The sequence below is a fragment of the Haemorhous mexicanus genome, chromosome Z (assembly GCF_027477595.1).
Source record: "Haemorhous mexicanus isolate bHaeMex1 chromosome Z, bHaeMex1.pri, whole genome shotgun sequence".
Taxonomy (NCBI): Eukaryota; Metazoa; Chordata; class Aves; order Passeriformes; family Fringillidae; genus Haemorhous; species Haemorhous mexicanus.
The window spans coordinates 80,462,687-80,683,204 of record NC_082381.1 but is presented as its reverse complement, the minus strand read 5'-3'; the positions used below and the strand labels follow the sequence as shown (position 1 = coordinate 80,683,204).

Genomic DNA, 220,518 nt, shown 5'->3' with positions numbered 1-220,518 from the left:
ATGGGAAGGTGTATTTAGACAGGTATGCTTTTCTTCTACATCTGTGTTGTCTCCGTAGGGTAACCTAGTGCCAGAATATCAGTGGCTTTTTTGCAGTCAGGCTTGTGATGGATGCTGTCTGCTGCCATCAGCCTGAGGAAATGGGTTTTCCCCGGTGGATGTGTCAGCCAAGGCTTGGCTTTAAGGATCTTCTGGATGCAGAATACAGCACCAGTGTCACTATATGGGAACAGGAGGTGATAGCTGGCTGGATGAGAGCTGCAGACTGGAGGGGAACTGCTGGGTATGGGAAGAGTCAGACAAAGGATAGAAGTCCTATGATAGAAGCAAAAATTGCTTTATCTAGCATCTTTGTGAGACATTAGCATTTTTGTATGGCACAAATATTCCACGGTAGATAAATGGCTGGTGATTAAGGATAAAAAGGCAGGGAAAAATTATGGTATCTGACTAAAATTTCCTGCATTTTGGATGCTGACTTTTCTTAGATTTGTGTAGTTGCAAGTGACCATTTTTCCAAGCAGAATTTTCTGTGTTAATGCATGTAGCTCTGAACACGAAAGCAAACAACATCTGGAAGCAAACTACTTATGACGAGTGCCATTAAGAATTTCAGTCTGGAAACCACAAAATGATCCCTAGCACATGTAAATGACTCTGCCAATCTGTTTCTTTCCTACCCACTAAGCATGACAATGACATTATGTTTCTTTCCCTGGTTGGGGGTCTTACTGCTTACCTCGGCTTTATGAGCAGGCTTGAATCAGCAGCTCCCCAATGGACAGATGGCAGGAGGACTCCCACTACCACAGGCAGTACCCCAGCCACACAGGCAATACCATCCTAAAGGAAAGCCATGTAAAGTGAAGCCATTCACAGAACCACAGAATCCAGACAACCCCACTGCTATGGGCAGGAACACCTTCCAGTAGACCAGGTTGCTCAGAGCTCTATCCAACCTAGTCTTGACACTTCCAGGGACAGGACATCTCTAATTGCTCTAGGCAACCTGTGCCAGTGCCTCACCACCCTCATAATAAAGAATTTCTTTTTAATTTCTAATCCAAACCAAACCTCTTTCAGTTTGAAGGCATTTCCCTTTGTCCTGTCACTGCACGCCCTTGTGAAAAATACCTCTCCATTGTTCTTGTCGGGTCCCTTTAGGTACTTGAAGGCCTCAATAAGGTCACTCCTAACCCTTTTCTTTTCCAGGCTGAACAATTCCAGCTCTCTCAGCCTTTCCTCACAGCAGAGGTGCTCCAGCCCTCTGATCAACTTGGTGGCCTCCTCTGGGTTGACTCCAGCAGGTCCCTTTCCCTCCCATGCTGGGAGCCCAGAGCTGGATGCAGTGCTCCAGGTGGGTCTCAGCAGAGCAGAGCAGAGGGGCAGAATCCCCTCCCTGCCCTGCTGCCCACGGGGCTCTGGATGCAGCCCAGGACACGTTTGGCTCTCTGGGCTGTGAGTGCCATGGCAGGACATGTGCAGCCTCTCATCCACCAGGACTCCAAGTCCTTTTGGGCAGGGCTACTCTCTGTTCATTCCACAGCCTGTGCTGATTTCCCAAGCTCTGGCAGCATTTAGTCTCCCACTGGCAATGGAAACAGCCTTAATAATGACTAGAAATCCTAAAGCCATCAAATAATTTAGAGTCAGGATCCCTAGGGAAGTGTAATGGCATATGCAAATGGTTACCTAATGACAGCCTAATTACCCAACTGGAATTTGGCCAGGATGCTGAAACTAAGAGTAGTACCCTAAGGAAAGGGCTTTAGGGTCTCTGATGAGTGCACACATTTGGTATCCTGACTCTGTACATTTAGCAGGAATTGTAGAGGGGCAGAAAGCCTGCCTGGTACTGCCAAAAAACCACTCTGAGCTAAGCAAATGATATTGCAGCTAGGTTACTTCTTCACAGCCTCATACTTCTAGAAATTAGACAGCTGCCTCTGCCTTCCAGCAGCTCTTAGACTCCCCAGGGATTAACTGGCAGGCACAGATTTTGGTTCATGTGGTGGACCAAGGCTTAACCTTCTGCTGGGTATCCCTGTCAATATAATTTGATCCTATCGAATTATATTGATGGATGTCACTACAGACTGTGTGGCTTCAGTGCCCAGATTTGAGAAACTTCACAGATGAGGAAAGGGAATGGCATCTCAACAGACTGGGAAAGTTTGTTTCCCATAGGTGATGGGAGGCTAGACCAGAGCAGCTCTCCAACCCCTCCTACACCACTCTGCTTTCCACTGTGGCATCTGACTGTATCTCATTGGCATTACTGTGTTGCTGCCTTTTCCTCCAGGATTGTTTTACTTTTGTGTGTATCCCTTTCCTCAGTGAGAATCATTAGGTTCTTGCACAAGGCAAGACCTGGAAAACTCAAGTCAGTTAAAGGCATTTCTTGCAACCATGCTCTGACTGTAGGCTCTGACAGAAGCTGCAGCTGAGCCCTTCTTCAGCAGATGGGAAGAGATGAAGAAGAGGAGAAGCAGAGAGGGAAATGACAGCCCTGGAATCAAGCAGGTACTTTTCAGAGTGGAGATGGGGCTTGAGGGTGTTGGTGGCTCCTGCTCCTTCCCTTTGAGTGGGTTCAGACAAGTCTCCCAGGTTTGCTGAAGGATGGCTGTGGAGTCATAGTGTACTGCAGAGGCATTGCAGTGAGGCTCAGGGCTGCCCCATCACCCCACAGTTACAATCCATTGACCAGAGACTGCATCCCCTTCAGCTTTCACAGCTTCCTGCCAAGGCAAACCACAGCCATTTCAGGATCCTTGCAGACCCCTTATCACAGTGCCAATGTTTAAATATGCTATCTGTCCCAGGCTGTTTCTCTCAAACCTTTGCTGATTTTCCTAATCAACTTTATGTAACCAGCTGGGCTGGATTTCCATGAGTGTAGAGCAAAGGCTTATTGACCTTGTTTGTTCTTTTGATAGAAAAGAAAGTTGGAAGAGCAGTTTTAAATTACATTTTTAAAAATTTACATTTTATTTCTTTAGATTTAAATTACATTTTAATTTTTAAAATAAAATGCAATTTTATTTTAAAATAATTTTTATTTTAAAAATTATATAATATTTTAAATATTTTTAAAAATAATTAAAAAATTAAATTACATTTTATTTCTTTTTATCCTTGGCTCTCAGAAGAGGCTCAAAGAATTCATGGATGATGTCTGTTCTTATTGCAACATAAAATGAAAATATCCAGCCCAAGAAACACAAGAAATTTGGGATTGTTAACTACAGTTTTGAATTTTGCTTTTGTATTTGCATTTCATCAACTTATTTCATTCAAAGATGTGAAATAGTCCCCATATGATACCTATCCTGTTCATGGTGCTTCTGAAGGGAAGATTTCAAGAGGATCCTCTATTTCAGTTATTCTTTCAAGACTCACCCTCTCAGACCTGCCTGCCATCAGAGATAGAAGGTGAAGCTCAGAAACAAGGTAATAAAGAATTATGGTCCATGAAACAACTTTCAGGCTGTAATGCTGCATGTTTTGTGACTTTTCTTCACCTGCAGTTCGCTCTGTTATAAAGGGAACCGTGCCCCACAGCTGCCAGGCACACTGTATTGTGAACACAGGTATGTAAAATCTGAAGAGTCTTAAATTTTTATTTTTTGTTATTTAAAAAAAAAGCTTTTAGGGAGTAATGGGGAAAAATTACAATATGGACAGTGAGATATTTCTTAATTACTTGTTAATGCTTGTCTTACACTGCAGCAGCCAGCAGCACAGTGCTAGACATTGCATGGGCATTTAATGAAATGAATAAGCTTCTCTTATCTTTGCATTTAAAATTCTTTTGAAAAGGATTTTTCGAAATCCTTTGGAAACAGGGGCGAAAAAGGGAAGTGAAATACTGAGCCAGAGAGACTCCTGGTGAACTGGGGAGAACAGAACTGCAAAATGCTTGCTTTTTGCACACCCCTTTGAGAAGGCTGGTGGCGAAAAGCATCACAACAGGGCTTTTACTACGTTATTGCAGCTCCAGAAGCTTGGAGGAGGGAGGGCCAGCTTGCCTGCCTGCCTGCTTTCCCCTTTTTCTTCAGGTAGCAGGAAGGCATGGTTCACATGCACACTGCTTGAACTCCAGTACTATGGAAAAATTTAGCTGGAAGGTTAAACAGCCTGTTTGCATAGGAAGTGTCAGTCTCTTGGCCTCATCTACAGGGCTGATGGCTCTCCTGAACTGTGTGAGGCTTGCCTTTCCCTGCTAAGTACTTTATTCCTCCAGAAAGTAATTTCAGAGGAGCACTATAAAAATTCCCGGACAAAAACCATGTTATACATAAATTCAGTTAAATACCCTCCCGAATTTCTCATGGGTCTTACTGAAACACTTTTTTTTTGTTTTAATGTAGAAACCCCTCTTCTGCCCCTGCTGCTCTCAGGTAGCAGGTACACTAAGACAAAAAATCACACCAGAGAGGAGAAACTCTCAGCTGCCCCACAGCAAAGTGAAAGACATCCAATATTCCTGAGTGGTGACTTTTCTGCCTGTGATACTCTTTCCTACAGATAGACTGACTTGGCAGCTTTTGACCTTGGTGCTGGGATGGTGATGCCAGTCAAGCAGGCAGAAGAACCCTTTGTGGTCACCCGGTTCTTCTTCCTCAGAGCTGATTGCTTCTGCTGTGTTTGCCAACAATTTCAACTTTGACAAATAGCTCCTCTTTTATGTTTGACAAATGTTCATCTTCAAAGAATAAAAACTACAAAAGCAAGAGAAAAGCTACTCCCCTTGGCTCCTCCGTTGAAGAATAACCTTCTGCACTGCTCAAATATCTGCTAATGTGAACAGAACAATAACTGAAGACACAGCTGGGAGGCAGGAAACAAGCCTAGGTGGGCTAAGGGAATTTTGCACCTTGCCACGTTACTAGTGGCTCTTCTTGGCAAGGGAAAATATCTGATTTACTTGAAATAAAATATTTATTGACTACCTTTTAAGAGGGAAGCCATGGCTCAATTTAGACATTATTCCAGTCAAAGGGGATCATGGAATAGCAGAAGGAGTGTCACCTGTTCCTGTAGAATCAGTAGGTGACCATCTCACAGGACTCCATAGATCTGTGTAGCTGATCTGTGGCACCAAGACCAGGCAATACTGCTTTTATCCTGATGTGACCAGCTGTGCACAAGACACGCCACTTGTACTTGAGAAATGCTAACTCAAACTGAAAAGGTGCAAAACACAAATAATACAGTCAGAAACAGGAATCTCTAGACATTTTTGAAAAAAAATTTTCTTTTTTTTTTTAATCTGAGAAAGCAAAATTAGAAGATGGAGTTGCTGGCTCATGTTTAAATATTAGAAAGACAGAAACACCACTTTAACTGGAAGGTGAAGCTGGCAGAATGATGAACATGAGTATGTTGGGATGTTGGAATAGTTCTGTAAAGTACCATGGTAAATACCCAAACTGTAAATAAGAGAGAACTGGGGAACAGGGGCAGTGTGACTGTAGGAACAGAGGTTCTGATCCCAGGGTCTTCTCAGTCCTGTGTCCCATATCACTATCAGACTGCCAGACAGTACGTGTGTGATGAGGGGATAGTTAAACTAAATGCAGCCAAGAATAAATATTGCTCAAAGTACAGTATTTTTGCTGATCAGAATGATCCTTTCAGCCTAAGGCAGAGGCTTTCAGGGCACCTGAGCATCCCTCAGCTCGTGGATATGCTACAACAGAAATAGTGCATCCACCAGGATCAGGGTAGTGATTGTGCCTCTATATTTGGTACTGGTGAGACCACACCTTCTGTCCTATGTCCACTTCTGGCCCCTCAATTCAGGAGGAACACTGAGATGCTGGAGTGGGTCCAGCTGGACCTGGGAAAGGGTCTGGAGTTTGAGGAGGAGTGAATGAAGGAGATGGGGGTGTTTAGCCTAGAGGAAACAACGCACACAGGGAGCTTATCTCTGGTAAGAGTGGTATTGCTCTGACAGTGACCTGAAAGGAGGGTGTAGCCAGGTAGGGGGGAGTCCCTTCTCCCTACAACCCAGGATGAGAGGACATATTCCCAAACTCTTTGAGGAGAGGTTTAGGTTGGACATTTTGAGGAATTCCTTCAAGAAGAGGAGAATAAACGGGAAAGGGCTCCCCAGGGAGGTGGTGGAGTCACTGTCCTTGGAGGTATTTAAGGAAAGACTGGACAGAGCCCTTTGTGCCATGGTCTGGTGGACACGGTGGTGTTAGGCCACAGGCTGGACTTGATGATCTCAGAGGTCTTTTCCAACCTAATTGATTTAAAGATTCTGTGACACCTGCTTTTGGAAAAGCAGCAATAGTGGCACTGTGCATGCTGGCTAGGTGAGGGATCACTGGCAGACAGCATCAGTACTAGCATGCTTGGTCAGATCCCAGGGAATTATCCCTTTTGGGGTCTCTGCTTTGCTTAGCTGCTCACTGCTTGGACAGACAAAGACCCATACCTCATGTATATAGCTCTGGGTGTAATCTGCTGTATAATCCTATTGTATTGCTCAAGGAAAACTGCCTCAACACGACCAAGAAATGACACGTCTGGGATGCTTGGGATAATTGTACGCGAAATGGGTTCAGTTCTATCAACTCTGCCATAAGCAGTTGAAAGACTTTTCTGCAGAGCAGCTGTAATTGAAAGATCAGTTCCCATGGAAGCTGCTCTCATGTAGAGGGTTTTTTTCCCTGAGATGAAAGGACCCCTCTTGCCTCTCCAGCCTTTTGAATACACATTTGTAATCTAAAAGCTGGCAAGTCTCTTTGTACTGTTTTAAATGGTTATGCAGTGACAGTGTCCATGCATCTCATCAACCCTAATGTATCAGGGACACCCTTTTATACCTTCTTCCTTAAAAATTATCCCCACCTCCGTTTTGTGGGTGGAGAATTGAGGCACAAAAACTGAAGCCTACCCAAGTGGTCATGCTGTGCACGGAGAAAAGCTAAATAGCTGCAGAGAGTTCCTGAGCATGCCGAAAGGAAAGACTCAGTACAGGGACTTCAGTGGCACAGTGGTGGGTAGAACAGGACCGTTGGAGGGGCTCTGCTTCAAGAGGCAATTAAAAGTAAGCCACTGATTAATGCCTCAAGTTTCCAGACCACTGTCACTTCCAGATGTCATCAATCTTCAGGAAAGGACAAGACTGGGACTGAAAAGAGGATGTTCCAAGTTGCAGCCCAAAGTCTGGCTGCTTGTTTGGTGGGGGCTGATGCCCTGTCCACCTTGCTACAGATGCAGAAGTCCTATCCATTCCCCAACCTTTACATTTTTTTTTTAACATTTTTGAGGGTTAAAAGCAACATTATAGTTCATGTATAATTGAGAGGATGGCAGGCTGCTTTCCTTGTTCACTTCAGTGCATGTATATGGTGTTTTTTAGCTAGCGCACTGACTATAGGCTGCAATCCATCCCAGAGAATGGTGCATTTCAAGATGTTATTCAAATGTATATTGCACAGAGGTAAAACACCACATCACGTTGTCCCCTAGTGGTTGTGCAAATATTACCTTTTACTAATAAAGAAATTAATCAGAAATACCAGTGAAAGCCATTTCAGTAGCCAGTTATTTTACAGCCAAATAAATATGAGGGCTGCCTCCCAATATCAGAATATCAATCAACTGCTTAGTCTATATTCAGCACTGAATTCCTGCCAAATGTCATAGGGAAATTAAAAGCTTTTTTTTTCCTTATCTTTAGAGCTTAGCCCCAAAAACCAGGTCTGAGATGATTTTTTTTTTGTCAGTTGCATAACAGTAAAAATGGTTTAAAATATCTAAACCCTTTCATTTAAAATAAAGCCCATGCGGGTTTGCTACACACTGATTTTCAGCTTGACCCATTCTCTAGCAATAAATACAAAACTCAAAAAAATGCAGAACAAGAAGAGAAGAAGCAAACACAGTTTATGTGGACTGCAAATATAACTATAGTATTGCTCTCTGAACAGGGAAAGTAGAGCAAATAGGCAGGTATAAAACAGCTGGTAAGCTGCAGTGACTGGAGTATCACCCATTTATTACTTTCCTATTCAACAGCAGGTGAACTGAGACCAATGGCTGGGGTCTGAGTAGCCAAGAAAATTAACTCTTGCTCTTCAGTGAGTAAAAAAAATCAGATGTCACTTTGGAGATGACAGTAATGCCTCTGTTTTGTGTTTGCAGAATACCTTTTGTTGTTCAGGAAGGCAGATGTTCTCAGTGTGTATGGAAGTGACTGTAGTATGCTTGCTGCACTGTGGCTTTTTCTCCTTAATTCAGCAGAAGTCTCCAATTAAAAAAAAAAAAAAGTACGCTGCTGATGGAGTGTGCAGTCTGTGCTACCGGAACAGCTGCACAATTTAGACCTTGTCTACTGCAACAGGTTTTAGGGCTTTGTTTCTAGTTAAGCATCTGTGAACCTGCCATTCCCTTCTGCGGATTTTTAAAAACAAACTTGGAAAGATCAGCCATATTTAATAGCTTGAGAACAGCACAGAACTTGGGGTTTTTTACCCCTCTTTCTACTGCAGCTTTTCTATCTCTAAGCTATTTTTTGTATTTATGACAACAACATCCAGAGGAAGAAATAAAAACAATAACAGAGCAAGATTCATTGGGGAGTGTCACTTCAGTGGGGGAAACATAAGGAAGTAGATTTCAAAGAGCAAGCATAATTTAGAAGAAGGTAACTCTACCGTGCAGAAGTTTTGCAGCAATGACTTTTTCTTCCAGCCTATCTGAGATGGAAAGGAAAGGAGGGATGGACAGATACACAAGTACAAATGATTTATTTTGATTAGACAAAGTCTGGTAAAACATTTACGTCTAATTAGACCTCAGAACTGCAGGGAAATCATAACATCTGTGATAAGCCCAGCATTCGCTGTTACTGCTGGTGGTAAGAGATCTCATCCTAGCTACAAGACACTTAATTGCCACACTTGCTAATAATGCATTACTATGATTTTAAAATGCATATGACATCATCTGCCCTTGATGAGATAATTTTCCTATTCCAGTAGCATTTACAAGCTGTGGGCAAGATAGGGACTTGCTGTACCAGGTGCTGTGTGACACAGTCTGTGACAATTATGGTCTCGAATGTTTTAATTTTTAAATTAGGACAGGCAGAGCAATGGGGCCCAGTAAAGGGAGGAGAGCAGTCATGATGAGATTGTGTGGTTGTGGCAGAAATTAGCTTATGTACAGTTCAAAGGATTTTGTTTGCAACAAGGCTGCAAAGACAGGAAAAGGAAAGGCATCAGGGCAGTTCATGGACCCCTGAGCACACCTTTTGCTAATGAAAAGCTCTGAGGCTCTGTAGAAATGCAAAGGAGCAACAGATATCTGAAAAGGCCAGGGACAGGGCACTATACCCTGAGACACATGGGAGGTAAATAACAATGGACTTTGCAGAGTGAACTTCAAGTTAACTGGAAAGTCAGAGGCATGCCCAGCTCACAGGTGGGGCAGCCTTGGATGAGGTACTGCCACAGTGCAGAGTCTGCTTTGCTGGAACTCTTACAGTCGGCTGCTGCTACACATGATGAACACATAGAGAAAAAAAGCAGAGCTTTTGAGGAGTCTAGCAGCATTTCAGCAGCATTAAAGCCACTTCAGGGGCAAGAAGAAGAGATTTCTTCCCTGGCTGCCTCAATGCTGGCACTTGCAGCTCTCTGCACTGACAGTTCCCATTCACACTGCTAAGTGGAAGTGTTCCCAGTCCCTTGAGTCTGCCTTTGGTAACACCCTTAGCACACAGTCTGGTTGATTGTTTGCAGGAATATCATAGTTTATCCTTACAAGTGGTTCCTCTTGGTATCTCAGAGATATGTATGTTTTTGACACATTCCCTTCACTGATGCACTTCTGGGCAGCAAAACACAAAGGCAGAAATATCTGCTGTGCAGAAATTAAACCTCCCTTGTCTAGGTGTGAACCTTGGGAAGGTTGGTTGGTTTTTGAAACACCCAATCTTTCAAACACCCGACTAGAAGTCTTGTCCTTCACACACTCTGAAGATTATGGAGTTCAAAATATTAACGGAATAGCAATCCCATTATATGACATTTTGCTGTTGAGTTTCAATTTCAGAAATTATTTGCTAGATCTTCTGTTTGGAACTAGGAGCACATTCTGCAGTGTTGTGGCTATTTATAGTTTGGGATGAAGCAGCACTAAAAGCATTAGAGACAATTAAGAGAAAACTGCTATAACTGAACTCAAGAGAAACCATCTCAGGAGGTTCTTTCTGCAACAGGCAGCTGACCTGTGAGCTGCTCAATCAGAAGATGAGGATGCAAACTTAGGAGGGGTCTGAGATGGACTAGATAAGCAGAGAGATAGACTGGGCATTACCAGCCACACAAATACAAGCGTTCCAGAAACCCCCAGAACTGGCTGGCCATTGTAGCTGGAAGGGTACGGAGACAGAGCTTTAGGACACGGTAATCACATCTGCTCGTCCTGCTTCTCCCTAAGTGTTGGCTTATGGCTTTTTCCACATGTGCAGGGACACAGACAGCTGCTATTGTGCATCAGTTGAGATTCTTCATCATCAGCTGAGCTCCTTCATCAGCAGTGGAGATGGGGAAGGGCCTTGAGGGGAAGCCATATGAGGAGTGGCTGAGGTCACTTGGCCTATTTATTCTGGAGGAGACTGAGGGGACACTTCACAGCAGTTTACCTCTACCTGGAGGGGAAGCAGGACAGGCACTGATCTGATCTCTCCAATGACCAGTGACAGGACCTGAGGGAATGGCCTGAAATTGTGTCAGGGGAGGTTTTAATTGGATTTTGGGATAAAGTTCTTCACCCAGAGGGTGGTTGGGCACTGAACGGGCTCCCCAGAGAAGTGGTCACAGCACCAAGCCTGACAGAGTTCAAAACACGCTTGAACAATGCTCTCAGGCACATGGTGGGATTTTTGGGTTGAGCTGTGCAAGGCCAAGAGCTGGACTCAATGATCCCTAAGGGTCCCTCTCAACAAATTCCCTAATTCTTACGCTAGCACACCAGAACCTGTCCAAGCACTCCTGCGAAGACATATCCAGGGCGTTCCTCCTGCATCTAGTTCCCTCACCTTTCGGGAGCGAAACAAAAGCCCGAAAAGAAGAGAGCCTAAGCAGCAAAGCCCCGCGCCTGACCACAGCCCGCCCGACCGGCCGCGGGCTCCCCCTGACGCGTCAGTCGTCACTCGGCCCTGCCCCGGCGGGACAGCCCCGCCCCGGCTGAGGCGCCGCCGCCGCCCGGTGTCCGCGGGGCGGCATGAGGAGAGCCGGGGGCGGCTGCCGGGGCCGCCATGTCGCTGCTCTGCGTGCGAGGTGAGCGGGGCGGCGGCGGCGACGGAGCGGGGGGACACGCCTGGGCAGGGTTTGGCTTTGTCCTGGGTGAAGTGGGTTTCAGCCTCCCTGGAGCAGGGGCGGGCGTGCCGGTGCCTCCCGCCCGAGCCGCGGGCGGCCGCGGCCCGGGCCGCCACCTGCACCCCTGGGCCGGAGGTGCCGCATGGCGAGGGAACAGGTACGGGTCCAGGAGCGGCGGTCCCGGCCGGGCGGGTCCGGAGCCCCGGGAGGAGCCGTGGCTGACTTTGGGAATTGGCTCGGACACGAGTTGAATCGCCCAGTGAACGGCGCGGGCAGGAAGCAGGTTGCTGTCACTCCGTACACTCGCCTTAGAGCGTGCATTGTTATTTCGCTTACATTCCTAATTACCTCCTCATCCTGCTATCGAGCCTCGTCCCCTTGCTGAACAGGTTGTGGGAAGCCGGCACTTTCTCTGCTCAGTGGATTATAGTGCTGTCTCTGGTTTCCCGTTTCTTGCTGCCTTGTGCTAAAAAATAATGATAAAGAAATCCGTGGGGGAAACCATCTGCCAGCGCTCACGCTACTGGGACGTGTCTCCCTGCACTGAACGCCGCGGTCACCGGGCGTCCCCGAGCGCAGCCGTGCCCTGCGGCTTAAAAGTATAGTTTTAATGTTCTCAGCTCCTTTGCCAGGAATGATAAAAAAACTGACACTGCTGGCAGTTCAGCTCTTCTTTTACACACACGGGTTTATTGATAACAGTGCCTTATCCAGCTGTTCGTCACTCTTTTGAGTCAAAAGCTCTGTGTCGGTGATGGTGTAAGATGCCCAACAGAGCATCTTGAGATGCGGTTTTTTGGGGAGAGCACTGCTTTTGGGGAGTGTTTCTGAATTAAGTTTTAGCCCTTTTATTAAACACATACTGTGTTTAAGGGCTTAGGAGAGGTGCACAAATACAACGTTTATCTTAAATATGCTTTTTGCACACTTATGTGTATACTGTGAAGTGCAGACTTGTCTAGCCCATTTTGAAGGTTTTGCCAAAATCTCTTCTTTGAAGTGGAGTCTTACTAGCCGAAGGATGCCTATGTGTATTACGGCGGTTTTTTTATTCTTGTTGGTGGTTCATCCTCAAAATGTTTTCAGAGTGTCCTTTAAAGTAATGTGGGTTTGATACCACTTGAAGCTGATTGTCTTAAGAATGTATTTGCATGCCTTTCGTGAGGAATAGCGAAAGAACCCAAACTGAATGACTGAGCTGCTGCAACTGTCTTCTGTTTTCAACTTGATTTGTAGAGTTTTTAGGACAGAGGCATTTCAGGAGCCTGGTGTGCTCTTGTGTTTCCTTTATTCTTTGTTTGTGTGAAGAGCTAAAGAAGAAATTTGAGGTGGCTGGTGACTTCGTGTGAAGATTTACTGTGAAAATTTTATCTTCCATTTCCATCTGCTGTGTGAAGACAGTAGAAGACACCAGAATTCATTTAAATGAATGATACTGAACAACTTTATTGTAAGATTGCAGAATGTAGTCAATTTACTAAACGTCAAGAAACATGTTTTCTGAAATAGGCAAGACTGAAAGGATGAGCTGATGAGCTCTCACAAGAAGCAACCATCTAACATGATATGGAAGTATGTTGAGGTGAAGCAGTGTGAAAAACAAAATAGATACCAGGAGTGGAGATAAAACAACCGGGGAGAGGAGGCAGCTTTATTGTTAATTTTTAAAAAAACCCAACATAATGGCACTTCTCTTGATTTTTTTTTACCTTTCCACTGAAATGAACTAATCTTGTTGAGACAGCAGTGATCTGTTAGTAAGAAAGTTGGAAAAGCTGTTTTTTTTTCTATTTAAAATGGTACACATATAAGACTACATAGTAGTGTGGGGTTGGATGGTGTAGAACTGAGATTAACAAAGAAAGACAACAAAAACCCCCATGGAATAAATGTAGGTGATTGGGACACTGTTAATAGCATCTGGATTGCAGTTTTATATGTAAAGTAAAATGTGGAAAAAGCCGTAAGTGTCAGCACCACAAGAAGCCTGCCAGTCAGAAGGATAGTGTTTTAATTTATTGGTTTATTTTCCACCCCCCTTGAATTGTGCGCATTAATAGTATTTTAATGAATCGCTAATCTAAAACAGTGCTCAGTGTTTGTGACCAAACATGTCTGGGTCTGCCTTTTTTCCTGAAAGACCAGCTAGCATATGTCTTCTTGATATCAGGTGCTACATTTCTCTTACTTTCTTGGAGAACAAATAATTTTTTGTGTGTGTGTGGTTTTTTTTCTTTTTTCCCCTTTGTTTATTTGTTTTGTTGCTGGTTTTATTTGTTGTTGTTTTGTTATGTGGCTTTTTTTGTTTGTTTCTTTGGTGTATTTTGTTTGCTTTGTTCTGTTTTTTCCAGAATCATTGAGCTGTATCTGCCATAGAAATAGGAAACACCTGACAGAAAATCTAAGCTCAGAGGAATTGTGAGTCTGGGCTTGTCTGCAACAGTTCAGGGTATGTGTGAAATAAGCCAGTGGTAATGGGCTGTTGTAGGAGCAAATTAAGGGCTTCTTTTGAAGCAGGAAAATATGCAGTGAGTGTAAGTGAAGTGAAGGAGAAAAGAAATCCTGAATATTACATGATTGAGGCTTTTAGGAGACTTCTTCGTATTTTGATTGCGCTGCTTAAGTGCAAGAGAGGTTGCATACACTCCTGTTCAGAGCAGCTGTGTCTGGATTATGTCTGATAATCTTCTCTTGGCATAGTTTGCTTTATTAGTTTGCATTTAGTGTTGTATTTGTGAAAATAGTACATATTAAATAAAACTAATCCCAGGGAAGCAGTCTAGTTTTTTTTACATCAGTCTTGCATTGATAACTTTCTTGGCCTTCTCTTGTAACTGTTGATTTTACCCCACATCTAAATTAGATAAAATTTATTTTCCTGATCTTTCCTGTCTCCTGACTTGGTGATGGGAATAACTGCTGTCTCAGCGCAGCTTGCAGGGGTCATAACAAAGTGGACCCTGCTGAGGCTGGATCACTCTGTCACTGGCTCTGTTTATCATGGTCCTGGCACATCGTTCATGCCCTTTCACCTGCTCACTTTTATTGCATCCTTTGTCTCCAGCCCTTGCTGTCTCAAGACTGATGGCTCTCTTCTTGTTTTTCTCCTCTCTGCATCATAGCACCTTAAGCTGTATCTTCACTGTCACTCTATTCCAAAGTGTTTGACCTGACTGGTCCACCTGATAATTATAATGCCAAAAATGTTGGCAGTGGGGTTCTTCCCTTATCCCTGTGTACAGTACCTGACTTAGTCCCATAGAGATCATAGTGCTTTTGTGTAATGTGCCTTTATCTTGGGGCCTGATATCTGTGTGAGATTGGCTGCCAGAGTTACATGGAAGAATGATTTGGGTGAGCTCTTGCACTCTAGAATATCATGTTGACTGCTGTGTGAAATGACATTGTCTGGAGGTTAGGAATGATATTTTTTTGTTTGCCTAATGTTTATCTTGTGGCTGCACTGAAGAATTAGAAGAGCTTGTGACATTTTGGTCAAAACAGCTGGAGTGTTGGAATATCATTCCAAGAACTTAACTGTCCATCCCTGTAGTACCAGAAAAATTTGCATTCCAGTACTGAATTGAACTGTGTTGACATCCAAGTGAAGGAAGCAAAGAAGGAAAATGGAAATGGATGTTAATGATAAAAGAAATGAAAAAGAAATGAAAACATGTTCAATCTTGCGATGTACTTAAAAAATACCTTTACCTACAAGTGGCCAAGTGCCAGGAACTTCTCTTTAAAGGATTTTTCCCCTGTCTTGATGTAATGGCCTCAACTTACCTCAGTGTTCTTTGAAAGACTGAATGCAGTGCCTCTGGCCTGCTGTTATGACTCTTCTGAAATGGTTGTGGAATTGAAAAAAAAACATATCCACCTTTTTGTAGGTCAAAATTATGAAGAATTGAACGTGAAAAGTAGTAGCAGAAATGCAAGGTTATAACACTAGGATATTAATATAACGTAATGATTCAGTTACAATTTGCTGTGTGACTATTACAAACTCCATTTCTCTAGTTGACCTTAGTCAGGAAGTTACCAGTGTAGGTAGTGTTGGAGCACAATGATGTGCATTAGAAATTTGGGTAATAAGGCTAAGATAGAAGCGTTCTCTACTAAAAGAGCATTTTTGTGTTGAGAGTTAAGCTTTAGGTTTATAAAGGTGTAATTGGAAAGAGCTTTTTAAGATTTCTAGCTTTTTCTGTTGCTCAGGAAAACCTGCAAACCATGTCTGGCTTTTGATGCACGGGTGATCATCTGATTTCCAGTTTAAAATCCTCACCCTTTCAGCTTTGGGCACAGTTAGTGCAAACAGTGTGGAATCTACTTTTTAGGTATTTAGAGGACTACAAACTACTTGAAATCTCCCTATATTTCTCAGTGGGATGACGGGAAGGTACAGAGATGGATCCTGAATTTGAATAGTGTCTGCTTCTGTCTTGCTCTCAGCAGACTTCTTCAGTGTGAGATCTGCCAGGCTTAACTTGTTAAAGTTGTTATTAGCATACTCTTTTAATATGCAATAAAGTGCTGCATTTAATCTAAATGCTGAAAGAACCTAATTTTAAACTCTTAACTGTCCAAGATCTAGTTGCAGCTTACACAGCAGCAATGAAAGTCCAAGCAAATTAAACTGCTTTTTAAATCTAGGACCTTATTTCAGTCCTTGACTTGAATGCATGTGAAATGCGTATGTCTGATGGCAAATCATCTTCCTATATATCTCCTTTGAAATTTCTTCCTGGTTATTTTTTTGTGCCTTGTGGTCAAATATTAGTTTGTGTTTTGAAAAATACTTTAATCACTCCATAAAAGCTGTTCTTGCTGCTCTTCCAAGAGATCTTGAACTGGAGGGATGTGTCTAATACCTCTTTCTCTGTTGCTTTTTTGTTCTGATAATTCCCTGTGTGGTCTTGCAAGCAGATTTGGGGCTGTTCTGAAAGTGTATAGGGTCTTCACTAACTCTGCCTCTTTCTTATGTTAGAGCTTACTGGTTAATACCTGGCATTTTCGTTGTGTGGAAGTGTATGTAAGCAGTTTGCTGGTTTTGCCTCTTGTTTGACAGAATGATTTCTGAAGTCAGGAGTTTAAAAGGTTTCTCTTTAGCACTTGGATTTGCTTTTCTTTGCTGCCTTTACTTTCTGACGGTACTTCAAAAGTTTGTTTAGTAGTGAAATTGCATTTAATATTGTTGTGTTGATCTAATCGTTGTTAAATAGAGAACTGAAATCTGCTTTACTTGTATTGTTGGTGTGTGCTTATCTGTGCCTGCTTTAGCCATGTTTACCAAGAGCTTTGCTGAAGTGTTGTTTTGCTTGTAAACTGTCACCTATAAAATTTGGCAGATGATTTCTGTGACATGGATTTCTATTCCACAGGTATATCCTAGGTGTTTGGATCAGCTCTCTTTGCATTTAGAAAGATTTCAGATGGATTTTTTTTTTCTCTTAGGCTCTCCTTATACCTGACTAGGCTGCTGTGCATAATTCTGCTTTTATTATTTGCCTTTTGACTGGCCTCTGTGTCCTGCTTGGTTTTGTGTAAGTGGCAAATGCCCAGTTGAAAAAGAGTGAAATATGGCAGGCTTTGGGACAGGAAACATCACTGATCATGGCCAGGCTCTCAAGTGACTCTCTATTACTGTTTCACTGGATACCACCATACTATGTAATTTTTCACTTTATTGAGACACTGTTCTACCCTAAGTGAGTTTTGTGTCTCAGAAAATTCCATGTGTGTACAGTTTGGATCAGTCTTTCCAAGCTGGTGCTGAATAGTAGGCATCTTTTTTTTTTACCAGAACTTTAACTCCTTAGACATTTCAGACATTTGTCTGGAGTGCTCAGTGATCTGTAGGTACCTGACCTCTTACAGGTGTGTTCTGAGTGTCACCTTGGGTGTCATACTCTGCTCTTTTTGGAGCCTCTTTTCTAATATCTCTGGATGCATTTAAAACAAAGGTCACTGGGCTACAGACTACTTCAATTACATGCAAGTTGCAGTTTTTTAGACCTTCTGATTTTTATTACTTGCACATCGAATATTTAACGTTATCTTCACTTGCCTCGGGCTGGAATGTACCCGATCTCACAAGTGCTTGCTTCTTCCTGAGCATGTGGCAGAGGTTTATGGGGTGCTTAATGCTTTTTCACCATCATCAGTTAAATCAGCTGATGAGTTGGGAGACCAATACCCTTGTTGGTGTTTTGTCTCTATTCAGATTTTTTGTTAAGTCTCTTGCTTTTCCGTGCATTTAACTTTCTTCATCTTGGGCCACACAACCTGTGTCAATACAATTTTTTCTTGTATTTTACCATGGCTTTATAGCCCTTTGAGGTGGAGTAGAATTCAGCTGTCCTTCTTGCTTGAGGAGTGGCTTTTTGGTCCCCTGGAAAACACCTAATAAATGATTCCTGAATCTGATTATGATGGTTTTGGTTCATATTTATTCTTAGTCAATTGGTAGTAATTAGTCTCAACATTATGAAATTAACTCCCTCTGAAATGTCCCTCATGTATTGCTAGGGATTGTTTTTGGACAGCCCGTGTTTTATTTAATTTGATCACAGCTGCTGCAGGTAACTATTAAATAATTGCTTTGTAGAAGAAAATGGGAGTGGTGATCCAAAACAGTTGTTCTGCCTATTTAACAGTTGTTGAATTGGAATGCTATTTGCAAGTTTTGAAAAAACTGAAGTAGTACTGGCAGGCATATGAGCTCTTCAGCATTTCTGTGTTTAACTGTCTTTATATGAGTACTGCTGTCTTCTGTGATGAGCAGATTTCAGCAAAATGTATTATGAAATACATTATGTGCATCTATATGTCTATTTCAGCTGGGAAGATCCAGATTTAAAAAAAAAGCCTGAGAAATCTCTGGTTGATAATTTCATTAAAAGATGCAAATGTGATTTACTTGGTGCATCATAAACATTTAATATATCTCTAACACGTTAGAAACATCTAACTCCTTCACCAGGCTTTCAAAACAGGTTTCTTACTGTCCTTTTAAGTTATTTCCCCATTATGAACTTTGAATAATTGAATAATTGCACTTAAAAAACCCAAAATGTTGAGTACCTACAGATCTTAGCAGCCTTTCCCTCCTTGTGTAGCGTGGGGTGCAAAAAATCAGCTGTGGCTAGAGGATCAAGTTAGATAATAAGTCCTCAGCTGAGGAATTTTTTTGACTGATGCTGGTTGAACTTACTAAGCACCATATTATGGCTTGGATTCATGTCCTGCTCTTGTGGAATGTGGCAAGGAATTGGAGCACAGTACTGCCAGGAACGCTGCCTCTGATAGCTACATGTGGGCATCCTAAAAATGAAAGGGAATGCTGCCAACTAATAGTTGTGACTTTGTTTCCTCTGCCATACTGCTCTTGAGTGCATGTTCATCCTTTTGTCAGATGAGCTTTGGACAGACCTGTGTGGGAGGTGGGTCCATGAGTTCACCATGGAACCATAAGCTTGTTGTACAAATCTTCAGTAATTATTTCTTCCTATAGGGCCAGGAGTACCAGATACACGGTGCCAAGGTAGTTTGTCAGCTTTCTGTGAAGAAGGAATTTGACTGCTCTGTAAACTACTACACACATTGTAGAAAAATGTTGTTCCCCCTTTGTACCCCTTCCAAATTTGATGTGTTATTCTTCATTGTAAGATTTCTTTAAAGGCAACCAGGTGGCGTTTTTCAGGAGATTGTTTGGCTTCTTCATGCATGTGGCTTGGCTTTGAAAATCAGACGGGTCATAAATTACTAGAAAGCTGAGATTGCCTTTGTTTTTGGATTTGGGATTTCTGACCTTACCAAAATCATATGCCATTTCATAGATTAATGAAGTCATGGTTTTAAATGAAACTCTCAATATTTTGTGATTTGGACATCCCCCAATCTTGAGCTCCTGATCTGAACCTAAACTTGTAGTGTGTGACTTGAATTTGGCATGCAACATGGATATGGATTGGTAGGAAGGGAAAAATGGACATGAAACAGTAGTTTTATTTCAGCCTTTCCCACCTTGTATAACTTGCTGCATGTGCAGAATTTTATTAGGTTTCGACCTATCAAATTGAGTAAGTGGAGTCTGTGTATACTCCATTTTAGTAGGAGATTTTTTGAGGAGATTAACTGCTTAGAAACTCCATAGTTACAAGGCCAGAATGGCTTGTTGTAATCATCTAGTATGACCCTCTGTAATACATAGTATTTTTTAAATGTAACAACCTAGAGTCTTAACAAAAAAGGTCAGATTTTGAACTAAAATTGATGAAAGATTTTCTATGGTTCTTGGTAGCTTTATGCTGGTTACCATATGTGACGGATTTCTGCTTTTTATGCTGAAATGGTTTATTAGCTTCAGCATCAGAACAGCAGAATCTGGTGTGCCTTTCCTTATGTTGGAGAAGCTATTGTGAAAGTTGTACTCCTTGCCCTTCCAGTACTTAAGGATTGGAAAAAATGGAGTTTGGTAGTCTGTTACTTGAGTAGAGGCAAGTGGGTGTTATATTATGAGTAATTTGACTGTAATGACAAATGTTTACATATTTTTCCATGGTTAAAAAGAGATCAAGACATGCCATGCCCTAATAGATCTCAGTGTTAAATCAGTGTATTGTTACACTTTTGCTTGGTGGCAGGTGTGTGGTTTACCAGAGCTCAAGTGACAGACCTTTTACTTGTGATGTGAACTTGAGTTTGAAGTTACTGTTCTCTATATACCTGACACTTGAGTCAAAAATGTAGAAACTTGCTGAGGCTGTATTGGAGGAGAGTAGCTCGCAACAGAAGTTTGACTATAAATGAGTTAACCCTGTGCACACTTCCTGGGGGCCTGCGTTGGGTATTTCTTTTTCCTCACAGAATGTTGTGGAAGAGCTGGTGCTGCAGATGAAACAGGGGTTACTGGATCCATGACAAGTGCTACAGTTTTATGAAGTAAATAATGTAAAACATTTGAATTAGTAGTATTGAGTTAGTTTTCCTAGAAGATGCAAACACATTTGTGTTATAAAGCAGGATGGGAAGCTTGGGGCTAAAGTGGTGGGAAGGAGGCTGTTAGTTTAGAGGCTGTTCAGAACTAGCCCCTAAAAGGTTAGCAGGAGTCACTGGAGTGGGAGTTATGAGGGGAACAGAGATGTCAGAAGGGCTTTCCTACTCTAGAAAGAGAGGAATAGAGGTGACTGGGAAAATTCCACTGTGGTTTGGTGATGCAAAATTGTAAAGCAGCATTAGTGTGGATAAAAGAGAACCAGCTGGGCTGAAATTGCTTTGGGAAGAGCTGATAAGAGATTTTGCTGTGATAGCACAAGAGGTCTACTGCACGTAGTCCAGGATTTAAATGTGGGAAAAACCCCTCATAACATGGTTAGAACAAAATATTTCTGGGTGTTCTCACTGTGAAAGACTGACTCCCCACAGCAGAGAATATATCCTGTTGGTTGTTCCAGGGGTACAGGGAGCTGTGTTGTGTGACAGTTTCACCATCAGACAGTGATCACAGCCATAAAACTGATGGAGTGAACTGTAGATGTGACTTTGAGAGGCACAGAAGATGCTTCAGGGAAATTGGACATGAAGTGAACTTGGTTTGAATGATCACAGCTGAAGCTAAGTTAAGGCAAATAGATGAATATGTAGGTTAGTAATTGTCAAGCTTCCAGGGAAGATGAAGAAGCTTTCTGGTGAACTGAGGAGGTTGGATACAGAGGAGGGTAGGAAATTCAGGGAAGCTACAGGGGTAAATATTAGCATCTCAAATAACCGAAAAGGCTCCACCTAGGAAATTACCCCAGACCTGATGATTCACATGTTCATTACGTCAGGATATGCTGTGCAAACAGAGAACCTCTGAGAGGTGTGGGCAAAAAACCAGTTTGTAGAGGAAGGTGTATGTTGAGGATCAGAAAGGCTAAGGCAGGGGCTTCCACCTCAGCAGACAAGGTGGCATCTTGCAAGTGGTAATAAAACAGGTAACAGAAGGCACTTTGGTCACATGAAAAGGGGAAACAGCCAGCCTCTACAGGGGGAGGAATCAGACTTCTGTGCATGGGGACAGGGAAGTGTAAAGATGGGCTGGGTTTGGTCCCTGACTATGGAATTGTTTCTTATGAAACTCAAAATGATGCAGAAGCATAGGAGAAAAAATTCTAATATCCTGCATTTGAGTCTGGTAGTCTTTTTCCCAGAGTGCTGAAACTTGCAACATTTTAAATCTGAATTCTGCCAGCAGAAGTTTAACTGTGGCTACAAACAAGCAGTGACATTGTCTAACTGGAGAGGAATAGAAGATGTGGTTTCTGTGGATAGGTGGGAAGATAAAGGAGATGAGTGATAAATGTGGATAAATACTGATCTTGACTTCAAAAGCAGGCAGGACTGTGACAATATGGAAAGTTTCAAATAAGCTATTAGGAGAGAGTAATAAAAAAATTTTTAGACAGGAGGAAACAGTGTGGAAGAGTATCATATGAAGTGTGACATGGGTTTGTGAAAGGAAAATTGTTTGGGCTAGTTTCTTGTTTCTACATGAAAGCATGCATCTATTTGTACTTCTGTAATATCTCACAAATCCTATAGCAGACTTCTTTTTAAATAAAATTGAAATTGGCAAAAGACTTGTAAAGAGTATAAGGAGCTGGCTCAAGCTCCTGGCCAGAGCAGAGTAGCAGAAGCTAGTAATGTTGCTAAGACTAGTGGGAGAAACAGATATCTGTCTTCCACTTGTGTCATGGCAAGAAAGAATACAAATTAGTGTGTCAAAGCTGTTCTTAAGAGAAGTCCTAATTACATAGTAAATTTTGAAGCAAATAAATACAATGCAGGAAGGACTCAGTGACCCCTGAGGAGAGTGAGAATGAAAATGAGTTGATGTTCTATAAAAAAACTGTACACTTAGAGGCAAATGACAAGCATTGCTGAGAAATGTGAAACTTACTGAAAGGAGAGATGTTGGGGAGTCCTTGTGTCTGTGCACCATGCTTGTAAACAGAAGCTGCTGGGATCTGTGACTTGTGTCCATTAAAAACATCAGGAAATTAAACATGGAGTGAGGAAAAACATGGAGAGGGGGAATAGTGTTGACATAAGATACAGAAGGCATACACATGCCATTAATTGAAGTGTTGGGTGAAAAGTAGGAATGATTTTGAATGGTGTAAGTGGTCCAGGTGTTGGGAGAAGCAGCATTAGAGTTGGACCCCTCCAGTCTTGTGATCCTCACTGCATTAACTTGTGCAGTGAGTTACTGTTCTGACAACCAATTGCTATAGACAAACTGTATATTAAGGTAAAATTTTGACATAGTGTCTTCCTTATTTATAAATGTTAATAATAAGGAAAAGAACCTACATGTGAAGGAACTTGCTTTTACTCGATTCATACCTAAGTCTGTTCATTTTGGTTAATGATGCTGATTCTTATTTAACTTGGTGTATTTTCACCTTATTGTTTATGGAGATCCAAATGCAAGCAAGCAGCATGGCTTTCAAGGGAACAGTCTTGAGGACGCTCCTTGTCAGTAGTAAGACCTTCTTGTGATTCAGTTCTTTGTGTACATGCTGTTTTGAAACAGTATTTTGAAAAGTATGGGCAGGTGAATGCTAATGTGTTTGTGAGGTGCAGCTCTTTCAGATGGCAATCTATCTGACTGTCCTATTTCTGCAATTTGTGAGCGTCCTCCAGGAACCAGTATTGTTCGAGCAGTTTGTGAATGGGAAGATTAAAATCAGACTGACAGAGGTATAGTTTGCCAACAGTGTTTTTTTTATTAGATTTCCTGTTCCTGCCTGGAATCTCATTCAGTTACACCATAGCTCATACCCTAACAAGTTCTTCTACTCGTTCTTAATTGTTATAGTCAAACTTATTTCTGTCTCCTAGATGCTAATATTTTCTCTAGTTTGTGAAGGTAAACAAACAGGTAAATATTAAGTAACATAATAATAAGATTTTATTAATATTTTACTTCAAAATACTTTTCATGCTAGACTAATCTTCCTTCATTATTCGGTGTGGAAAACACAGGTGCTGATTTTCCTGGAAGCTTATAATTTACTCTAGCATGGTAGGATGTTTTTGTTTAAAAAAGTATATATAAGAATTTACTGAATCCACCACAAATGTGCTGTTGCTTTGGTTTTGAGTTTGTCTTTTGTTTACTATGCTATACCGCTAAAGTTGAACAGTGATATTAGTTAGCGCCATTTTTTAATCTCGGTGCCTTTCAGGACTAGCTTGTGCTCTCCTCCTTCCCAAGTAGCTGTGTTCCAGTTGGCTGAGTGCTTGCAATCCTGTAACTTAAATCGAAACTACCAGAAAATAGACCAAGGCTGTGATTAGGTGGCAATCACTCCTGGTGTGGTTAGTCAGCAATTCTTTTTCCACGGTGCATCTTGTTTACACTAAGTCTGAACAGGGAGTGTAGAAACCTGAGTCACTGGGGAGACTGTTCAGGTGACTTTTGTTGACAGGAGAAAAGCACAAGCCAAAGGACAAGCACAGAAATGGGTTTGTTCTGTCATTTCTGCTCTTTCCTCTATGGCACCACAGTACTTGTGTCTTCTAGCAGCTGTTACCTTGGCTGTGACCCGGCTGTGTGATTTGACCTAATAACTCTGGCAAGATTCTAGTAATTTAAGTGGCCTTTACCTCTGTGTACAATGTCTGAGCAGAAGCTGCATGTGCTCTGTGTCTTGGAAGAATTGATTCTGCAGAGAGGTGTATCTTTTTTTTAAATAAATACACCTACCCACCCCCCTCAAACCTGAAGAAACCAATTTCTCCATTCATCTGGTTTCTGAATTACTATTAAGGGATTTTTGTTATGTTTGGAGTTTTAAAATAATTTTTGCTCCTTGGGTTTTTCCCCCCCCACTGACACTTTTTATTTTAAACTAGTTGAGCTGTTGCTTTGTCATCAAAGTCAGTTTACCAGCTCAGACTGGCTCCTAGCAGACTTGATACATTATCAGTCTATCTCTTTTCCTGCCTTCTGCTGCAAGGATATGGCTTTCATTATGCATATTTCCTTAGTCTTTGGCAGCTGGAGGCATATGTGAGTTGCAGTCTGTTTTGTTTAAAATTTAGTAGTGTGGGTTTTGTTCCCTTAATCAATTAAGGCATTTCCATTAACTTAAAATAATATATTTCTGCCACTAACTTAAAATAATGTATTTCTGAACCTTGCAGAATTTGAAAGAAGGGCTATTATGCCACTGAAAATTGGAAGCCCCCTTTACTACTCTGTCCAGTAGTACATATCTTATACATTTAAAAATTCTGTAAGATTTGGTTGATGTTTATTTTTTTTTCCACCATAAAGCACAGATTCAGGAGTAGGATGCTGTCTTTTCTGATCATAAAATAGCTAAAAGTTCAGGAGAAGTCAATAACCTGTAGAGAACCCCTTAAGGCAAAGTACTAAAGCACAATCTAACAAAATGTATCTTCTGGGAGAGTCAGACATGCAATAACTTGCTCTAGTACACTGTACCCAAGCTGTTTTTTGACTAATAATACTAAGGCTGCAGGAGAATATTGGAGAGGCGTGGCAGCTTGGATTACTGCTTAGTTCACCTCTTGGTTGGGGAACCAGGTCGCCTGACAGAGCTGTCTGTGTTGCCAGCGTCAGGAGGATTAACCTTTTATAATCTCTGTGATTTGAATAAGAGATTTTCTTCTTGTCCTCACTGCTCAGTTCAAAGCAGCTGCTGAGTAGAAACTTCATGGATCTTCAGAAATGTGTCTGTGTTGGTCAACTCAGAAAGGAAGAAATAGATGTTGCAAGGATTTCTCCTAGCTGTGCTTTTTAGCAACTGATTTAAATGTTTGTAGGTTAAATGTATATAGGTGAATTTAGCTCTGGAATCAAGGAAGTTGGCTAAGTCTTCAGTTTTCTTTTTGTTTGCAATGTGTTTTGTTACACAAATAGTATCAAATCCATTTCTCCATCACCACACTCTGCTTGCCCAGCCCCTTGGAGAGCAAACTTTGAACAAAAGCAGAGTCTTGTAAGCACATAATAACAAAACTTCAGTCTGTGTTTGTTTTCCCACTTCTCAAGAAAAGTATAACTGATCCAGACCAATCACTTGGAGGTGATGCTCACCTGCTTGTGCTAGGTCATGCCAAAACCAGGAGGGATTACTCAGTCAGCTGAGGTGTATGTGTTTGCCCTTGAGACCTGGTGGTGGTAGTAATAAGGTACTTAGCTCTCTGCTTAGAGCCCCACAAAATTTGAAGGATTTTCTTTTGTGTATTGTGGCTGGAGAAGAAGTTCTTCAGTTTTAAAAGAGCCAGACTCTGTTTTCTGTGTCAAACAGGTAGCAAAGCATCTTGAATCTTTGATAGTCCCTTTCTTCTTGACACAGAGCAATATGGGTTTGCTTGTGCTATCTACTTTAAAACATCTAATACTGCTGTCAAGTGACAAAAAATATGTATAGCAAAACTATGAAATAAGGTGTCTGAAGCATGTATTCCCCCTTGTTTTTGAAGAAATACCAGAGTGGAATTCACCTGTAATTGCTGGCACCCTTAAGCATTGATTATGTTGGTGATGGTGGAGGTCTGGGGGTGGTAGAACAGACTGTATGAAACTACTTTCAAAAATGTCACCTGGGTCCTAAGCCTAGGGGCATATTAATTTGTATAGTTGGTATTGCTGTATCATCCTGTCATGCTCTTTTCTGGGAATTGTCTAGATGTTTGTATGGATGAGATACAGGCTAATGGTGTTGTTTTGCAGCCCTCACTCCCATGATATAGTTTCTCTTTATGCAAACTCCTGCTGAAGGTGTAGAAGGAGCCCCTTGGTCTGCAGGGCAGAAGACATCTGGTTTGAGACCCAAGTGCAAGATGTCATCGATATCAAGGTGGTTTTTGGGAGCTCCAGCATCTAATTTGAGCAGTGAGACTGTCAGACTTATTGAAGCAACTGATGTTTTGGGGGCAATGAATTACAAATATGACTGGCATTGGCATGGTGCTGGTAGGGGGAGATGCAGTATCCAGAAGGCAAACATCTGTGGGACAGCAAAAAGAGTCTTTGTGGCACCTTGCTTGTGAATATTCTTGTGTTACTTGTTTGTGGTTCCTTGTGGGGAAATAGGACTGACACTTCAAAGCCTTTTCTCAGTGAAGAAAACCATGTGAAGGTATGAATGGGCCACTGTATCTCAGAGCTCAGGCGTTTGGCTTAGGCAAGAGGCTCTTGAGGTGACAGCTAGGAGCAAAGTGAAATTTCAGGTACATTTTAACATGTCTGTGGGAAGGTTATGAAGGAGCCAAGCACAAGTCTGAATAAGCATGTGAAGATGCTGACTCTTGCCTTGCTAGAATTGACTTGTTGGTTTGCCCTGAGATGGTGATTGTTGTTAGATAAGTTGAAAAGGTGAGTAAAGGGCTCTCTGCAGAGCGGTGTGCAGGCTGGAGACACCTTGTACTCCAGCACTGGCTGTGGGGCTCTGGAGCTAACATTTTGTGCACAGCCTTTAAGGACAATAATGAGATGCATTGTGTAGAGGAAGGATTTTTGTCTGGGCACTGGGAGGCTGTCATTTCAGCAGGTCCCAAAGCAGACAGAAAATGGCTTATGATTCTTGATCATTGTTGTAAGTACTTGAAAGATGACTCGAACTCAGGGGATTTGTCTGTTTTGTGCTGGCAAGAGAAGTGTCCTGAGACTGTGTGCCTGCCAGCTGAACTGGGGGACCATGCAAGCAGGAGAAAGGGGGTTAGATACACTCTGAGCCTGGAAGAGCATCTGCAGTGATGGGAATTTCAGGAAGAGTATTCTGGTGTTGGGAATTCCACTCCTCAGCTGTCATCTTCTCTCTCTCCTGTTCAGGGTTTCACCACACAAGCTGCCTGGACGTAGAAGCTTCTGCACTTTTTCTGGTTCCAAGTGTATTTAATATAAAAACTGGAAAATATTTAATGGGCTGTTGACACTCTGGATTCACTGGCAGTGCAGATCTGTTTCGGGAGGTTATAAAGTTCAAGACCTGCATGTTCCTGGTTTCTTTTACTGCTTCCAGCATCTGATTCTAGCTTTCTTGGCTATATGGTTCATGAATGCACTTATTTTTTTATTTTTTTTTTCCTCCTGGACAGAAAAAACAATAATGTCCTGCTTATTTCAGTTGCTCTTTATCTGAAATCAATTGAATGCTTCCTACTGCCTTTCAGGAAGCTTTTTCTGGGATCAGCTGTAAGTAAACTTCTTGCAGCTTCTACTGCAAAGCAGAAGTTCCGCTAAGTGCTAATGTTTAATGTAATAAAGATTTGAGCTGTGGTTTACCAAATAGCTTATCAATGTTTTAAGCATTTTATTGTTATGATCTCCTGAGGCTTTTTTGGATAAAATGATCTGCATGTTTTAAAATGCTGGATTTCTTCTACAGTTCTGAATGGTCATGATGTATTGTATATATTTTGGCAGTGTAGATCCTGTTCTATGCTAGCTTTTTAGTATAATCAACATATTTGCTTAAAAGTTCAGAGATGAGGGTACTTCTGGGTTTTGGGACCTGTTATTTTGTGAATCTCCTCCCTCCCTTCCTCTCTGTGAACCCTGTCCTAGTTGCTCTACTTCAAATATTGTTTTCAAACCAACAAACAACAGCCTGACCTTGCATCCTGATACTACTTTCCTGAGAAATGCTGGTGTAAGAATGTGGTAGAGCAGTCTGATGTGTGTGTCAAGGAAGGAATCAGTTGCAGACCTCTTTAGTTTTCCTTTTGCATTTAGTCCTCTGTCACAGTTGCCTTCTACAAGTTGGCATAGTTTGAGTTCCACTTTTCCAGTTCTGTAGTTCCCTAGTAAAATTGTTTGTGTTTTAGATATGTTTCATTTTTCTGGCCTAAGCTGTTCAAAACTGCAATCCCCATATTTTCTGCAGCTCTATTTTTAATTTATTTATTTTTTTAAATTTCAGTAGTGTTTTCTTCACCTGCAAATTTGTATTGGTGAAATAGTTCAAGGAGTATTTCAGGCAGGTGAGTTCTTGAGGTATGCAACAAACAAGAATACATACAAAACCCTTCGGTTCAGGAAGTTGAAAACCTGTGTGATGTTAAGTCGGTATGTCAAATCAGATCTGGTAACAGATTAACCTGTAAACAAGACCCAGATGTGTCTCTTAACTGTCTGAATCTGTTCTGTTATTGAAAGTGTTTAGAAGTCTATTTGCATTAACTGCCTAGTACATTAAACCAGAATAGAAAGTAAATTGTCACCTCTTCTGTTGCATGAAATACCTTTTAGAGAAGTAGAACCTTTTAAAAGAAGGCTTCTTTTGCTGATGAAGATTGACTTTTATTATAAAATAACCCCCACAGCTGAACAGCTCTTGCCAAAAGATTTGCAGAGTTTATCTGCTCCTCCAGGTATACTGTGAGAATGTGGGGAATATGTGCAAATGACAGAAAGGGTTTCCTACGCAGCTCTAAAATCTGTTCTGTTCACATTATATAGTAATTTCTGTAGGGATGGAAGAAATTGAATGCTATAAAGTTATGGTGAAAGCTAAGCTATGTTGTACACATTTACAAAGTTTCATGCAAAGGTTGAGTTTAAAAGTGACAGTATTTGCAGGAGGTATGAAATTACCTGCTTCACTGAGGGGGTCTGAATGGTTGAGCCAAATAGTATGTATCTTTCATTTTATAACTGGATCAGCAGGGTGTATTAACTGTGGGCTTGCTCAGGTTTGTGTAGATTTGCCATCATTGTCCTGCAAGCTCTCCCCAGTTCATGTGCATGAAATACTGGGGAATAGTCCAGATATTCAGTCACTGTGCAGTGTTGCTCTGATGTTCATGGGCTATGGCACTAATAGAGATTTAGACAATACTGTAATATATAGCTTTTACATAAAAATGCTAAGTATTTTCTGCTTAGGTTTTAATACTTTGCTCATGAAAGTTCATTCTATACGAGTGAAAATTCTAGCAAGAAACAAATGTTTGATTCAAGTTTAGTAACCAGAAACATGCAGCAGTATCCCCTTGGGACTTAGCTATGAGCCCCAAGTTGTGGAGTATCTGGATTACAGAGAGGAGCAAGTGGGCTGCTCTCTTCCTGCAGGTTGTTTCTCTTGTGTGCATGCAGGGCCTGGATCTTAACTGACCAGAGAATTTACAGAGGAGCAGGGAAGCATCTAGTGAGGTTTGGCAGTGTGGGATGTGTATATTATGTAGTGCTTTCTTGGAAATCCTCTATGAAATGGTGCTGAACCTTGAATGGGAAGGGTGAGTATGTATCCCCTTATCACAGAGATTTGGAAAACCCTGCAAGCAGTCACATGTCCCAGCTGCTATCAGTCACTGTCCAGTGGGCAGGAAGGGTGGAATGGCTGGTAGACAGCTGTTTGTTGGAAATTGTATCATAAATCAAATAAACTTAGTAGCTTTGTGTGTCTCTGTACAGGGTAATGAATTTGTAGATCATATGAGCAGGAAGATGCTAATTCACGTGAATTAGGAAGGATTCTAATTCATTTTCAAGACATCTGGCAATACAGAAATCTCTTGGGTAGATCAATTTGCTGTCACAGACTACGGATTAAAAACTCTCTTTTGCCCACCCCCTTCCTGAAAAGAATCCTTGAGTAATGTGAATAATGGCTTGTTGCTGAAGGAAATATATCTTTTGTTTGACGTGGTTCCCAAGGCCTTGGGAAGGGCAAGTCAATCTGTCCTGTGGGTATTCAGAGTGGTCAAATTGAAGAAAGCTCTTTGCTACATGATTGGAAAATGCAATATGTGAGTGCTTTGTGTTATGTTGGGCTTTTTTTTTTTTTTTAATTTCTATGAACTATTAAAAATTAATGAACTCATATCACATCTATTCCATTTATTCTGGACTACTTATTAAAGCAGATTGATCCCTCGGTTCAGCTGAGGTAAACCTTGCTATCTGGGTTCCCCCACAGTTGTCTCAATCAAAGATGTAATGGATTTTTGAAGGACTGTTTCAAGTACTAAGTCAGAAAAATTCTGTCCTTAGAAGCAACCTTAGTTCTTTGGGCACTTTTGAAAATCTGTGCTATTTTCCTGCTCTCTGCTAGTTACCAAGCAGAGTGGCATTTCACAGTGGCTCTTCCTTCTGGCAGCAGAGCAGTTCTCAGATCAGCCCAGCCTGCCTTTCACATTAAGCAATAACAGAATTTTATCCCCAGTGTACTGTGGATTCAGTCTCAGCTTTTAGGACTGTTGGTCCATGAAGGTATCCCCTGTGTTTCCATCACGTCATTCTCAAACAGAATACTGGGGCATAAAGTACTCTCTTCCCTGAACAGTGGAACAATGTTTATATGTAAACCAGTGGTTTGTTTTGCCTGGCAGAAAAACAAAGTATGAAGTAATGAATGTGACTTAGGTCTCCCAGTGGCCCCTGAGGCTGCAGGAGCCTTTCTGCAGTAACCACCCCAGCTCTGCAGGGCTCTACTGGGAGAAGTTGGAGACTGCTCTGGGCTCTGCAGTTACAGCAGAAGCTGTTGAGGTGCTGCTGAGTGCTGGTGGCTCCCTGGGGCCTCCTGTGCAATTATCCTTCCTTTGAGCTTTTTCAGGGAAATCTCTTCCTTCTGAACATAATTTAACTCTAAATGTATGAGAATGCAGTGGAGCCTTTCTTTTTACACTTATCTCAGGCTGGGAATATCAAGGTGGCTTTGTCTCGTTGAATCTTTGTAGCAGACTTGGAAAACCACCAAACTGTTGTTTTGTCCTGCTTTTCCTTTCTTAGGAATTAGGAAGGGAGGAGAAGAGTTTCATGGCACAGGCAGTACTGCTGTTCTGCTTTGGCACTTGCAATTGCAATTAATGGTGTAATTGATGCTGCTGGGCTTTAATAGGGATAGTGGGAAACAAAATAGTGACTGAATTAAAATCACAGGTGAGGTCGCTTCATGGCCTCTGTTTCCTCCAGGCTGGAACACCTTTTGGGTTCAAGTGGTGGGAAAGAAAAGGTTTCCTCACCCTCACGTAGAAGATGAGAGTGTGCAAAGGCTATGCATGTTTTGATCTCCAGGGCAGGGAAAGAGATTGTGGACTGTCCCTCCTTGGAGGTATTCAAGAACCCTCTAGACACAATCCTGTGCTGTGGGCTCTGGGATGACCCTGGCTGAACAGGGAGGTTGGACCAGATGACCCAATGTGTTCCATTCCAACCTGACCCATTCTGTGAAAGGGTCTTGTGTGTCAGGGTGGGAACTCCAGGGACAGAGCAGTCCTTGTTAAAAGTGCCAGTCTTGAGCCAGTTGCCAGCCTGTCATGGATTTTTATCACTAACTTCCAAGAAGTGAGTAGGAGGCATTGATTTTCTGGCTCTGCAGTGGGGTATAGCTGTTGGTGCTATAGGGTTTAGGCAGCAAAATTGTTTCCAAAGGCTTAGTTGTAGAAAGTTAGGGGCTGGAGCACTGCCTAACCATTCCATCCCTCACAAAAGGCTTCCCCTCCCTTCTGCATGCCTGCTGGAGGGCGCATGGGTGTGAATTTGGTGTGTTGACTTAGTCTTGGGTAGTATTGCTGTGGTCTCTTATTTATGTTGTTTAAGCAACCTTTGCACCTCGTGCTGCATGTCACTGTACACTGAAGTCTGAGCACCTGGAAAAGGTGAGAGAAGCAGAGTGAAATGGAAATATGTATTGATTCTGCTGTTCAGCTGGGGAAAGTTACTGTAGAAGTTAGAGTGCTCTCAGAAACACTGCATTTGTGTTTCACAGAGAGGAGGAAGCTATTTATCAAGTAGCTGATCAGGAAAATGCATTTTGAATGCTCTGCTTTCAGCATTGCATGGCTTTTTAGAAGTGGTAATTGAAACTGCGCCCTTCCATTCTTCTAATTTCTCCCACAGCCCCTCCATGGCACTTTATTGCCCCTGCGAAGCGATGTAGGTTTTGTTCTAGTGTGGGGAGTGACCGGGTGGTAAGTCATGTGCTGGATTTAGTTAGAATGTAATCTTTTGGCCATCTGCTCAGGCACTCCCTGTGTTACATTCCTCTCCTTTGCAAGCAAGTCTTAAAGGTGATCTGGGATGTGCAGGTGTTCGGAACACTTGGGTTCCCTTTAACTGAATAGGACCATGAGCCTGCTTAGGAGGTTTGAGTAGAGTGTTTTCCGAGCCTTGCAGTAATTTGTCATGCCTAATTTTAATTTTCTCACTGGTGTATGTAGCACCTGCTCAGAAAAAAAACCCTATTCACACAGATTGTTTGAAAAATATGTGGATAACAAGGCTTTCTCCTTTGAACTGAGTTTAAGAATACTCTGATGTATGCTCTGCTATTGTTTTTTTGTCCTCCCACAGTGATTCTGGATGGTTTTTTTAAAATTTTTGGCTTGTGTTTTCCTTTTCTAGTCTTAAGGAGTTTGTCTGACCCTCCAGTCCTTTGTAAGTGATAGCTGTAGAGCATCCGGAATCTTGCTATAGCTTCTTAAAAAAAAAAAAAAAATTAGTTTAGTCTAGTTTGGTGGTTTTTTTGTTGTTTTTTTTTAATGGTGTTTTTTTTAGTAAGTTGTAGGCAAGACTTAAAGTTAATTTCTATTTTATGTGTATTACGTAGCACCAGAATGGTGAGAGATTCTTAGAGAGAGGAAAAAAAATCTCCTGATGAATTTGATGTTTACTTCAAGTTTTGTCTGCTTTCTAATAACTCCATGGAATAAATGTATCTCTGATATGCTAAAGTATTTTTTGTAGATTAAATGAATCTTTGTGTGCAGGAAGAGCAGGTGCATTTCTGTGCATCTCTTTCATTAAGTGCTTGCACACGGGAGTGCAAAACACTAGGTCTTGCCTTCCTTTCTAATTTTCTCTCATTTTTATTCCCTCCCTGGTGTCCTGCTCATCCTGTGCAGTGGCGTAGGATCGGCACACTTCGATGTTTGTGTCTGAATGGATGCACTTCGTGTGCTGCCCAGTTTGCTAAGAGAAGCCATTTGAAACTGAACAGAATTTGACATCTCCAGCTAGTTTAAAAATGTTCTTTCCCTAGAGGGCAGGATTACTATGGGATTACTGGGAGTGAGTCAGGAAATACCTGATCTAGACCATTAACTTACTTTGTGTTTAGGTTTTTGCTTTATGGCAATGCAGGAGCAATTATACCTGTAAAACTTGGTGTTGCTGGTTGCTCTAGAGAATAATTTCATTTTTGTGGTGCAAGTTTTATATTATAGAAATGAGATTTTTTAATATAAAAATGTACTGTTACACATGGCTTGATTTCAGAGTACTTTCATGCTGCATCATGTAGCAATGACTTTTCAGCCTTTGCTGTAACACTGAGTAACTAATGCATCAGTAACTAATGTAGAGCTTCAGAACTCAACTTCCAGTCCTTCCTGAGAGCGTGGCATAGAGGAGCTCTAACCAGAGAGAAGGAGCAGGTGTGGGTACAAAAGTTTTCTTAGTAGTGTTCCTTTGGAAAGCTGTGGTTCTTTGTGGCATGGTGTTCAGTGCAGTGCATCTGACCTGCAAGCTCCCTGGGCTGGCAAACAGGCTGGGCCTTAGCAGTGACTAACAACCCATTCCAGCTCCAAATTCCCAGAAATTCAAGCTCTTATATGGGGAATCCTGCAGTCTCACAGCCAGTCCTGGGCGATGTTCTGGGAGCTGCACTTTTGGAATGCTTTCTGCGCACCCCTAGGAAGTGCTTTCCCGTGGTGCTAACAAAATAAAAGCACACCCAAGTAATTTTTCATGGGAACTTTGTGGACATGCTGTGCAGGCTTGCAGATAGAGCAAAAGAATTACTGATGAGACTCCCAGGTTTGTGATTCAGCTCTTAGTTATAAGTTCTATTTCTACAGCTAAAGGTATAATTTATTACATGCTCTTTGTCTAGAGGGATGGTGCTCATTCCTGGGAGTTGCTAAGGATTCAGTTTTTGACATGTGGGTCTTGTGATCTTTGTTTAGTCTGGCTGCTTCCCTGGGATATCCGTGGGATAGCTCTTGCTGAAGCTCTAAACAGGCACCCCTCTCAGCTGCTGAGGCAGTGCAGGGTTTGCTGCCTTTCATCAAAGGAACCTCTGAATATTTAGGGCCTGTGACCACAATGTACAAATAGCATCTGTCTCTTAGTTTGCATATTGGTGCTGCAGAGGCTGTGTCTCTTCTCTCTGTTTAGGAGCCAGTGGCCCTCTCCAGCTGCTTTTTTAGCAGGTAATACCAAATTTCTACACTGGGATTGCCTCTGCTTCCCTGCTAATAGTAGTGGAGCTTGTCAAAAACAGGGAGAGGCCAGTGGAAGCTTCCTATGTGTCCACTGCCTGCTTTTGCCTTTTTTACCCCAGGCACATGCTCTTGTTTCTTTGTCTTTTGAATCTTCCAGAGGAGGAAAGCAGGGAGGTTCAGAGATTAGCTGGTGCCTGCCCACTCCAGGGCAGTATTTCATGAAATGTCTGCTTTTCTGTAGTATGCAAAGGAACCTAGAAAGTGAGTAGATTGTCCCACATATTTTCAGTGTTTAAACAGACTGATTTGGATATTTAAAGGCATTAGTATCTTCAGTCAAGAACACTGACCCACACTATTGTATGTTTTGCTTGTACCATTACGTTCAGCATCAGGAGTGCTTCAGGCCCTGAATTTGGGAGAAAATGAACCAATTTTTTTTGGACCTAAAGGCTTGTGGGCCTTGTCAGTCTAGGTGAAAGCTCCAGCCCTTTTAACAGTAACAATTCCTAATGTACCAGGTGCAGCATTTTCCTTCATGTGGGCGTGCAACTGCCTAGACTGTAAATGCTCGCAAAGGAGAATTTCTCAAATATCAATCTAAATAGACTGTTGTCGCACTGCTGCAGCTCTGAGTGTAATGGTATCAGGGCATTAAAAAAAAATTGTGTTTCTTTCTAGAACTTTCATATTGAAAATTGGACACTGTTGAGCCTCTAATAAGTATTGTCAGCTCTGTTTTCTGGAGGACATTTTACGTCATCAGCTTTTAAATACTTTTGTTCTGTGGTATATCTTGCTTCCTAGCTTTTTAAGTATGTCTTCTTCTTAGGGTTAGTTTTCCACTGGGACAGCTAGCTGGAGCCTAGAAATGTCTTCTCTTAGCGCTTACACTTAGCAGAGAGGATATGAGCTTGCAAAAGGTAAATGTAAACAAAATCTCCCCTAGGTAGACATGGACCTTCTCCATCTGGTGAGATAAGAGCCAATACTGTTTTATGTTTTAACAATTCTATTTTTATATATAAATACTGTCCTGGAATTAAATTAACAGAGTAGAGCTTGTAAAAATGACATTTGAGTTTACACTGCTGTTTGTTTGGCTTATTTAATTTAATTGACAATGTCACAGCATAGAGCTACTTACAGAGCTGCTATTCAGGCTTGATTATTTTCAATTTGTGTTCTGCTATACAGTGTTTGGAGAATTTCTTTGTTTATAAAGAATTGTTCATCTAGAGTGTTTGTAAGTAACTTTGTAAGGGAGGTGGTATGAAATGACATCTTGCTAAGCAGCAGTAACTTCTGGTTGCAGAGGGGTGATGTTGAGATTGCTTTGCATTAGACATATCATATTGCTTTCCAAACATTAAGCCTGCAATTCTTTTTTTAAATGCATCACTTTAGAGAGCTCCCGTGGGGTACAACAGAGTTTTTGTCTCCAGATCTGTTTAACTGAGTGTGAATTTCCAGCTACCAGGACTGTGCAGGGGATGTTGTCTAGTTATGATGCACTGTGATGCTTTAACTCAAAGGAAACTGTAGCAGGAAAAAATCACTGACAATCTCTTATTTTGTTCTTTCCCTTTTTTCTCTTTACAGTCAAAAAAGCTAAACTCCATGGACCACCAGGTAAGTCATGCTCTTCTGCTTCTTTGCAGCAACCCTGGCTCTCTCCCTGCTGTTCATGCTGCTTTCTCCAGTTTTTCTCCACCTCATCTCATCTCCTTCTTGTTCTCCTTAGGAGTGACCTAATCTGCCTTGAGAATCCAGGCAGTTTGAGTCAGTAGAAAACTTGAGGCTGTGACCTGTTGTCACAGTGGTAAGAAACCTCTGTCTGCTCAACATGGCCTGAACAGATGATGAATGAGGAAATGTGCTCCTTAACTGTCACCCTTCCCCACCCACCTGGCCCTTTAGTCTCATCCTGCCTCTTTCCCTGTTCAGAACAGGGTCTGAAAATGTCCACTCAGCAGAACTGGTGTGTGCATCTGTGGGTTTAGTGCCTTCTCAATCCTGACTGAGTTTGCTGAATGGAACTGCAGAAATGAATCTGAATGTGGCAGTCAGTAATGGCTGTGCTTGGAATTAAAATCCCATCCGCTAGGTTTTGTGTCCACAACAGCTAGTCACACCCAGAATTTACAGGCTGGGCAACTTCTTTTCACTGTGGCTTAGAAGCTAGCAAGGAATCCCTTAGCAAGTAAATAGATTTATCAATTGAAATTTGATATACAGTTTACAGAAGAATAAGCACTTTTATAAAATTCCTATGAATAAAAACTTCTGGCATAACACCTGTTCAGGTGTTTAGATCTGAAACAGTTGCCCACCTGTATTCATAACTTATTTGTTTATCTTAATTCTTTGGATATAGACATCCTCAGATTATGGCAGAAAACTTTACAGGACTCATCCATATTCCACGGCAGATCAAGATCTGTCTGTGCACCAACCTTTAATTTCCAGGGAAGGAAAACTGAGTGCCCAGACTGGAAGGGAGACAGTATATACTTTATCTTTTCCCCAGTCAAGAGACCTGCTCACAAATGCAAAAGATTTGTCCTCTAGACTAGGTTTAACTGAGCCAAGGTGTGTGGTTTCACTGACAAGCTCAGTGTCCTGGGAGGATGCAGGAGTAAAATAGACAAGGAGAAGTAATGTAGTAATGAATAACTGGATATGTAGGAATCACAGTTCAGTGACTCTGACTCCTTCCTGAGCTTCTGGATCATATAATTTCTGTTTCTTCCCTTCATGTTAGGATATTGGAAGCTAAATGCTGAGGTGTGCTATGGTAACCCACAGCAATGATGCATTAAAATTACACAGCCATACAGTCATAGAATGTTAAGGATTTGGAAGGGACCTAAAGAATCATCTAGTTCTTTGTCACAGGCAGGGACACCTTCCACTAGACCAGTACCTTATCCTACCTGGCCTCAAACACTACCAGAACTGGGCATCCACAACTTCCTTGGTCAACCTGAGCCAGTGTCTCAACACCTTCACAGTAAAAAATTTCTTGCTAATATCTGACTAAATTTCCCCTCTTTCAATTTGTACCTACTATTCCTTGTCTTAACACTATGGTCCCTGATGAAGAGTCACTTTCTGGATTCCCTGTAGGCCCCTTCAGGTATTGGAAGATTGCTGTGAGATCTCTACACAGTCTTCTCTGTGCCAGTCTGAACAACCCTAACTTCCTGAGCCTGTCTTCATAGGGGAGGTGCTCCACTCTTCTTACCAACTTTGTATTCTCCTCTGCACTTGCTCCAACACTTGCATGTCCTTCTTATGATGGGGATGCCAGAACTGTATGCAGTAATCCAGGGGGGATGTCACAAGAGTAGAGGGGATGAATTGTTTTCCTCAACTTGCTGCTCCCACTCCTTTGGTTGCATCCAAGGATACATTTGGCTTTCTGGGATGCAAGCACACACTGTTTGTGCTGAGTTACTCATCAGCCAACTTCATGAGGTTTGCACAGTCCCACCTCTCCTGACTGTCCAGGTCCCTCTGAATGGCAGACCTTCCCTCCAGAGCGTGACTGCACCACACAGCTTGGTGTCATCAGTGAACTTGCTGAGGCTGTCCCTGATCCCACTGTTCTGTCACTGACAAAGATGATGAACACTATCAGCCCCAGTTCTGACCCCTGAGGGACACCACTTGTCAATGGTAACCAGGTGGACAATGAATTGCTGAACACAAGTCTTTGGGTGTGGCCAGCCAGCCAGTTCTTTATCCACAGAGTGCTCCATCCATCAAATCCATGGCACTCTGATTTAAAGATAAGGATGTTGTGCTTTGCACAAGTCCAGGCAGACAATGGCAGTTACTCTGCCCCATCCAAAGTGCCATAGCCCAAGAAGGTCATCAGATTTGTCAGCTATGATTTCCCCTTTGTAAAGCCCTGGCTGTAAAATCTTTGTTTTCTATGTGAAATTTTGACAGTATTGACAAAATTGACTTGAGATCGAACACAGTGAATAGACGTAGCAGAACACTGAAGTATTAAAATATGTACACTGCTTTCTGGGTATTTAGCATGTCTTGTTGCAGGCTGTTTGAAACTGATAGGCCTAAGGTGATAACTCCCCTTAAAAGGGAGTTTATTCCTTCTTGCATGCCGATATTCAAACTTTGAATGTGTCTGTGCTTTGCTGCTTTTGGTTTTATTAGCAAAGAGATAGCAGAAATTAAGAGAAAAAGTTCTTCCAGGATTTTTCTTCAGATTTAAAATTAAAAGCAAAACATCTAAACAGAGGCTGTCTTGTCTAGATATGAATGTGATGTAGTTTTCCTAGGTCAGGTCTGTTTCAGCACACTTACCAATAAATCTGTATTTTTCTTCTGCCCCAGACTAGTCTGTAAAATTCTTTGTAGACTCATGGGTGGAAAACTGAATTGAGACTAGGAGAGCAGTTGAGTCAGGAGGGAAGAGACGATATGACCAACCCAATCTCTTGGGTTGTATGTTTTGCAAGTTTGTTTTTCACAGTTTGGTATTTGTGATGGGTCCTGTGCCTTTGGACCGTCTCTTCTTGGCTGCATTTCAGGAGCAGCATCATACTAAGTGTCTGTGATTTTTAGGATTTTACACTCTTTGTCCCTGTCTTATTGCAAGTGAACACTTGGGGTTTTTGGTTCATTTGTACTTCGATTTCTGAAATAGCTGTGATTGAAAATTTGATGCATGTGCAAAACATCTTGAACATTTGGCTTTTCAAACCCGGTGATATCTTCCCATATGGGCTTTTCATCTGAGGCCTCTCTGGATGCACTGTATGAACTGAAAACGTTGCAGTGTTGCAGGTGATGTGATGAAAGAATATGATGATGGAGGTAACATTTTGTGTCTCCTTCCCCAGATAAATTCAATACATATGTGACCTTGAAAGTGCAAAATGTGAAGAGCACAACAGTGGCCGTGCGAGGTGACCAGCCCTGCTGGGAACAGGATTTTATGTTGTAAGTATGGTGCATGCACAGCATGGTGCTATGGAGGTGCTCATGGTTGAGTCCTTCTGCAGCCCTGGTGTTTATACAGAGCTGCTAGTGTGTGTAGGAACCAAAATGTTTGGGTAGGTAGAATGCACAATCCTTGTGACAACCTAAATCATTTTCTTTCGTATTGTACGCATTGGCCTGTGGTGGAGGATGTGTGTTGGGAGATTGTCTTGGCTGTTGCCATGGACTGGCAATTGCTAGTCATGTCTGTAGTGAGAGGCCGAGTTTGAGGTTGAACTGGGAAGTTACTGTGTCAGTTGGGTCTGGATTGATGCTGTCCTTGGCCAGTATGTGCACAGCTGTGCCTGTAAGCCAGACGCACAGAGACACCTACAACATAGCTTAGCCAAGGACTAAAGGCCCATAGCTGAGCTTAAATGGAGCTCCTGGGTGTGGGAAGAGGGCTGGAGAGGCTGGTCAGGGCAATTAAAGGCTGTTGTTAGTGCACTCAGGGCCTCTGCAAGGTGATCTTGGTTACCTCAGTTGGGAGCTGCTCTGTGAGCAGCAGAACCAGTTCATTCCAGCTTTCCTGGGTCTTCTGGTGCAGTTGGCACTTCTGATTTGCTTTGGTTCTCACAGACCTGACATATAGCCAAGGATTTTTCAGTGTCTTTTAGAATGGTGGAGTTTTTTTCGGGTGGATGAATGATTTATTGATTATACTGCATCTGCTTCTGTAAGGCAAATTGAACTAAATTTACTAATGGTGGGGGGTGGGGGAGGGAATGATGTTGTATTCATCTTGTGGGGTCAAAGCTAGTGCTGCTCTTTCTCAATGGGTTTCAGGTGTTTACACAGTATCTGCAGTGAGAGACCCTCCATGGAATTTTGTGAATATGTTTCCTAATCCCACAGCAGTTTGTTTCTCCACAGCTGAAAGTGGGAGGTTGTTGCCTCAGGTTAAGGAGGTCATCTGGGTCAGTACAGTATTTTCATCATAGCTGCTCTCCCATCTCCCTTGTTTGGTAGTACTCCACTTTTGGAGCAGCACAAGAGGTGTGTGCTCCTGCATGGAGAGTCTGGAGCCTGTCCTTTGGCATCTGGTGAAATGCACACGCTCCTGAACACTTGCGTCTGCTCAGCTCTGCAGCTCCTGGTCAGACAGAGGCCGTGGCTGTCACTGATGTAAAACATTTCAGGACTGGGTAAGGCTGGGACAAGGAGCTGAACCTATCATTCAAGTCACATGCCCATACTCAAACTACTAACTATTTCTGCCTGTGATTTGTGCTCATCCTGTGGGCAGGAGCTAGCTTTAAACCCAGCCAGCTACAAAGGAGACTTCTCAGTGATGATTTAAGAAAGTATTTGAATGCATTGGATGAAGGCTCCCGTGGTTGCTTCTCCTCCTTCCCCTCAAGCAGCTCCTAGAGCTGCACTCTGGTATCAGCTGAGAGCTGAGCTAGCATGCTGTAAAGTCACTGAGACGCTCCCTAATTAGTTGCTAGGGAATATGGAAGCAGAATATTAGTTGAACTACCTTGCCATTATTGTCCCTGCTTTAGCCAGGCAACTCTACAGTAGTTCTGGTGTCTCCTTATAACTAAAATACTGCATGTGGGAACGAATGTGTTTTGCATGATCCCGTGTGCATTAAATTGTCCTAGGGGAAACAGTGCTGGTATTCCAATACTGCTGTTCTCTAGTTTGCTCTTTTTCTTCTGGAGTTGGAAAAGGATTTTGAGCACAGCAGTTTTTCCCCAAGGGAAGGCTGCTTTTACTGTCTGTGCTGTGTTTACCTTTTTCATGAGGCATAGTAGAAGAACAGACCATAAGCAAAAAAAAATGCTTCCTGTCTGTGTTTGTTGGTTTTGCTGCTAAACTCCTTGTGAGACAAAGCACTGCAGAATTTGGGGCACTGGGGTTGTTTGAGATTTGGCTATGTACCAGACCACTTCAGCACTTCAATGTATTCCCTGGGGACATCTTCGAATTTTGAAGAAGCTTTAAAACAACTATGTATTTGCTGCATATTTGCAGGAGACACCTCAAGTGAAAGTGCCCACTGATGTTTAGAACATGGTGATTAAATTGGTGTTGAAGTTGTGAGAAATGCTTTTATTTAAATCCTCTGGGTGTGTGGAAAGGATAGACACCAAATTTCAGTCTCAGCTCTATTGTTCTTAGAGCTGTTCTGCATCTAACCAGAAGGTGGAGAAAGGGAGACACAAAGGCAATCAAAGCCACTGTACAGAAATTATTTTTATTTATTATTCTTATGTGGTGATCTATCCTTTGGAGATCTCTAGAGGAGCCCTTTGTGTGTATCATGACCAGAGTCCTGCTCTGGCAGTATATGTTGAAGCAAAGTACGTGGTTTTACACTGTGACTGAAAATAGAATATTACTTCCTTCTCTTCCCTTTCTGCACTCACACTGTTCCAGCCAGCAGTCAGCCAGTCATCATCAGTCTGCAATTTGATGAATATCAAGCATGGTGAAGGCAGAGCAGTGCTGGTACAGCTGCTGGCCATACTGAGTAACCCTATCAGAACAGAGGATGCTGGAGACTCGATTACAAGATGCTAGCAGTGGACTCATAGAAGGCTGTGTAACAGCTTGATTTTGAACTGTTGCAGACTGAGCCACTTAAGAACTGGACACTCCTAACCTCAATTCCTGTGTCTCAAACAAGAACAGAAGCACTTGGATTTAAAATAGACATTTATATGCTTTACTGTAACTATAGGGTTTCTTTTGAATCTTGTAGATATTATGTTCTGTTTCAGTTGTGAGAAGGAGACAAAGTTCAAGTGGGTGCTTGGATTTGCAGCAGCTCTTTCTTATTTGGGCTATGAAGGCAGTCTATAGAAATAAGACAGTATCATGCTTTTAAATTTCCTTGATAGCTGTAACATAAATATATTTGGTCAGAAGGCAGCAGCACTCACTGTCCAAGATGTCTACTTTTGGGGATTAACAGTTGTAATAAAGGGAAGCCCTGAGCTCTAAAAATTATGGGTTATAGCCTTTCTTCATGATAAATGTGGGACAGCTGTGATGTCAACAGACAGCTCAGGGTTCTTCTCTACTTTATTGTTTTTACCAGTGTCTGCTGTGTGTGTGTGTGTTAGGCTGTTCTGAAGCAGGCATGTTACAAACCGGTATGCAGAAGCGAGGCATAAATGCTATAAAACATTGAGAAGAAGCAAATTTGAGATGCATCCTTTCGTTAATGAGAGGAAAGATGTTTGTGAAAACTTTCAGATCATTGTTTCCAAGAACCTGTCACTCAGTGGCCGTGTGGAAGTAGGTGGTGCTGGAGCAGAAGTGGTGCCACACGGCCCTGAGAAATAGGTAGTGCTCCTGATGCAGCTGTGCTTTATGTGGGACTGTTACTTTTGGCTAGGAGTACCTCCACTCACAGGTAAGTATTGGCATGTTTGCACCTGCCAGAGTACACTTGTGTTGCTGTACTGCCAAGGCAGACACTTTCTTAGAAATGGGGTGCCTGATGACAAAGAACAGCTCACCTCTAGGTTTTGGTCCAAGGTACATTTCCTTCTCCTGTGTACATAGCTGCAGAGATGAGTTCCCTACTGGCAGTTCATGCATGACATAGTCCAGAGTTTTAGTTTGCTCTCTTTGTTTAATTAGTATTAAACTGTAAGTTACTAGAAACTGGTGTTCCCTGTGAGTATAAGCTGCCTCAGCCACACGCTTCCAGGAGCTCTCTGTAGCTTGACACAGCTCTGTTCAAATAGTTCACTGGTATAATCATGGTGGTAATGCACAACATGAAACAAAATTAGATTGTATTCTGATTTTTTCTCATCTTTGCTGCCTTTACTTTTCTTGCAGTGAGATCAGTCGGCTGGACCTGGGGCTAATTGTGGAAGTATGGAACAAAGGACTGATATGGGACACCCTGGTTGGGACCGTGTGGATTGCTCTGAAGGCCATTCACCAATCTGATGAGGTTAAGCTGACAGAGAAACCTGTATTTGCTCCAGTGTTGATAATTAATGCATTACAAATCTGGCCTGGTGCAGCCCAGACTGAGCTCCTTGACAAAACTTCCACTTGCAAAGTCAGGAAGTCTGAGTGAGCAGAGAGGGCTGTCTCATCACATTAGTTTTGATTTTGTAGTGAGATTACAACTGAGAGCCCTCGCGTAGGGCTCTTAGGTCTCATTTCACTCATGTGGACTCAAGAACTAGGGCCTGATCTGTTAAGGAACACAGACAAGTGTCTGAAGTCTTAAGAACTGACTGCTTAGTCTGATAGTCCGATTCCTATGACTTACTGCTAAAGACCTCTGTCTTTTCCACCTGACATGGTAGGCCCAGAGCACATATGCAGTATCTTGTTAGGGCTTCTGGTTGTAGTGTTAGGTGAACCTTGTGCTAATATGTGTGGACAAAAGTAGGAAGTTGGTTGTGCCAATGTCTGTAACTGCCCTGACTACAGAGTTTGGCAGTTGTTGCAGCTAAGCATTTGTAACTCAAATTTTAGGGTGTTTACTTAGAAGATTATTGGATTTGAGCAGGGAGAGATAGATTATATTTTCCATAAAAGGAAAAGAGTGGGGATGCTCTGCAGTGTGGCCACGAGGTCCGGCTGGTGCTCAGTTCCTCTTGCTGTCCAGATGCTCCTCAGTCGTGCCTTTGAAGGTCTACCTTTGCAGTTCCACTGAGAAGTCAGCACTTGTCTTTGCTGCTTGCTCTGGTAGATGCATCTGAGATTTGGAAGAAATCCAGTTTGAAAGAAAAAGCCAGTGCCTACTGGATGGATGTAATTTTATGTTAAAATAGGGTTGATAATGCTGTTAAGCTCTTTTTGGACTGTATTAGCATGTGTGTGAGAGTTGGTGCATAAAGTTCTTCAGACTTGAATATTTGTTCACTTAAGGCCTTTGATTCACAGGAGGGTCCTGGGGAGTGGTCTACGTTGGAGGCAGAAGTTGTAATGAAACATGATGAAATCTGTGGAACCAAAAACCCAACTCCTCATAAAATTTTGCTGGACACAAGATTTGAATTACCTTTTGGTGAGTGCATTTCCATAACTTACCCAGGGTGCTGACAGTGGAGAGAAAGTGGGAACAACTGAAAGTTTTATAATCAAGTTGTGTTTTTTGTTCATTCTCAGTTCAGTCATTATAGTTCAGTGGAGGTCATAAGGCTGGTATAAATTTTTTGTTTGGCTTGTTTCTGACAAGATCTGAATAAGTATGAAATATTTGAAGGTCCCTGGGAGCTGGAATAATTAGATTAGCAGCAGTTTTTTCTTCTAATAGTGTTTCAGGATTGTGCAGTCACACGTTTTCTTCCTGAGCAGGAGCATTTGCTTCTTTGAATCTAGACAGATTTGGCTGTAGAGGAGGTCAAGTGTGTTGCTAGAGCTATTTTGTGGTGAGTGCCTGTAGCCCTCTTAGACATGTGCAGTTCAGTTAGTGAAACATTAATGTTTAGTGCTCCTGAACATTATCATTAGCAGAGTATATAAATAACTTAATGTTGTAAGAACTCCCTTTCTGGCAATTACTTATGGTTGAAAAATGCAAAATATGGAAAAGCAGCTAATTGGAGCAAACTTATCTCAAGTAAAGTTGTGTGTAATTTTAAAATTTTATTTTACTTAAGCAAACAAAAACAACCCCCAAACCAAATAAACCCCAAAAGTAAGGCCTTAGCCAGAATGCATCCTAGGCTTGCGTAACTTCTCTTTCCAGCTCTTGGCTGATGCTGGAGATGAAGAGCTGAGATGATGTTTTTGGGGTTTGTGCTGTCTTTTTTTTTCATGCACTGAGCATTGAAGTGTTTCAAAGTGTTCTGTCACTGCAAGGCTCATCCCTCTCCTTCTGCCTCTTGCATCCTTTTTGCTGCAATGCCCAAGTCAGTGTGAGCAATTTGTATCCCACTCTAAGCAGGGGCAGAGCATTTGTGCAGGCACTGGCACTAGGTGAGCATCTGTCAGGATTGTCCGTCTGTTGTGGGAAGAAGTTAGGACATCTGTGGGTCTCCTGCTCTGCTTCCTGGTGCCAGGGGATGATGCAGGATTGGCCCTGCAGGTGGACAGTCAATCCAAATTGCATTTTGTGCATTGAGTGCACTGTTGTGAGTTTGCACAGCCCTCTGAATGGTTTTACTTCTGGGAGAGCACTGTGTTCTGTAGGAGCAGTGGCACTGCTCTTTAAATACAGTCCAATGTGCAAAGGGGAAGAGGTGCCTGACACCTCAGCTGTCCTGACAGCTGTCTGATGCTGGTCAGGAGTCATCCCTCTTCCTCAGGGAAATATCCTGGTGTTCCACTGCTGCTGTCCGTGAGAAGTCTATTGGTGAAGTTACTTTTTATGCAAGAAGAGGAACAAGTCTGTTTTACCTCACCAAAAATCTTGGTTGTTTGGTACAAGTGTTGAGGCTTCTGGGAGGGACAGAACAAGCACACAGAGCTGAAGGCAAGGCTTGTATCCACTGCCTTCTCATCTGAATTAATTCTGCCACACTTGCTTGTAAACTGTCACTGCTTTAAAAGAAAATGAAGTTCTGGTGTCTCCCTTTGTACTGAGAGTGTCCAAAAGAGAATTTGCTTTCTTTTGCCATTCATATTATGGACTGCATTGCATTTTAAGGTAATTTTTTCAAGCATAAGAAAACAGACTCCATGTAGATAAGTTAGAACATCTGAATTTTAAAAATCAAAGTATTTCAGGTAATAATGTGTTTTCACATTACTTACTTCTTTGCTTACCATACCAAATACTGAAGTAACAGGGATTCCACACTGTTATGTTGAATGATTTTTGTTCTAGGGTGTGAAAAGTTGTCTGCCTGTCCAGGGTTTCATAATGTCCAGGAAAGAATGGGTCCATGAATTAGCTCTTCCAAGGCTGCTCTTCCCTAGAAGAGTGCTGCAGTTTTTGCTTTGATCTCCATTTTCAGTCTGATGTGCCATGGCAAGGTCAGAAGGAGGTTGAAAAGCAGGAGGCACTAAGGGTGTGTCATAACTCCTCTAGAAAGTGGCATCTACCCACGTTCCCTACTCCAGTGGTGCTTCCCGTCACACCATGACTAAGTGTCTCCTGCCATCACCTTTGGGACAGAAGGACTCTGCACTATGGATTAGGCTCTGTCTCCTTTCCCTTGGGAGATGCCTCTGCATCTCTCCCAGTGGATATGCAGGTCAGTTTCCCTTTGCTGGATGGCAGCAACATGAATTCTTAGTGCCCTACATGTTAAGATTCTTTGTCATGTGAGTTGGGAGCTGTTGCTTTATCCCTACACAGGGAAGTAAATGGATCGCTGGTGTGCTGTGGAAGTTCTTAAGTCAACAGCTGGGCTTTAGAGGCAAGATTTTACTAACAGCAGGTTAGGAATGACACTTAAGAACATTGTGTGTCGTGTTTTGTTTCCCAGGTGAAGATCTCTGGGCTATTGTAGATGCATGAGAACCAGAGTGATGTGTGGGTTCATGTACAGCTTGTGCTGCATTTCAGGTTGGGTAAAACACTGCTGCTGGGATAGCAGCTTTAAAAAACCTGTGTGTTCTCCTGTTTGGCTGTGCTTTTTCTATAATTTCTGGCTGCTGTCTCATTTGGATGCACACAGATGCAGTACCCCAGGTTATTCAATGTTTAAAATATTTTAAACATTGAATTTTAAATAAGTTTTTTTAAATAAATATTCAATTTAAAATATTTCATTCTATTTAGGGGGAGCTTGAGAGGTTTTTAAAGGTTTGTAAAAAAGAATAAATTAATTTGAAAACCAGAAAAGCTGAAGTCCGTGATGTAAAACGTGATGGTGTATGCAAAGAGGTTTAGAAACTGGTTTGTTGTTTGCACTATATTTACCCCAGATTAGTTTGCTGTTTCTGCTTCCCACCTTGAATCTTGATACATTCAAGATTGTTCCTTCCTGGTATCTCTTCTGCTGGTCATCTGGAGATGGGAGCTGCTAAAGCTAAAATAAGTGCAAAACGTGCTGATGCTGATAGTGGTAGTATGTGATGAAGACAACTTAGAGATTTTTAAAATTTTTTCTTTCATACCAGACTTGGCGTTGTGAAGCAGTCATTTCCTACCAAAGGCTGGTGGGAGTTTAGTCTCTGCTTCTGGTGATAGAAAATAAGCTTTTTTAAGGTCCTGCAGGAGTTAAACATTGTCAATGGCAAAGTTCTTTTGGTTCTTTGTAATGGACAAAGAACGCTGATGGTGGCCCTCATGTGTCTCCCGTGTGTGCTATTTCATGTTCCAGGTACATCTGTTGCCTTGTGGTCAGTTAGTGTGACATCAGCACATGCTCTGCAGGGGAGGGCAGCTCTGTGGGCCCTTCTGTGTTGCATATCTCTGTGTGATGGACTGCAGTCCTGGGGACCACGCTGTCAAATGATGCTCTCTGCCAGCCCCATGTTCTTGAATGTGCAGTCTCACAGAAACAGAATGGCTGCAAATCCTCTGATACAAATATGTAACAAATAGTGAGGATGGTAAATGTGAGGCATTATATTAATCTGCAGGGTGAGAAGGTTTGTGCTTAGTAGTCAATTAAAAATGGCAATAAACTGCCTTCTTCATGGCAAGAAGTGATTGTTAGGCGAGACAGGCTGGAGCCACTTTCTCCTCTGATCGTATCTGTTTCCTCTTTGGAACAAGAGAGACAGTGGAGGGATACTGCTTTCTTGGTTGGTTTAGAAAATTTTCTGGAAGGGGAAGAAAATCTTGCTGTTATTGTTTTGATGCAGTGAGTGTGCATTGGCACACATTTTTCAGGACACTGCTTTCCAAGTGTAAAATTGTTCTGCTTGATAGCAATTTACTCTGTCCCCCTTTTTTAGAAGTGCAGTGACTGTGCAAATCCCTCACAGGATGCAGTACTCAAAAATGCTTTTGGCTCCCAAACTATAACAGTTTGGTTCTGTGCCAAGCAGTTTCTAGTTCATAATTGTAGCGAAGATGCTTTTAGTGTTCTCCGCACTCCCAGGGTGGGAGCATGCTGATCTGCATCTAACCGTGAGGTAGGGTAAATGTGCTTTGTTATTTTAGTGTCTTGGGAACTGAACAGAAAAAAAACTCAGCTCAGCCAAGTCATTTCAGTGAGAACTTAGAAGATTCCCATACATTGGAAAAGGGAAGAAGTTTGGGCTGGGAAGAGAGGAAGCCAGGTGAACACTTGCAGGAAAATAAAGGGAGAGAGGGTATAATTTCTGCTTTCAGCACTTGTTCTCACTCCTGCCAAGCTAGGTTTTGCCCCAGCCCAGGACTTGCTACCCTAGGAAAACTCAGAATGAACAAGGTGACGTGCAAGGGTCAGAGCAAGGACCAAAAAACCTGAGGAGAAGAAGAGCTTTAGGGCTGAAGTGCCTGGTTGTTGCCAAGCTAGAGACCTCTAAGCAGGAATGCTGTCATATTTAGCTTCCTGAGGGTCTGTATGGATGCACAAAATTCTCCTCTTTTTTCCTTTCTTGCTCTGACAAGTCACTGCACCGCTGTGTGCCCATTCCAGATGTTAGGGCATGCACTTGCCCTGAGCAGCCCCACCTGGGACCTCCACCCACAAGCCTGCTCCTGTGCCCAGGAATCCCACATCAGCTCAACTTGGAGCCTTCAGTCCTGAGATGCTGTGGGAGTTGCTCATCCCTCACCCCTGCCATTGCCATGTCTGTGCCTGCTTATGGGCCCTGCAGATTCAGGCCCTGCAGATTCAGGAACTCAGAGAAGATGGGGTTCAGCTTCCAGCTGAGGATGGCAGTGAGAGCAAGGACAGTAAAGCTTGCAGTGTTTCTGTATTGGTTTCAAATTAATAAGCACCAAAAGATACTGAATCCACCTGTCTGTCTCCTCTCTGTTGTTTTTCAGCAATTTTGTTTCACTGACATAAGGCCCTATTCCTTGTGTTCACCAAGCATGGTGTCAGTGGAGTCCTGAGATGGCTGAGGCCTCAGGTGGCCTCTCTCTGGACTAGTTCATCTTTTTATCTTTTAAGCAGAAGTTCAGGTAGTGCAGTAATTTCCGTTGTAGCCAAAAGCTGAGCAGTGATGCAGGAGCTGGCCCGTGGATGGGGCCTTGCAAGCAGTCTGTGATCTCTGTGCTAGGGATTTCCACTCTGTGTATTCCAGAGAAACAACTTCAGCAAGACTGCTGATTGAGGCAAAACACAACAGAAGCTTCCTCAAAAAAAAAAAAAAAAAAAAAAAAAAAAAAAAAAACCCAAAAAAACCAAAAAAAAACCCACCACCAAAAAAACCCCCAAATTCTATCTCATTGGGATTTCTTCTGGGCAGGTAACTTCACTCAAGATCATAGGCCAGTTGCTTCATGTTTAAAGTTTGCTGTACAATAATTTTACTGATAGTAGCTAGTATTGATGACAAGAGTTTCTCTGAGATCAGGAAGATGTCCTTAGCAGCTGTTATCTGGACAATAGCTGATTTTTATCTCTGACCTGCATAAGAAGCTGTTTCAATAGAAGCAGCAGTCCAGCAGTAAAATCTGACAACTCTGTTTATGAAATGAGCATCTGGGCTGTAAGATAGGAACAGTAAATCCAAGAGACAAGTTTTGCTCCTTGATGTCTGGGCATGCCACTACATCATGGGTTTTGGGAAGGCATTGAGGCCTACCCTGAGACTTCCTCAATTTCTGCAGTGTTAATGGTAGTCATTGTTTCAGCCCTCCTCAGTCTCTTTAGTCTTCATTTCAGGCTCCAGATTTGAATTGTTTGGGCTCTAACTTTTAGTCCTCATTTAATGAGTTTTTCTTTACCTCTTAGAGAAGTGATGTCTTTCCAAGACAATTCCATGGGCTTTGCTGTAAATTTTAATTTCTTCATGTCATTGTTAGAGTTTGTTCTCCTAAATCTCATCAGGTTGGATGCTGATAGCCATTCACTTCACTGATGCCTTCTTTCTAGATCGGTTCTGTTCAGATTTGCTTTGAATGCCAGCCCTAATTTGCGCAGAGACTATCTAATAAATCTGTGCAGCTGTGATCCACAGCCCTGAAGATCAAAAACATGTATGTGTTTCTACAACTCTTGTAGTTGTGGAAGAGTCTCTCATGTTTCTCTTACCTTGTTTGCTGATGGGTATTAACAACAAAGTAATGTACTGTACATCAGAAAGAGCAGCTGGCTTTGTGTGTTTTCGTTAAAATAAATTACTTTGGTGTCCCTTCAAGCAAGGAGAAATGGGTTGTCTTTTTTTCTGTTTATTGCAAGTTTTTTGGAGTCAGATCCTAAGCTTCCATAAAACTTTCTCAACTGTGAAGTATTTTAACACCTTGTGTGGGTGAGGCTAGTTCCATAAAAATTCTGTGGTGTTTCTGTTACAAAGATGTGGACATGAGTTCATAGTCCAAGGAAGTGTCTACTGCTGAAACTTGAAATTCCACTAAATCTGGCATGTACTAGTTAACAGTGGTTTGTGTTCTGTTGTCTGCAGTGTTTTTGGGCTTGTTACCTTCCTAGGATGATCATTTGTGTGGCTGAGAGAAGACACAAGTAGAACAAACATTGTCTCAAAGTACAAGAAGAAAGCAGGTCTTGGTCCTTTCTGAAAGCCTTGTGGGTTCCAGTAGAATGCTCACCTGCCAATAAATCTTCTTATTTTTTTCTGTGAGGAGTGAAAGTGGATGTAACTTTTGGAATGACCTTTTCAGCAGGAGGTCACTTTGTCCTGCTTCTCCCATTCTTGCCAGTGCACAACTTAGCATATCTTTGTGATGGTGTCCATGGAGTACAGTTCATTGCAAGGAAGCAAACTTACTGGCTCTTTTTGAGGCTACCTGAAAGTGTAAAGAGTTACAGGAGATGGGAAACCCAGCTGAACTGGTATAGCACTCTCTTCCTGACAGCTTGCCGGGGTGGTGCTGTTTTTATCTGGAGGACTCTCTCCATTTCCTTCCTCTGTGAGCTTTGAAGCTTCTGCAGTGGTGCAGTTTCAGGCCATAAATAGCCAGATTTCAGAAGTTGCTACATTCAGGGATGTTGAGTGTCTAGAAAAAAACCAAACCAAACCAATTTTTTTTTTCTTTTCCAATGTTTTCACACCACTCCATCCCTAAATAATTTTGTGTTAAGCTTTTCACAGCGGGTTGTCTGCATCTCTGAGCATGTGCTTTGAAAGGCGAAATTCTGAGTGGCAGAAGTCAGTGTTCCATTAGGACAGTATATACTTCAGGGTGTGAAATCGAAAATAGTTATCACAATAAAAGTGATAATGCTTGCTACTTGCTGTCAGCTTGGTAGCTCTTCTCGAACATGAAAATGTGCTTCATTTCACAATGAATCTGCAGTGTGGCGTAAAAGTAAGAATACGCTTTCATGTGAATATGACTGCCTATAACACTGTTTATTCCCTCAAAGTATTTGGCTTATTGCTGGCAAAGAAATAAGAGATCATTTATTTTTTGGTACCTAATTTGTGTTACACCAGGAGGTGTTTTTTGTGTGCATAAGATATGCTATTCAAAGGCAGCCCTTGTGCTGCTGGGATTATAAAAAGCCTCCAGAACATGCTCTTTTTACGTGTTATCAAACATAAGCAAGTGTATTAAAATACACTTGGCTGTTGTGAAATGCTAATTCTTGAAAGCATATTAGCTTGCATCTAGCTAATACTTGAATTAATGTGAACTAGTCTGTCTTTCTCTTTCCTACCTTTGTGTAAGTGTGCATTTGGTTAATCACCTTTAAACAAGAAAGCAGGTAAGCCCTTGAAGTGTGCTGCTATTTACAATGTTTATTTTCCATCTGAGTCCTTTTTCTTAAAAATCACATGTGGGTTTTTTGTGTGTGATCTTTAATAGTAATGGTAATGAATGCAAAGTTGCCTGGTTAACAAGGTGGTGTGACTTACTCTTTTGACTTAGATATCCCTGAAGAAGAGGCCAGATACTGGACCAGAAAATTAGAACAAATAAATTCACTGGGAGATGATGAGGTAAATATCTAAATTAAAAGAATATTGTAGCCCTGAATGTCTTATAACTAGCTTTTTTTCTTTGTATTAGATCCCTGTGATTAGGGTAAATACTGAATGTTGATAATTTACATGTGTTCCATGAACTGCTTACAGAACTCTTTTCTCAAGTATATTGTTTAGTGTTAAGGAGGGGAATATTTTTCTGCATGCTGGAAGTGCTTGAATAATGTTTTGTTGATGCAAATATGTTCATAGGAAGGGCGACACTGTGCTTTACCTGAGCAGACAGTGAAACCATTTTTGACAGGCTGTGGTAGGTTCTTTTTGTGAAATCAAGTCAAAAAGGACTTTTTTTGCAGTTGACTGTTTCTTTGAAGATAACAAAGCAAGATAATGAATCTTTATTTGACCTGAGGACTGTTGGAGTGTTGGCTTTTGTCCTAATGCAGTTGTTAATGGCTCAGTTTATGTGCATCTTGTATTAGAATAAGTCATAGCTATGGCTTTATGGTTCCCTGGCTCTGGTGTGTACTTTGCTAAGCAGCTATGAAATAGAGGTTACTTTTTTTATTTCTAAGAGAGACTGTTGGATGACTGAAATTTTGTTTGCAGTCCATACTCTTTGCAGAATAAGATTTAACATGTTAATGCCTGTACTAGAAATTAAGTATATGGAAAACCCCAATACTCATGTGTTGATGTGAACGTCATTGAGTAAGAGTATGGTGCTGGTGAAGCCTTTTTGGCAGGTGTCTTTCAATAGCAAGATAACTTGCAAAATACTCTGCCAATGCAATGACTTCAGGAGATTTTTGTTCTGGGATCCTTCATCTATTCTTTTCTGTTTATTAAGTGGGTGATTTGGTTTATTGCGCAGATGAAGGAGGTAAGGTAGATTTTATTTTTGACTGAGGACAGACCAATATTCGGATGGGTAAAAACTTAAAGAATTTAGGGCAGCCTCTCCTGCCTTCCTAGAAGTTTGAAAGCCTCTAAGAATCGATGAAAAGCCAAATCTCTGTCAGTTGTTTTGTCAGTGATGCTGCTGTGCCTCCCCGCTCCTGTGGGCTGGAGCAGCAGTTCAGGTACTTCAGCGAGGCACAGGTGCCCTCTAGTGCTTCACTGAGCTGGTATGTGCTGAAAGACATCCTGAGCTGAGTCTCCCCTTTCCCTGCAGTGCCACACATCTGCTTGCTAACTTACATGCTGTTATCAAATACCAGTAATGAAGTAATGTGTCTGTATTTGTGACCTAGCAATTTCAGATTTATTATGGATGTTCCCTTTGACTAGGGAGAAAAAAACTTGTGCAGGGCCTGACCTCAGATGGTTCTTCTGTAGTTCTCCACATTTGCCAGCCATCCAGAATGGGGATGAGATCTTCCTTGCATATTCCCCTAAGTGGCAGTGACTTGTAGCTCAGGAACTTCCAGAGCCAGAGGCAGTATCCTTGTGTTGAATATCACTCAATGGATTTCTCTTTTCTGGATGCCGGTTGCCCTTTAAATGCACCCAGGTCAGTTATGTTTTTACAAAGGAATTCAGCACCTTAATTGTGCATTGCCTGAAGAAATATCTTAATTGCTCTGAGCAAACAAACCCAGTGTTTGAGAAACCAGCTGGAGGCAGGTATGTTTGAAAAATTAAATGACTGATCCTCATGCATTCAGTCCCTGCCACTCAGCTTCACAGACCTCACCTTTTGGGCTGTGGAATCCTGGTCTGTGCAGTGTTTTTTAGCACAAGACAACTTTGTGCCTTTGTCTACTTTGTTTTAAGTGCACCTATCTCTGTTTGAGATAATGAATGAGCAGACGAAAGCTGCAGAGGAGTATTGAAGAAGCAGGTTCATGTGGAGTTCAGGTAGTGTCATAGAAAGGCTTAGGCTTTCCAGCCTCTCTTCCTACAAACACTTAATATTCCGTTTTAATTTTGGGACTCTTGATAGCCATCGGGCTGATGCCTTAAAAAGACCAAACTGCTGCCATTCTGTGATCTCTGAGGATAATAATTCAGAACCCACTGCTGTCCTGTGCTACTGCAATTGCTCATCAGCAGACTTCCTTTCACCACTTTGTCAGCCAGTCAGTGCTGTGAGATCCGGCAGTTCTTGTTTTCACAGTCCTGATTAACTCAGTGGGTTGGCAGTTTGCTGATGATAAGACTAACCACCTTTCAGGATCCCTTGTGCATTTTAAATAGCACAGATTGAAAGATAACCGCGGAAGTCTGAAGTCTGCACGTTGTCACCTTCCATGCACAGAACTGGTCATTAATCCCTACCAAATCCAAGGAGAGACTGTCGAGTGGCTGTGTTTTGCACAGGCTGCAGCACCAGCTTGCTAAGTTTGCCACTTCCTTTGTTGTCAGATCTTTTTTTCCTAACAAATACTGTTCTCATTATTTTGGTCAATAGTCCTAATTTTCTCATATCTTTATGTAATAGAAGATAGAAGAGAATAACAAAATAAAACCACTGGCATTCCCCTAGGGAACGCTTTGATGCTGTAACAAACAGCTTTGTAAAAAGTCAAAGCTGGCTAATTGAAATATCTCTATGTTCTCTAATTTAGTATTAAATGAGATAAAAAATTTTTCACTTTGAATGTGAAGTAGATCACAGAAGAGTTTGCAAGTGTTGGCTGGGCAAATGTGTTCTTGCCTTGCCAGGCACATAATTACCTTTCTGCTGCCATCTACTACTCCGGATTTGCTGTGAGCCCATATGAGATTTGAACTGCTGAGGCTGTGGTGGAATGTGTAAATGTAAACAGGCTTATTCCCAGATTGGAGCTCCCTATCACACTAGCATTGTGGTGTGGAGAGCCAAGTCTTTTCAATGTCTAACTGAAGGTCTCAGAATTGTTAATAGGGCCTGTGCTTATTCTAAAATAATGCACTTCACCTTAAACAGAAGTGCATTTTGTAACTTGATTTTGGCATGAAAAAAGAGGACACTTCTGGGACTGTGTTAAAATACAGATATCATGGAGAATGTATTATGGAGATATTATGCTTATAGATACTGTGTTTTGATAATACCAGGGATATTTTTTCTTACATGTGGCATGCTGTCATAAAGTTACCACTTGCTTTCTTATCTCTCTATATGCCTTCCTATTTTTTTCTTTCCTTCCTTTAGTATCCCTTTCAGGAGGAAGTCCAGAAGAAACCATTGCCGAGTGCTGCCTCCCAGTGTTGTAAGTCAGACTTGTTTCTTCTCAATATTTTTTCCTCTTCCAATGTACTTGATTTCGTTTTGTGGTTACATGTCAAGTGATGGTGCATCTGACCAACATTTTCGTATTAGAAGTACTTCAATTTCTGTGCAGTTATGAAAAGCTGTGCTCCTCAAAATATTGCTCTGCAGCCTCTGATGCCAGGAAGTTAAATCAGGCATTGAGTCTTGCACTTGCTGTTGTCCTTGTGTGCAATAGGAAAAGAAAATTTGTTCAAAGTCACTAAGATTGTCAGACCTGTGTAATATTTATACCACTAAGAAAATGCTGTGTTTTTTCATTTGACTGTATTAGGCTATGTTCTGCTAAAACTTCCTTTGTTAAATATAATTTTTATTACTGTTTAATGAAATTTTAAGAGGCAGAAAATAGGTGGAGACAAGTACTACTGGTAGCCTTTTAAAATGCACCAGAGGTTTGTGTACTTGATGTCTAATTTCTTCAATATTACTTTTCAATGCTGCGTTGATGGATGGAAAAAATATTTTTACTAATTTCTGCTTGTCTTGTCTTGCATTTTTTATGCTTCTGAAAACATGGATGGAAAACTAATACAGCACTTACTGTATCTGATGATCTGCAAAATTAGATTTCTGAAACACTGCTTTTAACATAAAATAGATGAAAGCTCAGTGATGTCTCTTGTGAATGTCTTATTTACTTTTGGCAACAACATTAATAGAATTCAAGCTCCATAATTTAAACAAATCTTTTATCCTCTACTTCAAATCCTTTAAGATATGCATATTATACATTGCAGGCTGTTTATCCATTAGGCTGATTATAGGATCTCCTCAAAACTGATAATATTAGGAAATGCTAATTACTGTTTACCTTTTTTTGAGTAGAATTAATTTCTCTGTGTACTATTGTTATGTTATCTTTAAAGTATCTTCAACAACTCTAGACATTAAAGAATTGGCTACGAAACCTGATTGTGCTGTGTAGCTGGAACATGTAGAACTCTATATCGAAGTATTCCAGTAATACCTTCATTCTAGTTCATTCTAGGTAACACTTTGTGTCCTCCCTTTCGGGAGAAAAAAAAAGTATATTAAGAATAAAGCAGAGGTTTTTTGTTTGGTAGGGTGTTTTTTTTGTTGGTAGGGTGTTTTTTTGTTTGTTTGGGGGTTTTTTGTTTTGTTTGTTTCTTGTTGTTTTGGGGTTTTTGTTGTTGTTATGCTGTTGTTCTGCTTTGGGCTTTTTTTTTTTAGTGCGTTTTGTTTTGTTTTTTTAAGTGTTCAGAAGGGTACAGTTGGTTTGTTAAGCCCGTAAATAAGAAACATTTTGGGAGAAACTAATATTTGATTAAATCATCAGAATCAGAAGAACCCGTACTGTCAAAAAGTCAAAGAAAAACTGCCTGCTGTATGAAGTGTCCAAGAAATGAATGTGTTATTTGCTGAAATTATTGTCCTGGCTCTGTGCCCTGGGCTTTCCTTTTGTTTGAGGGAGACTGATTTGATTGAATCTCCCAAGTATTGAGATGTATGGGTAAATTAGAGGGAATGCTTCTGTGTGGGGAAAATAGCTGCACTTGTTCCCACATCAGGGTGCTTTTACATCCCCCTGTAGCTGGTTTCTCCCCTGGAGAACCAGCTGGGCTCTTGCAGACAGACACAATGAGAAGCAGCACTATGGCCACCCTTGTTGTGCTGCCTGTTAACAGCCTGCATCTTGCTGGAAAGTGACCTTTTGCAATATTCAGTTGAAGGCCTTGTGGTTTGAACAGTTAATGTCACATAGGAATTAATACAATCATTCATGGGATTAAAACACTCATTAGAATGGATGTTAAACATTTCATAGCAGTCTGTTGTTAATGTATTTAAGAATTTTCAATAAAGCTGATGGCACTGCATGTACTTTGGATTGTTTACTGCCTGCAAGTATTTGATGTCTATGAAAATCTATTTACATGGAAAAAATACAAAATAGACATTTAATATAGAGGTACTTTTGAAAAATGAACTCTGCCTGCATCAACTTGTGTATAAGAGTTGTCAGCTTGCCTCAATACAGCACAGTCCTTTGAGACTCAAGAGTTTAACACAGAACATGCCCAGATTGTATCTCTGTTGAAAGCTGACCTGACCTTTGCATGTGACACGGGAGCTCAACCTTTTTTACACAGGAGCAGGGTGGGTGTCCTTTACCACACTAAAATGTGTTCAATATGGAATGTTCTTACTTACCATGTGGGTAAGTAATTGGTAGGTATATTTTTAGATAAAATAAAAACATGCTCAAGAACACTTTTCAGGCTCATCCAATTTTCCACCACATCATTTTTCATTTTCATCATCTCTATGTGCCAGATGAGGTATGGTTACTGTTTGGAGCAGGGCAGTGAACTAAGCATTTATTTAGTAGAAGGAAAAAAACATGCTCAGTGTGAGTAGGTTTTACTCCACCAGAATGTTTTCCCAATCCTTCAAAAACCACAAAATTATCTTAAAATCTGAGGCACTATAGAACAAAATTCTGCAAAACATTTCACATAGCTTGCACTTAAAAAATAATTGTACATAACTGCATATGCCACTGGTGTCCTGCTTAGCCATTCTGCCTGCTCTCAGAAGACCATTTTGATGTCCTTGTTCTAGCTAGAGAAAGTCCTACTCCAGCAGGCATGATCAGGTTCACTAATTAGGAAGATACATGTCCTTGCATGTTAAAATTAGATTACACTTCTGCCCTCTTCTGCATCTGTACTTCCCACACATCTTTTACCTTTTCAAAACCAGATTTTCTTGCGGTGGTCTCCCCCTTCCTGCAGGGATGTAGCTTGTTCAGTTATCTCCCCTGAGTAGAGGCGGGGAGAAGGATGGAGCAGGATGTGAGAGAAGTGGCCCCATCTGAAAGCCAGCCTCTGCTCTGAGGGTGGGTTTTTGTTCCTGGGCATGTATGGGCTGCTGCCTTGGCATGGTGCCATGGGAAATCTCAGCCCACATTGGGAGCTCGAATGTTTCCAGAGATTGTTGAGCTTTCAGGCTCCCTTTCACAGTCCCAAATGCTGTTTTGTTCTTAGAAGACTGTGACCCATAATTTCTGAGGTAATGTGGGATTTGGGCTTCCTACCTATTCTTAAATGAGGCAGGTGGTTCTGTTGCATTTGCAGTCTTTTGTAGGCCCTGCTGATTTTGGCACTTTTGCCTCTTTCCTTCATTACAGTTAACTGTTTCATTTTTAACTCCCAACTGCTGTGTGTCCCTATGTATTCCTCCTGCCCCAGAAAGATCACATGCTTCCAACTGATTTCGCTTTCAGTGATCTCAAGCAATAAATAGAGCACTGGAGTGTCCATGCATAAGTTTTGTTTGCCTTTCTATTAAATGTAGTCATAATTATTAATGTTTTGAAATGTCATTGTTAGAAAACTGTAACATCCCCATATTGGCTTTTACCCACAGCCTGAAATTAAATATAAGTTGAAAAGACAGCAAGGTTTTGTTGTGTGGAAATTAATTTTAAATTATGCCGATTGAAAACATATTATTTGATTACTTTGGCATTGAGTCAATAAGCTCTAAGTTACTTATTGTGAGGAGTTACAGAAATCTTTTCCTTGCAAGCTCAAGATAATTTCTGGACACACAGAAGTCCATTATAATCCAAAAGTGAGTCACACTGTGAGTATTTTAAATGCAGCTCTGACTTGGATGAGTTTCAGTGCAAATTGGGATGAGAAAGATACTCTGCATCTTTGCAGAATCAATTTGGCAGACTTGGTTAATATCAGCTGCTGTAAATACTGCCCTACACCATTTGTCAGGGAGTTCAGAAATCTGGAGGAGATAAAGTTTGTTCAGTGTAATTCTCAGGAAAGATAACCTAAGTGTCACTTATAGTCCCTTTTCTGCTTCAGTGTTTTTTTCCATTTCCTTTAGTCCTTTGCTCTGTGAAATCCTGGTTACCAGAGCTGGGGTGGGTGTTGATGTTTTGTTGTGGTTTATTTTTTTGGTTTTTGTTTTGTTTTGGTGGCATTGTTTTTGTGGGTTTTTTGGTTTGTTTGTTTTTGTTTTGTTTTTGGGAGGGGTTGTTTGGTTTTTGTTATATTTTGGGGTTTTTTTGTTGTTTGATTGGATGGTTTGGGTTTTTTTAAATACATTTGCTTTGGATTTTCTTTATTTAGGGGGTTTTGTGTTTTTGTGTGTGTGCGTGGTGTTTTGTTTTTTTTCTGTGTATGTGTGTGTGTGTTTTATTGTAGGTTTTGTTGTGCTTCTTTTTTATCAGAAGAAGGTAAAAATTTTGCTTGGCTCTGGATAGATACCAGCAGTAGGTTGGTACTGGCAACAAAAGAAGCAATGGCTTCTCATATACTCTTTTACCAGTAGAAAGAATCAAAGTCAGCCTGTGCTTGGTCTGCCATAAGATGAGAGAGAAAAAATCAAGATTGCGTCTCTTAATGCTCTTTGGAACATGTGTGTGTGCACATGCATGCAGGAAAAAAAATGCTGCAGTTGTTTTAGATACATAAGCAGCTTTTTATCTACTTAAAATCTGGCAAAATGTTTTATACGTATTTTAGGAATGGGGGCTATTTAATGCCAGATCAGTTTGTTGTGGTGACCCTTCTTAGCACTGATACTTGAAGAAATCTGGTTTTGCAAAATTCTTCTAATTCCTCTGCATGCAGTGCTATTTCAAAGTACCACAAAGGCTGACTGAGAGGTTTCATTCCTGATGCTCACTGGTTTTCTTTTTGGGAGCTCAAATTCCACTGGTACATTGGGAAGGCTTATTCATTCCCCCTAACAGTCTCACTCTAATGCTGAGATGATGATGCTTCCCATGGCACTGTTGAGTTTTGTCTGCTTAACAGCCAGATGATTGACTTTCCTGCCCCTTACTCCTCAGCAAGCCCCCAAACACTGATTTTATATTTGTGCTGTACTGTGGGTGCAGCATTTTCTGCTGCCATTAATGTGACACTGGGCTGGGGGTATCCAGCCCTGCTGTGGGGTAAATGACCCTGTCTCAGCAAATAGCAGAGAATTAGCTTCTTTTCTTCTTTGGTAATAGTATATTAAAAAAGTGATCTGCTCTACCAGTCTCTCAAGGCCAGGCAGCATCCAAACGCTTAAAGAGGCCCAGAACATGCCAGTCCTGATTGTTCAAAGAGGTGCATGATCTGTGACAGTGGAGGGTCAGGCAGCATTGAGAATGCTGGGAGGCGACACTGCCCTCTTTGTTGTAAAGGTGCTATACATCAAGATTCTTGCTGGTTTTTTGTGCTTACCAGCCTGATTCTGCACTTAAACAACAGAGGTCAGCAGCCACCTACAGCATCTCTAGTTCACACCAGTTTGGGAAGGGTAAAGTAATCATAATAATGGTTATTTTAGCCTTCTCAAGGGTAGGTGACCCTGAATATCGTGTTGCACTTTCATTGTATAGCTGTGCTCTAGTAGGAGTGGAACTTCTGGTTGCAGTGCAGTTACAACTCAAAAGACTGTTCAGTGTAAGTGTAATTCAAAACAGCATACATTAATGGCTTTATTTATTTATTTATTTAAGCTAGGCCAGGGAAAAACAGTTTTAGTCCATACAAGGGAAACCTTTGTATGAGTTTTTTGGTGGTAGTTTACTGGTGGGCTGGGAAAGCTAGATCCTTGGCCTCTCTGCTTCTGGGATACTGGCAGCTCCTGTTTCCCTTTGCTTAGGATAAATCCCCTCTGGGATATTTGTTTTCCTGTGGCTTTGTGGCACTCACTCTCTGGGCTGTCTGAAGGCGTGATAGATCTGCTGAAAGGAACACAGATTCAAGGTTTTACTCTAAAATATCTGCCTGCAATTTTAGGATGAAGCTGCTACTTCAGGACAGGATATGTCTAAGGAAGAGTACTCAGCATATGGAATTTAAAAATAAAAATACTAGTTATATTAGGAGATTATACAGTAACAAAGTTTGATGTACTGCTGAACTCTAGAGAACTCTAGGGCTTTGATTTTGCTGCTGATTCTCTAAATATGGTTTTTTAGTTGTTTTCCTAGAGTATGGGCTGCATTTTGAAAGGTGGTGACAAGGAAATAAAGTTTTACTTTTAAATAAACCTCAAATGTAAAGTTCATACTGAAATGTTGAATACTGCCAGTACTGTCAAGTGTCTCTATAAGCAGTGATCAGACAAAGCAAATATTCATTTAAACACTCTAGCTTTCATAATTTTTCTAGTGCTCTTTATGAAAGCTTGCTTTTTTTCTAGTACAGTTTTTTAAGGACTTTAAACTGTATTAGTCATCATTTAATATCATAGCAATAGGAGCAAATCAGATTGAATTTTGCTATGACAGTGAAATATAAACTATTTGAAAGTTAAAGATTTTAAACTGGTAGAAAAATGATTCCCCAACTTTATGCACCAGCCATAAATATGTGTCCTCCAGCAGTGAGGCTTGCACCTGAAGTCCAAGATTAAAAGTCAGAAGAAAAAAAGGCACCAAATCTTTTATCTCTGCTGCTGTAGATTAAATTCCTCTATGCTATTATGCATGTATGTCGTGTTAGGGGATCAGCTATAGTCCAAAATTGTATCTCAGGAAGGGGTATATAAATCTTGACTGTAACAGTGTTTAAATCTTTTTGCCAAATAGTGTGTGACTTGGTAGCCTGGAAATTTGTAAGACAAGGCAACTGCATTAGGTGTCAGTGCAGTGGTACAAATGTTACAATTTTCCATTGAAGTAAAATTAGTTGTCATTCTGCCTTTTTTTGCTGTGGTCACTGATGAGATGCACAAGTTTGTAATAACTTAGTGCGTACACTGTACACTGGATGATTTGATGTAGATGCGAGCTCTGCTTAAATTCTCAGGTCTCAATCTGATTTTGTTTAGCCAACATAAAGGTGGCCAGAAGGGCCATCTTGTTTAGTGAAATAAAATACTCAAAAATTTCAGCGTAAGCTGAATGTGGTGAACTGGGGAGCAAGGAGAGCATTCCAGTGTCATGCTCCAGTAGCTGTTCTTGTCTCTGTCAGATCGTTCTAGCTCATTTGCCTCTTGTGCTTTCTTATCTCCTTTTATGCAGAGGCCTTAGCCCTTGTTCCAAAACTGAGCTGGAAATGGTGGTACTTGTTATAAAACCTTCTTTGGCATTGTGCTTACTGAAAACTTGACTTCTAAAAAGCTATTCAATGTATGTATTCTATTTTAGAAGCTCATTCCGCTAAAATACCACCCGTTTAGTTTTGAGAAGTACATTGAACACTGGAAGAATGTAGATTTTTGTGGAATCTGAGATCTGTTCACACTATGTTGAGGGTATTAGCCATGGAAAAAGGAGATTTTTTAAAGCACGGATAAAAGAACTGACCAGAACATTCTGCAAATGGTACTTTATCAGAACTATCGTCAGTTTAGTTTGCTTTTATAAACTTACTTAGATGATTTCTCTTTGTGCCAAACATGGGACATAACAGGGGGATTGAATGATTCACCAGCATGAGTATAAGCAGTGGTCAGCAGCAAATGCTAATGTTCTGAGAGGGATAGTAGGTCCCAACCAATCTCAGAGGCTTGTAAACAGAAATGAAACAAAATGGCACACAGGCAGTCAAATTAGGTGGCATTAAAAACTTGGAATATTCTGCTTTTTTACAGTGTCCCTGCTGATCCAGGCTTGACAGTGTGAAGTGGGGAGGAGGAGTTCCTCCTTGAATGGTTGCATAACTGAGGCACAGAACAAGCATATGTTATATTCAACTAACAGTGGGAACTTAGATGTGCTTTATAAAATGTGTTAATGATAAAAATGTTTTAGCTTCCAAGGCACCAGGCTGCTTGCATTGCTTATTCCTTAATTGGAGGTTTATATGAAACCTTATTTTTTGAGTACTGAAACTTACAGATACAAAATAATGTGATAACCAAGACACACACTGTTGGTGTTTTTGAACGCATGGAATGACTAGTCTGACTTGTCTGTATCATGTATTCCATTGTTGCTGTATGTTCTTGGATGGTTTTGGAATTACAACTTCCCGTTTTCTATCTGTCTGGACTTCTTGGTGTTTTTAGTTTGAGTTTGCACAGGTTTAAATTTGTTACAAAGGTGATCTGAAAGGGATGTTTTCTTAACAAATCATGGTTATGCATATTTCTTTTATGAAGCAGAAAAACAACTTGAAAAGGCTAAAAAGAAATTCTGTTTTCATTAGCCTTCAAAATATCAAGACTGTCAACCCAGGTCTTCTGTGATTATGCTGAAGGACTGAGATGTATACTGTTAGCTCCTGAATCTTAAATGAAGCAGCATATGTGTTGAATCTTTAATAAATTCATTTTTTTCCAAAATGTTAGACACTAAAGTGAAGGGGGTGTTAGTAAAAACAAACAAAAGCGGAGTTTTGAGCTTCTGACTGAAAATCCCTTACTCTCTGTTATTGCATCTCTTTCTCTGTGCTTCTGCAGCATTACTTTCCCCAGTCTATAGTTGTAGCATAGCCTGGTCAGCAAAACCCAGCTTCTCAATAGAATGTGCAGGGTGATGAGCTGCTGTCTATGATCAGCTGCTCCTCTCCTTGCCCTGCCTTGCTTGGCATTGGCTGCTATTTGCCTTGGGTGTGGAAAGTCTGTAGGATTTTCATGCTGTTCATAAGGAACTTGGTAGCAGTGAGGTGGACAGGTAAGTAGCTGGCTCAAGGTCATCACTGTCAGCTTGAGGACTTTTTTATCTGTGAACGATTGTAATGCTTCTCCTCCAAGGACAGACCTTGTATCCATGAGGGTTGTATTAGCTCTTGGTGGTTTTCTCCTTGTTGCAGTTTCAAACGATGAGTAGTGTTGTGCCAATCATCAGGCCTTTTTCTGTCAGGGAGATAGTGGTTAGGAACATTCTCAGCTGGTTTCAGAGATCACTCATTCCCTCCATGCAGATTGAGTACAGTGGTTTGTGCAGAGGCTGGCAGTCTGGGATTTTTATCTTTGTCAAACCTGGAGGACAGATAAGCTCCATTTCCTCTGTGGATTTTCTGATCTGTGTACTGGCTTTGGAAATTTATAGTTATCGTCTGGTGTTTCTTCCCCAGTTGCGCTGGGATTTTGCATGTGCATTCATTTGTGAATAATGACATGCATTTCACTAGCATGTAGCCTGACTGCAATAATGCTGTGTCACTACAGAATTTTTCTGGATCTTTGATAGTAATACAAGCTGCTAATATTTGAATTTTCCTTCCTTTGCCTCTTACTGTTCACTTGAGATACAGACATTTTGATGAAAGGATTTGCTGGGGTTGTTACATGTGTTAGTGTCTTAAGATTTTCAGGAATGAGATACACGTAAGCTGTTGTTCAACTTCTACATTAATAGGAAATTGTCTTTCATGGGAACTCTTGGTTACAGCAAATCAAAGCACAGTGCAGGGCTCTGTCAACATCTCCCTCTTTCCTCAGTCCCTGTTCCTATGTCCCTCTCTACTGTCTATGCCCTCTCTGCCTTTGGTTTCCATGCCCTTTCTCCTGGTTGTCTCCCCTTTTCATTTCTTTGGTGTGTCTTTTACTTCTCTTTTCTTTGCCAGCTTCGTTTTGCATTCCTCTTTTTCTTCTCCTTCCTCCCTGAAATAACACTCAGACCTCTGTCATACCTGGTATTTAGGTTTTTTTTGTTGTGAAAAACAAGCTAGAGGTGATGGCCCTGTGGTCAGGATCATGCAAACAGTGTTAGGTGGATCCTGGCAGGTTTCTCATGCATTTGGATACATCTTCATCTCACCAGCGCACCTGGCTCAGCTGCATTTTCACTCTTGCTGCTGAGTGGTGTTTGTCTTGTCTCCGGCTGTAGATTGTTGGTGCTTGACTTGATGGACTTGGGTTCTCTTCTGTTGTTAAATCCAGTAAACAAGAATTTCTGTACCCAGCCGAGGAATAAATGTTCTATAACCTTGTGGTAACTGCATGTGTTCAGCATTATACCAGTGCTTCTTTCTAAGTCAGCACCATAAAAATTGTCATTCAATTTGTTCCACTTAGTTAGGACTGCTTCCTTTAATGACCAAACATACATGTGTTGCCTTTTTTTTTGTTGTTGTTCCTGACTACTACTATAGGAACCAGAAGGTAATGGCCTACCTTTGAAATTCTACCAGATATAAAAGTGCCACTTGAACCTGAGCAATGCCTGTGACTGTGCCTGTGTCTGTGCAAAGCACCACATGTGTGTTTGTCAGAGCCTAATCCAGGGACCTTGAAGTACTGATGTGCATCTGACGGACTGTGTTGCTTTGTAGACCTGGTTATAGCTCTGATGCACCTGTGTGCCTGGCTGGTAGCTAGAGATGGTAGCTAGGACAGAAAGCTTTTGCTTGTTTTCTGTCTCTACCTGTGATGAATTTGTTTATTGTCAGCTGCACTTTTCACATCAACACTCCTGTAAATGTAAATTTTTCAAGTGTTTTTTACACTGTCTTCTAGAAATGCTGGTTCTGAAGCATTTCTTGGAGTTGCAAGTTGTGTGCATGGTTCTGAAGTGATTTGAGGGCTGTATGTACTAGTTGGTTGAATCCATGGTACTGAGTATGATCTATTTTCCTTATCAATACCCATGTTGTCAACATGGGTATTGATAAGGAAAAACTTTATTGTCTTATGAACCTCCTGTGCAGCTTTAGCATGAATTTGTTGTCTCCTTCAATTTTAACAGGGAAAGGTTTGCTTACTGTTGCAGGATTAAATTCATGTTTCCTTTAGAATGTCATGAGAGCCTTTAAGCTTTTTACAAGTGTGTATATCTGCCTAACAAAGTACTCTTTGCTTCACATTGTTTGCATGCACACAGTTTTTCATGCTGTTATTATTGAAGTGATGCTTATCACTGGGTTAACTTTGTTCTGGAAAGGGGGCAGAAATGGAAATGTGAAGTGACTTTTGGCACTTGATTTGCAGAGTTTAGCCTGGAATCAGATACTGCTCTAAAATGGGCTCTGGTTTCTGAGACATTTGAATACGCTAGGGAATAACAGTGTTTGACTGCTCTTGCTAGGTTGATTGATAAGTATTTTGTCTACTTGTCTCAATTAATGCATGATTGCTTATCAATTCCAAGAGTTTATAATGATCTCGGTTTTCAGAATGTCTTATAAACAAACTGGACATGAGGCACAAGCCCCGACATAAACTTAATGTTGTATTTATAAAGAAAAAGATCCCTTAAATTTTCAAGCTCACAATCTATATGGAGTTTTAAATACATGAAAAGTTTGCTTGTGGTTTGTTTTTTCTAAGCTTTCTTTTTCCATTCCTATTCTTTTCTGCCATTTGTGTTACATGCAGGCAACTGGAGTTATTTCGGATGGGGAGAGCAGCTGAGTACGTAACAGTTTGATTTCTTGCAAGCTTTCTGATCGTATAGTGATGCAGCATGCTCCAGTACAAGGAAAAGTGGAAATATTCATGCATATAGAAAGACTGTTCCGTTGTATTTTCTTTTACTTTCACTTAGTCTTCATATTTGTGTGGATGGATGGCTGTCCATTTTTTCACTTTTTAGCTTTGTTTTGATCATGTTTTATATGAGTTGTTTGTGCCTTCTACTGGAATTTGAGGACATGATGGCATAATTGGACTATTATTCTTGTCATATAAAGGTGATTCTAGTTTTTACTTGTGTGTGTCTTTTATGTTGTCTTCATACCTTTGTAAGCCCAAATCAGTTTTTGAAATAATGGAAAAACTGTAGTCATTGTCTTACTAAGATGTGATATGGTGGAGATACATTCCAAATAGTAAAAATAGGAACAAATCTGAAAGAAGAAATGACTGTTACACACCAGTGAGGTTGTAGGTATTGTGTTATGTTCAACCTCAGTGGGGCAAGTATCGTGGCAGAAGTTGCAGGGCTTTGCTTTCACTAGTGCTGACCAGCCTTAGACAGGAAAAACTCAGATACTGCAGCTGTCTGTGTTCTGTAGAGCTGATGCCACACCTAGAGATTGGTGTGTTAACTTCTCGTTACGCTGCAAAATTTTTGTTCTTTGTTCTAGAAAATGTGCCTTCACTTTCTGAAAGTGCTGCAGATACTAACAGGCAAGGTTGAGCAGAAGCTCAAGATACAGCGTGTGGCTTCCATAGTCTATAGAACATGCAAGGGTTGATCTTTCAGTCTTAAAACAAAGGTGTTTGTTCCCTGTGTATGAGACAAGAACGCCAGTGTTGCTTAGGGGAGCGTGAAAAGAAAGATCACAGTGGCTGCCTCCAGCAGGGCAAAGATTCTGCTTCATGCTATTCCATTTTTGACATAGCAGAGTTTGGAGAGGATGCTCTTACTGCTTCTAAGCCTAATGCCCAGCTAATGTTACAGTGCATTTCAGATACGGACCTGTTCTGCATTCGAGAAGTCTTCCACTAGTGACTTCCCATTTCTTCTCCCACAACATTTTTTGTCCTCCTTGTTCTCCTGTCTTTGATCAAACATAAGTTCTTTGTGCATTGTCAGTGTTGACCAACTCGCTTGTGCTGTCAGTGCTGAATGTCGCAATTGTTTATTCTTGGAGGTGTGGTAGGATAACTGAGAGGTAACTAATCAACTTTTTGACACTAATGTAAGAAGGACTAGTGTCCTAAACAGCTTTATTTTCCATTTGTGGGTATTTGGAGGGGAAATTCAGTGTTTAGGCATTAGTCAATGAGAAGTCTAGGAGGGCTGTGTACATTTATTTCTCCTATTTATCTGGAGAGTCAGTGTGTGGTGGTTTTGCTTTAAAAGGTACTTGTATTCATGAGGGTCCCTCCGTCCCTCCCTCCCCTTCTTCCTTGCGGTGCTGTCCTCTTTGAAATCATTTTAGCATCCTTACAGTCAGCCTTGGGGCAATGTCATGTTTCCAAGTGAACTCCATTAGCTTGACAATATAATGAAAAACACGCTTCTAATTGTAATGTTTAAAAAGCAGCTGAGAAGGAACCAGCAGAAACAGTGTATTGGTAGCTGGAAGATTTTTTTCTGCTTAGAGCTTCATGCAAGCAGAGTGCTGTAGCCCAGACCCTTGTTAGTTGGGCAGAGGGTGCTTTAGGAAAGAGGCATCTTGTACTGCTGACCTAGTTTCATTTTAGGAAAGGGAAAGGCTTGAAGAAGTAGGGTAGATGTTCAAGGGAGTCTTTGCACTTCAGCCTGTCAGTTTTGTTCGTGGCTGATGAATGTTTCAGCAACAGAGTATTTTCAAGTGAGAAAAACAGGATTATGAAAGCTCTTAAACTGGAGACTTAGTATTGCAAACATACTGTCTTAAAATATGCAAATTTCTAGTGTATTTTTAAGCTGTGAGGGCAATACAAATGAACTAATGACCTGGAAAGTTCAATTTAAATAATTTCTCAAAATCTAGGCAGTTTTAGCATAAAAAAGATAGAGAAGAGCCTCAAAAGTCAGCCTTATGTCCTTTTGAGATTTTTTTCCTTCCTTCTTACTTCAGTAGTTCTCTTTCTGCTAGTAACCATTTTGTTATAATATTTTAGAAAGTGTATTTGTCAGAAGTGACCAGTGGTTCAGTAGATGATGGTGCAGTGGGATCTGAGACTTAAGGAAAGAAGCTGTTGGCTCCTATGATGAAAAGAAGTTTAAGTGGATGACGGGAGGGGAAGGTGAATTAATTGCAAGGCCCATGGTGTAGAGCTGGCAGAGACTTTTTGTGACCTGGAAGTTATTCCTTCAGTTAGTACACTTTATTTTCTTCTACCATTATTAAACTAGACAAAAGCTGTGAAAAGCTCAGTGCTTGTTTTGGAGAACTAATGAGGATTTTGCTTTTATCCAAGATTTTGCTCAAGTTTGCAGAGGATAACTAAGCTTGAGGGACTGGACATCAGCTCCCAGGGGCTGATGACACACTGTGATAGAAAAGCAGGAGGCAATTTCAACCAAGTATGTTTTTAGAGGAGCTCCTGCTCCACCTTGGGACCTTAAACCAAGCGAAATCACTTCTTCAAGTGCATTCATCCAGCCACCTCTAATAATTTTGCTGCTATCTTTCCTTCCTGTCCTGAAGTTTGATTTAAAGAAAGCTGCCAGAGGCTGAAGCAGCCTAGTTGAGCTGGCGTAGCAGAACTGTCAAAGTGTTTTTGAGGTCAAGATATTAAAAGCTGTATGTGTTCTACCCTGCCACACTCATAACTTCTGGGGGTAGGAGTTAGGGAGAGGAATAACAGTCACAGAAGGTATCTCCTTCCTTGGTTTTCCCCATTCTGTGAAATCCTACTGTGTGTTGTGACTGCCCCAATGGATTTTCTTCTTACGCTCCCTATATGCATGAATATTCAGTAATGAAACATGAACAGCATGCTTCTGTCCTGCCCTTCAGCCTTACCCACAGCTCTCTACGCAGTAGGTCCAGTCACAAAGAAACAATTTTCATCCCTTGACAGCTCTTTGGTATATGTGAAATTTCTCAAACTGGGGTAAAAAAATTACTGTCTTTTTATGTTTATTGTTATGTGTCTTGTTACCAATTTTACTGATCTCCAAGACTAAGGCTAAGCTCCAACTTAGCTTATAGAAGACTTGTTTTATCACCTGTTTGAAGAAAACTACTTGAATTTATTGCACCATATATGTAATGAGGCATATTTTGCTGAAACATGGGCTGTAATGCCTCCATTTGAAGGGGCGCTGCATCCGCAAAGCCACTTCTGCAAGTTCTTGTCAGTCTCTTAATTAAAATTTAAGCGTCAATATGTTAATGAATGGGATCATCATTATATGTTGGCATTTCAGAAAACACTTTCTTCCAAAGGAAATGTGTGCTGTAAGCCACGTATGGTTTTAATGCTTCTGATCAGGCTGAGCAATGTCTTTGTTTGAGAACATTTCTTTTAAATAAAGTGAGAGTGCTCATAGGGTCGTTGCAGTTCAGCATGACTAAGAGTTTTTTGAGTTCACTCTTATTTATGAATTGAAGATTTCTGTCTGGTATTAACATCTGTGGATGCTGTTAGGTTCATGGGGCATACATCAGAGAAAAAACATGTTCCTGCCTCATGGAGCCTTGCATCCTTTAAACATCCCTTGGGGAGGCATTTTGTGTCATGACCTCAGAGAGACTTCCTGCTTCAGTAAGAACTCTGAGAAATTCTGGTGTTAGCTTTTATAAACGTATATGCTCTAAGTGTTTGATTAACATTTATGCTAATCAGCTACTTTGGGATGTTGCCTAGAGATGCTGTGGTTTATGTCAGAAATCTTCGTGTGAAAGTGCAGAGGTGAGATGCGATGACTGGTGAACAAATCCAGATAGTGCTTCTGCAACAGTCAGATTCATTTGGAATTCTCTGAGCCTGTCGGCTGGTCAGAGTTGCTGACCCATAAAAGTAGTGTTCTGCTTCCTAATAAACATAACTCCCAGTATTCGTGAGTCACTGAATTCAGCTTTTTTCACCCAAATAATTTTACTACTGGTTTGTATTTTTTGTTATACATTTGAGACTTGCTAAATTGTTTATCCCTAAAGCTGTTGGTCTGGTGACTTTTACCAGATCTTAAACCTGTATCTCAGAGGCCTTCAGCCTCTTCAAGTGCTCTGATGATTATGGAGCCACAGCTGAAGAACTTTCCATTGTACCAGAATTACTTGGGCTTTACCTTAAATGACAGTTACATCTGATAGGACGAAGAAATTAGTTGAGCAGCAAAGTGAGGTATTAAAAGACTTCTTTGGAGCAGTGTGTTTTCTGTCCAGTAGAAGTAATTATTGTTCATTAGATGGCAAAGGCTCAAGTGTTGAGCAATAACAATGACATTGCTCAGCTGAGTAATAGCTTGTTATTCTTGTGAGGTCAATGTAAGCCTTGTGATTGACAAATAGATCAGCCTTTGCTCCACAGGCTGGAAGTTTGGTGCTCCTCAGTGGGGTTTGGCATATGGAAGCATTTCTGTGTAGCAAATATTGAATATTTTTCCTAAGCACTGAGCTGGGATAAAATTGATGGACACTCTGCTTTTCATAAAGCTGAATACAGCAGCATATGATTGATACTCATTTCTATTCAATTGACTAGAGACTGACAAGAGCCCTGCAGCATTTAAAGTACTAAAAGGCAGGAGGCTTAACTCCATTTTTGGTGTGGACAATCAAATTGAATTGGTTCCACTTAAGAGTGTAGAGCAGGGCTTTTTCAAGTGGCCCATATTTTGCAGATGTTTACTGCTGCTATTCTTGTCTCTTCTTCCACCCACTTCAGAGTGCTAATCTTACTATGTTGTGAAGGAACTGAAAAGATCACCAAGAACAAATTTTACCTCAGATTAAAAAAAAATAGAAATTGAGTTAAGGGAAGCACCCATGGAAGAAAATGGGGTTCCCTGATGCTGCATTCCCTCTGCTTGGAATTTCAGCATTTGAATGCAGGGTTCTTTAAGGATTTGGCATATAAAGAGCACTTTCACTTTATTGTTCAGCCTCGTGTTGAATGACTGTGTAGGACACACACCACTGGATAGCCTACCAGAGGGGGCTTTAATTTGATTGTCCTTTTCAGACAGACTTGATGGCAGAAAGAATGAATAATGGCTGATCCTTATTTTCTTTTGTTTCAAGCATGTTAATGGTGCACTCCACGGCCTTATGGTGTGTGTATTTCACTTTAAGCTTGCAAAGATAACCCTGCATCCTGCACAGCCACACACAGCCGTATGTTTTTCATACCTTACCTCACCATAACTTGTCATTCTCCTTTCCTGAAGGATTACCAAGCAGAAGTGTTTCTCCAGGGAGAGGGACTCACTGGAAAGGAGCTTTTTCATTTGTGAAGGTTATTGTTAGTGTTAAGTACCGTGCTTAAGTAAATTTACCTTTATGTGTTAAATGTAGCAATTTCCCCCTATAAGAAGTAGTGTAATGTGTAATTGTTTATAGGCAGAACTGCTCTCCCAGTTCTCCAGTTCTCTCTCTTTCTGATTTTCCTACTGAGTACTTTCCATTAATTTCTTTTAACTTAAACTAATACTTCCAAAAAGAAGCATTAAAAAAATCCAGAACCACAAAGTTCTGGTTAGGAATGCTGAGAAGAAAGGACAGTATTACAGCTTAAAGGCTGAAAAGGTTTCAGAAAGAGCTCCTTTCCACAAAGTGCGGTTTTGTTTGTGGTTTTTTTTTGTCTTTTCGAATATCTTAAGGTTTATTTTGGCAGCTGCAGAGTACCTGAAATTTTGGGTGCTGGGGTTTTTTGTTGTTGTTTGGTTATTTTTTTGTTGGGGGGGGGGTGTTTTGTTTTAAGTAAAGATGTCCTTATCCGCCTATTTGTAATGATTAAGGAAAGACAAACATTAATAGGAAGGGGGAAAGGAGGGTGTGGATCTAATCACTGCAGTTCTTGGTGCACACTTGAGAGACCTGGAGGTTATAGCCAGCTCCCAGATGGAAATACAGCAACAGCAGAAATAGTGGTTTTTTGATCATTCTTCCAAAACTAAACAGGCTCCACTGTCCCAGCAAGGCAATTTGAGAGAGCTGTGCCCTTAAACTGCTTTTGTCTCTTAGCCTTTGAAGATGCTGACAGTGCCGTGGATGACCGGGACAGCGACTACCGCAGCGAGACGAGCAGCAGTGTCCCCCCTCCGTACCACAGCACCGTGCAGCCCAACGCCTCCGTGCACCAGTTCACGGGCCCGGCTCGCCTGCAGCAGCAGGGAGTCCTGCGGGATTCCTGTGCTGATTCCCTCCACAATTATGATCTGGATTATCGGGAGCATGTGGCCGCCAGGTGAGTGCTGTCTTATGGGTAGCTCTCCTTTCCCTGTTGTTTTTCCACTGCAGACCATGAAGGTACCGAGCTGGCAGGGGAGGGCAGATCAAGGGCTCTAAAAGTCTTCTGGTAGGAAGGTGTTAGATGTGTTGTTGATCCTGGGATTCTGCTGTGAACCAGGAAAAACCCATGAGGGTATGTGTTACACCAGATCTGGTAGTTTAGGGAGTTACCTTTAGCAGATATGCTCAATCAACTTCAGGTCATTTGCTCTTGGTTGTACTTTCCCCTTACTCTCTGAAGGCTAGAGTAGTTGCTTGTTCTGGTACCATGGCATAGGCGTGCCTCTCAAGCCAGTGAAACACATTCTAGCAGAGTTACCCTATTGGGAGCTTCTTTCTTGGTGCAAATTTATTTTCTCTTCTGGATTAGCTCCAGTTCTATTAGATCTGCCAAAACAATGTATTCAAGAAGAAAATCTGTAACAGATTAGTTGTTGGGGTTTTTTTCCTTCTGTTCCTGTTACCATATAACACTGTTGAATGGTGTGCTTTTTCTTTAGATTTACTTTCAGCTGTATGAAAGATAGTTTGTTTGCTCTGAATTTTTTTTTTTTTTTTTACCATAAATCAGTAGTTTCACAAGTGTTTTTAACTTGTTGAAGTATTGAGCGTTGCAGCACTAGCTTACCAGGATCAATGGTTGTGAGCTAGAGCTAGTCATGCAAGGTGAAAGCAGAAGATTTTGGACAGTGCTGCTAATTTTGGTCAGTTTGCTAAGAGTGGTGCTGTAGAACAGGCTAAGCTGCTACTTCTGCCTTTGGTGAGGAAGGAAGAGACAGCTACTTAAGCACTATCACATTTAGAGGTGCAGAGTTTTATTTGTATTATAACTGATTTTTTCAACCTTATCTCCCTTGGTACAAATGTTCTTGTTTTCTGAAGTCTGAGCCTAAATACAGTTATTGTCTTGGGTAGCTAAGGCTAAGTTTTGCCTTTCTTGATGTATGATCATTAAGGTAAAGGGTGAAGTTTAGTGGTAACATCTAATATTGTTACTGTTACTGAGGTTTCAAGAATAGAAGCAAATGTGCCAACAAAATGCATTTACTGCAGTGTGATGTGTCATTCCTAGTGCTCTATTCCTAGTTCATTAAATGTCTTATATATAAGGAAGTTATTCCCTTTCCCATGTGAGTCTGTGCTGCTGGCTTGCACTGGTAAAATTGCCGAAGATCTAAGTGAGAAGATGAACTGAGGCTTTTTGTTTCTGAAGAGCTGAGCTGAAACAGTGCTGTTGGACCCCCAGTCAGGGGAAGCCAATGCTGGCGGTGTATTTTTGGAGTTGTGTGATTTCTTGGAGTGGTGTTGACAATGCAGGTCTTTTTTCATGACTTACTTTGCTTGGAGTCAGTGCATATGTGAATTTCTATCTGTATCTAAAAGATAGAGGGGTTTTTTAAGACCTTCCAAAGAACCACTGCTCGTTTGAATTTTTAGAGAATACCAAGCTGGAATATATTTCTTTTTTTTTTCCTGATTTCTTTAAGGTATTGATGTGAAAGGATTTGAACTGATAAAATTTACTTGAAAACCATGAGCTTTGTAGTTTGCTATGGTCTAAAATTACTTTCAGTCCAAAAATGCAGATCCTCAATGGTGATCTGAGCATTCCTGTCCCCTTGTGCATTTCCACATGCCCAACAAGATTCTTTGCTACATACTTAATCTTATAAAATAAAATATGCAAATAAGCTTTCCAAAGAGGCTATGTGGGATTTTCTTACTTACCAGAAAGGTATTTCTAACAAGCTGACTGAAAAGAAGCATGTGGGTAGATCTGAAATATTTTCAAAACAAAGTTGTAGCTGAGTATTGCAGGAACAAATTGTATTTGACTCTTGTTCTTAGCAGTTCTCAGTGCTGTGTGCCAGGCAGTCACCTGATTAAATCAGTGTTCCTGGCAGACTGCAGCTGATGGTTGCTGTGAAAATGAGGGCTTGTAGGAGGCTCTCCTGGGCAGACCCAGAAGAACCAGACAAGAACCTGCTGAAACCTGTCTTGAACTGTGCAGAAGGTTGTCAGTGCCAAAATGCCTCAGTTGAAACTGTCTGTTCTAGCACTTTGGTTTTTTTCTTACAATATTTGGGTTTGGATGAAAAAGTTCTGCCTCTCTTTATTAGCTGTTACACGTGATCATATTCCTTTGATTGAAGTAATGTATTTTCTTCCAACCTCTCCTAAGGATGACAGGCAATATTGTTATGTGTCCTTGGAGTGTGTTTTGCTGCCAGCAGCCAGTTTGGCTTCGGAAGAGCAGACATCTTTCCCTCAGTTTTGGTTTGTGAGGTTTTTTTGTTTGTTTGTTTGGGGTTTGGTTTGTTTTTTGTTTGGCTTTTTGTTTGTTGGTTTGGTTTATTTGTTGGTTTGTTTTGTTTTTTTTTTTGTTTAAGCACTAACTTTTCTTTGCAATGCTCATTTTCTTTAACTGTTTGTCCTCCATACCTCCCTAGTCTTACTCAGTATGATAGTGTAGATTCCACCATGCGAGTCCATATCTGAGTCTTTAGATCTATGAGATGAGTGGATTACCCTCTCTGCACCTCTCTGCCTGTCTCCCCAGTGTTGCTGCTTTGAAGTGTTCTTGTGGTACATTTCAGCTGATACTCACTGTTTGCCTCAGCTGTTTTTTAGATCTGTAGTAGTTAAACGCTAGGCTGAAGTCTTTCTCTCCTCTATTGTGTTTGATTTCTCATCATTATTTCTAATAAAAGGGATGCTTTGTAAAAGAGCAGAGGAAATACATACAACAGGAAAAGGAAAAAAGAAAATAAGTTTTAAAAGATTAGAAAGAAAAGTAATTTTCTTTATGCCTAAATTAGTCAATTTTTTTGGTTCAGCATTTACAGATAATGGCTCTTCAGACATTCATGTAGCACCCATTGCTTTCAGCTGAGTCCTGGAAGGGCTTGATCCAGTAATTATGGTGGCCCTGGGAATCTTCTGAAAGAAAATTATTTCACTTACTGGCTTAAAATAGTGTGCAAGAAGTTTAATAAGTGTTCTAAACTGTGTATATAACAGGATTCATTTAAAGTAATGAGCATCTTTCCAGTTAGTGTAAGGGAGCTAATACTGCTAGAAATGCAGCAGAAGAAAATGCAACAACCCATCTCTCTTTCAGGACTATCCCATCTGTTGGCATGCTCCATGCAGCTCCCATGGTGAAGACTCTTGGATTAGCAATAGCCATAAAATGCCTATTGTCTTTTCCCTTCTCTGGCACAAGGAGGTCAGGGACACACTTGCCCTCATGCTCCTCAGTTCTCAGCAATGGATAATGTGAGGCAAAGCTGCATCTTTCAGATGATCATATTGATGTTTTTACATCCACTTTCTACCTGTTCATATGTAGATTTGTTTGTTTCTATGTAGAAGCTGTCCTTGTGAGGTTTAGATGAAGAAGAAGTTTCCTTGCTACTACCCTTGGGGCTGTTGCATAATTGAGATAATCCTGCTGACCAAGGGATAAGAATTAATCCCAGAATCCCAAGGGTCATTTACTTGGGTTTCTAGGAAGCATCAGATTGTTTCACAGCTTAATCCATTCTCCCACAACGGAAAATTATGAATTGCTGGATCTGTTCAGATGCATTATAAATGGGAAATACTGATCCTGAAAATCATCTGAGGCTTATGATGGGCTAATATCTAGCACCGGTGTTTTGTTTTTCCTTCTGATCCAGTAACAGCTCTGAGAATCTTAATTTTTTTGTTGATAGGGGCACCTTGAGGCCTTTAGCTGCAGCAAGAGCTCTCCCAGCCAAGAGAAATGGTGAAATAGCTGAAACTCCTCTTGTTGCTCATGCCCATGGTTTACATTTTGTCCCCTGTCCTCACTTGCCTGGCGTCCAGTGACTCCTAAGACTCCAGATGAAATCTCTGCTCTGTTGCTATCCCTGGGAGATAAAGGGTCCCTGAAGGCTTTATGAGTACTGCTAAAACAAAGTCTGCAGCCCAGGGCGGCTGAAATGCAGGCACAGCATAGTGGAATGATGCGCGTGGGCACTGCATCTCAAAGTAGTCCTGTTGCTGCAATAAGTGACTTCTTTTCAGCATGCCTAAAAAAGCAACAGCAGAGTACTGGTACAGCCAAGGCTGTGTGCCCTCACTTGATCACAAAAAGCTGTTCTCCCTCAAAAAGGCATTTCTAAATTTTGTGCAGACATAACTGATGGAATCTCACAACCCATGCTGCTTTTTTTGAGTATTTGATTGAAGTGTAATGGTGGTAGATTGGAAGGTTTTCAGTTTTCTTATTTCTGAATGTTTCTGATTTTAATTTTCGTTTATTTAATGCATGTTTTTCCATTACTATTTTTTCTGTCCTTCCTATAGCTTTTTTTAAAACTGTTGTTTTTCCCTTCCTATTTTTTTTGCTGCCTCTCTTCCTTTCCCTCCCACTCCCTTTATTTCTTATCTTAGACAAGGATCTCTAGCTAGAAATGAAAGAGTCAGGATCATTCCATTTGACATTGAAGATGGAGAAGAAGAACAGGACAGTAACTATGAAGAGCTAGGAAAACTGTTAATAGAGGATTTCTTAGAAAAAACTCATAAAACTAGAAGTTGGCGTGAGAAAAATGTGAAAAAGATACAAACTCTCTCAAAAAGAGAAAATTTAAATCACTGTGAAAGATCAAGGTACTGCCAAAATGTGTGTCTGGAGTCAGGGTCTATAGATGTCCCTAGATATCCTCAGGAATACGATACAATTGATAGAAGAAGGAAAAAGAAACTGCGATACAATTTTGAAGAAAGAGAACGAATAAGCCTGCAAAGAAATGGGAGTCTGCAGTTTCCTGGGGAGAAAACAGTTTATTTCAATGGTGTGGCAGCTGATTCTGAACCCATTGATGATTTCCCAGTATATGATAGAGTTCGAAAATATACTAGGAACTCTGAAGGTAAGGGCTTGCCTGCTTATCCAGTCCTGCGACCATACAAAAATGGGTTAATGGTTAAAAGTGGCAAGTTGCCCAACAAGCAGGGGATGAACCATGAGGACTCACTCCACCTGCGTAACACTGAGGACATGAAACACATGAGGATGCTAGAGAACACTTTTGTGCCTGTTGATGCCCTTGAGGAATTTGACAGCAGTGCTTCTGATGAGTTCCAGTACTCGCCTGTTTCAGACGAGGAAATGGGGGAACTTTCAAGAAGATGGTATGATTCTGACATCAGCCATTTGAGAAACATAACTGCTAATTTCCCTGCAAATGTGGGCTCCCAGTCAAAAGATAGCTCTGATAAAAAATGTAAAACTAAAGAGAGCAAGCACGATCATCCTGTGCAAGACTTAACACTGTCACCTGTTGAAGAACCCAGTGAAGAGTACATAGACACAATGGATGAACTTCAGTGTCTGGTAGAATCAGTCTCTGAATATTTGGCTGAAAAGGAGGAAGAAATCAGCAAATTTGGTACATTGCCAGAAACAAAAAAAAATGTTGAGAATGTGCCACTGAAGGAGGATAATACTGATAATTCAGCAGAAGCTAAAAAATCTGAGCAGACCAAACATCTTGCTGCAGAGGAGAGTACCAAAGGCAAATCTGAATCTCTTCCGGACTTGTCAGGTGTGAAAAATACAGTGAATTCTCTCTTCAGCTCTTTCACAGAGAAGGTAGGGTCAAGCACAAAGCAACTCACAGCGTCTGTTGAAAAACTTGTGTCTTCCACTCCAGAGAATACAGAAAACAAAAACTCATCAGAAGGTGGAATCTTGAATGTATTTACGGGTAAGGCTACAAGTGAGAGTTCTGCTTCTGGAGGGGTAGCAGATAGTAAATCTGACACCAAGTTCTCCATTCAGTCTTTGCTACCATCCCAGATGAGTGGTGATAAAAGAGCCCAGAACATAAACTCCAGCAAGCCAGAAACCACTGAGACAGACAGTAAGGCTTCTGTACCACATCCTCCCCAGCAAACACAAGGAAATTCTACTGACAGCCAGCAGAACCAGCATTCAGTTGTCAATTCAGTTCTAGGCATGTTTAATCCTTTAAAGATCTTCTCTGAGAAGGAAGTGCCAAAACAAGAAGTCACAAAAGGAGAGCACACCAAGGACAGCCGTGCTATGAAAGCTGAGGAGGGAAAAAGGAGCGAAGCACCATCTGGACGGATGTCAGCCAGGACCAGCAGCACTGTTCCAGAGGCACAGAAAAGTGAGACCAGAGGTGAGACAGAGGTAAATGCAAGTAGCACTTCTGTGTCTTCCATCTTTGGCAGGCTCACAAACTCAGTCAGTTCCTTCAGTCTGAAAGCCAATCTTGATGGTCTCTTGGCTCCCAAGCAGCCGGACGTGCCACAGAAGCAAGCAGATTTGCATCCTATTACAAGTCAGCCAGGTGCTACTTTGGTAGAGGGTGTGCCCACAGCCAGGGACCAGCCTCCTGCAAATCACTCAGAGGATCAGCATCCTGCAGGTCATTTACTGGCAAAGAAGCAAAACAGAGATAATGTGGAACCTAAGCCGGAGCCTCAAGTTCAGGGTACAGCATCTGAAAGCTTTTTTAGCCCGCTCAAAAAGTCTTTCAGTCAATTGTTGCTTCCTTCTGCTGAACAACAGAAGAAAGATAGTACATCTGAACATTTTAAAGACCATAAGTCTGAGGAGGATATAAAACAAAATAGTTCTTCAAAGGAAGAGCACTCATTTCCTTTCACTGGAAAACTTCCTTTTATCAGTGGGCTGGGTTCATCAGCAAAGCAGGAACAGAATGAGAAAGGAGGCTTTATGTCATCATTATTTAAATTTTCTTCTGCAGAAAATCTAGCACCTACACAGCACCAAAAAAGTCATCAGGGTTCTAATGGCAATTCCCTGCATGAAGGCAGAAACAGTAATTCGGGAAATACTGTTTCAATAAAATCTAGCTCAGTTCCAAATTTATCAGATAATAAGGAGGAACTTTTACAAAGGAGGAACATGACTAAAGAAAACCTATCTACTGGCCAGGTAAACAGAGAAATACACCAAGATAGTGCCTCTGTTACCCTTAAGGCCAAAGAAGAGCAGCAGAAATCTAAGAGTACTCAAGAAGAACCTAGAAATATAAAAGGAGGAGTGATGAAAGAGGGAGTAAATGCAGCAGACTTAAGGAAAGGCTCTGTTGAATCCACCTCTTCAGCCAAAGGGCTAGAAGCTCCAAGTGCAGATGACACTCAGAAGAAGCACCCAACAGGTTTTTTATCTGGCTTTCTTCACATTCCTTCAAATGAAAATACAACCAATATTCAAGATTCAGCTGCTAAAAGCAAGGGTACCACTTCTCCTGGATTATTTTCTGGCTTATTTGGGTTTGCCTCAAGTGAAAACTTGTCTGAATGTAAGCAAGAGAAGACAAAACCAAATTCTCTGGGCTTCATGAAGGTTTTTGATAGAGGTGAGGATTCTAGCTTGGAGTTAAAACCCAGTAATTCAGGAATGGCTTCTGACAGTCAAAGCAGCACTGGAGAAAAGCAGGAAGCTTCCAGCTTCTTAAAAAATCTGCTGCCAAAACGAAAGGAGAAGCAGGATAGTGTGAAAACAGTGGAATCTTCCACTACTGACCACCTATCCAGTGCGAGAGTAAATGAAACAACTGAGCCTCATCTTCCCCACAGTGGACATTCTGTGCTCCCTGAGGCCCTACATCTGCAGGCCAATGTACAGGATTTGTCTGGAAAGCCTCTAAATAGTAAGCATATTCCTCACCAGGATGCAGACTCCAAAGTTCTTCCAACTCCTTTTAACAAAGAATCAAATGAATCTCTCAATTTGACTAATAAAAGCTATAACCCTACGGAGCAGTACTCAGCTTATCAGGACACAAGGAGCCATTCTAGCTTTGAATGGGAATATGAAGTGGGGGGACTGGCTGACACTCATGGAATAGCAGTACCAGTTTACTACGTGTTAAACCAGAACCCTGTTCTGCCCCCTCAGTTCTTGGATTGGCCTGAAAATGATGTGGTAATGAATCTTTGTAAAAAGGATGGGAATGCAAATGTGATGGATTGGCAGACTAATGCCAATTTTGATGGACAGAGTCTAGATTTAAGTGCGATGTCATATGAATCATTTGACCAAGTAATGTTGCAAGATATTTGTTTGCAAGAAGAGGATGCATGGACTGCTAATTCTCGCAATGAAAGTTACAGTAACTTTCCACCCATTGAAAGAGATGGCAGTTACTCATTTGAAGAGTTACCCATGGATTTGAGCTACTCCTCTGGCTGTGATGGAACAATGTGGACAGTAATTGACCAAGACAGTTTAAGTATGGATGAAGGCTTAATGTACTCATCCTATAGCCGGGAGTATCAGGAGTGGATAATGATGCTTGAGCAGGGCGTGTGGTGGCCATCAGAAGATGGTGATTGTGGATACTACATGTACAGTGACAACCAGTATGTGTATTCCTTGCTCACTGATCCCACTGGACAGTATGTCTACGTGTGTGCTCCTGAAACTTACTCCTACATGGATTGCTGGGATTATAATTTCCAGATGGATTCCATTCCAAGAGCTGCGCTGGAAGACAGCACAATTGCTGTTTGTGGTTTCAAAGTCCCTCTTGGCAGTGAGGATGAACTGTTTTGGTTTGCTGAAGAAGAGTGTCTAGATGATTATACAACAAATAAACCCCTGGATTTGTCAGTAGCTTTGCAGAGAAGTGACCAGCTAATGAACATGAATTTGGAAACTTTTTCACAAATGTTTGAGGAGTCAATTTATTATCAGAGAGAGCAGCCATTGGACTTTTCAGGTTATAAACTTCAAAAACTCAAAGTAGATTTCCGACCTGAGAAGGAAACCCCGAATCATTCAGAGGAGCCTCCATTAACCCTTGATCTCAGGACACATTCCAGGGCAGCTTTCAGTAAATCTCTGAGTAAAGAGGTCCACACCAAGGAAGTTGGTAAGGCTGTCCCAGTGACAACTTCTGGGAGTGGGTCATCAGGATTCTTTGGATTCCAACTGTTTCAGTCTACTCCTAAAGCTGAAGAAACTGCAGCATCTAATGAAAGAGTAACAGAAGCAAAAAAGACTGAGGAAGATAAGAAAACACCAGTGAACAAAGTTAGCTCACTATTTTCTGCTTTGGGTGGACTAATTGGAAAGTCTACAAGCCCTGGCTCTGAGACATCAGAAGATTCTACCTCAAAGAGAACGGACACGCGGTCAGTATCATCTGAAAATAAGGCTAATGTTTTATCACTTACACCAAATAAAAAGTTAGATGAAGAACAAGCTGGGCAGAAGTTTCCTGTTACATCAGAATCAAGAAGAAATACTTCGTCAGAACTTAAATTGGAGGCTGCTAGAAATGAAAAGCCAGAATTACACCAGACTGAAAGCATCCATGTTAAAAAACCAGAATTAACAAGATCTCCTTCTACACTGAGCCAAACTGCTGCGGATGGCAGACCCACACAGGAAGAGAGACCTGTTAAAACAACTCCAGCTTCCAGGCGTCTTGAGAGGCATGCAGCCATTAATGAACCAAGTCAGCCACCAGCAGCTCCGAGCCAACCAGCCACTGAGCCTGAGGAGACATTATTTAAAAGTGCTCTGAAATTGTTCAGTCTTGGAGAAGATTCTCCTGCAACCTCAACTGCCAACAAACCCCAATCTTCTGGATTTTTTGATTTCTTTAAAACACAAGTAAGCAAAGTGCCACAGCCATCACCAGAACTGGAGAAGAGGCAAAGTAATAAACCAGAAGAGGTGAAACAGCCAGAACAAAAGGAAACCTCAGGCATCTCATCTTTGTTTGGATCCCTCGGAGATCTCTTCAAAGTGGAGCCCGTGTCTTCTCAACCAACCTCAAGTACTACAACTCTGCCAAAACCCAACAGCAGAACTGTGACTGAGCCGAGGCAGAAACCTGAGAAGACTGGGGGTCTTCAGAGTGCCAGTATGCCATGTCTGTCCTCCACCCCCAAGGAAGAGATGAAAACAGAAGGCATGGACAAGCAGGTCTCTCTTAGCCCCAGGTTGCAAGAGGAACAACAAAGTAAAAAAGCCATGGAGGAATCTCCTGAGAGTAAAAAAGTGCCTCCTGGAAATGTTTCACAGAAGCCAGTGAGTGCAGGTCCCAGAGGAAGCCAGCTGGGCCAGCCAGCTGGGCAGCAGAGCAGCACACCCACAGTCACACCAAAGCAACAGGGAGGTCGTGTAGGAGACCCAGCTAATCGGGCAAAACCAAAGCCAGACCAGACGCCCAAAGAGTCGGGTTTCAGTTTGCCGTTCAGCTTCTCTGATATAACTGCTCCGAAATCCCAGCCAGCCAGTAAGAGCATATTCTCCTTCTTCACTGGATCAGATGAACCAAAGCCTTCAGCACCTGCTGCTGCTCCTGCTGGTGGGAAGCAACAAGAAACAGAGGGGCTGTTCCATCTGCCCTCCTTCTTCTCCAGTGGTCCAGCTCCTGAAAAGAGTGTACCTCAAAGAAGTACTAGTTTTAGCTTCTTCAATTTGACATCCTTTTTGGATGAAAAGCCACAAACTACTCCAGGGCAGGAAAAAACAACTAAACCAATGAATTCTAAGCCACCAACTGCTCCTAGACAGGAGAGTAATACAAAACTAGCTAAAACAGTGAATACTAAGCCACATATGAAGCAAAGTGTTCCCACCGACTCTTCTGTCAAAACCAGCAGTGCTACCATGCAACAAGATGCAGATAATAAAAAAGAAGCTGATGATATTATTGCAGCAGTCACTGGTAAACAAACGTCTAATGACCTCATGATCCCGGAAAATAAATCAGAAAAGCTGGCAGTGGACAATGTAGAAAGTATTGCTGCAGTAGCTGAAGAGAGTGATTTAGAAAAGCTTCCACAGATCAGTGGAGAGAGTGACTTAGGAAAGCTTCCACAGGCCTGTGAAGAGAATGGCTTAGAGAAGATTCCACAGGCCTATGAAGAGAGTGGCTCAGAAAAGCTTTCACAGGCCAATGAAGAGACTGGCTTAGGAAAGCTTCCACAGACCAAGGACACTGCAGTAACCAGCTTGTCTGCTCCTGGTCCTTGCATTCAGACTCCCGCTGTGCAGGAGGGATCTCAGGACCAACAGAGTGTTTCCCCAAGGGCAGAAGAAGATGCTTTGGGTAATATGGAGAAAATGAACAGTGTTGCATTTCCTACTGATGAAGAGGCTTATTCTTCCAAAGAACAAACTTCTGAAAAGGTTGATGATAGCATGGCCTCTGGTGATAAGATGGATTCCCAGGGTCTAAATGACTTAAATAGTATGAGTGACTTGAAAAATGAAGTGGTCTCTGAAGAAGCACGTGTACAGAGTGAGTTGCCAGAACAAGAAGTACCTGAACAAACTGACAGATTACAAAGGGCTCAACAGCCACATGTTCCTCCTAAAATGCCAGAGGCACCTAATTTGCAAAGCAAACCAAAGGAACCTGAGAATGATAAATCAGTTCTGGATTCTTCAGTTGAAATGTTTTCAAGTTTCATGACAAAAATGAAACCACCTAAAACATTTTCTGGTTTCTTTTCTCAACCTCAAGCTACTGCACCTCCACCTGCACAGAAGAGGAGCTCCTCTTTCTTTGGTTTCTCATCCCTCCCAAGTGGCCCAGCACCAGCTTTCACAAGTGATATATTTGGCATCTTCAAAGGTCCAAAAGAATCTCCAAAAGAGATGCCTCCGAAATCCACCCCAAAACCTCAAAGCACTGGTGTGAAAGATGTCACTGGGTCTGTTCCAGCAAAAGACTCTAGGGAGCCAGAAAACACAGCTGCAGCCAGAGAGTCTAAAAGAGATGTCTCTACCTCTGTGAAGAAGGATGTAATAGCTGCTTCAACAGGAGAGAACTCCACAGAAGAGTCTCCTATGAAAACAGAAACTGAGGAGAAAAAGAGTTTGGAAACCTCTAAAGAGGAACCTTTGAGTGCCACTCCTGAAACAGGAGTCTCTGGGGAGAATGAAGCCCTTGAGGTGCTGCAACAGGATAGTGAAGCACAACCCTCTGAGGTGGTAGATGCTCTGCCATGCCAGTCTGATCTCAGTGGTGCAGCTGATACAGTGCAGACTGAGACCACTGACCAGGCAGATGTAGGTACTTTCCAACCAGCTGTGGAGCCTTCAGGTGTAGCAGAGGAAGAAGTGGCTCCTGCAGACAAGGCAGCCTCTGACATCCTTCACACTGGCTCTGCTGATGAGCTCGCACTGGAAATGGAAGCCCAAACTAACAGGGCAGACACAAACCTTTCCCAGTTAGATGAGAGTGCTACCCTTGAATCAGAGCCTGCTGTTGCAGGGGATCAGGCCAATGCTGGTATTGATCAGCAGGACTTGATCAGTAGTAATGATAGCAAACCCACAGCTCCAGCTGATGAGCCCAGTGTTGGTCTGCCTGAGCTGAATGAAGAAAAGAAAAGTGAGGTAGAAAAGCAAACTGCTGAACCGGAAAAACATTTAACAGTTGAGGGGGTTCCTGTAGAAGGGGTTGCTTCCAAATCTGACTTGAAGAAACAGGGTAAACCTAATAATGTTGCTCCAGATGCAAGCAGTAGTAAACCTGTCTTTGAAATACCGAGCATACCCAGTTTGCCAAAATTTGGCTTTATGTCATCTTCTGATAGTGGGAAACCTTTTGGGTCATTCTTCTCTCAACAATCACCTTCTGCTAATAAAGCAGGAACAGATGAGGGCCTCGTGTCCAGTTTTAAGAAACTCTCTATGTCTCTGTTTGAAGGAGGTGGTGAAGAAAAGGTGAGTAAGCCAGAGAGTGCCCAAGGAGCAGTATTTGGGAAAAAGCTAGATTTCTCCTTTCCCTGGCAAAAAGACATCAAGGAGACCTCTGCCAAAAAGGAACCACATGTACCACCACAGGCTTTGTCAAAACCAGATGACAAGGTGTTAGGAACAGTCAGTTCAGAAGAAAACTCAAAATCTGCAGTCTCGGATCAAGTGACTGACGCAAATATAGAAGTGAAGTTGTCTTCAAAGCAGCCTGACGCTGTAGACAATGAATGTTCTGAAGTGCCATCTGGTGCAAGCACTGTTGATGATGATACATCCAACAAAGAGCTGGGAGAGAAGCTTGACAAAGAGTCAGGAGATCAACAGAATGTGATTTCAGGTGAACAGCAGAAAGAAGATCAGGAAGAGGAGTGTGTGCCAGAGAAGCCTGAGGAGAGAGAAACTGGGGTTGATTCTGCTCCTGATGGAGCAGTACTACATCCTGACACACTGGCTGCAGATCTGCATAGCGTGGAACAACTGAATGAGAAAAGGCTAGTTACAAATGAGGCATAATAAATGGGATTTCACCATTTATAATGCAATGCTGCAGCAGTAGAGAGTGGCCTTGGTGTCTGATGTTTGTAGCTCAGTCCCGATCCCCTCCCTGTTGTCAGTGTTTGTGATATCACTGGTGACTGTCACAAACAATATGGCAAACTGCAGTAAGTAGTTACGTACAAGCCTTTACACCATTTCCCCCCTTTTTCCACTCCTTTTCTGTAAGTGTAATTGAATTTCTCCTGTTCTTATAATGTGTCCTACTGAACAAAATGTTCTTAGTAGGCTAATTTCATTAGCCTTTCGGAAATTGTAGCCTTTGTGTGTTAATTCTGCTGCGTACAATTCATTTTGCTTTCTTGTTTAGTGATAATAATATTGTATTTGCTAAGAAAAAAGTAAGAGATAGAATGTATTGGTAGGGAGGAACATTTTGTTCTCAAAATACAAGGTAAATGTTTTAAATTTTAGAGAGAAATTCGACTTATCAATGATACATTATAGAACTACTTAGGTTCACTTCATATAACTGAATGTATTAAAGCAGTTTCAGAAATATCAGTGAAGGTATTCTAATGCTCGGTCTTCCTAAAATCAATGCAAAATTTATTTCATGCAGTTACAAAAGTTCCTGGAGGAAGATACCTGTATTTCATGAGTGCATTGAGTGCTGTGCATGTGCTAAGTTACAGTTGCCCTTAAAAATCAAAACAGAGGCCTGCTACACTTAAATTTAAGTATATATATAATTCTGTGTAATGCAAGTGAAACTTGTTCCTCTGATCATACAGTTGCAACTCTGCACTCACAGAACTTCCTGGCTCCAAATTCTTCCAAGATTGCAAGAGAAAAATATGAATTTTGCTTAATTCTTGGCTATAGTTTTCCTGACTGCATGAGAAATCTCCATCTGCTGTATTTTGTTTGAGGATTTTAGGAATTCAGTCCTGAAAGTGGTGTCTTGAATCACAGAGGTCACACCCCTATGTGTGGCTTTTCTTTGAAAAATTTTTCCATTTTTGTAAAAGGTTGTAAGTTGAAGGTTTTGACAGTCTTAATCTTGACTGCAACATATTTTATCATAAACTTTTAATACATAAAAGTGAAGTTAACTGTATTTTTTAACAACAGTCACCTTAAATAGATGTGATAAAGATCCCAACTTCAGGAAAACTGCTGAAGACAGAAACACTTTCACTCTGAATTGCTGTGTTTCCATCCTTATTCCTCTCTCGTTATTGGAATATCTTCACTGCAGTTTGTAGCTGGTGTAAGATGAAGCAGTAGTTGGTGGAACAAAGGCCAGTGTATAGAGCATATGTGAATGTGTGTATATATATATATGTATGTATGTGCATATATATATATATGTGTGTGTGTATATATATATATATACACACTAAAGAAGTGTATATGCTCTATATGCTGGTAGATTGTGTATCAAGTATTTCTACTGCCAACCAAACTTTTGAGGTTCACAAATCTATATTTACTTAATAATCATAAGAGTATAATAGTTAAGTATGACTTCATAGAATGCCTTTGCAGTAATATTTAGTGTACTGCTCAGTTTTTTACATGTGCAGGTTGTTTTGTGTTTTTCCAAGCCACTGTTTTTTCTGATGGACTTTCTTACTCTCTCATAGTCCTGCTGGCAGTAGTAGATACGGCTCCTCTTGCAATGTCAGCCAGGAGAGCTCTCACCTCAGTGAGCTGGAACATTCCCATGAAAGTGCCCACGGTTCTGAGCAGGAGGATGATCACCAGGAAAGGCAGTCAAATCACTCTTACCACAGTTCGAGCAGCTACCAGAAGGATGGTCAGGCATGGCTCAAGGAGCAAGAGGAGCCTCATGGCAAAGGAGAGGAGGAGAAGGTCTGCAAAACTGAGGAAAAGCCTGCAGGCCATTCTGCAGCTCAGTTGCCTCTGGAACTTGAGAAGCCCAAGGATGTTGATGCAGGAATACAAATGAGGTGGGTGAAGCTATTACCAATTTATTTTCAGCTAGTTCAAAGAGGATTCTTTTGTTTTCTGTTTCCCAGGGCACATTATGTACATTGTTCTTGCAGCCTTTTCTGACAACTGAGGTGATGTTCTTGGTTTGTGAAACATCTGTTGTAGAGACCCAGTTACTTATGGAACATTGGCTAAGGTGAAGCTATGTTTGCCTTGTGTGCAAAGAGGAACACTTGCTAAAACTGTGGTTTTTGTGTGTGTAAAGAGGAACACCACCTTGGAGCTCATTTGCTGGATTTTCTGTTTCTGGTTTGATGAATGTACTCTGGCCCCAAAATAGTTGCTTCCATTGACCATGTGGGATCAAGTTTATGCTTGAACAACCAGGAATAACGTTTTCATGGTTACAGCTTCACTAGTTCCATTCTTGTAGACTACCACCGTTAGAGTTGGTGTTTATGTAGTTGTAGGTTGTAGAGAATTACAGCATGAATAGACATTTTGGTCTGACTCACTGTGGGAACTTTTCTTGTCCTTATACTTTGGTTTTCCAAGCTGTCAACAGTATTGAAAACAGGCTTCAAAAGTTTTTCATCTAAGTTTGGGCGACCTGGGTTTTGCACAGGTTTTACATAAATTTCAAATTTCACTACTTAAATTTGGGAGTGACAATTTTCCTTGAGGTAGTCAAGTCATTGCAGCCCCTGGATGTGGTTTTACTTTCATAAGTATGAAGGATTTTTATTTTAATCTGGTTTAGTTAGATCCATGGGAAGATGTCTGCCTGTCTGTACCCTTTGGAGAATACAGCTGGTGTCACTGTGCTTGGATGATAGAATTAACTACAGGAGTTCATGTGTAGGCAAGCCTTACACTAAAGATGAAAAGAGGAAAACAAGACGAGAGAAGTGTTAAACTGTTTTTAAACTCTGATTCACTTTCCTCTTTTCCTTACAGAGCAGCAGGAGTCTTGTCCCAGAATGGCTGGCCTATATTTGTTCACAGGAAAGGTTATTCACATAGTCTATTTCAGGCTAATTTAGGCATCTAACTTGGATGCTCCTGCCTCACGGTCTCCCTTTCTCTCCACCCTCTGGCAGTGCTCTCCTGTCTCCATGGAGTAGTCATGAAACTTAGCTCTGAGTGTTGATCCCTAGAGCTGCACCTGAGCTAGACCTGTAACATGGATGTGTTTTGGTCTCATCTATGGGGATGTTTTATACAGTCAGCACTGTGGGGTGGGTGCTTTGCAGGCAGGAGGTGTTTGTTTTTGTGATTTACACCTCAGCAACATACAAAAGTAGGAATGCAACCAAAGGCCCAAGGTATCACAAGCTTAGGGACAGCAAGATGTGCTGTGGGCACCGAGGTGGAGCACTGGTGATAGATCTGTCCTCTTGAAAAGCTGTAAGAAAGCGTGGAGTGACAGAGGTTCAATGCACAGGGGAAACTCAGGGCTGAGCCCTATTGCCAGCGTTTCCAATAAGGAAGGGCTGTAAATTTGTAGCAGGAGGAGTAGGAAGGGGCAGTGGCCAGAAAAAATCTGCAGCAGGCACAGAGGTATAAAATGTTCCATCCGCATCTTTATGTTTGATGCCAGTTATGATATCATTGTGTTGCATTGGCTTGATCTGGTGTCATTGACTGCTTTCTTCATATTTGCACAAACATCATCTTCCTCCTGGGTTTGGATTGTGTACAGATCATATCTTTCTGATCATCAGTTCCCACGGTGGCTCCTGATTTTAAGAAAACCTCTCCTTTAGCTGCTCACTTCCCAGAGCACATGCACGGCTGTGCTGATTGGAGCCTGTTGGTTCCTTCAGAGCTGAAGCTGTAACAAACCAACCAACCAACCCCTATGTGGTTAATCTTTATTGCTACAGGTAAGTATCTTTCATGTAGTGATTTCCTGTTTCTTACTTTCAAGTTACCAGGGTGACATTGAGCCACCACCGTTTCCTCCAGCAAGAGCCCGTTGGATTAGAGCCATTAGCAAAGTCAGACTGCAGCTTCAACAGGTAGGATGGAGTATTGCTTTTCTCCTTTGCTGAGCTGCTGTGGCTCAGGGTTTCACTTCTTCTTCATTGTAAGGCACCTCTTGGAGTTTTGATGTTTTGCAGACAAAAATTGTATCAAATGTATTGTGTAGGACTGCAGCATGTTGTGATGGTTTTAGAGCTCTCTGATTCTACCAGACATTTTTAGCATCATTGTGTGGAACTAGAGGTTAATATCAGAACAGATGCAGAAGCTGAGAAATTACCTCTGAATTTGTAAAAAATAATAATGGTGTCTAGGACTTGAATGGTTAATTCTAAATTGTTTGAAATGAAGACTTTTTCTCAAGGCAACTTGAGGATAGCTTGTTAGTTTAGTAGGAGTTATCTGTATTATTTGTCGTGTGAAAATGTTCCTTGGGAAACTTTGCATCAAATATTTTTATATATACTTATTGAAAGTGGGTGTATAGTAAGTCTTGGTATTTCCATCTCATGAAAGTAAGATTTAAAAATAAATAGTCTTGATTTGGGAAGTCAAAAGGAAAAGGTTGTGACATTTTCTATAACAGTATAAACACTCTTGTTTTAGCAAACACTGTTTAAGAACCAAAAAAGTTGGATTTAAAAAAAATTCGTAAGGTTTTATCCATCTGTATGCCCACAGAAAGATAACATATGGTGTTCATGTTCCCTAGATTTTGCCTGCTAGCCCAAGTGCAGAGTTAATATATTTCACTTAGAAATACTACTTTCTTCTAGAGATAACTTGTTTTGTTTTTATATGAGATTTTACAGTATCTGTCACAATCAAGACTTTCTCTTGTGGTATCTGTCACAATCAGGACTTTCTCTTGTGGATTTTTGCAAATTTTCAAGGACTGATTGTTGTTGCTTTGCATCTTAGGAGGCAAAATAGAATTTCTCTTGTTTTATCTGGATTGTAAATGCTTTTTCATCTAACAGTGGCTTCACTTCTGAATTGAGAGGATTTGTTACAAAACTCTCAGTATGACATAGAAAGTGAAGAACACTACTAGTATTTAAGAAGAAATGAGCTTCTGCTGTGATTTTGTAGAGTATGGAAACAAAACAGTTTAATTCTGTGCCATATGGAAAACAAGTGCACAAACAAGGGACAAGAGATTCAACACCACCTATCCATGGATCTCTCCCTTTTTCTGAGAGAGTAGAAGGGCCATAAGGTGGTTCACCATTGTTTTGTGATTCTGCTGAATTGGAAGGATACTGTGCTTTGAGATGATTGTTACTGAAACAGTAGTTTAGTTTTGATAGCAAAACGTCGTTATTTGCTTTGCCTTGACCACTGCTGACAACTATTGATCAAATTTTTCCTTAAACCAAAAAATGTTGGAATTGGAGCTTTCCGAGAGCTTCCTCTGGGGAAAGCTGCCTTTTCCGTCTAAAGACTTTTCCTTACATGTGCTCTAGGTCTCTCCTGTTCCATATGAATCCATATCTCATGATTAGACAAGGAATACTGGAATAATAAAGGGCTACTGCAAAAACAGGACAAAGCCCCATTTGCTCTTCTTGTGTTAACTAGATGACCCTTTTTCTTTTAGTCTTTTCTTGCCAGGATTTAGGCACTTTTCCATCAGCCTGGCTTTTTTTTTAAATTTTCTCTCCTACTCATTTCTTTATTTTCCCTGAAGTGCAGTGTCCAAAGCTCAATGTAGAAATCCAGCTGTGAGCCTGCTCATGTGCACTACAGAGCAACCAAGACTTTGTTCTCCTGCCTGTGGTCCTGATATTCCAAGATAATCTGGCTGTCCTGCTGTGATGGTGCTTTTTATATCACAGGCTATCACTGATGCATAGTTAGCCTTTTACACTCTGCAGAGCTGAGGTTCTTTCTGAAAAAGGGTTTTGTCACTTGTTGCATAGCCTGTCTTTGTGTTGGCTTTGAACTTGTCCTTACAGAAGTTGTTTTTTGTTGTTTTTTTGTTTTGTTTTTTTTTCATTTTGTAATCACTTTGTTGTCTGGGTTTTCCTTACCGTTTATGTGAACAAATCATTCAGGTTGTCTGTGACAAAACCAAAGCTGATGGCCTGTGTGCTACCAGAGTTCCCTGAGGGATCTTGCTTGATACATTCTTTGAATTTGGCTACCATGATTATCAATTTTTTACCAGTATGTTTGCATCTATTTTAACAGCTTCATCGAGATCACAGGGTATAGAGGTTCTATTATTCTCTCTCTACCCCTTAGAATAATTTAGCTTGTCATGGAAGGAAGTTGAATGCATTTGACACAGTTCTACTCTTGATGAAACCATGCTCACAGTTATTTCTCTCCTTTTCATGTTCTAGAAGATTTGCAAATAATTTGATTATTTGTTCCAGTCTTCAATCCCCAGGGAACTGGAGTGTGTGTGTGTGAAGCTAGTGCTTTTATAATTATACAAGCCTTTCTCTTATTATTTTTTAAGCCTAAATACTTGCTTTGTCTTTTTCAAATCTTCAAGCGTGTTGCCTGTTTCTCAAGTTCTTAGTGCTTAGTGATTATCAGTGTTGCAACCTCGAACCTGAGGATAGATGTTTGTCAGAGCCATCTGACTAAACAGAGAAGGTGGTTATTTTTTTTAATTTTTTTTCTTTACTGTAGCCTCTTTTTAATAACTTTCTAAACCTTTTTCCTTTAAAAACCCCCCACAACAATCCAGTATTAGTTCTGTCAGTTGCCTGACTGTGCTTGTTCCTTTCATTGAAGACCTGAAGCAATTAAGGCATCAAATTTCCAGCATTCTTAATGCCACCTGATGATACCTCTTCCTATGAATGGCATCCATCCTTTATTTGTCATATTGTGTATTCATTGCTAGATGTTTAATTTTCTGCTTCAGCCTTTTGATTCCTTTCCTGTGCAATCATTTTTGTCCTTAAAAACTTCCTCAGGAAGAGAGTTCAAGCCCTCCTAGAAGGCAGGAGGTTTCTTCACTGGGTCAGTCTTCACTGATTTTTCTCCAGTGATGCTGTTTCATTAGCTGTTAACAGCTTCTTGAGCTCCCTGGTCCTTTAAGCCTCTTTCTTTTGAGCTCTAGTCATTGAGTTTTTATTAGTTTGTGTTCTTGAATCACATAGTGTTTTCTAGCTTGTCTAATTCCTTTCCTTCTTGGTTCCTCAGATGCATTTGCATCCTCATTTCTCTCTGCGCTTATGCTCAAATCTAGAAGAGTGTCTCTGCTATTTGCTTTCCGCGCAAGTTGAGTCATCAGTTTCTCTATAGATTTTATTTGAAAGTCAGTGATGCAAAGACAGACTTTCAGATGAGGATCAGGGTTTTAAAGGACCATGTGGTGATAGTCTAAGCAGGTGATTTTCTTGGTAGCTAGAAATGATCATGTCTCATTTCTCTGGTCATTGTATTAACATCTTTCCATCTTCTGTCATTTCCTAAAAGCTTTCAAGAGGTCTATCCTTGTTTGTTCCAGCACTTCAGAGCAGATGGTTATGTCCCTAGTGTTGGAGGGGATGTCTCCAGCACACTTCTGTCTTCCTCTTTCTCCATGTGTCATAACATTTCATGAACACACTTAGAGCTCCACCTCACAGATCTGAGGGGCTGGACTCCTATCACATGCACTAATGAAATGATTCTTGCAATCCTTAATTGTTAATGATCTGACTGAAATTTGAAAGAATAAAGAAAAAGTCCAAAACAGAAAAAGACACCCAAGAAGTTTCCATATGTGATGTGATTATAAATCCCCTGAGCAATTCAGCCTCCTACCTGGGAAAAGATTAATATTCATATGAATAATGTACATGCATCCTACATTCTGACCATGAGTCAGAGAAATGTAGTATTTTAATTAAGACTTGACAGTTACGAAATGGCACAGGAATTTGTTACTGTGCATGTTTAAAAAGCTTTGTTGTAGCATGCACGTACGTTTTGTTCTTCACTTCTGCTGTTTTTCTTGTTCTCTTTCTCTGTGAAGAGGAAACTTAATTATGCTAGAATCATCTAGGGTTTTCAGCCCTGCAAGGAATGACTCAGTAATCCTCACCTTCACACTTAGAACTTCGACTACAAAGAGGGATTAATTGATAGTTCATCTGCTGCAGTCCCTCAGTGGAAGCTTCTTTTCCAGAAGAACAAACACGTATATATTGCATCTTCAACTTGCAGCCCTCAGTAACTGAAATAGCCTCCAGCTAGGGACACGGCTATGTGACTTCTAAAATTATACAAATTTGAATCTAACTTTTGTATAACAGAAGAATTGGCAGACCGAAGAAGAGCAAAAATTCAGTTAAATTATCAAATTACCTCTCTTACCAGCTCTTTTAAGTATATTTAAATATTAGAAGAGCGTATGGGATCTGGGATTTTCTCCACTTACATTGAATTTTTTGAGGGAAGAAAAAGTTTTATGCATAATTTTCCTCTCTTATGTCAGTATATTAAATACATCAATTGACTTGTTTTTTTTCAAAACCTAAATAGCAGGAGCAGTGTTTCCTCCTTTTTTAAGTAATGCCATTTTATACCAATTATTTTGATTTAACCTTTGTCTTTCCCTGTTAAATATCAATAGTGTGTTCTTCTTGACTGATACATAATCAGGTCACAAACTGAAATGGCAGATGTAGTTCATGACAGTAGTTTTCTGGAATATGAAGATCACTTGAAGTAGCAAGGACTAAAGGGGGTTTTCCTTTAGTGTTGCAGGTACCCTGTCATATCCTTAGTCTGATTTTCTCATGCTCTATAGCTTTTCCTCTGATCAAGCACCTGCAAATATTTAAGAATCAATAGGTTCTCAGTTTTAAAAGCCCTGGTCCTGAGGGTGATGTGTTGGTGATTTTGTAGTGTGAAGCCCTATTTTGATTTTGAGAAAGCAAGCTGTTGCTGCAAAGCACCAGTATTCCCTTCATAAGCAACAGTGGGATGGCCTAAGGAGTCTTTGCTGGACTTAAAGTCATGGTGAAGAGACCAGCAGGTTCTGGTGCCAGTTTTGGTGGCAACTTTGATTGTAAGTTACCTGCCTGTCCCTGTGTGAAATTAGCCTCCACATGTGAACCCAGGCACTTTGATCTGTAATACCAGGGACTGTGCACCTGTGAAGAACAAATTGTTTTGAGCCAGTCAGCAAAAGACTGGAAGATGTCCCTTTCTACCTCTTGTGGATCTTGCAGTCCATGCAATAATTTACTTTTGGCATTTTATTTCCCTTAAGCTTTGTTGCCTAGGTGTCTCTTTATCAGTCCCGTGAAGATGAGTAAGCTCTGCATTTTCAGAGCCTCCCACGCAGTGGCAAAGAAGCAAACCGAAGCACTGTGACTCTAACAGAGAGTTACTAGAAACTTCTCTTCATGCAGAAAAAGTACATCTCCAGTTAAATATCTTCCTTCTTTTCTATGTAATGATCAGTGGAGGTTACCTTAACCTCCACCAAAATAGTAACGTTCCTGATCAAGTGTTCTAGGGGTCAGTGTTGGTGGGGATCTGTAGAACATTCTTGTGGTCATGAATTTGCTGTTCCTACCCTCAGGTGGAGATCCTATTGGTCAGGCATGATCTGAGGGTTGCTGTCAGCAGTACTGCAGACTGTCTGGTGTTAGGTGGCTATGGTAGTCAAATCCTTTCTGAAAATGCAGCTTTTAGATCTCTTGGGGATTGCACAACAGTAGTTATTTAGAAAGCATTCGAATACAAAAGTACTGGGGACCATCTCCTCATGGCATAATCTTGGTTCTCTCTGCTGCATCTGGGTTTCCAGGCTGGCAAGTCTTGTGAGACTCTCCAAAGCCCTTTGTGCCTTTCCCAAGGCAGCTTTTAGTGTGGGATGATTCCCTGGTGTTTGAACAATTTATGTCTGTTGTTGCCTCTCTGTCAGGAGCGGTTCAGCTGACAGGCTGTGCTGAAATGAGGGAAAGCTTATTTTTTCTCCAAATACCTTAAATAAAATACCTGCATATTCACATCTCTTGGGGATAAAAGCCATTTTTATTTATCCTGAGATTCCCGAAGACTTACTATAATTTTTTAATGTGCTTTACAATGAACGTTAGAGCAAAGCGTGTACATTTGCATGTACACACCATAAAATAGTGTGCCTTCTTTAGCTGCTGTTGTGATTTTTGAGCAGCTGTTTGATAACCTTGCCTCCAGTGGAAAAGAGGAGCCTTTCCCCTTTTAGAGCAGTTAAAAGAAATGGTGTCTTGTGAAGCAATGTGCGATGTTTGCCATGATGACCACAGCAGCTCAGAGCCTGCTCAGTTGCTCTTTCTGCAATCTTCTCCAACATATCAATATATTGACCCTCCTCTCTGCTAAAACCCAGTTTTGGTGTTGATGGTCTGTATCCTCTGGCACACTAGGCATCGGTCCCCTTCAGTTTTCTCAATATCTTCTTGTTGCTGTTTAGGAAAAAATCCAAACAAATTCGGGGGGCTTTGCTTCTCTAGACCTATGCTGTAAACTGCACATAATCTGTAAGTCACAATTAATTTGAAGCCCTTAAATGGGAATCCAGTATTAGTTTGCTTTTCTTCTGAAGTTTATTCCATTTATTTCCTTAAAAAGAAAGAGAATGTGTTTGTGCAACATCTGGGGTATAGTTTACAAACATGGTGTGTTCCACCATCAGGTGCATCTCTTTCTTGGTGGCAGTACTGCACAGTATGTTCAGGTAATCCAATTTGCTGAACTCTGTGCTTCTCTAAGGTCATAATGACAGCATTGGTTGCAAATGGACTGTCATGATACAAATTAATTTTCTTAAGGTAGGTACGTCTAGAATAGAGGAGGAATAGGACTCTTGGTTCTGATCTAAATACTGAGTGACACTGACATTTTGACCTAGGTTTGCCACTGTTTAGAAAAGTGCATTGACTGCTAAGATGTAACACTCCTTCAGGAGTGCACACTTCTGTGCACTCCCTCAACTGTTTGGACATCTTATGGTCCTGTAAAGCAAGTTTTGATTGTGACAAGTAGGTGTTTTCTGAAGGAAAAAGTATCTTAGTCACTTTTATTCATCTCTAGGCAAGTGTATCTCTGCTGATCAGAGAAAAAGATGTGGGTGGCAGCAGTGTGCTGGCGATGTGAATAGATGACCACAGTTGAGTTGTCTTGTACTACTCCTAGATTCTTGATAAGACTGTGTATCCATGATTTCTGCCTTTTTTCTCCGGGAACATTTCTCATAGGTTATCAAGTCACAGCAGTTTCTGTGGTGGTTTTGTACAGAAATGATCTGAGTGTGGCAGGCTGAAGTAACTGTGTGCACATAGCTCATCCCTCTGAACTGAGGTAAACTACAGTTAGCTCTTTTCTCTTGTCTGATGCTGCCCAGCTTGCATTCACATTTGTACTGAGACTCTTCCAAAAACCCTCTTGACCAAGTGATTGTCTTTTCTCAGGACCTGCTGCAGAGGTGAATCTTTCAGTAAAAATGAAACACAGATCTCTGTGAAGAGGACCAAGTCCTCTAAAGGCCGTAGAACAACACTAGAAATGGAGCTGAGACAATAATTGCCAAACTCCCCCCTTTACACCGTTTTTTGTGGCTATAATGGTGGCCAGAATTACAACAGTGTGCTCTGGCAATAGAGGTTGTGTCTGATTTGGAATGGGGCACAAAAACTTGTGGTGTCCTGATCACCTCGACATGACACTCATGCCTATGCTTATCAGGAAAAATTGTGAGTTTCATCTGACACTGGAGTAAGCCAGTTGCTTCTGCTCAAAATAGGGGTGCAATGGGAGAGGTGGGTGGGGGGACTCCTACCTGCCACATACGCAGCCCTTAAAAATAGCATTGGCTGTTGGGAGAGCCAGACTTCACACTCTTATTTTTAAGGATCTGTGTGGGAGGAGGGGATATTTCCCAGTTCTGTGTATTACTGAAGCAGTCTGTACAAGAAATGCTTCGCCAGAGAGATAGAAGTGGGCTTCAGCTTACAAAGCACAAGAGTTTAAAAGATGAGCTAACCAGCACTGGCTGTAAGCATCATAAACGAAGCAATAACTATTCGTGCAATGTTAGCAAATGCACTGAATAATGACGTAACTTCATCGGAAAGGCCAGAAGGCCAGAAAAAATGGGCTAGGACTTTACAATTTTTGCTTTTAGTCTTGCTTTTCTCTCAGTTGTTTCTTGTTTTCCAAGCTGTGTGGTTACACAACATGTTTAGATGTAAGGCAGGGTTACCTTGCGTGCTTCTGAGCCAAATTTTGGAGTCATGTACAGATTGTGTAACTGAAGTCTTCCAGTACCATGCATCCAGATTGAAATAAGATGATTGCTTTGTTCCCCCCCATTGTAAAAGTGGTATTCAATGCATGGTGCTACATAGCATGTAAAATCAAATCATAGAATCATAAGATGGCTTGCATTGGAAGGCTCCTTAAAGATGATCTAATTCCAACCCTCCTGGTGTTGCCAGGGTCACCTTCCCCTAAACCAGGTTGCTCAAAGCCCTGTCCAGCCTGACCTTGAACACTGCCAAGGATGGGGCATCCTCAGCTTTTCTGGGCAACCTGTGCCAGTGCCTCATCATCCTCACAGTAAAGAATTTCTTCCTAATAGGTAATCTAAACCTGCTCTCTTTCAGCTTGAAACCATTTTACTTTGTCCTGTCACTTGTGAATAGTCCTTCTCCATCTTCCTTGTGGGCTCCCTTCAGGTACTGAGAAGGCCACAATCAGGTCACTCTGGAACTTCATCTTTTCTGGGCTGCACAATCCCTACTCTCTTAGCCATGATCCATCCCTCTGATCATCTTGGTGGCCTCCTCTGGGCTGACTCCAGCAGGTCCCTGTCCCTCCTGTGCTGGGAGCCCAGAGCTGGATGCAGTGCTCCAGGTGGGTCTCAGCAGAGCAGAGCAGAGAGGCAGAATCCCCTCCCTGCCCTGCTGCCCACGGGGCTCTGGATGCAGCCCAGGACACATTTGGCTCTCTGGGCTGGGAGTGCCATGGCAGGACATGTGCAGCCTCTCACCCACAGCACCCCAAGTCCTTCTGGGCAGGGCTGCTCTGGGGCTGCTCATGCCCAGCCTGTGCTGGTACCAGGGGTTGTCTCAGCCCAGGTGCAGCACCAGCACTTGGCCTTCTTAAACCTCATGGTGTTCCCATGGGTCCACTTCTTGAGCTTGTCCAGGTTCCTCTGGATGACATAGAATTGTTCGGGTGTGTCAGCTGGCAACAGAGTAGCATTTTTATTTTCTGCATGGAATTCAACCAGGTCTTGTGATGCAGGAAACAAACAAATACTGCCTGTTAGGATGTAGTTCTTAATGAGTTAACCCTTACTGAGTTGATAAGAGCTTTCTTTGCATCCAGACTAATTTCTTGGTATTCAGATGGGATTTTTAAGCCATCTGATAGACACACATGTGCTGTCTGCTGACTGCTCATATTTAGTCTGGATAGGTTTGTGACATTGTGGAGGACTGATCAGATGAGCTGGATTTGGGTCAAACTGTGTGTTCATTTCTGTTGCTTTGATGGTTAATGACTGACACTTTCAAAAGAGCTTTTCAGTGGTTCCCCATTGGTTTGATTTGAAATCTGGAGATAGTAAAGGTGGGACCAGTTCTTCCTTTCCTCGGTTTTTGAATCTGTAGGAAAAGGCCTGCAGCCTTTCCTGGCAGTCTGTGAGCTGGGTTTATAACACACCTCCTCTGCTGAAAGGCACTTGAGAACATCAGTGTATCAATATCTGTTCTGCAGGAGGAATTTCCTGAGGTTGTTGACAGCTCTATCCTTTGTGTGCTGTAAAACTAAAGATGATTTGGGCATGAAGCTGGGGTGAAATCCCAAATGTAGCTTGAGATTCTCATCTGTTGCTCAAGTGTGCAGGTACCAGATGCTGTAAGGACTGAGGTAAATCTGAGTGCCAGTTTACTGGGGTGCTCTAGGCAGGGAGTCTGTTGCTGACTGGATGGCTTTTGCTTTCACGTTTGCAGGATGATACAGTACCAGGTGAGCAGTGGTGCTCCCCTCTGAACTGTGGGGGTATGTGCTCAAAACAGGAGTATCCTGTTTAAGCTGTGTTTATGCATTGGATCAGTAAGAGAGGGAAGGGATATTCTGGGTAAGTGTAAACTCTTTTAGTCTGCCCTCACTAGTTAGGGCTGTAGAAATAATTATGAAAAGAAAACTTTTCCTGGCAAATGGGAAATTACTAAAATTAATTGCTTTATGCTCCATGCTACACTGTGGCAAGCAAGGTAGGCAATAGGTCCCTTCTGCCTGTATTTCTGTAATATTTCTAATATGACGCACAGGAATCAAATCAAATGATTTGGAGAAAATGGGGACTATTGCAAACATCAGAGAGTACAAGTTGGAGAGGGGAACCCAGGGTGGGAAGGTGCTGATGTTGTGTGAGATGAGACCAAACAAGTATGGCTCAGCGTAGTAGACTGGAAGCTAAGGGCAGATGTTGCTGCCATGTACTAATAGAGCATGGGAGTAAATATTGGCAAGTTTGCAGCTATTTAAGTGAAAGGTTCATGTTAGCACAAGAACAGAAGGGCATAAGAACAAACCCAGGCTAGAAATCAGAAAGTGATTTTATTAATTGTTAGTGAGCAGCTTCCAAATTGGTTTCTTTGCCCTTTCTAATTAAACTGAAAACAGGTTTCTTTATGAATGCTATTAAATGACAGTTGCCTGTGGTAGCAAAGAATAGGGACTTCATCATCCAGACAGCCTCTAAGTAGGCTGTCAGAAATGTCCGTGGAACCACAGCCTCCGTCACTGTTCCTTATAGCATGACCTCCCTGTGTTCACTCTACGTGCCTGCCTGCCTTTGCTGCCAAGCTGCCACATTGCAGGACCCTGTGGGTTTCCAAACACAACCAAAGGTGTGTAGGAGAGGTATTTGCTACTTAGAAGCTCTCACTGAACTGAAATTGTGAAAATAATGTTGCAGCCTTTCGTGAGTTCTGGCTTTTCCATAAAGTTGCACAGCAGATATTAAGGATGCTAGACTGTGTGAGGGGTTTCTTGAAGAATGGGTGTTCTTAGTGACCCATGTCTGGTAATGAGCCCGTCACAGATACAATTTTGTTTTCTGATGAATATTCACGTGGTAATAGTTCAGAAAATATGGTATGGTTTGTAAACAGGTTTGTTCTTAAATCAGATTTTAGAAATTCCCCATGGAATTTCAATTTCTTATTTAGGCAGAAAATTTCAATTGAGTTCATAGTCATTAAAAGTTTTTTAAAAGCTAGCTCTTGAAAATTATTTTATAGGAGACCTTGAAAAGCAATAGAGACAAAATGAGGGACATGCACTAAAAAGGATATAATAGAGCTGTCCATCTAGGTGCAAATTTAGATAAATCAGTTCAAGACTCAGTTCATTTAGCCTCACTTTGGTTAATACTTTAGGTTGTTGCGTACAAGAGTATTTGAAATACAAATAGAAATTGCTTTATGTGAAAGATCAGTTTATTTTAACCATGTCTCCATCTGGGTTTTATTTTTGTTAATGAGTCAATATTCACCTTGTATTTTAAGACAGCAAACACATTTTTGAGAAACTGTTACTGAGAAACTGAGAGTGCTAAATTTTAATGCAATTTATTTATATTTTTCTATTTTTATTCAGTGTATTATGTTAGTGCAACAGATTGAAATCATGCAAGTTTTTTTGTGGTATCTCATATAACGGGTAGTTGAGGGATCCAGTTTTGTCTACACAAATACCTATGGATTGGCTGGTGTATTCACTCTGAATTTTGTTATGACTAATTTAAGGAACTCAATTTAAAGCAAGTACAATTCTCCTTCAGATTTTGTGACATGGATGCATGTTACTCCTCCAAATTATATCACTCTATTTTCAGCTTGCAGCAGTAATAGCTTGTTAATATACAACTGTTTTACAGCTGCCAGAATGATCCCTTTTTAATCTGGCCTTTGTGCCCCTTTCTCTGGGAGGTTGGAATGATTTCTGTGACCTGGGAGTGTTGAGCAGTGGCAGCAGGTACAGGAATAACCCCATCATACCTGCTCAGTATTTGAGTGTGTGCTTTGGTCCCTCCCATCACAGATTTTTGCCAGAGGGGCTAATTGGCCTCTAAATGACTTGACTCAGGTCAGCTATGTTATCAAAACCTGGTTTGTAGTGCAGTTTTCATCCTCTTGCAGAGGCTTTCTTAGTCCAGGCATTTTTAATTTTTTGCATTAAATTTCTTCCTCTGCCCCTCCCAGTAAGCTGAGCAGGCTGACTGGATTTCCAGAGCGCCTTAATTCAGGCCCAGTGTGAGCCTGTCAAATGCCTTCACTGGCAATGTGAAAAGTGTGTCTGAGTTTATTAATATGGGGGTGATTGCTGGAGTTGACTTTGTCAGACCCCTGATGTGGCAGTTCTTTTTTTCTTGTTCAGTGTCTGTGTTAGTGGTGTCCTCAGAGACTGACAGAGCCTTGTATGGGGTTTGCAGCAAGTATTTGTGGGACATATTGGTTTATTAATCAACTGCTGCCTTCTGCAGGGAATATAAATACACAAAATTATTCCCACCAAGAGAAAAGCATATTACTTAAGCCAGGAGACATAAAGGTGAAGGTGGGCTAGATAGTTTTTCCCTACTTTTTCAAAGCTGGGGCATATGGAGCAATGAGAAGGAAAGTGCTGGTGGAGGACACAACTTGTTAGCAGAGGTATCTGAACATTGCTTTGTAGGATTTTTAGTTGTTATTCCCCTGCCATGTTATTACATGATGCTGGACAAGCCACTGTAGCTTTTGAAATTATTTTTCCATTTCCTCTCTCTCAGATTCATGAATTGATTTCTGTTTATTTGATTTAAGATTCTGGAAATGAGTTGTCAGAGCAGTAAGTGAAGTAGCTGAAAACCTGGACTTAGTGCTTGATATGCTCCCAACTTAATTACTTCGAGAAATCTGGGGTTTGTTGTCCTAAGATGAGTGTTCAGAGAAGAAGCTCTTGACCTGATACTGCCCTTGTACTTCAGTTGTAGTGGGGACTTTTTAACTTCACAGGTATGCTGTCAAAACACCAATTAAGCTTGAATTACTTTGGTAATATGATGAGGAGTGCCCCTTAGCTCACTGCATGTAATGGTGGTGTTACTATAGTGGTAGGGTCTGGCTGTGATATAATGAATAAAGCATGCCTTCTTTCTTTGAGTAACATCAAGGAAACAATGTTAAATAGTTTCTTTTTCACTGAGCAGAAGGACACCTTCTTCTAGCTGAGAAAAGGGAGTTTACCTTCAACCAGGGAAAGAATTGTGGAAGTTCATGTAGAATGCTACCTTGTAGGATCAAGGTACGTATTTTCTTCAGCCAAATCCCTTTGTGTTGGACTGACCTTGCAGAATGCATGGACAATTTTGTGAGAGGCAATTTCCATGTTCTCACTGTCAAGCTCGGGTAGGAAAAATGGGCTCTGCAATGTGTGAACTAAGCTGTTGTGTTGTGGGAAGCAAGGTTGTCCTGCAGACTACCCATGGGGAATAATGTACCCTCATGCCTCTTAGCCAGCTGTATGTGTTATTGTGTAGTTTCCTACCTGAGATAGGCTCTGAAGGATAAAGAGCAACAAAACTGAGATGTGAAGAGATCTAGACCATCTGTCTTCTTCAAAATCATCCCTTAAAAATATGTGCACTTCCACTTGTTAAAACTTTCTGGGAAAGAGATTTTTTTAGCTTCCCTTGGTAATCTATACTCTCTGCTGATTAAAAGCTTTTCCAGGTGTCTAACCTAGCTTTCCACTGCTGCAAGTTAAGTGTGTTATTTCTTTTTCTGTATTTACAATAGAAATGCTGAATAGTTTACTTCCCTTGTGCTTGCCTCAAGTTCATGTTGGAAAGCTGTTATGTCTGCTTGAGGTCTACATTTCATATAATCTGCAACCTTTCATTCCCAGGTTTCTTGATCAAAAAAGCAATTACAGCTCCAACTGAGAGTATAATTACAGGTTTTTTCTACACACAGCACATGTCTGTGCCCAGATGCCTTTGCATTTTAGGGATGCTGATTATTTAATTAGATGTGCAATTAACGCATTGATTGTAATTTTCCAATTTCACAGGATATCAAGTCCTTACATTTAGGATGCTGTTAGGAGGGAGAGACATGTAATTTGAAGGAGGAGGCAGCAGAGGGAGAGTTTTCTCTGCTGTAAATGCTTCCATGCTGCCTGTTGACTTAAGGTACTTCAGCTGACTCCAGTCTAAAAACCAGCATTATAGTTGGTAATAGCTGTTTTCAGAATGGGGGTATCCAGCTGGTTAAAAGTTTCAAGTTGTCTGAGTTGCAGAAGGCACATAATTTTTTCAAGAGTCCATTTTCTAATTGTACTTCATAATTAAAAATGGAGAATGATCATTCAGCTAGAGGATGGCTTCTGTATTTTCAGATGGGCAGCCAAAACCCGGGACAAGAGCTCTGGGGTTATGCTCATGTTTTCAGGAGTATGTAAAGAAGGTTTTATGTCTGTCTTCGCTGAGGCACAAGGAGACAGCATGCTTCCCACAGCCTGTCACCTGAGACAGCTCTGCTTTTAAAGTCTCATCACCCTGATTTTAAAGGCTGGTGTGGGCTGTGACGAGTGGGGTTGGCATTGTGTCGGCGACAGCTTCTGAAGTGAGCGTGGTGTCTGGGAGCCAAGGCTTGTTTGTGCCCCAGAGTGGTTGGAGCCTACTGAATGAGGAATATAATAGCCTTTTCTGTGAACTGTGCAGAGCTGATAGTGTTGGGGATTTTTTGTATCCCAAATTCAAAAATGCAAACACTCTCATCAAGACATGAAGGGGACGATCGAGTTTAGCACTTGCATTTAAAGGCTGCCTCACATGTCTGAGGAAAGGCATTGCCATTGTGAGTAACAATGATGGCTGTAAACAGATTAAATAGAGGATGATAATATGAGGGTTTCTGACTTTATGACCAATACTCTTAAGGACTTTGCACCTTAAGACTTCTCATGTGAGCCTAGATCTGTTCAGCCTTTGGAGGAGTTTTCTGAGTGGTGTAGTAGCAGTAGCCTCAGAAGGACAGAGATGGGAGAATGCATTGCAGGCAATTCAAAGGTCTCTGATTACTCCCTGATTGATAAAGATTGGCCTAAACTGTGAAGGTGTAAAGTTTGTGGCTCTTAAAAAATGTTAGTGCTGTGTTAATTCCTTTTTTTGATTAACCTCACAAAAATCCAACTCTTTGAGTCTTGTTACATACTTGGCCTTGGAAATACTCTTCATTCTCAGGTATGTTAACATCTTTGGTTCTATTTGTTCACATATGTTGATATCTCAGGGTTCAGCAGATGTCCTTACAGTCAGATGATGTTAACAGATGGAGTGTAGATGTCTTTGCTGTAGAGATGAGTCAGCCAGTGGTTTGGTCTCAGCCATTCACAACAAATGAATTGAGGTTGCCTGTCTTTGGAACATAAAAAAGTCCTAATACCTCTAATCTGTAGCATTTTTTTCAATGAGCTAGTACCATTTTCATTGTCTGTCTAAAAATAAAATAATTCAGCTTGTATGAGAGGAAAAAATAAACTTTTCAAAGGGTGAGAACCCTGGAAACTTTGGGGAAGATTATCTCTTTCACTTTCTTTAAGTCTTTCAATGTAATTTCAGGCCATTATCAGTTTCCATGGTGCTCAAGGTGCTGTGTGAGGTACCTGTGCCTTTCTTCCCTTCCAAGTTTGTATGTTGTCCTTGCCTTAGCCTTTCCTAGAGGGGAAATAAAGCCATTAGTGCTTTGAATGGCACTTTATTAAATTTGTTCTTTCATCTGACAGCAACATCTTAAGTATATGATTCAGGAATGTGTTCTGGAGCTGCGGTAATGACAGCAGCATCATTGACAGGGCAGTTTAAGATGCCTGAGAATATACAGTCTCATCTCTTGCAGGCTCTGTCTCAGCAGCACTGCTTGGGTTGTGTGATGCACAGTTCCTCAGAGCTGGTATTCATTGAGGACAGCTGCCAAACAGCAGGAGGTCACTGCTTTTTCATTAACACTTCGTCTTTAGACTGCTGATTGATTTAATCTTCTTGTGCCTTTGAACAAGGTAATAAATAGCATGTTTTCACTGCTGAATAAATTGATAAACTTTATTCTGTGTATTTGAGCTTGTGAGGTCTAGTGCAGCACTGAGCTTAGGCTGCCTTACCAAGAACTCTGGCTTTAGGGAGATGCAGCAGGCAATGTCACCTGGGACAGATGGTTCTTATATTTTCCTAGTGAAATAAAATTTGTTTTAGAGAGCTCTTGGCTCAGGGATGTCCAGGGCCATTTGTGAGATGAATTAAACCTGAGAGTGAGTTGGGCATTTTTCCCTGCAGTTTTAGACAAGCCTTTCTCCACTGACTTTTCTGTCTTGACTTCCCATACCTTGTTTCTTTGTTTCATCTCTCTGTGTAATATTTTTATCCTCTAATTTCCATTGGCACTTATTTTTCTATTTGCCCCAGAGCAAATAGAAATATTCTTGCTTGTCTTGCTGCAGGGAGAAGGGGCCTAAGTGTGAGAGAGGGAGGAGCAGGACCTGTGCTTGAAGAGTGCTCATTTTCCTTTGGTTAATCCACTCGTGCTCATGAAGGAATTGCTTACTTTTTACAATTTTATCAGTAATTCAGTACTCTACAGGAAGTTGGAATGAAATAGTTAATGAGGATTAAAAAAGAAGAAAGGGTAACGTATACCTCGCAGACATCAAAGCATTTGGCCTATATAGCTGAGCCAGGCTTTATCAGTTTTAATAATTCCCTGCTGGCTCAACCTAAAATTAAAATCTGTTGGTGAATTAAAAAAATTACAGTAAGAAGTATTTAAATTTTTAAGTGGAAGTTTATTTCTCTAGTAGAAAGCAAATAACTCAGTGCTCTGAGCCTTAAGGTAAAGCATACACTTTCTCATATACTTTTTTATGTGCAAGTCATGCCTATTTTACTCATGAAATTATCTTAATTATTTCAGAAAAAAATCTCAGACAAATGGAGTCTGTCTCAATATCCTGTGCATTAGGTAAGGGGTTCTAAATATTTGAAAGGTGTCATCTTCCTTTTTTTCTGAGGGCATCTGTTTTTTTATCTTTTTTAACCACATTGTGAGCTGTGGTAAGGGCAGTGACATTTCCCAGCATGTCATTGTTCATGACCTAATTTAGTAATGTCCCCATGTTCTGTCTGTTGAAACTTGCTCACTTTTCCATGTGCTTTTCTCTCCTGTTCCTGTAAGACAGCCATGGGAATATTGGTATTTTATGTGGCACTGTTTGGAAATTTGCATGGGCTCTTTGTGTCTCAGGAGCTGTGGCTGGAGCCACAGTTCCTGAGACACAAAGACTCATGTACACAAAATGACTCCGGTACATTTTTGACTTTGATGTATTACTGCCTGGTACTGATGGCTGCAAGGATGGGCATAGACCAAGGAAGGAAAAATGGGAGGGACCAAGGCAGTGAGGGCAAGATGACCTGGCTCCACTTGTAGTAGGATCCTTGGAAAGAGTAAGGCATTTAAAAGCCTTTGAGACTCTCTAGTGGATACTTCAGGTGCTGTAGAGTGTTAATGTAAATAAAAAAGTGTCTGATGGATGCCTACTATTTTATTTCTAAATTATTGCTATGTAAGAAACGTCTCTCAAGATCTTTCTCATCTTACTCATAGGCAGAGCTTTGAAGATTCTAAGTGCCGTTCAAATCCTGGATTGCATTTTATTTTCTCAGCTGGGCAGTCTTCATCCTTGTGTGGATGAATTTGATGCAGAGCTTCGACTCTGAGCTCAAGGGCTATAATTGCTGTGTTTAGTAGAATCATTCCTATTGCAGTCGGACTCAGTGCTCTCAGCTGGGCAGGAGTCCTGCTTTCCTGGCAGAATGCAAGCAGGGTTCAGACTCTTAAAATGAGAGAGATGCTCAGGGTCAGACTCTTAAAACCCTTTAAAGCTAAATCACTTTTCAAAATCTGACCTATACTCTCTGCCCTGCAGCAAAGGAAAGAGCAAAAATGAGAGGGTGTTCTGGGAGATGGAGGATGTGAGTGACCATGAGGATCATCAGCCTTTCAGAGGATCTGAAAGGTTGGTGGCATGATTTGTGTGCCTGGCTGAAAGGGGCAGTGTTGTGGCTGCACATGGAAAGAACATGTATACAGTTCCCCAGTCATGCTGCTGAGTCAAAGTATGGTGAACTGTGACATTAGTCTGTATGTGAAACTTGTTACCCAAAACAAACAAATGAGCTGGGACACCAGCCTGACTGTTAGGAGCTGGCACTACAGCAAGGTACTGGGATGGAGCTGTGGGAGCAGAGGGTTGAAAGTGCCGGGAGAATAATACCCACTACATTGGATATTCACCTGCATTGGACATTGCACTGGCCCTGGTGAGGGCAGGATGGGGAGCACAGTAATGCTTGTGGAAGAAGTGGTGAATAAAACTTAATATGGGTGTAGGTAAGATATTGAAGGGGAAGTATCGTTCACAGCAAGGCTGGCTCACGAGGAGGTAGGAGGTATTTGAACAGATGGGAGGATAGTGGCATTTCCACAGCTAAGTCATATAGGCCTCTTCAAAATCCCACCCCACACTGTGAAAGACACTGTTCTGAAAGATTGCAGTGAGTTGTTCTTGAGCAACACCAGCACTCACACAGTGCCTTTGATGCTAGAGGCAGAGAAACAGTATTTGGAAAGGAGGTGGGTGTTTGTGTTGGGTGCACGAAGAGGGGGGAGAGGATGAAGCAAGCATTTGTGGAAAGCGGGATGTGAACTTGTATCAACTGACCAGTGAGGTTTTCTCAGTGGCAGTTTGTTGGATGCATTTGGAGCAGGTTGTGGGGCAGATAAATGGTGCCTTTAATTCAGGCACTTCTTGCAGGATGAGTGCCTGCTGCTGCTCACTCCCAGGAGAGAAGTGTCAGTACAACGTGAGTGGATCTGATTCTGTGCACAGCACTTCTGCAGTCATTCTTTTATGTAACAATGTGACTTATATTTTTGGGAAATGAGAGATCAACGGGTGTTCAATCCCCCACACTTGTAGCAGAGCTGGTACTAGTCTTCCTTGGAAACTGGATTCATTTCAGCAAGGGCATAGCTGAATCTTGTGGGTTAGTAAGGGGGTGAACAGGAGAGATAAAAATAAACCTCCATCTCAGAGCTAGGCAAAAAATCATCTTGGAGCTGGTTAATTATGTTGAGTCCTGGGCTTTTTCCCCCAGCCCCCCTTCTCCACAGTCCCGCTGGATGCCAGAGCGCTTTTCCAGCAGAGATCCGCTCGCTGTGCTCCGCTGCCTGCTCTCGTAATGCCAAAGGAGTGCGTTTTGTCTTTAGTCAGATTGGCTCCATCAGTTCGTATTTCCTTCTGAATGGATAATAAAGTGGAGAATCATTTTGAGGCGAGGAGTGAAGCGGGGAGGCTGCGTGTGTGAGGAGCTAGGCAGTAGGCAGCTGACGAGGAGGAGTAAAGCTGCACAGCTTTCTCTCTGCCTCTGAAGTACAATATTTTCTGTTGAGTCACATCTGAAGAGAAGGATGAAGTTTTAACTGTACTTGGTACAGCCTGAGAAAGGGAAAAGATGCATTGTGATGGGGAACTAAAGAATTTCTTTTGAGGGATGCTCCTGGAAACCAAAAGGATTTCTGCATTTTTAGCTTTTGCAATCATTAGCTTCTGCTGGTTTTTGCTTTTTGGATTTTTTAGTAGCTGTTTGCATTTTTTATTCCCTTCAACATGCCTTCAACTTTACGTGGTTTCTCATCCTAGTGCTGCTGTGGAACGGGAAACTCTTGGTGCCTTTAACATTGCTTTCCCTGATACCTCAGATGGGACACCAACAATATGTTGATAATCTCCATAGTGAAAGTTCATTCTCCAGTGAACCTTTAACAACATTAGGAATCCTTCAGGACTTGTATTTTCTATGAGAGCAAGCTATTGTATTCTGTAGTTTTCTATTAATTCTAGACATTTCCTTTACATTTTAATCTTTTGTTTTATTTTAAAGCAGCAAGGTAAGTGAAAGATTGGAACAAATGAAGTGCCTGGGTATAAACTGCAAGTAGGCAGCAACCAAGGAGAATTGCTCTTTATTTTTAGAGTGAGCTCTCTGTGTGCATGTGTATGTGTTTACTTTAGCAATACAATAGCTCCATTGGAAGCTGACTGGATTTAAAAATGTGCTTTGTAAAACAATTTACACTTAGTTTGTTCATTTGTATGCTCTATTTCTTAGTTTTTGTTTTCACCCATTAGACACTAATTGTAGATTTCTTATGACTGGTAGAATTGAGGTTGTGTCTGTTTACTTCTCATACTTGTCTGTAAGGAGGGTTTGTATCTCAGCTGGAATTTGACATCGAAATCACTATGGGAAGAAGAGTTAAAGGGAAAGAAGCTTGAGGATAATTTAAATTTGATCATTTGAGAAGCAAATAACTTGAAGTAATAAATTACTAGCTTGAGTCTTACTTAAATGTCACTTATGGAAAGGGTTTTTTTTTTTAAACAGAGTATTTGTTATTGGTCTGATTTCTTGTGCTGAGAAGCTTGTGAGTTGATGAGATGGAATGACTGGCATGCAGGAGCAATGAGGATTCTCTGCAAGCTCGTGAATCAGAGCAGATGGTCTGACTGTTTTCAGATATCTTTCCAGTTTTCATTCCATTTATATGGGCAGGTTTCTTTTGCTAATGGAGCAAACCTTTCGGGGATAAACCTAAAGACTTAATACAGAATGCTAAGGTCCTCAGTCCCTGAGATGAAAAGGAGAGAGCTTATAGAAGTAAAGCTGCAGTTTTAGCCTGGGAGGATTTTAGTTGCCATGTGTTAATATAATGAGCTGTAAAACCCTAATTATTCCATTTGCTTCATATGGTACCTTCATCCACCCTGGCTGATCACTGCCGAGTGTCTGTCCTAAGGGAGTGCAGAACAGGTCAGAATCAGTGAGTAAGATTGTGTAGAACCAGTCTGTACCAGGGCTGTGCTTTCTCTGCCCTGGCAACAGAAGTAAGGTCTCCTAATTCATCACCCGGTACTGGTGAGTGCTGCTTGTGAGTGTGCTTCCCCTGCCTGAATGTCTCTCTGAGCAGAGGCACTGTCACCTGAAAAACCAGCTCCAGACATCATCAGTGAGTCATCAGAGTTTTGAGAAAATCCTGATGAGTGGTTCATGGTGGCTCTTGTCAGAAATGCAGGACTTGGAGAATTCACACTGTTGGTCCAGCAGTAGTTCAGCATTGGACTGTAAATTGGATTGCAAGTAGAGGAGAGGCACAGCACATTCTGTTTCTGTTCATCTAGGCAGAAGTCTTAGCATCATTCAGCATTTTCATAACAGTCTATGCAAATCTTATTTAAGAGGTACTGTGTTTGTACTGCCAGTGTTGTTTGTTTTCCTTCTGGTTAGAGGTAGCCGAATAATCAGAAACCTTTCCCCAAATCTGGCAGACATTTCTAGAGTTTTCATCCCATGGCCAGCCAACTTGTCAGCATGCCCTGATAATTTTGTTTCAGTTCTTGGAGCTTTTTCCTTTAAACAAGAAGTTGCTCCTTGATCCTGCCTGATGTGTTCAATATAATGCTTTGTTCTTAGGACCCTGATTTGGGATGAATCTGTTTTAAAGAACAATTAATGCTGTAGGTTGTCATGGCCAATCCATCTACTGATTGATTCAGCTGCGTACAAAACCCCCATGCTTTGGAACTACTTTGTTCAGGGTACTGCTGAACTTAACTATTTCCCCATTTGCTCTTAAACTTCTGATAGCTGCTGCTCAGGTTTTGTATTTGCTGGAAAGAAATAAAGTAACTTTTACATAAGATAGACAGAAGCAGCTGTGATGTCTGTTTTCAGTAGTCAGTTATCCCTTTTGCCTTTTCCTCAGCACAGGGTTGTCTCAGAACCAGGTGGGTGCCTCAGAGTTAGCTTGCTGCTCACCAGGCATGAGCCTTTGCACTGCCATGGTCGGCAGCTTGCCGCCTGTGCCTCCCTCTGTGCTTGGGGACAACCCCTATTTCTGTCTCCGGATGCCGCCTTTTCCTGGCTGCCAGGTGGTGACAGACCTCATTTGTTACTGCAGGCAATGCATCTGCATCGCTGTGCCAGGCACTGCTGCTTCTAGCCTGCAGGAAAACTGGGATAGAAGGATATAGAGGGAATGAGCACATTGAGGCACTGAGGAATGGAAGAGCTGCCTGGTGGTGAGGTGCCCTCCAGGGGTTCCCAAGGCAGCTGGACTTATAGTCTGCATGTCTCAGTCCCATTCCATCTGTGCTCACAGAAGGGATGCTGTCTGGATGACAGACATTAGTCCCCATTTTACAGAAAGCTGAGACACAGTTAACTTCTGGGGTGTCCCCTAAATTTGTAAAAGGGTATTAAGGAGTTCTTTTTTGCATCATTTTACACTGGTGAATGCTATGAACCCGTAACACTTCCGTGGGTGTTTCACCCTCAAAGTTTGTGATTTTTACTGTTCCTTTACTTAGTAGCTACCCTGATAACTTGCTGGTATGGCAAAGTATTATTCTGATGTGTTTTTTTTTCCTTGGTCAGCAGGCCTTGTGTAAAAGGTGAGAAATAACTGTGCTGTGGTAGGTGCAGAACTGTGTTATGTGCAGTGTTTCCTGGATCAGTTTTCCACCCTGAGGATGACTGATTGACCTCACCTGACCTTTTGTCATTTCTATCAAACTGCTCCAGAAAGGTTTTAAGTGTTTTGGTTTTTTTTCTGAAATGTGTCAGGTGTGAAGGCTGGCTGTCATTGCATTGAAATCTTGTGGGTTAGATTTGTCATAGTTTTCACTTAGCTGTATTGAAATAAATGTTGTAGATACCAATACAACCCATAAAATACATTTGGAAGTGTTTAAAAACTTAAGAAAGTTCTACAGATAGGGCTGGGATGTGGTTTTGCAGCCAGAGCAGTAATTTCTGAACAGAAAGTATTGAGGCTTGGCAGCAGAGGGACTGTGAAAGGGTTACCAAGTAGGTAACCCTAGTAGGTGGGTAGTAGTTCTTCTCCTCACACTGTTTTATGTAAAATTATTGTCATACTTTTATAACTACTGTCTTTTCAATAGCATGAATGTATTTCCTCTTCAGTCCACTGTGGAGTTCCATGTGTCTCTTCTGCACATTACTTTCAGCCTAAATATCCTGAGGTGAAGATGTTTCTCAACAGAATGTTTTGTTCTCCAGCTCTGCTACTTTTTGCCCAGCATTGCTCAGCTCAGTACCTTGTTGTTCTGATCATCCATGCTAGGACTCAAAAGTTAGAATTTTTGTTAATTATCAGAAGAAGGTTTGAAGAAAGACACATTCTCAGTAGCAAAGCAATAATGCCATGTTCAGGTATGAACCAACCCAAAATTAAATCTAATGGTATTAATTAGAAAATTGCAGGCTCATCTCCAGAAGTCAAACAGCAAAACTGATGATAACTTTTCATATCTCTGTCAAGCCTTGTTAGGATTCTTTCAGCAATTATTGTGTTTAAAAATGCTGTAATATTCTCAGGAAGAGTCAATGTTTCAGCATGCTGAGTGCTGGGGCGATGTTGCTATGGCAGCCTAAGCCATGATTTCTTTCTCTTTTAAATGCCAAAATCTTTTTCCCCACAACGTCCTGCATTTTAGTTATTGGTGTTCTTCATGTTTAAATGGCACTTTATAATGCAGCAAGACCATTTATCAGGCATTTTATTTATTGTGGCTTTTCCAAGTGTAATTGCTAGTACAGGTAATGCAATACCACTTTGTGTGGATGATACTGCAAATAGAATCTAATCAAAAAGATTTCAGTCAGTAGCATGAGTGAATAGCCAGAAAGGCTGCTCTGAAATGTTTTTCTGATCATAGTTAATTGTTTTTATATCTCTTTGCTGGGTTCCTTGAACACCACATGTACTCTGAGCTACCAGTACCTTCTAATATGACCCTGTGGGCTAAAGGTATCTCAGTATTAACCTAAGTGTGATGAAAACGAGATTGCCATTAACAAGGGTTGTCAGACATTGGGATGAGCTGCCCATGGGAGTGGTGGAGTCACTCTCCCTGGAGATATTTCAAAGACATAATAGGTGTCTTTGGTATATGGTTTATTTATTTATTGGTGGCCCTGGCAATGCTGAGTAAATTGTTGGATTTTATGACCTTAAAAATCTTTTCCAACCTAAACAAATCTGTGATTCTGTAAGATATACCTCACTTTAGCAGAGTTTTTGTGCTTTTACCCCCTTTTTTCCACCAGACTGCAGCCAGCCCACGTAGTCTGGGGCAGTGCTGAAGGCACACAATGTGGCCTTTGTTTTGAACCATGCTGGCCCAGTATCTTAGAGAAATGAAGATGCTGCTCAGAAGGGGTTGCAGTCACCTACCCTCTCCCTGGTGAGAGCCTGACTCTCTGTTTTATGCTGTGAGCATAAAACATGGCTGATCCCCAGTTGATCAGCAGAGATAACATAATTGGATTTTATTCCTTCATGGGATTTCTCATGTTCTTTTTTTCTCATTCGTGGATGCTGGCATGACATGCTTTTACTCCTGTTGTCATGGTAAATCTGTATGTCAGGAGGAAAAGTATCTGTTTTTCATGTGTTACGAGGCTATTTCAGAAGTGTGTCCAGTGACAAGGTAATGAGATGTGCAGTGTTTGTGGTAGCTCACCTGTTTCCCCTCTCTAAAATCCTAGTATGTCAGCTTTGTCTTCATGGGAATAGCAAAATAACCCAAACATCCCCAAGTAAAGCAGCAATGTATTCCTCATGTTGAGCTTGAGGTTGGCTCTCTTTTGGGAAGTTGGGGAACACAGAAGTGGTGGTGCCTGTGCATGCTGCTCTCTAGCACATCCAGAGACAGCTGTACTGAACTGAGCATGGAATTCTCCTGGAAGGAAATGCCTGCTAACAAGGCAGTCAGAACAAACCATGTGTAGTCAGTGAAGGCCTGCAACATCTGGCAGAACACCAGGACCCAAATATTATTTCCTAAAGGACTTGATTTCTTGTTATGTTTCAATGTGACTCCTGGAGTGATTCTGGAAGAGAAAAAGACTTCAGCAGGGATTTGCATCTAGATTAGGTTTTGGGTTTTTTTCCTGGGTGAACCTGCATTAACTTTTATTGTCACTTCACATGTCTGTGCTACAAAAAAGCATGGCTCTAACGCAGACAACACGAGAGAAATAAGGGATCTTTATATGTGACAAGTTGCAGAGCACCTAGTCTGGAGCGTGGAAGGGGACAGGAGCACACGCTCAGCCCTGGGTGGAAAGGAGGAGGAGAGGATGTGGCAGGAAGTGCAGAGACACTTTGGGACCAGCCCACAGAATGAGTGAATGCTCAATGCTTCAGGTCTGAGCGTGGGCTTGGGGTGGGGAATGGAGGGAGGAAGCCTGCCGGAGAGGGACAAAGAGGGCGATTCTTTTGCTTGATTCTTGGCATTCCACTCAGTGGGCAGTGATTTGATCTTTGCTGGTAAACAGTGATTTCCGTTTGTTTCCACCCACTGTAGAGAGAGGTAGAAAGGCTTCCCTCTGAGCCAGAGCTGCTGTCCACGTGTTCTGCTCTGGCCTCGTTCCCGGCTTTGGAGGAAGCAGTTTCTGTCCTTCTTGGGTAAAGATGGAAAGGTACTTACTGCTGGTATTTGGTGAAATCAAAGATGTGCTTTTGAAAATCTCCAACAAAGTAGATACTCCTCTGTGTGTGTGTGTGTGTGTGTGCGCGCACGTGTGCGCACGTGTGTACACACACACACACACACACACACACACACACACATATATACACACACACCCCTATATATATATATACATATACATATGCCACAAATACTGTATATAAATAGAAATGACAGCATTGTACTGTTTGCACTGAGCTGCCAGCTTTGGAATGGCTGCAATCTTGCATTTAAGTGTTCAGCAGGAAAAGGTGATTTCTGTAAAAAACTGCTGCTCTTGGGTGTTGTAGCAGACAAAGGAAGTGAGAGAGAGTTCTGTCTTGAATTGATTTTTTTAAAAACTAAAGTTATCATTATGCCTCTCTGGTGCCTTGAAAGCTGCATGCAGAATGAAACATGATGAAGACTGAGCTTTCAGAGGGAAACCTTGCACAAGCATATGTACGGTTTTCTCCTAGCACTTGGAGTTCAATATGCTGGATAATATTTGAAATTAGCATTTCTGTGTGCTACCCTCAAGCAACATGTGTAGGGAGCCACAACTCTGGAGCTCTTTTTCTTGGCTGCTATTGAATCCAATTGCTTGCTTTCCAAGCAATTCTTGGAGATTCTCCAAGCAATTCTTCTCTCTTCACTTCTTACAACTGGTACAGAAGTGTTTTTTTAAAATGTTAAAAATCAATTACCCACTCAAACGAAAGTGGCTAAACTGTGTAAGTGGTGGAAGAAGACAGTCTGAGAAAATATTTCTTATGTCAGCCCTGTTTTATGAGGAAATAGTTGGATTAAAAAAAAACTCGAAACAAGCAAAAAATCCCCACCAAAATCCCAACTAACTTTTCTGGACCAATGGCCTGAAAATGCTAGAAAATTAAAACATAGTTTCTTTGAAGAAGCTGATAATCAATTTCACAGAGAATTTGTTTAGCCTTCAGAAGGGCAGGTATTGCCTTTGGTTTGGAAGTTCAGCTGAGATGCTTGATGAGGAAACTTAAACCTGAAGCACAGATACAACCTCTTTTATAGCATATTAATTTAGCTCTTATTATTGAGATTGGTATTTGCAATGCTGCTTCCTTCAGATCAAAAAACACTCTCTCCCTTCCTGCCCACAAAGTGAAACAATAAAAATGAAAGAAAGTTACCGTAAGTCTTAAATAAAACAAGAATATGAGAAAGAATATGTGCTTCAGGCAGTAAGTCCAAACTGAATCATCAAATATAGTTGTGTTCTCCGGTCACCTTGCCTCCAGGAGGATCCTGTGTGGGTCTCTTGTGTGCCCTACTCTTTGGAGGAAAAAACTGGTTGTATGTTGCTTAGTAAGTAAGGCAGTAAAAGCACATGGTAGTTTATAGTTAACATTATGGGGTTTTTTTGTTTTTATCTTGCTCATTACAGAGGGGATTTAAATTGGGGAAAATAATCAACTGCAAAATCTCCAGAGCCAGAGTAGAATTGACATGCAGAAGCTTCATGCTGTCAGCTCAGCCTGTTTGTGCATATGCTGAGTGTAGCATATTTAACTGCAGGTTAGTTTGGGAGCTTGCAAGCTTTGAGGTTTTTTTTTGTTTGGTTCATTTTCTGGATTTTTTTTTTTTTTTTTTTTTTTACTGCTTCGTAGCAAAATATTAAGATGAAAATACTAAAATAGCAGAAAGGTTTTACTCCTAAAATCTGTCATCCCGTCTTCTTGCCACTTTACATCACTTTGTGCAATTCCTGTGGGCTAGCTGGTACTGTGCCAAGTTAAATTTGATTTCTGCTTTGGTTTTAAGAAAGGACGAAGATTGTGAACTTGAAAGGAGAGGAAATATGCAAGGATAGAATTTATAATGTCAGAACTCCACATTTGGGGGGTAATTAAATCACACAATACACAGTTGCCAGGAGCTCAAGCTTGAGATTAATTTGCAGACCTGGTAGAAAAATGACCACAGAATTGCTTTTTGAATTTGACCTTTTTTTTTTTTTTTTCACTCTCTTGAATAGAAGAGGGAGGGAAGAACACTTATTCCAACAAGAACCTGATCTGGGGAGGTGGCCAAAACCTAGACAATAGCTGTATGCTTTGAGTAGCACATCCTCTTTCTGTCTGATTTTATGTATATGCTGGTTTTAGGTTTTGGTGGTTTTTTTCATTCTTCTGCTTAAGTTACCTCGGATATTTCTATCTGAACCAAACTGTAATGTTTTTTTCCCCTCTTTCGGTAGCTGCGTCATGACAGAATAAAAACTGGATGCAAGTTGTGCATTGAGAAGTGATTGATGTGTGCTTGTGCAGCTTGTAGCACTATGAGAAACACAGGTGCAGCTGATGATGTTTGCTAGAAGTAGATTGAAAAAGCAAGAAAATGAATTTTCACTTCTGCACAGAAAACCTGTTGTAAAACTGCAGGGCAGGAAGCAATTCCGGAAGCAAAAACTCCATTTATTTCTGCGGGACAAAATGAAGAGGCTTCTCCAAGGCCAGGTAGATGATAATTCAAACCATACACATCGCTGCCAGCTCTCCCCAGTGGAGATTGAGTCAGACATGTTTGTTTGTGGACTCAACAGGAGCTCTCCAAGCACTGAATTTTCCATGGCTGGAGGGGACTTTCATCAGGATGGAGGCCATGATTCCAAGGGAATGAGTGAAGTGTGCGTTGGTGAGGTGGAACTGAACTGGGGTGGCTACGTTAAAATACCATGTTCAGTTCAGCAGAACAAGAAGGACTTGCAGGGAAGTTCTGATGGTATCACGCAGACCTCTTCTGAAATAAAGGGCAGAGTGTCTGAGGGGCAGGACCTTTCTTCCCTGAGCATTACCATGAGCTGGAAGGATGCAGCTGAAAGGCAAGGGTGCTTTCCCAAGGAAAAGCCCATTGCATACAAGAGTCGAAGAAGGCAGTCAAGAGACCGCTCAGCTGATGTGGTTGATTACATTGTTAAAGAGCTACAGGGAATAAGTCGAATCCAGACAGAGATTGCAGAGCTCCGTCAGCACCTCACCTTGATAAAAGGCTCTGTGGATGAAGTCTCCAGCTGTGTGGACACTGTCTTGAGTGAGATAGAAGGCCTGCAAGGTGGTTCTGGTGGCAAAACCCAGGGTACACATACTCGAGAACCAAGAAGGGATGTACAAAAGGAAGAACCAGTGTTATATTTTTATGGCATCCCAGAGAAAGATGGTGAAAACACAATAGAGCTTATCTGCAGCTTTTTGTCTGAATATCACTGTTTCAATGGTATTCAGTGCAGTAAGTATATAAAAGATGCTTATAGGTCAGATATTGGTACAGGCAAGCCATTAATGCCAAGACCAGCAGTTGTGAAACTTGTGAGTTGTGAACAGAGAGACTTTATTTTACAGAAGTCTGTTCTTCTGCAGAGCTCAGGGGTCCGGGTTGCTACCAGTGAGGAGCAAAAGAGGCAGAATGGCCAGAGGGGCCAGAAAACAGATTCAGTCTCTTCGCAGTCTGGCTTCAAGAAAAACAATCAGAATTCAGTGAATCATGATAGAGAGAGAAATGATGCAGTTGGGCACCTTCAGACAGACTCGTGCCCGGTTAAGTATAAAAGCACAAGTGGGAAAGCAGACTGTGTAGGGGAGAGACTTGATTCTGTGCAGAAGTCAGCCTTGACCAAGAAAGACACCTTGATACTTGAAGCTGGAAAGGAAACAGAAACAGTAAGCTGCAGTGAGCAGCCTTCAGATGACAGGGATCTTGCTGAACCTCCACATGTGACCAATTCACCTAAATCAGGTGATGGAAATCACTGCTGCTCATCTGACTCTTCGGGTCATGCAAGCCAGATGTGCGCTTCAAGTAATGGTAGTGAGCAGAGGCTTGACACTAAAAGCATCACTGAGAATTCTTCTTCTCTTATAGAAAAAGACGAGGGGATAACCACAGAAGAAATTGAAACAGACTATGATAACTCTTGCAAGTTTACCAATGCAGAGAAAGGTGATGTTCAAAGAGAAGATGTTTCTAGTGGGGTGACAACCATTAGCTATGATCATACAACAGATGAAATGGCTGACAGTAGTGACAGCTTGAAAGATATGATCCAAATGGACCTGAATGATCAAGATCCAACTGATCAAGTCTTTAGGGATGTCCTGGAAAATTCCCAGTATTTCCTTGACCACTCCCGGGACAACATTGATCTTGTAGACATGAAGTTTTACACTAATAAGCTTGGGAAAGCTATTCACCACTTCAGGTCTGCTTTGCAAGTGGTCTTCAATAAACTGGAGACAAGTGATTCTGAAATCCTTTTGGAAAATGATAGTGGCTTACAGATGGATGATGACAACACGCTTATGCTGACCAGTTCAGGTATGGGTGGCAGCTCTGACTACTTTGCCGAAACTCCTCCTAGTCAGTCCTCTGAGAGCCAGGCAAATGCAAATGTCAACAGTGAAGCATCTGCTCAGATGCAATTTGCTCCTTCCAGTCTTTCCTCTGTTTCGCACGAGCCTCCTGTTTCCAGTGTGCTGCCATCATCTGTCTGTGAAACCCCTGCTAGGCAGCAGGTACCTCCTGAGGAGTTTGGAGAAGATGGGAACTGTCTACCTGAGCCGGGAAAGGAGTGCAGGCCCATGAGCCTTGACAAGGTGTGCGCAGAGACCATCTACCTGAACAAATGCATCAACAATTTCAAAAATGTGCTGAGGGAAAAGAGACAAATGCGTAGGAGACTCTTAAAAGAATTAGCACAGGAGGGAAACTGGATTTCTGCTGAGGAGACAAATTCAGGTAAAATGAAAAAATGTTTTTACGGAGATGTCAAAATCTGGTATTTATGCAGCCAGTGGCCAACACTTCATTCTGTGGGTGAGCTGTGAACATTTTGTGAGTTTATTAAAAGTTGTGAGCAAATAGTTACAAAGACAAGTACATGTGCTGTACAACAGTACTGACAAACCCCCCTAAAATTTATTGTGTAACATGCTGAAATGCCAGTTAGCAAACTTCAACTTTTTTACTTTTTTTTTTTCTTTGAGAGAGGGAGATTTGCACTGCTTCTTCTAAATAGCAGGTGTTGAGGTTTTTCGTCATAATTCGTGACTTGGTTTCTTGTTAAATATAATAGCTAAGACATGTGATAACAAAGTGTGCATTTGAGCTATAAGTAGCCAGATTTGCAGTTTTGAGAGTTGAGTGGATCTAGACTTCAAGTGACTCTGTCACAAAGTGGGAATTCTCAATGTTTAATCACTCCTAGATTTTATCCTAGTAGAGACCTTTAAAATTATAAATAGTAATAATAATAGTTAAAAAATTGGAACGTTTAAACTTGTATTTTTGTATTGTTTCCATAACTTGTCTGTGAAATGGAAAAATTTTTCTTTCTGGGGAACTACATCCCTTATTTCCAGCAAAGATTTTGAAATGTGTGACCAAAGCAGATGTGAGCTGGTACAGTGGTGGAGCAGTGTTGCTAAACCATTTCCTGAGTCTGTGGGAGATAGAGCTGACTGGCATCTTTTGGTGGGACATGTTTTGACAGCCTTGATTTGGTAAAACAGAACCTAAAGTTGAAGTGTAGGTCCATCTTCCCCCTTCCACTCAAGGCAGTGAGAAGGCTTCCTCAGTGTCATCCCTATGAGTCACTACACAGTTAAAGAAAGAGGCTTTGTTTCAAGAGTGGAAGTTATTTTAACTACATCTTGAAATCTTCACGTACTTGTTGTGAACTTCCTTGTATCAAATACTGTGTTCACGCTTCTTGTAATCATGGAAGCTGGTCAGAATGATCAGGGGGCTCCTCTCCCTGCTGAATGCCAGGTGCTTTTCCAGTGACTCTGCTTTCACTGTGAAGAAACAATCTGTCAACCCATACTTGATTTCTGTACCAGTCATCTTCTCAGTTAAGCAGATCATAAAGCTGGTAATCAGCTCTCTGCTTTCTTATTTTATACAAGGTCTTTAGTATAGAGTTGGCTCAAACAGTAAGTTTTAATGAGGGAGATGATGGGATTTGTTAGTGGGCTTGGCACAGATACTTTTTTTTTTGAGTAGTGTTTGTGTGGTGCTCAAGTCCTGGACATATGTCCTAATTTTAGAACCTGAGAGAACAGGCAGTGGTTTGGATTAGCATGTGCCACAGTACAGCAGAAGTACTGGAATAGCCTGTTTCTGAATGTGAGAGGAGGCTGCTCATCTCAGCAGAGTTTGAGCAGCACAGGCATGTTCACAAGGCAAGAAGTAGCCAAAACAGTTGAGAAGGAGGAACAGAGCTGCGCTTTGTACCTTAGATCTGGCTCCAGCGTGAATTGGGATTTCTTGTCCTCTCTGGTTCAGTTCTCTTGAACATCATCCAGTGATGTGACAAAAAATTGGTGGAACTTGTGTGCCACTCCCATGAAGATAGATCTGTAGTAGATTTGGCAGTTGAAGCTATAAAAATAAGTGTGTGATGAAGTCACAATGTAGGAAACGTACTTTTGAGAGACAGGAGGAGTCAAAGGAGTCAAAGATAATGGAAAAAAGTGAATGAAGAATAAGAAAAGCAGGACCTTGGGGAGAAAACCCTGGAGATGCCAGGAAGCAAAGCAGCCCTGACCCTGACAGCTAGACAGGGAAAGAGTTGGGACTAGATCATCTTTAAGGTCTCTTCCAAGCAAAACATTCTATAATTTTGTGACTCTCTGAAACAGTGTTGTTTTAGAATGCATTTTTCAAGAAAGAGAAACTGCAGTTCTGTGTCTTGTTTCAATGTTCTCAATTTTGAACCAAGCTTTTGTTTTCTTCCTTTTAAAAAAGCATCATACCTGGAATGCAATGAAATGTTGTTGGTTTGCTTTTTTCCCCAGCTGTAGATGAGTGTTTGTGTCTTACTTTAAAAATGTAATTTGTTGTTAATAGCCTTTTTCAGTTCCCAGATAAGGTCCACTGAAAACCCAGTTCTGAAAACCCAATTCTGCAGCTGTTTTTGGTACTGAACCTAAACCTCACATTTGCTCAAAAGTTCAGTTCAAGGTATTTTCTTAAATGTGGTTGTCAGCAGCCTGCAGCACAGGAATGGAAGATAAGTTTGAAGGTGTTGGTAAATATGCATGTTTTGGTGATTCAGAGATGATGCACTGGCATAAAGGTTTAAATTATTTATAGTTGAACACAGATGCAAATTACTGGAAGAACTTGGAACTTGGCAGATGCATATAAATAATTGTTGTGTTTAATTGGAAGTCAAAAGAAAAAAAAAAATCCCCTGAAAATCTGAGGAAGCTTTTAAAGTTTGAATTTGAAAAAAAAAAAAATATAAGTGAAGATGATGATAGTTTGAATTTGTTTAAAGTAAAGCCCTGAAATGCTAGAGATTTTATGATATTTAAAGTGACTGCTCAAAAGTGAAATTGTGAAAGAATTCTGTGATCAGGGTTTTGCCAAGTTAGTCACCATTGATGAAACTGTGAGTGCATGTGCTGTAGTGAGATACAAGATTTTAAATTTGTGTCTGCAGTTACTCAGAGCTTTGCCAAATTTTACATTTGGCCTGAAACTGTCCCTACCTGCCTTAAACTGATGGGCCTCAGAAATCAAAGATGAATACGGATTTTAAGCCAAAATGGTTTTTTGTGATTGGTTTTTTTTAAATAATCTGAAAATTAGTCTTATGCAAGATTTATTGCTTTGTATTTGTATAAAAATAAGTTTGACCTATATTTGAGAAGCTCTAGTGCCCTGAGGTCTTAAAATTTGGCAGTGCTAGCCTGTGTCAAGGAATTTTCTGTGGAAAATCAACCCCAAATGAGCGAAGTGAATACGCTTTTGAAAAATATGTAGTTTGCATATGCTCACTGGTAGCTTGCTACTGTTGAGCTGTTGCATTGCCAGAGACTCCATCTGTCCTCAGTGTTTTCCAGCCGGGAGCTAAAAGCAGGGTTTCCCTGCTCAATGTGACTGAGAGCTGCAGCAGACCTGAGAGGGGACACAAGTCTGGGTCTCCCACATCTTCTGCGCTTCAAGACTCCCCAGAAGAGGCCAGGAAAGAGTAGAGTTCAAATGCAAAAGAATTAAAAACCCAGCGGGATTTTAACCCAATGAGGGGGATGCCTGGATCTGCCTGGTACACACTGAAACCGCCCCAGAGACCAAGTCAGGAGAGATTTGGCATGGTTGGAAGGGCTTGGGGTGACCATATAAAAAGAAGGACAAAACCAAAGGACTTAATGTGGAATTGTGTCTGTCTAGGTGAGAAGGTTTTGCTTAATTAAACAGGACGGCAGGCTTACTTCAGAGAACAGTCAGAAGGGTCCATGCCAGACAAAACACGTTGCATCTGAGTCTGAAAGGGACAGGTTTCCTCAGTTTCTCCAGGTCAGCTGGTCTGTGCAGAGCAGACTGCCAAAACACAGTTCTTGTGCCACACCAGTGGTTGCAGCATCCTGCTGCTTGTGATTTCTCCTCCATTAGCTCCAAAGATGAAGCCTGCAGGGTGATCCAGAGGCTTTCTGTCCTAGTGTGCATCCACGCAGGCATGTCTTAAGGTGGAAAACAGGATTTTTATTTTAGCTACAATCCTGCACTTTGTTTGCTAAAGTAATTTGACTTCTCCTTAGCGATTGAGTTAAAATAGCTTCTCTGTTTTCCTGTCTTAGTGATTGCATGTCTGTAATTACACCCATATAGACAGTAACTTCAAAAACTATTTTTGCTTTTAAACCAATTTGAGTGTCTCCTGTTGCCATGAAGATATTCCTTCCCCTCCATCTTTCATACACAAATGAGTAATAGGATTCTTCTGTGCAGATAGAGAATTATCTGATTGGAAGACTTAAAAAATATCATGTCTGTACCGGAAGTTTTGAGTATGACTCTCATGTAACTTTACTAGCCTTGAAATTGCCTATCCATAAACATGAGATTTCGTGTAGGAGGCTTCAGGTTTTTTTTTTTTTTTTTTTTGATCAGAGGAAAATTGCCTAGATGTATAAACTCAGAAAATATCTCTCTGCATTATGATATTTGCAAAAGCAAAATGTGTTCAGTAGGAGCTGCCAGTTTCCTCATACTGGGCAAAATATACAGGGAATGAGGAAGGGAGGAGGGGGGACGTTTCAGATACAGGGATGCAGGCAGTGGATGCAGTCTGGGGGAGGGGGGAACAAATTTCTTCCTCCTTATAATAAAATCAGGGTTTTTCCCTGTATGATAAATGGCAGGTCCAATTCTGTGCTAAGATTACTTAAAATTCTTCAGTTAACAAAACAGGAACAGTAACTCTAAAAAGAGCTCTCAAAAGCATATATTTTAACGCATGTGCAGTTATGGATAAAATTTGATGAGTTTAACTTGAAGTGGTCTGTTACAGATTAATTGTCTGGTGCATGTCCCAGAAAACACATGGAAAAACTCTGCTGCATGAACGTGTTATCAACTTGAGGCAAACCTTTACCCCAATTTCTATAAAAATCATTATACAAAACTCATGGCAGAAATCTGGTCTACTAACTTTTGTTCCTCTCCTTCTTGTCTTTTTTTTTTTTTTTCTTTGCAGAAGGAGGTAGAGGAGAGCTCCAGGTTGTACATGTTGTCCCTTGTAACCAGCATCTCTTTCTGAAACTCCTGTTTGTGTGTGTCTCATATTCCTGTAGCCAATTGCTCCTGCTGAGGCGCTCAGATTAAGTTTAGCATGTTGTGAATGTCTGAGCCATTGTTAACACTGTGTATGAGTAAAGAGTCTGTTCAGTGCCTGTGACCTTGTACAAAGAGGAAAACAAGAATGCTTGGAGTGATCTCCTCCCTTTGGTGCTCTGTGGGGTGTGTGTGATGTGCACAGGCACCATGTTAGCAGAGAGCAAGTTGTTCATCTTCTCTTTCCAGTCTTCCTCTTTATGGATCTTGTTTAAACCAAGTATTTCCTCATTTTTCTTCAGTTATATTATTTCATTTCATCTCTGTCTGGCTTGTCCACTTTCATCAATTAAAGTCAAAAGTACGTCTGGGCTGTAGTAGTGAGATTAATCAAACCTGGATGCTGAAAGATGTATCGCAGGTCCTATGCCTTTTTAGGTAGGCACTTTGCTTTGAGCAGGACCCTGTGCCCCATGGGAAGGGCAGAACCTTCTCCTTAATACATACAGTTGTTGTCTTTCTAGTCATGGACTGGTTACCTCTCTGCCCATTATCCCGTGGGCAACAGGTAGCTCTTTCCTCCTAGGAGGATCTGCAGAATTGTTTGTTGACTGCTGTGTGCTTTGTCAACAATTGTGTTAGCAACTGTATCTCACATAGAGAAATTACTGGCTTTTGGAATCTCAGCTCTTTTATTTTCATGATACTGTGCTGTGTGCATTCAGTGCCTGCTGTGCTTCCCCCTCTCCTGTAGCTGTATAAATAAGGCAGATCTGGCTTCCAGGAGAAGCTGAACTTTGCGTGGATTTTTGGGCCTCCATGCAGATGTCATCCCTTGAGTCTGATGAATTTGTGTTTCTAGGCTTTATTGGCTCACATATCAGTAGTTTTGTTTCCTTCTTACTGGTAAATATCTGTCAGTTAATGATTTTTCAGGAATGCAGGGATACCTGGTGTCAAATATCGGTGTTAAATACAGTCTCCTTTTGACTTCAGGGCAAAACCACTGGAACCTCCTTTAAACTGTTGATCTGACAGCTGGAAAGGTGGTACTGGATGATGCATCTGTTGGAAGGAGCTTCCTTTGGGGCTCTTCAGCTCTTAATAAATGGATGCTATTGCAGAATACAGAATTAATTTAAAATAATCCCTTGACTTGGTGAAGCTTTGGGTTCCATGTAAAATGCAGCATACTTGAGTGAATTAAGACATTGAACCACAAGACTGACTTAATTGGGAAAATTTAGTTCAGTCTGACTCTTAATGCCACTGAAGAAATGCACTAATTAGGCATGACCAGAAGTTTAATTTAGTCAGTTGCTCCTTGTTTTAGCCTGATTCAGATTAACCTATATCTAACTGAGGGTTTTGAGGTTTAATAATAAAACATGGTATTTGGAAACAAGTTAGGATGATTTTCAAAACAAATAAGATGTCATTACTGATTTTGTTATCTGTTTGAATAAAGCAGCATAAAGCAGCTTTACATGTTTTACATCTGATTTATATTTTAAGAGGATGATGGGCTAGACACAGTACTTAGATGTGATGGAAAATTCCATTGTTAGGAAGCCTTTTATGTGGAGACCTAGATTTATATAAAAGGCTAACAGATCTGTGGATGTTCTTCCTTTCCCTTGTGATGCTCCAGACTTTGTGATTTCTTATTTTATTTCTTTTTTTCCCCTCTGTCTATTTTATGGACTTTTGCTTCTACAGAAGTGCATAATTATTTGTTTTGTCTGTTAAAGTATCTTCTTGTGTATGAGAGAATTTGCAAAATTTTAAAATTGCAGCTTTGTTAAATAACTTCTCAAGTTACTTGTAAGCCCAGCTGCTGCTTTTCCTTAGTAGGCAAAACTCCTGTTGTTTCTTTATAGACTTCACCAAACATTGCCTTCCCTATGACTGAATACTTTGCCTTAAGTAACCGTGTCTGTTGCCTTGTTTAATCCAGGGTCTTACATTTATGCTGCTTTGTCACTGACATAGTTTTTCTTACTGGTTCTTGGTTGATAAGAGACTTTAATTACTTGGAGAAGACCTTTCAGCAGCTGGTTGTGGTATACTATACAGCTTTACTGTGGGTGAATATACTGCAGTACTAGGGGGTGACAATTTTCCCATTTTAAAGTATTTGTTGGACAGTAGGTATAAAAATGTCATCCACCAGCATCAGAAATTTTTTAAAAATCAAATAAGGATGTGATGGCTTGTTTTATTTACATGTTTATTTCTCCATTGTTTCAGTGCTCTTATATGTGCTTACTGCAGGTTAAAAAGAAATTAAATTTCAGATTCAGTCTGATGTGGCTGCTTTCAAGGAAAGGTCAAGTGACAGAGCTGTGCAGAGAAGGCCATAAGCCAGCAAAACACTTTCTGTGACTTGCAGCATGTGGATGGATGACAGGGTGTTAAATGTGTCTGCTTTCCCTTTGCCTTCCCATTTGTCCTTGGGAAAGACAGTGCTAAAAACTCTCACAGGTGTTGCAGTGCTCTTCTCACCTGCCTGTTGTTTCTGCTGCTTGCCCAGGCTCTGACCAGCTCAGGCTGCTGCCGTGGGCTGAACTTGAGGAGACCCATGGCTGGTGACAGACAAGTCCCAGGGCAGCTGCTGGAGCCCATCTGTGTCCTGGCGTGAGTGCTGCCTTTAGAGAGCTGGCATCTCACCACCTGCAGCAAATCCATCTGGATGGACAATACTGGTGTTTGCTTTCTTTAAATGAGGAGGAATCTGTGAAGAGTTCTTACCCCCAAGAGGGGTGCGAACTGTGGGTTACTTTGTTTAGCTGGCATTGATGGAGATGTCTTAAGCCCTCATGCCAGCAGGTGTAGCTAATACAGCCTCTGGTTCTTTGGCTACTCTTGCACTTGGTCAGTGCAAGAAGGGACTGCACAGGACTTCTTGGTGACTGCCACTCTGTGATATTATGGCATTTCCTTTTCATATAAACCTCCCAATGTCATTCTGTAGAACTGTTACGGTTTGGTGTCTGCTTCTCCTTTTGAAAGGCTCTTAAAGAGCTGTTGTTGGGACACACCTTTGAATTTTCATCCTCTGTTTAGCTGCAGTTCTTCTCCTATTCACCTGCCTGTTGAACAAGCAGAGGAAAAGATTCTTTTTGCTAGAATAAGCAAGATGTTTTGTTTTTCTCCTATAGGATCGTGTTTACATACTCCAGCTGATTTTGCCATTTTCCTTTGTGATTATATTTTAATTTGATGCAGAATAAAAAGATTTCATATGTTTTTCTGAAGGAATCTTACCAACATAGTACAAAGGTATTTATGATTTTACTTCTGTGGAGACATTTCATTGGACTTACTCTACTGATTATGTTCTGTTCCTGCCTGGCTGTATCATAGAGGCTTATGGTCAGTGTGATGACTAGAACTCAAATCCATTGTTTCATGCTTTTCTCCACTGAGGAACACCTTGTATTAGTCGAATTCATGGCAGCCTTTGGGGCTTTGACCTTGCCATTTTTTCCATGTTTGATCCTCCATGGTTGCAGTATTTACTGCCATCAGTTTTTTCTACTGGACCTATGAGTTCAGTGTCAATAATTCTCCTGGGTTTGTCATTTCCAGATTTTATCAGCAGATCCCACTTACTCCCACTAGCTTCCTTATTGCGTTGTCCATGACTGGCTCAGTTACAGTTACTTGTTTATCCACCTGAAAGCTCCTTCCTCCTCCTCAGTTTTTCCGGTCTTTATTAACGTCACATGGCACTGCATCAAAAGTGATTTTTTGAAATGAAAATACAGTTCATCATTCATTTTATAGTTAGAGAAAAACAGTTACTTTGTGAAACTAAACCTGGTTTTCAGTAGCCTCCATCTTAATGCTTTCCTTCATGTTTGCTCAGAACCCTTTCAAGCTTTTGAAGCCATTAATGGTCCTACACTAACCTGGATAGCATTTCCCTCCTCCACATATACTCACTTTAACTGTGAGTACCGCATTGGCTCTTCTACACTCTCAAGGCATCAGCCCTTGTTTGATGGATGTCAAGTGCTGGTTCTGTTGGCATTTTCTCAGGGAGAAGGCTGCTTGGAACAAATTAGCTCTTTACTTTGCTTTCAGCAGGTGATAACTCCTGCTTTCACACAGCCATCACCTGCTTTGGCCCAGCATCGATATTGCCACTTACTGAAAGCTCTTTCTTTTGTTTTGTGCTATTATGCCCTGATGATTTTCAGTCTTGACACTAGAGAAGCTCTGCCTTTTGTGTTTATTTGCATGTCTGAAAGGCTTGATAAAAATAAATTATATTTTTGCTCATTTTTTTAAATGATCTGGAATTCCTGGCAAGTTTTACTTTGCACATCACAAATCTGGGACATGATGTAGGTTTGTTTCCTGATCATACTTTCTGCCTTCCCCACATCCACATTCCTCACTGTTCTCTGTTGACTTGTGGTTGCCTGTAGGAAATTGCTTAACTAGGTAACAGCTTTCCTTATACCTTTCCTTCCCCCCTTTTCCCAGATTCTTGATGCTCTTGTGGTCTCCAGTGAGCACACTGTTTTGTGGTCTTTTAATGTCTCAAATATCAGTCACATTTAATTCTCGCATAAAATGATTGAAAACACATTATTACTGACTTCTGCCATTGATGATGCCACGTTTGTGTTTGTCATTCTCTGACATTTCAGCACAGCTGAGCCATTGGCATCAAGCTCAGTCTGGTAGAAACCTTTGTCCATTTTAGTATTGCTTTCTAACCACAGCTCTTCCAGGTGTTCGGTTGCAAAGGTAGAGATCTCCTCCTCTGTGTGCTCAGAAGGATCTGGTTGCATTTACTATATGAAATCTCTCTTGACCAGCAGTTGGTTCAGATCCCTCTGGAGAAAGTGCAGATTTCAGGCTGAGGGGTTTTGGTAGCAAAGCTTGGTGGAGCCTGGTGTGCTGCTGTAGCTGTGGGGAAACGTGCATGGTACTGGGCTGTGGGTCTGGGTCCCTTCCTGCTCTGCAGGCCTGCCTGATCATGCCCATTCCATTATGGATAACATCGTACTGTTCAATCTGTTTAAATACAAAATAATAAACATTACTAATATGTCGTCTTGGAATCTGCCAATTCCGTACCTTGTAAGACTCGAGAATACAAAGTTTGGATATTTGCTTCTGTTCAAGTTGTTACCTCAAAGAGAACTCCTTTCCTTGGTTATTTCAGCTCTTCTTGGGAGTCTTTGTCTGTCACGTGTGAACAGTGTAGGATTGCACAGCTCACACAGAGCATAGGTTAGAAAAAAAAAGGAAAAGAAGAAAGAGCTTTCTTCTGGGGCTATGTTCCTTTATCTTGCATAAAGTTGGATCTTATTTCCTGACTCAAGCTCTTTTACTTTGTTGACTCTCAGGTTGTGAGTTCTGTGGCTGGAAATACTTTCTTTTTCACTGTGTGCAAGTTGCAGCCTCCTTTTTCTCTAGGCAGATGTGATTATTTGAGGTTGTAGTTTTAGCAACTAGCATCGTGACCTGCTTAGTCCTGTGTGAAAGCAGCATTTCTTTCATGGAGTGCAGGAGAACATATGACTTGTGAGCTAAACCAAAGAGATTTAGAGTTACGGATAGCTTTTTTCCCCTTATCCAGAACCTATTGTTTCTTCCAGGTACATTGCAAGTGTTCAAATACTTATCACTTCTAGTCCACTCAGGATCCTCAGAAAAACACTCTATGAATGTAGTCCTTATATGAACATAAAACCATGGTTTGAATTCATAAAGACGAATCCCCAAATTTGCAGTCTGTGGTGTTTTCCATCACACTGTGGGATCCCAGTTGACCTGCAGGTGGTGGCCCTTGTTTTATGTCTGTTAGAAGTGAAATACTTTCAAATAAATGAGTGAAGCTGTAATGGGACCTCTCTGCTTAGGAGACTAAAGAGTCTTTGCATTTGGGCACGAGCAAAGCTCACATTGTTCATACAGAGGTTCATGTTAATCTGTCATTTGTGCATTTCATACACGGGCTTTTAATTTATAACATCTTCATTGTGACCACATTCATGTTAAGTGGTGACCTGTAGTAACAGGAGCTCTCCAATAACTTGTTGGAATTGGAAAAAAAGAAAAAAGTTGGTCTTCAAGACTGCCTTTTGAATGTGGAGTTGCACTGAACAGACTCTTCAGGTTCTAGTCCTGGCTGTTCAATGAAATTGCATAGTCTCTCTGTGTCTGTATGACTTACCCTGGCATCTTGGTCGTTGGAGGTGCTTGAATGAGTTTCTGTATGCATTTGCCTGCATGCAGTGTGGTCTGTTACCCTTTCTGCAGAATACAAGACAAATACTTTTTCTGGTGTTTCTGGAAACTAATTTCATGATGTTTTTTTTTTCCTTTCTCCCCCTTCAGGGCCAAGATGAGGCTGATCCATCAAAACCACCCTGGCTCAAAGGAGGGTAAGTGGTATTTTGAGACCTTTTATACCTGTATTTATAATCAGAGTGTACTTTAGAAATCTGCAGTTCAGTCTAAGTAAAAATAGCATTTATGAGGTTTTAATAAAATAATCAAGTGCCCAAACCTCACTGAAGGCCAGGCTGCTGCTGAATTTCAGTCTCTTCTTAAGCAGTGGAGGTGGGATATGCAGCTCTTCTGCAGAGACCTGTGGTTAAGAGCAAGGCTATAGCTGCATGTATAATCTATAATGTGTTGGTGGCAAGTGCTTATGGCAGCAGTATTAAATAATTGCTGCTGAGCACCTCAGAGTGGTCCCCATGAAATCCTTTCTCCTGGATCAGTCATTGGTAGCAGCAGAGGGGAAAGACTAGCTCTGAAGGAGTGCAGTATCTTCTGCTCTTAAAAGAAGATGATAGATTTGAGGGTCTTCTGTATTTGCAGCGATTCCTTGTAATAGTTTAAACTGCACTATCTCTAGAAATTATTGCAGTTTGTATTTTTAAAGCATTGCTCATCGTGCCTGTTTTGCACAGATGAGAGTGAGCAGGTTGTGCGTTCTCTCCACAACACACTGCTTGCAGCAAATGAAGCAGAAAAATTCTGTTTGTAATTGCAGCATGATACTCTGTGGTAAAAGGTGCCTGCATGGCAGCTTCCCTGGGATCCTCTGGCAGGAAAAAGACAGTGACGCATTTTACAGATTGTGTGCCTGGTACATGGTCAGTGTGATTTGGTTTGGTGGTGGGGCACCCATTAGGAGCTATCAGTCAGCAGCATCAAAATTCACTCTGAAATCTCAGCCAGACATTGGCTTGCTTAAGTTAATTCTCAGACTACTGAAGGAAGCTTCCCTAATAAAACATAAAGTTAAATTATTAACTGAGGCTTCATTATGTGGCTTTTTCCTTTTGGAGTCATTGTTCTGTGGTGTTGGTATTCCCACAAATTGTCACCTGCGGATGCCTGGAGCTGCCTAGCAACCCTCTGCTTTTCCCAAGGAACCTGGGACTTAGTGAGTGGGCTGCTGAAGAATTGGCAATTTGCAGGAGCAGGAGGCAGTGATTTATTGTTACTATAAACAGCACCTTCTCCTGCTTTAGCAAGGAGACAGTGTACTCAGTTTATTGGCTCATGCACATCAAATTATTTCCTAGCCTGAAAGGTGGATACACCTACAAGTCCTGAATTATTGAAACTTGTGTTGTCAGTTTGAGGCATTGTTTGCTCTAGTCTGTAATTTTTTTCTTTTCTATGCAAAATACAGCTAAAAAGTCTGGCTAATGTAGTTTTGACAAAAGTTTGTCATACTCACTCATCCCATGCACAGGATTCCCAGAGAAGGTGGTTGTGGGCGGTAAACCTTTAATTCAACCCTTGGCCACATTTTGGCTTATTAGCCTCAAAGTATATTAAATTATTTATGTTTGGAGTTGTTCTTTCAATGGGAAGATTACAGTTGTGGTGTCCTTTGAAGGAAGTAGTCATCCTCTGTTATTGTAAACCACCTTAGCTTGCTTAGATTTTCAAGATTTAATGGAAGCCTCTGTGTGATACAACTTGTATTAAAAGATGAATACATGCATCAAGCAATTTTCATTTATAGTATAATGCAACAGGAGCTCCCTGTCTGTAATCACTGGCTTTGGAGATATCACTTTTGAAAGAAAATGTACAATTGGGATTATGGATCAGTCTCTGACTGTAGTATCTCATATCTATATCATTTATTAGTGCAAATTATCTTATACAGAAATGCTATGCCCTCCCCAATGCAGCTCCCTATAATGCTATAAATATTACATCCACTGCAGAGGAGAGTTACCCTATTACATATAAAACTGCACTGTGCACATTTGAGGCACTGTCAATTCTTCTGTTATTAAGTAAGGTAGCAGTTGTGCTTGAATAAAGGGACTGAGGTAGCTGAAAGCAAAACACTTTTGAAAATTAGGAATTATTGTTGAATTTTTAAAATTAATATTAACAAGCTAAAAGCAGGTCGTCTGGGTTTATAACTGTGTACGTACTAGTACACTCTTCAGTGACAAACACAAGCACCTTTCAAATACATTTGTCATACTGGCTTACCACTGTTTCTGTCATAAACCTCAATCTATCAAAAGTATTTTGCAACAAACCAAGTTGTAACTAGACATGTTTCTCAAGCGCAGTAATTTATATAGGCTCATCTTGAATTTATAAAGCATGCAGTTTTAATGTTCTTCTTCTTTCTTGGGAAATGTCAGAGTATCACAGTTTCCTTTCAATTAAATTAGAAAAAAAATTTGAAATCACATAGGAAAAAGCTGTTAGTAGGAGCATTAACTCTGGAGTTTTACTTGTGATCATTTTGTTGAATCTTTTCAGGTTATACACTCTCCCTTTCAATTTTATATATGCTTTCATAATTCAAGGGATTTACACAAATCCTTGATGCAAAGCTTATCAATAAGCTGAGTTGTGGTTCAGGTAATCCTGGGATTCTTTGCATCATCTGAGTAGTCTGCCATGACACCTATTTTACCTCAAAACAGTATCACCAGTATCGGAAAGGTTTTGTAGCATAAGGGCAGCCGACAAATGTGGCAATATAAACATGTTTCCTACTTCTTTATGTGGGTGAGATTTTTCTGTAATAAATCAGAAGGGATTTTTGCAGTATGACTTGGTCAAAAAGTTTTTCTGGAATTCTCTAATGGAAATTATGATAGCCTCTAGTAATAAAACACAGCATGGCCTCGCTGTGAGGATTTCCAGTGTTGGAAAACTGCACTATTGGAAAACTGCAGAGCTGGCACGGCTCTTGCAATTACACGTGACTGCTCACCTTCCCACCAGGCTTGTTCAGCCAGCAGCAGCTGTCAGCTCAGCCATGGCTTGGACACGTCACCCTCCTACACCCCATCAAAAAAGTCAATTATACTATTACAATTCTGTCACATGTTTCTGTAATAATGGACTGCTTTCCTCTTTGTCACAGCCTCATGCAAGGCTGTGTTGTGACATCCTTGTCCATTCTCAAGCTGTAGCATGGGTTTGGTCCTGGTGAATGTTTTGTTGTTTGGGTTTTTTTTACCTCTGGCTGTATTTAAGGGGGCTTGAGTAGGCCCTGCTCTTTAATGGCTGCAGGTTTCCTCTTGTCATTTATCAACCTCACAATTTTCACGGCATGTGTGAATTTGTAGTGGCAGTTTGATTTCCTAGATTGTTTGGAAAGGTAGTTTTTATGGCTGTATGAACAGTTTGTCCCACACTCCTTTTTCCTGTAATTTTCCTGCAGAGCATGTTGTACCATATCAACAAAATAACCAGGCTGAAATTGCCAGCCAGTTTATCACATAAATACCAAAATGTGTAAGCCAGAGTGGCAGGGTGTGGAGACAAATGGCTAAAGATGGAGAGGCAGAGGGTTCCTTTGCAGTCTCTGTAATCAAGAAGACCTCAGAAGCCATATTCTTAATGTTAGCAAGGCCTGAGACCAGAGTGGAGATGGGGAGGAGGAGAGAGACTCTGAGAAGTGCTGTGGATTTTGCCTGCTGGGCCGGGTGTTCATTGTGGGGAGGAAGCTACAGCAGAGGGGTGTGTGCTCAGCTTCCAGCTTTAGGAAAAAGTATTATCTAAAGTCCTTAGAGATGGATGCATGTACTGGAGGCCTTTAAGCTGGATTAATAGACCATCTTCAAGTACAGGGTTACATCCATGTGGTGTTACCAGTAAGTGGTAGGATCCAGGTATAATTATCCAATCTGGTCTCATTGGGAAGGGGAAGTAGGTCAGCGTGTTTTATTTCATCAGGATCTGACTGTTGCTGGGGTAATCACCCTTTTGCTTCATAGTCACTTCTGCCAGGAAAGGCTGTCTCTTGTGTGTACAGGTCTGCATGGCTTGAAATGCTGAGCACCACAAATGGTCTGTTTTATAGAAACAAAAATAATATATTTTCACCTCCATTGTCAGTTTTGTTCTTAATATTTATATGGTCCTCAAGGGCCAGTATTAAGTGTGTTCTGGACTAAAATAAGAACATGGCAGCATCCTGCCCCGGGGCTGATCCTCTTTATTGTGCTCCCAACACCAGGCAGGAATGTCTGGATTGTTGCATGTGAAGAAGATAAACACTTAATCGTTTTTAGCATTAACTTTGCACTTTCTTAAGTATAGTCTTCTGGCTGTTTTTCTTGCACCAGTAAAGCATCCCCCTCTTCACTCCTCCCATCCCTAAACTAATTAGGGTCTTTTTTTTCCTCCTGAATTTCCAGGCCTGCAGGTGGTCTCTACGGCATCGATAGCATGCCTGATCTGCGCAAAAAAAAGCCAATTCCACTTGTCAGTGATCTGGTAAGAGATTTGTTTGTTTCTCTTCTGCTACACAGCATTTACACAACTGGCTTTATTTTCTTGATATATGGGCACATCCATTGTCACTTCAAGAAGCTCAAGCATTTTATTAAATTAATTCTTATACTAAAGGGTTAGGAGTACTGCTTGAAAAATCTCAGTGAGAATGAGCTATGGTTTTGTAGACAATTTCATTCATTTTACAGAATAAGGGTGTTTTTCATGTTTTTATGCTTTTTATTTTACACAAAATATTATATTATTTTTAAGCCTGCAGAATTTTAAAAGGTTTTCCTAAAAATCACATACCTTAGGGCAAGTTATAACATCTGTGTGAGGTTTGGCAGCTTACCAGAAGGCTGGAATTTTAGGCAATAGATAAGTGAGCATGTGTGGTTGGATTTTAAAAGCTATTTGCGATATTGCCAGTAGACTTCTGCACTGAGGAAGCATGAGCACCAAGTGAGTAATGAGGACAAGTTTCATATGCTTGTATGATAAGGCTTCTACAGGACAAATGGTTTTCTGTTGGTTTTATTCAGTACACGTAGTGATTTCATACTTGAGACAAATGCTGTAACAGCTGAAAGACCAAAGTTTCTATATCCTCTAATTCATGTGAAAAGATGCCTACAATTTTGTCTGCCCGCTTATACATGGGCAGCTTGGCATGTGTCTAGCTAACTGCTTGTATCTTAAATCGTTGCAATAATGGCATTAACTTGTGTTACTTCCCTTGAATGCATTCATTCTCTCTGTTCACAGGCCATGGTAAGTGGAAGTGAAGACTACCCATCTTTACCAGAAAAAATCCCCTTACTTTATGTTATTTCCCCCTCTACTTCTTTGCTTTTTGTTTGAACCTGCCTTATTGCAGTGAATGCATATCCAATACTCTCTCCTGCTCCATCACTGTTAGAATGAACTTTTTCAGTTTCTCTTGAAACAGCATAAAGCAGAACATAAGAGGTACAAAACTAATAGAGTTGGATGATTTCAAAGCAAATGCTGCTATCTTTAAGTATCCTTCCCTGCCTTCATGTTGCTGGAGTGGCTGTAGAAATCCCTTGTATGCCACTATGAGGTGCTGCAAAAACGGTGCCCTGTGCTGTCCACAGCTGCAAAAGCAGTGCTGGCATGATGTGAAAGGCAGTATTCTAAGGGGAAAATGCAGTTCATTGTGTTCAGTGATGGCTGATGAATGTGATACACTGTCACATTCAAACCTCTGCTCCCAACTCACTCCCTTTCTTTTATCCTTGTTACTTGCAACCTCTTTACTCTCCCATTTTGGGGTACTGTATGTTTTGTAAAGCTGGTGAAATAATCTTCCTTTGGATATGAACTAAGTTAGATACACAAAAGTGAGTCTGTTGTAGTGACCTCAGACAGTAGAAGGGTTACTGTTGCTGAGAGAAAGTGAAAGTGGAGAAGGGAAATCTTTTAGAGAAACAAATAGACATTTACTAGGGTGAGACTGATTATGGACAGATGGAAACAAGTTGGAGACCTTTCAGAGTACACATTTGACTCCTCTGAGATGTGAGCAGTCATTTAAGGAACTAACTTAAATGCAGTAGATTGCTGGTTTGGTGTCTGGCATGACAGAGTCCCCTTGCTCACATCTCTGGGCATGTAATGCCATTGCACTTGTAAATGTTAGTGGTGAATAACAAACTTCCTTCTTCCCTAGTCACTGGTTCAGTCCCGAAAAGCCGGAATTACCTCAGCAATGGCTACTAGAACATCTCTCAAAGATGAAGAGCTGGTAAGTGGGAGGATTACTTGACTTCTCTTAATTCTGACTAAGCAAATTAAAGGGATTTGGTTCTCTGAGATTCAGAGCCAGCTTCACAGATGTCTGGAAATACAGGTGCAAAGCTTCCTGTATCATTTGGTCAAAGAAACAAAACATATAAAAGTAATATTTAATGTATCAATATAATCCTGAAAAACGTAGAAACATAGAATCACAGAATATGCTGAGTTGGAAAAGGTACCCATTAGGATCATTGAGTTCAACTCCTGGTCCTGCATAGCACACCACAAGAGACATCATCTGCCTTGATGGTGCTGTCAATCACTTTTTGATCTCAGTAATTTTACCATTTCCTTTTGTGCTATTTGCCATAAGTGACAGTGTGTGAAACCTACTTTATTCAAGATATTTCCCATCCCCAAACATTAATTGTTGTCTTCCAATTTTTTTAACGTCTGGGGAGACACTTTTGGAAGGTGAGGGGTGTCTTCTGACACTGAACGTAAAAATTTGATGCGTTTGTCCACCTCAAATGTGTAGCTTTATAACACTGGTCATACCTTTTCCTGTAAAACCCTTGTGTTAACCAGCAAAAACAGGCTCAGTCACCTCCCTGGATATTGGTTTACATGTGCTCTTGCCTTTCAGAAATCTCATGTCTATAAGAAGACCTTGCAAGCCTTAATTTACCCCATCTCTTGTACGACCCCACACAACTTTGAAGTGTGGACAGCCACAACTCCTACCTACTGCTACGAGTGTGAGGGGCTGCTGTGGGGCATCGCGCGGCAGGGAATGCGCTGCGGGGAGTGCGGGGTCAAGTGCCACGAGAAGTGCCAAGACCTGCTCAATGCTGACTGCCTGCAGAGTGAGTAGTGGCCAGTGGGGTGTAGCTACTCCAGAAATTGTTGCCAGAGCCTTCCTAAATGTACTGCTGATATCTCAGGGATCAGTGAAGCTGCAGTGATTGAAGTGACTGTGTGTTTTCTGAAAAGGTGCCACTGGGCTAATCCTATCTCCTTGGGGGCACAGACAGCTCCACTGATGCAGAAAAACTTCGCGGCATTGCACTTGATGTCCTTTTAAAGAAGGTTTAATTCTTTACTCTTTCAGATCGGTTTGTTGGTTTTTCTTCATTTTTTGATGGCTGGTTTGTTTTTTTGTTTTGTTTGCTCTGTTTGTGTCAGCTCAGGTTGTGTATTTGATAGCATATCCTGCATTGAAGTATGGGTTGGATGAATAGGGTATGAGGCTGAATATTCTGACATGTGTTCTGTCTCCCCCCTGCCCTGGTATTGCAGTCATGTTGCTTGTTACAGCCAGGAGTCTGTGCCACTGTTTTAAGCTTTTTAGAGCAGCACTAGGCTCATACTTAGGGTATAGAATTTCTGGACTTAGCTTGGATTATCTGTACCAACAGCAGCCTGGGAAGGTATTTTGTCTCTTCAACAGTAGGCCTGCTTGGCTGAACCTCTTTAGAGACCTAGGGCTGAGTTAACAGAGATGGTGAGTCAGATACAAAGGTATTGTTTGAATATATGGGCAGTATTTCATCTTCCTACTAGCATTTTGGATTATTTTGTTGGTGTAAAAAACTAAGTCATCTCTTCAAGTAACTCTGTAACATTGCAGAATAAATGACACCTTACACAAACAATGGAGAAGTTTAAAAGGAATTTGATTAAAGGGGGAAAAAAAGAGAAAAAAGCATTCATTTAGGCATCTGCCTTGGTTCAGTTGTTCTTATTTGCTTGAAATACCATTTCTTAATTAATCAGTCTCAAATTCATATTCCTGCTTGAGAGCAAAATATTTCAGTCTAAATAGAATAGAAATTTCTTCCATGTGTGTTAAATGTTCAGTAGGAAGATGTGGCTTTTTTTATTCAATCTTCTAGTCATTTTAACTTGATGGACTAAATCTAAGGAATCAGAAAAGTTTGTGAAGTATGAGGGCACTTATTGCAAATTCCTGTCAGCAATTCTACAAATTTAAAAAGTCAGGTCTTGTGATCTGAATTGGGCTGCAGTTGTTTGGGAAAGCCAGGCTGAGTGATTCAGCAAGGGATACCAGTGAATCATAGGTCATTTGTTTTTTCTTACAACTCTTCTTAACACCCAAATGGATATTGTTTATACTTGTATTTTTGATGTGTGCAGAGTCTTAAAGTTGTCAGTTAGGTCTAGGGCTGTTTGCAATGGCTTATTTGTAAGACACATCTGATCCTGGCCAAACACCTCTGTCTCCCAGTTGCTCAGCACCTCTAGATTTGTCTTTAAAAGCTAGGAGGTGAGTTTATAGTATTTATTGCATCATTGGCACCTTGGCTTTGTTGAGACCTTTCTGAGACTAGGCAAAGAGCATTTGGTGCAGGAGAATGTAGTTTGGTCCTAGCTCAGTTTTCTATCACAGTCTGATGCACAGGGTCAGTTCCTGAGAGTAACCTTTTTATTTCTGGAGTTCACCAGAACTCTCTGCTGACTGGTAATTTTCAGTATTTGAGGTGAAAAGCTCAAGGCATCGTGGCTGGAATCAGATGCATTCCCATGATGCTGTAATGCAAGGAGTTGTGGTATCTCAGTAAGAGAGAAATCTGTGGAGAACAGAGGAGGATTAGATTTGCACCAGCAGCAGAGAGGAAACAGGCACAAAGCTGTTGTACAGAGCAGTGGTCCTGAAGTTGAAAACAATAGGGGGAAACCTCTGTATTAAAGAAATAGCTAATGACTAAGAGGAAATATGTTCCTGCAAAGGAGGGTTGTGGCTATCCATTTTCAAAAGGAAGACTGCAGATGGGAATGGGTACTGGAGAGAGTTCAAGAGTCATGGGAGATACATGAGAATGTTTTGAGAGAGGATGATAAAAGACTGTTAATCTTTCAAAAGATTGGCAGTCTGGGACTTCCCTCCTGCCCAGGGAGGGAAGGAATCATGCTGTCTCAAAAAAAAAAAAAAAAAAAAAAAAAAAAAAAACTGTAGTAGGTGTTCCCTAATGGAATGTTTCTAAAGGGATGTTTTGGAGCCCAGGGCAGAGGTGTAGGAGATCTGCATGTAGTGCACCTGCTACATCTCTGGCATCTCTGGCTTACTCTTACAGTTTACAGATATCTATGTCTTAAAGCCTTTCTGGGCAGCAGATACTGTTTCATAGCTGGCAGCGGTGGCTCTGTGAATTGGTTTAGTCCTTGTCTGAACCTGTTTATGCTTTCACCATGCTGGGGAATAGGCAGATAAGCTACAGGGAGTAAGATGATCTTTCTAAGCTCATTGTTTACAAAAGAGTAAAAGGGCTAAGAGAACATTAAAGGTAGAAGTAGAAGACAACTTCAGTGATTCAGACTCCCTGAGAATAGGGAGTCTCTGGGGCTGAGACTCTGAAGAATAACCATGGGGGAAGGTTTTCTTATCTCTAGTTGTAATTACATAATCTTATGCAATGGGCTGTGGGATGTGATGTTGGCAATAATGTGTGTTTTTTCATAGAACAGAGGAAACAACTGGAAATTACATTTCATTTATGACAAAGAATTAAGTAAAAACTTGTTATTTTATCCAGGGGGTTGCAGATGTTTTTACATTTTCTTTCAAAACGTAAACTCAGGATACTTCATCATGCAGAGTTACAGAAACAGAGAGGAAACAACTAAGAGTACACCAGGCTTAAAAAGTGTGAAGCGTGTAAAAAGGTAAAACCCAACCAAACAGAAATTTTACTTACTGAGTTACTTGTAAGGTGTCCAGAATCAAGGAAGAGAAATTGTGAGTGGAGTCTGCCGGGTTACCCTCTGTGAATGTGGAAGGTATCATTAGCTGGGGTAGAGATGTAGAGGAAGCTGGAGACATTAATTGTGTAATGAAAAGACAGAAAGGACAGAGGATAGTGGAGGGATTAGGAGAAGGGGGTGAATGTGCCTCTGGAATGGGAAAACAATTGTTATGAATACTAGAAATGTGTTTCAGGTAACTGTGTTCTTTGGTTTGGCGTGTTCATGCTAAAATTCTTCTAACTGGAACCCAAAAAGCCAGAGGAAAATGGAGACGTTTAATCTCTTTTTATACATATGTTTGAAGAACATAGTCTGTGCTTGAAGAATGAGAAACAGGGTGTCTGGGGGACAAACAACAGTTTAGAGATCCCATCAATTCAAGACTGAACTTTCTTGTATACTGAACTCAGGAGGGATTTTTTCCTAACAGAAGCTTTATTATTGCTGTTGGCAAAAAACCTGAAACATTCTCAGGACATATCTTCACTTATGTCTATTTAGGGCTTCCAGAAAATGTTACAGTGGAGTAAATGAATTTTCAGACTGGTAACAAATACAATTCTATTGATTGTACCTTGATGCCTCAGGATATATATTCACTTCAATCTGTGTAAGTTTTCCAGAAAATGTTGCATTGGAGTAAAATGAATGTTCAGGCTGGTCACAAATACTTTTCCATTGTTTATGCCTTAAAATTTTGGGTAGGCACCTGGGGTTTTATTCCTTAGATTTAAAATGTGCTGTTTATCCATTTTCCATCCTTCATACCTTTCTGGGGAGAGTAATTCTCCAAGTCTTGTAGAATTAAGTTTGATTCTCTCTTTTGAGGGTATTTTTTCTTGTCTCTATGTTTTTAAGAAACTTATCTGATACACTCAAAAAATTTATCAGCAGTGTGGAACTGCACTGGTGAAAAATTCAGCAATGCTTTGTTGCAATTTGAATCAAACCCCATTTGCAGACTGCTTCAGCAGGGCTATTCCAAGAAATTGGTGGTGTCTGAAGTGCAGTAACCTGGAATCAGCTGTAGTATGTGTACTGCAGCCTCCTGGTTCATAGTGTTGTAGGTTCTTAAGAGTTATTATTCTGATGATAGGGCACTTACCTTTTTTATCATAAACTCATAAATACATGCTCAAGGGACAGTGCTTTCTTTTTAGCCATCTGCTGTTCTTGGAAGTAGTAGAAGTCCCTTCTGAATGGGTACTTTTCCTTTCTATCCACTCTAGCTCAAGTAAGAGGGGTGTTCTTTAACATCCCCAGGGCATGCAAAGCTTTTGGAAACTGAGCTTTTATCTCTTGCTTTGAGCATTGTTGTAGTACTAACTGAATTACAATGGGTTGGGCAATTCTGGTATCAAAGAAAGAGTGAATCTGGGGCTGGATGAGTAGGAGACTAAGGAACAAATGCAGAAAAGTAATTACCAAGAGCGTGGAAGGGAAGGACATAATGTGAGCAAGAGCCTGGTAAGAGGCCTCTACAGTTCAGGGCTAGCTTTTTTATTCAATGCATTTTGACTCAGGACTGGGGCAGGTGTGATTGTTGCTTTTTGGATGAGACACTTGTGTGTGTTGTTCTCTGAGTTCAGAGGCTGCAGTTCCAAGACCGAGTCACTGAGTGGGGGGTTAGTCAGACGAATTAAGTCATGTGCTAATCATCTTGGCTTCTGAGTTGAATGATGGTTAGACACCATGGTGATGAACAGTTGTTTGCTCCCAGAGTCCTGTGTGGGAAAATATTTGCACAGAAGGAAGAAGGATACCTTTATTTGAAACTTGAATATCTATTTTAAGTTTCAAGAATATATAATTTCTAAGCATTATCCGCCTACTGAACAGCTGCCTTCTATCCTGATAGTGTTGCTTTCTTGAATTCTTCTTAAAGCATATAATAACAGCACTGGTGGTGTACTAATAGCTCTATCAATACAATTCCCAATATAGATATATTTGCTTTCTGTTTCCAGTCATAAATTGACTGATAATTCTGTCATAGAGAAGAGAAAAAGGAAAGCCCAGAAGCTGTACATGTTACTTGTATATTCCAGTGCCTTTCTGTTGCCATTCACAAGATCTGAAAAGCTGATCCATTGACCAAAAGCATCTTTGCAGCTTGAAGAAACAATCCTAGTCCAAGAGCAGGAAAAGCACCCTCTGCCACTCAGTATAGTGACATGTTTTGCATTTAAAACACATACATCATAGTTAATTAGTCCCCCAGTGGTTGGTTTTAAAGCCCTTTTGGTTTTGTACCAAGAAGCAGGTGTCAAAATTAAGAAAGAGTGTGTTGTTGAGACAGCAGAACAGACATTGTTCTGTCTGTCTGATTCAGGCTTTTGCCCTGCAAATCAGGCACAGTCTCTGCAGGCAGAGAGAGACCTTTTCCAGGGAAGGAATAATGAAGTTGCCAGGACAAATTATCTGGGCATAATGGGGAAGCAGTGTGGGTGTAGGTGGGGAGTTTCCTCTGGAGTCACAAGGCAGATCCAAGTCTTGGAGGTGACTAGAGGGCTGTTGGGGTCTGTGTGTCATGTCTTGGACATCCTGCAACCCAGGGTGCTCTGGACTGCTGCTAGGCTTGCAGAGGGATAAATCCACTGTGCAAGGTCTCTGGAGGTTGTGGGGATGTTTATTAGAATTCCTCCATTTGTCCAAACTTGCATTATAAGGCCTCATTTGATGCTCCTGCAATGCTTGCATTAAGGCTAGATTTAATTGGTTCTTAATTTCCTTGAAGCCAGAAAGGTCAGGTTAGAGTTGATTTCTTTGGATCCTGACAGATCTCAGAATTCCAGCTAAGAAAGGCAAATTGTTCAGTTTGGCCTTTCCAATTGGCCTTTCCCAATTTCCCAATAGTTTTCTCTAGTTCTGCTTATAAAGCACAGAGTCCGTCTCCATCCTCAGGAGACCTAGTTCTTTTAAAGCTGAATAGCACTTCTTATCTGAAGTTCAAAGCATAGCCCCTGGTATCATTTCAGTTTCATATTCCTTTAATAAATGTTAGGTGCATCACCGGTGAGTAGAAACAGCGGGGACTGTGTAATTAATTCCAGTATTTTTGATTTCATTTCATCTTAAGCCAACAACAGGAAACTCTGGGGCATGTACTTTTCATTGTACTAAATGAAATACTGAACATCAAGCCTCTAGGAAGGAAAATGAAAAAGTACTCAGGTAATGTAAAATTATGGCTTGTTTCACACCCAGGTCCTTAATAACATGCTTTGGTATGCAGTGTCCTTAATGAACTTCTGACACTTCAGTGGTTACAGTCTATTGCAAACTGAAACTCCCTTTTTTCTCTTTGGTTATGTACTGATGGGTTCCTTTGTGTGTGTATGTGTTCATAGGACTTTTTTCATGTTTAGTCACTACTTGCTGAAACAGTTTCATATACAAAACTCTAGTTCCTTATAGCAAGGATATCATATTTGCTCACTTCTGGAAGAAGACACAGTTTCATGTATCTTTGTGGATTGATGACTCCCTTTGCACACACCTTGCACCTGCTATAATACATATTTTTAAGGTAATTTAATATTTGATGAATACTTGAATTGGGGACATTTTTCCTGGGACTAAGCTTACTTTAATTAAACTGTCCTGGAGAAGAAAAACAAACAAAAGCATATTACATTAAACAGAGAGGTTATGATTGAATGTGTTCATAGGACTTTTGTACTGGTTTAACTTAATCTGATTTAAGATCATAATTTGAAATTGCTGCAGAAAGGGTATAGAGAGACTGTGTGCAATCCTGAGTTCCTGCTTTTCATTTCACACCTGAGTTACCTGCCCTGTTAGCTCACATTGGTGCTTTTATTGATGCATGTCTCACATCTGACACAGTAGTCAGTTTCTAAATCCTGACAGTAAAAATGATTGTCAGAATTGAGTAGCAAGTATTTGGTGGTGGGAGTAGTCTTATCTCATAATTATTTGAACTTTGAAATTTTTTAAGAGATACGCAAGCGACCAGAGGCTTCTCTTTTGTCAGATGGAGTTGACTTCCCGTGCTGTTATAGACTCTGTGCCTGGTCTTGTGTTTCCAGCTGCTGGACACTGTGGTAGCACTACATGCTTATAATGGCCCAAGTTTTGAAATGTTGAGTTTGCTATCTTACAGGTGTATTTGTTGTAGTTAATATACCTGTGCAGTTCTAGAAATGGATTATTTGAGTTGTCTCTGTGTGAACTGATAAAATAGAATGGCATCCAGAGAGGCACGTTGTGTTTCTGCAGCTTTGTGCCTGATCCAAACAGGGTGGTTCCAGGCAGCAGGAGACATAGGTTTGCAGTGACACAAAGCTCAGCAGGGAGCTTTGTGACACACATGGGTAGAAAATACTGACAGTGGAGACCCATCTGAGTTTCTCTTCTGCTGAAATGCAGCACTGAGACAGGCTCACAGGTACTGTTTGTAATGGAGATCCTATGTCCTCTTCTTAGCACTTACCTAAGCAGGGATTTATTTGTTCATAGCAGAGGTCATGCTGTTAGGAACGTCAGTCCTGGATGTTCTTCAGCTGTAAGGATATTGAATTCACCTGTTGTTAGAAGGGCAGTCTGATCCCAGATTACAGAGGAACTGCTCTGTCTGCCTCCAAATGGTCCAAGTTCTCTGTGTATGTTGGAACAGGGGGAACAGAGTGTGAACATCAGTATCAGGAGCCATTATGTGAAGGGTAACTTGTAGCTTTGATCCCCCTGTCCAGATTCAGTGAGACATGATTTTGTGTGTGTTTGTTCCTGATGAGCATTGTGTGTTTTCTGGTATACAGGAGCAGCAGAGAAGAGCTCAAAGCATGGAGCTGAAGACCGGACCCAGAATTTCATCATGGCTATGAAGGACCGCATGAAAATCCGGGAGCGGAACAAGCCTGAGATCTTTGACTTGATCAGAGATGTGTTTTGTGAGAGCAAAATGACACATGCTCAGCAGATGAAGACAGTGAAACAGAGTGTGCTGGATGGTACCTCAAAATGGTCAGCAAAGATCACGATCACTGGTGAGTGGGATAGTCATAGGGTCTCTTGGTCTCACTTGGGAGCCTCAAGTAAGAGAGTTGGTGTGAAATTATAACATAGAGGAAGGGCTTCTCTGACTGTGTCTTTCTGCTGAGTGCACATAGAGGTAGCAGGTGCAGATATCCCTATTGCAGGTGCTGTAATGCACCATGAGCTGAGGCTCCTCAGAAATGCTCTCTGAGGCTCATTAGAAATGCTCTCAAGAGGGTTATTCCTGCTTCTCTTGCCATTATGAGCTGATACTTCAGGTGATGGTCGGATACAATGTCTTGTTGCAGGGTGGTGGTGACCCTTCTGTTTTCTTTTCAGTGGTGTGTGCTCAGGGTCTGCAGGCCAAAGACAAGACTGGGTCCAGTGATCCGTATGTAACTGTTCAAGTGGGTAAAACGAAGAAGAGGACAAAAACAATCTTTGGGAATCTGAACCCTGTATGGGAAGAGAAGTTTTACTTGTAAGTGCTCTGACAAGGACTGTCAGCCCCATGTCACCTGTTTGTATGATATGTGCTTTGACAGCTGTGTCTTCTCTCTCCATATGCTTTCCCACATCACCTGTAATCTGGAATGGTTCTGGTTTTGCTCAGCGTTGTGTGTGTGTGTGTGTGTGTGTGTGTGGAGGGTTGACATCTCTAACAATGGTACACAGTGCAAACCTATTTATCCCATCTCTCTTCCTTGTGTATATACAAATTGTCTGCTTTATGAACACTTCTATACTGATGTTCCGAGAGAATGCTAAAGGGAAAGGAAAATATTTAAATCAGCAGCTATTGTTCCTGGTTAAAAAAATTCCTTGTAAAATGAGACTAAAATTTGTGTAAAAGATTAAGGAAACTTCTGTGACCTATTTCTGGGATCTGCTACTGGTGTTTGGCGACCAAATTTAAGGGTAATTAGTTTTCAGTTGTCTGTGACCCTGGCAGCCTCTTCTTTCAGTTTTGGAACATCAATGTAACAGTAACTCAAAGGAGTTATTGTTGCAAGAGAGAGCTTCCAAGATTACCAATGCATTGAGGTTTGAATTTAAAGCAAAGTCTAGAGGCACAATTCTTTAGATAACATTGTTCCATCCTGCTTTTATTGAATAAGTAATCTGTGCCCTCAGTTTTCATTGAAGATGTTAAAAACCAAAGTGGAGACATGAAATCCAACAACTGTTTTCTGAAGATTCTGGCTGATCTCATTCAACATCAACACTCTTTATTTCTTCTAATGTGTAAGGTCTTCCATTGTACCATCTCTCTCCTTCCTTTCTTTTCCTCCCTGTTCTTTCCTAAACTGCTTGGGGGGAATTCTCTCTGCAAAGTGCAATTTGTTTGTGTTTTAAAATCAGTTTCATATCAGTCCAGCTTTGTCTTTACAATGTACAGTAGAAACAAAATTATTTTTAAGCATTATTTTGAGCTACTCATTAACGTCATAAAAATCCTACTGCTATTTTGAGTGAGTAAGCCCCTGGCTTTATTCTTAGTTTAATCCAAGGTAACATTTCTGCTTGGTAAGTAGGAAGAATGCTTAGGTGCCATTTGGATAACTCTAGTTACAATAGCAGCAAGTCTGTGTGGGAGCCTTAAGGACCTTGATTTACCATGCCAAGTAGTTACCATGGTATTTACAGTGTGCTCCCTTCTAATTTTAGGAGCCTCAGCAAATACTCTGTCTAAAGATAGATAGCAGAGTGTGATAAATGTCACCATTTTAACGGTGACACTGTGTAGACTTAATCGCCATGTCTGTGATTCAGCAGATAACATGCTCTTGGGCATTAGAGTTGATGCTACTTTCTCTCTTGCCTGTGGTGGTTGCCTTCCTTGCCTTGAAAAAGTAGGAGGAGATGAAGGGAATGAGCACAGTTTCCACACTGATGGCTGGAGAGCATTCAGTGCTGCAATCAATGTGTTGTTTCGTTAGCAGATATCAAAGCTCACCTTCTGCTGGATGAGGAGGGAGTCATTTAGAAGCGTGTGCAGCCCTGGTTTTCTACACACCCGTTTTTCTCTTTTGCATTTATGGATCTTTTTGCAGCTGCAGCTCTTTAGGTTCTAAAATTTTCTAACCCATAATGAAGTGGAAATGTAAATTAACATATTCAGGCCCAAAATACCCACTACATACCAGACTTTTTTAGAAGAGATTGTCAGGTCAGTCAAGAGATTGTCAAATTTTAGGTGTTTGGATGGGGAAGTATCTTTGATTCTTGAAATGAGGTTAATTTCTTGTTGTGAGAGAAAGGTATGCTGGTAGTTACTGAAAGCCATGCAGTAGACATATGGAAGCTTTGATGTTCAAAATGGTTAAACAATTAAAAAGGAGCAAGATGTGTAAGTGGAGAGGTCAGGTCAGTTACTAATGTGTGTGTCAGCAGTGCTGGCTTGGTGGACTTGTTTGTTGCTGATATTCATTAGGAGATTAGTGCCTTTCATGTGATCACAATTCCAGTGTGCTTTCGAAGGTTGAATGTAGAGCCAGAAATCAGTCATTAAAATTATAAAACTGTTATTATAACCATGGCATGAATGAAGGCACACATTGTACAAATTAGTGATACAATTCTTTCTACAAGCTCAATAAAGTTTATTAAAAAGAGCTTAAATAGGTTTGAAAATTTTTATGTCTCTGGTATTTTAAATAGGGGGAGTTTGTGCTTATTTACAGTGATAGATAGAAAAGTATATAAACTTAAATATCTCTCCCTAAAAATGGCTTTGTTAATTTTCCATGTATTTTCAGAAAAAAAAAAAAAGGTGGTAGGTTTGACCCAATTCTAAAGTCCTGATTTAGAATCATATTTTAGAAAAGGCAAAGTTCAAAATGCATTGGGTTTCCATTATAAGTGCTTTTTAGGTCACTACTAGCCTGTGTAACTGTAGGCATCTGCTTTGATTAATCACCAGTTCTTGCACTGTATTCGTGTTGCCTGAGCAAGCAATTTGCAGGCTGTTTCTTTCTGAAAATTCTCTCTTTGCATATTTACATCTATAGCTTTAGGAAATAAGTTGTTATGGAGAGATTTTTGTGTATTTCATCAGCATTTGAAGACCTTTGGAAACATAAGGTGTTGATTTTTCTGCTCTGTTCAAAGTGTTGCAGGCTTGATGCAGACTCTGCATATGTGGTGCTTGGCAGCAGAAAGCTTGGTGGGGAACTCCAGCCACTGCTGTAGCATAATGTTCTGTGAACATGCACTAAGAAAACCCTGCTTTCCTTGGATTTACATCCCCTTTCCTCCTGCAGTAAATCCTGATTTCTTTCCTCTAATTGTGATGAGCAGGCTTATAGATGTCCTCCTCCATTTGCTGTGTACTTTTCTCCCCATGCCCTCAGCTCTCTTGCCTTGCCCTCAGCTCTGGCTGGACAGAAGGCAGCATGTGTCCTGCCTGCAGCTGGATTCTGAGGTGTCTGTAGTGGTTGGTTCATGAGAGCCAGCTGGCTGCAGGCTTTCCAGGGACAGCAACTGGTATGAGTTTCTCTTCTCAATCTTGCTGTTGGTTTTTTTTTTTTTTTTTTTTTTTTTTTTTTTTTTTTTTTTTTTTTGGCGAAACCTGTTGGAACATAGAAGCTTTCATAACAAATCTGCATAACTCTTGTTTCCTTAGGAAGCAGTCCAGTAATATTAGAAGGAAGCTATTTTTGACATATTCAGTGCAATTAAAACAAGACAGTAATTCCCCAATTAGACATGTTTTAGACTGTCAGTGGAAATTACAGGGCTCCTAGAATTTTTTTTTTTCCTGTAAAGGCTGAAGCTGAGCATCATTTTGCATGGGTTACAGTAGGAGACAGTGCTTAGGAGGGTAAAGCTGACCATAGGACAATTTCAGTTTTAAAGGGAGAGCTCTGGGATTGTTTGGAGGCTGCTTGTCCATGCCTTTTGTTCAGGAAATGCCATAGTCTTTAAAGACTGTGAGTACTAAATGGTACTATTCTCTCTGGTGTAGGTGCAAAATTACTTGGTCATTTTACAGTAATATCCCCTTGAAGTTGTATGGGCTGAGTACAGCTGTGTTTGAAGCTTTGAATGGTGGGTGTGAAATCATTGCCTGTAACAGATTAAATTGTCTCTGAACAGGTTTCAAGAGGCATGTTTATTCTTTCTCACTGCAGAAGAATAACTGAGTTAAAATGAATGCAGGGCCTCGTGCTAGCAGACAGCAAATATTTTACTGGGATGTACAGAGCCCCCATGATACACATACCTGTTAATCTTTTGGAAATGGTGCTACTCTCAACTAACCACTGACTAGTTGCCCAAAGGCTTCTGTTTGGTCCCAAAATTTTCCTTTTAGCTGCGGAGCAAGTTGTCAAGTTCATCATCTTTCAGTTATCTCTGTGATTATATGTGCTGTTCAGAGCTGTATTTAAGACTTCCCCTTCTGAGATCACCGTGTTTATAACAATTGCAACTCTCTCCCCTCCGACTCCCTTCACTGTGTGGCAGAGGCCATGCAGTTTGTCTTGCTTTCTTTAATCTCCAGGTATTGCCGATAATGAAACTGGCATTCTGATAAAATCCCACTTGTTTTCCTGCTCAGTTACCAACATGAGACTTAAATCTGAATACAGACCTGATGTCTCGCGGCAAGCACCAGTTGGAAAGCTGAGTTAATGTAGCTAGTGATGTAAAATGCAGAATCACTTCATCTGCTCTTTGTAGTTAGAAGAGCTGCACCATTAATTTGTCAGTTGATGTTGTAACATTGGGTAACAGCAAATGATTGTACTTGTTCTCCTAAGAAAAGAAAGAGCTTCATGCTAGTAAGAAGAGAAAACTCTTTTCTTTGTTCATAGACAGCAACAACGGCCTCTCAGGGCATATTATTGTGCTGACAGGCTTAAATTACAAAGTACTGAGGATTTTCCTTCATTCTCTTTCCACTCTGATTTTGCCTTAGGTGTTTTCTCCACTGTCCTTTTTTCTCCCTAAAAGAGGAGTCTTGTCATCATTTAAAAATGAGCCTCTTCTGAGAAGTTTTTTGCCTTCCATTCTTGCTGTGGTTGACCACAACTGAGCTGCCAATTGGACCCTGCAATGTTTTGACACTTCATTTGAGCCACATTTGAATCCTCCTGCTTTTTCAGTTGTACCATTTCCCAAAATGCTGCTCCTCCTCTGTATGTTGTTGCAACTTTTAACTGGTCTTTCACATACTGGTTGCTACAACTACTCCTTCCTTTCTCATTTTCCACAAAATCACTACCTTTTTTTAGGCTTTCCTCCTCAGAAGCAGAACTGTCCTCTTCAAATTATCACACGTCCTAACATCTTGCTGATCTGTTCTCTCTTTTGCGTTTTCCCACCTCCGGTACTCTCATCCATTATTTCTGCAATCAGCTCTACACTTTCTTTCTCTTTTTTCCTGTACCATTGTATGAAATGTCCCCTGCACATGTGGAACTTTACAGGCCCTTCGTCACAACTGTGTCAGCAGGAAGGAAACTGCTCACAGAATAGAACACACAGACATTCACTAGACTCTTTGAACTGTAAATATTTTTGGTTCAATACCAAAAAACCCGCCAAAAATACAGTAAAACTACTTAATTCTGGGCTAGACTGACCTACCGTAAAATCTGCAAAATGTTGTTGCTTCGTCTGGACTTTTACTTTCCTTGTCTGTTCTTGTGTAAATCTACATGTTGTGTTTTGTCTTTATTAGCCTGTCAGCTCTACAGGGTAAAATTAGCAAATTCAGCATAAATTTTATTGGAGTTTTTGTTTCAAAGAATGAATCATTGGCTGAGGAGTAGTATTCTGGTCATTTTTTGACACTTTTCCTTTTTCTTTGTCTCCACATTTTGATGGAGATGAGGCACAGTCCATGACCTGTCCCAGACCGCTGACATCATCCAAACCCCTCTGGCCTAGACTTCACAGACTGGCAGAGATCTCAGAACTAAGAATCATTTCCTACATTTTTTTTTTTTCAGAAGTTGGAGCTACATTAGAGGGATACAAATTACTAACTTCATTGTGGGAGGAACTATAGTGTAAATTCAACAGTTGCTTGTTCTGTTTAGCCACCAATATACTAATTACTGTGTGTGTGGGCATGTCACTGTGTGAGCAGACCAGAATTAACCACAGCTTCGTGTGCTCTCGTGCTTCCCCTCAGCTGGGCATGGGAAGAGACCCAAATATTGACAGTGCAGGGGACGTGTGTGGGTGCTGGGGCTTCGGTGCTGTGTAAGACTAAAGGGGAATGTGGCAAAATAGATCGAGGTAGAGAGTGGGATAGTGAGCAAGTCAGCAGAATCAGGCTCAGCTGCTTCCAGTGCAGCAACGACTGGCTTGAAGCAGAAAATCTTAATGGAAAAAAAAATCTGATTTTAATTTTTCTTTTAGATTTTGTGTGCTGTTTCTGGAAAATGTTACTTCATTTGGTAGCTTGAAGTGTAAAAGTTAGTGCTTTTATAAAAATGGCACTACTCCAAACACTGAGACAATATGGTTAAAAAATAAAGGGTTTGAGCCATGTACATAGCAAACCTGGTTTCCAGTCTCTTGATCTCTGAAATGGACCTGAAAGTATTTGGTAATTTCTTCCTTTTGGTGGGGTCACAGAGTGTTTCTTTTCTCTGCATCCTCTTGGGAAAAGCTGTGAGAGCTCAGCTGTTGGGGGATGGGCAGACATATGTGTGCATGCAGTGAAATCGAGCTTCATAAAAACAACAAGGAGTGGGGCAGGCATCTTGAGAAATATGCCAGCTCCTGTATTAATGATGGGGAGAGCAGCAGAGCTTGTTAGCCACAGTCTTATGGAGTCATGTCACTGTCACAAATTGGAAGCTATTTATCATTAATTAGAAAATTCTTACCCATCAGCAAGCCCAAGTCTTCCAACCTTCATGATTCTGTTTTGGGGTGCTCACTGAAAAGTGAACTGTTTTGACACAACTGTGTTACTTCACCAAATCAAGGACTATGGCTCTACAGACTTACCCTTCTGATGGTAAGCTACCACCAGCTCAAGGCTTTCAGCTGCAGTAAGCAAGTGGCAAAGCTCACTCACTGGCATGGCACCAGCACAAAGAAAGCAAGTTGAGCAGTCTCTTAAAAACAACAAGGAAAGGTGTGGTAAAATAGAAGCTTTAGTAGCTCAGTAAATCCTATTGGAAGGCTTCCTGTAAGATGTTGAAGTGAGTTATGCTGCTGTCTTTGAGTGAAGGATGATAGCCAGCCACCTCAGGAGCAGGGCATGATGCATGTGGGACTGCTTAAGTTAGATTTAGGTCTGAACAGTGAACGTTTTCTTTCCACATGAATGGTGGAAAGACCATTGGAAGCAAAGAGAAAAGACTAAAGTGGTCCTAGCAAAGAGATGTCAGCCAGAAGGTGATGTCTGAAGAAGTCAGAAGTTAACTTATGGATGCTTGGTAAATGGCTCTATGTCCCAGTTGTGTTTTGAGGCACCTGTGCATTTCTGAACACTAAGCCTCTACAATACTGCCAGGCTTTACAGTAGTTCACTGTGTCAGGAAAAGGGGATTTCTTTTACATGCTTAGGCTGTATTGCTGGCAGACATGGCAAAGCACTCATATGAATTTGAGAGCTACAAAGAGCAGCAATTCCAACCATTCCCTGCTTGTGAACACTTGTTTGCATGGTTTTGTTGGGAAGACATTCTTGAAGTTAAGGAGGAGGAAGAGGAGAGTGAAGATGGGAGACAAACATTGAACCTCTTTCATTCTGAACTCTAAATACAGATTTGATTGCACAGTAAAGGCAGGGAACAGTGATGTGCTATGCCTGTGAACTGAGCTGCATGGAATTGCCTTTAACCTTGCCCATATAATTCCCAGCTATTCCCCTTTACTAGAAAAATCAGTAGGAGCTGCATGGATGTCTGTTAAACATTGTCCTGCATCACAATGGTGGCAGTAAAAGCCCAAATGGTTTCTTGGCAGAGAGCATGCTCATAACCAGCCACTGCCACATCCTGTTGACCAGGCTTAGCAGAGCTCTTCTGACCCATTTCTTCTTTCTCCCTGTTGCTTAGCAACAGATGCAGCATGTTAATGTTAAAAAGGCTGGAAAACAGGCCTTCAGCAGCAGTTGCCTGTTTTCATAGGTTTTATTTGCTTGAGGGTAGACATTTGTAGTGGTTATGGTGAGTAATCACCCTTGTCATGGTCTCATATGAGCATTCAAATTGCTTTATTGCATGCCCTGTAAATGAGCAGAGCTGTTATAATACGGTTCTACCCACTTCTGACATCCAAGAGCCTGTTTGGATATACAAAAGATACCTGAAGCACCTGAAAAAGGGGGGAGAATCTTTAAATCCCATCTGTGCATTAAACTGGAGGGTGCTGATTCATCAAACAGTAAACTGCTTATTTTAATGGAAATGTCTTTATTGATCTACCCAGAGCACAAAGTATCAGTCTAAGCTGTGAATAATAGGCAGAATCAATTCTAGCAATTAAATACCAATGCTGTAACTACTGTATCACACCCGTTCCCCTCAGGCATTGTGGTGCATCATCTGATTGTAGTGTATTATGCATTGATACACTACTGCTTTGTGACTGTCTTGAAGAAAGAGATCTACCTCCACCTGAACTATTTATCTTTTGTTAGAAACCAGCACAAAGGGTGTTTGTCACAGGCCTTCATTCTGCTAACCTAGAAACTGCATAAAGACAGGTAGCCCTTACAGCCTACAGCTGAACAGGAGGTCATTGATGGAGAGAGCTGTTGAAACCAATTACATGATGATTGTCATTTTTTGTGGGGGTGTATGCTGGCATTAACCAGCCTAGCTATCCCCTGGTTTCTGTGGGCTTTACAGCAAAACTGACAGCTGTGAAGAGAATTCCCAAGTTCTGTGAGCTGCTGCTGAGATTGAGGACAAGTAGCAGAGTCCCAGCTGCTTGGGAAGTCAGAAGTTGGGAGCTGAGGTCAGGGCAGGGCTGTCATTCAGCATGCGTTTGGAGTATTTCCCATGTCACAGGAACATTTAGAGTGCATCAACAAGGTTTTGTGTTGTTCATATCAGACACTCCACTTTTGAATAAATACCCATTGTTTACTCTTTGCTAATACATGTCTCTGATGTTGGAGGAGAGGGTCAAGAGGAGTACAGAGAATGTAGCAAATAAATGTTGGCTGCATTGCACACTCTTACAATTACGTTTTTTCTTGTTTGCAGTGAGTGCCATAATTCCTCTGACCGGATCAAGGTGCGAGTGTGGGATGAAGATGATGACATCAAGTCTCGTGTCAAGCAGAGGCTGAAACGCGAGTCAGATGATTTCCTGGGGCAAACAATCATTGAAGTTCGCACTCTGAGCGGAGAAATGGATGTGTGGTACAACCTTGGTGAGCAGGGCCTTGGGGCTGAAAACATGTTACGTGTTGGTTTGGGAATGTTTGAGAGCACTTGGATACATGTGGACAATTTGCAAGAAGAGAAAAATGTTTACATGGTTTCAATAGCATATCATGCTGCTGCAGAGCAGCTGCAAAGCTGATCCCAGTTAGAATGGAGGGCAATGTGCCAGAAGGTTGATGTCTTTTCTCTGTCAGCTGTTGAAAAATACAATGGAAGAAATGCTTGGAGCAAGACTCTATTCTGCCTCTGCTGGAGATGTGCTGTCCTGTGTTCTTTTTTTTTTTGGTGTCAATGCAAGCATTTTACGAGTCTGTAAGAACTTCAGGTGCATTGCACTGGGCTGGCAAGTTGTTGAGACCTTTTCCAGTGACTGTTGTAGAAAGTACCAGCCAGCAATCAGAGGGTTCTGAGTTGACAGGCACTGTGAACCTGTCATCTCCTCGGATATCCAAAATCTTCTTCCAGCAGTTCCTAGGAGTTCAGGGCTATGGTGAAGGTAGTGACAAAATCCACATCAGTCAGCCCTATTCTCAGAAAAGGAATCTGTCCTTGGTGATTCTAGTTCACCTGATTGAATTCAAGAGCCTGTAGCACATTTGCTGGCAGAAAGGGTGTCTTGTGTGCAAAAATGTACATAGCTCTAATTAGATGTGTCATATTGAGGGTGTATCATGGCAGTTGTTTTGCTGATGTCTGCTTAGTATTATTCAATGTTTTGAAAGAGAAGAGAAAGTTTTCACTGTGGTGACTCAGCCCGAGGTTCCAGCAGTTTCTTTTGCCAGTGTTGTCACCCTGAGATGGCTGTGCTCTGAACATGAACAATGCAGTAATTGCTGATGGTTTTGTCTCCTAGAGAAGCGAACAGATAAGTCTGCAGTGTCCGGGGCTATTCGCCTGCAAATCAGTGTGGAGATCAAAGGCGAGGAGAAAGTGGCTCCATATCATGTTCAGTACACTTGCCTTCATGAGGTAAGGAGTGTGAATATCTGTTCATTCTGACTATTGAAAAAGCAATTTTCTGACCTTTATTTCCTTGAAATGTTCCTTCTTGCCCTAGGTGAGCTTTCTTTTCCCTTCCATGCAGTGGTAACACACTGAATCATCAAACCCACATTTGCAAAGGAGCAGCTTTAAGCTGTCTCCCCAACACTGGCTGGCTCAGTGTGTCCCACAGTCACAGCTTTGTTACTGTCAGAGATCAGGCTTTGGTTCCACTCAGAACCCATGATGAGTTTAAGGTGGAGAAACCTGTGAATTTCCTTGAGTGATGTTTTCAACATGTACTGTATCTCTGTCTTTCTTTAGAGGAAGCATACTGAAATGCATTATGAGTAAATTCTGATTGAGGAGAGAGTCTCTGTCTTGGGCTGTTGAGTGATGCAGGTATTGGTGATATAAATTATTTTGTGCTGCTGCAGTGCTGTGTAGTTTTGAACGACTGTTAGGGAACAGAAGATTCAGCTGAGGTTTCTTAGTACTGACCTGTCTCAGGATGGACTGAGCTAGACAGGCAGTGCTGCAGAAGTTGGGAGAAATCCAAAGATGACTTGCAAGAAAGACTAAAGGGAAAACCCTCTTTTGGAGAGATGCCCAGTCTGTCTGTGTCAAAGAAAAGGCAGGAAGCAGGGTCGATCTCAAAAGTGCCTGAATAAGAAAGAGTAGTCAGAGCCCTGTATACAAGAATATCCTGAGGTCAGTGAGGGTTAAGCAAATTCATCTTACACAGAGGAGGACAGTTGTATCACTGAGAGGAAAGTTCATCTACAGGAACAGCATATTTATCCAGCCACTGAGCTGGAGGAGCTCTGTGGTGTCTTCTGGCCTCACCAGGGAACTCTCTGTAAATATGAAGCTCAGAAAGTAGGCTTCTTTTAGTAGGCTATGTTGTATCCTTCAATACATATTTATTGTTTTTCAATTCAGTGATTGCTACTGTTTGGTAAGCTGTAGCTGTTTTGGTTTTGTCCTTTGAACATGCATGTTCATTTGCTGCTCTTTTTTTTTTGCAAATAGGTATCTTTTTAACTATCACCTTTTTTTGTGTATTCTAAAATGAAGATGATTTGCAGCAAGAATAATATAATCAGGAAAAATAGTACTGTAAAGCAGAGTTCTCTAGCTACTAATGAGATCATTAGACTTCTGCATTGCTTATTGTAGGGAGCCACTCTCTCAAAGGCTGATGAATCTCTAAGTGACATGAATTTGAGGATTACTGAGAAGCCCACTGAGCTGAATGTGCAATTTCTGCATAGAAATGATAGCTGAAAACTTCTGCAGTTTAGATAAAGTGAAAGGTCATGTTGAATAATAATAATTCGAGTGTCTAGTTGTTAGGGGTGATCTTAAGGGTATCCTTTTCAGGAAAAGAAATCTGTTTGGACTGTTTTGTGTAATAATAATTACAGTGCTGATACAGAGCTGTAACGTCAGCTAGTTTAAATAACTTGTACATATTAAGGCATTTTCATGATGAGGACAGAAATGCGTAGGTTTCAGGAAAACTAATTAGTCTATGGTTTCAGTGCACTGAAGCACTTTTCTGAGTCATTCACATTGTCTGCTGGGTAAAGTTGTAGGTATGCATGTGAAAAATTCATCTATGAGATTGGTTCAAGAAGAAAAGAAGGAAAAAGAAGAAAATCCAGAGTGGACAGGGTGAAAAAAGAGGAGGAGAACAAAGAAATTTGTGATAGTGCCACTGCATCAGCAGTTTCATGCTCTTCATGAATCTTACTTAGTGGCTTCAGCAGCCTTACATACAAACTTGTCCTTGTTTTGTTTTTCAGAATCTCTTTCACCATCTCACAGATGTGCAAGGGAATGGGGTGGTGAAGATCCCTGATGCCAAAGGAGATGATGCATGGAAGGTGTATTTTGATGAGACAGCCCAAGAGATCGTGGATGAATTTGCAATGCGTTACGGCATTGAGTCAATATACCAGGCCATGACGTAAGATGCATTTCCTGTGTTCCTTAGTGCAGATAATTGGTGTAACTGATTGATGTAACTCTCACTGTTTAGCAGATGAAGTGTATTGATAATGGAAAGCTTGGCAGTGGCAGCTGCTCCTTATGGGTCTTACTGTGAATGGGAAGAGACTTCCTGTCTTTGAATCACTTTCCTGGTGTCCTCAAAGTCTAAAAATTATTGTCTGCCATTTGCATTTTGAGACTCTCCAATCTCTCTGAGAGCTCTTCTCTTAAAAAGTTGTTGCTCAAGGTTCCCACTGAAGGTTTCTGGTGATCTGAGAAGGGATGAGGTTTTGTTGAAGCATTTGTCCTATATGTCTGTTGTGGCAAATGTGTTCTTTCAAGAGACTGATTTCCCAGGTGCTACTGAAAGCACCTCCAGAAAGTTTGAGTAATGGTGCCTCTTCTTTGGAGCTAGGTTAATGCAGTTCTGTATCTTCAAAGAACCTTTTTCTTGTCACTATACTTTTACTTGGATTTGAGATTTGTCGTTCATCCTCATAAAGACTAGTATTGCTATACTTAGCTCAGTTCTTATTTCAAATGTAATATAAAATGTAGCAGACAAAAGTGAACTTTTTCACATTAGAAGCTGAAAGTTTTGGGTTACGGGTCCTTAGATGAGTTATGAGCTGTACTTATGTCACCTTGCAAGCAGCTTTTCTGCCTATTGGTTTAAGCCAAAATGGAAAAGAATTGGTAGGTTTCTCTGGAGGTCTAGTCACTGCTTATAGCAATGCTAACTTGAAAGTTGTACTAGGCTACTCAGGGATGTGAAAAATTTTCATGGATGAAGGTGGAAGCCTCTCTGATTAGATCCCCATTCCTCACAGCTTCTCTTCTTAAAGCTAGAAGAAGCCATTTCATGTGCTTGTATTTACCCAGTCCCTAAATGACCAATTGGTTTGTGTTATGTAACAGCATGATTTTAAACTTAAAGGGGTTAGATTTGGGATAGATAAAAGGACAGAATCTTTTACAGTGAGGGTGGTGAAACAGTGGATGGATAGGCTAGGCTGCCCAGAGAGGTGGTAGATGTCCTAACGTGGAAGTGTTCAAGGTCATGTTGAATGGTATTTTGAGCAGCCTGGTGTAGTTGGAGCAGTGGATCCCTGATCACTGCAGAGGTTGGACTAGATTACCTTTAAAGGCCCCCTCCAACCCAAACTGTTCAGTGATTCTATGAGTCCCACAGGGAGGAAGTTACATTTGTAAAGTAACAGATTAGATTAAATTTCTCAGTGAGTATTTCTGCATAAAAATCTGCCTCTTGAAATGAACTTGCCATTTCCCATGATATAAGACCTCTTAAGGTCTGATTTTTTTTATTGGTGTTTTTTGGGTTTTTTTGGTTTTGTTTTTTTTTTTTTTTTTTTAGGACTAACAGATTTAAAAAAAAAAAAAATTAATCATTTCACAAGCCTGGATGCTCCTAGCATAATTTGGAGATTTTCTGGAGGAGGGTTCCCTGCATTTAATGAGAGAATGGGAAACTGCAAATGACTGTGGACACTTATTGCAGGCTGAATGGGTTAGCCACAAGGAATCACACATATCAGTGCAGCACAGAAATACTAGTGTGTACTCTCACTGCCCATTAATGCTTTCCAGCAACTGCTGCTACCACATGACACCTCAGAACCTGTGTCTGCCTCAAACCGCAGCAAATTGTGTTCATTTCCTTGTGTCAGGCTTGGATCTAGGAATTGGCATCAGGACCCAGGGCATCACTATGTCACGTACTGTCGACAGCAAATGGTTGAGAAGCTGTTTTATGATCTGGAAATGGCTGCAGTGAAGGGATTTCTCTTTGTTTTGAGCTGTTATCTAGATGGCACCTTTCTGAATAAAAGCTCTGAGATGCTAGAGTTCTGTAAAGTGATGAAATGTAACTTCCATCTGTTCATGGTGCCTGCCAGCACAAGGGGTCTATTAAAGGGATAAAGTCAAGTCCTGCTGCACAAAAGAGACCAGAATGACTTACATCACTGTCCTTTTCCAGGCATTTTGCATGTCTCTCCTCTAAATACATGTGCCCAGGCGTGCCAGCTGTGATGAGCACCTTACTTGCCAATATCAATGCTTATTATGCACACACCACTGCCTCCACAAATGTGTCTGCTTCGGACCGCTTTGCAGCCTCCAATTTTGGGGTAGGTCTGTGTGTTTGGTGATGTTGCAGTTGGACTTCCTTAATTTGCTTCAGTGCTTCCACCCTTGAGTAAATTACTTGTTCTGTTTAAAGAACATTAAATTTGTGAGGAGTGTGAAGCAGTGGAACTCTTTTATACCAAAGAGCATGGGTTTATTATCTTCATCATCACACATTTCAGATATCAATCAGTGTAATGCATTGTGATGTTGATTCTTTGTGTTCACATTACAGTGGAGCACAGATGGTATGGAATGAGCAAACAATACTAACTCTCCATGTTAGTGCTGTTGGTAAAATATATCGTGTGATCTGGTAATTTCAGAACTTTGTTTTTAAAAACAGCAACTGCTTTAGAAGAAAAAAAGCACCACCACAAAAGAAGTCTATCCCCTTAATGGTTAAAATATTTTGTATATAATTTGTGGTGGAGTTGAACATGCTAGAAGAGTATTTGGAAAAGCTCATGCTTCCCATCAGACTGAGAATTTATTAATAGATTGAGGAGGTGTTCACACTGCCAAATCAGAATTCAGTGGAGAGACCTGACCTCAAGAAGTTATGTCACAAGAAGCCTATAGTACTTGTCAGTTATCTAGATAAGATCACAGAGCTCTATCATTGCTCTGAATTAGACCCTTTTCTGCCTGTAATTTATTCATCTCTGAATAAGTATTTTCTCTCAAATACAAGTTTGGTGTAAATTGCAGATGGAAAGTCAGAATGGTTTCTGTTTTGTCTCTACTTCAGAGTGATAATAGAGTGTTTTCCTGACAATTGTGATGTTTCACAGACTTCAGAAATAATTACAGTTTTAAAGTAAATCCAAGAATTGAAAGAAAATACTGTTTGCACAATGCCATGTATCCATACTGCTTTCTCCTGTTCTCATGAGATCTGACACTGATTACCTGATACTTTGCTGCTTACTCTGAACATGGATTGGACAGTGGTGGTATGTGAATGTTTACTGGTGCTTTCTGCTCAACAGAAAGAACGATTTGTAAAGCTTCTGGATCAGCTTCATAATTCACTTCGGATTGATCTCTCAATGTACAGGGTGAGTGGGAATAAACAGAATCCTTTCAGGTATTCTGGTGGGCAGAGTGGAAACACACCATTTGGAGTTTTCTTACATTTCTAACTTCTTGCACAATTGATGTCTTAAGGAATTGTCATGACAAGCTTGTTGCTCAAATGTACCATTTTGTTTTGCTTATGGATCGAACTTAGACCTTGTTTTTTTCTTCCATTTTAATTTGCTCAAGATTTCTGAAATAATTTGAGCATTGTGCATTGTGCTTATCTCTGATACTTCTGCAGAAGTTTCCAGTCCAAGTTAGATTGGATAAAATCATTTGAATTACTCTTATCAGCTACTTCGGGTATCATCTAAAAAGGGAAAATAGACTTGTTCTCCCCTACTATGACAGAAATATTTTAGAGCACCGTGTTGTCAGTTATTTCAGGTTTGGCAAACTCAAATCATAATGTATGGTCAGGTTTGACATCCCCCCTACTTCAGCAGATTGTGAAGAAATGAGTTTCCCATGTTAGCATTAGTCCAACAAGCTTCATAAACCCTCCACTTTCTTTCCTTGCTACTCCTGAGTCAACATTATCTTATCATGTGACTGGGCTGTTTTTTTCCCCTTAAGTTCCTTGCTATATTATTTCAGTCAGTGACTAATTCATTGAAAATTTTGAAAATGGTGGCAAAATGTGAGCTTCGATTTTATTTAGTTATCCACTTCTGATTTTAGCATTTACTTGAAACACAGAAAAATGTATAGAGGAGAAAAACACGAGAAGATAAAGAGAAGTGCATTAGGAAGACAAAAAAAAAAAAAAAAAAGGAAAAGGGGAAAGGTGCAAAAGAAGATAAAAGGAATATTGTGTGAAGAGCTATTCTAAAGCTACCTTACTAGAAAGAGAAGGTCTAAATAGAGGCAACTGATCCACAGAGTAGCAGAGGGAAAATTATCAACCCATGACAATAGGAATCTGAAGCAGTGCTGCCTTTTTTGTTTGCTTGGTGTTCAGTAAAAGCTACTTTTTGGTGGCTAATGCAACTGAAATGTGCACAAACAAGATCTTACATAAAGGACCAGGAAAGATTTATGTAGTTTAAATAATTTAGGTGTAATCTAATGGACGTTATATTTAGAGAAATGGCTGAAGCATTATGGGAGCATTTAGTAATTATTTTAAGACCCTAAAGGGCAGGTTAAGTTCTGAAAGAAAAGGTGTTGGTTTGCAGCTTTCCAAACAGGAGATGGCAATTTATATTCTTCAAATAGTTTGTATTTAGGTCTTTACCCATGGAAGTCTTTGATTTTGGTAAATACCCTGCTTTCCAGAGAACCTACGTGTGGACAGCTTAACTTTTAAAAGGAGAGTTCTCTGAGAAGGACCATCTGCAAAAAAATATCAAATTGCCTGCAGTGGTTAGCTGAACTTCAGTAATACTCAATTACTACTGTCAAGAGACAGCATATTTTCCAGCAACTCCTCAGTAAAAAGTGAAAACTGTTCCCCTCTGCTCTTTTCACCTTCATATCTAATAATTTTTGAACGTGCAGATATGAAGAGACTATATGAAGAGAAGGTTGCTCCTGCTGTTTTGCTTGCAGCAAAACCAATCCCATCAGCTTGAATGTAAGAACATGCTGAGGAACATGAATGCTGTTAAAGGACACAGACCCACAGGAGACAGTGGGAATATTGGAACGGGCACAGTGCCTGAGGTCAGAAAGGGAAGAGTTTTGTGCAAAAAGCAAAGCTAGCTGCATTCAGCATATGTATTTTCATATGGCATCTCACAGGGTTCTAGCTAGTTCCAGTTCCTTATGGGAACTGTGCTAATTTTTCCTTCTTGTCTTTTTTACTTTTCTGGAGAGCTCTTGAATGCACCACACCCCTTGGCATCTCAGAAGAGAAGCCAAAAACCAGAGCATTGAGTGCAGAAAGGAAAGGTCTCGCATAACCTCAGGCAAAAGACCAGGACTGCCAGTGGTGGGGCTGTTCCCAGCCTGCTCCTTCTACAGCCAAGGAGACTGTCCCTGCCACTAAGGGCTGTCAGTCTCCTGGCATCCACAGACTTTACATTTATATGAGAAGCTATTTAATTAAGCAAACAGATAAGCTTCTGCAGTAAAAAGGCCTTATTTATTGAGCATTGTTTTGACTGGTACAAGCTTCTTGAGCAGGAAATGTTTCCAAGACAGTTTCCTTATTTAGCACATGCTTGAAGCCTTGCATGGGTCCGACTGTGCTTTCCAACAGGATTTCCCTTTTCTGTCAACAGAATAACTTCCCAGCCAGCAGCCGTGAGCGGCTGCAGGACCTCAAGTCTACAGTGGATTTGCTGACCAGCATCACTTTTTTCAGGATGAAGGTAGGGATATGGGTGGGGATGGGAATGGCATCTCTGCAGGTTTTTTTCCCCCAGGAGTTGATTTCCCATTTTCAAACCATTGTTTCAAGTTGGGTTTTTTTAAGACACTTAAGGAAAATGGAAATCATCTGCTAACCATGTATAAACATCCACATTTTGTCTTTTCTGTATTTTGCATTATGAAGATTTAATTGCTTTTCCCTTATTATTCTTCGGTCATAAAAATGGCACAACACTCTCCCACCCTCCCTTGCAAAAAAACAGAAAAAAATTGAGGAGGAGGAAAAATAAAGGGAATTGTCTAGTTTTAGGAAGATAATTTGCTTTTTTAATAACATTAGGAAGGTTTTTCACTATCTAGTAAATATTTTAGAGTTTCTCTTGGGGAGGATGAGATACTAAAATGGGATAATATCTCTCAGTAGAGATCCAGGAGAGTTGTTATGAATGCTAATGTGCTGGTTTCGTAGTTAAGTTTATTGTCCTAGCAATGTGTAATGAGATTATTTTATATTCCTGATTTTTGGCTTCTAAACTTTTTTTAAAAGATTACAACCTAATATTGTTGGTTAGTACATGCCACTTAAAAATGTTTATCTTATCAAAAACAAAGCAAGTGTTTAATTTGAGCTTCTTCAAGAAGTGTTAAAATTTTACACCTAAGCCCTAGTGTAAAGGATGATTTAGATCTTTATTTTAAGTGTATTCATCAGACAGTCTGTCTGTGTTGGAAGCTTGATTTATAGAGATACTCTGAAAAGTTTAGAGGTACTGAAAATATCAAAATTGTCAGGTTATAGTTGTGTTTGCAGGGTGATGATTGCCTGTTTAGTTTAAAGTACCTCTGCAGCATTTTCCTAAAATAATGTAACAATGAAATAATAAAAACAGCTGCTGTTGCAAGAGGAGAAGGCATATCAGTTGGCATGTCCCTAATGGTTCTGGTTGCTTTAAAATTCAATAAAGCTTGTGATGAAAGATGTCCTTAATGAAAGTTTTTTGTATTTAAAGGCAGACGAGTGGTGTTTGGCAGGACTTTGCAGATCAGATGTAAACTGCTCTGCTGGTCTGTTGCACATTCTTCCAGTGCTGGGGAAGACTGCCTGGAGGCTTTGTAACAAAGTCCTATAAATTCAGCAGTTTGGCTCAGATTATACACATACTGAGCCACATGATCTGTCTGTTCTGGGGAACCTTCCTTGGCACATCAAAATCTCTTTTAAGCTTCAAATGGTCCTGTGGGGAGATAAGTCTTGTCACTGATTTTTTATGCCTGTGGAGAGTGACCCATTTGTGTTTTCAGGTCACAAGTTGCTGAAAGCAGATCCACCAAGCCTTGAGTGGTTTCCAAAACAGTGATGTGTCCCTTCCCTGTTTGATTTATGAACCGTGCTTTGTTGACTCTCTTTGTTGTCCCCTTGCCAGGTCCAAGAGCTGCAGAGTCCACCCCGAGCTAGCCAGGTAGTGAAGGACTGTGTAAAAGCTTGCCTCAACTCCACCTATGAGTACATTTTCAACAACTGTCATGAGCTGTACAGTCGGGAGTACCAGACAGATCCTGTGAGTAGCTGATAAGCAGGCAGAAATTAAATTTTTCTTACTTTCTTAAGATAATAGCAAGAATAATAATTGATACAAAAAGCCAGCCTAAACAAAGTTGTGTGACTTGTTATCTTCTGAATGCAGAAAATCTGTAATCAATTAATGAACACTAATTAGTAAGGGGAGGATGATAATTGTTTTACACTGACTAATTATGATGTGTTTTGCCAGCCTTAGCAGTTATTTGTGAAGGTAAGGTTTGATGTAGCTTTGAGTGAGCAAAAGCCAATTACAGCAAATGTAGGCTGATCAAGGAAGCTGTCATTAGCATATGTAAACCTCAAGCAGTGAGATTTTGCCTTGTTTTCAGGCACCCAGTATCCTGCACTGGGTTTAAGGAGGTGCCTCTAGACACAAACTCTTCTCAAATGCGTAACAGCTCCAGTGGCCACTCTGTAGTAGTGCACTCACAGCATGTCAGCAGGGATACAGTCACCAGCCAGGTGCCTAAAGAGCAAGTATTTGGAACAGGCTTAGGGCAAATGATGTCTCAGCAGGTCACCTGGAGCTTGGCCTGCTCCTGGCATGATAGATGACAAAACAGGGATTAGTTTGGTTTGAGGCCACCAGTCAGCAACATGGTTTGGCGTGTTAGTGTGTTTTGCATTAGATCAGACAATTTGCCAGCCATCATTAATAATTTTAAGCTCTTTGGAAGAAAGGGTCCATAGGTGGGCTTGGAGTTTGCATGGTGATCTGCATTTGCCAGCTTTTTCTTTGCCCTTACATTTTATGCTGGTTTTCCAATGGCTTCCTTCTCAGAACAAAACTCAGGACCTTCCTGCCGAGGAACAGGGCCCCAGCATCAGAAACCTTGATTTCTGGCCCAAGCTCATCACTTTGATAGTTTCCATCATAGAAGAGGACAAGAATTCTTATACCCCAGTCCTGAATCAGTAAGAATCCTCCGTGTCATGTTTGGCTAATGCTAGTCTGTGTCTGCTCTGCTTTATTTGTTAAACTGCTTTCTATCTCTTCTGTCACTTGTGCATTTATAGAAGTACTTATCTTGTCTGTCTGTCTTTCTGTCTTATCTGTCTCTGTCTGTATAAATAACTTTTTGATTGGGATGGAAGAGTTTCAAAAGGTTCAATTACGATGGCGTTCGAGCACAAACACCCTGATTATTACAATCCTGAACTCAGGGAGGCACCTGAAACTGGGGTGAGAGTTCTTTTGGTTTTTTCTGATGTTGAGCAGTTCTGGGATGCACATTAATGCACACAGTAGTGCTCTAGTGCCTTACACTGTGGCTTAGGAACATGGTGTTCAATTCAGCACTGGGAGATTGCACTGGGTGGAGTTTGCATAGCATTGGAAAGGACCCTGAAATGGGTCTGTTCAACTGGTGGATATCCGTCCTACAGTCCTACAGAGCAGAGAGAGACAGAGATCCTACAAGGTATTACACACAAAGACCTGGACTGCACCCTCATCATCTTTCAGCCTAGTAACCCTCAAAAAGGAGAAAGAAAAAAATGGACAAGGAAGGGAAAAAAGGTGCAAGGGCATAGAGATCACATTCCCAGAATGACTGTGTGCACCTCTTCTAGGAAAGATATGCAGGACCTGTCTTTTTGAGTTAAACAAATTTTTTTGTTTACTTAATCTGTACCACAGAGTCTAGTCTATGATCTCTGATTTTCACCTGGTCCATTAGGGTGAAGGAAGCATCTGTAAGGTTGAGCTTTTCAGCTTGTAGCATAGCTCAGAGCTAAATAAAGAGCCCTTTGCTTTGACATATGCCAAAACATTTTCCAAATGTCCCCTCAGGTTTCCTCAGGAGCTTGCAGTTGGGAAGATCAGCGCAGAGGTGATGTGGAGTCTTTTTGCCCAGGATATGAAATATGCCATGGAAGGTAAGAGAATGTCTCACTGCTGTTAGCTGACTTGTTGCTGGTCTCGTGTTCCCCATCCGTTTGGTGAAAATGAGGCTTAAGCTCATGAGTAGCATCACTGATTGGAGTGGGGATTTTTAGTGGTTTCTTTGTTTGTGCACAGCTGGTTTATGGGTCAGAACTGAGGCTGAGATCTGCATAAGCTGTGGACCTCCATGTCAGGCTTTATTGCCTGCTGTTCATTGACATCCCAGCTGGTTTGAAATCAGAGGTTCCCTTTGGCCTAGAAGTTATGATGGCTTGGATCAGCAGGCAGCAGCAGCATCATCTTCCATTGTGCTGTGGTAGAAAGGGTTGGAGAAGTTGGTAGACTCTGGGTTGTGCCGTGGCTCTAGTTGCCTGGATAAAACAGCTCAAGTTGTCTAAGCCATTGGCAGAAAGATGCTTTTATAGTAATTCCTGCTGCAGACATCTTCATTTCCATTTAGTCTTTGCATAGTTCCATCTCCTAGTAAGGAGGTGTCACGGTTTGACGCTGGTGCAATGCCAGTGCCCCCATGAAAATACATTCTCCCTGGTGTCTACTGTGAGATGTGACCAGAAATAGAGCAAAGCAGGCTCCAACTTAGGAATAAAGGGGAAAAAAACTTTAATAACCTACAACTATATTTAAAATAAGAAACACACGCAGAACTCAGAATGAAAACTTCCAAAAACATTCCTCCTCCTACTCCCACCAAATTCGCAATACATCACAGTAGGACAAAACCTTGGACTTTCAATTCAGTTACCACCCCTCAAATCACTAACTCTCAGTCCATCTCCACCCTTCAGATAATCAATTCTCAGTTCATCAAGAAGAGAGGAGTCCCTCTTGCACCATGGGTTTCCCCTGGAAACACAGTTGAAACCTCCCGTGTTTCCCTGTCACACGTGGCACTGCCCAGAGAACATCTGCCATTGTGACATCTTCCTTCCATGCCCAGTGCTCTCACCACTGCACATGGACCAGAGCTGCTTTTAGGGTTTTCCTTTCAAGGATGCTTTGCTCAGTTCCAAAAACAGCACAGTCTCTCACTTTGGGACACCTGTCCTCCCCAGATTTCACCTCCTGGGGCCAAGGGGTCTCAAGAACAGAGATCCTCTCCTTCACTGAAGATTGAGGGTGCCACCACCCTCCTGACCCCTCGTCTCTGTTCACGCACTCCTTCACATCATATCACTGTGCTCTCCTGGCTCTGAGCCATTGCCTCCCCCTAAATGCAGTCTCTCTGTCACAGGAAAAATGGTTCTGTCCATGGCTATACAAGAAAAGTCCAGCCAAAGGCCACTCCATCATCTCCTCTCACCTGGGATTCTTCTCAACTTCTCTCAGACATCTTTCACTTGCATAAACTTAAATCACACTTGCCCATTTCCTGCTATTCCATCTCTTATCTCTCTCCTCATTCAGCTCCAGGAGGATCAACATTTGCAAGGTTTCCATCATCCAAGAGAAGGGTTAAAATATCAGGCTCTGCCAGTCCAGAACTCCCACGCTGCCGGGCACCTTCTCACTGCACCCCCCTCTTTCTCCTTCTCTGCCAGGCCCTGCTATCAGATTCCAAGGTGGTACCAGCACAGGCACAGGCTCCCTCTCTCTCTCTCCCTCGGGGGGTTGTGGGGGGGCTGCCTGATGTCTCTCAGGGTTCCTCCACCCTTCCATCCTGCAGGGGCCTTCACCTCCCTTCTCTGTCCCAGGCCCAGCCTTCCTCTGGCCGCATGGCTTCCCCTCCTCAGCCCAGCCTGGAGCCAGGCAGGGAAGGTCTGACCTCTTTCACCAGAGCTTCCCCTGGGAGTTCTCTGCTTTTAACCCCGCCCTGTGTTCTCAGAGGCGTATCCATGTCCTCAGTGGCCACGCCAGGTGCCAATATTCAAATCTGAGCACCTATTGGTTTGACCACAGCCTCCCAAAAAACTCTCTTCCTTTCAAACCAGGACAGGTGGAAATTTTACTGTTTCTCAAAATGAGTTAGGCATACAAAACCCAGCAAACGTCCAGAAAGGAATTCTTCTTTCAGTACTCTTCTGATGGTTGGTTTCTAAACTTGATTTTATTTCTCTCTGTTGATTTTCACAATCTCACCAACTTTTCACAAGTTTCAGAGAGCATCCAGCTCCCACTGTCTCTGCAGGGTTGGGCTTTATGATCATTCATAAGGTGAGACTGTGATAGAACAGAGGTGCCAGTGCTGTCTGCAGTTTGCTAGCTTTATTTATATTCCAAACTGAAGTCAAGCTACTGCTTTTGGCCACTCACAAAATTTTGCTCAATCCACTTGTCTCCACTTTGATCTGAACTCACTTACAGGAGTGACAGCCAATTAGACTCTTCAGATTGCTAGGAAAAAATGCTGCCAGTATGACAGCTGCCTGCATTTTGTTCTTTGGAAACAGTCTGTGGGGTTGCTCTGTAGGTGAAAAAGATGACTCAATTTATTTTATTAATCTCTGTCAGTGCAACAGATGTAGAGACTGTGCTGTGGGGGGACAGTCTTTGCCAGGTGAAGGCTTAAATCTGACATGCTGCAGGGCTGGATGAAATGTTCTCAATTCTGTGTTAGGAACTTATTATATATGCTTGTACCCTACAGTTCCTTTGTTTTGTGAGGTCAAGCTCATGTAAGAACAGACACTGGGAAGAAGGACTCTGACCTACTAACTATGTTGAAGAATCTCTTCTATAGTGACTGTCACTGCTTGCTTATGTGTTAGAGATAAGGCAATGGTGATAATTTCATGTTCTCTTTCCCTAGAAATCGTTTGCTCCTGCAAACCATTTTAGCTCCCCTTTCAATTTTGTCCTTATTTTATCTGGGAGGGATGGAGCACCTCTCCTATGAAGAAAGACTGAGAGAGTTGCATTTGTTCAGCCTTTGAGGTGACCTACCTAGGGTACCTGAAGGGAGCCTACAAGAACAATGGAGAGAGGTTTTTTACAAGAGTGTATAGTGACAGGACAAGGGGGAATGGCTTCAAACTCAAAGAGAATAGATTGAAATTAAGTATTTCAATGCTTAGGAAAAAGTTCTTCCCTGTGAGGCACTGGCACAGGTTGCCCAGAGAAGCTGGCTTTGCCCCATCTCTGACTGTGTTGAAAGCCAGGTTGCATAGGGCTTGGAGCAACCTGATCTAGTGGAAAGTGGAAGGGGGTTGGAATGACATGATCTTTACAGTCCCTTCCAACCCAAGCCACTCACTTTGGTTCTTTCTACTCTTGCGTGCTCTCCTTCAGGAATTTATAATGCAATTTCCTCTCCTACAAGTTAAAAGCACCTTATCTTCCTCCTTTGTCTGCAGCAGTGAGAATTGCAATTGCATGTCTCCAGATCTTGTTGCTCACCTTCCTAAGACTCTCTTTCCCTGTTGCATCCAAAGTACAGCTGTATGGCTGTCAAAGGGGACATGTTTTATTTTTTTTCTTCATTTGTTTGCCAGTTTCCGGATTAGCTTGGTCTCCCAAGTTTTCTCTTTTCATGTTTCATACCATGTCCCCACTGATGACTCTGGGCTTATTTTACCTTTTCCTGATAGCTTTCTGGTCACTTGTGAGCTTCTTAGGACAAGCATTGGTGTCACCCATGAGTTCCTCAGTGCATAGTAAATACTTTCTGAAAAGAGCATCCCTCTTCAGAATATTTATTCGTGGCAGAAGTTGATACAAATGCAGCTGGTGGACAGGGATTTTGCATTTTGAACAAAAATCTAAAAACTGCATGGTAATTTATTTGTAGTCTAACTGTTCAAGTTCTGCAGGAGGGTTGAACAGTGATAGAGTCTGTGTTAGGAAGTGTCTTTTCCAAATATATATTCAAGAAATGCTTAGGGTGCAGAATTCTATTTGAGGCAAGTGTGATTCCTCACACCGCTTTGCTCTCCAGAAACTTGTGAAGATAACCTTTAGAACAAGCTCTACAATAATTCAATTACAGGCCTTACTACATACATTTTAAATACAGATGATTGGATTAGCTCGCTGCATTTATTTTTTAAACTAGGGAAAAAGGGATTAAAGGAAACTGATTAAATGATGTGTAGGATGATAATTAGATTTGCCAGCCTCAGCTCTTGGCTCTGTCATTTCTCAGGTTCAGCTGCTGGCTTTTCTACCAGTTAACCTGCACCAAGAGTTTCATATTCCTTTTCCAAATTTGTGGCATAATCCTTGGGTATATTTCTTGTCTGCTCTGAGACAAGGATCTCTGCAACAAAAGCTAATCTATTTTTTGGAGATATGTGCACATGAGCGCAGAGTATAGTACTTGCCCCTAATTTTCTTCAAATTTTCTTCATGGTGTTTTCCCTTATGTTCTGTTCCTAAGTTCTGGATAACATGAGCTCATTCACCTCACCAAGTGGTAAGTTCATGCTCCTTGATGGAGCTTGTAGCTGTGAATAGACAAAGACTTTCATTTGTTACCCAATGTTTTAGCACTTTGGATGTAGTATGTAACATTAGCTCTAGAGTTCTGTAGTTTTTATGCTAGCAATAAACAGACCTGCAGAGAAGACTTGAAAGACCATGCTGCAGCTGTAGAAATGGGGGGCATGTGCTATAAGGAGACTTTGGAGGAGGAGTTCAGACCTGGCTGCGTGAAACTGCCCCCTCCCTCCCTCCTTCCTGCCTGAGGCTTCCACACTGCTATCCAATAGGCAGTGTGGAACAGACTTGGGAGGTCCAAGTAGAAGATGACTTATCTGAGCTGAAAAGCAGTACCCGGTTGCCTGAGTTTTTCTTCTCCCCATCATGCCTACCTCCTATAAGCTGGAGCTTACCCCCATATGCACCACGCAGCCTGTGCAGGACAATGCATGAATCCTAATTTATACCTTGAATGTTGAGGGATTCGGACCCGAAATTAGTGCCAGCCTGTGGATGCTGCAGTAGTGTGTCCTTTGGGCGCCTTCTGGAGCATTAGATTGCTATTATGTAAAAGGTTGAATCGTAAAAATGAAACACCTATTCTCTGTATTAATCAGCAGCTGGTAGCAGTAGCCACGGCAGCAGTGTGCTTGACTGCTGGATATAATGCCTTTGGCTGTCAAAGGAGATTCTGTCTGAGGCACAGCAGAATCTGCAGGATCTACTCACTTTTTTTTCTCTCTCCCAAAGCAGTGACTACTCAAGGCACCATGCACAGTTGACCCACCTTTTCCCTGTTTGCTGGGTCTTTAAGAAGTGTGCCTTGTTCCCCATTAGCCCAAGAGTAAAACAGGTTAGGGACACGTCCCAGACTTGGTTGGCAGACTTATGTTACCCTGGAGTCACTGTAGGGTAGAGGATGATTTTCCAAGCTATACAGTTAGGTGGCTCCACCCCTGGGACACTGCCCAGTGCTCAAGCAGCTGGATAGCCTCTCTCTTAGTACACTAACTGTAGTTAGTAGTTTTCTCGTTGATCTCCCTGAAACCTCTGTCACCCAGAAATCACAAACACCCAGAGCAAAGAGGCTTCTGCTCCTCCTTTGCTAGGAACACCTTAAAAGGGAGTAATAGAAAATCAACGTCATCTTTGACAGCAACATTTCATCTTAGTTTGGACACATCAGTATTGGGAGAGCTGCAAATTGGAAACATCTCTGGTAGGAAAAGAGACTGAGTAGACTTGGCAGGCAGGATTGAAATAAATCATTCTGCCACTTTCTCACTTCTAATAAGAAGGGGATCAGAGGCACACAAAGATGCCAACTATCTAAAGTGTTTACACTTCAACAGCCCTGGTACCTATTAGAGTTTCTTTACAGAAATTTGTCATTATTTGCTGGAAGTTAACCCATGAAAAATAGGCTAACAATCAAGAAAAAAGAAATCTGTGATTGAGGAGTGTGTAGGTAGAAGTCCTGTTCTCTGCCTGAAAAGGAGAACTGGACATAATACTAGAAAGTGTGCTGCCAGGCACCAGTTCCCTGTTAATGTCTTAATATTATGGCCTTGGTTACTCCAAAAGCTTTTCTCTGAAGAAGGCTGTTTGCAGCTGAAATCTGCTAAGGAAGTGTAGAAGACTTACAGAACTCTGTGGTCTTTTTGGGATGAAACACAGCAGTTGCTGCACGGTATCTGTGTCCTGCTGCTGCTAAGCTCTTTTAAAGCCAGCAGGTTATAAAGCAGAACAGAAATGTTCTAAGACTGATGGCTGCCAGAATCTTCACTTTACTTTTTCTAAAATGGGTTTTCAGTGTATGCCTCTGACTGATGAGTTTCGATGTCACCTTCAGATGGTCTTAAACATTTCCACTTACAAAGAAAGCAACTGATCAAAACTTTGTGGGGTCCATTGAAGGGGGAAAGGGAGATGATGCAAGCTGGGGATGGGGGAGGTTGGGTCTTTGTTGGCTTTCCCTGTGCTCCAGAACGTTTGAGTTCATTCTTGCCTTCTCTATGTCACAAGCCCCTCCTTTCTTTCGAATACGTAAAGTTCTCTTCTATGGTGGTAAGACCTCTCCTTTCTTTTAGTTTCCTGTGATTTATCCCTTAGTATCAAATATCTCCTTTAGTGCCTAGATGGCCAGGTAGTCCTAGTAGCTGTACTTGGGTTTATGCTTCTGTAGCGGCTTTGTGTCTTCTTCTTCTGCAACTTAGAAGTATTTTAGATGTCCTAGAACACAGGAAAAAGCTGGAATTGCTTGCTTTGTTGCATTGTTTAATTTTAAGGAACTAAATCTGATTTAAGTCCTTTTTAGATCCAAGTCAGACCTTTCCTCGGCAGGAACAGCCCTTTCCACATGCGGGAGCAGCAGCTGGCAGCAGCACACATCCGAGTTAATGAAGTTATAATTGTCCATCAGTTTCCTCACTCACAGAGAGCAGAGCAGGCACAGTTATTGCTCTGTTTGTTTCCAGTTTTAGATCTGCAGAGGGAGTTCTCATTTTCTTCTACCATTGCTTGAAGTATAGCAGAGGGTCAGCAGTTCAGACGCTGAGAATACTCCTGCTTTTTTAGTGCTCAGGAAAGAGATGAGGTTGTTAATGTAAAACAGGAATGGACTTTACACAGTTCCCTGTGGAGTGAAATGGACCATAGCATGTGTAATTTGTCCATTGAACCATTACTCCTGAGGATTATGTCTCTCAGATATTGGGCATTTTAATCTCTTCAAAACAAAGACTGGGTTTCTCTTTCTTTTATTTATTTATTTTTTTAATATTGTATCTGTGTGGGTCTGTAGACGTGAGCTAGGAGGAAATGTGTATTACACTCCTACAAAATCTTGCAAACAAACCACTGGAACATTCAGCTTCTTGACAGTTGGACAAAGGTTTATGGGAAAATTTGGCATGAACATTTCTGTGGATTTTGTGTTTTCAGTTGGGTAATTCACACTTGATTTGTACTTTATTCTTATTCATGTTGAGGAAGGTTCATGAGAGATGTGAGTCACGAGAGATGTGGAAGTTTCTCAATGCTTTGAATTTGTTGCAAGAATTCACATTTACCTGAACATAGATAATGTTGTAACATAGGCATGCCTATCAGTTAATAAGCCATTCAGAGTTGAGGAAAATACTCACACTTTCTAACATAGCTGAAACCTGTCTGCACATGAGCAGTGATGCCCTTGGAAAGTTACATCAGTGATGAGGTTTCCCCGTCGAAGGTCAAAAGAAGAGTCTAGAGTGAAATACTAGGGTAAAAACCTGAGGCTAAGCCAAAATCATGTATGTTTTAGTATAATATCTCACATTGTAGTCATGGACTAGCAGCTTGCTGTGGTGCTAGATTGAACAAAGAAGCTTGGCACAAAATGTATTCGTGCTGTGAAACTTGGCAGAAGAAAGAGATGGATACAGACAGGAGGCACATGGGAGCGGCAGTGCGGAATTGATCGCCTGATGATGCAGGGTCACAGTGCAGGCAAAAGTCAGCTGCTGAGTCCTCATATCATGAAAAAAGAATTAATTTTAATCTCTTCAAGGAAGATTTGGAAGAAAAGCAGTGCAGTAGAAGGATCTGCCTGTGTAAGCACATGAGGGATGGCTTGGGAGAAAGCGTTGAGCTGCTTTTGGGAGAATTTAGCAAGCATTTTAAATACATAATTGTGGGCTGATCAGAGGTGGGAGTCAATTACTGAAATATGGTAGTGTGGACGTAGGCTGTGAAGAGCCTTGAGAGTGAAGACGTGGACCATGCATTTCTCCTGATAAGGAAGGGGAGCTCTGCATCTCTGCGAAGAGATGATCTCTGCAGAAACGTAGGTCTGATTACGGCCAGTGCTTTAGTGGTGTAGATGTGTGGGAAGGGTTGTGTTGTGGAGGTATGGGCATTATACAGGGAGAAACTGCATTTTCCCAGCATTGCCTGGGTTCAAAAACATAAGGAAACCTGGCAGGAGGAAGAAGTTCAGCAGCAGACCCTGCTTTGTGGAAGAGAAATATTAATTTCTCCAAGCAGGAGCAGGGAAAGCTCCAGTTCCTGTTAGCTCATTTGATCTTGTTTGAGTCACGCTGTCAAACTCTTGGTGCTTTCTACTGTTGTCTCATAGGGTGTGTAATGTAACATGTTGCTATTGCCTTTGTTTATATCCAAGAATGAACAGATTTGCTCGCCTTGATTTTTCCCCTGCAAAGATGGAGTCTCAACTGTGATATGTTAAATGAAAAGGCCATGAGACATTGCTCTGTTTTTATTGTTTTGACAACAAAAAGATGTTCAACAAATGGAAGTATTAATTAGAGCTACAGAAGAAAACTCTAGAGCCCCAATAGTCCCAACCTCCAAGAACTCCTGCCTGCTGCCAAAACCCTGTGTTGTGAAGATTTTGTGGCTCTATAGATACTTCATCCTCAGCACCCTTGCATTCTGCAGACATGCTTCATAAGTCCTTCCTATGCCTGGTGTGGTTACAGTGGTGAATTCAGACCTAACTGCTTTTTTTTTTCCCTTCCTTACAGAGCATGAGAAACATAGACTGTGTAAAAGTGCAGACTATATGAATTTACACTTCAAAGTGAAGTGGCTGTACAATGAATACGTTCGTGATCTGCCTGCCTTCAAGGGAAAAGTGCCTGAATATCCATCGTGAGTGTTTTAAGTCTCCTGTAGTAAATCCCCATTATCTATTTCCTTTTGTTACCTTGGTGGTAGGGTGGCCGTTTGGATCTCCTGTGGCTACCTTCAAGATACATCATTTCTTACCTCTCAGTTTTCTCTGTGTGCATGTTTTTCCCCTGTGGTGTTCTGTGCTGCTGCCCCTCACCCAGCTCAGTCCATTATTGTACAGTGTCTCCCAACGTGTCCAAAGCTTAGCAATGGGATGGACAGATTTAAAGCTACTCTGTGTCTACAGTGTGGGCAGTTCTTGAATAGAAGATGTATGTCTACAGATATGCTTTATGCATGTATACTGTACATGGATGTCATATGTACACACACAGAGCAAGATTTGTAAGTAAAGATAATGTTTTTTCTTAGTAAGACTGGGTAGCTTAGTTGGAAGCATCAGATAAGCTGTTGCTCTTAAGCTCTAAGCAGTTGTTTGTAACTTCCAGCTTTAAAAGAGCAACAATAGATTTCAAACCTGGAGAAGCTGTATGAGACCAAAAGGTTGTGAGAAGGTGTCTGAGACCAAAAGGTTGTCTGAAAAACCTGGAGAAAATGGTGTAGCTAGAGTCCCACATCTGCTTCAAGCAACAGCAGATATCCTGGGTCTTAGCAGTGCTTTAACTGGTTTTCAGAAGCTTTCAGTGATGTTTGCTCCACAATTCCTTTTATCCTGTGCTTCACTGCTACTCCTTCACTGGGTTTTGGGGATTTAACATACATTCTCCTTTTCACCCTCTCAAAATCTTTCTTGCTTCAGTTTGAGCTTGTTATAGCCTATATATGGGCTGCACATAAAGAGTAAATTGTTCCTGCTTTACAAGAGTAAAATGCTTTTCTCATGCTTCTTTATGGTCTTCTGCTGGTTCTTGTTTGTTCCTAGCTTTCCTTCTAAGTGGGGTTTACTCACCCTTTTCAAGACAATTTGTGTCTGCACATAACAGTTGATCTAGACCTTGCCATGCATTGCCTTGCAGGCAGTGCTGCTGCTTTCATGTGCCATGTGCTGTGTTGAAAGCAACCTTTTTATTTTCTTTTATTCAGAGATATTGCTCACTAGTGGTGCTCTCAATGGGCCACTGGCTGCTCTGCAGGCACCCTCAGCATTGTGTCCCACCACACTGCTGTTCCCACCCTGTACATGACTGTTCTGTGCTGTCTAAATGCATCACTTTATCCCTCTTAACAAACACATTTTTCCTGGACTGTGTTTCCAGTTTGGCACTTTGAATTCTCTTGCCGTGCTGTTGTGCATGCAGTCCCTCAAGCCTGGTGCTAGCTGCATGCTGATCAGACTTGAGGCAGTTGGGCATAATTGCTTGGTGTGGGCTGTGGGCCTGATTAAGAAATCAGGTCAGCCAGAGACATAAGCTGCTCACTGAGCAGGGTGCTAGAGTGACAGTGTCAGAAGCCCCTTTCTCTTTGCTGTGCCTCTGAGTCAGGGCAGTCTCATGCAAGCCATCAGATATTCTTAATCTCTCTTTTTCTCCTGTGTAATCAGGATAATGATGCTCGGTTTTGTTCTGCAGTCTGTTCTGCTCTGCTGGCCTTTGTGGTAGAGCTTCAGTGCTCATGTGCATTTGCAGCCACAGGCTTTGTTACGTCACCCTCCTATTTCAGTACAATAGCTCCATTGTCAGACATAGGTGATGTTTATCTCAGCCATAACCTTCACCTGTCACAAAGTATCCCCTTGTTATGAATTGTCCTTTGATTTCTTTCATCACAAGTATTTTTAGCCTCAGAACTTCCTTAAACAAAGGAGTCCACACATCAGGTTTGCCCATGGGTAAACTCCTTAGATGAAACTAAATTGCTGCTCTCCAGACAATGGTTGGGCTGTTGATGCCTCAGGTTTTAGCTTTTATATTTTTCAGATTCTGTACTGCTTTAGTGTGTAGATCTGAGGTTCATATTAGGGGATAGTAAGCTCTCTTCACAGAGTAGGGAGACAAAACAATTCCTTTTCTAGCTGAGGACCAAGGACAAATTATCCAAATCTCAGGTCCAAGAGCACAAACAATGGCAGAATGAAGAGAGAAAAACAAGAAGAATGGGACTTCATAACCTAAAGCTATAACTGGACAATTAACTCCCATATGCTAATGGACCAGAACTTCTTCTTGTGACTGGTCTTCCATTTCGTGACCATTTTGGGTTCATCTTGGGTGTAGCCCTGGCTGGGCTCTTGTACTGCCCAAGGTGTATCCATTGAGGCCTTCTAATAAATACCTACTTTATTCTTTAGCTCCGTCTAGCCTCTGTTCTTTGTCAGCCTTTATAAGGCGTCACTGTCTGCCTACTTGTCAGACAAGAGTCTATCCACAAATTGACTTTTCCAGTTTATGAACTCTGAGAAGCCATGTTCCTGCTAGCCTTGAGATATGATTGAACAAAGTGCAAGGTGCAAAGTATTGAAGTTGAAGTTTTTATACTCCCTTTGTTTTCAGAAACTAAGCATTTTCTGAAATGGAAGTAGCTGTGTAACTAGGAGTGTATCTTCAAAACTTCCTCTCTGCCAGCTAAAAGCTGTGAAGTGTCAGTTCCTGAAAAAACCCCAGCTTTTTAGGTGTGTAAATACGTGTTCTGTGCTTTGTTTAAATACTGATCTTAGTGTGCGGGTAGCATTGTAGATTTACGGGAGACTGCCTCCTCTCTGTTGGGGGAAGATGTTCCTTCCTTTGAGATCCTGTCGACTAGCTCCTCCTCGATCTGGCTCTCTTCATCAAACACAGTATTTATCATTTTACTGACAGGAACCCTGCCTGCCTTCTTGCCTCAGCTTTTGTTGAGGCACAGAGATTGTTCTGTAGATACCCTCAGCAAATGAGCAAGATTAATTCACCTGCAGAGTGTGATCATGAGGGAGCCAGGCTCATGGCCAAGCTGAAATGGTAGCCTTTTGTGTTACCTCACTGTTATGCAGCCAAGGGAAGTGAACTTACATTTAGTCCTGAAGTGCTGCTGCCTTTCCCAGCAGGCAAGACTGAAGTGAATTCTGTGCAGACCTTGTTTGGAGAGTGTGGCTGTGCCATCTGGAGCCAGGCTGTGCTGACCCCTATGAGCACAGAATGTCTCTGAAGCAGCACTGTGAGCCACTGCTGTGTGTGCTGGTGTGTGAGTCATTACAGTGTTTGCTTCCTGACCAATAGTTGAAGCAGATGAAGGAGAAATTTGCCATATAACAACATTTTGAAGCTATTTATGCATGAAATCAGATTATTTTTATTCATTTCTGTGCTGGATGATTTTGCATATTGTTCTGGAAATGTTGCCTTCGTAGTTCTTGGAGTTCCCCTGACTTGCTCAGAAGCCCAAGCTGATAGAAATATATTATAAGAGATATTTGGCCTAAAATAGTTCTAGATTTGTGTTACAACTCAAGGCATAGTTTGGCCCTGAATGTACACATGGACTGGAAGTATTTGTAAATTATTTGCATCTCTTAGGTTTTTGTGTCAGCCAAAGAACAAAATTGAGGCTGGCTTTGCAGATGTACTTACCGAATTTCCTGATCTAAGTGGTTCATTCAACATTCATAATAAACCTCTTCTTGAAGGTAATGGTTTCTTTTATTAGAGGGGGAGCAAATACACCACTCCTACCCACCCAGCAGTACTGTTTTCTCTGCCACCTTTGCTCAGACAATTTGGCAAGACAGTTAGGTATACCTAGGCAGTTGATTTTATGTAGCAACATATGGTATCCATAAAAATGGGCAGTGTTCTCAATAGCAAATGGCCCTTTCTTGTGAACTGTGCAATAACTAAGGATGAATGATAATCAGGAAGTTGCTCTCCTTCTAAGAGTGAAAACTGTGGCTTCTGGCACAAATGAATAATCTTCCTTGCACGTTGACCTCTGACATGTGAAGCAGTCAGCAGCTCACAGCCTGGGAACTGTGAAACAGGTGGAAGATGTATAGTTGCTTCCTTGTGAAGTGCCTGAGTTTCTTTCTAAGGCTTAAGCTGTTTAAAATACACAATTGCAGTTTAAAAGAAAACGTTGAAAGCTTGAGAAACTTGCAGCAGACTTCAACATATGCTGACTTTTAGAAGCCTGAAGTGCCATTCAAAAGGAATTCTTCCAGAATACAGGAAGTCCATATGTCTGTGACAGTGTTCCACTGTTGCTGTCTGTATTAAATAGGGCTACATAGACAGGTTGCTGTTGGCATTTTAACACTGTGTCAGTTACAATTTCCAATATTAGCATTGATGTGCTTTATATTTCAAAGTGTAGAGATTATTTAAGGCTATCTAGTATGCTCTGCTTGTGAATTTGCTCTTGATCTCCCTCTCATGTCTGGCACATGCTTTCATGTTCTTTGCAAACTCAGCCCACAATTAGCACAATCTCTATGAACACAGCTGCCTGTGTAGGGAAGGCTGTACTCTGTAAAGCTCATATAATAATCTTTTGTTTGGACTGAATTACACGTGGACACTTCTTTCTCTTGTTTGTGAATGCTGTTTAGTAATATTTGAAATTAAGATTTGCTTCAGCTGTGCTGTGTTGGCACTTGCATGCAACAAACTCTAGACAGACATTTAAATAAGGCTGTAAGTGCTATGTTACTGCTTAAACACAGGCAACAAAAACACACACACACACCCTTTTGTATTGTGTGTGTCCCTTGGAGCAGAGGACAGAGCAACCAGCTGTCAGATCCCATCACTGAAGTTGCTTCTCAGCTTGCCTATTTTCACACTGCCTGTTTGGTACACCCATGTGAGCAGCAGGACAGCTGCCTGTGGGCCTGGAAATCTTCCTTGTGCTCTCCGGCACGTGGATGGAAGGGAGAAAAATGACAAAGTGCTTTCAGGTGAAGCAAAGTTAAAGGTAGCTCTCAAGGTGGGTAAAGGGGAAGGTACCAAGAAGAGAAAAGACAGGAACGACAAAAACAGCTCAGAACCAGCCCAAGTGATGGTAACAGGCCCTGTTAGCTTGTGTAGAGGTGCAAGTATATTTGGGAACTTGCACTGCACACATGGGCAGCAGCATTCAGATATGTGACAGCTTTCACAAGGCTTGCTGGGGTTGGGTGCTCTTCCTGCTGTAACTTGCTGTCTTTCCTCCACTGCAGGTGGTTTGAGCAGTTTGTGATGCAGTGGCTGGATGAAAATGAAGATGTTTCCTTAGATTTCCTGCACGGTGCTCTGGAGAGAGATAAAAAAGATGGGGTATGTAGGTCACTACTTGGTCTACATCATACAGTGCACAGTACCAAATAAAACACTCTAAATTCAGCTGTCTTATAAATGGAGGATGTGGTGCTTTTTGCTAGCTAAACAACTGGGAAACTCATTTATTTTAGTACTTTACAGGTCACAGAGAACTTTTTAATAGCAAGGTGCATATCATTCATTTCTGTCTGTTCTGCTGCTGTTAATCTGTCAGCCAGTGGTTTGGTGCTCTCTCAGCTCTCTCTGTTAGGGAGAAGTAATTGAAATTGAAAATTGAGGCACTTAGCATGTACTTAGTCATGCAGTGAGAATGTGACCTTAATCCACTGACAGACCAATCTTATTCTTAATTTGCTGAGTATTGCCAATGGAGAGAAGAGCTTTCCTGTTATTCAGTGACTGTTGGCACTGTAGTCTGTGATACTCATGCAACATTCTGTTTAATAGCTAAATCTAAAAAAAAATTAAAACAGCTCTTTACCCTCTCCTTCTTTTCTCATTAACTGGCAGGCAAACCATGCCTTGCCTTAAGGATCTCAACATCATTGTACATTTCCCTGGTGCTTGTCATGATCATAGTTAGTGAAGTTTATAATCCAACCAAAAAAGGCTATTCATCTCCTCTAGGCCTTTTGAAGAGTTTTTGACTAATTCTGAGGAAGATGTAGGTTTTGGTAAATTACCCCTCCTTCAGTGTGACAGATGATGGAAACACCCATGGGTGGGTTTATTTCAGATCTTTCCATTTGACAATGACTCTCTGCATTTCTGTTGCAGTTCCAGCAAACATCCGAGCACGCTTTGTTCTCTTGCTCAGTGGTGGATGTGTTCACCCAGCTCAACCAGAGCTTTGAGATCATTAAGAAGCTGGAGTGCCCAGACCCTGTCATTGTTGCCCACTACAATAGAAGGTTTGCAAAGGTATTACCCTCAGCATCCAGATATTTTTCTTAATGAGGTGTAAGACAGTATGATTTTGTTTTTTTCTGCTTCCCGGAGTTCTTCTGCAGTGGTAGAGGACAAGTAACAGTGCTTACATCTTTTCTTCACAGACTATTGGGAAAGTGCTGATGCAGTATGCTGACATACTCTCCAAGAGCTTTGAGTCCTACTGTTCCAAGGAGAAATTGGTGAGTTATGCTGAGCTTCCCTTTTCCCCCAAAGAATCATGTAATTGTCATGATGAAACCAGACTCGCATTGCACCTGACCATGGTGATGGTGTAAATATTTTCAGTGTTGTTTTTTTATCATCATTTGGATGCTTTTGAAGTTTGAATTCTGGCTTGGACCTAAAATAAAAACAGGTCCAGAAGATGATATGCAGGGTTTGGAGGCTCTCAGGTCCCCTTGAAATTAACTTCCACACTGCCTTTGTTGTGTGATTAAAAAAAATCGAAAGTGGGCACGATTCCTCTGTAGGTCTGGTATTAGAGAGGTCTGTTCATCTGGGTATTCTGCAGCTCGGAACTGACTACCATTTCAAGCTGGAAAAAAAAGGATTTTCTTAAAATTATTTTTTAAATATATTTGAGTGCTGAAATATCTGCATGCAGTGCCTCCTATGTAGCTCTCAGATCTGGTGGTACTTGGGAAAGGTTGTTGACGTCTCCCACTGGTGACAGTGTGTTGGCATCCTGAGCAGTCACCTGCTTTTCTCCCTTCAGCCTTGCATCCTGATGAACAACATCCAACAACTGCGGGTGCAGCTGGAGAAGATGTTTGAAGCCATGGGTGGTAAAGAGGTAAGAGAGCCCAGAGTCTGAGTGTTATCCTCATTCCTCCTGCACTGTTGTTGCTGGACTGTTTGTATCATATTGGTTCTTGAAGACTGCAGTCATGAGGAGAGCCTTGTGACACCTGGCACTGTAAGTGTGGGGAGACAGCCATGACTGAAGGCTTCCCAATGAAATCTGTTATCAAATGCAGGAGCAAACATTTTGGAGCACAGAACAGCATAGAAAAGGAAAGAAAATATTGGCTATTGTGCTCACATGGGCATGGCTGGTGGAGATCTCAGTACTGTGGGCATTGAATCATTTTATAAGTCATATAAATGTGGGACAGTGCCTGTAGCATGAAATGTCCAGTATCTAATACATTACAGACATGCAGATGAGTTCTCTGCTTGTGTTTTGAGGGATATTCAGATGTGTCCACTTGTTACGAGATGGTAATTTTTACAGAAATAATATTTTACTCCTCCAGGTCACTGTTTTTGTTCTGATGTAATAAATGTATATTCTTTGTTTTCTTCTTTTTTCATTGCTTTTCAAGACTCAGGAAGATGAAGAAAAGCCTGCTGATGCTGATGTTAGGAAAAATTATTTTCAAGTGCATTTTCTTTGGTTGTGTTGTGATAGAATCTGTGCTATGACCTGTACGCCAGGAGAAAAGTCAGCTTTGCTGATGGACAGCTCAGTTTTTGCCTGTATTGCTTTCAAAATCTTGCTTGTGCTCAGTGGCAGAATTCTGTGAAGTGGCAAAAATCTCAACAAATAGATTTACCCCATGAGGCAAGGAAAAGTGCTGTCATTCTTTCACGTGTCACCTCAATAATCCTAATTTCTGAGTCCTGCATCAAGAACTAGCATTATATGCTTCCTGCTGTAATAGCAGCAGTAGCTAAATACTCATTTTTGGGAAACAATAAACTTGTGATGAAATGTTTGTGAAGTGGCCTATAAAAGTTTAATGCCTGTGCATATAATTTCCCTTAAGGAATCAGTTTGCTACTATTTTCCATAGTAGTAGCCATTAAGTAGGGTTTCCCTATATTTAAAATTGAAAATATCTCTTGATACTGTATTAAATAAATGGAGTAAAAAGATGTTTCTTGAGGTTATTGGCTACTGTCCCTAGACTAAATCTCTTTTCTGCATTCTACCCATTAAAACTTTCCACAGGAGGTGTAATTAAGGTAAAAAAGGGATAATGAACCCACTATTTCCCCTGTATTGTGGAATCAAAAGACTGGAAGGGGAGAGAAACCCAGACAGTGAAGAGTAAAACAGGAAGAAATGTGGCAAAAACACTAAGAAGCTGGGGTTTTTGGTTGGTGGTTTTTTTTGGGGGTTTTGGTTAGTTTTTTTTTTTTTTTCATTTTCTTTTCAAATGGTGCTTATTGCACTTCATAGGGCTGCCACTGATCACCAAAAATAAATTGTGTTGTGTTAGGTGCCTGCACTATCTGCTGTCCCTGGGGGTTTCCCGCTTGGTGACTGTGTAGTACATTGCTTCTTGACTCAAAAACTGCCAGGTTCTCTGTTTTGCTAGAGTAAAGAAGGTCTTGTCCTAGTTTGTGTAGTCTTTTGGCTGCAGATTGAACCTGACAATTGGGCAACAATAGGTGAGACAACAGTTTTGACAGTAGAACTTACTGGAAATGCATCTGTGGGTTCTATCCTCCTTCAGGAAGGACAGTTCTTAATTTCTGTGTCAGATTTCTATGGTCATCTATCCATGACATGGTAGCTTGTGCAAAAGTAAGCATTATCCTGACTGCTCTATACAAAAAAGCTTCATTGGAAGAGTAAGAAACTATCATGGTGGTATGTTGTGGTGTTCAGCTGTTCAACTACTTGTGTTCTCAAATGTGTTCTTGAGAGCCAGGTACCAAATATTCTGTTGTTCCTGTGGCAGGTATGTTACTTGTGCCATGTGTGCAGCCAGACCTTCAGGCTGGTTTCAGTTAGTGTGTGTTTGTGGCTTCATCTGCTTCTGATTCCCAGATCCATCTTGATCTGCAGCTGTAGCTGTAGCACTGCACAGTTCTGGAAAGCTCTGAAATACTGCTGCTAGGTGGTGTTTTTTGCCAGTGGGTCCAGAACACACCCCTAGGGAAATTAAAGTCACTTATTCCCTTTTGCAGTGAGGGAGATGAGGGGACAGGCTCACCTGTGGTCATCCTGCAGTGTAGTGGCATAACATGGAACAGAAGTGCTTGCCCAATACTGTTTATTGAGATTGGGCCCTGGATATGGGCTTTTCTTTAGTTCTCTCCTCCACCCACTGCCCCCATTAAGTTATGATACCTTTTCCCTCACTTTTCTTATTCTTTTCTAAACTGCAGTACTCAAAACAGGGCAAAAATTGCCTAGCATCTCTGAACTTAATGTCAACATCATGTGGTTTGTGAACATTACTACTCAGAAACAGTAAGGACAGCAGCAGAGCTTTAGAGAACTGTTTGGAGGGATTCCCTTGGGTCAAGGCAAATATATATAGACGTAAACACATATGGGTACGCAGAGAAAAGTACCTTAAATAAATTTTAGGAATTAGGATTAATGCTTTTCTTTCCCTTCTGAGCTGTATTGATCTCCTGGGATCAAAACTGTTTCATCATGACTCAGGAGCATTCTCAGACATCCCAAAGGCATGTTTCGGAAAGGCAGTGTTTATGAAGTGGCAGATAGTATTAAAAGCATAATGAATAGTGTGAAACTGGGGGGTGAGTCCTGGATATCTTTTGAAATATTTTATTTCTCTGAACCATCTCCAGTACTGCAGAAGAGCAGAGATTATAATTTAGGTCTCTGCTGGGATGGGCTACACACATTCAGTGGTAGTGTTTGCCTAAACTTGGCCCCATTTATTTAATTATTCATACTTTACCTAATAAAACCTAACGTGATTTGCATTTTCTACCCACCTCTGTGGTTTTCCAGCAGACTTCAGCCTGCAGTCCATAATTTTTTTTAGCTTTTCATGAGTAATGAACTCATGGCAGTGAAATTAAAAAGTGCTGTACTGCATTGCACACTACTGGAGTCGAGATGTAGTGTGAAAGACTAGTTTTAAACATTTCTACACCTTTTTTCCCCAAGTGAAGCATGTGAGGTGAGTATCAGAGACAAGTACTGCTTAGGGAACCCAAGAAATCAGCTGCTGAGCAGCAGCATATTGTCATCATACAATTTTCATGCCTTTGGTTTCAAACTAATCTTCACAATTAAAGCTTCAGGAAACTCTCCTCTTAATGCTTTGCCAGGGTGATCCCACATTTTAAATCCTAAGTTCGCCACCTGAATAACAAATTGCAGGACAGCTTAGAAACAGCCAAGACTTACATAGAAATATGCTCAAAGGATTTGTGATATCTAGTGTTTGCTCCTCTTTAGCATCTCACATGCCATAGCTAAGGCTGCCCTAGTGTTTGAGAAGTTGGCAGCTATTGTTTGGATTCAATGCTCCATGTTTCTTACTCTGAATCCTGTAGGAAAGTGGGGAGATTCTTGAAAATTTAGTGCATGTACTTAAAGGGGAGTTGGATCTGCTGAGCTGCCAGGGGCTGGTGGAGGGAGGCAGACCAAAAATCAGCAGCTTCAAACTGGAGGCAGATGAACTCTGTAACTTGCTAAAGCTAAAATATGTTAGCAGGGCATAATTCTTCAGCTGCTGATATGCCAGATCAGACCTGATGATTTCATAAAGTCTCTGCCTTTTATAGATAGGAATTGATTAACATCTTTAGCTTTCTAGGAGGCAAGAGTCATGTCTCTCCACCTACACCACTTACAGAGAAACCTTCCAGTTCTGGCCACTCGCACTTCACCAGTGTGTGTGGAAACCAAAGAACTAATTCCATCTCCTTGAAAATTTGGAACCCCATCATTGCAGATTCTTAGGCTATGGGGTTCTTTTTCATGCATGAGGAAAGGGTGAGAAGATCATCCTAAATTCAAGTTGATAGCACTTTGGTATAAATGCCACCATTCAGATGAGCAGAGGACTTGAGGTTCCAGCTCTGAATGGGTTCAGATGAGACTTTGAGGCCCAGATTCTCTCAAAAGCCAAGTCCCAAATATTTTCAGAAAATTAACAGAGACTTGATTTCTCCCCTGAAGTTTAAATAGGGGATTAGCTTCTCCCTCTTTGCACCTCAGTTTTCAGCATCACACATTTAGCCTCAGACAGAGAACTGTAGCTATGCCAGCCATTATTTCCACTGAAATTGAAACATTTGCTCGGAGATCAGAAGCCACCTCACTATGGCTACTGGCTCATGTTTTTCACAGAGAACTTTTCATTCTTCCTCTGAATTATCTCTCATATACCCACAAAACGGAGATCATAAGCCTTCTGAGAGAAATGGTGTGGATGTGACATGTGGCAGTGACCCAGCTGCCTAATCCTGTTTTCTGCTATACCAACCAGATTTATCATGCAGTCCAAGTAGTATTTCCTGCTGTCAGTGATAGCTGATATGCTTAAAATTCATTGACTGAGCAGCAACAGCAACACCGTTGTGGGTTCATTTAAGCACTCTTATCAGTGCTTCACCACATTGGCCAAGTTTGCAGTTAATACCCACATACTGCATTACTCAGTAACTGACATGATTTATGTGTGGGAAACAGCAGTACACACCTACCAGCACCTTCCTAATGAACTTGTATCACACTCAGATAATTCCCCAGACTTTGCTTTTGAGCCAAAGCAGGCCAGTGCCTAAGCATTAACCATCAGTAATGTTTTATATGGAGTCCTTGTTCCCTTGCAGCAGTTGCTCAGAAAACAGCAGCTTTTTTAGTATGACAGGGGACTTTGTGGATGCTGAACCAGAATGCTTACTACCAGGGTTTGGCTTCCTGAGGGTGAGGCTGGGCACCTCAAAGTTAGATGTGGGCAGCTGTCTTGCCAGTTGTACCCAGAGAGCTGTGTGTGACCTCATGTTCTGGAGGAGTGAGAGTTCTTTATCACAGATAATGGAGCACATCCCCTTGGCAAAGCATTGTGTCAGCTGTCTCTTCTTGCAGTACTGGGACAACAATGCACTTGCTATGAGGAAGATCAGTTTGCAGTGAAATACAACAGTGGGGGGAAAGCTTAGAGGTAGCCAGGGAGCTCTCCCGGCCACCTCACAGTAAAATAAATCGTCAGTTGTGGAATTCATGAACCAGGGCAATAAGTTGTTGATCCTGACCTCAAACATCCTCTAGGCTCTGCATCTGATAGCTTATAAAGAAGAAGAAGAAGTAAATAGTGAAGAATAATTGTCTTGTGCCAAATTCTGGCCTTTTTTTTTTCTTTTTTTCTTTTTTTTTTTCTTTTTTTCTTTTTCCTGACTGGAAGAGCAGTTAATTGAAATGTTTTGATGAATCATGAACTGGTCCTACCTCAAATCTATCAGAAATGGCTGAAATCAGAGGGCAATTCAGTGCCATTAATAGTAGAGCAAATCAGGCAGCTTGTGACTCATTGTGCCTTTACGCAGTAGGAGGGAAGGATTAATGTAGGGGCAAGAGAAACCTCCACCACCAAATGCTGTTTTTGTTACCTACAAGCTTGACTAGAATGAATGCTGATTGTCATGACATTAGCTTCCTTCTGCCGTCACAGAGCAAGAGTGTTACAAAGATGATAGGAAAAGAAATTTACTTTAATAAGGGAAAAATAATCAGAGGCAGCAATGCCTAAAGTTACAAGGCCTAAGTAATCATCATTTGCTTGATTGTTGGTTCTTACTTTAATTACTTTTAAAATTCTGATCCAGAAGTTTCATTAGCACAGGTTCAAATGCATAATAGAGTCAATTTTCCATGCCAGCTTACAACAGGAAAATGAGCAGATCAGATTCCAAATCCCCTAAGGCTTGGCTTTCTCTGACAGATGCTGAAGCTATATGAAGAGGGCTTCAGCACTGATTTTAGAGGTGGGAACTCCTGTCGTGTTCAAATCCTGTGTAGATGGATATACCTTAAAAGTCTAAACTGATTTTTAACCATGGTACTGGAAACTGCCTCATTACATTCCTAAAGAGATGCTCTGCCTTAGAGGAAGCATTTTGTTTTACAAACATCTTGCCTGCCTGCATACACAGGGAAATCTGTTTTACAAGTTACTCTTTATGGGCAGATGATGCCAAAGCATTCATCCTGTGTTGCTATGTGTACACACAGGTACGTTGCTCAAAAGTGGCTCGTTTGAGGCTGGAGGGGTGACGGTAGCTCGAAGACTCTGTAAATCATGTTCAATTTAAAAACAGGTGGCTTTGCACTGATAAGAATGGAGGAAGCACTTCCTTACAGAACCTGCCAAGGTGTCAACAGCATTCATGTAGCACTTGGGGAACTTGTTTTTTGTTTTCCTCTGAACACTTGTATACAAAAAGCTGTCTGGTTCCACGTGAGGGTAGAGCTATGTTTGCTCAATACCAGTAGCTGAGATTTTACTTTCCAAAAATGATCAACAAAAGTGCACAACAGCTCCTGCCATGATGTTGTAGACAGATTTTCAAAACAGCTGGGGTCCAACCTTCTGCAAGCAGTGACTGAGTCAATCTTCAGTTAAAATACTTGGCGGCAGGAAGGAAGGTGAAATAGCTTCTTTCAAGATCATACATGGAGAAATGCATGAATAGTAACAGCCAGTCTGAAAAGCCCTGTGTCCTTCTAGACTCAGAGGGGTGACATGACCTGTGAGCTCAGGGTAAAGCCCAGTACTTGATGGATTCTCAGCCTAACTACACTCTTGGCCACAGGGAGTTCACATTCCCTTTCTTCCTCAACTTCACAAACATCAGGAAGGATATTGAAGGGTTATAGGAGCCTGGGGAAATTACTTGCTGCTTTTTTGGCAAATATCTGCTGACTGTTTCACAGCTTCTGTAGCAGCAGCAGCAGGCAGTGGAGGAGAGCATCCTACCTGGCAGAGTCCTGTGGGGATAGTTCACCTGCTTATTAAGTGTAGCCTCAACAGTGAAGAGAAGCACTGCAGAGGACAGTGGACTGCCCTCTGGGTTCAAATTTAAATGCTTTTTTTTTCATCCACAGTTGGATGCAGAAGCAAGTGACCATCTCAAAGAGCTCCAGGTGAAGCTGAACAATGTTTTGGATGAGCTCAGTGCAGTGTTTGGTAACAGGTCAGTACTACAAGTCCTTGTCTTTGAAGCATTCCTTCCTTTTGTCTAATCTCATTTACTCAGGTTACGAAAGAAAAGAAACTCCTGTGAACTGCATTATATTTTTCTTTTTGTCCTAAATTTATGGCCTTTAATATACAGAGACTCTCTATAGACATGAGAAACATTTTTGAAGTCTTTCTCTTTCTGTATTTCTCTGCTTGGAAATGTAGCATGGAGATCTCTCAGCTGTGAAACGTATTTGAATTACACAGAGTGGTTTTTTTTTTTTTTTTTTCAGTAAGTAGTTCTTGTCAGTAACAGCATTTCCTGCTCCTTTACTGCTCAAAAAGCAGTTTCCAGCTTAGCATTTACGAAGCAGCATTTTTGTTTAAACATTCTGCTCTAAATGTATGAAACAGCTGACTGATTTCTGATTGTTAAATGCATACTGGAATAAGAAGGAAACAGGTTTAGAATCTGAGATTGACCTGTTCTAAAGCTTCTGCAAATGTTATCTAGTGTTTCAGGGAGCTGCTTAAAGTATTGCCAGAGTAATTGATGGCAATTAAGTTTTATTGCAAATCATGTTTTCATTTACCTGAAGATTAAAATGTGCTCAACATTATGAGACTTTTGTAGTGAACTATGGAGCATGTCAGTTAAGTGAAATCTAAAATACAGAACTCCTGACTGATCTTTGAAAACAACCACTTCCCATTACAAACCCCATTCATTTCGTATTGTGCTGCATAACAGGATTAATGCAGGCATGAACTGTAGTGTAGCTTGAACATGGGCTAGGCAGAGAAAATTGTACCAACTTGGCCTCCTGGGGTCGAAAGGTTTGCAATTCTTATGGCTAAAAAATCATAGTGGGATTTGTCAAAGACTGTTTGAATTTCACCACACAAAGCTAAGCAGGGAGGTAAGTGAGCAGTGTCCACGGCCAGTAATGGATGCTACAGCAAGAAATGGAAAGTCTCAAAGTGTAACTGAATGGAATCAGTAAAGTTCATAGTTAGGCACAGAGTGACTGAGAAATAATGATTAGGGAGGTGAATTTTTTTTATCTGAATATTGTCTCCATGGTATCATTACTACAAAACAATTTGGGGACAATCTTGACATATGATAATGTGATTTAACAAGATTATCCAGTATCAGTGTACATATTGGGGGGTGTTTTAGAGAGATTAGCCAGCCAGAGAGCCAGCCAATCAGATGTCTCAGGTGCTTAACTTACTCTTTAGCAGTCTTAGAGAGTGAAAAGCAGAGCTGCAGTTCACTATATAAGCATGATCTCCTAATGGATATAAACTTAGGAGATAAGGTAGATATCCACAGTATTCTGTGCAGAGTCTGTATACAGTTGTTCTTTCACCTCTGTGCACACTTGACACTGCAGATCTTAATTCTTCATCTCTGTGAGATTAACGGTATTTGATGAGAAGGCAGCACATGTCCATAGAGCCTCAGGCCTTGTGCTAAGAGAGGATTTTGTCTGGACACAGAAGCATTTTCTACTTTGAGAGGAGATACGTGTTGGAAGGGTTTATCCTTCATGGAAGGCTAGCTCCTGTTTTGTTCTTGGAGGCTGTAGGAGTGAAGGAAGGAATTCCTGGAGGAATTAGGGAGCAGCAGGCCCCATCTGACAGCATAGGTGAAGTTGTTTTTTAGCTTGCTGCTGCCAAGAGCTCCTGTTAAGCTGTACAATACACAAGCTTCACTCTCAGGTGAACCTGTTGCCACAGTAACTGATCTATTATTTTTCATAAAATTGGCAACCATTTTGACTCATATTACATTTTATCCATGAGGGCATTGTTATTTTGCATCCTTGACCTGGGGGGTTTAAAGCGTCTTGAAGCAAGGTCCTGCAACAGATGAAGCAGTGGGAGAACTGTGGGGTGGGATTGGCCTGTGACAGAATAGGAACTGTTAGTGGCACGGGAAATTTTTTAGGCTCTTTTGTTTGGTGTGGCTTAGGTCTCTGATTAAGCTGACATTACAGCCACAACTGAATGCTGCAGAACTCTTTCTGCTAGAAATAGGGCAGGTGGGAGACAGCTCTGGAATTTTTCCAGTGAGAGGCAGGCTAGAATTGAGCAAGAAGGACCCTGAGGCTAGAGGTGGCAGAGCAGGAAAGGTGACCAGGTAGAGAAGGAAGGTGAGAGCTATGGGACACTCACACCCAACCCACAGGTGTCCTGGTGGCTTGCACATAGAAGTTCACATCATTTATGCAGATGTAAAGCTGGCTTCCAAACTTTTGTACCTCCTCTTTACCCTAGCTTCTAACACTGCTTTCTCTTCCTGGTTTCAAACCTCTTTGCAATTAATGGATAGTTAAATGTCACTTGTAGTGCCTGTTGTTAGTAACTGTTCTTTTAAATGTCAAAGCATTTTCCTTTATTTGCTGAATTGATTAGTTGTCAGCTCTGCTGATCTATTCATAATTTTTAATCACTGCATTATTTAATTTTGAATCTCCTCTTAGCAGGAAGAGGTGGAAAAGTAATTGTGCTTTAATACCTTGTGTGCCACTTAATTGCAGGGAGACTGCACTTTGCACAGCTGAGCACCACATCCCAGTTTGACACTTGGCATGGGCTGTATGGCAGTGGACTGGTTTAAGCTGGTGCCTCCCTTCAGGCTCTCTCTTTATTTTGAATACTTAAGCTATGATGGGTCATAACTGGATTTCTGATGGACTCCTGGGTGCTCAGAGCAGGGCATGCATTGTGTCATTGCTCCATGTGATATTCCAGTCTCTGTGGTGGAGAAAGCAAAGGGCACAGCAGGATGCTTTGTTCTAGGGATAACAGCATTTCTTGAAATTGGGAAAGGATCATTTCTGGCTGCAAGATGAATGAACAAACTCCTCTCAAATGTGCTTATGTCTCGAGTTTAGAGGTGGTCATCTGTGTGTGGGTGGTGGTCATAAGGAACTGGAGTGCATGGTCCTTGGTAACAAATACAGTAAGGAAAAGAGCAGCAAGTTTTGTGAAAGAAAAGTGTGAAACTGAGTGAACTTGAAATTTTTTACCTTGTATTTCTGTCACTAATAGTATTGTTTTTGCCTCTCTCCTATCTGTGCAGCTTTCAGACACGGATTGATGAGTGTGTCAAGCAAATGTCTGATATCCTCTGTCAAGTGAAAGGGACTGCAAATTCTGCTGCTAATGCCAGAAACACAGTTGCACAGGATGCAGATAATGTCCTGAGGCCACTGATGGACTTCCTGGATGGAAAGTAAGGGAGTTTCAAATATATGCTATACATAGAGTTCATTGGATTGGAACAAGAATGAGGCAGAGGGGAAAATAGCTCCGTGTTCTTGGATTGTTACTGAGATTTTCAGTCTCCATATTTTCAAGAAGGATTAATAGCTTTTCTTCCCATATCTGCTTCTCACAAGCCATGGATGGGCTCTTCAGCCTTCATTCAATTCAGTTATGACCCAAAGCACACTCCAGTTCTTCTTTCTACCTCTGGCAGGTATAGCAATCAGCAAAATACGCTGCTGATCAAGTAGTGAAAAAGACTGAAATTCTAAATTTCCTAGCTAAATTTTCTGTCTATATAGAGATTTTACTGTAGCCACTTAGCAAGCATATTGCAAACAGTGCTTATGTACTTGATATGTATTCTGCTCAGTATCACAGTCCTGTCAAACGTGTGTTCTAGTCGTACCTGCTGCTGTTCTGACTAGCAAATAAGCTTCTGAACGATGGGACATGAATTTAGTTGATCTGTTGCTTTACTTAACTGTTGCATTAATACCATGCAGCATGAGTCAGCTGGACAAGGACAGTTAAGTGTTTAAGACAAGTCTTGAACTGCAAAGAGAAAGAATTTTCCATCTTTGTACAATTTAAACTTAATGCTGATACACGTCAGTTCTTCATTTAGTAAGGGATGACCAGCAATTTTCATTATAAATGCTGCAAGAGATAGGAAACTTTACAAGTTTAAAACATAGGGGGTTTGGCTGCTCTTAATGTTGTTTATCCCATCTTTCTTTTGGGTCACTGTGTTCTAAGTGACTCTCTGCAGCAGTCATTGTTACTTCTAGAAGCCTTCTCATTTGATCATTCTCCCTGCATTCCTTCATGAATCCCTTTGTACCATTGGGAATGTGGCTTGCATCAGCTGTGCATCTGCTTGCATACAGCATCCAGCTGTGGAGCAAGTAACTTTGACTATGATAATCCATGCTTGGATTATTTTTTCCCCCTCCTTTACAGAAGGAGAGTATTTTTTAGTGCCTCTTGCATCCCACCCATATCAGTCCTGTCCCTGTTTGTTTTGTTCATTTACTGTCTAACCAGCTGTGGGAAGAAGGGAAGTTGGGAAAAGACACAACAGAGAAGAGTCAGCTGTCTCAGTGGTACTGGCCACAGAGTTCCTGTTCACAATGTGATCAGTAAATGCTGAAGTTCAACAAATGGTTCAAAGAAGATTCTAGCACTTCTTGGCCTTTTTTATAGCCTGTACAATAATAAAGGAAGAAAAACCTAGGGAAATAAAGCTCCTTGTGTTAAAGCAGATAAACACATAGCAGGTGGTTGGTGAATGAAGTCATGACAAAATATGGAGTTGTCCTAGAAATATTTTGGGGTGGTTTTAGAGGTGAAAGATTTAGCTAACTTCAGCAGCTTTCAGAAGCTGTGCAGGAATTTCTGCACAACACTCTGGGAAGTGTTAATTTAGGTATTCATCAAAAATCATCATAGTAACCCCTTGAGGCTTAAACCTATTACTCTGTATTTATAATTTTTTCTGTATACTCTCTAAACCAAATATGTCTTCTTAAAGGGATCATGTTCAATGGTACCTGCTCTTATTTGGATCATATCTACTATTCTGATAATCATTATATGTATTATTCCACCTATCACCAAGTGACACCTTCTGTAATCCCCAGGTCAATAAACAGAAATTATTGAGATCAGAAATGTCAATCATCCATTTTGTGGTTTTAGTGTTTTTAGTGCTAGAACTCCAAAAGTGAGTGCACATTCTATGCGTTAAAAAAGGGAAGATTTTTTTATCCTTAAAGGAATTGTTATGAGAAACTGCTTTGGTAGGGCACTGAATCTACCATATGCAGCTCCCTTTTCATTGGGTATTGTGCTCTTTGAACTTACTCAGTTCTTGCTCTCTCCCTGCAGCCTGACACTGTTTGCAACTGTGTGTGAAAAGACAGTGTTGAAACGGGTGCTGAAAGAGCTCTGGAGGGTGGTAATGAACACTATGGAGAAGCTGATTGTGCTGCCTCCTCTTACAGACCATACGGTAAAGCTTTTTATCCTTCCTGACTCATACCAGAAAGTGTTGCCATTGCCTGTGTAACTCATCCCCCTGACCTAGTGAGTCATCCATCCAGGTAAATTTGTCTGCATGTAGCATGCCTGAAGATGGAAAAACATGTCTGTAAGTTGGTAAAGAAAGGGGGCATCTCTATTTATGGTAGGGTTTCAAGATACAGAGCACGCTCTAGAAAAAAAACACAATTCAAAGTCCATGAGCCAAAAGGAGTTTCTGTCCACTGTATCAGTTTGCACTGATTAGTGTTTTGCAATCCTCTAAGGAGAGCTGTCTGTGTATGTGGGAATTGTGAAACAGTTAGGCTGCATGGCCTTAGGTCATGACCTGGACCGCTTTTGCCCTATCATCTATTAGTCATGTATGTAGATGTGGTTGATTTGAGCTTGATTTTTAATCAGCCATCCCCCGTTTTACCCTGCGCAGAAGGTTTTTGTTGCAGTGTGGTTTTATTTTGCAGGTTATTGTTTGATTTGTACTTGGTAGTCCTTTTGGGGTTTTTTTCTCCCCCTGTTTTAGAGGGACACAAACCTGCCTTTGTTATTCAGTTGAGCCAGGTGTCCGCTTATCTGTTTGTTACTTAGCTACTTTTCTGCCAATTTTCAAACCCCTTCCTCCCACATCCAGTTGTTAACCCCTCCTGTCCCAGGCAGTTTTCCTCCCTTGTATCCCTTGCCCTTGTGTTCCACCCACAGTTTTCCTGATTAGTTGAACGTTGTATCCTCCCTTGAGACCTGTCCCCCTTTATAAGCTGTTGTTTGCCCCCATCTCCTTGCCTGGGACCCTGAGACTCAGGGAGTGTAACATCAAATAAAGTGACCCAGTGCCACCCTATGCCCGGGCTGCTGTGGCCTTCTTGTTCCATGTTGCATCTCCACTGGTAGCTGGGATTCTGAGGAGCCCTGGAAAAGGGGGACTGTCGCCCCCACAATGTCACCATCTAGCTGGGACATGCGACAGTTTTAACGCCAGCATTGGCTGGCAGGATTTCTCTGTGATGCTGGGGAGTTGGAAGGGAGTCCAGATAGTTTTTCTTCAAAGGCAGTCTTTTGTATAATTGTTCAGCTGTGTGGACATGCTGGATGAATGTGTGTTGTGAATGTAGTGATGCTTTTAACAATGGAAGATTAACTCTTCCCCAGTTCTGAGGAACCAGAGAAACTGATTAAATGTCAGTCATGCATGCCTAGCTGCTCTGGGGGACGACTCTCAGTTGGAGGCAGTGTGAAGTTTGGGATGTAACCTCATTATTTACAGATGATCCAGAACTTCTTTTCATCTTGCTGTTAGAGTGAACTTGCAGTCTGTAGCTCAGTTATGCAGCCTTACTTTTCTTCCAATGGTGGGTAGAACAATAGTGGTTTTCACTATTCAGCAGCTCCCTCACATTTCTGGACTGGGATTTTTGGGTTGCAGTGTTCAGGGAAGTGATGCAAACCTGCCTCTTACTATAGGTGTTTCTTGCTCTGAGAGGGAAGGCCCTTGTCTCTGGCCTTGATGATGATGACTTTAAATAAGACTGTTGGGATGAAGTGCACTCTTATACCTACAACCATGAAATTAGCATGAGGTATAATTTGCTAAAGACTGCTTTCTCTGAGCTCAGATTTGGAGTAATTATTTCTGCTTGCCTTTATGATTTGTAAAGAAGAAAAAGAAAATAAATTTAGGAAGGTGAAATTTCTTTGTCTTGGTTGAATTGCTTTAAAAAGGAGTCTTTGGGGGCAGGTGCTAAAATCATCTTGTAGAGGCAGCATTAACATGACCCATTTGGAATGGAATCAATGAGATCAAGGGCCTCAGAGTGAACTAGGGAGGAGCTGTTTGAGCTTTATACTTGCTAGTTTTGGATTTCAAAGGCAGAGTAGGAGAGTGATTCAGTACTTGTATCATGAAGGAGACAATAACTGTGATCAGCCAATTCTTCCAACCTGCAGGATATTGCTATAAGCTGCGCAAAGGTTTTTTCATAGTTTCTTGTTGCCATCATTTCAGTTTCAAATAGAGAAGCAAATTGAAGCATATACTCTCTTGTCTGAGATAACACAAAATGTTCATAGCTGAATTTCTTGGTGTCTTATTAGTTGTATGTAGCAAGGAGGCTGAACTAGTCTAATCTGGAAATGAATTGCTCTTCCAGAAGGACAGTTATGAACAATGCAATGATTAAATGGCCTTGTCTGCAGTCCTTGAGCAGGGAACTGGTGGTGAGGCTGGATGAGCTGCAAGGATGAAGAGCTGCTTCCACTGATCTCTGGGGCACAGCCATTTATTCTGTCACCACCAGATTTTCATCATTCAGTGAAGGGTAGCAGGGCAAGGCAAGGCAAAATCTGGGGCTGCCAGCATGGGCAGAAGCAGTACTTCTCTTTGCTATTCTACTTCTTTGCCAAGTTGCTCTTATCTAATTTGGCTTGCCTTTTTTTTTCTTTTTTTTTTTTTGCCTTTTTTTTTCTTTTTTTTTTTTTTTCTTTTGCAAGCACATCAGACACAAATAGCCTCGGGCATTGTAAGACACTTTCCTTCCAGCCCTTAGCAACAGAAAGCCCTAGTTGTGCCTCTCTGTGTTTGAAAGACCACTGATGGGGATTTCCATCCTAAAACTCATATGCAGCCCTTAAGAAGTAGGAGATATTCATGATAGAAAAGAATGTCTTTTATGGAATATTTTATCTTCTTTCTGCAAAACTGCTGGAGGTGCAGAAGTCTTTTTCATGGAGGTCATGGAAAGCATACTCAGGTAGAAGGTTCCTGTCATCCTGTAGTTTGCCTTGCCTGTCACTTGCTTGACCCTGCCACTGCATAGTGCTTAAATACCTCTCTCCAGACTTAACAATTCCACTTAAATTAGCTTCTGGAAGATTCTGTGGTGTGGGGTTCAGGTGAGAAAGTGTTAGCGCTGTGAGGGATCCAGTGAGGACAGGGCAGTTTTACAGCCTCCCACTCTGATGACCTGATCTGCAGCTTCTTCATGACTTTCAGATGGGTGGCTTCTCTGAGCACACTCTGCCTGTGGCTTGTGAGATTAGCAGCAATATGATCCCAGTAACTCACCAAGTAATTCATACCTCACTAATTTTAAGATCCAGCATGTAATTAAACACGTTCTGTCTTGGTTGAGTGGATGCACACTCTGGGAATCCATATTTTAGGGTTCAGTGCATAGCGCTCGGTGATATTAACAGAATAGTTATACATTTCTTTCTCAACCGCTTACAATGAAAATATACCATGCCATCAGTGACTAGTCAGGTGAGAGAAGAAGTGCTTAGTTTACACTCAGGTGATTCCTCTGGAACCTCTCCTTTATTTATTTCACACGGTACCTTGCAGCCATTCACGTGAGGTTCCATTTGTGCTTGCTCCTGCTGTGCTTTTTTCTACTTGTCAGACTTCTCATCGCTAAATGAGAACATCTTCCAGGATAAGAACTAAATTTTCTTTAAGCTAAGGACAGAATTTGCATTTGGCTTCCAGACTGCCTATTTTTCAGGCTCATCTGCCTGAGCCGCTCCAGAGCTCTGTGGTGGAGGAATGTGGCTTTAAGAGGTTTTCTGAAGCCTTTCTGAACTTCTGTTATTTTAAATGAATCCTCTCCCTTGTGCTAGCTTGGAGCAGAAAAGTTGAAGGCTGCTTCTGTGAGGAGAAAAAGCTTTCTTAGCCTTGAATAAAATTATGGTCTGTGAACTGCATATGTGCCTAGTTCTCTGTACTGACAGGTAATTATTTTCCTCTTTTCATCCCCACTTTTAAGCTTATTTTGTCAATTTTTGTGGTTTTATACGCCATAACAACTAAAAAATAGTTTTATCTTAATGTGTGCTAACAGACATTGCCAGATACAATAGAGTTTTTAAAATTAACTTAAATGCTGTTAAATTATAAGACCTTATTGTTGTTGAACATAGGAATTACAAAAATATAGGAAATAAATGTACAATATGAGATAAAACTTCATTTTCAGTGTTATGTTTCAGAAAAATAAGCATCACATATAATACAGTTTCCAAAAAAGGACTGGAATCCAAAAAACTTGCAGTAGGCTTTTGTTTCCTAACTTTGTCAGCTGAGCAGTAGGACAGTTAAACTTTGAGGATTTGAGTCACTTGGAGTGTAAATCAGTGCCATTCTGTTGACTTCCAGCAATTAGACTTGAGTCAGCTGAGGATCCTTCTCTGCATGCTTTCACTGAAGGGACAAAAAAGCATCAGACCCTTAACAAGGAATTTAAAATCTCTGCGTTGTGTACTATAGGTGTGTTTCTTGTTTCTGTAGAATTTAGGAAAGTACAACTAACATCATGGAAGAGCAAGGAAAACCAGCGTGAAGGCCCATCCCCTTTCCAGCTGTGTTTGCCGCAGAGCTAGGCACGATTCATGATGAGGATTTAATTTGTCCTCATATTCTATCCTTGACATTTTAATCAATTCCATTGTGGGCAGCTTTTCTCAAAGCTACCTGATAATTTAAGTTCAGTTGTTCTCACTCTCTGGCACAACTGGAATAAGTGCTGTCTGTAAAGCTTTGTGGTATGTTTTCCATCATAAATAACTTCTCTTAGGAGTATGGCATCTTGTTTACAAGAATGCCATTTGGCAGAGGAAGGAGTTGTCTAGATTTTCATTAGATGTTACCAGCACTGATGACAAACTCAGTGTAACAGCAAAATAATTTCTCCTTGCAGATGCATTGACAGAGATTGCCAGTGATTGACAAGGATTTTCTTAGCGTGCAAGAACTAGGAGTTATCTGAGTAGCTTTGTTCCATGAAGCGTGTCCAGTCACTAACTCTTGCTCAGTGTTCCTGACCTGCCCTCCTTAAAAGCCTGAGGCAGGAAGATTACGTGCCTGAGCTAGTTAATGTTGTTGTTCAAATGTATATTAAATAAAAAAGTGTCCAGTTAATGCTGAAAATACTGAATTAAGAAAGGTTGATGGTACTGTGTTGAGACCATTCCCTTTTTCAAAATTCCAGATACAAAAACATTTTCCTTTTTTTTCCCTGCATGTTCAATGGACTCAAAACTGTTAAAATTTAAGACCCTGTAAGTCAACAGAATTTTATGGCAAGTTGTACAGAACAGCAGGCAGATCTGTTGCGTAGAAGAGGATGGTGAAACCCTGTATTCTGGTTGATTATTTGGCATGGCCCACAGTGAAATCTCTCTGTTGCTGATGGTGTGCAGTCATGCTCAACCCTCCTTGCTGGAAATGCATGGAAATCCGTGCACTTTCAGATTAGAGAGCTGTTCTCTTCAACACTACCCATTGGATACTGACAGCCAGATAAGCTCACCTTCTCATTTCAAGAGCTTTTCTTTGTAGATTCATTGTGCTTGCCTGCACTTTCCCCTCCACCCCTGCCAAAAGTTGTGAATTGAATCATTTATCAAGAGCTTCTGTTTAGCTAGAAAATCAATAATGTTCATTCTGTGTCAGTTTGTATTCAACAAACATAAAAGGCTGAGGAACACTGAGGGTTAGCTGGTGGTTACAAGTAGAGCAAATCAAGAGGCGATCTGTGGTTTCAGGTCACAGAGTCTTTCAGCTTGAAGAAATTTCCAAAGCTGGAAAAACTAAAGAAAAGGCCTTTCCTTGCCTTGTTCCGCAGATTACTGACCTAAAGAGCAACGAACAAATACCCAGGAAGGCAGCAAAGGAAAGCTGAATGACATTGGCAGGGGCAAAGGGCGGTATAGTAATTCTGGGTTTACATCTTGCTTCATTACAGTTTGAGGTATTTTGGGGTGGGGTGTGTTCAAGGCTGTTGTGGTTAAGCAAGAGAGTTAAAGACTGTTAAGATAAGAAATGATAGTAGTGGAGAGGGAAGGAGAATTGGATTTACTGAAGACCTTTTGTTCATGAAACCAACAGTCCTTACACAACATGCCCCATCCCAGGTTAGATGGGGCTCTGAGCAACCTGACCTAGTTGAAACACATTTTATGTGTTTTAACATTTATTTTCCAAATGCCTAAATAGCCAGTTGGTACATAGGTATCTTGCAGCTTTTAAACCAAGAGAGGGTAGATTTAGGCTAGATAAAAGGAAGAGATTTTTTTACAGTGAGACTGGTGAAGTGCCTTGAAGGAAGATTTCCTGTCGCTGGGGTTCATCTTCCCATTATGTTTCTTCGTTGGTTATACAGCTTTATCAAGGCACAGTGGGGGAAGGAGAGCCATTGGCCAAGCTCTAGAACATTTGAAGGTGATGCTGTAGTATTCACAAGACTTTGCAAATCTCTCACCCCTGAATAGCTGAGGTCCAGTTTTATTTATGATCTGACCTGTGCTTACCCCCATGTGATGACTGGGCCCTACCTCTGTGGACAGATTCTCATCATCTTGGGGTTGTGTGGTCTTTTGCCGTGACCAGTCTTTGCAGTCTTTGTGTGTATTTAGATGTGGAATCTAGAGGAGCGTTTGGAGATGGTCTTCACTCCAACCCTGTGCAGTCCATTTGAAGGTTCATCCTGTGTAAGTGAGTGGTTGCTGTAAGCAATAGTGAGCTGGTTAGTAAGACATTGTGCTCTGAAATAGCTCTTGATGTAGTATCCACAGAAATGCCAGGGTTTGTACTAGGCAATAAACTGGCAAGGAGAGTCCAGTTGTTGTGCCTGGCCTTTGGGTGGTTATGTGAAGTTGCTGTGAACTGACTTGACTTGCTCAAAGGAAAAATATGTTAAGCTTGTTTATAACCTTTTTCCCCCCTCCTTTCTTTTTTAAATTCTGCAACCATAGGGCACACAGTTGATTTTCAGTGCTGCTAAGGAACTGGGACACTTGTCAAAGTTGAAGGTATTGTCCTGCATGGCTTGTGTTAATGTCCCTGTGTGTAAGCATGGAAGTGTGGTAGTGCATAGCATGTCTTGTGCTTCCAGTGGTTTGTTGCTGAATGCTGTTGTAGAAAAATGCCTTTAAATGCATCAAATGTGCTTTTAAATGCATTCTACTAATATTAGCATAGTGCTTAACATTAAATCTTACTGTGTGTTTAATCATCAAAGTAGTTTTTCTCTTTTGTATACACGGTGCTAAGTCTGGTACATTGATTTAAAATGAAAAAAAGGAAATTTCTCAATATCTGGCCAGCTCCTCCGTATCCCCATTTATAAAAGGGAGTCCCTAATGCTTGGAAAGACACTTGCGTTAGCTGTGGGTGAATTACATGGACTGTTAAAAAAATAACTGTTGCTTATGGAAGAGAGCCTGTGTCTGTAAATTCCTTCTGCGTGGGCTCCCTTCACAGGCAAGCTGGCATTTAGCATGAAGGCTCTGTTGATGTGTTTTGACAGTGCATGACGTGACAGTGCATGACATGAGCATTATGAAGCGCACGCCACCTCATCATAAGCGAATCAAGCACTAATTCACTGATCACGACAGGAATGGTATGAAAATAGTGACGCCTCACAGCACTCAGATTGTGCTCTGCTGTGGTTGCACTTGTGCTACAAGACTGATGTTGTACAAGAGGAGGAGGTCTAAATCTTAAGTGTCACAGTGCAGTCTGCTGCGAGGGAGATGGAGCCGGACCTGAACTCTGTGTCAGAGCATGACCAAGGAAATCTTCCGAGTGCAAAGGATATTCTCCTAAGTGATTGTTGCAGTTTCAAAAGGCAATTGTCCCTTCCCTGTAGTTTTCTGGTTTTGTCTTGTACACTATTACAGTTGTGTTCATACTCCTATATCCCTTGCTCAGCAGATACATTTTCTGTACACGTTTATGTGGCCAGTACCCAGCTTATTTAAGGCAGTGCTTATTAGCAGTCCTAGCAAGTGATCAGGGCATGCAGGTTTGTCATTAGATGCACACCTATTCTCCAGCTACATTTTGAGGCTGGTACATAGCAGTTAATAGTCACTTAGCATAAGCCTCCAAGTGTGTCTCTCCAGGGAATAGCTGTCACTTGTGCTGAGTGATGGCCTTATGCACTCCCACGGTCAGGCTGTCATCCCTGGTGACATGGCGTCTCATGAGGATTGTGTTTCCTTCCCTGCTTCCTGTGCTTGCAATGATGGCTGTTGCTTCCATGGGAAAAATGGGGAGAAAGGAGCTTTGTAGCCAGCCTGGGAGAGTGGCAGCTGAGCCACAGCATCCAAATGTGACTCCTGTTTCCTGAGTTTCCCCTTTCTCTTGCAAAAGCATCAGCAAGTACTCATCATGTCTCCACATGATGAAAAAGAAGCCATCCCTGCCTTTCACATGTAATCCTGGTGTCTGAAGGCAGAGCTCTGAATTTGCTGTTTCTTCCGCCAGGTCACAAGAACAGTCTGTGAGTTCCTGTGGTTTGCTTGCATTCTTGGGCGTGGCCACTGAAATTCACTGTTATCTTTTACTTGTTCCATATTTTCTCATAACTGGAATTTCGAAGCATGTAGAGGGCACCTTTTGCCAGGAATGGGTTGGAAGCTTTGCTGGTTTGCATTTGCACTTGTTGGGTGAAGGCTGTCCCCCAGCAGCGGCCCTTCTTCAGTTCAGTTACTGTAAAGCTTAACTTTGGTGACTCTGGACTGCATTTTTAGAACTGCACATAATCATGCAAATCAGGCAAGCCCTGGTGTGTGTTCAAGCCTTTATTTGCATATCCGCATATAGAACTGCAGCAGTACAGGTACACAGGATTTTATATGTGGCAATACAGTTGTGCTCAAGTGTGAAAGCACCTGGATTTTGGAGATCATAAGGGAAATGACATTGTGTCCAAAAATTTCCAATAGAATAGGAGTGTTATAAGAGTAAAAATTGTTGGAGTCTGTGTAAGAATTATGGATATTCTGTTTTTTGTCCTTGTATGTTTGCAGGCACATACAAGCTAACAGGGAAGGCATGGTTCTGTAGACCCCCCCTCCTCTGCATTTTTCAGTTCCACTAAAAGCCTGGGAAAATTATGGGATAGATTTTAAGCATTATTGGTCCTAAATAGGACAGGGAGAGCAGAGCTCTAGTGAATCAGATAACTCAGCTGAAAACTGAGACAGACAGACCTGACAAGCACAGGCTCTCGTCCTGATGACAAATCAATTTCACAGTGTATTTTAAAATGCTCAGAAAGCCAACCATAAACCTGACTCCTTGGTGCCACATATCTGCCTCCCACTTATTATCAAACTCTTTCTGCTCAGTTTACTTAATAGCCAGCAACTGGAGCAGGGAGCAGCTGCCTCCTCTCCCTTGTGCTGCCCCCAGGGTAAACAGCCAGGCTCTGACTGCAGAGTTCCTTCTGAAAATACCTCTGGAGAGTACAAGGATGAGGCTGAGAGATCAGGAAAAGTTTGTTGGGTTGTTTGGGGTTGTTTTTTTACTTCTTCTGCTTGAACTTGCATAATTATTTGATGTAAATATTTGTTTCTTGCTCCTGACTGGCAATCTGGGAAGTGCAAGGTAGCACTCTGCACAGTTCTTTATAGGAACAGTGTGGGATTTGCAGAGGGCAGGTATGCATAGGAGTGACAGTTGTGGGCTCCTCTCTGAGTAGGTGCAAGTATTACCAGTCCAATCTCTGTATTATTTTTACATAATGTGTTGAAGAAAATGACACTGGGAAACTCAGAGAAAGCAGTGAAGTGTTGCTCTGCATTGACAGCATGGGCATGAGTGGAGTGGCCTCTCGATGGGGCTGAAAGAGCTCTGTAGGTGTTTGAGAGAAAAGTGCTGACCACCTGGTTTCTGTGGCAGTTGGGGCAATCTGGCAGGCAGGCCTAGAAAGTCATTTTAGCAGATGTGAAAGTAGCCCTGCCTTGGGAACACAGCTACACTGACTAAACTGGCCTTTCCCATGAATGTGGCCTTGGGCTCTGTCTGATTTTGCGCTTAATCTGACTGTGAGACAGAAAAAAGAACGCTTTTCCCTCTGTGCACTGAAGTCTCTGTGTACTGAAGTGTTAAGCCGCATCATCTTCAATTGAATTACCCCCAGCTCATGAAGAAAAAGGAGGAGAGCTATTGCTCCCCTCAGGACAGCATATCACAACAGAAGGCACACTGCCGCTCACCAAGTACTGTGCCCCTGCACACAGCCCCCCAGGCCAGGGACATCCTGTGTGGGCGAAGAGGCACATTGAGGCACATCTCTGCTACTCAAGAAAGCAGAATGTGAACTTGTCTGAGAAACTGACAACTTGAGAGGCATCTTCTGTGCAGTTCAAGGCTTCACTGTGTAAAGTTGATAGCTAGATGTCTGTGAGAAGTGTTGTAAATGACTTATGGCTGCCCCTAGACTGCAGAGAGCCCTGTCTCCACCAGGCAGGAGATGGATTGCAGTGGATAATGAATGGGGACAGCACCAGACAGCGTGAAGAATCAGCAAGCTGCAAGATAGCCAACAGGTTTGTCCCTGTGAAACCCACACACGATGCCACAGATTAGGTGTGCTTTTCACAGAGGCAATTTAGCAGATGTGTCTCCTGGGAAGTCTAGGGGGCCTGTGACATGTTTAAAGTAGGGATAAAGCCTTTGCCTGATTGACTTACATCTTTTTTATGAATACTTTAGAGCCCATCCTGAAGTCAGCTGGCCTGACCCTCCATCTACTCAGTTAGAATATGGGCTTGTGCAAAGCTTTGACTTCCTAAAATACGCTGTTTTCCCCTGAGATCTAGACTAAGCATCAGAGAAAGAGCTTAGTGAAATGCCAAAGGATGGTGCATCCTTGTAGTCAGCCAGGACTCTAACAGGGATGTGCTTCCACTGCAGAAAAGGGAATTTTTTCCCAAGTGATTACTGGCTTTTTGCTGTTAGACTTGGTGGGTCTTAACGAGAACAATGTCTTCTTTTAACAAATCTATTTCCTTTTGTTTTTCTTCTTCTTCACAAATGATGGAATGAATTAGTGACCTTTGTAGTTGGAAGAGTTTAAAAAATCCACAAACAACAGACATTTAATGACTTTCACTAATGCCTAGTACCCAGAATTCCTTGATTTATATAGTATTTGGAGAGTTTTGTTGTGGCTTTTCCAGAATGACAGTGGTGTCATTCAGGCTTCTGTTTGGGTTTTCTTGAGAGACAAACTGTGATTTTAAATTGCCGCTTACCTTTGTCCAGTTCTTTCCTTATTTATGTCTTCTGTGCCTGCAAGGAGAGAAAATTAGTTTATTTCCAAGTTAAGTTGTAATAAATGACTCTGAGAGACTCCATTAAGCATTCCTTGAACAGCTGAATTAATGCTGCCACCACATAGATGCAGTGTGAATTCTGGAGAAAGTGGTGATGCTGAGGATTCCTTTTCCTTTAGCCTCTGACAGCACACTCATGTCAAATACAATGGTTGTTTGCAGGATCATATGGTGAGAGAAGAAACCAGGAGCCTCACCCCAAAGCAGTGTGCTGTTCTGGACCTGGCACTGGATACAATCAAAGTAAGTGATTCCATTTCTGTTTCTGCTGTTCCCAACTCCATCCCCAAGTTCTTTTTTGAAGGACATTTCCTGTGCTGGTTTGGCAGGTGGCAGGAGTTTGTCCCTGCTGTCGCAGTGATAAAGGCTCTCAGTGAATACTGCCATGTATGTGTACACCTGAAGAGGTTCAGGGGACTGGCATGCTGGGAGTCAGCATATTCGCATTTAATTGCTTTGGAAGAGGAATGCCATGAGCAGTTGGTATCAGCTGGTCTGAGAGCTGGGTTTCCAGTACAGAAGCTGTTTTGTGAATTTTCCCACCTGTTTCCTATCTGTGTGCACAACTGCCCATACACATTGGTTGCTGGTTGCAATTCTTGCTCAGTACCTTTCCTGTTTCTTTTTACTCCTAGCAATATTTCCATGCTGGTGGGAATGGACTGAAGAAAACTTTCTTGGAGAAGAGTCCAGACCTACAGTCACTTCGATATGCTCTCTCCCTCTACACTCAGACCACGGACACTCTCATCAAAACGTTTGTCCAGTCTCAGACAGCTCAGGGTAAGACTCTCTTGTATTAGCAGGGATCAATGGAGCTCTTGGCTCTGCTCATAATTTCTCTCCCTTGTACTGCCAGTTCTAAGAGTGCTTTTGGCAGTAACATTTCTGAAATTGTGACAGTTCGGAGCTTGTGAAACTAGAAAAGAGGAAAAGGGGCTTATTTGCCACTCCATGACTACATTTGGGGAAAGCAGAAATATGCGAAACACAAGGCCTGGAGTGTTTGTGGTCTTTTTTTCTCTGCAGTCCTCACTTAACAGTCACGTTTCATGAATTAATGTGGGTGGGTGGCTTAAACGAAATTTGAAGTTACTGTACTGAGGCTTGTGTGGTGGTGTGAGGCACCATTTCAGCAAGACACCACTGCAGAAACCTGCCAGTGCCTGTGTCACAGGCCAGCTGTGTTTGTGGTACAGCCTGTGTGGCCCTGACTAAGGCTGAGTGACAGCAATGTGATGAGTCACAGAGCTACAGCCTGCCTGTAAAGGGAGAAGTCTCTGAGGTGAGCAACAAATGCACTGTTTCATCTGCAGCCAGTACAGGGTATGTGGGAGCTAGGTGATTACAGATTACCACAACATATTAATAAGCTACTGGGATGGGTCACCAAACTGTTTGGTGACTCTGAGAAGCCCTATGGCTTAGTGGTGCTGTTTCATTGAATGTGGAGGGGTAAACAGTTAATTTTGTTGCTTTCATGTGAACATCTCCATACTCTAGTCAAGGACCATCACTGGCTGACTGTGAATGTCACTATTCTCAGTAAGAGGAGACAGATGCTACAAAAGGTTGGGTCTAAACAAAAACTGGTATTTTTGTGTTTTCAGGCTGTTTAATTAAAGCCTTGCCTTAAGCTACTTCATCCCAGCAGCCAAGTCATACAACTCCCTGGCTTGTCCTTCTGCAGTCTTCTTGCATGGGATCCTTTTTTTTTCAATTCTTCCAAGCCTAAGAGGGCTGGCAACCCCACAGACTGTACCAGCAGGTCATCACACCAAGTCCCAGGATCAAGGGGGAAGCATTCCCTAGCTCACATACACTCCCTTGTGTATAAATGAGGCTGCTTGATACTGGCATTCCCCTAGCTCTGTAGAGAGTTCAGCGATTCTGTGAGCAAAACAGGGTTTGTTTCTAAAGAGGAAAGTTTAGTTTTGGTCGGTTGAATCATCAGAATGGGAGGCTCAGAGGGCACCTGAAATTACTGGGAAGGAGATTGTGAGGTGCTAGTTGGTCTTTTTTGCCATGTCTCTAGTGAAAGGATGAGAGGAAATGGCCTGAAGTTTTGTCAGGTTCGGGTTAGGTAATAGAATTTATTTTTTCATTGAAAAGGTTGCTAGACATTGGAATAAGTTGGCCAGGGTGGGGGGCATGGAGAAGTGTACAGTCTCTAGAAGTGTACAAGAGGTGTCTGAATTTAGAATTTGGGGACATAGTTTAGGGATGATTTTGGTGGTGGACTAAAGGACCTTGCAGGTCTCTTCCAGCTGTGATGGCTCTGTGATTCTGTGATCTCTGCCTACAGCAACACAGTCTAGAGTTCCTTATGTTCAAATGCACTGCATTAAAACACTGAAAATTAAATTAAAAATCCATACCTTTGAGAGAATGGTCCTGTAGCTGTGTCCCAGCAGAGCAATGATGACATCCAGTGGCCAGACAGGTCAAAGACTGCTACATCCACTAGGGACTCCAGGAACTTGGCTGTTGTGGTTACACCAATCATGTTTTAATGGGGAACTTCAGTGTGCACTTGAGTGAGTGCTTACAATCTTTGCTGTTCGGTGCACATATTTCCCATTATATATCCAAACTATGAAATAATTGAAGCTAGATTTTTTTATGTTGATACTGTTAAATTACTATTAAATTGTTAAATAAATGCTGAGCTAAGGTATAAGAAAGTGTGCAGCACTGATGTCCTGCAGTCTGTACTACAGTCTGGAGTACTTAAAATTAGAGAAAGGAAGGTGCTCCATTGAAGACACGAAAGTGACAAATTCAAAGATTATATGAGAAAGTGGCTTCATACAATACATGGTTTGACTGTAAAACTTCACTGAGGACAAGTATTTAGCAGAAACACAAAGATAATGGAACATTATCATTACCTCTCAGAAGGAGGAATATACAAGGCTGCCACAGAAGTGGGTGCATGGGTGTTTATGTAATTTTTAAGCTTAGAAAGAATGAAGCTCTGGCTTTAGGGCATCATACGCACACGTTACGAGGTCATCATTTAGAATCTCAAAGATGACTGATGACGTTTCTTTGTGACTAATTCTAAGCCACTGCAGGGAACAATTGCTGGGCAGCTGGCCACTAGTCCAAATCAGTATCTTGCAGATTAGTCGGCTTGAGAATTTTGGACTCTGTTTGGGGAATAAAAGATTTGCACTACACCACCTAGTATCTATAGAATCAGTGCAGAGTTATCTCTGAGAAAGGCATGACTCTGATCTCCTCCCTGTGCTGACCAGTGACAGAACCAGAGGGAACAGCCTGAAGTTGTATCAGGAGAGATTTAGGTTGGATATCAGGGAAAGATTGTTCCCCAGAGGGTGGTTGGGCACTGGAGCAGGCTCCCCTGGGAAGTAGTTACAGCACCAAGCCTCTCTGAGTTCAAGAAATGTTTGGACAGTGCTCTCAGGTAGAAGGTGTCACTCTTAGGATGGTCCTATGCAGGGCCAGGAGCTGGACTCAATGACCCTTGTGGGTCACTTCCAACTCTTCATATTCTGTGATGCTGTGACTCCCTCCCAGCACTGGGGCTGAAGAAGGATATTAATTGCTTACCCTTGTCATTAACTATGGCTGGTAGATGGGTTTGGAGAACTGCACACAGGTTGAAGGGACAGAAGGGACAGCACTACTATTTACAGCTCACATCTTCTTACCAGAGCCCTGTGACTGGGGTTTCCCTTTGCGTAAGTGCCACAAGCTCCTGGGAGGACATGACTTCATGCAGTATCATTTAAAAATGTTGTTTGCTTCTCTTACTTCCCTGCTCAGTGGTTGCACCTTCCAGTTTATGAGGTACCTACTGCTTTCATTTCATTACTGAGTAGGCTTCTATGGCACTCTGCTGCTAAATGTTTGCTCTGCAGATTGGATCTGGGCTGCAGTTTAGTTATGCCAGCACAAATTCTGTTCTGTTTTAACCCAGACTATGCCTTACTTTCAGACGGCCTTGCTCTCCAAATCCTGGTGCAGAAGATCTAGGACGATATTTTGTCTGTTAAGAGCTATAATATTTATCTTGTTTTTAAGTGACATTGCTAATTGTGTTGTAATTCATACTCTTCTCTCTTTATCCTGCTTGCTTTCTTGCCTTTTGAATTCATGTCTCAGTGCATGATGGGAAAGGTATAAGGTTTACCGCTAATGAGGACATTCTTCCTGATAAGGGTATGTTCAAGATTAATGTTGTTACCATAACAACATTACCCAACTGCCTTGCTTTTGAATCATCTTGCCCATGCTCAGAAACCTTTTCCAGAGTCCTGTTCCCTGTAGTTCCCTTGTAGAAGCGAACTTCCACTGACTGCTTGCATCCCACAGACTGAGCCACAGGTTGTGTGGTTTAGAAGTCTGTACCTTGCCTGAGAATCTGTTCCCATGCTTGAGACTTTTTCATGGGATGTGAAAGCTGTCTTCAAAATGGACTGGTTTTTGGGAGATGCTGCAGATTTGTTCCCCTTCCCTTTACCATGGGGTGTGTGTTTCAAGTCCTGGGCTTGCATGTGTGTGGTCTGCTGAGAAGGACTACTGTAATACATGGGAATGTTGGATATGCGCTCAAGGTTATGGCCAAGCTTGAACCATCTGGCTTGAAGAGGGGTTATCTAAAGGTCTGGATGCCCAGGAGACCCCTACCTATATTAAGTCTTGCAGTGTTTCATCTCTTAATTTATTTTTTGCTGTCCAAAGTCTTTTCATTATCTCAGGTGAAACACATCTATAACCCTTTGCACGAGCTCAGTTCTGCAGTTTCACCTTTCAGTATTGCAATACCAGTGAGGCTTTCATGTCAAGAATTAAATATGCTTATCACTAAACATACAAGTGTGTGTATGTGCACAGTTATATATGCTCAGAATATTTTTGTTGGCCATCTTCAGAGTAGTTTTTTGTCTCTGAAAATTTCAGTTCATAGAACAAGATTTTTATATGAAAAGACAAGAATGAAGGAAGGAAAAAAACTGTAATATGAGTTTTGTCTTCTTCAAAGGTAGTGGGATGATTCTGCTCTTATTCTTCTGAGGCATCAGCATCTCCTTTATAACCTACTAGTTACACCAAAGATCGATAAAGACCTGAATGCTTGGTGGCTGATATTTCTGTGGATATAGCCATTACATACTGTTGGAAATTCTGCCTCTTTTTGTGGAAAAAGCCAACAATGAAGTGACAGACCCACACCAGCAGATGGATCAGGTCAATAATTAAGCCTACCAATTTTAAAGCTCTGTGCTTATATACAGAAAAAAAAGCAATATTGCCCTTCTAAGCGGAGAGGAAACAGTATGTTCAGGACCATATTTGTTACACCCTAAAGATTATTTAATGTACTCAGGTCAAGAATGAGAACCTACCCTGAGGTAATAATTTGAGGTTCTGTTTTGGTTGCTCAGATGCTTTTACTGGTATATTAATGTGACTTTCACTGCCTGCAGTTCTGTGACTTGTAATTTTCCTTAGAGAATGGCAGTGCTTGGCACTCAACCTCTTGGTTTTTAAATGAGTGTTTTTGCTGCTGCAGACCATTCTTGTGAAAGTTGACGTGTTAGATCAGTCTAATCAAAATGTTTGTGTAATGATATCCTTCAATCTCCTTATCTAGAATTTCAAACAGACCAGTTTTTCACTTAATAATGTATCTTACCCTCAAATTTGACAAAATAACTGCTATTCGTAGGTACTCAATTACCCTCTAGATATCTCAATTACAACAGCATTGCTAATTGCCAAACTGCGGTCAGGCAGTTATCAAAGAGAAAGTCAGAAAAATCTCACTCTCTTATCAAAACTTGATTTTCATTTTGCAAAGCAGTCATTTTCTGTAATTTACATCACATCTTAACTTTATTACCCAGAAAAATGTCATTTCCACATATTACATGACGATAATTATGATTAAAAGTTAAAAAGTTGGAAAAAATCATAATATATGAATTGTAATGTTCATGAGATCTCCCTCTTTTATGAACATGTTATCTTTTCCCTCTGAGACTACATCTTGTTTTCTCCCTGGCTAATTGATAAAGATAAATGAGCATGCAAATTGTGAGTACTTCTCTCTCACAGATTTTGATGCACAGCAAAGAAGGGATTCTCATCATCTTCCAGAGGGAAACAGATAAACAGTCAGGATGACAACTTTTAGGTGATGTACAACATGCAGGAAGGTTCTTGTAGGGTGAGACTGCGCTATGGCTCTGTGCAAATCACTAATACTTATATATATATATTTTTCCCTATATTTCCTCTGTTGTGTGATGCCCTCTCCTCCTTTTTCTTTTATTGTTGAATTTTTTTGGCCTTCCTTCTTCCCTGAGCAGACAGGAATGCCAATGCCCACCACTGGAATGCCTGCATGTATACGCAGTAGCTTGGCAGGAACCTCTGAAAAATCCTTGCTCCCTGTGAAGGTCCACTGTTGAGGTCTTTTAAATTCTTTAAAAGCCTTCACTGGTGTTCTCAGTAGGATGCAATCTTTGGTGGAATGGAAGAGGTGTTGGTGTTTATATGTGTTGGGCATGTGAGCCTGATGTTATCTTGCACTCCGTGACATTCTCCGTGCTGACTGAAAAGCTGGCTCTGGGAGGTGTGCTGTGAAAACACCACATTGTCTTCCTGAGGCCATAAAGACCTGTGCCAATGCCCAGTAATCCATGTGTGCCTGGGGGGGGGGGTCCTTTTCCTCCCAACAGGCTCCGGTGTGGATGATCCTGTGGGAGAAGTGTCCATCCAGATCGACCTGTACACCCACCCAGGAACTGGGGAGCACAAGGTCACGGTGAAAGGTATGGCAAAGCACGTGCTGCTGCTTGGGCTCGCCAGGGCAAATCTCCAGCTGGCAGTCAGGATATTTCTGTGTTAGCTCGTGGGATCTCAGGCCAGAATTATTTTCTCTCTTTCACATCAGGGACATGTAGGGAAACAGCCAATGAGCTTGTCCCGCCAGTGACATGGCAGTGCACAGCCCTGTTGTTTATTGGCAGTGATATATGCAAGTAAACAAAAATCAGATGATGGCTCTCACCAGGCGCCACAGTTTAGTCTGTGCTGCAGAGGATGGGGCAGGCTGATCTTGCGAAACTGCTCAGTGTACACCCAGAGATCACAGAGGCCCTGAGAGTTCAGAGGCTCCTCTCCCCAGTCCTGTAGGCCACACTGGTCCCTGAACAGCCACTCTGAAAATAACCAAAGCAGTGATTCATCCCAGGGTTCCTTTTCCTCCTTCATCTCCTTCACTTGAGTACAGCATACTTAACTACTTAATTTCCTCTGAAGAATTATATAAACAGTTCTTCAGGCCTCTCTTCTGTTTAAATCTACACTGAAGTACAAAAGCTGATTTTCAGAGCTATTTCCTCTGCTTCAGTCTGTTCCCTGCAGTGACCTGAGATAGAATGAGAATTAAAAGCTAATAATTCTGGATCCTGAAACCACACGCAGCTCATGGGCTTTTTTTTTTCTTACCTGCTCTCCTATTTCCTTTTCAACAGAGACTTTAATATTGGCCTCTAAAATGCCTCTTTTCTTTCTTATCCCAGACATAATGGTGATGTAAGCATGCAACTGTCAGGGCAGCCTGCCCAGAGCTGGAGGAATGCCTGTTTTCTTGGGCTTATTTCTTGACAATCTGTATGGAAGAAGTTACATACTAATGCAAACATTAAATTCCCTTCACAGAACTTAAACTAGATCAAAAAATCATATCCTTGCATTACAAAAATGTCCTGCCCGTATGTGTTGTGACACTGTCATGTTTTGAGTTAGAAACAAGAAATTGAAAGCAGGGCAGAGCTGAAGGATGTCCAGAGCAAAAAATACAAATGAGTATTTGCTGTAAACCAGGTTGTGACTCTCTTTTGCAGTTGTGGCAGCCAACGACCTGAAGTGGCAGACGTCTGGCATGTTCCGTCCGTTTGTTGAAATCACCATGATTGGGCCCCACCAGAGTGACAAGAAGAGGAAGTTCACAACCAAGTCAAAGAGCAACAACTGGGCGCCAAAATACAATGAAACGTTTCATTTGTAAGTCTGAAAAATATCCTGAGGATCTGGCATGGCAAGTGCAGATGCAGAGGGACAGATAGGGTTGTCCAGTGTCCCCAGACAGTCTGCACAGGGCCAAGAAGAGTACATGAACCAGTAGCTTGGTCCTGTCTTTGATGTCTTGGCAGAAAAGCTTGATTATGGAAGGTTTTGCTGCAGGTGGGACGCAGAGGTTTGTTCTATACCAGCAGTGTCCTTTGGCTACCTTCTGAAATGCTCTCTGTCTGTCCTATGAACACATTTTACTGTGCTCTGTCATTTTAATGAACTTGTTATATTTTATTGGTAGAGTTGAGGCTAAAAGTTCATTTTTATTTATTTCTTAATCTTAATGTGCGTTTTTATCCCAGGTTGACCTGTGGGACATGCTTTTGGAACTTGTTTCCAAGGATACAGTCCTTGGAATTGGTAGCAAGTTGCACTGCTAAAATTGCTGTGTTTCTCAGCATTGAGTATTGATCTCTTATTTCATTTTCTTTCATTATTACAAGGACATATTCCTTCTTGGGAGGCTTAACAGAAGCAGCTGCAGGCTTGAACTCTCTCAGCTGTACATATAAAAATGAGATGAGGAGAACTGACCAGCAAAAGGCTATAAACATCTGGGGGAGAAGGGAGTGTTCATTTAATTGTTCCATTCTCCAAGGAAAGGCAGGCTTCCTCTAAGTGAAGAGATTTTCTTCCTTTTATTCTTTTAATTTTAGAAACATCAGAAGGGTTGGGGATTTATTTTTATTAGCTTTCACATTATTGGAAGGTCCTGAATCTTTAACAAAGACTTCATCTAATTAAAATAGTAATTCTGAAATTAAGCTACCCTTAGCAGAAGCAGAAATGTTTAAAGTCATCTGAGTTGAAAATCTATTAGCGTGGCTTTAATGTTTCCCACTCCTCTCATTTCACAGTTTAACACACATACAAACACACACAAGTTGCAAAGGCAGCTTGAAAGGGGTTGCTTGTTTTTTCTTCTTCAGTAACCAGGTTTTCTTTATCTGCTATAAATCAGCAAAATTGCCCACATGCTGCAGGTTTTATTTCTCTCCCTCTGACCAGGGTTTTCTGTAGAAAGGAGTTCTCTGTGACTTACCATAGCCCTCCAGTCAGCTGCTGGCACCTTTGTTTTTGCAGTCCAGACACTGTAAGTGAACTTGTGTGTGTTTTTCAGCATCCTGGGGAATGAAGATGGCCCCGATGCCTACGAGCTCCAAGTCTGTGTGAAGGATTACTGCTTTGCCCGGGAGGACCGGGTTCTGGGGATAGCAGTGATGCAGCTCAGAGACATAGCAGACAAAGGAAGCTGTGCTTGCTGGTGCCCCCTCGGGCGCAGGATTCACATGGATGAGACTGGACTCACAATCCTGAGGATTCTCTCTCAGAGAACCAATGATGAAGTTGCCAAGGAATTTGTGAAGCTGAAATCTGAGTCCCGCTCCACAGAGGAAGGCACCTGAGCTGAGCTGTTCCCTTTCCTCTTCTGCCTTGTGCCAATATGTGCAAGTGTTCAACAATTCTTTTATTAATTGCAAAAGGTTTTTTTCATGTTGTCTTTGTCAGCCCTGATAGCGCACGTGTGCTGTATAGGAAACAAATCCATCAATCTGATGTGAATTATTTATTTTTTAGTAGCTGGGTAAGACACCGTAGAGAATGAGACAATCTCTTCTTATTTAACATGTAAATTCTGCTTTGTGTATATAAATTATTTTATATTGGAGGCTGGAATTGCTGGGTTTTGTTGATATGCAGCACTGTGATTTTATCCTCTGAATTTGGCAGGCATTAAAAAGGTTCTGCGTAATCTCACTACGATGCAAACACAACTGTGTGGAAATTGGGAGAAGATGATTTGGGTGGGTTTGACAAAGCACAGTTATCTCTCATTGAATTCACGTACTGTGGAGCTGCCTGGGGATCTTCTGACACAGATTATGCCAACGTGATATACAGACACCTCAGCATTTGCTTAAAGAAGAAGAGGTTGCAGATGGCTCTGAAGATGCACACCAAATGAATGTATGTCCACAGATGTGCTGCTGTGAGCGCGGGCCAGACCAGGGCCACAAGCCTGGGGTGGGGCTGAGATCTCATAGCCAAAAGCTGCAAAGGCAGCGCACCAGGAGCTGGCTGCAGCTGTAATTAGCTGGTGTGTCTCGGAGAATACAAATCCCCACGTGCTGCTGGGAGTCCCTGATGGCCGTGGGAGTGCTGCAAGCTGCTCGGCTCCGTAAGGCACGCTCGGGCTGCCGCGACCGACATGGTCAGGAAGGGATCAGCGTTAGAATCGTAGAGTTAGAGCCATTACAAATCACATGGCTGCTATGTGCTTTTTCCACTTCAATATTCTTTTGTTAGTGCTTGACAGAGGATTGGATAATTTAATATTGCAGGCTTTCTGTAGCATTTTATTACCCTGGAGTAGCTAAGACCATTCCTCACTATGAACCCAGAAATGAGGGCTTGCTTGGGAGAGAGGAACACATCTCCCCTCTGCAAGCCTTCAGTCTGGAGTGCTGGTCAAGGGGCAGCACGTCCGTTTGCTTCTGATCTTGGAGATGCTGTTGGCCGTGCTGTGGTTGATCCATGCTGATTGTCATTAATCTTATAATACCATTGACAATACCATTGAAATATTTTTGCACTGTCTTAAAGAAGCATCCTGCTTTTGTTTTCTTAAAAAACAAAACACTGTCCTGAGCAAAGTAATTGCAGGGAGGTCAGAATTTCTGACTGAAAATTAGTGAGCAGGAAGGTCTGGAATGGTGATTGCACCTGAGGCATGTTCGTTGGAGGGTTTTTATTGGGGATATTTTTGCTTTTCCAGCTGCCCTTGTGCTCTGGAAAGTGCAGCTGGAACAAGCCAGTCCTTGCCCATAAAGTACTGTAATACTGTCAATAAATTCAAGGACTGCATATTGAATGACTTTTTTTTTTCCTTTCTATTTTCTCTGACACTTGTGTAGCTGTATGATGTGACTTCTGTATTTCATGGGCCTGCTTGTAGAGTTCTGAGACAGCACATCTGCTTTGTTCTTGTCCATAGTGTGTTGTAATAATGCTCTTCAAAACTCCACACTATTTGTCATGATTTTGAATCATTGTATGTGCCATTGTTATGAGAACTGTTAGTATGGTCTTTAATAAACTCTTTTAGCAGCATTTGGACTTGTGTGTTGGAGTGTAACTGTGATTGGGTTTCCTAAACCATGGGGGGCAGAACCACTGCTGCATCTTTGGAAATTATTCAGGTTTAGTACATAGATTTCTTTAGTGCTTTAGATGCTAACAAGGAGTATGAGTCAGACAGTTCCCCCCTCCTCCATGGTGCCTCTGTCTGGGACATCTTTCCCTGGAGTCCTTGGCTTCTGATAATACTCTGAGACATCATGGAAAACCATAAAAAGTAGCTTACTTACTTTTTTTCTCTCCTGTCTGGCCTTTCAGTCACATTTTCTTTGTACTCAGGATAGTCTCCTGAAGGTGCTGAATGGAAAATCTCAGACAAGGCAGTTAGATATTTGCAAATAACAGATGAAGAAAATTATATACCAAACTTGATTCATAACTTTCAGCCTCTTATGAACATTAATATTCTTTAGATGGGATGAACAAGATGAAAGCATAAGCCTTCTTGATGTCAAGTAAACTGCTCCCCCTCCTCATTTTTTGGGGATTCTGCCAATTTCCAGCAGACAAGGTCAGATAACTCAGAGACTCATATTTCATTATAAGAGGGGTCTCTGAATTTTCGTGATCTGAAATGCCATTTTTTTCCTTGGTTAGCATATGCTTAGCAACAGAGTCACTTGGGAGGCAGTCCTGAAGAGCAAAGGAATCAGGGAACACTTCTTTAAGAAGTAAATCTTAAGGCACAAGGCACGGGAGTAGGGCATCTCCGTGTGCCAAAAGATGAGCCAGCAGGGAAGCAGACCAGCCTGGCTGAACACAGAGCTTTGGCTGGAACTTGGAGAAGAAAGGGAAGTTTCTGACCTCTGGAAGAAGTGTCAGCTTGGGACAACAGCAAGTACTTGTAATTGTGGGATTATGCGGGAGAAGATTGAAAAGGCCAGAGCCCAACTAGGACTTAATCTGGCTCCTGCCATGTAAAACAGTTTCTACAAATACATGAGCAACAAAAGGAGGGCTAAGGACAAGCTCTGTCCTATATTGGTGTGGTGGGAAACAGCCACAAAAGGTAAGAAAGGCTGAGGTGCTTTATGCCTTCTTTGCCTCAGTCTGTAAGAGTAACCCCAGTTGTTCTCGGCGTACACAGCCCTGCGAGCTGGAAGACAGGGATGGGGAGCAGAATGAAGCCCCCATGATCCAAAGGAAACGAATGGTCAGTGACCTGCTGCAGCACTTGGATACACACAGGTCTGTGGGCCAGCTGGGATCCACCCAAGGGCACTGAGGGAGCTGGTGGAAGTGCTCACCAGACCTCTTCCCTTCATTTACCTGCAGCCCTGGCTCACCAGGGAGGCTCCAGCTGAGT

At 41.5% G+C, this 220,518-nt stretch overlaps 1 protein-coding gene across 3 annotated transcripts; it reads left to right on the top strand.

Annotated features, from left to right (window-relative positions):
* Window positions 1-11,183: 11,183 nt before the first annotated feature.
* On the top strand, window positions 11,184-219,185 carry UNC13B (unc-13 homolog B). 3 transcript variants are annotated; one of them, XM_059837151.1, is made up of 39 exons: window positions 11,184-11,300; window positions 36,129-36,158; window positions 39,401-39,500; window positions 43,341-43,458; window positions 44,406-44,529; window positions 52,351-52,421; window positions 55,546-55,603; window positions 73,110-73,332; window positions 88,278-88,604; window positions 90,518-90,608; window positions 132,172-132,218; window positions 136,479-136,557; window positions 138,251-138,325; window positions 138,965-139,184; window positions 146,865-147,092; window positions 147,421-147,562; window positions 156,264-156,433; window positions 157,300-157,415; window positions 159,236-159,399; window positions 161,422-161,572; window positions 162,563-162,631; window positions 164,879-164,968; window positions 166,394-166,528; window positions 167,333-167,466; window positions 168,344-168,429; window positions 177,337-177,463; window positions 182,571-182,667; window positions 183,448-183,591; window positions 183,723-183,800; window positions 184,337-184,414; window positions 191,447-191,535; window positions 194,617-194,769; window positions 196,692-196,815; window positions 203,586-203,642; window positions 208,125-208,205; window positions 208,598-208,745; window positions 214,676-214,768; window positions 215,846-216,005; window positions 217,195-219,185. In XM_059837151.1, the coding sequence occupies exons 1-39, from the start codon at window positions 11,279-11,281 to the stop codon at window positions 217,478-217,480; spliced, it is 4,785 nt and encodes a 1,594-aa protein (XP_059693134.1). In that variant the 5' UTR covers window positions 11,184-11,278; the 3' UTR covers window positions 217,481-219,185. The 3 variants fall into 3 exon arrangements, with proteins under 3 accessions (XP_059693134.1, XP_059693135.1, XP_059693136.1); XM_059837152.1 differs by lacking the exon at window positions 203,586-203,642; XM_059837153.1 differs by lacking the exons at window positions 52,351-52,421; window positions 55,546-55,603.
* Window positions 219,186-220,518: the final 1,333 nt, after the last annotated feature.

What these genes read in the sequence shown, in the direction of transcription:
- UNC13B (XM_059837151.1), top strand. Translation starts at nt 11,279, where the DNA reads ATGTCGCTGCTCTGCGTGCGAG. An exon ending in TAAACTCCATGGACCACCAG is followed by an intron (nt 36,159 to 39,400) that starts GTAAGTCATGCT and finishes CTCCTTCCCCAG; the next exon opens with ATAAATTCAATACATATGTG. An exon ending in TGGGAAGAGAAGTTTTACTT is followed by an intron (nt 147,563 to 156,263) that starts GTAAGTGCTCTG and finishes TCTTGTTTGCAG; the next exon opens with TGAGTGCCATAATTCCTCTG.